Source organism: Bos taurus, chromosome X (genome assembly GCF_002263795.3).
Source record: "Bos taurus isolate L1 Dominette 01449 registration number 42190680 breed Hereford chromosome X, ARS-UCD2.0, whole genome shotgun sequence".
NCBI lineage: Eukaryota > Metazoa > Chordata > Mammalia > Artiodactyla > Bovidae > Bos > Bos taurus.
The window spans coordinates 19,824,750-20,113,107 of record NC_037357.1 but is presented as its reverse complement, the minus strand read 5'-3'; the positions used below and the strand labels follow the sequence as shown (position 1 = coordinate 20,113,107).

The window sequence follows — 288,358 nt, the reverse complement described above, 5'->3', positions numbered from 1 at the left end:
TTAAACAGATTACACATAACTGAAAACTTACATGAAAAACTGCTAGATCAGTATCTGTTGGAATGAAATAATTCACGTGCCCTTGACAGTTGCAGAACTCACCTGATAATCCGTAGTTCCATCCCACGCTTGGGCAGTGATTTGACGCCCACCAAACCACCTTCCATTGAGGGTTTGAATACAATAATCAGCTTCCTCTGGATCCCTAAAGGACACAGAGGCCACACCATCGGGGTGTCTCTAAAAAATACAAGGAAGATAAAAGAAGGAATGAATGAGAAAACTGAAAGAGAAATATACACATGTGGCAAGGTAGGGCAGTAGTATTCTTTTTGATGATTTAAGCTAAAGATTTTATGTATGAAGTCTTTCTTTCCATTTACTCCAGCCAGTGACACGCAGCTAGCTACTTCTTCAGCCTAATTTTATCAAGCAAACACCAAGCATGATATACTTGGAAATGTTCCTGCTCATTACAGTGTCAAAGGAGACGCAGAATAGCATGGTTGTTAAGAATGTGGACTCTGAAGCTGAACGGCCTTGGGATTAAATCCTGGCTCTGCCATTTACCAGCGAAATGACCTTGGGCAAGGTGCTCAATCTCTCAACTCCCTCATCTGTAAAATGGGTAAATAAATAAAAATAAGTAAAATAGCATGTACCTATCTCAGAGGATTGGGAGGATTAAAGGAGAGAAATATATAAACTGTAGTTTGCAATCAATAAATGTTGACTCTTTTACACTTTCACCTGGCCATACACTCACTCAAGAGTGATGATAAAGGAAAATAACCAAGGCATAAGCAAGTCTATCGAAGGCTTGGCTTGTAATCCATGTTCATCTAATTACGCTAATGCTGCGAACAGACCACCACCACTAGAGAGCAGAGCTACTACGTAAAAACATTAATGTAAAAAACTTGGAGGCATACTGACATTTGGTAATAACTTACTAAAATGGAAAAAAATTGCTTTAGGAATCATTTGTTCAAGCCACTTACATCAAAGAGAAGGAGCTTCCTAATTTGTCCAAACTTTGAACACTCTACTCGAAGGTCTTCTCTGATTTCATTCAACACCAGTGGATCATCCTACAAAAACACACTCAATTAAAAGGGGTTTTCCCCTTTATAAATCCTGAGAATGAAATTTATTGCTTTGACAAACCAACAAACAAAAGTTTTGCTTAAGGTCATTAGCTATGTTTGCCTGCAGTCTACAAAATTAAAGAGTCAAAGTCTAAAGAAGTTAAGACGATCACATCTGCTGCTACTACTACTGGTCTGCCTGGCTTTGAGATGGGGGAATGGACAAGTATGGTAGGCAGCAATGGGAACGTGCAGTGGCAAAGGAGAGGGAAGGAACATGTCAGTGAAAATCCCAAATAATAGCAGCTGTAGCAGGTGAAGTCCTGTGGCACATATTAAGTCAGAGACTAATAATTCTTATGTTCTGCATCAGCATCACAATGACTGTGAAGATGAAAAACCTTTGCTTTGTGCTTTGCATAGATTCCTATTTACCAAAATGTTGCAAGGGGGAGACATATATCCTTTTCATTGACTGAAGTGAAGTGAAAGTTGCTCAGTCGTGTCCGACTCTTTGCGACCCCATGGACTATATGGGAATCTCCAGGCCAGAATACTGGAGAGGGTAGCCTTTCCCTTCTCCAGGGGATCTTCCCAACCCAGGGATTGAACTGGGATCTCCTGCATTGCAGGCAGATTCTTTACCAACTGAGTGATGAGGGAAGCCCTTCATTGACTGTGTCCTACAATGATTCTTTGTGCTTCTGAGATTCTATTTTAACTCATAGGGTAAACCTCCCTTATAAGGATTCCTGTTCATCTTGCCTCCTACTACACTGCAATTGAAACACACAAATAAGGAGCTGCTGTTAACCACACAATAAAAACACACACTTAACTAATGCTTTCTTGCAACTATGAGTCTATTAAGAATACTCAAACACTGCTGCTTCTAGTGGTCTTGAGTCCCCCTCCCCCAACAACAAAAGGATTTAAGATTTCTTGTGGGAATTAAATTTTCTTCAAGTTCCAAAGCATGAAAAAGGTTCATAAAAAGTTATATTATCAACTTGAATTTCAACTACATAAAAACATATACAAGGGTATCCTATCTACTAATTTCTATTGAAGCAGACCTAAACACTTTTTAGGAAACATCTGAATCCTCACCAACTAAAGAGAACAGCAAAAAATGACAAGTAGCTTCTCCTTCCTAAAGTTTGTCAAAAGGCAAAAATATACAACTGGTAGGCAGTTACTGAAGTCAAATTTAAAATTAAAACTGTAAAAATCCTATAAATCTGAGGCTTCTAAAACTATAGCTTGCGGGACTCTGGATTTCTCCCACTTATAAAATCTAACTTTGGAGAATATACCAATTTGTTTTATATAAAATTCTTAAACCTGAGAGGAATGGGGGAATGGAGCATAAACTCTATACTCATTTGGTAAAGCCATGGGGTGGCTTCTAGAGATGTGTGTGTGGCGGGTAGCTCTTACCAGATTGGGTGCTTTCTGCAAGCAGGCATCTCCCTTGACTGAATTTGAAATACCTCACAGAACCCAGCAGCGTCTTTTCACACAATGAACAGTCGATTAAAACTTTTTCAGTTTGATAAACTGTTCCTAGTAACTCTATTTTCTTTACCAAAGGAAATCAGGATTATATTAAAAACAAAAACTGTTTCAAAATATTTGACGAATTTAAGCATGATTAAGTTTTACTGGGGAAGGGAGGGATGCATTACTATCTTTATTTCTTTTTTAAAAACGTTTTTATTTTTATTTTTGGCTGTGTCAGGTCTTCGTTGCAGCATGCAGGCTTAGTTGCCTGGCGGCATGTGGGATTTCAGTTCCCCAACCAGGGACTGAACCAGTGTCCCTTGCATTGGAAGGCGACTGTCAACCACTGAAACGCCAGGCAAGTCCCTGTCTTTCTTTCTTTATCAAAGCCTCAGTGTCCTTCCCAAAAGAACATCAAATTTCAGCCAAATACTTCCCAGACTTCTGTTTTCATTTTTACCAGCTTGAAAAACAAATGTGTCTCTACTGCTATAGTATCATGAGACTTAAAGATAATAACCCCTTCCCCTGGTTAAGTGTCTTTTTAACTTAGCTAAGCATGAAAATTTTCCAAAGACAGCTCTTTGCAAGCAAGAGACCTGAGACTAAACTCAGACTGTTAAGCTGAAACCTTCCGCATTTGACACTCATCATTTTTTTCCAGGGTGGTGCTTTGTTTTCCCAGGAATAAACCGTATTTCTCATTCCTTTCCAATCTAAACCCATTCAAGACAGTAGCCAATAACCCCATGTGGCTACTGAGCCCTTGAAACGTGGCTTGTCCAAATTGATGTGGGCTGCAGGTGTGAGGTAAATACCAGATTTTGAAAATTTAGTACGGGGCGGGGGGGGGGAAGAAACAGCTTATTAACATTTTTATGGTATATGCTACAATTATAATACTTGGATATATTGGGTTAAATAAAATTCATTATTAAAATTTACTTCCCCTGTTTCATGTTGTATTTATACTGTGGCTGCTAGAAAAATTTAAGTTACACATGTGGCTCAGATTAGACCTCTATTGAACAGCCCTGGTATACACAATGAGAAAACCATCTCTGCATCTGAGTTTTGGTTTTCCATCCTTAGTATTCAAATTTGCCAGGCATGATTTTTTTAAATAAGGCTTTGAATTAAACACTGAAAACCCCCTAAAGTTACATTTAAAATACTAGCCTTCACTGTTCTCCCTGATACCAAAAAGTATTTCTAGGTATTTTGCTTCTAACTCTAATCAACTGTTTGGAATAAACACATACAGGCATACCTTGGAGATACTGCAGGTTCAGTTCCAGACCAGCACAATAAAGCAAATATTGCAATAAGGCAAGTCACACGAACTTTTTTGGTTTTCCAGTTACGTTACACTATACTGTAGTCTATTAAGTGTACAAAAGCATCGTATCTAAAAAAGATATGCCTTAATTAAAAAAACACTGCTAGAAAATGCTAACCGTCACCTGAACCTCCAGCAAGTCATCATAGTAACAAAGATTACTGATCACAAATCACCATAACAAATATAGTAATAATGAAAAAGTATGAACTACTGTGACAATTACCAAAATGTGACAGAGAGAAAGAGAATGAGCAAATGCTACTGGCAAGATGGTGCTGACAGGCTTGCTCCACAAAGGGTTGCCACAAAAACTTCGTTTGTTTTTTAAAAAAAGGTTCAACCCCTGGTCAGAGATCTAAGATCCCACAAGCTACATGGTATGGCCAAACAGGAAAAAGAATAATAATAAAATCAATAAACTGAAATACTTACATGTGGCTATAGTCTACCATTCTGGACAATCTACTCCAGTGGACAGACCTATACTGATACACTTTTACATTCAGGCCTACAAAACACTGAGCAAAAAAACAAAAACTGCTGACAGGCTCCCATCAAGCTCGGCAGACCACACAAGCCCAGGTAGATGGGCAGACGAAGACAGCACCAAGGGTTTCTCTGCCCAAGAACTCTGAACCCCATCACTGCCCTCCCCAGCCTCTGTGGCACAGCTGTCTGAAAAGTTTCCTTCATTTGCAAAGATGCTAAAGAGAAAATATTGTATTCATTGAGTGAATGAAAACACTCTGCCTTGTGAATAAAAGGGGTTTCATTCATTTTTTCACTTTTTCAGATAAATATTGAGGGCCTTCTGTGTGCTAAGCACTGGGAATGTAACAGCACAGCAGGTAGACAGAGCCCTGACTCTCATGGAGCTCATATTCTAACAGATAAGATCCAGTAATTTCAGATAATAAATGCTATGAAGAAAATAAAACCGGCTAATATAAAGGCTCTATAATTCCAAAGTTTATACTAAACCAATAAAGATTTTCTTTTTTAAACAATCAAGAACTTACAAGCATAAAATTTCTATCCTTTAAAACGTCCACTGGAGGGAATTTGTAGGAGTCAAGGAAGAATAAATGTGGCTTTTGGGAGGAAAGACTATTTGTTAAGCTAGGAAAAATTAAGTCTGCCCAGGGTGATAGCTAGACTTAAGTGTTAGACTTAAGTGTCTCAATGAGCAAGGCAGGAGGCAGAAACAGGTTAAAGGTAATTACTCAACAGACTTCAACTTGCAAAGAGCCCAGATACTTAATAAATTAAATATACATTTATGTTCATGTTCAAGTGTTAGGAGTATAGAATGTTGTGAATCTAAGGTCTCCAGTCACAGAAATTAAAAGGTCACCTAACTAAAAAAAAAACAATTATCTGCCAAGGAAATAAAATGTAGATGAATCACAGGGAATTCTGGAGTTGTACCAAGTAGACTAGATACCATGATCCATCTATACATGCCTTTCAAAGCCCCAGCTGGGAGGGACAGCATTTCAAAAAGCATTTAGTGTGCATGTGAACATGTGTGGGGTTCTTTTGGCCATCCTTGCAGCTTGAGGGATCTTAGCTCCCTGACCAGGGACTGAACTTGGGGCCCCCAGCAGTGGAAGCGCAGAGTCCTAACCATTGGACTGCCAGGAAAGTCCCTATGTGCATTAAAAAAAAAAAACAAAAAACATAGTTCATTATCACTGCAAGTCTAAACTGGCTCTGTCATATTTCAAGATTCTTCAGGATTCGAGCCAGAAGAGACACCACACAGTACTAATAGACCACATGTATCTTCTCGATTACCTCAAAAGATACAGGCTCCATAGATGCACAGTAAACCCTATCACCTCACTATTTGCAGAGATGGAGTTTCACAGACCATCCTGGAGCTCTCTTAAAGGGGGCTAAAATGATATCGCCACTCTGACTCTGTTTCGGTGCACAAAAGGATCAAGAGTCAGCTTTGGTAGGAACGAGAACACATGCAAACTGTCTGGAATTTTACATTACGAACATTGTTTTCTTATGTGTAACTTGTTACCACTAATTTCAGAATCCAGGCAGAGAATAAAGAATTGTTCTTCCATGAATGAGCCCATGAGTCTAGGCCAAAACACACAGATAAGAACAAGATGCAGAATGTAACACAAGGTATCCTGATGGCAACTAATATTCCTTAAACCTCTCTAGTAGCTCTTCTTCCTTTATTCACTTTTATTTGCTGTTCCTAGAATCGTCCATGGACATCAAGTATTACAAAGTCCTCGTAATAGCCATTAAAGGGTTTTGTAAAAATTAGATTCTGAAAAACAACCTCCACTACTCAAATGTCAGGGACTGTATTTCACTTGGAGAAGGAAATGGCAACCCACTCCAGTACTCTTGCCTGGAGAATTCCGTGGACAGAGGAGCCTGGTGGGCTGCTGTCCATGGGGTCGCACAGAGTCGAACACGACTGAAGCAACTTAGCATGCATGCATGCATTAGGGAAGGAAATGGCAACCCACTCCAGTATTCTTGCCTGGAGAATCCCAGACAAAGGAGCCTGTGGGCTGCCGTCTATGGGGTCGCACAGAGTCAGCAGCTGCCATTAGCAGCAGCAGCAGTTCACTAACCTAAGGTTTTTTAAGTATCAAACTTTTAGCACCAAAGTGAGGTTTTCATTTCCAATTGTGAAACTGGTCCTCCCCACCAAAGTAAGCCTGTATTGCTGAACTGTACTTAACATCCACAAGTGACTCACAGAAATCTTTTCAAGACTGTACTTTTAATATAGCAGCTGCCATTTGGGGCCACAGTATGGGTATTAGCCTGGTTTACTTGGGATATGACTAAAAGAACACTGGGCTAAACCTGGGAAAATCTGAAACCTTCAACTGATTCTTGGTTCTATTTTCCAACCATGACAACTCATGAACATGCAGGATATGACATGAGAAAGATGCACTGAGGCAAGCTTTGGGTTCTCTTGAAAGAAAGAATATCTGTGTTTCTAACCCTAAGAATACTTCTTCCTACCTCAAAATCCATCGGATGAAACATGTTTTTGATGATGACAACTCGCTCATGGCGCATTCGGGATGGGCCAGCCCGTCTCTCAGGTCTCCAATCCAACTGCCTAATGCGAGAAAGTAGGAACAGCAAGTTGTGAATTTCATTTCAGACTTGTTGGAGACAGAAAAAAACAAGCTATAAATATAATCCTTTACTGAATGCTTAATAATGATAATTATTTGATTTCAAAACAACAATGTGTATTTTAGTCACAGTTACTGCACAGCTTTCTGAAATAAAAACAATCGGCAGTGAAAGATGGACCCAGTGTCTGAAATGCCCAGAGTAAGTATATTTTTCAGAACTGCTGTCTGGTTACAAACATTCCAATGAGACTCCTGGAAAATTGGTAATTATTTAGTATCTATGACTATCTAGGAAGAGACACTTCAAGGCCAAGGAAATGTTCAAATTGTATTAGTTTCTAGGTATTTTATAATTACAAAGAACAAACAACTGCACTGAAATATGTAAAACTACTCTGTTACAATCTTAAATCTTACTGGTTTGTCTATAAAATGCTTAGGTATCTACTTTATTCCTATAAAAACTATTGGCATCACAACTAAATGCTTTTATAACCATTTTACCATTAGTTTAAGCATAGTGTTAGAAGCTTTATTAGAATTCAACCTGATCTAAGTGCTCATCATTTTGGCGCATTTCTTAAAAACAGCATATTTCAAAAAAACATTAAATTAATAGAAACTTGATGACATGTATATATTATATACAACCACATAATACATGAAAAATGATAAAGCTTATAATTTCTAACTCCTACTAACTAGTATGAATGTAAAAGTTTAGCTCCTGGTACGCTGATTCCATCCACATTAAAAATGAACTAATGGCTCTCATATATAAACCTAAACCATCTTATCTAATTTGATATTCAACATTTTATGTAGAGATAGCTTTAGTTTATTTAAGTTCCTATTGTATTAAAAATGAACACCCCAGAAAATGAAAAACACCATCACTGCCAAACATCCTATTACACAGATTATTGAAGGTTTCTGAGGATCTAATAAAAGTTTAAAAAATTTTTGTTTCATATTGGCATATAGTTGATTTATAATGTGTTATTTTCAGGCGTATAGTAAATGAAATTCTTTAAAAATAATCTGTAGGCATATTTGATGGAACAAAACTATGCAATTACTACCAAAAACATACTCTAGAACATTTATACAAAATCTTTCAAAACAGAAAAAAAAAACCACCAACTTTTGTTGCATAGACAGCTTTTTCTTGTAGTCTTTGCACTTCTTCTTCTTCTTTGAGGCGTCATATTCTCCCTTCAACTGAAATTTTGCCACTTCCACATGTAATTTGTAGCCTCTAATTTCATCTTCATCCAAAAGTTTTAATGCCAGATCCACAGATTCTCTCTTTGTAAAGCGAAAACAAGTTACAATCAGTAAGTTACACACTGAAATGAAACTTTGGGAGTGTTTTAGATGAATGATGGCTATACATAAAATAAAAATTTAAATGTAACTACCTACATGGGAATAAAGAACTCCAGAATGCCTATCAGGAAACTTGTATTTAAGTCACAACTGTCCCCAACCGGTTATATGAAGCTAGGCAAGTTATTCAAGCTCCCTGAGCCCCAATTTCTTCATCTATAAAATGGGAATGGAAATGCCTTCTTTGCAGAGTTCTTGACAAAATTAAAGTTATACCATTACTGGAATAGCAGTTTTGCCTTTTGGAGTCTCTATTTCTCATCTGTACAATGAGGCAAATGGACTTGGGTGATTTCTAAGGTGCGTTCCAGTTTTAAAATTCGAAGTTTCCTACTTAAAAGACTAGATGACTCAAGAAACTGGGAATAGTTTGGTCAGCCTTTTAATTTGTTTTGTTCATCAATTAAAATGTAGGTCTGTGATACACTAGGAAGATGATTATCTGACAGCTTGAACATTACACACGTGTGTGGATTCTGGGTCCGATACAAAGGGGGCAGTTGTCAGCTCTGCACTGATTCAAAGATCTAAGGAAAACTCAAAAGGACACTGAATTCAGCCACACAATCGAATATGGATCCTGGAACAATTAACTATGTTATTCTGGAACTCAATTCACTGGTTTGGTAATCTTGTAATTTAATGGCTCATAAATTTTATATATAAAGTTTATCAAAACCCTACGTTTCCCTTTAAAAATTTTAAAACCCAATGAAACCCCCTAAGAGACTCTTCACAGATTTTTAGTAAACCCTGAAGAACTTATTAAGTGTTCAAGCTCCTTACATTTGAAAATTACATAAATATCTTCCTATAATGGTCATAGTCTTGTATGATCCCCATTATGTTCAAGAACAAGGTCAAAAACCTATCTTTCCCAAAGCTGTCGGCTTACTCTTAGTCCCCTCTGATTTCACTGAAATGCTGTATACTCGCAACACACTCGTGACATTGGTACTGTTAACACTTTGATTTCACTTTGTATTTATTTTCAGGTTCCATGACATATGTAATATGCCGTCATTGTGCCCATTTCTTTTGTACCCTGCAATAATGCATAGTAACACATGCTCCGAACGTGATAGGTGTTCCAAAAAGAATGGCTTCCTTGACACTGAGCTTTCCCCTGTGCAATTTACGGCACCATGAATACATAAAGTTCTGCAAATGTCTGTTAATACCACTCTCTCTTCTCTCTCATTCAAAATATATTTCAAAGCACTAAGCCTAAGTTATCACTTCCTTTATGGTTTAATTCAGGGGTCAGAAAACTTCTTTTGTAAAGGGCTGGTGAGTAAATATTTTAGGCTATGTGGGCCATGTGGTCTGTGTTGCAACTACTCAACTTTGCTGTTGCACTGTGAAAAGAGGTACAGACAAATGCATTAACGAAACAATGTGGGAATATTACAGTAAAACTTCATTCACAAAGACAGGCAGTGGGCAGAAGTTTGCCAAACCCTGGTCTAACTCATTCCAATGGGGGAATAAAATGTTACAGACTTTCTTTTCTTTGTGGCTTTTTGAATGTGTTCTGCGTTGATTACATTCATACACTCCTATGGTTTTTCCTGTGGTCATGTATGGATGTGAGAGTTGGACTGTGAAGAAGAATTGATGCTTTTGAACTGTGGTGTTGGAGAAGACTCTTGAGAGTCCCGTGGACTGCAAGGAGATCCAGCCAGTCCATTCTAAAGGAGATCAGCCCTGGGATTTCTTTGGAAGGAATGATGCTAAAGCTGAAACTCCAGTACTTTGGCCACCTCATGTGAGGAGTTGACTAATTGGAAAAGACCCTGATGCTGGGAGGGATTGGGGGCCAGAGGAGAAGGGGACAACAGAGGATGAGATGGCTGGATGGCATCACTGACTCATGGACATGAGTCTGAGTGAACTCCGGGAGTTGGTGATGGACAGGGAGGCCTGGCGTGCTGCGATTCATGGGGTCGCAAAGAGTCAGACACGACTGAGCGACTGATCTGATCTGAAAGAGATCTTTGCAGTAAAATTAAGACAAAAGAAGCACGTCTGTCCTATGACTAACATAATACCTTGACTTGGTAACATAGTTTCTTACAAGAGGAAGTGAATAACTTTACAACATAGTTTTTTACAAGAGCAAGTAAATAACTTTATCAGTGTGATACACAAAGGCACAATCAGAAACAAAGTTTTCTTCCCATCCTGTTTTGAATAGCCCTCACCCTTGGTTACCAACTATACAAAATTATAGCCCTGGTTCCTGAGCTGAAAAATGGAGATAGAAGAAACTTACATGACCACATAACTAACCTTCAAATAACAGCAAAGTCCATCTCCTTTAAGATTTCCTTGATTATCTTTGTAAAGCTTGACCTTAAATTCTTCTGTTTGAGGATCTCTCATAATAATGCCAAACTTCGACATAAGCTGTATAAATTCATCCACTGTAATGTCTGGAGGCAAACCTGTGATGTTAAGGGAAAAAAATTATAATGGCATCTATAACAAACGTGAGGGTTACTTAAGTTTCTACTAATTCAAAATCTGTAACTTGGATGAGTGATGAGTGCACCAAAATTTTGGTTTTCTAAAAGTGTGTAAAAATCTCACATCTATAGACTTTAAGAAATTTCATGTTTTAATGTATTCAAATATACATTAAAATCATGCTTTGATTAGGTCTTGTATCAATGACTCTGAAGGGGCAAACTGCTGAGTTATTACCTAAAACTGTCAGAAAGGATGGCATGCAAAGTTATATACACGTACTTTTTCTTAAGTTTTATATAAAAACATATTCCTCACTAAATGTACATGGCTCAACAAATAAATGACACAATGGTAAAAAATAGAATTCAGAGAAATGGAAATCTAAAAATAACTTTGTGGAAAAACCTCAAAATCAAATATTTTCTATTCTAAATGTGGTTAAAAGGTATACATACCAGACACATAAACATTTGTATTTCTGCCTTCTTCAACATGAAACCATCCTAAAAATAAAAATCGAGTAAAAAATCAAGTAAAAACACATGCAAGAAAAGGTAAGAGTCCCATTATGAAATCCTGACAGTGCGGCAGTTTCTCGAAACTTCCAGAAACTTTTTCTTACCCTTAGAATAAGACAGACTAAATCAAATCACTGGCTAGTTTTCAAAGTATTTGGATCTTTGGACAAGTAATTCACTTCAGAGCCCTGTCTGAAAAAAGATGGCTAGCTTATCTTGGTTCTTTATGAATCTGATACTACCTTAAAAAAAAAAACCTTACCCTTGCTCTGACTTTAAGCCTTGGCATAGGTTGCTTCTGACTCCAATCTACTGTGCCACCAGAAGCAAAATTGACTTCTTTAATTTAATTGGAAGTACCAAAAAAAAAAACAAACCCCAAACCAACCATTTAAACAGAACTTTAAATAATCTCCTAATAAGAATTCTGTTTTGCAAAGGAAGAAACTGAGAACTGAACTGAATTGAAACAATCTGCTTGATGCCTACACGTTAGTGGGAGAGCCAACACATGAACCCAAATAATAATAATAATTAAAAATACGCATCTTATGATTCTGTCAAAGTTCTAATTCTTCAAAAAGTAAATACATATACACATACTCATACTTTTAACTTTTATACTCATGTTTTGCAAGCTAAATCTACTTGCCTGATTCAGCCTTTCTCTTTTCTCCCTTCTTTTTCAGATCACTGGGTTCGGGGGGTTGTCTTTGCGGAGGTTCTTCTGCAGTCCTAGCACTGACATCTTGGACACTTGCAGTAGAACTAGACGCACCATCATCAGAAAAGCCGTAATTGGCCTGATATGTAGCAATGAAATCTTCAGTGATCTAAATAAGAAGTTCAGTGCACACACACACAGAAATTAAAAAATGATTTCCTACTGTGAAAAGTTTACACTGTGTCAAATAACAGTATATTCAATTATACAATGTCACATTTGAGTGTTTCTGTGGATAACAGTAACTAAAGCATATATGACAAATAGTCACCTACATAGAAAACTGTGCAAAACAGAATAAAAAAATTAAGACATGGGTACTTGGATTATCAACACAAAAGTCTGAGATACTATTAAAGGCATTTTAAGTGCCGTTGGCACCTTTCCTAGTTGTTTCATTTGTAAATTACTATCTCTGTAGTCTACTTGACTAAGACTACAGATATACATAGCAAAGGAAGTACCAGATAACAATAAACAGAATAAAAACCAACAGTCAACTAATAATCTAACAACAGAATCAAATTTTCTTTTACTATACAGATGAACATAAGTATACATACTCAAATCACATTATCATTTAATGTCAAAACAAATCAAGAACAAATCCAACTCACATCCATCCTCCTGGCTCTTAGAGAAAAAAGCACAATTGCACAATGAAACAAACGTAGTTGTATCTTCATACCAGTCAATGTGAGGCACACATAGGAATGAGGAAAATTTAAAACTTGGAAGTTTGAAGTGGTATGGGTTCCATAACATAAAAAGATAAAGCCAAAAATTACTATACTATCTGATGACTGGTGAAGTACTCAGAAGGCTGAAGAAACCAAATCTGCACTCTAGCTGGCACCACCAGTACCCAAGTGAAATGTTAAGTTTAACAATTCAGAGGGATTGGAACATACACACAAATAAAAAATGGGAAAGAAAATAGTTTAAATAAATAATTAAAAAATAACACTCAAATTACACAATGCAGACATGGTTTGCATCACTGGCTTGCAAATCTATCAGTGTGGGATAAGTGTCCTTGTTTTCCACCTGTACCACGAGACTTGGATTAACAGGGTACTCTGACCAAAAAGTTTACAGAACCAAGTTTAACAAAAGTCATTTTACTTCCAAGCTGAAATAGAATGCTTAAAAATTTACAAGTACTCTAAATAAATACGCACAGATCTTTTCCATCCAAGTTCTGTGCCCCTCCTGTCATATTCCTGTAGTGATATGGTTCAAATATACCTGTCTAGGACCAACTTTAGTAGGGAAGAAAAAAAAGACGCAACGTTCAATCAGTAAAATTTTACCAATTTATCAATTTTTTTCAACTCAAGAAGTTGCCTTTTGCACCTAGCACATCAGTTAACCATCTGAATTCTTAGAATAAGATTGAGACTACCTGAGATTAACATCGACTGAATTTGCTCTTGATGTTTTTCCTCTTTGCAATAAAAAAGTCACTGACATAAACCAACTGCAACCTCCACAGATAAAATTAATAAGGCATAAAAAGGACTTAAGAATTAAATTACATTGAAGACGTCTCTCTAAAGATTTCCGTTCCTTTACACGTCGGTTCTGCCACAGACACAACAAAAAGAAACGTCACTAGCCAGAGGGGCTCTAACCCAGGACCTCAGCAAAGAAAACGTGAAAGGAGCGCCCGGCGAGGCTGGCCAGGTGGGCCCGCTGTGCAGCGGCGCCCGAGTGACTTACCTTGGGGAACCAAGCCTTCTTGTCTAGGTCCCACTCGTACGGGGTGTCAGTCGGCTGCTGCCCGAAAGAATCGGTTTCTCCACCGGGATCTTTCTCGGTGTCGTCGTCCTTGGTGTCTCCGTACAATTCTTGCATTCGCAACTGCTCATCAAACTCGTCGTTCGCATCCAAGTTGTTGCCGCTCATGTTGCCCACTTAGGCTAGAGGCAAGGTCCGGTCGAGCGAAGAGGCCGAGCTGATGCTGGAGGGGAACAGAGAAAAGGAGGTTGGCCACACTCAGCTCGCTTCCCACCGCCCCCCGGCCCGCCTCCCCGCGGCGCCCCAGCAGCCCCCGGGAAGTCAGGGCCACTCGCCGGCCGCACCGCCCCCCGCTCCGCCCGCTGCCCGCCCGCCGCGCGCGCGCGCGCGTCGCAGGACCTGGCCTCGCCGCGCCACCGCCCACCTGATTCGCCCCTCCGGGGCTCGCCGCCGCGGCCCGATCCGGGTCGAGGCGGGAGCGCGCACGCGCGCCGCCGCCGCCGACCGAGTTTGAGGCAACTACGGCTCCCGCGTCAACGTCTGGAAACCACTTGGAAACCGAGGCCCGCTCAGGATGACGAAGTCGCCATTGTTGGCGCGTCGCGTCGTCGCGGGTCGCACCGGCACGCCCCCAGTGGCGTCAATAGGAGCCGACACGGGCCAGCGGCGTGGGGCCCCGGGGGCGGGGCTCTGGGAGCTGCGCTGCTGCCGAGCGGTGATGCTCAGCAGGGCTGTCCTGGCGCGGGGGCCGGGGGGAGCGCAGGGCCTGCGGCCTCTTGGAAACGTTGGGCTCCGCGGAGTCCGCAGCGGGGCGGTATCCCAAAGGCGTGGGAAGACTCCCACTCGGCCGGCGCCGGAGCAGGCGTCGAGGCGGCCGCCATCTTGGGGGAGTGGACGGTACAGGCGGGACAGGTCGCGCTGCGACAGAAAGATGCGCCTCCTTCTCCCGGAGGCCCCTCCTCCGCGTGGGAAACAAGTCTTTCACTTGTTTCGTGAAGATTTCCCTAGGAAAGCCGGGTTAGCCCGAACTGGTAGTACAGGGTCTGATGTATAGTGCGTGTGTGGTGAGTGAATGAATGAACGAACGAACGAATGGTGAGTGGAAGGAGCAACCTTCTCTCCGAGTCTCTGCTCCGTCCTTTTATCTTTCTGGTGCCTTCTTCAGGCTGGAGATGACTCTGGAAAGGAAAGGCAACAGTTGCCTGTCCCTTGTACTCCATGTTTCAGACTTGCTCAAGCTACAAATCTGAAACTGTAACATCCAGTGTACACACCACCTTTACTGCCCCACTAACGTCGTTTTTTGATTTTTTAGGAAAAAAGTGCATGTGATAGAACTTGCATGCATATTTATAATATAGATAACATGAGTTTTATTAGGCGCATATACGTTTTGCTAAATATTTCTTTTAGGATCCAAAAATAGTATACAGCTGTTTTCAGCAACGTGTTATTGGGCTTCCATTTCATTCCTGAATAGGTTCACAGCATAGGTGATAATATACTAAGCAGCCCTGCTGCACGTGACTCTGAGCGCCTGCTGTATCCACAGGCCCTTCTGAGCAGGTGGCCAAAAGTTTATGTTTAGCTCCTGTGTGACCCAGTTGGAGGCCTGTGAGGTGACTTGGTAGGGTAGCCCCGCTTTCTAGACTGAGTTTGACTTACTGAGCCAGTAAGCCTCTCCCAGAAAGAGGGATGAGTAGGAAATGTGGCATGGTCAGAGTAGTCTTCTGTGGCCAAGTTCTGTATGGGTGAGAGGAGAAGCTGAGGCAGTGATAGAGAGTCATTGAGTCACCACTATAGTGGAGTTGGGAACTAAATATGCTTGTATCTATGATAGCATTCTGTTTGGCCATTGGGCCCTCCTACTTTTATTTCCTTGTGGATTCCTAGAATTAAACCCCTAGTAACTGAGTTAATCTGGAAGTGTCTCTTTATAACCTGTTCCCACCCCACCCCCGCAAGACTTTTTTGCAAGAAATAGTCCAGGTAACAAGCAAAAGCGGGAGGGGGTGGGTCCTTTGTTATAAAGATAATGGGTACCTCCTGAAACTCCAGGACTGGAATGTAGATAGGCTATACAAGCGGCTGCTGGACCCAGGAACCCAGAACCCAGTCAGCTGGCTTCTCCCTGACTGTCCTTTTCATCCTTCTCTTGTTCTCTGTGAAGGGTGATCTCAGTATTCCTGGCATAATAGGCCACCAGCTTCTTGGTGTATAAAAATTAATTAATCTACAAAAGCAGAGACTACCTGGCCAGAGAAGTCACCTACCTGGCCTAGGAAGTCTTTCTGGAAAATGACTGAGTTATACCAAATGAGGTTTTTTGTTTTTTTTTTAATGGCCCATTCAGGATCACTCTGTTGGGGAATTTGCCTCTCCCCATTTTCTTTAATCCCAAGATTTAGTGGAAATCAAAGTAACTCCTTTTGACAAAGTGATGGATCCTTGACTTAAGATGGTTATAATTGCAGAAATTATTTAAACCCAAATTTGCTATTGTCAGTAGGAATGTTTTGTGGTACTATCAACCTCAGTGACAAAGACAAAGACTTAATCTAAGTTTGTGACTTTGTTTTCCTGCTTTGTCGCAGGAAAAAAATATTATGGTCCATTATTCTAAGTCTTGGGTCAGGGCAGACCCTGAGTAAAATTGGAAGTATACAAAATTTATTTTGCATGTGTCCTCCCCCACCCCACCCGCAATTTGGGAGCCTGTCCAAAAAAAAAAAAAAGAAAGAAACATTCCATAGTAGCTTTTCTGAACACAATAGTCAGTGTGAAACAAACTGTGGATTTCCTGTAAGGTTAGCTCTGACAAGGATAATCTGTTTGTTTGTTTGTTTTTAAAGACCACCCCCTCCAAAACAAAAAGCAAAGCCATGCATTTTAATCCCCATTAAATCAATTTCTATCAGATCCCTAAGTTACCTAGGGATTACTCAGGATGAAAAAATCAAAGTTCTTCAAGCTCTAGTTTTATCAACTGCTAAAAAGCTTGCTTAGCTTTTATTATCTGGTACTTTTGTGAAGTTATTTCTAAAATGTTATTCTTAGAGTAAACGTGTAATTTTTACCCAGAGTAAGGAAAATAGTAAAATATTTTGGAATTTGGGAACTTGAAAATACCCTGTGGAGTTAAAATGCATTCTCAGTGATATTCTGTTAGAAGTACTGTTTTTAGAATATAAAGCTACACAAAGTCATTGAAAACTTTATTTCATATTTATTTTTCTTCCCACTTATTACAACATCCATCTCAAAACAATATAAAGACAATTCTAACACCTCTACTTTAAGTAAACCAATTTTGCTTAAATGTAAAGTCTAGTGTTAATATTATATCCCCTTTACAAGCCACGTCTTTAAGCAAAAATTCACAGTTACACAAGCCATTTAAGGAAAGCTCAAAGCTATCAAAAGCACACCCCAAAATCAAGTTCTTGAAAATACAAATTTAACTATCCACAGTTAAAGGCTTTAATTTGCCCCAAGAAAATATTTTCTGAAGCCACAGATCTAAAACTGACACATCTATTGATAAGTTTTTTGAAATAATATTTATTATAACTTTATAGCGTTAGCAAGTAGGAACAGAGGATAGAAAATCAGAACCTTCAATCTGATTTCCAAGGGCAGAGATTAATTAGGTCACACTTATTAGAGGACTTAGGCACACATCAGGTTTAAGATAGTCAAGCAGAAAGATGATCTGATAACAACTAAACACCCAGGTGTTAGGGATTTCACGTGGTACTTCTGCATTTTTTAGAGAGAGGGCACTGCTTACCAGAAAGAAATGAATTTTCTCAAAGGATGAATTTCAGACAGTGACAACCTTGCAGACTTTTTGACAAGGATCCTTCTTTGGAGCCCTCAAATTACGCTAAACATGGCCAGTGATTCTGCCTATGAAGGAGACAGGTTCTTCACAATATCTGTGAAAGATAACTTTGCCCAATTATCAGTCAATGGGAGTTGTAACTCCAGAACTCGCCTAAGTGAGTAAGTGCTGACCTAGTAAGGCAAACACCCAGCCCCAGATCCTTACTTAACACTGACCCCTCAACGCTGTCATTGCCATTGCACAGCTTTAGTTCCAATGGCGTAGAGATTAATGGAAAAGGGTAGTCAAGAACAAATTGTGTGAAATTTTATTTTTTAAGACTTCATTTTTTTTAAGAAAATTGCAGAAGAGATGTTTTACCTCTCTTTGATCCCCTTTTCATATACAAAGTATAATCTCTAGATTTACACCACATAATAAACACAAACACAGTTTTATGTAAATCACAAGAGTATATGAGAAATTATAAGCATCGGAGATGTGATGGAAGGTTTTTAAGTGCCATGTGTTCTTCCTATTTGGCCTCTGACATAGACAAATGTGTCACTATACCTAGTGGGGCTCCATTTTATTTAGAAAGCCCAGTAATGTTAATGCTTGTACACTGAAGAAAACTATGATTTGTCCAATCCTTTCCTCCTAAGATTTCACCACAATTTACAAGCCATTGAAGTCCTGACACCATATACCTACACATAGCTCAGGGTTGAACAGACACTCTGGGAGGAAAAAATACCATTTTTAATTGAAAAGCTAGACTCTGTCATCTTCCTTCTTCACACTGCAGCCAGTGAATAGGGACACACTAATTTCGGACATCTGAGTGCTTGCAGCACCCGGGACCCTTCCCATCACTGCTAGGTTGTCAAGAGGGGTATTAGCAGCAGAAGCGTCAGGCACCCCTGCCTTGCAACAGAATAACTGAGCTTTAAAATGCTGCTGGAAGGTATTGCTCAGCCAGTAAAGAGCAAAGGGGTTTACACAAGAATTGCTGAAAGCCAGAATCCGAGAGATGATGGTGACAATTAAGTGAACGGTAGAGGAGTCCGTATAGTTTTGAGAAGTGAATGAGCGGTAGAGATACAGAAGGTGATTCGGCAACCAGCAGAGAGCAAAGAGAGCCACCAGCACCAGAACTGTTCTGGCAATTCGCTTCCGGGATTCAATCTATAGAGAGAAGAAAAATGACAGCAACAACAACCAAAAACCAAGAACCCATCGACAAAACAAACAAAACACACCCAAAAGAAAACATTGAGCTGGCAGAGATTTTAAAAAGCCATTTTCTAGATTAACTGAGAAATTTATAGTTAACAGGCTGGTGTCTCTTTGCGCAGGCAAGTGTGGGAAGGCAGCCTGTGGCTCTAGAATACAGCAAGTGAATTGACATAGTAACCTGTGATGTTGGTCTCTGATTAGCTCTAATTCAGACTCCTATCCCTGGTTTTGAGATACTCTAGGGTGTCTCTAACTATCTCAAGGAGTGTTGTGGAACCATTGAAGATTTAATTTTATTAAGAAGTAAATGCTGTACAAAACTGTTTTAACTGCATCAGCAGAGGCTGACTAAGTTTGAACAGTCTTCTGGGGATTGTGAAAGTTGACAAACTTGTACCTAAAATTATTTTTAATGTATAGGAATTCTCCCCATATAGTCAGGGGAATAAAAACCAATGTGCCATCCTTCATATATGAAAATAATCCTACCTACACCTCTTAATAAGAGAAATGACCCAAATGAAGTGCAGACATTGCCTGTAGTCACAGATAGAGCAAAGAAAACTGTTCACGTGGGCATGAAAATGCAACTTTATAAAATAGTGAATAAATAAATAGAATACAACTATAGCCTCCTGAGCACCACTGTTGAACCAACTGAAAGGACTAGCTTGGAAAAAAAGCACTGAGCTCTCCATGTACTGGTCAAGAGGTAAATGGAATCATCTCCCACCCAAGAAAGATAGAAATCCTGTTGGTTTTTTTTTTTTTTAATTAAGTGGAACAATGTTTTGCCAATATTCTTTTTATTCCATTCATATTTATGAGAGCAGAGCACACCTGGGTCTTGCAATGGCCTTAATCAAGCTACTGTGAGTCACTGTGTTCTCTTGCCACTGGCGCTGGGTCCCTCGAGACCCCCTGCCCCCAGTCTGCTCATCTGTGTGTAAGTGGTTTGCATTGAATAATGTTATGGCTTCTTGCCAGTTCTACCATCCTGTGTTTTTCTATCATTCTGTTACACTTTCTAAAACAAAAGATGCTTCACTTTATAGTCTCACCTTGTGTGATGTTTCTCACTGTTCTATGGGGTGATTTTTTGACTTACCCCAAACTTCAGCTGCCCCTTTTCTAATAATAACAGTCCTACCATTTACTGAACATTTACTGTGCAGTAGGAACTATGTTAAGCATTTCATATATATCATCCAGTCCTCATTTTCATTTTATACATGAGGAAAGTGAGGCTCAGAGAGGTTAAGTAGTTTGCTCAAGATTGTTCAGCTGGTATGGAATTAAATCCTGGGTCTGACAGACTCCAGAGCCCAGGATCATAGCAAAAATATGATTCCGCTATTGTATTTATTGTCCAAAGGTGCAAAAGGAGGCATTTCCCTTCTAAATACATGCATGAGTGCTGATGAATACATACCTGCTTGCGGGCATGGCTTTGTTCCTCAGTAGGTATGTTCAAGGTGCTTTTGTAAAGAGTTCTAGCAATCAGAGAGTAATAGACAGAGATAATCGAAAGTGGAATAATGTAGAATACTAAGAAGCACAGCAGAGAATGTATCTCTTGCAGGAGCCTCTCAGAAACAGGGTAAGAGGCACACACTTTAAATGTTACGTTTTTGTCAGGATCTTGAAAAGTATATACATTTGAAAATATAGCCTCCGGTAGAGCAATGATCATAGACATGATCCAGATGCAGCCAGCTTTGGCACAGGTCTTCAGGATGGCATTTGGGGGCTGACGCTCCAAGGGCTTCACAACTGCCTTGTATCTAGAAACATATAATCACAGCAAAAGGCAAAATCAATATCAAAATGACAGAATCTAAAAATTAGAAGTGACCTTAGTGATCATCCAGTTGTACCTCCTATCCATATGTATATAACCAAGTCAACATTAACCAGCTGAAATTGGCTAGGATTTCCAATACACATAATACATCCCAGTAATTTTTATTTATGCTAATCACTTTTTCCTTTTATTCACTGTTGAGATAGTCCAGGTTTGCAATTTATATGCTTTTCTTGTAGATCCTCTATTTAGGGCAAATGAATATTTTTTGGGCATGATTTTGTGTGTGATGGAGAGTAATTCATTACCTGTGTATTACCTTAAGTGTTCTAAAAGACTTCAATTTTAAGTAAGTGACTGATATTAAATCTAATTCTCCTTTCTTCATGAGTGAGCAGTCATCAACCTTACTAGAAAAGAATTCTATGAGTTTATGCTGAAAAGAGGAGAGGGTTAATTTCTTCCCTGTTCAAATGCTAATTTCTTGCCCAAGCCAATCTGTAGGTAGTTTCGGGGCAAGGCAAGGGTGAAACCGAAAAAACCCTATACCCATGCAAAGATGCCTCCTTATTCTGACAAATCTACCTCAAAATCTATATAGCCTTTAAGTAAATCTGTCCTCAAACAGAATATAAAACCAGTCAAAGAAAAACTCCATAAAAGACACAAGGAAAGCTTTTCTTCCTCTCAGATCCTGGAATCTGAAGAAGCTTTTCCTTCTGGTACTGCCAGACATTGATTACTTACCGGCTTCTTGCAGGCTTTTTAAAGCATCATCTTAAACATTTGGAGCCTTAATTTTTTATGCTTTCATAGTTATTATTCTACAATAGGCGCACAGAAAAACACAGTACTTAGGCTGAAAATATCCTAACAGAGTCCAAACACCCTGACTGCCAGAGGTTCTCACACACTCCATTCATACAGCTCTAAAAGTCAACCGGGATTAATTTATGTCTCTGGAAACGAGAATGTCATTGAACGCCTATAGAAAAAAACAAATACAATTAAGTCACGACATTATACTGAGTTACCAGGAAGCCAAAAGCCTCACCGTTTTTTCACCATTAATTAATTTGATTCATTTCAAGTAAATTACATGCATGTATCTTTTTTTACCATTCTTCCGGTAGACAGTAATGCATATGCAGTCAATTTCACACCTATGCTGATGTTTTAATGTTGACAATATTGCACCACTAGGCTGCACTAATGTATAAAGCATAAATTGTTTTTCTTTTTCACCTGGAACAATTTGCCTTAATAAATTGAGGGGAGGGGGGAGACCGTTCGGTATTCTTTCAAACAAACAATTACAGTTCAAAGAAAATAAACGATCCCTGAAGCACACAGTTTCAATCTCTCCTCTAATGCTAACACAGAAATTTTAACATTCTCATATCAACTTTTATTTAAAATGCCTCCCGATTTCCCAATCTTACATCCCGATTACAGAGTGTGAGAAAAGCAGCAGAGTAGCCAGTGAACGCTACATACAAGCTTTCCTTTCTTTTTGTCTTATTTCACATCCTGGCAAATAGAACTGAGAAAAGAAACCCACCTGTCAGCACTGAGAATTGTTAACGTGAACACTGATACACCGACAGAAGTGAGCCGGATGAAAGAGAGCACCTTACATCCAATTCTTCCGAACAGCCATCCCTCTGCCAGGTAGTGGGTTGCATCGACTGGCACACAAGTTAGCAGAAGTAAAAGATCTCCAAAAGCCAGGCTGGTGATGAAAATGTTGGGAACTGTTTGCATGGATTTGGTCTTGAAAAAGACTTTGATGAGAATAGCATTTCCAAGGATGCCCACTGAAATGATCACGGCATAAGTGATATAGATGGCACACAATGCTTCTATTCCTGGAGAGTTGTCTCCGGTCCTTCTTTTATTTGTGGAATCATTAGGGACGACGGAGCTCGATAATTCTGTGTCATTTGTGGTTGAAATTAAAGTCTGATTAGGTGACTGAGGCTGCCTTTGAGACATTTCTTCTAAAGCCAATGCCTTGAATATTTCTTCTGCTCAGTTCAAATGTAGTTGATTGTCACGTCTAATGCCTACGTCTAGTAATGAGATGGTAGAGGAACAGAGCAGAATGGCAGGCAAATCCAAGACACTCAGATACTCCTTTCCTTCAGTTGTTCTGTGTCTCCCAGCATGCTTGGCTAAATGCTTACTGATCTGGCACTAGAGGGTGGGAGGTGGAGGAGTTTTATTGACAGTTTTATTTCATGACGTTTCCATGACAGAAGGAGGGGGTATGGGAAATGCTCTGCAGTTGCTTATTCTTTCCTGTTGGGGAGTCTTAGGACTACCCAGGTGTTATTAAATAATACTTATTGTTTACTAGAATCACTCCGCTTCCATACCTAGCCACGAAGATCTGTATGGATTTTGTCAATTTTCATCCTTTTTTCTGCATTCAGCAGGTGGCCTAGTGTGCTCTCTTTTACAGGAAATAAACATGTATGTCCCCTGAAGCACAAACTTGAATCCACTCCTCCAGGTTTAATATCAAAGAGGTGCTGAAGCAACAAATCATGTCACAACCAAGGAGGGATAATTCAGGTGACCTGGGCTTATCACCTGATTCTGACACATGGTAATTCCCAATCCTGCATATTACGAGGGCCCTGATACACAATATCAAAGCAACCTTTGAGAGATGCCAAATCCAGGCAAACCACCAGTTGCTTTGTCTCTAAATGTCCTAATAAAACACCATTTACTGTTTGACTTGCTGTTTTAATGCCATGTATTTTTGTAAATGTTGTTTAGGGTGTCTCCCTTTAGAAATGGTTAAAAAGGAACCTGCCTGGTTGCAAAACAAAACAATGGAGAATACAACTCAAGGTTCTGACGCAAAAGGACTTGTAAGAATGAAAATCATTCTTTTCAAGTGAGGGAATGCCTCAGGCTATTCTAGAGGTTGGGCATGTAGACAATGTTTACATTAACCCAAGGAAGCAGAAAATAAAAGCAATCCTCATAGTACCAGCAAGAAATGCCCCTTGTTACAGAAAATGTATGTGATTTCTGTGTGTATATGAGGGGTGGGGGTTGTTTGACAGTGGAAGGCCAGCAGTTTAAAGGTATTGGATAATATTACCTGCTCAGAAATATTCTGTGAAATGATCAAACTCAGAGGATAATCTCTCAGCTAGAAGAAACTTTTTGTAGTAAGGTGCTTATAAATATATCTAGATCAGAATCAGTCTGGAAAGTGATATGACAGACAGTAATATATGTGGTTAGCCAATGAACAGCAGTAGCAAACAAAGATTGCTTTTATACTGACAGAATAATAAGCATGATAAATTCTACAGGGAAAGTGAATTGGGTGAATGGAATCAATTACCTGGTTAATTTGAACAACCTAAACCACACCTATTCTCCACCCCCTTATGAAATTATCCTCATAGCTTGAATTACCCAGTGAAATAACTGTTTTTGATGGGAAAGAGGAGGGGAGATGTTTGGATAAACCCAAACCCCTGAACTTTGATGTATATCAGTTCAGTTCAGTTCAGTCGCTGAGTCCTGTCCGACTCTTTGCGACCCCATGAACTGCAGCACGCCAGGCCTCCCTGTCCATCACCAACTCCCAGAGTTCACTCAAACTCATGTCCATCGAGTCAGTGATGCCATCCAGCCATCTCATCCTCTGTCGTCCCCTTCTCCTCCTTCCCACAATCTCTCCCAGCATCAGAGTCTTTTCCAATGAGTCAACTCTTCACATGAGGTGGCCAAAGTATTGGAGTTTCAGCTTTAGCATCAGTCCTTCCAAAGAACACCCAGGACTGATCTCCTTTAGAATGGATTGGTTGGATCTCCTTGCAGTCCAAGGGACTCTCAAGATTCTTCTCCAATACCACAGTTCAAAAGCATCAATTCTTCAGCGCTCAGCTTTCTTCACAGTCCAACTCTCACATCCATACATGACCACTGGAAAAACCATAGCCTTGACTAGATGGACCTTTGTTGGCAAAGTAATGTCTCTGCTTTTCAACATGCTATCTAGGTTGGTCATAACTTTCCTTCCAAGGAGTAAGCGTCTTTTAATTTCATGGCTGCAGTCACCATCTGCAGTGATTTTGGAGCCCCAAAAAATAAAGTCTGACACTGTTTCCACTGTTTCCCCATCTATTTCCCATGAAGTGATGGGACCAGATGCCATGATCTTAGTTTTCTGAATGTTGAACTTTAAGCCAACTTTTTCACTCTCCTCTTTCACTTTCATCAAGAGGCTTTTTAGTTCCTCTTCACTTTCTGCCATAAGGGTGGTGTCATCTGCATATCTGACGTTATTGATATTTCTCCTGGCAATCTTGATTCCAGCTTGTGCTTCTTCCAGCCCAGCATTTCTCATGATGTACTCTGCATATAAGTTAAATAAACAGGGTGACAATATACAGCCTTGACGTACTCCTTTTCCTATTTGGAACCAGTCTGTTGTTCCATGTCCAGTTCTAACTGTTGCTTCCTGACCCGCATATCAGTTTCTCAAGAGGCAGGTCAGGTGGTCGGATATTCCCCTCTCTTTCAGAATTTTCCACAGTTTATTGTGATCCACACAGTCAAAGGCTTTGGCATAGATGTATATACCCTTAAGTAATTTCATGCACTGGGTTCACTCTTTAAGATCTGCTCTACAAAAAATGGCTCTCCATTGTATCATTCATCTGTTGATGGACATCTAGGTTGCTTCCTTGTCCTTGCTATTGTAAATATTGCTGCAATGAACACTGGGGTAGACGTGTCTTTTAGAATTGTAATTTTCTCAGGTATATGCGCAGTAGTGGGATTGCTGGGTCACATGGTAGATTTGGACTTCTCAGGTGGCGCTAGTGGTAAAGAACCCACCTACCAATGCAGGAGACATAGAAGACCCGGATTTGATCCCTGGGTTGGGGAGATCCCTTGGAGGAGGTCATGGCAACAACCCACTCCAAGATTCTTGCCTGGAGCATCCCATGGACAGAGGAGCCTGGTGGGCTATAGTCCATGGGGTTGCAAAGAGTTGGACACGACTGAAGTGATTTAGCATGCAGCATGGCAGATTTATTCCTAGCTTTTTTTAAGGAATCTCCAAAATGTTCTCCATAGTGGCTATATCAGTCTACGTTCCCACCAACAGTACTAGAGGGTTCCCTTTTCTCCGTATTTTCTCCTGCATTTATTGTTTTTAGATTTTTTGATGATGGCCATTCTGAGTGGTGTGAGGTGATACCTCATTGTAATTTTGATTTCCATTTCTCTAATAATGAGTGATATTGAGCATCTTTTCCTGTGTTTATCGGCCATCTGTATGTCTTCTTTGGAGAAATATCTGTCTAGGTCTTCTGCCTGTTTTTTGACTGGGTTTGTTTTTCTGACATTGAGCTGTATGTGCTGCTTATACATTTTGGAGTTTAACCCCTTTGTCAGTTGTTGTGTTTACAGATATTTTCCCCCATTCTGAAGGGAATATTACTCAGCTATAAAAAGAATGAATTTAAGTCAGCTGTAGTGACGGGGATGAAACTAGAGCCTCTTATGCAGAGTGAAAGAGAAAAACAAGGTATTGTATATTAACATAATATAAGGAGTCTAGAGAGTGGTACTGATTGAACCTAGTACAGAACGGACTTGTGGACGCAGCTGGAGAAGGTGAAGGAACCGAGAAGGGAGGAATTGAGAAAGTAGCATCAGCATATACACACTATCATGTGTGAAATAGTAGGAAATTGATCAATAATGCAGGGAGCCCAGCCTGGTGCTCTGTGATGACCTAGATGGGTGGGATGGGGAGAATGGAGGGAGGCTTGGGAGGGAAGGGACATATCTCGTGGCTCAGATGGTAAAGAATCTGCCTGCAATGCAGAAGACCCAGATTTGATCCCTGGATCGGTAAGATCCCCTGGAGAAGGGAATGGCAATCCACTCCAGTAGTCTTGCCTGGAGACTACCATAGACAGAGGAGCCTGGTGAGCTACACGGGGCCACAGAGAGTTGGACACAACTGAGTGACTAACCCTTTCACGTGTGTGTGTATATGCATGTGTATATATATATATATATATATATATATTTGTGTTGGTTTCTGCCATACAACAACATGAATTAGTCATAATTATATATACATATATATTACTTATTATATGGCAAAAAACCAACACAAAATTGTAACAGCAATTTTTCAACTATTAAAAAATAAATAAATACAAAAGAAAGCAGCTTTCTATATTGTCCACATCTTGTTCTCACCAAAGCTAATGATAAAATCTCTTTGGGATTCCTACATAGCATTTCACAGAGCCAACAGTATCCCCCAATTCACACTTCAGCTGATGGCTGCACAGCACTGTTTAGTAAAAAACAAACCCTTGTGTGTGAGTTTTTAAAATTACCTGAATTCCAAAGATCTCAGGCACACTTGCCTCGGATTGCAGCCACCAGTGTGTCTTCCCTCCTTCCTCTGCCCTCTGTTCTGAAGAGGTCAGGAGAGAGCAAGAATGTCCAGGATGCTGCTGGTTTTTTGGGCTCTCTAGAATTCCAGAATTCCAGCAGATCAGAGATGGAAGTGATCTTAGACACGATGACAACAAATCCTAAATTTTTTTCAGAGGCAAAAATGAGGTTCAGAGGGGGGACAGTATCTCCATGCAAGGTCACACAAGCATTCTGTAGCAGAGCTAACATGAAAACAAGTTCCCTCTGGATTCTGAAAGTTTAAAAATCAATGTCAAGTGCTGAAAACCCTCAGCTCCTGACCATGAGCCATATTTTCTCATTTACATTGTGGACTTAGGTTTCCATGTGTTTTGTTAACTAAAGAATAAGAGATCTCCAGGCTAACAAATCATGATAGATACTCTAAATGCATCTACTTATGCTTTATTGACTATGCCAAATCTTTGAATATGTTCGGTTCAGTTCAGTTCGGTTGCTCAGTCATGTCTGACTCTTTGCCATCCCATGGACTGCAGCATGCCAGGCCTCCCAGTCCATTATCAACTCCTGGAATTTACTCAAACTCATGTCCATTGAGTCGGTGACGCCGTCCAACCATCTCATCCTCTGTCGTCCCCTTCTCCAACTGCCTTCAATCTTTCCCAGCATCAGGGTCTTTTCAAGTGACTCAGTTCTTCACATCAGGTGGCCAAAGTATTGGAGTTTCAGCTTCAACATCAGTCCTTCCAATGAATATTCGGGACTGATTTCCTTTAGGATGGACTTATTGGACCTCCTTGCAGTCCAAGGGACTCTCAAGAGTCTTCTCCAACACCACACTTCAAAAGCATCAATTCTTCAGCACTCAGCTTTCTTTATGGTCCAACTCTCACATCCATACATGACTATCGGAAAAACCATAGCCTTGTCTAGAGGGACCTTTGTTGGCAAAGTAATGTCTCTGCTATTTAATATAATATCTAGGTTGGCCATAACTTTTCCCCAAGGAGTAAGGATCTTTTAATTCCATGGTTGCAGTCACCATCTGCAGTGATTTTGGAGCCCCAAAAAATAAAGTCAGCCATTGTTTCCACTGTTTCCCCTTATATTTCCCATGAAGTGATGGGCCCAGATGCCATGATCTTTGTTTTCTGAATGTTGAACTTTAAGCCAACGTTTTCACTCTCCTTTTTCACTTTCATCAAGAGGCTCTTTAGTTCTTCCCTTTCTGCCATAAGGGTGGTGTCATCTGCATATCTGAGGTGATTGATATTTCTCCCAGCAATCTTGATTCCAGCTTGTGCTTCCTCCAGCCAAGCGTTTCTCATGATGTACTCTGCATGTAAGTTAAATAAGCAGGGTGACAATATACAGCCTTGATGTACTCCTTTTCCTATTTGGAACCAGTCTGTTGTTCCATGTCCAGTTCTGACTGTTGCTTCCTGACATGCATACAGATTTCTCAAGAGGCAGGTCAGGTGGTCTGGTATTCCCATCTCTTTCAGAATTTTCCACAGTTTATTGTGATCCACACAGTCAAAGGTTTTGGCATAGTCAATAAAGCAGAAATAGATATTTTTCTGGAACTCTCTTGCTTTTTCAATTATCCAACAGATGTTGGCAATTTGATCTCTGGTTCCTCTGCCTTTTCTAAATCCAGCTTGAATATCTGGAAGTTCACAGTTCACGTATTGTTGAAGTTTGGCTTGGAGAATTTGGAGCATTACTTTACTAGCGTGTGAGATGAATGCAATTGTGCAGTAGTTTGAGCATTCTTTGGCATTGCCTTTCTTTTGGATTGGAATGAAAACTGACCTCTTCCAGCCCTGTGGCCACTGCTGAAGTTTCCAAATTTGCTGGCATATTGAGTGCAGCACTTTCACAGCATCATCTTTGAAATAGCTCAACTGAAATTCCATCACCTCCACTAGCTTTGTTCATAGTGATGCTTCCTAAGGCCTGCTTGACTTTTCACTCCAGGATGTCTGGCTCTAGGTGAGTGATCACACCATTGTGATTATCTGGGTCATGAAGATTATTTTTATATAGGTCCTCTGTGTATTCTTGCCATCTCTTCTTAATATCTTCTGCTTCTGTTAGGTCCATACCATTTCTGTCCTTTATCGAGCCCATCTTCGCATGAAATGTTCCCTTGGTATCTTTAATTTCCTTGAAGAGATCTCTAGTCATTCCCATTGTATTGTTTTCCTCTGTTTCTTTGCTTTGATCGCTGAGGAAGGTTTTCTTATATCTCCTTGCTAGTCTTTGGAACTCTGCATGCAGATGGGTGTATCTTTCCTTTTATCCTTTGCTTTTTGCTTCTCTTCTTTTCACAGCTGTTCATAAGGCCTCCTCAGACAGCCATTTTGCTTTATTGCATTTCTTTTTCTTCAGGATGGTCTTGATCCTTGTCTCCTGTACAGTGTCATGAACCTCTGCCCATAGTTCATCAGGCACTCTGTCTATCAGATCTAGTCCCTTAAATCTATTTCTCACTTTCACTGTATAATCATTAGGGATTCGATTTAGGTCATACCTGAATGGTGTAGTGGTTTTCCCTACTTTCTTCAATTTAAGTCTGAATTTGGCAATAAAGAGTTCATGAAGTGAGCCACAGTCAGCTCCCAGCCTCGTTTTTGCTGACTGTATAGAGCTCCTCCATCTTTGGCTACAAAGAATATAATCAATCTGATTTCGGTGTTGACCATCTGGTGATGTCCATGTGTAGAGTCTTCTCTTGTGTTGTTGGAAGAGGGTGTTTGCTATGACCAGTGCATTCTCTTGGCAGAACTCTATTAGCCTTTGCCCTGCTTCATTCTATACTCCAAGGCCAAATTTGCCTGTTACTCCAGGTATTTCTTGACTTTTTAATTTTACATTCCAGTCCCCTATAATGAAAAGGACATCTTTTTTGGGTGTTAGTTCTAGAAGGTTTTGTAGGTCTTCACAGAACCATTCAACTTCAGCTTCTTCAGCATTACTGGTCAGGGCATAGACTTGGATTACCATGGTATTGAATGGTTTGCCTTGGAAACGAACAGAGATCATTCTGTCGTTCTTGAGACTGCATCCAAGTACTGCATTTCAGACTCTTTTGTTGCCTATGATGGCTACTCCATTTCTTCTAAGGGATTCTTACCCACAGTAGTAGATATAATGGTCATCTGAGTTAAATTCACCCATTCCACGCCATCTTAGTTCACTGATTCCTAGAATGTCGACATTCACTCTTGCCATCTCCTGTTTGACCACTTCCAATTTACCTTGATTCATGGACCTAACATTCCAGGTTCCTATGCAATATTGCTCTTTACAGCATCGGACCTTGCTTCCTTCACCAGTCACATGCACAACTGGGTGTTGTTTTTGCTTTGGTTCCATCTCTGCATTCTTTCTGGAGTTATTTCTCCACTGATCTCCAGTATCTCATTGGGCATCTACTGACTTGGGGAGTTCATCTTTCAGTGTCCTATCTTTTTGCCTTTTCATACTGTTCATGGGGTTCTCAAGACAAGGATACTGAAGTGGTTTGCTATTCCCTTCTCCAGTGGACCACATATTGTCAGAAATCTCTACCATGACCTGTCTGTGTGGATAACAAGAAACTGTGGAAAATTCTTAAAGAGATGGGAATACCAGACCACCTGATCCGCTCTTGAGAAATCTATATGCAGGTCAAGAAGCAACAGTTAGAACTGGTCATGGAACAACAGATTGCTTGCAAATCGGGAAAGGAGTAGGTCAAGGCTGTATATCGTCATCCTGCTTATTTAACTTATATGCAGATTACATAATGAGAAACGCTGGACTGGATGAAGCACAAGCTGAAATGAAGATTTCCAGGAGAAATTTCAATAACCTCAGATATGCCGATGACACCACCCTTATGGCAGAAAGGGAAGAACTAAAGAGCCTCTTGATGAAAGTGAAAGAGGAGAGTGAAAAAGTTGGCTTAAAGTTCAACATTCAGAAAACTAAGATCATGCCATCTGGTCCCATCACTTCATGGGAAATATATGGGAACAGTGGAAACAGTGGCAGACTTTATTTTTTTGGGCTCCAAAATCACTGCAGATGGTGATTGCAGTCATGAAATAAAAAGACACTTACTCCTTGGAAGAAAAGTTATGACCAACCTAGATAGTATATTAAATAGCAGAGACATTACTTTGCCAACAAAGGTCCCTCTAGTCAAGGCTATGGTTTTTCCGATAGTCATGTATGGATGTGAGAGTTGGACCATAAAGAAAGCTGAGTGCTGAAGAATTGATGCTTTTGAAGTGTGGTGTTGGAGAAGACTCTTGAGAGTCCCTTGGACTGCAAAGAGGTCCAACCAGTCAATCCTAAAGGAAATCAGTCCCGAATATTCATTGGAAGGACTGATATTGAAGCTGAATCTCCAATACTTTGGCCACCTGATGCAAAGAACTGAGTCACTTGAAAAGACCCTGATGCTGGGAAAGATTGAAGGCAGTTGGAGAAGGGGATGACAGAGGATGAGATGGTTGGATGGCATCACCGACTCAATGGACATGAGTTTGAGTAAATTCCAGGAGTTGGTGATGGACTGGGAGGTCTGGTGTGCTGCAGTCCATGGGGTCACAAAGAAATGAAAACAACTGAGCAACTGAACTGAACTTTACCCTGTAATTCACCCACAAAGCATAACCATGTCTAGTTAATTGTTTGTAGTTCAAGTTGCAAGGCACTTAGCCTGTACAAGATGATTAAGTCCCTTTTTGTTTGTTTTTAGTATACAATAGGTCAATCTTATCATCCAAGGTTTTCAAAATCAACTTCTTGGTTGTAGATTTGCTGCGTAGTCACTCAGTTGTGTCTGACACTTTGCAACCCCGTGGACTGTAGCCCACCAGGCTCTTCTGTCCATTGGATTCTCCTGGCAAGAATACTGGAGTGGGTTGCCATTTACACATTGAACAAATAAATTACTGATCTTCTAAAGTTAGCTTTCATGGTTTCACACCAATTCAGTTAATGTTAGCAAAATCTTAAAAAAATCTCCATGGAACTGGGAATCTAAGGGTGCTGAAGAGATCTACTCCACCTCTAAAGTGGCAGCGAGAGGGATTAGAAGACAGTTGCTCAAGAGAGGCTGCAAATTTGACTCTAATGTCCTCAGCCATCGGTTAAACAGGAAAGGGGCTCTCACATTTTGGTCTGCCTCAGAATCGCCATTACTGCTACTGCTGCTACTGCTAAGTCGCTTCAGTTGTGTCCGACTCTGCGACCCCATAGACGGCCTCCTACCAGGCCCCCCCGTCCCTGGGATTCTCCAGGCAAGAACACTGGAGTGGGTTGCCATTTCCTTCTCCAATGCATGAAAGTGAAAAGTGAAAGTGAAGTTGCTCAGTCGTCTCCGACTCTTAGCGACCCCATGGACTGCAGCCTACCAGGCTCCTCCGTCCATGGGATTTTCCAGGCAAGAGTACTGGAGTGGGGTACCATTGCCTTCTCGCCATTAAGGCATGTCAAAACACAAATTGCTGGGTCTCATGTCCAGAATTTCTAATTTGATTGATCTGGGGTGGAGCCTGAGCATCTGTGTTTCTAACAGGTTCCTTGGTGATAACTGATTCTGCTGGTAGGAGACCACACTCTGAGAATTACTTAATACGATAGAAATTAAAATAATCCAGTTGTCCAGTTGAGATCAAAAAGAGATTTCTGTGGGTCTTCATTAAAGAAAGAGGAATTCTGGACTTCCCTGGTGGTTCGGTGTATAAGAAGCTGCCTGACAATACAGGGGACACGGGTTCAAATCACTGGTCCGGGAAGATCCCACATGCCCCGAGGCAACCAAGCCCGTGTGCCACAACTACTGGGCCCACTCGCTGCAACTACTGAAGCCCGTGGGCCTAGAACCTGTGCTCTGCAACAAGCGAAGCCCCGCTCGGCACCACTAGAGAAAGCCTGCACAAAGCAGCTAAGACCTAGCACGGCCAAAAATACAGAAAAATCCATGTGCCACAATGAAAAGGTCCTGCTTCACGCACGGAAGATCCCATGTGCCACAACTAAGACCTGACATAGCCAAATAATTTTTTTAATGGATAACAAACAAGGACCTACTGTAGAGTACAAGGAAGTGTGCTCAATATTATATAACAACCTAAATGGGAAAGAATTTGAAAAAGGATACGTATATATGTATAACTGAATCACTTTGCTGTACACCTGAAAACTAACATTAACACTACATTGTTAATCAACTATATTCCAATATAAAATAAAAAGTTAAAGAAAGGTAAAAAAAATAAATTTTATAAAAATAAAAAGGAATTCTGTGATGTGACGGATACTTCAAAACTCCTCCCTATGGGAGGGAACATATGTATACCTATGGCTGATTCTTGTTGATGTTTGACGGAAAACAACAAAATTCTGGAAAGCAATTATCCTTCAATTAAAAAATAAATAAATGAAAAAAAAGTCAAAGTGAAGTCGTTCAGTCATGTCTGACTCTTTGTGACCCCATGAACTGCAGCATGCCAGGCTTCCCTGTCCATCACCAACTCCCGGAGTTCATTCAAACTCACGCCCATCGAGTCGGTGATGCCATCCAGCCATCTCATCCTCTGTCGTCCCCTTCTCCTCCTGCCCTCAATCTCTCCCAGCATCAGAGTCTTTTGCAGTGAATCAACTCTTTGCATGAGGTGGCCAAAGTACTGGAGTTTCAGCTTTAGCATCAGTCCTTCCAAAGAACACCCAGGACTGATCTCCTTCAGAATGGACTGGTTGGATCTCCTTGAAGTCCAAGGGACTCTCAAGAGTCTTCTCCAACACCACAATTCAAAAGCATCGATTCTTTGGCGCTCAGCTTTCTTCACAGTCCAACTCTCACATCCATACATGACCACGGGAAAAACCATAGCCTTGACTAGACGGACCTTTGTTGGCAACGTAATGTCTCTGCTTTTCAATATGCTATCTAGGTCGGTCATAACTTTCCTTCCAAAGAGTAAGTTTCTTTTAATTTCCTGGCTGCAATCACCATCTGCAGTGATTTTGGAGCCCCCAAAAATAAAGTCTGACACTGTTTCCACTGTTTCCCCATCTATTTCCCATGAAGTGATGGAACCAGATGCCATGATCTTCGTTTTCTGAATGTTGAGCTTTAAGCCAACTTTTTCACTCTCCTCTTTCACTTTCATCAAGAGGCTTTTTAGTTCCTCTTCAGTTTCTGCCCTAAGGATGGTGTCATCTGCATATCTGAGGATACTGATATTTCTCCCGGCTATCTTGAGTCCAGCGTGTGCTTCTTCCAACCCAGCGTTTCTCATGATGTACTCTGCGTATAAGTTAAATAAGCAGGATGACAATATACAGCCTTGACGTACTCCTTTTCCTATTTGGAACCAGTCTGTTGTTCCATGTCCAGTTCTAACTGTTGCTTCCTGACCTGCATATAAGTTTCTCAAGAGGCAGGTCAGGTGGTCTGGTATTCCCATCTCTTTCAGAATTTTCCACAGTTTATTGTGATCCACACTGTCAAAGGCTTTGGCATAGTCAATAAAGCAGAAATAGATGTGTCTCAGCCCCAGGTAAACCACATCTAGTGAACCATTGGGTACCTGTGCTTAAATTTCTCAGTATTCTAGGGGTGATCTTCCTATGGGAGAAAGATGAAATGATTTAGCTTTTGGCCTATGACTCAAGCTCAAATTCTATCTACATATTTGAGAAGTGAAAAATGAATAACTAGAATTCTCAGTCTGTAAGTCCCAACAAGAGGTTCTCCTCTCCACTTTTTTAAAGCTCTTTGGCTGGGAAACAGGATGGATTTCTTTGTTATTAATTAACTGGGTTAGATCAACTTAAAGAGGACAAATTTGACTTGTGGGTGTATTTGGATCTACGTAATAGGGATTCCTGTCATCACAGAGTTCTCTGATGTCCTTCATAATTTCTTGCTCCAAAACATAATCACTCTAATTTCATATTTCAAGGGGAGACTACTATTCAGAGTGGCCTCTTCAGAGACCAGGTTAAAAAAAATGCAAATTATGCAACAGTAGGCTCTACAAAGAGCAGAAATTCCACCCGAATCTTTAAGTGGAATTTTTTGTTAAAGCAAATTCTTGTCATGGTTAAACATAATGGCTCCTGAAAACTGAACAACCATGTAGGCTATTCTGATTTTGATACCTTTCTTTGCCCTGATCACAATACTTGTCCACTGAGTCAGTTCAGTCGCTCAGTCATGTCTGACTCTTTGTGACCCCATGGACTGCAGCAAGCCAGGCTTCCCTGTCCATCATCAACTCCTGGAGCTTGCTCACATTCATGTCCATCAAATTGGTGATGCCATCTAACCATCTCATCCACTGTCATCTCCTTCTCCTCCTGCCTTCAATCTTTCCCAGCATCATGGTCTTTTAAAATGAATTCTTCATATCAGGTGGCCAAAGTATTGGAACTTCAACCTCAGCATCAGTCCTTCCAATGAAAATTCAGGACTAATTTCCTTTAGGATGGACTGATTTGATCTCCTTGCCGTCCAAGGGACTCTCAAGAGTCTTCAACACCACACTTCAAAAGCATCAATTCTTCAGTGCTCAGCTTTCTTTATAGTCCAACTGTCACATCCATACCTGATTATGGGAAAAACCATAGCCTTGACTCTATAGACCTTTGTCGGCAGAGTAATGTTTCTGCTTTTTAATATGCTGTCTAGGTTGGTCATAGCTTTTCTTCCAAGGAGCAAGCGTCTTTTAATTTTCTGGCTGCAGTCACCATCTGCAGTGATTTTAGAGCCCAAGAAAATAAAGTCTGTCATGGTTTCCATTGTTTCCCCATCTATTTGCCATGAGGTGATGGGACCAGATGCCATGATCTTCGTTTTCTGAATGTTGAGTTTTATGCCAGCTTTTTCCACTCTGCTTTTTCACTTTCATCAAGAGGCTCTTTAGTTCCTCTTTGATTTCTGTCATAAGGGTGGTGTCATCTGCATATCTGAGGTTATTGTTATTTCTCCTGGCAATCTTGATTCCAGACTTGCCTGAGAGTGTCTAGGAGTCTCCGGTGGAGACGTGATTCCACAGTGGCCTGCTGTGGGATCAGGGGCACTGAATACAACAGTGTGGGCATAAGTCCTTTTGAAGGAGGTTGCCATTACTGCCATTGACCCTACCATTTGGAGCCCAAAATCACTGCACATGGTGACTGCAGCCATGACATTAAAAGACGCTTACTCTTTGGGAGAAAAGTTATGACCAACCTAGACAGCATATTAAAAAGCAGAAACATTACTTTTCCAACAAAGGTCTGTCTTATCAAGGCTATGGTTTTTCCAGTAGTCATGTATGGATGTGAGTTGGACTATAAAGAAAACTGATGCATCAACCGAAGAATTGATGCTTTTGAGCTATGGTGATGGAGAAGACTCTTGAGAGTCCCTCAGACTGCAAGGAGATCCAACCAGTCCATCCTAAAGGAAATCAGTCCTGAATATTCATTGGAAGGACTGATGCTGAAGCTGAAGCTCCAATACTTTGGCCACCTGATGCGAAGAACTGACTCATTTGAAAAGACCCTGATGCTGGGAACGACTGAAGGCAGGAGGAGACAGGCAGAGGATGAGATGGTTGGATGGCATCAGTGACTCAATGGACATGAGTTTGAGTAAACTCCGGGAGTTGGTGATGGATAGGGAGGCCTGGCGTGCTGCAGTCCATGGGGTCGTAAATAGTCGGACATGACTGAGAGACTGAACTGAACTGAACCCCTACTATAGTTTGGCCTCAGGCCAAACAACAGGAGGGAACAAAGCCCCGCCCATCAACAGAAAATTGGATTAAAGATTTACTGAGCATGGCCCCACCTATGAGAACAAGACCCAGATTCCTCCACAATCAATCTCTCCCATCAGGAAACTTCCACAAGCCTCTTATCCATCAGAAGGCAGACAGAATGAAAACCACAATCACAGAAAGCTAATCAAACTGATCACATGGGCCACAGCCTTGTCTAACTCAATGAAACTATGAGCCATGCCATGTAGGGCCACACAAGATGGATGCGTATGGTGGAGATTTCTGACAAAAAGTGGTCCACTGGAGAAGGGAATGACAGACCACTTCAGTATTCTTGCCTTGAGAACCCCATGGACAGTCTGAAAAGGCAAAAGGATATGACACTTGTCCTCCCACACATGCCTCATATTCTTTGCTGTGGTCAGTGTGAAATTCTCCAATTGTAATAGATGGAGGCAGTTTGCATCATACAAAATGTTTAGGCTTCATATATATATATATATATATATATATATATGTATATACACACACAGATATATATATATATATACACACACACACACACACACACATATATATATATATCATATGTGTGTGCTAAGTCACTTCAGTCGTGTCTGACTCTTTGTGACCCTATAGACTGTAGCCTGCCAGGCTCCTCTGTCCATGGGATTCTCCAGGCAAGAATACTGGAGTGGATTGCCATGACCTCCTCCAGGGGATCTTCCTGACCCAGGGATTGAACTCCCATTTCTTAAATCTCCTAAATTGACAGGTGGGTTCTTTACCACTGGCGCCACCTTGGGAAGCCCTATATATATATATACACACACACACATATATATACATATACACACACATATATATGTATATACATATATATGCACATATGCATATACATACATACATATATATATATATATACATACACACACATATATAATTTCATTCACACTGCACAGCACGTGGAATCTTAATTCCCTGATCAGGGATCGAATCCGTGCCCCTTGCATTGGAAGCACAATCTTAACCACTAGACTGCCAGGGAAGTCCTAGGCTTACTAAATATTGAGGTACAAATTATGAAGTAATGAATTTATTTCTTAGTGCATTTCTGCCTCTCAGTAACCTTCTCCTTTTTCCTAGAATTCTCTCACATACCCTTAATCACGTGTCAAGTCAATAAAGGCCAGACTCTTACCATATGGCCCCACAATTCCACTCCTAGGTATATCTACCCAAGTAAATGAAAACATATGTCCACACAAAGACTTGAATGCAAATGTACATGGAAGCATTTTTCATAAAATCAAACTGGAAGCATCAGTTTCCAGTCCATCAGTTGGAATCAACTAAATGTCCATCAGTTAGCAATCAGGTAAACATAATGTGACATCCATATCGTGGAATACTAATCAGAAAATTTAAAAGAACAATATTATTTTAAAATCCAATGTATTGATTATCAATTTTACTTTTTTATGAGACAGAAATTACCATTTTGTAGCTATTTAGTTAGCAACACGAAACCTTTCATGATCTATTATCTGTAGTGGGAATTGTCCCACATAAAAATCGTGACTCTTACAAATTGGAAATTGTATATTAAATGCATTTGACCATTCCCTCCTTGACCTTTACTCTAGGATTGGAATAACTTGGGAGAGTTAGTTTTCTTACAAATTAGCACCTAACTTTCATGAGTTCAGAGTGGCTACTGATCCCAAATAAGAATAAACTATTAACGTATGTGACAACAGAGATGAATCTCAAACATACTCAATAAAAGACACTAGATATCCTGTGTGTGTGTGTGTGTTAAGTCACTTCAGTCGTGTCCTACTCTTTGTGACCCCATGGACTGGAGCCCACCAGGCTCCTCTGTCCGTGGGATTCTCCAGGCAAGAATACTGGAGTGGGTTGCCAGTCTTCCTGACCCAGGGATTGAACCCGTGTCTCTTAGGTCTCCTGCATAATCAGGCAGATTCTTTACCACTACTGCCACTGGGGAACAACAGATATTCTGTATGATTCTTTAATATGAAATTTTTAGAGAAGGCAAAGTTATGATGAGAAAAGGCACATCAGTGTTTGCCTGGGTCTGGAGGCTGGGGCAAGGATGACTGCTAAGGAGTCCAACGAAAAAATTGAGGCTAATGGAAGTGTTGGTAATGATGTGGTGTGATGATGTTTGTGTAATGGCATACCGTTATTAGGGCTTCTCAGGTGGCACTAAGTGGTGAAGAACCTGCTTGTCAATGCAGGTTAGACTTAAGAGATGTGGGTTTGATCCCTGGGTAGGGAAGATCCCCTGGAGAAGGGAATGGCAGCCCACTGCAGTATTCTTGCCTGGAGAATCCCATGGACAGAGGAGCCTGGCGGGCAGCAGTCCATAGGTTTACACAGAGTCAGGCACAACTGAAGCAACTTAGCACGCACACACACATCTTTATTAAAACTCAAATTGTACACTTGAAATAAGTGAGTTCATGGTATGTAAATTGTACCTCAAGAAAGCTGAAAAATGAGAAAAAAAATAGGAAGTCCCAGGCTGGGTGCTGTTGGGGGATAGAGATGAGTATGCCATTTCCTGCCTGGGGGATCGTGATGCAAAGGATTCGAGTTTGCTCTGGTTAGTACTGCTGTGGCTACACCCAGTACCAGACTCTGTTCTGCAGACTTCTGCCAGGACTAGGGCTCCTGTTTGAGGAGACACAGAAATGAGTGGAACAAACCGCTTGTCCTCAAAGAACATGATGAGAGAGAGGAGGTAAGGACACCACCAGGACACCTGAATTTCTCGGGCATGTATAGACACTTGTCATACAGGATGTTTAGCTTCTTGTAAAGTCTTGCACCTCAAGTATTTCCTGCAGCCCCTAAGGATGGGGGTCTTAGCTATAGTTTGGGATTTAGGTTGCCCTAGAGTCGGTGGCAATTTTTTAACCCTTCAAGGTCTTTTCTAGTGTCTTCCCTGTGCTCACGAACAAGTATGATTAATATATTGCCATCAGTCCTGTGGCTGCTCCATTGGGTGCCCCACCCTCTGCCCTACCGAGCACAGCAGTCCGTCTTCAAGGAGCACAACTGATCTGTGAGTTGCTGCCAGAATCACAGGGTAGGATAAGCATGCATGCTAAAAATAAGGTCTTCTTAAATCTTCTCATTACAAGAAAAAAATGTATGCATAGTGATAGACATTAACTCAAGTTATTGTGGTGATCATTTTGCAATATATCCAAATATCAAACCATTATGTTATATACTTGAAGCTAACATAATGTTGTAGATCAATGATACCTCACTAAAAAATGTCTCTCATCTTCCAATATCCAGATTACAATGGCACTGACACCCCCTCCCCTCCATGCACACTCATGTTTTTCTAGAAAGGATTCTAATAGTTTCTTAAATCTACCCAAGAATCTCTAGGGTTGTCTCCCTATATACATGAATCAGTCCTCTCTTTATTTGTTTGATCTGGTCCCCTAAATTTTTGGCAACCTACTCTTGACTCTTGAAATGGACTTCACGACTATTCACATCAAGGTGGTCCCACTTGCCGCTCTCGGTTGACTGATTAAATTCTCCCCCATTTACATATGAAGAGGTTGCTGAATCCAGGGAGCTGGTTCTAGAGTCCTTGAAAGTGAAAAAGGTAGCTTGAAGCTGAGCCCCCAACACCTGGCTCGAGCTCCATACATAAGGGGTATGAACTGAGAGTTGGAACTGAATACATAGGTGAGAATCCTAAGGTCCCAGGAATGGAGGTAGGAGGATGTCACGGTCTGAGAATGTGACAGGATCTGCACTGCCCCTCTCACAGGCCAGAGGAAGTGCTTTAAGGTCCGGTACAAGATTATAGGGACTTTCCTGGGCAGGGCTTACCCCGAGAACATCCGTCTCCTGGGACCAGGTCCATGTCATTTTTAGTACTGAGCAGTAAAGTGCAGAGAACTTGCATAACAGAATGTCCCATGTCATAAGACAAAGCAAATATCAATTCTAGAAACATAAACATAAAAAGGAGCTACTAGTTGTGAGTAATAATGATAATTTGAAGCTCTGGAGATGCACATAAATAATAATAAAAGGTAGACCCTGAACTCCTGACAAGCAAGACAGACCACCATGGCTTTGTAAATACAGGACGGTGCTTCAGTTCACATTTTCTTTCTTTTGTTGCTTCTGAGATGTTCTTCCTCTGCTCCACACTATCCACTTTCTTTCCAGCAGAGCACTGTGCAAAATAGCTCCCTGCCTCACTTGGCAAGAGGAAAAGCAAGGGGATCAGACCCTGCCATCCTGGGGGAAGGGAGAGCATGTGACCCTGGTACCAGCAGGGGCAGCGAGGACTTTGGGAGCTCCTGGCACATCTGGCCTTTCCTCTCCAGAGCCCACCTCAGCCAGGAGCTGAATTTCCCATGCAGTTTGTTAGACAGACCAAAGTTCTCATTCTTCCTCCCTGTTTGGAATTCAGACACACCTGACAGATCCTCAGAGGCACTGGGCAGGCCCGCTTTTTCAAGTGGTGTGAGGTGGGGAGAAGGTTCTGTGTTCCAGGCTGCCTATTCAGGTGAGGGTTTGGACTTAGATACCAAATCTCTGAGTCTCATAGCCCTTAGCTAAGTAGGGGTTCATGGTGGATATGAGGTTGGGGAGTAAACATCCCCAGATTAACCTGAGGCTGGTTAAGCGAAGCAAGACAAAAATGCTGCCGAAGCAAGACTCCGCACAACACCTCCATGTTTCCTGTCTTTAAGAGTATGTAACAAGCCTGTCTTAGTAATATTTACACCAGGGTAATGAAATGAACTGTTTTATACTTCTCTCTCTCACACACACACACCACATGTTTGAGTGCACATCAATAAGCAAAATTACTTACATACTCTCAAAGCTGATCTCTTGGAAGACTTACGAAAGATTTTCTGGTAACAATAGTCCCAAGTATGGAAGGGGGAAAAGTTGAAGAGCCTGAAACAAGATTTGCCCACACAGCCACTCTAGGGTCCTTTAGAGTCCAGACTCCACTTCTCACAGGCTGGCGTATGGAGCTGTCTGCCTCACCTCATTGCTTGTGTGTGTGCAGGCACTCAGTCGTGTCTGACTCTGTGACCCCATGGACTATAGCCCGCGAGGCTCCTCTGTCCATGGGATTTCCCAGGTGAGAATATTGAAGTGGGTTGCCGTTTCCTCCTTCAGGGGACCTTCTGCACCCAGGGATCAAACTCAAGTCTCTTGTGTCTCCTGCATTGGTAGGTGGATTCTTTACCACTACACCACCTAAGAAATGAGCTGAGGGCTCTCATTCCTTAGCTCCCTTGTAAATAAAACAAGTGTGTTAGAGCCTTTACAGGCCTGGAGTAAGGGATTTAGCTAATGCTTTCCTCTTTCGGCTGAATTTACTATGGACAAGAGGACACTATCTTATTTCTAAAACTAATAAACCAAGACTAATCCTTGAATCTTTGGCAGTGACTCAACAGAGTATAAAGATGAAGGATTTGTGAACACAGCTTTCAGGAGGTTAAAAGCAGAAGTCAGAAAACAAGGATTCAAACTTTTCCAAAACTGATTGATCTTTACCCAAGGATTAGTACCCTCTCGACACACCCTCTCCTCCATTCTCCTTTCTGCCCTGTTGAATCTAGACTGTGGGCTCTGCCGCCCTCTCCTCTCTGTCAGTTAGACTGAGATGGGGCAGCTGGATTTGTGCCTTTACAGAGCCTGGAGCCAGGAAACACCTTCAGCTTTTCCATTTTCCCAGAGTCGGATCTCTTTCCAATAGAAGCAGGTGGGCACTGATCATTAGGGGGATAGGTCAACAGTCAGCTTCCCCTTACTTGTTGGGTGGAAGACAGCCCCAGGGGAGAATTAAAGGGAGCTCTGATCCAGAGAAAGCAAGTTAACAGTGGAGGAAATGTTGGTACCCTATAAGGTCTTGGAGCTTCACTCACAAGCCTCTGAAGCCGTGTGCCTGTGGTCTCTGAAGACCCCTGTCCTCTGAGATTGAACGGAACTGGAAAGAGCTTCAGCTTTTCAGCTTTTCCATAGTCTGATCTATTTCCAACAGAAGCACTTGTGTACTGATGAAGGGCCACGGATCAAGAGACATCCTCCCCTTACTAGATGGTTGGGAGGAAGCCTGGAGGGAGATGTGGCTGGATGGCCCAGACTAGGAGATTTGGTGTTAGGCCAAAAAAAATATATATATATATATAGTGGCAACAGCAGGGCCAAATTTGCTGCCCTGTCCACGTTAGTGCCCCTTCCTAAGAGTTAACCCTATGAGAGGGAGGCTCAGTGTGAAGATGCAGCCTGGGAACTCTGATATTGCTCCTCTAGAGTGTGGCAGAATCGGTGAGAACACATTTTGGCCTTGAACCAGCGAGTGTGGGAGATCCCTTTTCTGGACCACAGCAGCTGTGTTCCTGCCTGTACAGAGGCAGGTGCCTGGAATTATTCATAGCATTTCTATCATGTTTCAGCTTCGGCTATGTGGAAGGGAGCAGTATGGTGGTGATTTGTGGCAGAAAATTTTGCATCAGTAGTGATCCTTGCCTCATGTGCTGGGCTGGCAGACAGCTCAGGCTGGTTGGCCAGAGGCTGGCCATGTTTAGGGACTTGTGGAAGTATTTTGTGGGAAGGTGGGAACAGAAAGGGAAATACTGGTGCCCTGGTCCCACCTGTGCGACCTCTCTGGGCCTTTTCTTGGGCTTCCCTGATGGCTCAGATGGTAAAGAATCTGCCTGCAATGCGGGGGACCTGGGTTTGACCCCTGGGTCAGGAAGATCCCCTCTAGAAAGGGAATGGCAACTCACTCCAGTATTCTTGCCTGGAGAATTCCATGGACAGAGGAGCATGGCAGGCTACCGTCCATGGGGTTGCAAAGAGTCAGACACGACTAAGCAACTAACCCTTTTATGTTCATATAATTATTTGGAGTTGCTATTCAGAAATATGATGGAGATGGGAAGAAAGCTAAAACTTTCCTTCCCCGGATATCCTTCAAGCCACCTCAAATACCTCATGAAGATAAAGCAAAATAATGTGTGTAAAGTGCTTAATACAGTACCTGGAACATAGTAAGTGGAACTTTAATAAAATATAAGTATACAATTTGATCTACAAAGACTGGACTTATACAACCATAATCAGCAGTTTGGGTTAGATTTACACTGATTCTTAGTTCTCCCTCTACCACAGCATCATCTCAAGAGCTGTTAAGAGATACCTGTGCCTAGGCCTCAGGCCCAGAGGCTCTGAATCAGTTGGTCTGGTCTGGATCCCTAAAATCTGTACTGTTTTAAATTTTGGCTGCACCGCACTGCATCTTAGTTCCCTGACCAGGGACTGAACCTGTGCTCCCTGCATTGGCAGCACAGACTCTTAACCACTAGACTGCCAGAGAAATCCCTAAAACCTGTATTATAAAAATCTCGCAAGCTGATTCCTAATGTGTGGCAAGGGCTGAGACCAATATTAGGGCCTGGAGATGTTACTAAGTCTAGAACTTAAGGTCAAATTATCATTACCCAGCAAGAAGGGAGGCCTGAAGACCCTTGGAATGAGTTAGGGCCTTTAAAAGTAGGGTTGAGGGGAATGGTAAATGACCACATTGATCAAACTACAAGATGGGTGGCTGTTCTCTTTTCTTTTTGCTTTTAAAGATAGAGCATTATGACAATAGAACTATAACTACAATGTTCTTACTCATGCTTTTCTTAAAGGAAACGCCACATCATAAAACACTTTGGGACTCACTGGTTAATTGAGTGAATAATTCAATCTTCAGGAAACTAGAAGCAGCATGTGAAAGTGAAAGTCACTCAGTCGTATCCGACTCTTTGAGAGTCCATGAGATTCTCCAGGCCAGAATACTGGAGTGGGTCACCTTTCCTTTCTTCAGGGGATCTTCCCAACCCAAGGACTGAACCCAGGTCTCCTGCATTGCAGGCAGATTCTTTACCAGTTGAGTCAATAGGGGAGCCCAAGAATACTGGAGTGGGTAACCTATCCTTTCTCCAGCTGATCTTCCTGGCTCAGGAATTGAACCAGGCTCTCCTGCATTGCAGGAGGATTCTTTACCAGCTGAGGTACCAGGGAAGCAGAATAAACAGAAGCAGCATAAACATCGTTTCATAAAATTTCAACTTTGAGCTCAAGATGTTGCTTGGCAAAAACATTTGAGAATATATGTATCTTGTTTATTTCTGGGTTCATAGCATCTATTCCAGTGACTTTATGCAAAGTAGCGAAAGTGTTAGTCGCTCAGTCGTATCCAACTCTTTGACCCCATGGCCTGTAGCCCGCCAGGCTCCTCTGTCCGTGGGATTTCCCAGGCAAGGATACTAGAATGAGTTGCCATTTCCTTCTCCAAAGTAGCAACAAACATCTGGAAGGAAATTAACAATACAGCCATTTTTTAATCACTCCAAAGGAAACGTAACACTTAAGTATAAATCTAACAAAATGTGTATAGGATATCTGTGCTGAAAATTTTTAAATGAAGATGCAAGAAATCAAGGATTTAAATAAATGGAGAGACACACCTTGTTCATGGATTGGAAGACTCAACATAGTAAAGATGTCAATTCTTCCCAAATTGATCTGTAGATTTAAACGAAATTCCTGTCAAAATCCCAGCAAGATGTTTTATACCTAAAGACAAGATTATTCCAAAATATATATGGAAAGGCAAAGGAGCTAGAATAGCTCAATCAGTTCTGAAAAAGGATAAAGTGGAATGGATTACCCTACCTAATGTTAAGACTTAACTACGCCTACAGTAATCAAGGCAGTATATCAGTAGTTCCTCCTTGAATATGTGCCACTAGATCTATGCAACCTTGAATCTTGACTATCAAAAACATAGTTGGGTCACAGTGTGTGAAAAATAGACTCATAGATCAATGGAATCGAATAAGGATCCTAGACTAGATGAATGCAAATAGGTTCAATTGATTTTTTATGAAGACCCAAAAGTGATCCAATAGAGAAAGAAAAGCATTTCCAATAAAGGATGCTAGAATAATTAGACATCCATATATAAAACCAAAATGACCCTCAACCTAAACCTTACACCATGTACAAAAATTAACTTCAAATGATAACAGATTTAAATAAAAACAAAATTAATTTTAAAAATTCAGAAGAAATCATAGGACAAAATCTTTGATATCTAGGGCTAGAGAAAGAGTTCTTAGGACATGATGCTAAAACCTTGATTCATAAAATTTTTTGAAATTAATAAATTAGACATTATAAAAATTAAAACTTTTCCCTAGCAAGATCCATTAAGAGAGTGAAAAGATCAGGTAGAGACTGGGAGAAATTATTTATAAGATGGATTCACTTCCTGAGGCTGCCATAACAAATCATCATAAATTTGGTGGTTTAAAACAGCAGAAATGTGTTCCCTCACAGTTCTGCAGGCCAGAACTCAAATATCAGAGAAAGGTGTCAGCCTTTCTCTGAAGGCTGTAAGCAAAGAATTCTTCCTTGCCTCTTCCTAATTTCTCATGGCTGCTGGCAAATCCTTGTCATTCCTTGGCTGCAGATGCATTGCTCTAATTCCAGCTTCCTTTGCCACGTGGTGTTCTCCTTAAATGTCTGTGCCCAAATTTTCCTCTTTTTATGAGGACATCAGCCATTGGATTAGGGTCTGTCCTCCTCCAGTATGACTTCATTTTACCTTGATTATATCTGCAAAGATCCTATTTCCAAATAAGCTCACTGTCATAGGTACTGGAGTTTGGGGGGAACACAATTAAACCCACAACTTAAATCATATATTCAACAAAAGCTCTGCATTCATTATATAAAAAGAACTCTGAAAACTCAACAGTAAACACACAAATCCATCCAATCATAAAATAGGTAAAAAAACATCAGCAGATATTTCACCACAGAGAAGATGTGTGGCAAATAAGCATAGGAACAAATGTTAAATATCATTAGCTACTGGGGAAATGCAAATTAGAACCACCAAGAGTTGTTACTACACACTTATTAGAACAGTTAAAAATTAGTGATAATACTTGGTGAGGATGTGGAAAAACTATATCACTCATGTACCACTGCTGGGAATATAAAATGGTACAGACACTCTGGAAAAAAGTTTGGCAATTTCTTATCATTTTAAATGTATACTTACCATATGACCCAGCAATCACACTCTTGGGGATAAAGAAATGGAAACTTATGTCCACACAAAAAGTGTTCACTATTGTTCATAGCAGTTTTACTTGCAATAGCCAAACACTGGAAATAATTCAAATACTCTTCAGTGAGTGATGGTTGCACAAACTCTGGTATATGGTGGAATACAGTAAAAAAAAAAAAGAAATAAAGAAATGAGCTATTGACACATGCAACAATTTGAATGGATCTCAATGGCATCATGCTTAGTGAAAAAAATTATTCTCAAAAGATTATATACCGTATGACTCCATTTATACAATACTTTAAAATGACAAAACTTCAGAGATGCAGAACAGATTAGTGGTTGCCATTGGAGAGGGATGGGGGTTAGATGCAAATGCAAAGACACAGCACCAGGGAGTTACTTTGTGGTAACGGAAACAGTTCTGTGTCTTGATTGTGGTAGTGGTTATATAAACCTATACTTGGGATAAAATTACATAGAGCTATATACACATAAGTGAATGCAGTTTTAAAAATTGTGGAAAATGAATAAAGTCTTTAGTTAACAATATTATACCAATGTCAATTTTCTGATTTTGATATTGTATTACAGTTATATAAGAATGTTGCTGTTGGGGGAAGCTGAGGGCAGCGTGTGCAGATCTTTCTACTATTTTTGCAACTTCCTGTGTGTCTATAATGATTTCGAAGCTTTGTTAATCGTCTGAATGCCAGGTGTGTGGATTCCATTAAATTATTTTCATCATCTTTGCAGGATCATCAGAGTTATTATAAGCTCTGTGTAGTAATAATAACAATTTATCAAGCACTTAGTATGTGTGAGCTACTGTGCTAAGCATTTTACATTCATTATCTGATTTGATTCATGCTCTAGCCAGAAGAAATAGGTAGCATCATGTCACCTACCTTTTATAGATCAGGAAACTTAAAATTGGAGAAGTTCTGTAATTTGCCCCACATCACAGGGTTTTAAGTGGCAGAACAAAGGCTTGAATATGGATCTATCTGACTCCAAAAGTGTGTGATGAAAAACACAATGCCATAATGACTCCAAAATGAGGCATATGTCAGTTGCCTTAGTGTCTGGAACACAACCGATATCCTGTGACCTGCAGGCTTTGACTATCATCATCTTCACCATCACAGATGACCCCCAACTTACAATGGTTCAACTTTAGAAAGGTGTAAAAGCGATATGCATTCAGTAGAAATCTTACTTCAAATTTGGAGTTCAATCTTTTCCCAGATTAGGGATATGTGGCAGGAGACTCTCTGATGCTGAGCAGGGGCAGCCACCACAACTCTTCAGCCACATGATCAAGAGGGTAAACAACCAATATACTTACAGCCACTCTGTACCCAACCATTCTGTTTTTCACTTTCAGGATAGTATTCAATACATTTGAAAAAAATCATTTAATTATTTTTTAGGGGGCACCACTTCGAGTAGCTTATGGGATCTTAGTTCCCCAACCGGAAATTGAACCCGCACCCTCGGCTGTGGAATTGTAGAGTTCCAACCGCTGGATACCAGGGAATTCCCAGAATTCAGTGAATTACAGGAACTACTCCAATTTTATTATCAAAGAGGCTTTGTGTTAGATGATTTTGCCCATCTGCAGGCTAACATAAATGTTCTGAGCATGTTTAAGGTAGTAGGCTATGGCGTTCTGTAGGTTAGGTGCATTAAATGCATTTGGACTTACTGATTTTTTTAAACTGATAATGTGCTTATTGGGATGCAACGCCATTGTAAATGGAGGAAAATACGTATTTACTAATTGTGGTCTTACCTTTAATATTGAGAAACATCTGGTCCTTATGCTTAGGGCAATGAGAATAGGGCCATAAGAAAGAAGTCAGATTCTCATCTGTAAAAATCATCAAAATAACGACCTCACACGGTTATTGTGAATTTTGTGTAAAATTAAAGGTGATAATATACATGAAGAGTGCTTTGTAAACAGCAAAGCTCCTCTGATGCTAGCTGCATTCTATTTTATTCTATTACTTTACCTAGAGATTGGCAGCTAAAAAGCTTTTTGCCTCTCAGCCATGCCACAATCCACAAGCTCATCACCCTGCTCTCTCGCTGTGTGTTTCTATGGCATCAATCACCATAGTTTCTAGACTCTCTTACAGAAATATTAGGTGAAAGGCAGTTTAACGGAAGGAATCGGTGAATTCGATTCAGAGAACTCCATCCTCTCCAGCTTGAAGCAGAGTTTAGCTGAGCAGCAGGTCACATATCCACTGTTTCTCCATTCATTGCTTCCAGATTCCTTTTGCAAAGCTTAAAGGGATGAACTTAGAGTTTTAAAAATTATTATTTTATTGAATTATAATTGGTGTACAACATTATCTAGGTTAGAGGTGTACACTATAGTGACTCACAATTTTTAACTGTTATACTCCATTTATAGTTAATATAAAATATTGGCTATATTCCTTGTGTTGTAAAATCTATCCTTGTAGCTTATATTATACCTTAAACTAATGCAAGCATGCATGCTAAGTCACTTCAGTCATGTCTGACTCTTTGTGTTCCTACGGACCATAGCCCACCAGGCTCCTCTGTCCATGGGATTCTCCAGGCAAGAATACTGCAGTGGGTTGCCATGCCCTCCTCCAGGGGATCTTCCCAACCCAGGGATTGAACACAGGTGTCTTTATGTCTTCTGCATTGGCAGGCGGGTTCTTTACCACTAGCACCATCTGGGAAACCTAATGGTTTATACCAAATAGAGTTATTTTGAGGGTTTCAATAACTGATAGGTTTCCCCAAAATCATCTTTCCTCCTAGTATAGAATTTCACAGTTGTCCCTCTACATCAGGGGTTGTTTCACTATGACCAGTGAGTCGAATATGGCCTCCCGTTCGTTTTTGTATGGTCCTTGAGCTAAGTGTTTTTGTCTTTACTTTTTTTAGGACTTCCCTGGTGGCTCAGACTGTAAAGCGTCAGCCTACAATGCGGGAGACCCGGGTTCAATCCCTGGGTCAGGAAGGTCCTCTGGAGAAGGAAATGGCAACCCACTCCAGTACTCTTGCCTAGAGAATCCCACAGATGGAGGAGCATGGTAGGCTATAGCCCATGGTGTCACAAAGAGTCGGACACGACTGAGCAACTTCACTCACTCACTTTACTTTTTTTATAGCTTGAATAAAAAGTAAAACATAATAGAATATTTCACAACATAAAAATTACATGAAATTCACACTTCAGTATCCATAAATAGACTTTCATTGGAACGTAGATACTCTCATGGTTCAGACAGAATTGAATAGTTGTAAACTGAAAATATTTCCTAGCTGGCCCTTCACAAATGAAGCTTACTGACCCCTGCTCTACATGATAAGAGTATCAATCATCTTATCTTCGAAACAGAAGCAGACTCACAGACATAGGCAACAGACTTGTGGTTGCCAAGGGGCAGGTGGTGATGGAGGAGGCATAGATTGGGAGTCTGGGATTAGCAGATGCAAGCTATCACATGTAGGACAGATAAACAACAAGGTCCTACTGTAGAGCACAGGGAACTATATTCAATATCCTGCGACGAATCATAATGGAGAGGAATATGAAAAAGAATGTATAACTAAATCACTTTGCTACACAGCAGAAATTAACACAGCATTGTGAAACAACTATACTTCAATAAAATAAATTCTAAAAAGAAGAACATTGATGATCCATATTTCCAACCAAATCTATCTCCCACACTGTATCACAAGCCTTTTATAGGGAAAGACCCATTTTTTTTTCTCTTTGTATCCCACAAGTTGCCTGGCGCAGTGTTTTACTCATAATAGACAATTGATGAGTGTTTTTTTAAACAACAGAACTGGATCAGATTTCCATAGCATCTGGGTTTCTGAAGTGTCACCAGGCAGAATTCTTTATACTCAAGCCATTCCATTTCAGTGCCTGAGGTCAGTTGTAGAGATGCTACAGGTAAAATAATATTACAATCAATAGCAGGAAGAGTCGAGAATTATCGTTCTGTTTCAGTGTCTGTTGTTTTTTACTCTTGGAGAGGAGTTTATCAATATAGACGTTCTCAGAAAACCCCAAAACCATAAAAAAGATGGATACATTAGACTACACAATAATAAAGAATGTATGTATGGCAAAACCACGTAAACAAAGTTAAGAGATAAATGAACTGAGGAGAAGAATTAATATTAGATAAAGAACAAAGTTCCCCAAATGAATAGCTTTCACAAATCAATAGGAAAAAAGACCAACAAGCCTTAGAAAAATAGAGGAAGATGAGCACAGAGTTCACAGAAGAGCAAATAAAAATAGCTATTGACATATGAAAAGATGCTCAAAGGGGTCCTAAGAGCAACCCTGGGTCATGGCTAGTTCTTGCCCTTGGGAGGCAGTGGAACCTGTGAGAAGTCCAGCACGAATCCACCCTCGCCCATCATCATCGCTCAGGGCACTGGCATTTCATTCAGCAGTCCTTACCACGCACCTGCTACAAACCAGACTGTGCACAGTACTTAAGTGCTTATCTTTTTTTTTTCTAAATTGAAGTAGCATTCATACCCAGCACCTATCAAAATTAAGAATATTTTCATTGCCCTGGAAAAATATCTTATACTTCTTATACTTCTTTCCAGTCTATCTCTGCCCCAGACCTTTATTTTGATTTCTATCATCATGGATTAGTTTCACCTCTTGGAGAACTTCATATAAATGGAATCATATAGAAAAAAAGAAGATGCTCAGCTTCAGTAATAATAAGAGAAATGCAAATGTAAACACCATGATATAATTTTTGCTGCCTGTAACACTGACAAAGCTTAATGACACAGTTCATTCTTGAAAGTGTGGGGAAGTAAGCGCTCTCATGCATTGCTGATAGAAGCATACATTTTCTCTGTATAAAAATACTCATGCCTTAAAAAACAGAAAATAAAATATATATACCTTTTGACCAAAGCGTTTCACTTCTAGGAATTTATTCTGCAGATATACTCATACATGTGTTAAATGATTTACACACAAGGTTAGTCATCACAGCATGTTAAAAATAAAAGCAACATATTAGAAACAAGCAAAATACAAATCAATAGGTGACTGGGTAAGTAAATGATATTACATCTATAAATAGAATACTCTGCAGTCATAAAAAAGAATAAGGAAGGACTTTACATAAATGAAAATGATAAAATTGTCAATGTATGTATACCCTCTTGTAAATTTTGAATTTATAGCATGTAATGCATTACTTATACAAAGGAAAATTTAATTTTTTAAAATGTATCCATTTCTCGTTTCTTGATGGTGGATATTCGGGGTTTGTTTCATTGTTATTCCTTAGACATATGCTAGACATTTCTATCTGTTCAGTAGTTAATAAAACTTATCAAAAATGAATGTTTATTTTGAAGGGTAAGGATTTGTCAATTTAGGGAAGACTTTTTAGGCCATTGGTCATGAATGGGAAAATTTGAGTCTGGGACTTTGTAATGAAAATCAAGGTTTGTGGAAATAAAAACACATTTTCATTTAGTCACAGGCACTGATGGTGATGACTATAGGCAAAACTTCTCACTTATAGTGAATCATTAATTTTGACAATAGAAGTGTAAATAGGAACATAAATAGAATTTCCGATTATTCTCCAATGCCAAATACGTCAGATAGGATTTAGTCATGACATATTTATAATGAGGGGTATTTCTTCCTTATTTTCTGTGCCCTGTTCTGTGCAGTCTAGTATTGATCATGAGACAATGAAGGACTCTGTCTTTCTTCAGGTCTGTTTTGGTTTGTTATCCTTCCAGACAAATGTCAAACAAATTGGGATTTTTTTAAATGGTTACTTCATAAACTAATCAAATGAGAAAAATTCTTTCTTCTCTGAGTGTATTGTTTCTAGGGATGAGATTTGATTGAAAGTTCATCCATATGCATATAAAATTACGTGTTATAATAGCAATTAATTTTGCTTATACTAACTACTGGGTATGAACGTCCTCAAAGTCCCATGTAAATCTTTAGTACCCAAATAACATACTATATGATTTTAAAACTCCAAGAGTAGTCAAGTCAATGCTTTCCAATGACACTAACAATATCACTCTCTAGTTCAAGTGTTACTGCTTATTGGCTGTTCTGTCTCCCCCACTGGCTTGGGAGCACTGTAAAGGCTGGAATCATCTATCTTTTCATCTTTTTAGCTTCCTTCTGTAGATTCTCATAATCATTGTCATAGAATAGATGTTCAATAGGTTGTCAAATGAATGAATAAGTCCCCTCTCCCTATTGTTATTGGCCACATTTAAAAAAGCTAGAGTAGAGACTTTGTTGTGCAAGTTTTGGAGTCGAAGTAACAGGAAGAGGATGAACAGGAGTCCCCAGTCATGCTTTACTATCCCTCTGAGCCCCTGACCAACCATGCTCTAAGTCATATAGTGACAACTACTGGCTCTCAAAAAGAATCAAGCATAATAACCCCACAGAATAGAAACCCCAACTTTGAATCACTGTACTCGTGTTGTTTACTCACTAAATCATGTCTGACTGTGACCCCAAGGACTGCAGCACGCTAGGCTTCCCCATCCTCCACTATCTCCCAGAGTTTGCTCAAGTTCACTCGTGGCCCCCATACTAATTTGTACCTTGTTAATTTTATTTTGATCTTTGCTAGTTGGTTCACTTACCAACATGGATAAAACAGGTCCAGACAACATCCAATAGAAAAGCTTAGAATTCAAATGAATTTGCTCATGGTTTAAACCTCTGTTCATTTGTTTAATGAAAATTAAATGCTTAAATTTTATATGAGTACATGCTTGTAACAGATTCATCACTTTTATCCATTTTGGTCTCTAAATCTCTTGCTACTCTAGAAACCAGGAGCTGGCTAACTACGGCCCAAGACCAGTCACTTGTTTTTGCAAATAATGTTTTATGAGAACACAGAGACACCTGTTTATTTGTCTCTGGCTGCTTTTGCAGCAAAGTTGAGTAGTTATGGCAGAGACTGTGTGGCATTCAAGCCCAAAATATTTACTATTTGGTCCTTTACAGAAAACTTCTCTGACTCCTGCTATTTCTGTGTGATCATATGACAAAAGATCTAAAGGAGGGTACATTGCTTCAACATATACCTAATATTTAACCAAACTTGAATATGTGCCAGACACTAGGAATTAAAAGATGACGAAGACCCTGAATAATGTTTGTACAAGACACACTTTCAGGACCAAGAAAAATACATATTCTCATTCCAGATGACAAGGTAAACAATGTCGCATTTGCAATCTAAATGTTACAGTGAAAAGCCACCAGACAGGATGAAGCTCTGAGGCAGGATAATCTGCTTTGCCTTTCACAGAAGCAATTATATACTTTCTAGAAACCTGGAGAAATTCATTCCAGCAGAGAAATACCTAACTGAACCAACCAATGTGTTAGGAAACTCCTTGGATTGAAAGTAGAAAGACTTCTAGCTCTACTGGGGAGCTAGGGAAAGCCTTACAAATAGCTGTGAAAAGAAGAGAAGTGAAAAGAAAAGGAGAAAAGGAAAGATATAAGCATCTGAAGGCAGAGATCCAAAGAATAGCAAGGAGAAATAGGAAAGCCTTCTTAGAGATCAATGCAAAGAAATAGAGGAAAACAACAGAATGGGAAAGACTAGAGATCGCTTCAAGAAAATTAGAGATACCAAGGGAACATTTCATGCAAAGATGGGCTCGATGAAGGACAGAAATGGTATGGACCTAATAGAAGGAACCAGAAGATATTAAGAAGAGGTGGCAAGAATACACAGAAGAACTGTACAAAAAAGATCTTCAAGACTAAGATAATCACGATGATGTGATCACTGACCTAGAGCCAGACATCCTGGAATGTGAAGTCAAGTGGGCTTTAGAAAGCATCACTACGAACAGAGCTAGTGGAGGTGATGGAATTCCAGCTGAGCTATTTCAAATCCTGAAAGATGATGCTGTGAAAGTGCTGCACTCAATATGCCAGCAAATTTGGAAAACTCAGCAGTGGTCATAGGACTGGAAAAGGTCAGTTTTCATTACAATCCCAAAGATAGGCAATGCCAAAGAATGCTCAAACTACGTCACAATTGCACTCATCTCACATGCTAGTAAAGTAATGGTCAAAATTCTCCAAGCCAGGCTTCAGCCATACATGAACGGTGAATTTCCAGATGTTCAAGCTGATTTTAGAAAAGGCAGAGGAACCAGAGATCAAATTGCCAACATCCGCTGGATCATCGAAAAAACAAGAGAGTTCCAGAAAAATATCTATTTCTGCTTTATTGACTGTGCCAAAGCCTTTGACTGTGTGGATCACAATAAACTGTGGAAAATTCTGAAAGAGATGGGAATACCAGACCACCTGATCTGCCTCTTGAGAAACCCATATGCAGGTCAGGAAGCAACAGTTAGAACTGGACATGGAACAACAGACTGGTTCCAAATAGGAAAAGGAATATGTCAAGGCTGTATATTGTCACCCTGCTCATTTAACTTATATGCAGAGTACATCATGAGAAACGCTGGGCTGGAGGAAGCACAAGCTGGAATCAAGATTGCCGGGAGAAATATCAATAACCTCAGTTATGCAGATGACACCACCCTTATGGCAGAAAGTGAAGAGGAACTCAAAAGCCTCTTGATGAAGGTGAAAGAGGAGAGTGAAAAAGCTGGCTTAAAGCTCAACATTCAGAAAAGGAAGATCATGGCATCTGGCCCCATGACTTCATGGGAAATAGATGGGGAAACAGGGGAAACAGTGTCAGACTTTATTTTTGGGGGCTCCAAAATCACTGCAGATGGTGATTGGAAAGTTATGACCAACCTAGACAGCATATTGAAAAGCAGAGACATTACTTTGCCAACAAAGGTCCGTCTAGTCAAGGCTATGGTTTTTCCAGTGGTCATGTATGGATGTGAGAGTTGGACTGTGAAGAAGGCTGAGCGCCAAAGAATTGATGCTTTTGAACTGTGGTATTGGAGAAGACTCTTGAGAGTCCTTGGACTGCAAGGAGATCCAACCAGTCCATCCTAAAGGAGATCAGTCCTGGGTGTTCATTGGAAGGACTGATGCTAAAGCTGAAACTCCAGTACTTTGGCCACCTCATGCGAAGAGTTGACTCATTGGAAAAGACTCTGATGCTGGGAGGGATTGGGGGCAGGAGGAGAAGGGGACAACTGAGAATGAGATGGCTGGATGGCATCACCAACTCGATGGGCGTGAGTTTGAGTGGACTCCGGGAGATGGTGATGGACAGGGAGGCCTGGAGTGCTGCAATTCCTGGGGTCGCAAAGAGTCAGACACGACTGAGCAACTGAACTGAATTGAACTGAACTGAAACCCGCACTACAGGCTGTTCACCCTGCTAACCTAGAAAAAAAGAAAAGAAAGTGAAGAAAAACAACAATGGATAAATACAAACTATTACATGAAAATGCCTGAAGATATCAATAATGTTTCTCCAAACTTTCTCCCACCCCAAATATAATTGAAAAACCCAGGAAAATAACTATATTTCAGGTGAAAATAAGGCCATCTTTACTTCCTCTCAATCACCCGTATTTTCCTTTTTTCTTTTCCACGCACCACTCACTGGTGCCACGCTGGTGTGATATTTGTCCTTATGTAAATTTAGAATGTTGAGGTTTCAAACCTCAGTTTCCTAAAATATCAAATGATTTGCAATCTTATTCTGTCTCTCAGGGTGATCTTTGGTGCAAGAACTCCCCAGCCCCCCTCCCCCATCCCAGCATCTAGCTAGGCTGCGTAGGAAACTAGTCATCAGCTCACAGCCCCATGCTGTTAGATGAATTCCTCTCTGATCACATTGCTCCCTGGCCCTACTTTTGAGTATAGGGAAGTTTGGCCTGGGAGAGGGGAATTAACCAGAACAAAGGTGGTTGGATTTGGATTCCCAGGGCTGGAGGCTAAGACAGGGAATTCCCCGAAGCTTCCAAGAGTAGGAAGAGGCAGAAGCACCACTGCAACTCGTGAGAACTGAGACTCAAGCTAGGGAAACTAGCGGAGTCACTATACTCACTATACTGCCATCAGCAGCAGTGGGGTGGAAAATGGGACACAGGGATGAGAGCAGAATGAAAAGAAGGTTGGGAGCAGGTTGAGAAGGCCCAGGAGTGCTGAGTGGTCATTCTGAGTGCTCCCACTTCCTTTCCAGGCTCCTCTGTCACCATCCTCCCCGCACCTAACAATATGAATCCCAGAAAGTTCTTCCATACCTCTGAGATTTCTCAGAGGTTGTTCCCTCAGCCTGGAATACCTTTCTTGTACACCTTGGCTCACAGAAATCAATTCATCTTTCAAGGATCTACTTAAAAGTCACCTCCTCCATGAAGCCTTCCTCATCCTCCTCAAGTTAAAATTAGTCGCTGCGTCCTCTATGCTCTCAAGTTTACTTGTACCCTTCATAGCACATAAATCCTGTGTTATATTGTAGTTATTTGTGAACATGTCTGCATTGCTCACTAATGTGTAGGCTCTATGAGAGCAGTTTATTTCTTTCTTATACCTAGTTTCTTGAGGACAGGGAATTTTTAATCTTTGTCCTGTTTATCTTTGTGTCCTCAGGGCTTGGAAAAGGAGCTGGCACGAGTGTTTATCGAATGAATGAATGACTGATGAATGAGGAGTTAATAAATGCATACCAAAGACAAACCACAGCATATAAAATACTAAAACAGCTGGCAAGGCAAAAAAAAAAGACGCCCTATTTTATCTATACGCCATCTTTTTCCCAAAAGGACTTGACATGGCTTGAAAGTCACGTATATTTACATTAGGACAAATATAAAGTTAAAACATTGCTGAAGAGAACAGAAAGTGAGCAACTTTTGTGGTAGCAACTAGTCTCTTGGTTTAAAGCAGTAAGAAATAAAAATCCATCTTCAAAAATCCCATTTTCTGCTTTTTCACTCTTGACAGAAGCACACAACTTTCAGCAAAACAGTAACCCTCTTAGAAGAGCTCAAAGACACGGGATACTAACACACACGTCCTTTCTTATTAATTTTTTGTTATTCTTTTCTCAGCACTAACCGGTGAAGTACATAGGTGAGAAAACAAATGTCAAGGAGAGACAAAGAAGAAAAGTGTCAAAAAAAAACCAAACCAAAAACAAAAACAGAACAAACAAACAAACAAAAAAAACACACAAAGATTTAAGGTAAAAGATGAAGTAAACTTTGCCCACTGGGATAAGCTGTTAAGTGAGTCAGCTGTCCTTAAATCTAACAGCCACCAACTTCTAAAGAAGATTTAAGGAGGCTTACTGTAAGAGAGAGAGAAAGACACAGAGAGACAGAGACAGAGAGAGAACATATTCCCAAGTAAGCTCAAGGAAAGATAAGGGGACGTCTCTGGTGGTCCAGTGGTTAAGACTCCATGCTACCAATGCACACAAGTTTGATCCCTGGTCAGGGAAGTAAGATCCCACATGACGCATGGTGTGGCTAAAAATAAATAAATTAAGGAAAGATAGGAAGGAAAATCAGCAACTCCATCAGGAAAGGAGGAACAGGAATGGACAGGGACCTAAAGGTAGAAAGTTACCTTTAGTTACTGTAGAATTAAAGGTACAGTAACTGGCCTTCTGGGCAGTCAAGGAAATAATACACAAGGGGCTACAAATCTCTCTTTGTCTAAAGAAAACATGGCCCCAAGAGTAAGTCATCAACTCTGTTTCTCCAGGAGTGAGAATGGCTCTGTTTGAAACCCTCCCACTCTCTTAGCCATTCCCTTTGTGAATGGTGACCCACAGTGGCAGGTTTGGCTATGACCTTGAGAAGGAGGGAAGGGAAGTTGAGGGGTCTACAAGGTTCTGAACATGTGGAATTGTTGGCTCTGTGCTCTGTGCTCTGTGCTCCTCCCACTGAGCCATCCAGTCATGGACTTTGACAAGTGATAGATAAGAAACCTTCCTCCAAAGAATCATGTTTTTAAAACAAATATTAACACTGAAAATATGATCATTTAGGTTATTTACCTTGAGCTCCTTTTTGAAAAGAAAACCATTGAAAATTACAGTGATGGTTTATTTAACTTCTCAATTTGGAAAACCTTCTCAGAAAATAGGGCAGTAATAACTAACATTTTCTATTTGTTAATTAACTTTTCCCATTGCCAACAGCTTAAACCTAGTCCCCTCCTCCCCAGAAAGACAAGTTACAGCTAACGTTTAAACATTCATCTCCCGCTTCTAATTGCTGTGTAGGAGTAATTCTGTGATTCTGGAAGGAAACTTCAGTGAATAAATGAACGACTCTCTCGTTGCTATTTGGAAGTTATAAAAATTACAAGACATCATTCCATTATATTCTCTCATTTCCTTGTCATTGGAAAAGGTTCCAACCTTTCATCATATTAAAAAGCAATTATCAAAATGTTTTATTCCATAATAAGTTTGACTACTAGGAGAGAAAGTATTCAGAAATCAAAATAAGGGGTTCTTTTTAGCATATAAACAAGTGAGTCAACCTTCCATATCTGAAAAAAAAAATGATCACTGAAAGATTACGTTTAAAAGCAACTTTTTGGAATTTGGTGTCTTTATTTTGGTGTTTCTGTATTGACTAATTCTTGTGAAACCATTGTGATTGCATGAAAGATGTTATCTTCCTGCTGACTCTGCAAGTTGATGGACTTCAGTTACAGCACCTTCCTAAGCCGGCCCACAGTGCATGAGCCAAGGTTGCTGGGCTTTTTAGGGAGAATCTGAAGAGTGCGCTCTTCTGGAGTCAGCTGGTCGACCAGTAGTAGGCTCTGACTCCAACACAGGGCAAGGCACTGTGCTTCTGAGCTGTGAATTACAAAGGGATTTAAAGATATGCCACCTAACCCCTTCATAATAATCCTTAACATTTGCACAGAACCTTACAATTTACAAAGGGCTTTCCTCTTGGTTATCACTTTTTATGCTCACAATAACTGATAGAACCCAGCACACTAGGTCTTACCAATCCTCGTTTGATAGATGATGAAACCCAGGCTCAGAAGATTTATGTGCCTTGTCTGAGGTGAGTAAAAAAGGATCCGGGGCTAGAGATGAAGTCCTGTGAGGAAGAGTACAGTGCTCTTTAACATCTTGTCACTTCTCACTTATCAACAAATGCAGGGCACCCACGAAAGGAGTAGAGCAAAATCAAATTGTATACAGAATCAGCAACCTGAATGATCAGTTAGAAAGGAGCAAAAGATACAGGGGTGAGGTGAGGTGGGCTGCGGTGTCACTCATGGCCGAGGCTGCTAGACCATAGGGCAGCTTTGTGTGAATTCGAAAAAAAAAAAGTTTCTTTCTGATGGATGCAGTCTTGGAAGCACACGGAGCTTACAGAGCCTTTGTGGGAAGTAAAAAAAGGGAGAAAGTGGTGGAGGGTACCCCTTCCTGTCCACAAATGTGGCTAGTGCCAGGATGCAGGGTCTAATGAGCATGGTTTAGCTTTCAACCCTCATTATCCTCCTCCGCTGGATGCCTTATGCTGGGCGTTTCTACACAGCCATGTGGAGTGGTCCCATTTTAAGTAACTAGCAAGTCTAAGAATAGGGAAAGCTGGCTAGAGTCTTTACTACTCAAAATCTGGTCCTTGGACCAGCAGCATGGGTTTCACCTGAGCTTGTTAGACAGGCAAAGTCTCAGGCCCCTCTTCCAGACTTCCTGACTGAGAGTCTGCATTATCATAAGATGTCTAACTGATTTGGGTGGACATTTGAGTTTGAGAAACACCAGGCTACAAACAGGGGCCGGGCCAGGAACAGGATCCCTTGGAGCTGGAGACAGGACAATCAATGCTTATTCGTTGGACTGTAAAGCAGGTTTGTCTAGCTGCAGAAGAGGGCACTCAGAGTAAAGAAGATGGCACTCTGCTTGGAACTCAGTGTGGAGAAAACTTGAACTCTTCTTGTGCTACTTCCTTTGGCTTTATTTGAACCATCTCTGATACATTAAGCCCTACTCATCTAAAGCTCAGAATCCCTGTTCTCAAGGAGGTCACGGACTCGAGATAAAAGAAAATATCCAATCCATTGCAGCAGGCACTGCCAGTGAAGATGTAAACAAAGTGCTGGGGGAAGTGCAGTGGAGCAGCAACCCGTCTGCCTGTGATATTTGAGTGTTGAGTTGAAACACGAAAAATTACTCACAGAGAGGAGAAAGTTGTCTCTGCAGGCAGAGATGTCTCTCTCCCGCACTGAATCATGGACCTTCTGTGGGAGTCTGGTTTAGTTTATATCTTCCTCCCCTTCCCTTATTTCAGGGCCTCGCACAGTGGCCAGGGCATAACTGTTAATGAATGCTTGTTCAATGACTGATGAACCAACAGGCAGACTGGGTAAATAAAGGAATGGCTTTGGAAAGAGGAATCATGTAGACTAACACGGGAGGTGGGGAGACCTGATAATTGCCCAGGAATAATGTGGTTAAGATCTGCACAGGGGCTATGGCTAGAGAAACAAGGGAAAGATCTAAGAAATGCTGTACTATGCTAGTATTTCTTGTCTGAAAGAGAAATGTGACAATGAGACAGAGATATTCTTAAAATACACTTTTGTCAAATCCGAATGCCCCTTGACAATGAGCTGAGCAAACTGCAATCAAACCCATTCTCTCCAAATGGATTGAGTGGAGGACATGGGGAAAGGCCGCTACTAGGAATTCGGCTGGCATTTTCCAGCTCACCGTGGGGTTCCATTTTGCTTTGGGTGAGAAAATGGGCATTTTCCTTTTACAGATCTTCACCGCACAGAATAAGGCAGTAGTCCCCTGAATGAAATCTGGTCATTAGTCTATCTTTCATAATCTGCGTAATACTGCCAGAGTAGTGCAGAGGGAGGGGGTCTCAGGCCAGCAAACCAGGGACCCAAAGGGGCTCATCTGGGTCCTGTTAATACAACAAAGCACATCGCAGCCCAGCAGCCCCAGAGCTTCCTGGCACTGAATATTCAGTAATGCGGCATAATTGGCTTGGAGCCTGCATATACTGTAGGTTGAACACAGATGGTATTTTCTACAATATAAGAAATACACTTGAGAAATAGAAGTAATTTAGGCTCTCCTCTTTAATGTAAGACATGATTGGATTTTCAGGGATGGCTATGTAGTTCCATGCGGTTGAAGCCAGTAGAGTTGGTGGGGCTGGGAGGGGGAGGAGAGACTTCATGTAAAAGATGCAGAGACACCAAATCAAGTTCATGGTTCACCTGGAGAAAAAGAGGGAAGTAAGGACTCCAGAGGCATTTCAGAACTAGGGAACAAATTGAATGTGGATGGCCAGACATTGGCAAGACACAAGAAAGACTCTTAGATTTCTCATTTGGGGAGATGGGGGTGAAGATGAGTTGGGGCATGAGCATGTTGACTTGGTGTTTAGGAGTCATTTAGGTGTTTGTTTCAGTGCAAATTGGAAATATAGGGCTGGAGTTCAATAGAGAGGTTTAGGCTAGAGATACAGACATGAAATCTATAAGTATATTGTTGCTAACAAAAGCCGTAGGGAGAATTCACAACATAAGACGAGAAGACTGAGGAGAGAATGCCTGTGGGAAAAGAGCCAGGACAGAATGGGGCCAAGGAAGCTGAGGCAAGACATAATTTCAGCATGGAGGGGTCGTCAATACTTTGGAACACTACAAAAGGTTGAAAAGGATATGGGCTGAGAGGAAGTAGTTAGATCAATTAATTAGCAGGTCCTTGACGCTGGAGATAGATCTCTCAGGAGGTGATGGAAATGTATTTCTTAGAAAGGAACACCTTTTCATGGAAACAGAAAGGAATTAACAAGTAAACAAGCACAATAGAATAGAATGTAATGTTTTGGAGAACATCTTCACCATTAATAGAAATATTAGGGCCTGGAAAATTAGCCAAGAGGAAAGATGTAATCAGGCTTGGCTGTGTAGAAGAATAACTAATTTGAATCACTCATGCTAATAGCTCACCACTTATGCCTAATTAGCATGTGGCATGCTAACTATTGTGTATACTAATACATACTTGTCAGCTTAACTTTTTTTTGGTCGCACCATGAGCACGCACGTGGGATCTTAATTCCTCGACCAGGGATCAAATCCGTGCCCCCTGCAGTGGAAGTGCAGAATCTTAACCACTGGACCACCAGGGAAGTCCTTCAATTTCATTTTAAGTTTTATTTTATTTCACAGCTAAATTTTCTTCGGGTCTGCTCAGGCTTCACAACTTGTAGCTTATGTAATATTGTTTGTTCACTATCTTAAAAAGGTTTTAGAAGGAGTATTAGCTTGGACAGGAGAAAATTCTCAGATGTCAGTTTACTTCTGTGACGTTTAACTTGGCAATTAGGGGCTGAGAGAGGAAAAATATAATGTATATACAGGGAAAATGGAGGCCAACTTTATGGCCTTGTCACACTCAAGAAATACGCTCGCTAATGGAGATGCTTGTTCCATTTTGAGAGAAGATTGTGTTTTTGAAAGAAGCTTTTTTCCTAGGCCTCTGGTAGTTACATATAATTACCACATCCTAGGGAACACAAATGTGATGAAAACTCAGCCAATGTGTTCTTTGGAGGTCATCTTGTGAGATGTGGTTTGATGTGCATTACAACAAAACTTATTCTAAGATTTTTGTTTGTTTCCCCACACAAAGACTCATCTGTTGGTTTAGGACACTAAAGTCTGTATTATTTTAAAAGGTATTGGAATATACTTTTAATTCTATTTTAATGTTATAAGGTTTAATGGATAAACAATATAATAATAATAACTACCTTTTATTGAGTGCTGATTCTGTGATAGACATGTTACACGTTGTATCACAGTACTCAAAAATTTGTATTGAATCGTCTTTAATTTTGTCCTTAATGTTAAGAAATGTGTGTGTGCTAAATCACTTCAGTCATGTCCGACTTTGTGACCCCCATGGACTTCAGCTCTCCGGGCTTCTCTGTCCATGGGATTCTCCAGGCAAGAATACTGGAGTGCATTGCTATGTCCTCCTCCAGGGGACCTTACAGACCCAGGGATCAAACCAGCGTCTCCTGTGGTTCCTGCATTGCAGGCAGATTCTTTACCACTGAGCCACTGGGGAAGCCCTGCTAAGAGATAGACAATATTATCAATCCCTTTTACAGAGGAGGGGGCTAAGGGATCATCTGCCATCTACTATCCATTTCTTTCTTCCCAGTCACAGCAAACATCATTGAGTTATCTCTGCTCCCTGTCTCCAATTTTTCCTTAGAGCTACTCCAGCCAGGCTCTTGTCTCCACCATTTATAACACCTGCTCCAGTGAAGTCACCAATAAGCTTCACATTCCCAATCCATAGGTCAATTCTCAGTCACAATCGTCCTTGACCCGCCAGCAGCACTGAAGACAGTGAATCACTCCCTCCTCGATACGCTTCCTTCCTTAGCTTTCAGGACACCTCACTGTCTTGCTTTTCCTCCAGCTTCATTAATCCTTAGTCTCTGCTGACTATGTCCTATCTCTGATGCAGTGGGGCCTCTGGACTCAGTCCTTAAAGCTCTTCCCTATTTCCACCCCCTTTTCGGGTAGTCTCATCTAGTCTCATGGCCACGACTCCCAGACTTCTCCCTCGAGCTTCAGATTTGTGTTCCTACTCAATATCACCTCCACCAGGATTTCTAGTAGACATCTCCATGTGTCCAAAACACTGTTTCTGATTTTTCCCCACAATAAACAAGTAAGAAAGAAGGAAACCTGCTCCAAACTCTACCTTTCACTGATGGAGGCAGTAACTATACCTTTCAGCAGATGGAGACAAGATTTCCATCCTTCTGGTTGTTCAAGCCAAAAACCTTGGAGTCATTTTGACATCTTATTTTTCTCAATCACCATACCCTATCAGTCATGAAATCATGATGGATCCACCTTCAGAATATATCCAGAATTCAACCATTCCTCACCCCCTCCACTGTCATCTCCCTTTTCCTTGATTTTGCCAGGAATACCTCTGTCTGCCACAGGAAGCCCTATGGTTAATTTCCTTACCTCTTTGCCCAAATGTCACCTTCTCAATAAGACTTACCCTGACCACTCTATTTAATACTACAACCTGCACCCTCCCCCCAGCAACCCAATGCCCAAGTACCCTTCCCAGCTTTTTATTTAGTCCATGACGCTTTCCACCTTCTAATATATCACATAACTTAGTTATTTATTATGTTAATTGTTTGTTGTCTGTCCCCCGCTATTAGAATGTCAGTTCTGGAAGGCATGGATTTTCATCTGTTTTATTTGCTACTGTACCCTCAAGCACTGAGTACAGAACCTTGCCTATAGCAGGCCCCATGGTTTTTTGTTGGATTGCATTAAACAGCTTAAGTATCTTGCCAAGGGTTGGTGACATAGTGACATTTAAACCCCAGCCTCTCTGATACTATAATGACTCCATTCTACTACTTTCCATTATAGCCTGTGGCAGTGGGTCTCAGCAGGTGTGCCCTGTATCCCTCTGGTGAGGCAAGAAAGTGAAATACTTTTACCATGCCCAAACATGGAAAATGATATGATGATGGCTGTCACAAAGAATATTGTACTGAGTAGACCATGCAATATGGAATAGATTGGAGTTCAACCTGCAAGGGAGGAAGAGGCAAAGGGCAACATCAAACAGCATCAAATGAATGTCACAGAACAACATCACCCCAGTGTCCAGAAAGACAGCAAATTCATGTGCCTCATGGGCATAGAGGTGAGGGTGGTCAGGATAGTGAATTGTTCTACTAAAACCGTGACACAGGATTGGTGTGTGTTGATAAACATGAGAATAAATGAAGCCACGCTATTCCAGGCCCTGTAAGGCATTGTTTTAGTGCAGTAGAGACTATATTATTATTATTTTAAATATTTATTTGGCTGTGCCGGGTCTTGTTTGCAACATGCAGAATCTTTCATCTTCATTGCAGGTGGGATCTTTAGTTGGGGTATGTGAATTCATAGTTGTGGCATGTGGGGTCTAGTTCCCTGACCAGGGGTTGAACCTGAGCCCCCTGCATTGGGAGCACAGAGTCTTAGCCACTGGACCACCAGGGAAGACCCAGAGTCACTTTATTATTATTGACTAGTTTATTAAACTTTCAAAAGCCCTTCAAGCTTGCTGCTAAAAATTCTAGTATTCAAAAGTGTGTCATATCTCAATAAAAGTGTTTTTTAAAAAGCGTGCCATAGATTTTTTAAAAGATTGTTGAGATCTTTTGCAATCAGGTTAAGTTTCACTGGCTTTAACCACTCTCCCCCTGTGTAAGCAAAGCAGGGCAGTATACCTTTTTGTTGCTTTTATTTTGAAATTTTAAATATAATCAGAGGGGGAACATCCCTGGTGGCCGTCCAATAGTTAAGACTTTGCCTTCCAATGCAGGGGGTGCAGGTTCAATCCCTAGTCAGGGAGCTAAGATCTCACATGCCTAGAGACCAAAAAACCAAAACATTAAAAAAAAGAAACAGTATTGTAACAAATTCAATAAAGATTTAAAATATGGTTCACATCAAAAAATCTTTAAAAAAAATTTTTTTAATTAAAAAAAAAATAAGCAGAGTGATTTCCCTGGTGGCCCAGCGGTTAAGGTCTTCCCTGGTGGCTCAGGCGGTAGAGAGTATGCCTGCAATGCAGGAGACCCAGGTTCAATCCCTGGGTCGGGAAGATCCCCTGGAGGAGGAAATGGCAGCCCACTCCAGTATTCTTGCCTGGAGAATTCCACTGACAGAGGAGCCTGGTGGGCTACAGTCCATGGGGTCACAAACAGTTGGACATGACTGAGTGGCTAACACTTCCACTTTCCTGTGGTTAAGACTCCATGCTTCCATTGCAGGGGGCAGGGGTTCAATTCCTGGTCAGGGAACTAAGATCCCACATGCTGTGTGATTCAGAAAAAAACGCTGAAGCCATATGATGGAGATGAATTTATTTAAGATGCAGACAACAACAACAAATCAAGTTCTCTGATATGCAGAGTTCAGGGAAGGGAGTACAGGGCTTGGGAGACTTGAGTCTAATCGAAGCTTTACAACTGAGAGTGCAACTTTGGCCAACTCATTTCTCTTCTCAGAGCCTCAATTTCTTCCTCCATAAATAAGTGATGATGATGAGGTGAGGGGCAATCCTAAATGACTTGCATGCTCTCCCCCAGCTTTGATCCTGTGTATATCCATTATTCTGTATTGGAGATAAAGGTGTTGCTTGAAACAGAGTCTTCAAGAGATTAGAAAGTGTTTCGATTTATTTCTTTGTCTCTGTATTTAGTTAGTGCCTTAGGTGCAGAAGATTGAGCTAATCAAACACAGCTCATGATACATTTACCAACACTCTTGACTTGTTGAATTTATTTGTCTGGCTTATCCCCACATTTTGGATCTTCCCATGTGGCTCAGCTGGTAAAGAATCTGCCTGCAGTGCGGGAGACCTGGGTTCGATCCCTGGGTTGGGAAGATCCCCTGGAGAAGGGCATGGCAACCCATTCCAGTATTCTTACCTGGAGAATTCGCATGGACAGAGGACTACATGTAGCCCCCCATGGACTGGCAGGCTACAGTCTGTGGGTCACAAACAGTCAGACATGACTGAGCAACTAAGCATAGCACATATCCACATCTCATTCGCACACTCCTTCCTCCCTCATTGGCCACCACTCTCTTCTGATCAATTTACTATTTTTGTTGGTATGTATTCTTATAAAATGTGTATTATCATTTTCAATGAATGTCTTTTTCATTTCTGTAAATGGTATTACAGTACATATTATTCTTTCTTGTTTTTTTTTTAACCCATCAGTATTTTCAAAATCTATACATGCTGCTCTATTTACATCTAATCCCTTGCTTCTAATCGCTGAAAATGACTCCCAAACATTGTGTCCACCACATTTTGCTGCTCCACTCTCTGGGTGATGAATGCCAGATTGCCTCCAACTCCCTGTCACCATAAATAATGCTGCAATAAGAGGCATTCCAATTTAGAGAAGAATTGTAGATGAAGGTGAGAATAAGAAAGGCAGCTGCTTCTGAACTGTGACTAGAATGCTGCTGCTGCTCCTGCTAAGTCGCTTCAGTCATGTCCGACTCTGTGCGACCCCATAGACGGCAGCCCACCAGGCTCCCCTGTCCCTGGGATTCTCCAGGCAAGAACACTGGAGTGTGTTGCCATTTCCTTCTCTGATGCATGAAAGTGAAAAGTGAAAGTGAAGTTGCTCAGTCATGTCTGACTCCTAGAGACCCCATGGACTGCAGCCCACCAGGCTCCTCCGTCCACGGGATTTTCCAGGCAAGAGTACTGGAGTGGGTTGCCATTGCCTTCTCTGGACTAGAATGCTAGTTAGGTCTTTTCTTCAACAGGTTATAAAACCTCAGTGCAAATACTCAATGCAAATACTTCGTCCAGGGCAGTAATCAGGATCTGAGTTCTTGTGGTGCCAAGTCATTATGTTAGCAGGTTTCTTTCACTGAACAGCTGTTTGAATCAATTAACCCAGTTGGTCAGAGATTTTGACATTGGGTAGACCCTTCACCTCTACCCTCACTCCCAGGAGATGAACCCACACCATTCCCCATCCCCCAGTGATGCAAGACCATGGTCTTTGACTTCAAGTGGATCTTGAAGGAGGTCAACAAATTCTTCTGTTGCCTTACTCAGCACTTCCTCCCGTTCTCTATAGCAGCTATTTCAAACCTTCTTGATTTTATCACTTCTCCCCTTACTTTCAGCAGGTTACATCACCTTGTACCTCGGAAATAAAATAGAAGCCACTGGATGAGAATTCCCTTCGATTCCTATTACCAAACCTATAATTTGCCTGCATCTACTCCCATCCTTTCTTCTTATTATAATAGAGTGCTCCATCTCTGTCTAGGAGGAATCCTTCCATCTGGGTTGTGGATCCCATGCTCTCCTTCCATGCTCTTTGGGTTAAATTGTATTCTCTCAATATTTTAATATCTCCCTGTCAATATTTCAATCTCTATACTTCTACTAGCCACTTCTCATCACCACACAAATGGGTTCAAGTCTTTCTGATTTTAATACTATATTTTAAAAAATCTCTTATGATCTGGATTCCTTTTATTTCTTTTTCTTCTCTGATTGCTATAGCTAGGACTTCCAGAACTATGTTGAATAATAGGGGAAAGTGGACATCCTTGTCTTGCTCCTGATCTTAGGGAAATGCTTTCCGTTTTTCACCATTGAGAATAATGTTTGCTATAGGCTTATCATATATGGCCTTTACTATGTTGGAAGAAGAATGGAGCTGGAGGGATCAACCTGCCTGATTTCAGATTATACTACAAAGCTACAGTCATCAAGACAGTATGGTACTAGCACAAAAACAGAAATATAGACCAATAGGACAAGATAAAAAGCCCAGAAATAAACCCATGCACCTCTGGGTACCTTATTTTTCACAAAGGAGGCAGGAATATACAATGGGGCAAAGAGAACTCTTCAATAAATGGCACTGGGAAAACTGGACAGCTACATGTAAAAGAATGAAATTAGAACACTTCCTAACCCCATACACAAAGATAAACTCAAAATGGATTAAAGACCTAAACATAAGACTCAGTCAGTCAGTTCAATAGCTCAGTCATGTCCAACTATTTGTGACCCCGTGGACTGCGGCACACCAGGCTTCCCTGTCCATCACCAACACCTGGAGCTTACACAAACTCATGTCCATTGAGTCAGTGATGCCATCCAACCATCTCGTCCTCTGTCATCCCCTTCTCCTCCTGCCCTCGATCTTTCCCAGCATCAGGGTTTTTTCAAATGAGTCAGCTCTTTGCATCAGGTGGCCAAAGTATTGGGGTTTCAGCTTCAACATCAGTCCCTCCAATGAACATTCAGGGCTGATTTCCTTGAGGATGGACTGGTTGGATCTCCTTGCAGTTCAAGGGATTCTCAAGAGTCTTCTCCAACACCACAGTTCAAAAGCATCCATTCTTCAGCACTCAGCTTTCTTTATGGTCCAAATCTGACATCCATACATGACTACTGGAAAAACCATAGCTTTGACTCACAGACCTTTGTTAGCAAAGTAATGTCTCTGCTTTTTAATATGCTGTCTAGGTTGGTCATAACTTTTCTTTCAAGAAGCAACCATCTTTTAATTTCATGGCTGCAGTCAACATCTGCAGTGATTTTGCAGGCCCCCCCAAAAAGTCTGTTACTGTTTCCATTGTTTTCCCATCTATTTGCCATGAAGTGATGGGACCAGATGCCATGATCTTAGTTTTCTCAGATCATGTTGGGTTTTAAGCCAACTTTTTCACTTTCCTCTTTCACTTTCATCAAGAGGCTCTTTAGTTCTTCTTTGCTTTCTGCCATAAGGGTGGTGTCATCTGCATATCTGAGGTTATTGATATTTCTCCCCGCAATCTTGAGTCCAGCTTGTGCTTCATCCAGCCCAGCATTGCTCATGATGTACTTTGCATAAGAGTTAAATAAGCAGGATGACAATATACAGCCTTGACGTAATCCTTTCCCAATTTGGAACCAGTCTGTTGTTCCATGTCCAGTTCTAACTGTTGCTTCTTGACCTTCATACAGATTTCTCAAGAGGCAGGTCCAGTGGTCTGGTATTCTCATCTGTTGAAGAATTTTCCACAGTTTGTTTTGATCCACATAATCAAAAGCAGAAGTAGATGTTTTTCTGCAATTCTCTTGCTTTTTTGATGATCCAGTGGATGTTGGCAGTTTGATCTCTGGTTCCTCTGCCTTTTCTAAATCCAGCTTGAACATCTGGAAACTCACAGTTCACATACTATTGAAGCCTGGCTTGGAGAATTTTGAGCATTATTTTGCTAGCTTGTGAGATGAGTGCATTGTGTGGTCGTTTAAGCATGCTTTGGCATTGACTTTCTTTGGTACTGGAATGAAAACTGACCTTTTCCAGTCCTGTGGCCACTGCTGAGTTTTCCAAATTTGCTGGCATATTGAGTGCAGCACTTTCACAGCATCATCTTTCAGGATTTGAAATAGCTCAACTGGAATTCCATCACCTCCACTAGCTTTGTTCATACTGATGTTTCCTAAAGCCTACTTGACTTTGCATTCCAGGATGTCTGGCTCTAGGTGAGTGATCACAGCGTTGTGATTATCTGGGTCATGAAGATTATTTTTATATAGTTCTTCTGAGTATTCTTGCCACCTCTTCTTAATATCTTCTGCTTCTGTTAGGTCCATACCATTTCTGTCCTTTATCAAGCCCATCTTTGCATGAAATGTACCCTTGGTATCTCTAATTTTCTTGAAGAGAGATCTAGTCTTTCCCATTCTATTGTTTTCCTCTATTTCTTTGTATTGGTAGCTGAGGAAGGCTTTCTTATCTCTCCTTGTTATTCTTTGGAACTCTACATTCAAATGGGTATATCTTTCCTTTTCTCTTTGCCTTTCACTTCTCTTCTTTCCACAGCTGTTTGTAAGGCCTCCTCAGACAACCATTTTGCCTTTTTGCATTTCTTTTTCTTGGGGATGGTCTTCATCCCTACCTCCTGTACAATGTCATGAACCTCCGTCCATAGTTCATGAGGCACTCTGTCTATCATGTCTAGTCCCTTGAATCTGTTTGCCACTTCCACTGTATAGTCATAAGGGATTTGATTTAGGTCATACCTGAATGGTGTAGTGGTTTTCCCTACTTTTCAACTTAAGTCTGAATCTGGCAATTAGGAGTTCATGATCTGAGCCACAGTTAGCTCTTGGTCTTGTTTTTGCTGACTGTATAGAGCATCTCCATCTTTGGCTACAAAGAATATAATTAATCTGATTTTGGTGTTGACCATCTGGTGATGTCCATGTGTAGGGTCTTCTCTTGTGTTGTTGGAAGAGGGTGTTTGCTACGACCAGTGCATTCTCTTGGCAAAACTCTATTAGCCTTTGCCCTGCTTCATTCTGTACTCCAAGGCCATATTTGCCTGTTACTTCAGGTGTTTCTTGACTTCTTACTTTGGCATTCCTGTCCCCTATAATGAAAAGGACATCTTTTTGGGGTGTTAATTCTAGAAGGTCTTGTAGGTCTTCATAGAACCATTCAACTTCAGTTTCTTCAGCATTACTGGTCAGGGCATAGACTTGGATTACTGTGATATTGAGTGGTTTGCTTTGGAAATGAACAGAGATCATTCTGTCATTTTTGAGACTACATCCAAGTACTGCACTTCAGACCCTTTTGTTGGCTATGAGGGCTACTCTATTCTTCTTAGGGATTCTTGCCCACAGTAGTAGATGTAATGGTCATCTGAGTTAAATTCACCCATTCCAGTCCATTTTAGTTCGCTGATTCCTAAAATGTCAACATTCACTCTTGCCATCTCCTGTTTGACCACTTCCAATTTTCCTTGATTCATGAACCTGACATTCCAGGTTCCTATGCAATTTTGCTCTTTACAGCATTGGACCTTGCTTCTATGACCAGTCACATCCACAACTGGGTGTTGTTTTTGCTTTGGCTCCATCCCTTCATTCTTTCTGGAGTTATTTCTCCACTGATCTCCAGTAGCGTGTTGGGCATCTACTGACCTGGGGAGTTCCTCTTTGCGTGTCCTATATTTTTGCCTTTTCATACTGTTCATGGGGTTCTCAAGGCAAGAATACTGAAGTGGTTTGCCATTCCCTCCTCCAGTGGACCATGTTTTGTCAGAACTCTCCACCATGATCCGTCCATCGTGGGTGGCCCTACACAACATGGCTTGTAGTTTCATTGAGTTAGACAAGGCTGTGGTCCATGTGATCAGATTGGTTAGTTTTCCGTGATTGTTGTTTTCAGTCTGTCTGCCCTCTGGTGGAGAAGGATAAGAGGCTTATGGAAGCTTCCTGATGGGAGAGACTGACTGAGGGGGAAACTGGATCATGTTCTGATGGGCAAGAAATATAAGACTAGGTACTATAAAACTCTTAGAGGAAAACATAGGCAGAACACTCGATGACATAAATCAAAGCTACATCCTCTGTGACCCACCTCCTACAGTAATGTAAATAAAGTGGGACCTGTAAATAAAGGAAACAAGTGGGACCTGGTTAAACTTAAAAATTTTTGCACAGCAAAGAAAACTTGAAGCAAGGTGAAAAGACACCCCTCAGAATGGGAGAAAAGAATAACAAATGAAACGACTGACAAAGGATTAATTTCCAAAATATAAAAGCAGCTCATGAAACTCAATGCCAGAAAAACAAACAACCCAGTCAAGATCAAGCAAGCTTTTACCCTTCTGCTCCACGGGAGGTTTCTGTCCTCCCTGAGCTCGCCTTAGGCATGTATCTTTTTGAATTATAGTTTTCTCCTGGTATATGCCTAGTAAAGGAATTGTTGGGTCATATGGAAGAGCTGCATTTTTGAGCAATCAGTGTAAGTTTAGAACCCGTCCACTGGCCTCATCCTTTTGAACTATGGCTTGATCTTTCACCAAAATGGCTGCCGGCAATTTACCGCTAATTGTGGACTCAAGCAACTGAAAAAGTACATCAGAGCCCCTTCCCATGAGACCATTCTCTAAGAACTAGTGAAATGTTTACAAGAAAAATAATAACTAGTCAGGAGGTCGAGTACAGGCAATCATTTTAATAGTTTGACTCCCTTGAAAAAATTCTATATTGAATAAGTTTCCTTAAGTGTCAAAGAGCTACATTTGTGCCCCTACACACTCATCCTCCACGGTCTCACCAAAGTTTCCTTGTCCCTAAATTCAGAAGAGACATTTCTCCCTTGTCATATTTCCATTCTCCCCAGCATATTGTCTCTAGGTTATTTGCTGTGAACCTCTCCCTTCTTGGCTTGCATGACACCTCATAGCTCTGGTTTCCTTCCTACCTCTCTAGCCATTCCTTCAGGATGTCTTTTACAGGCTGATCCACTTCTGTCTGACCCTTGGTATTTCTCATGTCTGGGCTTCCTTGCTTCCATTATTCTATCTTCTATATTCTATCCTTCAGTATTCCCACTGATTCCTAGAGTGACTTTGATTACCATCCATATGCCCCAAATCTCTATTTCCATACTTAACTGCTCCTCTCTGCTCCAGACCTACATATCTAATTTCTTTTTAAACATCTCCACCTGAATCCACAGGCATCTCAAAATCAGATGTCCAACACTGAATTTATTATCTTTCTCAACAATCTCCATTTGATCACCTCCACTGTTACTATCTCAGTGAGTGAATCAGCTAAGCCAGGGAAACTCAAAAGCACTATAAAAATTCTTATCATTACTAAAATTTTAAATTACAAAACGTATAGATGCTTTAATTACATAAAAATGAAAACAATCCATAAGTAGGACTTCCTTCGTGGTCTAGTGGTTAGGAGTCCACCTTGCAATGCAGGGAATGCAGGTTCCATCCCTGGTCAGGGAGCTAAGATTCCCACATGCTTCAGAGCAACTAAGTCCACGCACTCTGGAGCCCTCACAACACAACAGAAGGCCCTGCATGTCACAATGATGACCCAGTTTGCTGTGACTAAAACCCGGTGCAGCCAAATAAGGAAATAAATAGGAAATATTTTTAAAAATCCACAATTATATACAATAAAAAGTGAAAGTCCCCACCAATCACTCTTCCCACAGGTAAACCACTATGGACAAGAGGGTATATCCAGGGCTTACCAGATGGCCCAGTGGAAAAGAATCCATCTGCCTATGCAGGAGACGGGGGTTCGATCCTTGGGTTGGGAAGATCCCCTGGAGGAGGGCATGGCAACCTACTCCAGTATTCTTGCCTGGAGAATTCCATGGAGAGAGGAGCCTGGTGGGCTACAGTCTATGGGGCCATAAAAGAGTTGGACACGACTTATCGACTAAACAAGTATATCCTTACAGACTTTTTGAGCTACATGTATATGGAAATGCATACACACAAAGTTTTATTTTTACACATATTTTATCAAACTATATGTACTGTTTTGCAATTTGCTTTTTAGCATAAAATATATTACAGATATCTTTACATTATTAATCATAATGATGCAACATTCTTTTTATTAGCTGCATATTATCTCACATTATATATAGCCCACATTAATTTAACCATTATAATATTGTTGGACTTTAGTTTATATCCAGTTTTCACTGTTCCAGGGTTGCAGTAAAGACCTTTGCCCTTAAATCTTTGTATTTCTGTGCTAGGATAAAATGCTGGAAATGGGATTTCTTGGGATAATTACATGTACATTTATATTTGGATGGACACTGCTAAGATATCCTCCAAAAGCTTTTTCCCTTCTACTTTTCAACTGAGAGACAGCATGCATACAGTAAAGTGGATAAAATGCTGTATTTTAAGTGTGCAGCTGAATGAATCTTTATATATGTAAATTCCTGTGTAACCAACATCTCTATCAAGATATATACCAGTTTCAGCAGCCCAGAAGTTTTCCTCTTGCACCTACCCAGTATAGCCCCTCCCTCAGAGATAACCTTTATTCTGACTTCTATAATCATCAATTATTCTTGCCTGTTCATATACATGAAATCATACTGTATATTAAGTTTTATGTCTGGCTTATTTGACTCAATATACTTTTTACATTTACCCATGTTGTTCTGTGTACCCATAGGTCATTCTTTTTTCACCGTCACGTAGTGTGACTATGTTTGGGTTTCCCACAATTTGTTTACTCCTGGTGCTGATAAGCATCTGTGTGCTTTTCCATGTTTTTGTTGTTATGAATACCAAGCGGATATGAGCATTTGTTTTCAAGTCTTTGTGGTCATTTGTTTGTATTTTCTAAAGCACATACCTAGGAGTAGAATTGCTGGGTCACAGGGTTGTTTAATTTTTTATTAGAAACTACAAAAACGTTTTCTAAAAAGGCTGTATCTGTTTGTCCTCCCACCAGTCATATAAATTGAGAGCTCCACTAAGTGTATGAGAGTATCAAACACAGTATTCTTACTGGGTATTTGGTTTTCTTTCTCCACAGTCAATTCTAAGAATTGTGTCTCTCTCATTCAGTACCTCAAACTTAATGGACTCTCAAATATTGTAAAGTAATTAGCCTCCAATTAAAATAAATGAATTAATTAAAAAGTAAATATTTGAGGAATTAGATTTGTAATTAAGTGACCTCTATATATTATGCCTGAGGATCTCTACCACACAGCTGGAAGAGTGAACACGTGTTCAGTTCAGTTCAGTCACTCAGTAGTGTCCGACTCTTTGCGACCCCATGAATCACAGCACGCCAGGCCTCCCTGTCCATCACCAACTCCCGAAGCCTATTCAGACTCATGTGCATCGAGTCAGTGATGCCATCCAGCCATCTCATCCTCTGTCATCCCCTTCTCCTCCTGCCCCCAATCCCTCCCAGCATCAGAGTCTTTTCCAATGACTCAGCTCTTTGCATGAGGTGGCCAAAGTACTGGAGTTTCAGCTTCAGCATCATTCCCTCCAAAGAAATCCCAGGGCTGATCTCCTTCAGAATGGACTGGTTGGATCTCCTTGCAGTCCAAGGGACTCTCAAGAGTCTTCTCCAACACCACAGTTCAAAGGCATCAATTCTTCGGCACTCATCCTTCTTCACAGTCCAACTCTCACATCCATACATGACCACTGGAAAAACCATAGCCTTGACTAGACGGACCTTTGTTGGCAAAGTACTGTCTCTGCTTTTCAATATGCTATCTAGGTTGGTCATTACTTTCCTTCCAAGGAGTAAACGTCTTTTAATTTCATGGCTGCAGTCACCATCTGCAGTGATTTTGGAGCCCCCAAAAATAAAGTCTGACACTGTTTCCCCATCTATTTCCTATGAAGTGATGGGACCAGATGCCATGATCTTTCTTTTCTGAATGTTGAGCTTTAAGCCAACTTTTTCACTCTCCTCTTTCACCTTCATCAAGAGGCTTTTGAGTTCCTCTTCACTTTCTGCCATAAGGGTGGTGTCATCTGCATATCTGAGGTTATTGATATTTCTCCCAACAATCTTGATTCCACCTTGTGCTTCTTCCAGCCCAGCATATCTCATGATGTACTCTGCATAGAAGTTAAATAAGCAGGGTGACAATATACAGCCTTGACGTACCCCTTTTCCTATTTGGAACCAGTCTGTTGTTCCATGTCCAGTTCTAACTGTTGCTTCCTGACTTGCATACAGGTTTCTCAAGAGGCAGGTCAGGTGGTCTGGTATTCCCATCTCTATCAGAATTTTCCACAGTTTACTGTGATCCACACAGTCAAAGGCTTTGGCATAGTCAATAAAGCAGAAATAGATGTTTTTTTGGATGATCTTGCTTTTTCGATGATCCAGCGGCTGTTGGATCATTCAGGTATGACCTAAATCAAATTCCTTATGATTGTACAGTGGAAGTAGGAAATAGATTTAAGGGACTAGATCTGATAGATAGAGTGCCTGGTGAACTATAGATGGAGGTTCGTGACGTTGTACAGGAGACAGGGGTCAAGACCATCCCCATGGAAAAGAAATGCAAAAAAGCAAAATGGCTGTCTGGAGAGGCCTTACAAATAGCTGTGAAAAGAAGAGAAGCAAAAAGCAAAGGAGAAAAGGAAAGATATAAACATCTGAATGCAGAGTTCCAAAGAATAGCAAGAAGAGATAAGAAAGCCTTCCTCAGCGATCAAGGCAAAGAAATAGAGGAAAACAACAGAATGGGAAAGACTAGAGATCCTCAAGAAAATTAGAGATACCAAGGGAACATTCCATGCAAAGATGGGCTTGATAAAAGACAGAAATTGTATGGACCTAACAGAAAGAAGCAGAAGATATTAAGAAGAGGTGGCCAGAATACACAGAAGAACTGTACAAAAAAGATTTTCACGACCAAGATAATCATGATGGTGTGATCACTCACCTAGAGCCAGACATCCTGGAATGTGAAGTCAAGTGGGCCTTAGGAAGCATCACTATGAACAAAGCTAGTGGAGGTGATGGAATTCCAGTTGAGCTATTTCAAATCCTGAAAGATGATGCTGTGAAAGTGCTGCACTCAATATGCCAGCAAAGTTGGAAAACTCAGCAGTGGCCACAGGACTGGAAAAGGTCAGTTTTCATTCCAATCCCAAAGAAAAGCAATGCCAAAGCATGCTCAAACTACTGCACAATTGCACTCATCTCACATGCTAGTAAAGTAATGCTCAAAATTCTCCAAGCCAGGCTTCAGCAATACGTGAACCTTGAACTTCCAGACGTTCAAGCTGGATGTAGAAAAGGCAGAGGAAACAGAGATCAAATTGCCAACATCCGCTGGATCATCGAAAAAGCAAGAGAGAACTCATGTTAATGAGGACAATTTGTTTCTGGTGTGGATGTTTTATTACCCCCCAGTACAGTCCAAGTTTGTTATGGGTAGCACTGTGACTTATACATTGCTGCATCCGAGAATCCCATGGACGGAGAAGCCAGGTAGGCTACAGTCCACGGGGTCACAGAGTCAGACACGACTGAGCGACTTCACTTTCATATGATGTTTTAGCATGGGACTGGGTCCAGAGGAAGCACCTGTGCTTGCATGCAGTGCTTGGTCAGATAAACAGCTTAAAAGAATGTCAGACCTCCCTGAAACCTTTATTTTCTCACATTTCTGGACTCAGTCAAAAGGAGGCAGAGCAGAGAGGGATTCTTTTCTAGTCGTCACTAGCTGTGTGGCCCCTAGCCCTAATACTAGGAAAAACAGTCCCCCATCCTCAAGTGCAGCCTCCAATTTTTTTTTACATGTGCAAGACTATGTATTGCAACATTTTTTTTAATTTGAAAAAGTTTGGAAATTGTCATTAAGAAACCTGCTTAAAAAGTTATGGTGTAGCCATACAATGGAATACCACGTAGTCTTAAAAGAAATAGCTCTTTATATACTGATATATTACTAAATGTAAAACAATAGCAATATCAAAACAAGTCAAGGTGCAGAGGAGTAGGTATATTACCTGACCATTATGAGGGCTAAGACAAGAAGGGGAGAAGACCTAGAGGAATATTTCCTGGGTGGAAGGCAGCTAGAAGCCAATCCAGCTCACCGACAGCGTTCACAACTTGATTTCTTAGGTCCACCAACTGGGGACGTCTGATCCACTATTAAGTATACCCCTCTGTCTCTACTCCTGAAAGGGCCAGTGTCTGAGGATTTGATGGAGCCTCTACACTAGGTTCTTATTCTTCCCCTATAATTGCTCTAAAGTTTTCTATTCTTCTGGGAATTGGTGGGCTGAGGGTTGTTTTTTTAATCTTTCTCACATGAACTAGGCCTTCATCAAAATTCACTGCAACTCAGATTCATTTCCATTTCTAGTCCCATTGCTGTCCAAAACCAACTAAGCATGATGGATGAGCTGGCTAACATTTTGAAGGTGAAAACTATCTATCTATCTATCTAACCATCTATCTAGCACGTCCCCTGATCTGAGTGCCTTTCCCCTGTTAATGTAGCACATCCTTCAGGCTCGCCTCCCCCTCCATCTAAGTGATAGGAGGTGTGAGCAAAAGCCATCAACCCTGTTTCTATGATGAATACTAGGTTCACAGAAGTAAATGTTGAAAACTTGGGAATTTGCCAGTCCCAACTTTTTATTTAATTTGCATAATCATTCGCATAGGACTGCATACGTTTAGGAAACATCTGTAGTTTTCTTATGCATTTAGATGACATGAATTTTTTCAATATTTGAAGTTACCACTTATTATTGATTTCTTTTGCATCTTTTTTCAATATTCACACCAAAGCCCTGCAACACAGGGCCCTGAATGTCATAAGCCTCCCTTGTTTCTATGAATCTATGTCTGTGAGTCTGTTTCTGTTTTATAAATAAGTTCATTTACATCATATTTTAAAAATTAGATTCCATGTATGAGTGATATCATATGATATTTTTCTTTGACTTATTTTACTCAGTATCAGAATCTCTAGGTTCATCCATGTTGCTGCAAGTGGTGTTATTTTGTTCCTTTTTATGGCTGAGTAATATTCCCTTGTATATATGTACCACATCTTCTTTATCCATTCCTCTGTTGATGGACATTTAGGTTGCTTCCATGTCTTGGCCATTGTAAACAGTGCTGCTGTGAACACGGAGGTGCATGTACTTTTCAGATTATGGTTTTCTCTGGGTATATGTCCAGAAGTGGGATTGCTGGGTTATATGGTAGCTCTATATTTAGTTTTATGAGAAACCTCCATCCTGTTTTCTGTTAGTGGTTGCACCAATTTACATTCCCAGCAACAGTGTACAGGATTCCCTTTTTGCTACATTCTCCACAACACTTATTATTTGTTTCTTTCCTTTTTGATGTTCAATTTAAACCAATATTTAATGAAGAGCACTTACCTGTGGTATTGAGAAACAGAGTTCTGCCTTACCCAAACTGCACCCCCAAACCTAGAATACCCCACTCTCAGCCTGACTCAATAGCACAGCATTTCCTGCAGGGGATGCACTTCTCTTTCACCACATCCTTGCTTTAATCATTCACTCTTCCAATGTGTGTATCATGTCTCCCCAGGTAAAGAGGTAGTGGCCTAAGTACTACATGTCTGAATCTTTCTCTTCTCGTCAGAGCTCAACGAATGCTTGGAGGTTGACTGTTGATTGAAAACAGCCTAAAGGTTCTAGAGTCTCTGTCCCATAATTACTCAAGTCCTTTTTCAAGCAAGTGTCTGCCATTTTGTGGGTCTAGGAAGAGTAAACCGAAGGATACCTGAAGGATATTTAGTCAGTGTTTTCCCCACAGTCTTACAGTGTCGTCTAATTTGCCATAAACTCATGTTTTACTAATTAGCAGGAGTAGTCATGAAAGGAATCATGAACTTTTCTATAAAATGGTGTTTCTATTCTTGACAGCATGTCAGATCATTAGAGACAAGCTGCACATTCATCACCCAGCAGGAGCAGAACAATCAGAATCCTATTACTCCCTGAAAATAAATACAATCATGGGTATTTTCCACAGTCCCAAATGGTCCCCTCAAATCAAAGCACTTCCAGAATGCATTTTGTTGTTGCTGTTTAGTCCCTAAGTCATGTCCAACTCTTTTGCAACCCCATGGACTGTAGCCTGCCAAGCTCCTCTGTCCATGGGATTTCCCAGGCAAGAATGCTGGAGTGGGTTGCCATTTCTTTCTCCGGGGGATCTTCCCAACTCAGAAATTGAACTCATCTCTCCTGCATTGCAGGTGGATTCTTTACTGCTGAGCCACTGGAGAAGCCCATAAATATGCATAGGTTTGCTAATTATACCCAAGTCTTGTCCCTAAACCTATTTTTGAATGAAAGAGACTTAATGTTGCCAAATCAAAGACATTTTCCAACATTCAAGATACATTGTTCATCATTTATGTCAGTCCTTTATCTCTCACTCACTCACCTTCCCTTACCAAAAAAAAAAAAAAGTACACATAAAGCCCTATGGGGAACAATGGAGGTGAGATTTCATGAGGACAACATTTCCTAGACAACAGGGTTGACTCTGAGTCAGATATCCAGGGGCCTAAGTGCCTACCTACAGTTTTGTGTTATGTGAGATGGTAGAGGGACGACACAGGGGTCTAAGAGCTTTATACCAGTGACTGGCACCAATGTTCCAGTCTGTTTAGTAGTCAGTGTTAAATCTTGCTTAGAGGGGCTAATACAATAACTTTAATGAGGGTAGACCTGGTGGGTTGGACCATGCGGGAGGGAGAGCTGAGTAGGTTCAGCTCAGTTCAATTGCTCAGTCATGTCCGACTCTATGTGACCCCATGAATTGCAACACGCCAGGCCTCCCTATCCATCACCATCTCCCGGAGTTCACTCAAACTCACCTCCATCGAGTTGGTGATGCCATCCAGCCATCTCATCCTCAGTCATCCTCTTCTCCTCCTGCCCCTAATCCCTCCCAACATCAGGGTCTTTTCCAATGAGTCAACTCTTCCTATGAGGTGGCCAAAGTACTGGAGTTTTAGCTTTAGCATCAGTTCTTCCAAAGAACACCCAGGGCTGATCTCCTTTAGAATGGACTGGTTGGATCTCCTTGCAGTCCAAGGGACTCTCAAGAGTCTTCTCCAACACCACAGTTCAAAAGCATCAATTCTTCGGTGCTCAGCTTTCTTCACAGTCCAACTCTCACATCCATACATGACCACGGGAAAAACCATAGCCTTGACTAGACGGACCTTTGTTGGCAACGTAATGTCTCTGCTTTTCAATATGCTATCTATGTTGGTCATAACTTTTCTTCCAAGAAGTAAACGTCTTTTAATTTCATGGCTGCAATCACCATGTGCAGTGATTTTGGAGCCCCCAAAAATAAAGTCTGACACTGTTTCCACTGTTTCCCCATCTATTTCCCATGAAGTGATGGAACCAGATGCCATGATCTTCATTTTCTGAATGTTGAGCTTTAAGCCAACTTTTTCACTCTCCTCTTTCACCTTCATCAAGAGGCTTTTTAGTTCCTCTTCACTTCCTGCCCTAAGGGTGGTGTCATCTGCGTATCTGAGGTTATTGATATTTCTCCCGGCAATCTTGATTCCAGCTTGTGCTTCCTCCAGCCCAGCGTTTCTCATGATGTACTCTGCATAGAAGTTAAATGAGCAGGGTGACAATATACAGCCTTGATGTACTCCTTTTCCTATTTGGAACCAGTCTGTTGTTCCATGTCCAGTACTAACTGTTGCTTCCTGACCTGCATATAGGTTTCTCAAGAGGCAGATCAGGTGGTCTGGTATTCCCATCTCTTTCAGAATTTTCCACAGTTTGTTGTGATCCACACAGTCAAAGGCTTTGGCGTAGTCAATAAAGCAGAAATAGATGTTTTTCTGGAACTCTCTTCCTTTTTCCATGATCCAGCGGATGTTGGCAATTTGATCTTTGGTTCCTCTGCCTTTTCTACATCCAGCTTGAACATCTGGAAGTTAACGGTTCACATATTGCTGAAGCCTGGCTTGGAGAATTTTGAGCATTACTTTACTAGCATGTGAGATGAGTGCAATTGTGCGGTAGTTTGAGCATTCTTTGGCATTGCCTTTCTTTGGGATTGGAATGAAAACTGACCTTTTCCAGTCCTGTGGCCACTGCTGAGTTTTCCAAATTTGTTGACATATTGAGTGCAGCACTTCACAGCATCATCTTTCAGGATTTGAAATAGCTCAACTGGAATTCCATCACCTCCACTAGCTCTGTTCGTAGTGATGCTTTCTAAGGTCCACTTGACTTCATATTCCAGGATGTCTGGCTCTAGGTGAGTGATCAAACCATCGTGATTATCTGGGTCGTGAAGATCTTTTTTGTACAGTTCTTCTGTGTATTCTGGCCACCTCTTCTTAATATCTTCTGCTTCTTTCTGTTAGGTCCATACCATTTCTGTCCTTCATCGAGCCCATCTTTGCATGAAATGTTCCCTTGGTATCTCTCATTTTCTTGAAGAGATCTCTAGTCTTTCCCATTCTGTTGTTTTCCTCTATTTCTTTGCCTTGATCGCTGAGGAAGGCTTTCTTATCTCTTCTTGCTATTCTTTGGAACTCTGCATTCAGATGTTTATATCTTTCCTTTTCTCCTTTGCTTTTTGCTTCTCTTCTTTTCACAGCTATTTGTAAGGCCTCTCCAGACAGCCATTTTGCTTTTTTGCATTTCTTTTCCACGGGGATGGTCTTGACCCCTGTCTCCTGTACAATGTCATGAACCTCTGTCCATAGTTAATCAAGCACTCTATCTATCAGATCTAGGCCCTTAAATCTATTTCTTACTTCCACTGTACAATCATAAGGGATTTGATTTAGGTCATACCTGAGTGGTCTAGTGGTTTTCCCTAAGAGTTACCAATATGAAGAGAAAGTGGTTAAGTTGTATCATGTTTCTCTGTGCTAGAAAATGTATAGCCCTCATCTCATTTAAGCCTCACTTCAACTCTAAGACGAATGTAATATTACTACCCCAAGCCTCACATCTAGGAATCTCTGTCACATCTCTGCCAAGAGCTGCGATATGAACTCAGCTCTGTTCTCTCCATGGCCCACTGCACCATATACATTCATGAGAGTAACAGGGAACTCGGTTTGTGACATTGAAACCCAAGAATTTATCTCTTTGTTCCTCCTTGGAAGAGTCCAGTTACCTTTATTTATTTTCATTTATTTATTTCTTGAAGAAATAGTACACTCTCTCAGCACAAGATTCAAAAGACAGAAAGAAGTATAGGGTGAAAAGAAAATCTCCCTTCCTCCTTGATTCCCAGATACCCAGTTCCCCTTCCTGAAGACTACCACTCATACTTGTTGCTTGTGTATCCTTCCAGAATGTTCATCTCTTTACTTGTTTATACCTAAGGACAAATGTAAGCAACCTGCCTTGGCTGGGAAGCCTTGGTGACAGCATTTGGGATGAGATCAAGAAGGCCACCCATTGTGCTTAGCCACAGAGAGCAAGATAGGCAAAATTCATCCTCAGGGTCACTCCATTTCAGTGAGTCTTCTCGCCTCTATTCCCCTACTGTCCTGCTTACCCTGACCTATCCTTCCCTCCCAAGGGAGAACAACTGGCTTCAGACAGTTCCTGTTCTGTTCCCTTGTTCAGAACCCAGCCTGCTGTGCCTCAGGAGCTGTCTTGGTTGAGTTCATCCCCCCTAAGGAACTGATGGGTGTCTGGATTGATGAGCCACCATTTTCACAAAACATGTTGACATTTTAACAAGGGGCTCCAATCAAAAGAGTAACTTGAATAATGGGGATTTCAGATGCTTTGTCATGACAAGCCAACAGGATAGCATTTTTTTTTCCTCAAAAGGTATGACCTTGTGACTTTTCTTCTCTCCTTCCTGCATGCATGTCAGACCAACTGGGTACCTGGAAACTTGGGCCACCTAAAATTGCTTGACTCTCAGTGCAGTGAGGACTCTGACCATGATCTTTTTTTCCTTTCAGGATGTGGACATACGAGTTTTTGAAACAAAATCTCTAACCCTGTAGACAGTTCTCCCCTAATATAGGCTCATGTCTTCTCTATCAAAAGAGAGGAAACAACTATTACAATGAATAGGAGAATTATTCTAGCTTTAATATTCACTAAATGCTATCTCATTCTGCCCCTTCCAAAATAATATTTAGAATATGAAGTTGGAGCAGATGGTTTTACAAATTCAACATTTTCCACAATCTGGGGGTGGGGGAAAGTGGGATTTCTGCCGGGATTTATTTATGAATCTTTGTTTGTGAATGGAATTCATTTTGATTTCCTCAGGTAATATTCTTCTCACACTATTAGACACAGCTTCACAACTCAAGGAAGAGAAACAGTTGGGATCTTCATCAAAGTAGTCTGCATTGGGAAAAAAAAGAGCATTTTCAGCTGTGGCATTACAGGCTTTGCACATAGTAGCATCAAAAGATATGTTTATCAATTGAAGGAATGAATAGAAGAATTAGACAGGAAGTAAAAGTTGTGGTGCTTTCCTCAGATAGTTTAATCTAAATCTGGGGTGAATTAATTCATCCTAACAGCATTGTTAGGCAATTACAAGTGCATCCGTTCAACCTGCATTATGACTTACGAGCTTATTCACAGTACTTATTCACAGTAACCTTAACCAAGGGGAGGCTAGTCATGGGCAAAGACTGGAGGCCTTCAGGAAGAGACAACACAAAATAATAGCACACCTATCTGTATCTCCTATGAAATTGATATTCTTGCTCTGAATGTTCAGCTGTTTCTCAAGTTTGAGAGTGCCTAGTGGTACAGAGCAGAGAAGGCAATGGCACCCCACTCCAGTCCTCTTGCCTGGAAAATCCCATGGGCAGAGGAGCCTGGTAGGCTGCAGTCCATGGGGTCGCTAAGAGTCAGACACGACTGAGTGACTTCACTTTCACTTTTCACTTTCACGCATTGGAGAAGGAAATGGCAACCCACTCCAGTGTTCTTGCCTGGAGAATCCCAGGGACGAGGGAGTCTGGTGGGCTGCCGTCTATGGGGCCGCACAGAGTCGGACACGACTGAAGCGATTTAGCAGCAGCAGCAGCAGTGGTACAGACGGCGCAAGTTTTCACTCAGTGCTAATGGAACCAAGTTTTTGGCCGCCATACGTCTGATGGCAGCATCCAGATTGCAGTTTTAGAACCTGTGGCCCAAGAGGTTGGACATCCTGCCCCATTGGCTGAGTTACTGTCACAAATAACGAGCATCTCGGTGCTGGCTGCAGGCACCTGGCTCTCCAGGTCTATAGCTTGGTCTAACAACATTACAATCCAGGATGTGGTATTTACTACTGCTCTTTCAAAGAAAAACATGTCCATTTGTGTTGTATATTTGCTAATGAAACAATATCCCTCAGAGGCAGCAGGGGAGCCAGCAGTAACTCACCTTCTTAGAAAAATATTCCCCAATCAGTCACAGCTATTGCTATCCAAGGAACTCCCACAATTTGGCCCCCCTTATGCCATGCTTCATCAGTGCCTCCATATGAGCACCAACATATCTTCAGGTTAGCTGGCCAGAGTTTGATGGATGCTTGTGGCCAAGGAAAGATTTTCTTCATATGCACCACCAGGCAGAAATGGAGACAGACTCCAACACTAGTCAATGAGCCTAAACTGGAAAATGATGTTGCTTCACATGGTCCTGAAGCTGATAGACACTTTGGAGATGGTCCATCTTGGCCCCCACTCCACCCTCCACCATGTTGAAGGTAAGGAAATGTCACTCTGAGTAGGGAAGTGATGTGCCCAAGGTCACAGAGTTAGTGGCTTAAGCCAAAGCCTTCCGACTCCAAATTTGGTGCTTTTATTTTTTTTAACCTATCATACTGCTTCCAGATTGGCTGCAGCTCTTGGAAATAGAACTGCTGAAGGAGCCAATAGAATTAAAACTACAATGGATGGGGATGTTCCACCACCAGCACTGAGATGGTGGGAGAATGACTACAGCCAGGCCACCAGAGGCATTCTGTGTGTTGACTGGACTCTACTTTGGTCTTTAAGAAAGGAAAACAACCTGCAGTACGATACAGCTGGAAGCACAGAACACGAAGGCATTACATCACCACCTCGAAGTTCTTAAGTTCTTGCTCTAGTTTGCCTGTCTCTTTACCTTAGGCTTTCAGACCAATCCTTTCACTACACTTTCCCTCCTAACACCCAGCTCCAACTCAACATCAGTCACTGTACCTAGAAACTTGGCTTCCTATGGAAGAAGGTGAGCATCCAAGAGTGACATGCAGCACAGCCTGTATTCTCAAGTGTGTGCGATGAGCGACTAGCCTGGAAGCCAGAAGACCTGAGTTCTGGCCCCAGTTCTGCTGCTGGTGGGCTGAGTGGCTGTCCATAAAGCATTCTCCTTTTCCTGCTTAAGGTCCCTCATCTGTAAAGTAGGGGCTTGCCCTGAACAGCATATAAGGTGCCCTTGGATTTTAACAGTGTGTGAAGATCATTTGTAATTACCCATGAATGATTTTTTTTTACCTCCAGTCTTTTCTCTCCTCCATTAACCTAACCACCCACTGCATTGCACACACTCAGTTCGGTATGTGCATCTATGCACAGTTTCTCGGCCCAGAGTGAGCCTGGGTGTACACATGGACCTGTGCATGTCATCTTGAGGAAGAATCATTTCCCAAGACGGCATCTGTGGCCTCATACTAACTCAGTGTCTCTGGAATATGAGTGTAGGTAGCATAGCCTTTTCTCTCACCATTTGGGGAGCTTGTTTCTCAGGAGTGCCTTGGGCAGAGCCTAAAGATTTCAAAACGGAACTAGCTGCAGTTGACAGATGACGTCAACAAGTTGTGCACAAAGATTTTCCTCGGTCTTTCCTGACATTGAGCCCACCAGGTGCTGCCATCTGAAACGGCACCCCAAACAGTTAAAAATGGAAAACTCATCAAATTGTAGACTTCAAATGGGTAGATTATACCTCAAGAATCCTCTTAAAAATATAAAGCTCAACGTACAGACTGTTCACTCTGGGTACCTCAAAGAGTGAAAAGTAAGTCTGAACCATAATGTGCAGTACAGGCAGAGCCAATTCATTTATCAAGGATGCCTCCTTCCCCTAGAGCCCAGTACAGGGACCAGCAGGTTACTGACATGCCCAGCAAAAAGGAACAGGATCTCTGTGCTGCTTACAGAATCTTTCAGTTCAAGCTCCACCTTCCCTAAAGGCAATAAACTGAGCTTTGCATGGAGACTGAGAGAAGCTACCTAAATGGGATGGAAGAGCCTTTGGATGTATAAAAAACTGGTTTGCCTGGACTGGAGCTCTTTTCAGGGGCAACACCAGAGTCCACTACATCCCTCACTGTGCGGGAAGGACCTTCGGTGCATCTGGGCAGCCCACCAGCCATCTGAGGGAGGCTGACAAGTTCTCTCCTCCTCTACCATCACTCCTTGTTTCCCACATCTGGCTGTGGGCCAGAAAGCCCCTGGGACCCAGTGCCTGGAACACAGTAGGCACTCAATCAATGTTCTTTTAATTGAATTGAGACTCAAGTGACAGCAAGGACAAGCAGTCCAAGGAATTTAGGCCCAAAGTGAAGCCTTACTAAGTTAAAATATGGCCCAAATCACATCCTTCACCTGACTTCATTCATCTCCACACAAAAGTACAAATCATTTTCCTGGCAAGGAAACAGCCTCCGTTGGATGCTAACGCTGTATGAACTCAAGTCAGGAGGCCAGTTAACCTCATCAGTCTGGAAAAGCTGCAAAAGTCAAAACTACCCCAAACGGCATCTTACCGGAAGTGTTATCCAGTTGCAACCACCCATAACAGAAAAGCAGCCACTGCTGCCGCACATGCTCCTTCACTGCACAGTGGAACACAAAAACGAGGAACCCTAAGTCAGGAGAAGAAGGTCAGTCTCTTTCAGCTTCTTTCACTCACAGTCACCAGTGCCTAGACTCAAGCCTACTCTTGTCACCATCAATACTCCTCCCAAGGAAACCCAAGGCTATTACTAGTTTTCTGAGGTCACCTTTCTAGCTCCCTCCCAACAGCAGTGATAATAAGAAAGTGTATCAGGATTTCACATCAACCATAGTTTTCCTCCTGGGCTACTGTCCGTCCTAGAGCTTGAGAGGTCAGATGTGCAGTGAGAAGCAGCCTCTGAGATGGCTTTCAATGTAGCCCAGACCTTGGCATTCACATCCTTATGTAGTCTCCTCCCATATTGCACCAACAGAATAAAATATGGCAGAAGTGATGGCACGTCATTTGCAAGATTAGATTATAAAAGACATTGTACAATCTCTGTCTCTCTGGCTCCTTGTCTTTCTCTCCCTACCCACCCTGCCCCCACCCTCAGAGCTGATTAGAAGCTACAATGGTAATCATATTACAATATATAATGGGTAAAACGGAGTATAAGCTTTAAAACACTTGTGAATCACTATATTGTACACCCATAACTTAAATAATACTGTACAGCAACATTACTTCAATTTTAAAAAAAGAAAGAAGGGACTTCCCTGGTGGTCCAGCGGTTAAGACTCTGTGCTTCCAATGCAGGGGCCATGGGTTCAATCCCTGGTTGGGGAACTAAGTCCCCACATGCCACATGGCCAAAAATTAAGTAAATAAATAAATATATGCGACTTAAAATTTTTTAAATAAATAAAAATAAAACCATAAAGGCTTCCCTGGTGGGCCAGTGGTTAAGAATCCACCTTGCAATGCTGGGGACACTGGTTCAGCCCCTGATCTGGAAACATTCCACATGCCAAGGAGCAACTAAGCTTGTCATGTGCCACAGCTAAATGAAGCCCGTGCACCTAAAGCCCATGGTCTGCAACAAGAGTTGTTGTTTAGTTGCTAAGTCATGTCCTACTCATTCATGATCCCATGGACTGTATCCCGCCAGGCTCCTCTGTCCATGGGATTCTCCAGGCAAGAGTACTGGAGGGGGGGTGTCATTCTTTTCTCCAGGGCATCTTTCTGACCCGGCGATCAAACCTGATCAATCCCTGTTCTCCTGTATTGCACGCAGATTCTTTACCACTGAGCCACCAGGGAAGCAACAGGAGAAGTCACCTCAGTGAGAAGCCTGCACACCACAACTAACGAGAGTAGCTCCCGCTCACCACAACTACAGAAAACTTGCACAGCAATGAAGACCCAGTGCAGCCATAAATAAATAAAAAGAAAAAAGAAAGAAAGAAAAAAGGGACATTAAATGCTCTGCTTCATGGAGTGGGGGGCTTTCTGTCTCTAGGAAGCTGCAGGTGGAGGCTTACTGTTACTTGATGGGAAGATGTGGCTTCCCAAGCCCCAGCCCTGAGACTCTCTGATTTCATGTGGGAGGCAGCAATCTGGAGGCTAAACAGAATGACAAATCTCACTACCTCCCCTGAGGGGTTTATCTCCATTTGTAACCGAACCACTGTGGTGAGGAAGCCAGCAGCACTCGCTCTTTGGCTAAGCAGTGACCACCTGGAAGGTAGTCCGGCAACTTGATGAGAGCACACCCCAATCTCGGTCTCAGAGCAGGTAAAACTCCTTCAACTTCAGCAGGAATAAGGGGGCCACAGTGACAAACAGCCCCTCTTACTGCTCTGATTTCCTGCACGGAGTTTAGCTAGTTCTCAGACTTAAAGGTTATTCTGTGAATTGCAATGAGCTGCGTGCCAGCTCTCCCTCTCTGCCTGACAGCCTCCCTTTTTCTTTCCAATAACAGATTGATCTGCTTACTCACTAGCACATAGCCATGAGGGAAGATGGCAGGTTTTTGCCACCTGTATTTTTATTTGTGCATCCCTCCTTCAGAAATAGCTCATCAAGAGCATCATTTTTTTCACACCTGACCACAGGGCAACCCCCTTCAGCCAAACTTGCAAACTTGCCATCTGTCTTTTAAATGGCTAATTTGTTCATTTGTTTCATTGCATTCTTGTTTTGAATATTTGGGACGTGTACGTGTGTGTGTATGTCTATGGAACTTGAGTTTTAAACTCCGAGATCCGAAAACCCCCTCTCTGCAAGATGGCACATTCTATCTTGTAGGCGGGACTAGGAACTAGGAAGGCTTGGTGATTGACATAAAGCTTATCTGACAGACAGAGACAGCCTGGCTCTGTCCATGCTGGATCTGTGGGGCTTTGGTTTTCGTCCTCAGGAGATATCTCATTGGATTCTGCATCTACCCATCCAGGCTTCCCATTTAGAGAGGACTCTCTCCTTCCAGCGTGAGAATGGAGCATGTGCTGTTTTACAAACACCCCTCCCCTGCTTGTAGCTCTAAACTTCTTTGCTTTCGGTTCTTTCGTCAGCTTTTGCTTTAATCCCTGTTTCCATAAGGTTGAGTGTGTTTCTCCTCAGAGCTCGTGTGCCTGAGAGAAGCCTGGAGTTAACTGCTTAAGAAGAAATCCACACAGGCGTTTGGTTCTGAATCCACCTCCGTACACAGTCTAGAGCAAGGCACTTCCGTTTTCAAAGCATCATGCTGCTGAGACCGGGGTATCTCAGTGGAGGCCAGGTAAAGTCAGGAAGTAAAATGTAGAACCATCGCCAGGGCCTCGGTCAGTGATCTGGGATACGACCAAGTGCTGGCAGCCTCAAAGGAAGCCGTGTGACAGTGATGTGCAGTGCTTCTAAAATCTCTGTCCCCACTGCCAGAAGGAATAAAGACGGCATGCGGACAAAAACAACACACTTTGTGTCTCTTTACATTCCAATCAGAATTGGCTATATAAGGGACATCCCTGGGAGTCCAGTGGTTAAGACTCCACACTTCAATGCAGGGTGCATGGGTTCAATTCCTGGTCAGATAACTAAGATTCTGCATGCCACTCGGTGTGGCCAGAAAGTAAAAGTTTTTTTTTTTTTTTTTAAATTGGCTGGTTGGTGGAATCCAGTGGAACAGAAAGTTTCTTTATTTTTTTCTTAAAGATTTTTTTGATGTAGACCATTTTTAAAGTCTTTATTGAATTTGTTGCAGTATTGCTTCAACATTGCTTCAGTTTGGCTATGAGGTATGTGGGATCTTAGCTCCTTGATCAAGGATGGAAGTAGCACACCCTGCATTAAAGGTGAAGTCTTAACCACTGGGCTGCCAGGGAAGTCCCAAAAAGTTTCAGTTGATACACCTCATTGCTCTAAAATGAGACTGTTTCTTGAACCACAGGACTTGCAGTCAAAGTATACCTTATTCTGAATTGTTCCCCCACCCCCTGCAGCACCTTGTAAATGACTGGCCTGAAGTAACTGCAGAGCAATTCACATTTCCCAAGTTTCCTCAGGGGTTAACAACCACAATGATAAAGGATTCTGAGGTTTTTAAAACGCCAAATTTGAAACAAAGTTTTAACATTTTTCCCCCAGCAGCATTTCTCAGAGCTTGTAGATGCCAAGGTACATTGTGCCATTTCAAGAGTGAGGGAGGTACTTTTCTGCATTCCCCAAAGTTCTTTGACCATAGTACTCTTTCTTGCTGAGCACCCTATGGGATCACCAGCTCCCTTTACTCTAATAAAAGGGTTAAGAGCAATAAAGTGAAAGTGAAGTTGCTCACTCATGTCCGACTCTTTGCGACCCCATGGACTGTAGCCTATCAGGCTCCTCTGTCCATGGGATTTTCCAGGCAAGAGTGCTGGAGTGGATTGCCATTTCCTTCTCCAGGGGATCTTCCCGACCCAGGTATTGAACCCGGGTCTCCCACATTGCTGGCAGAAGCTTTACTCTCTGAGCCACCAGGGAAGCCCCTAAGAGCAATAAAGGAGATCCTAACTCAATGGACTTCCCAGGTCGATTCCCAGCCTGCCCCAGAAGCCCAAATGAACTGAGCCAATCTTGAGGATAATGGTGTGGGGTGGAGTTTGAGACACCCAGGATTATTCTGTATGCCTCTTCTTGCCAAAAATTTTAACTAGGCAACATCAGATTAAAACAAACAGCAGCAATTACTCAGAGATATGTAAACCAGAGCCCTAGCTTTTACTTTTCATGGCATCCTTGGTCTTCCATTTAATAACTTCAGTAATCATTTGCTCCTTTTGCCAGAAAGTAGACAGTGAAGGGCTATAAAGTCATTAATTTAGGATCAGCTAATTCAACCAGCTGTGGTAACTTTTTCAAGATTGGTTTGTAGTAAAACCAAGATCAGAACCTTGGCTTCTTGCCAGGACCCACTGCTCTTTGCTTTCCACCTTCAATCCTCCATGGCTCTAGAACTTCCTAACCAGGTTCCTTCCCACAATATGAGGATATCTGATGCAGCCAGAGTCTATAGGGTCAACAGTTCAATGTTTCCACTGCCCAGTAATTTCTATGTTCAACAGGATTTGAATGTGTACACTTAGGAGCATGATCTATTGATGCAATGAATACTGTAGGAAGTGCTGCCAATCAGTGTTCCACAAAGACGTGGCCAGCTAGCTGGAGCTGAGTTAGCTATCTGGGTTGCTCTCTACATCCCTGAGTAAGAGAGAATGGGCTCATTTAATGAAGCCCTAACATCTAGCCAATGTTTCTAATGGCTTCCTGTCAGTCACTGACAGCAGAGGCCTCTTGGATTATTTTTTCCTCCTTTGAAAAAATACTGAAGACTACAGGTAAGATTTTCTAAAGCAGTAAGAGCTTTGATGGAGGTCTAGCTTGAGCCACAGAAGGTACAGAGAAACAACAGTTACCTTGCAAAGTGTTAAAAATGGCAAAAAGATATAAGAAAAGGGTCCTCACAGGTCCCCAGGCAAAAAAGGCCAACCCCTAGGTGAGACCACGTAAGAAGGTCAGGCCTGTTGTGCCTTTGAGGTCTCGTAGAATCACCTTCTGTCAAGTCTTTTGGTTTTGGGATTTCATGGAGTTCAGTTGAGCAAGAACAGTGCAGAACACAGAGAGATTCATGAGAAATATGAGGTAAAAATAAGCCACCACTGAGATGGAGAAGATAGGATCATCTTTAATCCAACAACTGGAAGAGACCAAGGAGAGAAGCCCATTGTGAGGTAGAGAAACATAAAGTCCTACTTATTTTATTGGAGTACAGTTGATTTTCAATGTTGCATTAGTTTCTGCTGTACATCCAAGTGAATCAGGTATATATACACGTATATTCACTCTTTTTTAGATTCTTTTCCCATATAGGCGATTACAGCGTATTGAGTAGAGTTCCCTGTGCTCTACAGTAGGTTCTTATTAGTTATTTATTTTATACATAGTAGTGTGTATATGTCAATACACACAATTTATCCCTCCCCCTCTTTCCCTCCTGGTAACCATAAGTTTGTTTTCTATATCTGTGACTCTGTTTGTTTTTAAACTGCTATTTTTTTATGAGACTCTGAAGATCACTGAGTCAGTTTCATTTCATGTGAGAACACCTAGGCCTGGGGTGTAAAGCAACCCGACAGACTTCACTCATGCTCACTGGGGGCAGAGCTGAGACCAGAACTCCAGTCTCCTGAGCCTCAGTCCAGGGTTCTTCCCAGCCTCAATTTAGAAATCCTAGAGGACAGTTCTGCCTTACGCATGCAGAAACTTCTCAGTCCAGTTCCCTAGGAGGCTCTTTTCTTCCTCAACAGCAGAAAATGAAATTATATCTTTCCCCCCAATGTGGCTTACACCTGAGTTTTTATTTGCAGGATAGATTCTGCTTTGTGTGATAAATATCACAGTGAAAGGACATAGGTAATGACTGGCTTTTCAGAATGTTATATCAAACAGTAATGAGCTCATCAGAAGTAATGAAAATGCAACAAAAACAGGACAGCTCTAACTGTATTGCTTTCAAATATGATGTTTATTTTTGACCTCCCACCACAGCTAGAGGTTTAAACTTCAAAAGGCAACTCTGGCCACTGGATTGATTAATGGCTCTACAGTTTCTATTAAAGAAGAAATATGTAGTAATTTATATGAACATATACTTCATCTCATAATATGCCAGTTACTACAGATATTATCTCTGATTTTTGAACATAGACAAGCTTTACTAGTATAACTGTGTGTCAACTTAGCTGAGACTTCTTTTCCAGAACCAGGAAAATCCCCTGTGGTCATATTGTTCATGTTGGTATGAATACTTTCATATACAAGTGCCTTTTGTGTGTTTGTGTGAGTGGGATGGGATTCGGGGTGAGGGATGCATTTAACTCTCCCAGTAGAATCTAATACTTAGGGTTCCCCAGGCTTGTGGTTGCCGATGGGGATGGGGATGGGAAAGGGATGGATTGGGAATAGCAAAATACAAACTGTTACATATATGTGTAACTGAATCACTTTTCTGTATATCAGAAACTAACACAACACTATAAATCAACTAGACTTGGATAAAATAGATTTTTTAAATAGATTTAGATTTAATAAATATTGTTACTGCATTCCTATATGTGCTTATTTGCCAATCTGAAGTGCAATGAATTGGGCATTTATTGCAAAATGTCTGTAGCTTATAATAATAAAGATGTTCAATCTTGTGGTAAAAAAAAAAAAAAAAAAACCCAGAACTTAAGGTTCCCCAAATATCACCTTCAACCTTAAAAAAGGCTGTAAAGTGAAGTGAAGTGGTCAGTCATGTCCGACTCTTTGCGACCCCATGGACTGTAGCCTGCCAGGTTCCTCTGTTCATGGGATTTTCCAGGCAAGAGTACTGGAGTGGGGTGCCATTGCCTTCTCCAGATCTTCCTGACCCAGGGATTGAACCCAGGTCTCCCACATTGTAGGCAGACGCTTTACCATCTGAGCCACCAGGGAAGGCTATAGAAAACTCTTTAAAAAAGGTAGCACTATATGTTTGCATAGAGAATCATCTCCATGACATGTTAAGTACAAAGCAGTGTATATCTACTATTTGGGTGACAAAGTGTGCAGGAGAATATCTACACAAATTTGATTGTTGGTAATAAGAGTTGCATAGAGGGATGAAAACTGGGGAGCTGGGCTTTGGGAGTGGACTTTACTTTTCATCCTCTACCCTTTTGTACATTTGAATTTTATACCATTGTGCATGTACTATTTCTTCAAAATACAATTATTTTTTAAAAAGCTCTTAGAGTACTCTGCCTTTTCCTCACCAATTCACATATGAAAGGGTTCTTTTCAGGGAGAGTGGAGTGGATTTTGTTCTGGTTTTGCTTTTGCTTTTGATCTTTGAAGAAGAATCACCATTAAACATCGGGGACCCTTTAAGTCACAAAACAAGCAAGGAGCGAGGATGGAGGAGATGAGAAGAAAGGGAAGAGAGAAAGAAAGGATAACAAGGAATTATAATTAGGAGGCATCTGCTGGCAGTGGTAATACAATATTGACCCTCTGGAAACTGTCATCTCAATATGAAAGACGGAGAGGTCTGGGGGGCAAGACCTCGTGCATTTGATTGCAATCCAGAGGGAGAGGAAATCTATAGTGAAAAAGAACTTGAGAGGCTACGATAAAGAGAGTGAAGATAATGAAGAATGGATAAGTAAAAAGCGATTCGAAGTATAAAGTGAGGTTGTACAGCCTGAAGGACTGCATGGTAACTATCTATAGCCCTGTGAAAGAAGGTTCTGGAAAGGTGGAGTGATTTGAATGGCTATTCTCTGGTACCTGTGGGTGAGAGAACCAAAGAGCTGGGCTTGTATATCAAAAATAGAAAAGAGAAAGTACAACAACAGGACAATAAGGCCAAGCCAATTTACAAAGGAAAGTGCTGGAGTCTTCTTTAGGAGACCTTTGTGGCTGAAATACAGAAAAGGCTTGCAACCCACTTCAGTATTTCTTTATAGTGGCTCCTCCAACTTCTAAGTTCTGTGAGCTTTCTAATCAGGACAGCTGCCGATGTCTATTATGTCGATTTCTTTTACTGTTTCCTTGAATTGTATCTAAATCATTATCATACTCCCATTTCATAAATTTGAGAGCTCTTTACCAGCTAAAACATTTTAAAAATAGATAAACTAATTAATTAATAATCGCTGCCAGATGCATATTACCATGGAACAGGCCACATGCTGAGCACTTTATATACATGGCATCATTTTAATCTGCACCCAGCACTGAGCATAAACATTATTATGCCCATTTTCCAGAGGAGGAAATGCAAAGAAGAGGTAAAGTAAGTTGACCAAGGTTGTATGGAGTCCAGATGCCTCAGACACCTAACCATTATATCAGTGCGCCCATTACTTTGTTAGAGTAAAAAGGCTGAGGCTAATTTCCTCCCTGAAGCCAGTGTTTCAAGACCAAGGCCCAGGCCAGGAACATCTCACCATACCTTGATGGTTGAGACCACCACCATTGGAGAAGCAGAGATGCTGGTACTTACAATGGAGTTGTTGAGCTCAGAGTCCCATACAGATCCTTTTTCACACTGAGTATGATTGCCACCATGATGGCTGGGATTCCCAGAGTGGGGAAGCAAGCCAAAGGCATCCCATTAGGAAGCAAGGGAGAGTTCCTGATCAATGATTGTGAGTGCTGGTACACTAAGGCACTGTTTAAATGAGCCACAGATGTGCGGGCATCAAAATACCATTGTTTGCAAAATGTTTGTAAATTCTTCCAAGTTAAACATTTCTAGGAGTTCTCCAATCTGCTAAGCTTAACAGCATGCCAATGGCTCCAACACAACACCCACTGGTTATTAAAAGTAGCACAAGTGCCAAAAATCAACTTGGCAGTGAAAGTGTCTCGTTCATGGGAATGCAAGTTCACATCAAGCATTTCTGCTCAGATGATCAGCTGCCAATTTGTCTCCCTTACAATACTGCCCATTAGTTCTGGTCCCTTTTTGTCTAGGTCACCTTGAAGGAAGGGCATAGGCAATCAGCTGCAGCCTTCAGTGCTTTTCTGACAGGGGAGCTGCTTGCACACTCGTTACTAGTTTGACATTTTGACTAGATCGACCAGTTAACAACCAGTCAATTTAGCCTGACTATAATAAAGCAATCAGTTCAGTCAAAGTGGTCAAATGTGATGTGAGTATAGACATGGGGTTTAAAAAAATCCAATTACATTTACATTTGCAAAACTTAAATGATTTCTCTCTTTCTCACAATGTATTTCTCCTAAAGAAGGAGCATTATACTGGCACACATTTTAGGGGTCTTGTAAGCTACTTTCCAAAGCTGTTTCAAAGCCCAGAGTGTCAAGCATCTTGAGAAATCCTCCATTTCCATCACTGTCCTGTCCCTTCTGGTCTGTCTGTGGCTCACCTAGCACAGGGCTCAGCGTTCTGTCGATGGAAAAAATATCACCCTGAAAAAAATCCCACCCTGAAGGGAGGGATGGAAGGAGGCCTTTCATTTAAGAAGAAACTTGTGGGGCAGTCTCCAATCTGTGATTATACTTTGCTAATTGAGACCAAAAAAAAAGGTGTCTACTGGTTATTATAGGGCTTCCCCTGGGGCCCAGTTGGTAATGTGGGAGACCCGGGTTCGATCCCTGGGTTGGGAAGATCCCCTGAAGAAGGAAAAGGCTACCCACTCCAGTATTCTGGCCTGGAGAATTCCATGGACTGCATAGTCCATGAGGCCGCAAAGAGTTGGACACGACTGAGCGACTTTCACTTCACTTCACTGGTTATTAAAAAATGTGGACAACTAAATCTACTGCCTTGGACAGGGATTTAAATAAAGGAATAAAACCTTTGAAACAGGCTGCTTTCGCATTAGGAAGATAGAACTTCAAACATAAACAGAGGCTAATATTTGTTTTCCTTACAGTTGACAGCATTTGTCTAATATTTAAATGCTCTGAGACTCCCTGGCCAACACTGCAGGGATCCAGAGGCCAAACGGACAAAGGCCTGAACCATGGCTGATCTGAATTTTGGTGGAATGCCATGTGACCCAAGACGAATTCGAGAAGACAAGGCAGTCCTGTGAGGAGGCACTCTGAGGCCGTCTGCTACTTGCCACCTCACACTCTCTGGAAGGCTGTTATGATGCAGTTTCTCATCACCTCCCCCGGTGTGGGGCTTTGCACCCTGCCCCCTCAGAACAGAGTTGCACAATAAAAGTACCAAGCCTTAGTCTTGCCTGTCTCCCCTTCATCCCAGCAAGTGTGTGTGGGATGTGCAGATCAAACAGATGGGAAGCCAGCCCTAGGGAATACCAACATGGAAGGAACAGGCGAAGGAAGAAGGGTCAGGAGACGAAGCCGAGAACGAGTGACGCTCAGGGATTGGGTGCTATTTCCAGCCCCTGCACACTTAGCTACATGTGTGTTATCCACCTTCTGGATTATTCATGAAACCTCTTCCATGACAGTTTTCAGTCTTTCAGTTGACTCGAGGTGAGGGTTGCCAGGCATAAAGGGGAGTATTGACTATTTTTGTCTTTGTACATCTGACGGTTCCAACGTATACTAGAACCATGTTTTAGATTGTGCTTTGTTTAAAACTAGCCTGTCTCCATTCGCCACATTAACATGGGTAATAGCACTAACTGTGTATCCAAAGAAAGCACATACTACATTAATGAACTCACTAAAAAAATGAGTAGCTAATTGGGAAGCTATTGTCTTCACAAGGCAGCAGAAGGTAAAATCTATCTTTTCAGGTATCCTATGCATCCCACTTCACACACAGCTCCTATTTTGTTGCTGCTCAGTCATGTCCAACTCTTTGCGACCCCATGGACTGCAGCACGCCAGGCTTCCCTGTCCTTCACCATCTCCCAGAGCGTGCTCAAACTCATGTCCATTGAGTCAGTGATGTCATTCAACCACCGCATCCTCTGTCGTCCCCTGCTCCTCCTGCCTTCAATCTTTCCCAGCATCAGGGTCTTTTTCAAGGAGTCAGTTATTCACATCAGGTGGCCAAAGTATTGGAGTTTCAGCTTCAGCATCAGTCCTTCCAATGAATATTCAGGACTGATTCCTTTAGGATGGATTGGTTGGATCACCTTGCAGTCAATGGGACTCTCAAGAGTCTTCTCCAACACCACAGTTCAAAAGCGTCAATTCTTCAGTGTTCAGCTTTCTTTATGACCCAACTCTCACATCCATACATGACTACTGGAAAAATCATTGCTTTTGACTCTACAGACCTTTGTCGGCAAAGTAATGACTCTGCTTTTCAATATGCTGATGAGGTTGGTCATAACTTTTCTTCCAAGGAGCAAGCAACTTTTAATTTTTTGGCTGCAGTCACCATCTGCAGTGATTTTGGAGCACAAGAAAATAAAGTCTGTCACTGTTTCCATTGTTTCCCCATCTATTTGTCATGAAGTGATGGGATCAGATACCATGATCTTAATTTTCTGAATGTTGAGTTTTAAGCCAGCTTTTCACTCTCCTCTTTCATCTTCATCAAGAGGTTCTTTAATCCTGTTTGCTTTCTGCCATAAGGGTGGTGTCATCTGCATATCTAAGGTTGTGGCTATTCTCCCCAGCAATCTTTTATTTTTAAATCATCAAGCCACAGTAGTTTATTTATTGTACTGCTTTTAAACAGTCTATCCCACTATATTCAGTCATGCTTCTGCTATAGAAGCATACAATTTGCAAATCTATGGAAGCAAATAAGAGGCAATAGTAAACAAAGAAAATCTCACTTGCTGAAAAAGAATGGAGTCTCTAGATTAAAGTGATCAGCAATGAAAAGACAAAAATGAGAAAATCATAACATTAGATATATTCTTGCCGAATTACTGAAGTCCAAATGTTACCAAAAAAGCAAAGAACCTCATAAATTCCCAGCAGAACAGATAAAACAGGAGGAAAAGTTTAAAAAAATTAACCACCCAGGAAAATAATAATATTCATGTTAATAGCAGAGAAGGCAATGGCACTCCACTCCAGTACTCTCGCCTGGAAAAATCCCATGGAAGGAGGAGCCTGGTAGGCTACAATCCATGGGGTCGCTAAGAGTCAGACACGACCGAGCGACTTCACTTTCACTTTTCACTTTCATCCATTGGAGAAGGAAATGGCAACCCACTCCAGTGTTCTTGCCTGGAGAATCCCAGGGACAGGGGAGCCTGGTGGGCTGCCGTCTATGGGGTCGCACAGAGTTGGGCACGACTGAAGCAACTTAGCAGCAGCAGCAGCAGCATGTTAATAGATGCGGTCCTCCCATAAACTTTGTAAAAAAGAAATAAGCAAAAATAACCTTATTATAATATGACAAATATTATTTACTGTAATAAAAAGAAGTATCACTTTAAATAACAAAACTTAAAATCACTTCAATTAATATCAGGAAGCTTATAGTGACAACCATCTAAAGTATTATTTAAGATTGTAGTTTTGAGCAATAAGAAAAGAAAATTATCAGACATTTTTATACTAACATGATTTTAAGCCTAGGTAATCTAAGATATTCCCATCAACTACTAGAATTAATAAAAAAATTTATGAAATTCACATACTTAAGAAAGAGATACCAAAAATAAACAGTTCTCTCTTGTAGAAAAAAGAATCTAGAAACTAAAATATATACATCTGTGTTTTCCTCCTTTTCCAATACAATGTTGAAAAACTCTAATGTATTAAATCTACTTACTAAACAATTCAATGCTACAATTGGTATCTTTGGAACTAATTATGTCTCTTTACAAAAATCTTAGTACAAAAAAGATCTTCACAACCCAGATAATCACGATGGTGTAATCACTCACCTAGAGCCAGACATCCTGGAAAGGGAAGTCAAGTGGGCCTTAGAAAGCATCACTACGAACAAAGCTAGTGGAGGTGATGGAATTCCAGTTGAGCTATTTCAAATCCTGAAAGATGATGTTGTGGAAGTGCTGCACTCAATATGCCAGCAAATTTGGAAAACTCAGCAATGGCCACAGGACTGGAAAAGGTCAGTTTTCATTCCAATCCCAAAGAAAGGCAATGCCAAAGAATGCTCAAACTACAGCACAATTGCACTCATCTCACACACTAGTAAAGTGATGCTTAAAATTCTCCAAGCCAGGCTTCAGCAATACATGAACTGTGAACTTCCAGATGTTCAAGCTGGTTTTAGAAAAGGCAGAGGAACCAGAGATCAAATTGCCAACATCCGCTAGATCACTGAAAGAGCAAGAGAATTCCAGAAAAACATCTATTTCTGCTTTATTGACTATGCCAAAGCCTTTGTGTGGATCGCAATAAACTGTGGAAAATTCTAAAAGAGATGGGAATACCAGACCACCTGACCTGCTTCTTGAGAAACCTATATGCAGGTCAGGAAGCAACAGTTAGAACTGGACATGGAACAACAGACTGGTTCCAAATAGGAAAAGGAATACGTCAAGGCTGTATATTGTCACCCTGCTTATTTAACTTCTATGCAGAGTACATCATGAAAAACGCTGGGCTGGAAGAAGCACAGGCTGGAATCAAGATTGCTGGGAGAAATATCAATAACCTCAGATATGCAGATGATACCACCCTTATGGCAGAAAGTGAAGAAGAAGTAAAGAGCCTCTTGATGAAAACGAAAGAGGAGAGTGAAAAAGTTGGCTTAGTGATACTGGATGCTCGGGGCTGGTGCACTGGGATGACCCAGAGGGATGGTACAGGGAGGGAGGAGGGAGGGGAGTTCAGGATGGGGAACACGTGTATACCTACAGTGGATTCATGTTGATGTATGGCAAAACCAGTACAATATTGTAAAGTAATTAACCTCCAATTAAAATAAATAAATTTATATTAAAAAAATAAAAATAATAAAAATAAACTCCAAAAAAAAAAGTTGGCTTAAAGCTCAACATTCAGAAAACTAAGATCATGGCATCTGATCCCATCACCTCATGGCAAATAGATGGGGAAACAGTGGAAACAGTGGCTGATTTTATTTTTCTGGGCTCCAAAATCACTGCAGATGGTGATTGCAGCCATGAAATTAAAAGACACTTACTCCTTGGAAGAAAAGTTATGACCAACCTAGATAGCATATTGAAAAGCAGAGACATTACTTTGCCAACAAAGGTCTGTCTAGTCAAGGCTATGGTTTTTCCAGTGGTCATGTATGGATGTCTGAGTTGGACTACAAGGAAAGCTGAGAGCTGAAGAATTGATGCTTTTGAACTGTGGTGTTGGAGAAGACTCTTGAGAGTCCCTTGGACTGCAAGGAGATCCAACCAGTCCATCCTAAAGGAGATCAGTCCTGGGTGTTCATTGGAAGGACTGATGTTGAAGCTGAAACTCCAGTACTTTGGCCACCTGGTGTGGAGAGCTAAGTCATTTGAAAAGACCCTGATACTGGGAAAGATTGAGGGCAGGAGGAGAAGGGGATGACAGAGGATGAGATGGTTGGATGGCATCACCAACTCAGTGGACATGGGTTTGGGTGGATTCCGGGAGTTGGTGATGGACAAGGAGGCCTGGCGTGCTATGGTTCATGGGATTACAAAGAGTTGTACACGACTGAGCGACTGAACTGAACTGAACTGAAGTAAAAGATATTAATCTGTAAAGCAATTATCCTTCAATTAAAAAATAAATAAACTTTTGAAAAAGATAATAAAACACCATAGATCTCTGGATGCCAATATAAGCTCTGCATTTCTAAGGAAGTATAATTTCCACCGGCAGTCTTGATTCCAACTTGTGGTTCACCCAGCCCAGCATTTTGCATGATGTACTCTGCATATAAGTTAAATAAGCAGGGTGACAATATACAGTCTTGACGTGCTCCTTTCCCGATTTGGAACCAGTCTGTTTTTCCATGTCCAGTTCTAACTGTTGCTTCTTGACCTGTATACAGATTTCTCAGGAAGTGAGTAAGGTGGTCCGATATTCCCATCTCTTGAAGAATTTTCCACAGTTTGTTGTGATCCACATAGTCAAAGGCTTTGGCATAGTCAACAAAGCAGAGTAGATGTTATTTCTGGAATTCTCTTGCTTTTTCTATGATCCAACAGATGTTGGCAATTTGATCTCTGGTTCCTCTGCCTTTTCTAAATCTAGCTTGAACATCTGGAAGTTCTTGGTTCACATATTGTTGAAGCCTGGCTTGGAGAATTTTGAGCATTATTTTGCTAGCATGTGAGATGAGTACAATTGTGAGGTAGTTTGAGCATTCTTTGGCATTGCCTTTCTTTGGGAATGGAATGAAAACTGACCTTTTCCAGTCCTGTGGCCACTATTGAGTTTTCCAAATTTCCTGGCATATTGAGTGCAGCATATTTCACAGCATCATCTTTTAGGATTTGGAATAGCTCAACTGGAATTCCATCACCTCCACTAGCTTTGTTCGTAGTGATGCATCCTAAGGCCCAGTTGACTTTACATTCCAGATTGTCTGGCTCAAGGTGAGTGATCACACCATCGCAGTAATCTGAGTCATTAAGATCTTTTCTGTATAGTTCTTCTGTGTGTTCTTGCCACCTCTTCTTAATATCTTCTGCTTCTGTTAGGTCCATACCATTACTGTCCTTTATTGAGCGCATCTTTGCATGAAATGTACCCTTGGTATCTCTAATTTCTTTGAAGAGAGATCTAGTCTTCCCCATTCTCTTGTTTTCCTCTACTTCTTTGCATTGTTCACTTAGGAAGGCTTTCTTATCTCTCCTTGCTATTCTTTGGAACTCTGCATTCAGAGGGGTATATCTTGCCTTTTCTCTTTTGCCTTTCTCTTCTCTTCTTTTCTCAGCTCTTTGTGGGCCTCCTCAGACAGTCGTTTTGCCTTTTTGCACTAGCCATTTTGCCCTTTTGCCTTTTTCCATCTCCTATGGATCCAACACATTTTCTAAATGCTAAGTCTTGTTTGAATAGGCAAGGGGTGGGGAATAGCTGAGCTGTTCATGTCAGTTAGAATTACAGGAAAGCAACCAATGAGAACTATTCACGCTAAGTTCCTTCCTGGCTTCTCTAGGGTGGCAGAATGGTGACAGTTATAAGACGTGGTGTGAAACGGAGTATGTCTGAACCAGCACCCTCTCACGTCTTTCAGGTGTTTTCCCTGGCCCTTTAACAATCTGACTACATCCTAGAGGTCAACGTCCAAACTATGGAGATAGACTCCCTGGTTCAAACCCCGTTCTGCCGCTTACTAGCTGTGCAAATTCTGGCAAATTACATAATCTCTTTGTGCCTCAGCATCCTCATCTGTTAAGTGGGAATAATGATGAAACCTTTCCCATAGAGATATTGTGAAGATTAAAGGTTGTTGCTGTTGTTTAGTTGCTCAGTCATGTCTGAATCTTTGCAACCCCATGCTCCACTGTCCATGGGATTTTCCAGGCAAGAATACTGGAGAGTGTTACCATTTCCTTCTCCAGGAGATCTTCCCCAACCAGGGGTCAAACCCACATCTGAGCCACCAGGGAAGCCCTGAAGATTCAAGCTGAGATTAAATGAGATGCTTTGAACCATGTTGGGCACATGGAACACCAGCTCAGTGTTGGCTATTGTATCCATGTGTGTTTGTTGGGATTGTAACTTGAGAAAGAGAAGGATAAAAGCTGACAGGTTCACTACTATAGATCTAGCATTTAGCACAGCACAGCAGCAGCTGCTCAGTAAATATATGTGAACCAGTGTCTCGCCATAGAGGTCCAAAGCTTGATTTACAGAGCAATACAGACAGAAAAAGAAATGCCCACCCCAAAACCAGTGAGGCAATGCTTAATTCCTTACTTATGATAATAGCAGAAGTTTGGTCCCTAATACTTGTATAATAGAATTAGACAGACATAGGCTTGAAACAGAGACATCAAGGACAATGGCAGATATACTTACCCCAACCAACCAGACAAAATTTAAGGATATAATTGGGAATGTATATGTTGAAGACTTTGACTAGAGCAAAATACATGTGGACTGCCTCCAGGCCCATTCAAGTCAAAGACACGAGCAGAAATAATGAAGTGCCACAGCAGCTGTGATACAAAGGCCCGCTTTCTGAAATGATGATGATCAGGAATTGACTAGAAATACCAGGTTTAGCATCAGTAGTGCTGTGTACAAGTTGATCAGGATTTTAGAAGGATGGTCTTTTAGAAGTTTGCTAAAGGAAAAGGCGCAATATGAGGCAGGGTCTCTGCTTTTGATCAAGCATGGCCATGCTTTCTATGTATAATAATTAAAAGAATGAAAGAACTGCCTATTAAAATTTAATTATTCATATTATCTTATATGTACTAAATTTTTGAGTCCCCCACCATCTTTCCAGGTAGAATCAAAATATTCCAAATAAGGTGACCTTTAGTAATAGAAATAATAACAGCTTCTCTCAGCTAAGCAGTCCCCTTCTTTGAAGAAAAGGAAGGAAAGACTTCCTTGTATACTACAATTCCACCATCACTCCTTCAACTGACTCAAGACCAAATCTACACATGACCAAGTAGCAAGATGACTATAGGAACCATTTCACATAGTTACTTGGGTATTTCAAAAATCCAGACACTTGACTTCATGAAATTTTTCAAGAATTTTCAATTTTCACTTGAGAAGAATTTTCAAGTCTTTTGCCTATTTTTAATGTATTGTCTTTCTTTTGCTTTATGCTTTGTAGTTTTTAATATATTCTGCGTACAAGTCCTTTGTCAGATATATATATAGTGAATATCTTCTCTTAATCTGTGGCTTGTATTTTCACTATTTTCATGGTATCTTTTGATTTAAAAAAGCTCTTAATTTTAATGGAGTCCAACTGATTAACTTTTTCTTTACTACTTAGTGTTTTTGTACCCTGTTGGAGAAATCTTTTCCTATCTCAAACCTGTTGTTGTTTAAAAAATTCAATTACAATCTTTTTTTCAGAGGAGCCTTGATTTTTTTTTAACCTGGCCACTTCATAATCTAAAGGATGTGACCTCTGCCTATTGTGATGAATAAGAACATTTCTGTTACATTAACATGAAATTAACAAGGATACAATGCCAAGAGCATCCATCAAACCAAATTAAACTTAGAGTAAAACTCTACCAACTTACTGAAGAGCTAGGTATGTCACTATTGCAGGTCCCAGGAAAATGGAGGAGATTCCACATCCGATGTACGTTATAATCACTAATATCTGTTCGTTCACTGCATCCACTGCAGACCTGGATAAATCCTAGGGAATGCAATGTGTTGTATTTTATACATTTGGCTAGGCAAGTTTATGGTAAAAAGTTTCCAGTGCCCACTAACAGTAGCTTCCCAGGATGTACAGCATCTCTGTTAAAGCTCTTATAAAACCAGAGTATGTAGATGGATATACAGTAAGACTGTATGTTGTTCATTGATTATGCCTAGTGCAACTTACTGTGCATGGGGCATGGAGAGCCATCAACAGCACTGGAAGAACATTTAGTCCTTGGTTTTATTGTCATTAACATGTTCCACACTTCAAATATAACCAAACTAATAGATGTGAATTTGAGATACACTGTGAATTATTATCTGAACTGAGCGTTCCAAAACATTGCACAGAACATCAAAAAAATGTTCCTTTCCCTTAGACCTTCAATAATTTTCATAAAATTAAAAGACAAAGTGGACCTTAGAGATCACATAAACCTGTAATTTCTTAACCTGAGAACTATAAAAGACTTGAAATGGTGTGCAAATTACTTGAATATATTTGAATATATTTGAAATTCAAATTATTTGAATATATTCTGGGAAGACGGTCCATACTTTCCATCAGATGGCAATGGAGCTTCGTGACTCCTAAAAGGTTAACAAATGCTGGTCTACTCTGGTAGTTCTCAACTGGACACAGTTTTACCCCTCCCCTGGGTCATGTGGCAATGTCCGGAGACATTTTTGGTTGTCTCACCTGAAGAAGGTGCTACTGGCATCTAGTGGGTAGAGACCAGGAATGCTGCTAAACAACCTTGAATGAACAAAACAGCACGCACGACAAAGAAATATATGGCCCAAAATAGCAATAGCGCTAAGGTTAAAACATCCTCATCCACTCCAATCTTTCACATTCCAGAAGACAAATTTAAGATCCAAACAAGTGAAACAACCTGACCAAGATCACATAGACAGCTAGTAACAGAGCTAGACTGTGAACCATGGGCTTTTGACTCATGCTGTAATGTTCTAACCAATTTGCAGGTGGGTAAACAAAATTCTTACAGTTCAATAAGTATCAATGGGTTTACCTCTTATTTGTTGAGTAGACATGGTTAAAAAAGAAAGAAAGAAAGAAAAAGAAAACTATAAAACAGACTCTTAGCCCTCAGGGAGTTTACCATTAGTAGAAGAAACAACTCATACACAACATATTCATATACCAGTATATAATATATACAGTACAGTAACTTAGGAGAACTAAGAAAGCATTCAAGGGTGGGTAAAGAAGAAGGAAATGCATTTGAGCCATTTTGAAGGAAAACTCATCAAGTCCTGATGTTAGGGAAGACCAAAGGAAATGAAGGAGAGAAGGATTAACAATTACTCCCAAGGCTCTAAGCCTGGATATGCAAGTTGATCAGAAAACTCTTGCTTGGTTAACTATCGCAAGTATTAAAAATAAATATTTCTTTCTTACACTGCAATTTGGCAATAACTATTAAAATTTAATATTCTAATTGGAAGCAATTCTACTTCTATCAATTTATTCTATAGAAATACACCAGTATTCAGATCAGTTCAGTTGCTCAGTCATGTCCGACTCTTTGCGACCCCGTGAATTGCAGCATGCCAGGCCTCCCTGTCCATCACCAACTCCTGGAGTTCATTCAAACTCATGTCCATCGAGTCGGTGATGCTATCCAACCATCTCATCCTCTGTCATCCCCTTCTCTTCCTGCCCCCAATCCCACCCAGCATCAGAGTCTTTTCCAATGAGTCAACTCTTCGCATGAGGTGGCCAAAGTACTGGAGTTTCAGCTTTAGCATCAGTCCTTCCAAAGAACTCCCAGGACTGATCTCCTTTAGAATGGACTGGTTGGATCTCCTTGCAGTCCAAGGGACTCTCAAGAGTCTTCTCCAACACCACAGTTCAAAAGCATCAATTCTTCAGCACTCAGCTTTCTTCACAGTCCGACTCAGACATCCATACATGACCACTGGAAAAACCATAGCCTTGACTAGATGGACCTTTGTTGGCAAAGTAATGTCTCTGCTTTTGAATATGCTTGCTAGGTTGGTCATAACTTTCCTTCCAAGGAGTAAGCATCTTTTAATTTCATGGCTGCAATCGCCATCTGCAGTGATTTTGGAGCCCAGAAAAATAAAGTCTGACACTGTTTCCACTGTTTCCCCATCTATTTCCCATGAAGTGATGGGGCCACGTGCCATAATCTTAATTTTCTGAATGTTGAGCTTTAAGTCAACTTTTTCACTCTCCTCTTTCACTTTCATCAAGAGGCTTTTTAGTTCCTCTTCACTTTCTGCCATAAGGGTGGTGTCATCTAATGAATAAAAATGTGTACTATAGCATTATTCATAATGGAGAAAAACAGTAACAACTCAAATGCTTACTGTAGCAGATTGGTTAAATTCCACTGTGTTAAATTCACACAGTGGAATACCATAAAAATATTTTTTAAAAATTTAAGTAGGTAGACATATATTTGCCTGAAAGGTGTCCAATATATATTGTTAAGTGAAAAGCAAGTGGTAAAACCAGTATGTATAATTTGATCCCATTTTTAAAAAACCAAAAGATATATTAATATATGTATATAGGAAAAGAATCTGAAAGAACATATATAAAGGTGTTAATGTGATTTCTTTGGAGGGGGGTTATAGGGACCTTTTCTGTAAAGTTTGAATTTTGAGAAATTGGCATTAATTTTACAAGAAAAAAAATAAACATTCATTTCAACTTGCTCTACTTTGAATGAACAAGGTGGGCGGCTTTCTTCCACTTGCATGCCACTTTTCCATAACTTAATTCATACATATATTCCTAGTCTGTAATCTAATAAAAGTTGTCAAAACTCTATTAAAGAGTGATTAAGAGGCAACCAGGCTTCCCTGGTGGCTCTGACTGTAAGGAATCTGCCTGCAGTGCAGGAGACCTGGCTTTGATCCCTGGTTTGGGAAGATCCCCTGGAGAAGAGAATGGCTACCCACTCTGGTATCGTTGCCTGGAGAATTCCATGGACAGAGGAGCTTGGTGGGCTACAGTCCATAGGGTTTCAAAGAATCCAACATGACTGAGCGACTAACACTTCACACACTGAGACAACTCACCATTAAGACTCCAGAATGGGTAAGGTGATCACATTGACAGTTTGTGTAACTTACATTTGTTTCCTTCACGTTACAGTCTGATGAGTTCCATCCACCTTGCCTATCTGCAAGTGACAGAAGGGAATTTCAAAGCAGTTTTTCTTTTCTCAGAAATGTTTAACTTTTCATTATATGTACCTTTCCAATGTGTGCTATGATTAGTATTGTTTGTTAAGACAGCAGGATAGCAGTATAATTGAGCCTGAAATTAAATTAATCCTAATAGGCAGAACTGACTTGTGGAGGACTTCATAAATGGCATAACTTCTTTGGTCCTCACTTTTCCTGTTCTTCTACAGATTAGGACAGACTTTAACGATGAACAACAGTCCTGCCACTATGTTGGAGTGACAGTAAGGACTGTTTTTTTTTAAGTAGCACAAAGAGGAAACAGATCTAGAACTTTTTGAAGTGTTTGAGCTATGGAATACAGATGACGCGTGGGGTTCCTCAATGGGACTGGAATAAACATTTGAAACAACCAGCTCAATCTAGAATTCAAATGGTCTCAAGTGTTTTGCATTCAAGTCAAATTATGGTCTAGAACTCCTTCAGATCAGTCATTCAGTCGTGTCTGACTCTTTGCAACCCCATGAATCACAGCATGCCAGGCCTCCCTGTCCATCACCAACTCCCGGAGTTCACCCAGACTCGGAACTCCTTAGGGCCAATTAAAGCCCCTGGTCTACTTGATACCTGCCTAGTTTCTCACTCCTGAGCACACTCAGGCTTCTAGAACTAAGCCACATACCTTGAGAACTTGTAGATCTTGGGTACTAGATGACATTTAGAGTTAAACCTCTAGAGTAGTACTAGAGCAGAGGGGTTCTCCTAGGGCAGCCAGCTAAGTGTGGTTAAAATTTGTCCATCCAGGATAACACTAAGAGATTCCAGAAGTTCTAGATACATGGACAGGGGGTGGGGGCAAAATATGACCTGGAACAAGCCCATTAATGGATATTAATGAACACACAGATCAGCTTATTGAGGCTGTGGGGGACAAAGCTTATCATTTTACAGAAATCTTACCGTGAACGACTTGAAGGGGACCAGGAAAGGACAGTGATATCTCTGTTGTAAGAAAGTAGTATTATCTTCCCCCACCCCAGAATTTCAAGGATACTAAAAAAGGAAACATCCCAGACAGAGTTTCTACAGGTGGAAGGACTGCTCCCAGAGACACTCCTGGCATTCCAGGAGCAATTGCTTCTGTGCAGGAATTTTCTGAGATTGGGCTACATCCTTACAGATTCCAATGGCAATGGCAAGCTTAAGAGGAACCCATTCAGCAATCCCTTTCCATCATCCCTTCTCTCTCTTTTTTAAAATTTTTATCAGAGTATAGTTGATTCACAATCCGTTAGTTTCAGATGTGCAGCAAAGTGAATCAGACATACATATACACATATCCACTCTTTTTTAGATTCTTTCCCCATATAGGCCATTACAGAGTATTGAGTAGAATTCCCTGCGCTATACAGTAGGTCCTTATTAGTTAACTATTTTATATATAGTAGTGTGTATATCAGAGAAGGCGATGGCACCCCACTCCAGTACTCTTGTCTGGAAAATCCCATGGATGGAGGAGCCTGATGGGCTGCAGTCCATGGGGTCGCGAAGAGTCAGACACGACTGGGCGACTTCACTTTCACTTTTCACTTTCCTGCATTGGAGAAGGAAATGGCAACCCACTCCAGTGTTCTTGCCTGGAGAATCCCAGGGACAGGGGAGCCTGGTGGGCTGCCGTCTATGGGGCCGCACAGAGTCGGACACGACTGAAGCGACTTAGCAGCAGCAGCAGTGTGTATATGCCAATCCCAAACTCCCAATGTATCCAGCTTACCCCTGGTAACCATAAGTTTGTTTTCTACATCTGGGACTCTATTTCTGTTTTGTAGGTAAGTTCATTTATAGCCTTTTTTTTTAGATTTCACATATGAGTGATACCATGTGATATTTCTTTCTCTGTCTGACTTCACACATTTAGAGCTTCTCTTAGTCCATCTATGTCGCTGCAAATGGCATTATTTCCATGACTCCTTCTCTTACGGTCTCCAAAGAGTCATACTCAATCAAGTAGGGAGGGTCCTTAGAGACCAACCAGAATGTCTTATCCCCTCCATGAAAAGATAAAAGACTGAAGCACCTAGAGAGTAAACGGACCACTCAAGGTCACACAGTCAATATAGAAGAGAAGAGGGAAAACAAGGAGACAGTAGGCCTGGCAGATCTCATGGGAAAGCTCAGATAAAGAGCCAGATCTTCACTCCTCAGCTTTCTTCAAACAGCTCAAGGCTGCTCTGTACTGCTGTCTTCCAACTTTCTTTCTTCCAGTTTGCTGAGTTATGTGCTTTCTTTCTAATCTCCCAAATAAGTCTTTTTTCAAAAAGAAAGTTTTAAAAATGAAACCCCCATGCCCTAATTAGATATGAAGCATATTCATATCTTGGTCATTCGGAGTTCCCTGTAGGGTCTGTTAAGACAGTGGCTTCAGTACAGCTTGCTCCCACGTAACGCCCAAATAGCAACAGGGTCAGGGACAAAGTCTCATTGAGAGTGAAAGCCAAAGCTTGCTATGAAAATTACTGTTATTCCCAAAGTCCCAAAAGGCACAGCGAACTTGATCATAATTCTAGAAAAAAGAAAAATCAGAGGCAAATAGCTTTCCTTGCGACTGTCACCAAATAATGACAACTACACACAAGTCTTTTCTTCTTCATGTTTTCTTAAAGAGTAGACACACACACACACACCATTTGTAAGCTGGTTTTAAAATAAACTCCAAGTATCTTGGGTTTACAAGTGAGTAACAAAACAATATGTTACTGCTTCATAGTGATCTGGTATATATCCTTTAATATCTTTGGTAAATGGAGAATTTGCCAAGTCTTCCTGGTACAAGACCCAGGAGGAGGATTGGAGTGGCTCTGATGTGCAGTAGGTGCTACTTGTGAAATTCTGGAATTTGGGGCTCATAGCTGAGATCAAGCCTTATGGATACAATATTCAGATGCCTCAGGCTTCCTTGGTGACTCAGGGGTAAAGAATATGCCTGCCAGTGTGACACGGGTTTGATCCCTGATCCAGAAAGATTCCACATGCAGTGGAGCAACTAAGCCAATGAGCCACAACTACTGAGCCTACGCTCTAGAGTCCAAGAGCCAAAACCAAGCCACTGCAATGAGAAGCCCAAGCACCGACTAGATAGTGGCCCCCACTCACCACAGCTAAAGAAAAGCCCACACCACAACAAAGACCCAGCAGAGCCAAAAATAAAATAAATAAATTTAAAAATAAAAAAAGATTAATCCACCTCCTCATCAGGTCTAGTGAGCATTCCTGAAGCCTCACCAGCTCCTGCAATCTCCAAGGAGCTGGATGGCAATTAGAAATTGGTTACTGGGGATGCCTGGAGAGCTGTGGCCCCAGCCAGAATTAAGAGATCTTAACCGTTAGATATATTTCATTTGGTATCTTTTAAAAAGAACTCCTTCTCCCACTCTTCCTTTTTTCCTTCTAGAGTTAAGACCTGTGAAAAATATGCTGTACCATATGGTCTTTTAGATTGGCAATGAAGGAAGCTATTAAGACTCCACACTGGACATAGATTAACATCAAAGAACGGAGTAGTAGTTCATTCTTATATCATAGCTAAATTTGAGCATTTAGTAATATATACCTTATGTTATGCCATATGACTATGGTTTTAATTCTTTGGTGATAATTAATACATATTTTAATGCTCTTCATGGAAATTCAAAGGATAAAAATGTTTCACTATGTTGAATTAACTTGTTTGACTTTCTCAAAAATAAATGGAATTAAATATCATTTAGAGTGATGGGAAAACCAAAAGATCCACTTGCCCCCAGTCACTCCCCTGCCAATCTGCCACAGCACTGGAAACCTGCTGCTACTTATCCCTTTGGACTAAGGCGTTATTTCTAAAGTCCCCAATTACAATACACCTCTGCTACCTGGAAGGGAACAATCTTCATTATATCTTGGAATCACATCTGTTAAGTAGCCAATTATTTTTAACAGTAGAATCAGGGAGGGGTTCTTGAGGCCTTATATTTTGAGATGAAAATGGATATGTTACCCGGTTTCTTTGAACATGCTGCAGAGTAATAACCACTGGGTCTGCCAAGTTTTGAATGGATATATCAGAAATGCTGGCACTCACGACATATGTGGTTAATGCTTTTGTGATGTTTTTGGTCTGCAGATGAAACATACAAGGAAGAGTTCAGGTCCTGCCTTTCTAATTTCTGGCATGTTAATCATCAGTCTAGAATTCTGAAGCACTGCATGCATTAGGTACAGACATGTGGAAAATAAAATCACAAGCTAAGAGGGAAGTTTCAGAGATAATTTAGTTCATCTCCTGTCTTCACATCAGGTCTAAATTATACACAGCTGGGACCAATTTCCAGCCATATACCCCAAATATCTATCCTATAAGCACTGGTTTTGCACCTGGAACAAAGTTCAGCTATTGCCTGCTAGTGCCTTCCAGACTCTGACATGACGCTGCTGCTGCTGCTGCTGCTGCTAAGTCGCTTCAGTCATGTCTGACTCTGTGTGACCCCATAGATGGCAGCCCACCCAGGCTCCCCCGTCCCTGGGATTCTCCAGGCAAGAACACTGGAGTGGGTTGACCTGACGCAGTTTATCCCAACTCTAACCCTCACCCATCCTTACTTTCTTTGAGAGAGCCTCTCATTGGTGCTTTTGAACTGTGGTGTTGGAGAAGACTCTTGAGAGTCCCTTGGACTGCAAGGAGATCCAACCAGTCCATTCTAAAGGAGATCAGTCCTGGGTGTTCTTTGGAAGGACTGATGCTAAAGCTGAAACTCCAATACTTTGGCCACCTCATGTGAAGAGTTGACTCATCGGAAAAGACTCTGATGCTGGGAGGGATTGAGGGCAGGAGGAGAAGGGGACGACAGAGGATAAGATGGCTGGATGGCATCACCAACTCGATGGACATGAGTTTGAATGAACTCCAGGAGTTGGTGATGGACAGGGAGGCCTGGCATGCTGCAATTCATGGGGTCGCAAAGAGTCGAACGTGACTGAGCGACTGAACTGAACTGAACTCCTTATAAGGAAAATCAACTCATCATGGGTTAGTTACAACCTCTTCCTGTTGCATCCTCATTGGCAATGGAAGCTGGTTGATTATCATCCAGCTTGGAACAGTGTCCTCCCAGGACACCGTGACCTCTTAAACATAGGCACTGTGTGTCCTGGTGTCCCCTGCATGGCCTAGCACACAACAGGGGTTTTATCTTGTACCTACAGTAAGCCAGTTACTTTGTTAAGGGTGTTTCACATGCATTGTCTTCAGTTCTCACTGGAACAATGTAGGCATTTTTCAGGTATACTGGGGCTTGGGAAGGCTCAAAAGCTTGGACAAAGTCACACAGTTGGTGAATGATAGAGCAGGGATGCGTCATAAACATTGGTCTAAAGGAAATGCAGCCAGTGAGATGCAGAGCTTGCTAATGCAGAGCCATTGAGATGGGCCTTGGCCCGTGTGCCACAGGCCAAGGTTCTAGGCGGCCAGGCAGCTGGGAAGGAGCTGCTTCTGGGGCTCACCTGAAGAGATGAGAGGTGAGGCGGGTACAGGACAGGATAGAGAGGAAGCAGAGCCTCTGAGGACTCATCAAGAAAACCTAGAAGTGGGGTGCCCTGATGATGTCTCATGAAGAACCTGCTGGGCCACTTTTAGAAGATGCCAAGCCCTCAAATTTCTTCAAATTTTCCAAAATCACTGCAGATGGTGACTGCAGCCATGAAATTAAAGACGCTTGCTCCTTGGAAGAAAAAGCCATGACAAACCTCAACAGTGTATAAAGGTCCATGTAGTCAAAGCTATGGTTTTTCCTGTAGTCATGTATGGATGTGAGAGCTGGACCATAAAGAAGGCTGAACACTGAAGAACTGATGCTTTTGAACTGTGGTGCTGGAGAAGACTCTTGAGAGTCCCTTGGACTGCAAGGAGATCCAACCAGTCAATCCCAAAGGAAATCAACCCTGAATATTCATTGGAAGGACTGATGCTGAAACTGAAGCTCCAATACTTTGGCCAGCTGATGTGAAGACCTGATTCATTAGAAAAGACCCTGATCGTGGGAAAGATTGAGGGCAGGAGGAGAAGGGGATGACAGAAGATGAGATAGTTGGATGGCATCACTGACTTAATGGACATGAGTTTGAGCAAGCTTCGGGGGATGGTGAAGGACAGGGAAGCTTGGTGTGCTGCAATCCATGGGATTGCAGAGTCAGACACGACTGAGAAACTGAACAACAAATCATTTCTGAGCCCTTAAGCCACTGAAAAAATGAGGAATTATGAACACAGCCTGGGGCTCCCTAAGGAAGCTACTCACTTTCTGTTCGTGACCAGCTCTGTTCAACCAAAGCCAGCCTGGTGGGTCAGTGCTTCCCCTCCCAGAGGAATCCCCCTGGGCAATTCTTATGTAGAGGAGGGTTTGCAGCAAGATCCAGAGGAAAGGGTCCTGGCTGATGGTCAAAAAAAAAAAAAAAAAAAAAAAGTCCTAGCCCAGGCCCTCTTGTTTCTTGAAAGTCCCTTCCCCTTTCTGGGACACTGGCAACATGAAGGAAGGTGGACCAAATACCTAACATCCCTCCCAACTTAGTCTAAGAGATGTGGTTTTCTGTAGTGAGAAGGCCAAAGGGGGAAAACGCATAGTGACTTGGGACTGAATTAACCTACTTTCTGGCTTTCTTTCCTTGACCTACAAAGTGGCAGCCATTCAGGGAAAGGAACTAAACCCTTGCTGACTCTTCTGCCCTCTAGTTCTAGGCTCTGATTGGACCGATTTCCACTTCTGAAGCTTTACAGAAGCGGTTTCCTCTGCCTGAAAACAGCCCTCCTCCTTCTCCTCACCCTTTTAAATCTTCTAGCTGGTACTCGACCTCCATCTCAGCTGACACCTCTCCTACAGAGGCCTTTCCTGAGCTCCCAGGCAGCTGGGGTGCTGGGGCTCTGTGCTTCCGGAGCCCCTAGGCCATATTGAACTTGCCTTGGGCTCTGGCCCTCTCCGCCAAGAGCCACCGCTAGTGGAAGGGTGGAAGAGGAGACACATGTTTTCCAAGAGTGGTGTCTTATTAACATATGGGGCTTCCCTGTGGCTCAGACAGTAAATATTCTGCCTGCAGTGCAGGAGACCCAGGCTTGATCCCGGGGTTGGGAAAGATCCCCTGGAGAAGGAAATGGCAACCCACTCCAGTATTCTTGCCTGGAGGATTCCATGGACAGAGGAGACTGGTGGGCTACAATCCATGGGGTTCTCAAAAAGTTGGACACAACTGAATGACTAACACTTTTACTTAAGGTAATATGTTGCAATGACAGTTAAGGTTTTGACCAAAAGATGTTAGAAGAAATAGTGTGAAAGCCAGAGCTGTGAGACTTGGAACTTGGACGGGGGAGGGTTTGTAGTTAAACTGTGGCATTTCTTGTATGTGCTTACTCCCCCAAATGAGTGGCTCACGGTCCCAGCCTCAGGTCACCCCTTTGCATGTGAGAACCCTCTCCCATACAGCACCACACAATACACATAGTAGGAATTTAATAAATATTTGCTAGTTGAATAAATAACTGGGTGAATAAATGAATACACTGTGTCACCTCCAGCAGGTCCCTTCTCCTCTCTGAGTCTCAATATCCTCATTGGTTAAAATGAGGAGATGGGACACAATGAATTATAAGGACCCTTCCGGTTCTGAAATTGATGGTAGGTTACTTTCTAATCCTTCTTCATCTGCCTCACTGTGACGTCTGAAGGCTAATATTTGGCAAAGATCTTTAATCTTTTTCAGTAGAAGGTGTTAGTGAATAAAAATGACTTATTAGGTGTGAAATTTATGCTAAACAGGTTTATCTTTTATTTTTACAAAACAAGCACACCTCTCTGAAGAAAAGAGAGAAGCTAAGACCACAAAATAATGGCCATCTAAGGTGACAGAAATTTACAAGCTTGCCAAAAGGGTTTGAGTGCTATGAATCACATTCTTAATTTTTATTATAATTATTTGTTCATTAACTGGCTTGTCCTGGGTCCAGCTATTTTTCTCCATTAAAAATGCCTAATAATATATGCTGGTGAAAGCATGTTGAGTACCTAGCCCTATGATAGGTGCTATGAAAATAAAACAGCGGTCTGAGCCATGACACATGCCACAACTCCTTGGGAATACCAATCTAGAAACTAGGCCGAAGTGTAACACAAGAATACAAGCACAGGGTAAGGAAGAGAACAGAGGTTCATGAACTTTAGGCAAACTTCCTGGGTAGAATTTGAGCTAAGCCAATAGGAACAAATAGAATTTATACATAGAGGTGAGCAATTACAGAATTCCAGGAGAACAGCATCCTGGAGATATAGCTGGAGATAATGTTATAATGAATGATATGCCAGTATGTTTAAGCTGGCTCAATACAACCGCCTCCAAATAACTGTGGAAATTTAACCATTAGAAATTCATTTGTTTGGATAGTCTTTTTTAAAAATATGCACACCCAGGCACTAATGCATGAACCTCATAAATACTTGAACTTTGGAGTCAGATATCCTGGATTTGATTCCTAGCTATGCCACTTCCTAGCTGTGTGACTTTGGGCAAAATTACTTAACCTCTGTGTCTTAGTCTATTAGGGCTCCTATAACAAAGTCCAGATTACATGGCTTATAAACAACAGAAATTTATTTTTCACAGTTCTAGAGGCTGCAAGTCCAAGACCAAGGTGCCTACATGATTGGATTCTATGAAGGCTTGCTTTCTGGTTGACACCTTCTTGCTGTATTCTCACATGGTGGAATGGGTGAGAGAACTCTCTGAGGCTTCTTCCATAAGAGCACCAATCCCATTCATGAGGGCCCCATCCTCATGACATAATCACCACCCAAAGGACTCACCGGGTGATACATCACCTTGGGGGTTAAGATTTCAAACAAGAATTTTGAGAGGATACAAATGTTCATATCAGAGCACTCTTTGAGTCTTGGAGTATAAATACTAACAATTAAGAGTGATCATCAGCAACATCATGCCATCTCTGATTGCTCTCTTTCCAGCGGCTAGATGGGACAGAGCAGGCTGAAGAAATGGGCTTTTCATCAGGCAGAGCCCCAAGATAATCAAATAGTAAAATCAATGCAAACACTTACATGGTGTTAATGTGTACAAGGCACTATTCTAAGCATTTTATATGTATTAAGTCCTTTAATCCTTCAACAGCCCAGTGAGGTACTACTATCCTCCTGTTTACATAGGAAGAAACAAAGGCACTGGGCGTTGAAGAATTTGCCCACGAGTTCACGTGGGTGGACAGTGGCACAGCCAGCTTTAAATTCTGCATCCGGCCCCAGGGTCCCTGCTGTTAACCACATCCTACTTCCTCTCTGTTTAATAACAGGTGAGGACAGAAGCCCTTAGAGAAAGTTTCTGTGGAGGCGGTGGGGAAGAGCAATGATGTCTGCACGCAAGTGTCCTACTGGACACCACTCAGCTTCAAATAAATTGGCCTGAGAAATGTGCATGTTGGCTTGAAGATACAGGGAGATATGGGAGGGGAGCACAGATAAGCTGAAATGGCATTTCATCAGGAGAAACTCGCTGTTCTTTCTGGTTTTGAAACATCTTGAGGCCTCCGTTTGGTCACCAGATAATCCTTAAGGTCCCTTCCCAAGCTGAGAAGCTGTGAAAATGAAAAACTGAGGAACATCATTAAAGTAGACGTTGATTCATGCTGAGAGCCAGGGGTTTGTGCTGGAAGATTTGCCAGAATAATCAGAGAGCATATTTGAGAATAAACAGCACATCATGAAAATAACAAGAGTTCATAATTACAGTGAGTCACCATATGTCAGTTCATGACAGTTACCAGAGGCAAGAACTTACCTTAAAGAGTGAAGTTTGGCCAAAAAAATTTAAACAAGATGGTGTGTAAGCTGCTAAGAGGAATTCTCTCCCTCAGTGACTTAGGTAAATATATGGAGGCCAAAACTCTCCCCAGAGGGACCTTGTCTAGGGAAATCTGTCAAGAAAAAACAGGAAATAAAAAACAGAGTCATCATCCATCAGCTTGAAGTCCTCCCCACTTTCTGCCCCAACCCCAGCCTTAGCCCTGGAGGATCACACAGAGGGCTGAAGGGTGAGAACTAGCTCCACCAGCTATGCAAATCTTTTACTGAGTGGACCAAAAAGCTCCTTAAGGTTTTTGAACAATGTTATTGAAAAACTTTTGTTGTGGCTGAACGAACATTTTGGCCAACTCAATACATGCACACACTCAGATTACAGGCCAAGATGTGACCCGGGGGAAACACAGACCCACAAACACACACGCACATGCACACACACCACTTTTCCTTTCTTGACCTATCCTTATTTCTATCCCTTCGATCTGCTTCCACCTGGGTATTCGTAGAGGTGGAAGAGGGATGATAAATAAGGTGATTTGCCATAATTCTCAGGAATAAAGGCCCATCTTCAAAAGCAGGCTACCTTCTCCCATACAGTTCTGAGAGAGGAAGAAAAAAAAAAAACCAGAAAAAAAAAACCCAACACAGTGACATTAGGCATTGTCTTACAGTTTCTTGAGCAACACTTTTCTTAAAAAGTGGGGCAGGGAAGTGAGGCATTAGGCCTTAGGAATTAGAGGCTCACTATTAGAAGAGTTTGCTGATTTGATTGGTGCGTGTGAGTATATTAAGTCGCTTGTCCGAGCATATTGTCTGACTCTTCGCAACCCCAAGGACTATAGCCCGCTAGGCTCCTCTTTCCATGGGATTCTCCAGGCAAGAAGACTGGAGTGGGTTGCCATTCCCTTCTCCAGGGGATCTTCCCAACCCAGGGATTGAACCCAAGGTCTCTTATGTCTCCTGCATAGGCAGATAGGTTCCTTATTACTAGCGCCCCCTGGTAATAGTATTTGCTAAGTACAGGTATATTTTTGAGAGTGAAAGAGGGCTTTATCAATAATTACACTGGAACCACAGTTGCAAACCTGGGCTCTCCCAGGAAAAACAAGGGTATATGAGACACTTACATGCATCCTGTCATTGAACCCCCTCTATTGACTCTGAAAGATATGTAGTATTATATCAGGAAATGAAGGCTCAGAAAGGTTAAGTGACTTGTCTAGGGTCACACAGCTGGGATGAAGCTGAACAAACATAAATGTAATCTGCACCCACATTTTCCCCATTATCCATTTTGCTTTTCAAGGAACTATTATCTTGCTGGGTATATCATGGGGAGATGAAAGTTTGTAATATTTCTGAAAATGAATTGTGAGCCCAAAAGCCATATGGCTCTTCTCCTGGCACAAATGAATTTTGCTACAGCAATCAAGTACTATGAAGAGGTGATGATTTAGCTTCAACATGCGAGCGATTTTGGTACCAAGAAGTTCATTGGGGTTGCTTGGCTTTTTTCTTGACCAGGGTCTTTAATAGAAAACCCTATATGTAAACAAAATGCAGTGGGAAGACATTTACTTCCAGTATGGTTGAGTAGCTCCAGATGGACTCAGCCTTCCTACATATAACAACTATACAGAATACAATGACTTGAAGACACTGGAAAATGAACAAAACCAGGCAGGTTCTGAAGAAGAGTAGACACTTGGGAAAAAGTGGCATCACAAGATGAATTAGCTGTTTTTACAGCTGTTAGCCAGATGGCAGCCTGAAACAAACACTGTGAAGGACACTCAAAATTCTGATAGAAAACCTTCAGTCTTTGTGGCATGAAGAACCAGAAAACAAAGGTCAAAGTAACTACAGCCATCTCCCCTTGGGAGGTCAAGAAGAGATCTTGGAAAGGAGAGAGCTAGTGATGGGCAGCCAAAATTCTGAGTGTAAACTGAGCCTGACCTCGGAACCACATACATATAGGACAGACTTCAACTAAGGATAAAGGAATTTAACCCACATTTGAGCTGCCATCCAAGAGATGGAATCTAGTTTGACTCCAACCATGTTAATTGTCTGGTATAACAAAAACAAATACTTTTCAGAGAAATACAGAAAAATCCAGAGTTTCCAAAATATACCATTCACAAAAGCCAGGACATAATTCAAAGTTACCCTATATGTTAAGAGAAAATGAAAATGACCCATTTTCAAGTAAAGACAATCAATGGAAATCAATCTTGAGATTACTCAGATGTTAGAATTAGCAGACAAAGATTTTAAAGTAGTTAGTATAATTATGCTCAAGTGTTTAAACATAATTTTTGCAATTATGCTAAAAGAGTAAATAACAGAGAAACAGAAGCAAAAAAGAACAAAATGGATATTTTAGAACTAAAAATACAATATTGAAATTTTTAAAAATTGCGCTCAGTGGACTCAGTAGTAACATGAAGATGACAGAAGTCCGTGAACTTGAAGAGAAATAAATAGAAATTATACTGCTGCTGCTGCTGCTAAGTCACTTCAGTCGTGTCTGACTCTGTGCGACCCCATAGACGGCAGCCCACCAGGCTCCCCCGTCCCTGGGATTCTCCAGGCAAGAACACTGGAGTGGGTTGCCATTTCCTTCTCCAATGCATCAAAGTGGAAAGTGAAAGTGAAGTCGCTCAGTCGCATCCGACTCTTAGCGACCCCATGGACTGCAGCCCACCAGGCTCCTCTGTCCATGGGGTTTTCCAGGCAAGAGTACTAGAGTGGGGTGCCATTGCCTTCATACTATCAGAAGACTAAATAGTAAAATGATTACAAACATGAATACAGTCTCAGGGACCTGTGGGGCAGCATCAAAAAATCTTACATCCATGAAATCAGAATCCCTAAAGGGGAGGAGAGAGAGAATTGGTGAAAAACCAATATTTAGAAAAATTAATGGAGGCAATCTCCCCAAATTTGGTGAAAGACATAAATTTACAGATTCAAGAAACTCAGGCAAACTTCAAATGGGGAAAAATATAAAGAAAAACATGCCTAGGCACATAATAGTCAAACTGCCCAAAAACAAAAAAAAAAAAAGAGAGAGAGAGAGAAAATATTGGAAAGCAAAGAGCGAGAAATACCATATTACACATTCACAAATAGAGAAACAAAATTCAAATGAATTACTGATTTCTGATCAGAGAACATAGGAGGCCAGAATAGAATGGAACAACATCTTAAAATGCTGTCAATTCAGAATTCCATAGTAAGCAAAAATACCCTCAAGAATAAAGGCAAAAAAACCAAAACATTTTCAGATAAATGAGAGCCAGGAAAATTCATTATCATTAGACCATATACTACAAGAAGTGCTAAGTGAATTTCTTCAAATTGAAGGGGAAATGTCCACCAGACCTTCAGGAAGAAATGAAGAATATTGAAAAGATAAACATTCCGATAAGCATAGGGCTTCCCTGGTGACTCAGATGATAAAGAGTTTGCCTGCAGTGCAGGAGACCCGAGTTCGAGCACTGAGTCAGGAAGATCTGCTGGAGAAGGCGAATGGCAACCCACTCCAATATTCTTGCCTGCAGAATCCGTGGAACAGAGGAGACTGGTGGTTTCATGGTCGGTTCACTAGAGTCAGACACAAACTGAGCAACTAAAACTTTCACACTTTCCCCTGAGTGACTCAGACAGTAAAGAATCTGCCTGCAATTGCAGGTTTCAATCCTTGAGTCAGGAAGATCTCTAGGAGAAGGGAATGGCTACCCCACTCCAGTATTCTTGCCTGGAGAATCCCATGGACAGAGGAGCCTGGGTGGGCTATAGTCCATAGGGTCACAAAGAGTCGGACACAACTGAAGGTGACTGAGCTTGCAAAACATAAAAGGCTACATTTACTCTCAACCTTCATAAGCCCTTTAAAGCAATGATTATTAACACTGTCTAGTGGTGTTTCTGATCTTGTTACTATAACACATATGACAACTGTAACATAAAAGAGCAGAGGGTATAGGACTTCCTTGGCAGTCCAGTGGTTAAAACTCTGTGTGTCTGCTGCAGAGGGTGCAGGTTTGATCCCTCGTCAGGGAACTAAGAGCCTGCATGCATGCAGGCCAAAAAGAAAAAAACAGAAACAAAAAGAGAGAGTGAGAGAGAAAATTTCTTGAACTGAATAAAAATGAAAATACAACATATTGAACTAAAAGCATTTTTAAAAAGACAGAAGGTGTATATAGATATGTATGGTTAAAGTTTCTACATTTTCCATGAAATGGTACAATAGTACCTCTAAGTAGACTGCAAAAAATATAAGGATGTATACTGTAATCTCTAGAGCAACCATTTAAGAAAATAATGCAAATAGACATAACTAAGAGAGGCAGAAAAAATTAAAAATTCAATTATAAAAAATATTAAATCAAAAGGAACAAAAACCAGAAGGACAGATAGAAAATAAAATCAATGGTAGTCCTAAATACAACCATATCAAAAATTATGTTAAATGTTAAAGAAGTACACACTCTATTAAAAGGCAGATACTTTCAGATGGAATAAAAAATGAAACACAAACTGTGTGCCTATCTATAAGTGCACAAATACAAAGTAAGTGGTTGAAAATATATATCTATATATGTACTACATACAGTAAGTATAAGAAAGCTAGAATGACTATATTAAAACCCACTTAAATAGATTACAAGACAAAGTAATTATTTGAAATAAGAAAAGCTATTTCATAATGATAAACACGGTTAGGATTAGAGGTATAATCAGGAAGACATGACAACAGAAATGTATATTCACTTCATAACAAAGTAAAATTTGATGCAAACTAAAGGGATAAATACACAATTTCACAATCCAAGGTTAGAGATCTTAGCACCCCTTTAAACTACGGGAACAACTAAGAAAATAATCAGTAAAGATGTAAATGATTCTGAACACTATCAACCACCTTGAGATCTAATTGATATTTACAGTACAGCATATCCAACAACTGTAGAATGCACATTTTTTCAACGGTGCACACGAAGTACCAAGGTTTTCAAGTGTATGAAACACCAAAATAGATCATACACTGGGATATAAATCAAATGTCCATAAATTTAAATGGATTGAAGTTATACTGAATATATTCTGTAACCAAAATGAAATAAACATGAAATCAACAGAAATAATATATCTTAGATATATCCCAAATATTTGGGACTTAAGGAAATACACTCGTGGGACTTCCCTGGTGGTCTAGTGGTTAAGGACTTTGCCTTCCAATGCAGGGGGTGTAGGTTTGATCCTTGGTGGAGGAGCTAAGATCCCACATACCTCATGGCCAAAAAACCAAAACATAAAGCGGAAGCAATATTGCTAACAAAATTCAATGAAGGCTTTTAAAAAATGGTCCACATCCAAAAAAATCTTTAAAAAATAAACAAAAGAATACACTCCTGAATAATTCATGGATCAAAAAAGAAAGTAGGAAATATTTTGAACTGCTGATGACGAAAATACAATGTATCAAAAACTGCAGACTACAACTTAAAAGCAGTACACAGAAAGATATTTATAGCTTTTTATGACTACATTATTAATAGAAAAGAAGAAAGGTCTGAAGTCAGTGGTCTATGGATCTACCTTAAGAAGCTAAATAAGGAAGAACAAGGTAAACCCACAATAAATACAAGGAAGGAAATATTACTAATAAAGATAGCGAGAGCGAGTGAAGTCACTTCGGTTATGTTTGACTCTTTGCAACCACATGGACTACAACCCACCAGGCTCCTCTGTCCATGGGATTTTCCAAGCGAGAATACTGGAGTGGGTTGCCTTGCCCTCCTCCAGGGGATCTTCCCGACCTAGGGATGAAACTTGCATCTCCTGTGGCTCCTGCATTGCAGGCAGATTCTTTACCACAAGAAATTAACAAAGCCAAAAATTGGTTCTTGGAAAGGATCGACAAACTTGAAAATATCCCTAGTTATACTGATCAAGAAAAAAAGAACTAGAATAGAAAGTTATCAATATCAAAAATGAAAGAGATTATCACTATAGATCAGAGACTGACAAACTGGTGAGCAGGGCCAATCGCACCAAGGGCCTATTTGGTCTAAATATGGCTTTTATAGTTCATATTTTAAACGGTGTGAAAAAGAAAGAAGGAAGGAAGAAGGGAAGAAAGGAACCAAGCAAAGGAAAGAAAAAATGTGCAGCAGAGGGAGACCATTTATGGCTTACAAATCCTAAAGTATTTACTATCTTCCTTCTACAGAAAAGTTTTGTTGACCACTCATAAATGTTAAAGATGTTAAGAAATAATAGGAATGTTATGCACAACTTCTGCCAATAAACTTGAAAAACTAAACTGAAATAAATTCTTAGAAAAATATAACTAACCAAAATAGACATGAGATGAATCAGAACATTAGAATGGCTCTACATCCATTCAACAAATTGGATTTGGTATCACAATACTTCCCATAAAGAAATGCTATCAAGCATTTAATGAAGAAATAACACCAGTGTCACCCAAACTCCTTTTCTGAAAGAGTTTTATAAAGTTGGCAACACACCAACCCAAAGTCTAATAAAGAAACTAGGGGGAAAAAAACTTTCAGGAGTTTCCCCAGTGGCTCAGTGATAAAGAATCTGCCTGCCAATGCAAAAGATGTGGGTTTGATCCCTGATCCTGGGGAGCATTGCACATGCCTTGGAGCAACTAAACCTGTGCGCCACAACACTGAGCCTGTGCTGGCGGAGCCCGTGCTCTGCAATGAGAAGCCACCACAATGAGAAGCCTGCGCCCGCAAACCTGGAGAAAAGTCGGTGTAGACCCTAAGACCCAGTCCAGCCATAAACAAATAAATAATTTCAAACCTACATCCTTCATGAACATAAGTGCTAAAATACTTAACAAAATATTATCAAGTCGAAAATACCACTGTATAAAAATGATAATACATCATAACCACTAGGGTTTCTTTCCAAAAATGCCAAAGATTGGTTTAACATCTTAAAATCAATGTAATTTACCATATTAGATAATGGACAAAAGCCAAATGATGATTTCAAGAGACACAGAAAAAGCATTTAACAAAATTCAACAACCACTCACAGTTAAAAAATTTTCAGCAAACTAGGAACAGAAGAAAACTTCCTTAATCAAATAAAGGGTATCTAAAAAACAAAACAAAAACATGGCTAATATCTTAGTAATAGTAAAATAGTGAATACTTTTCTCCTGATATCAAGACAAGACATTTCACTTTCACCACTTAGTCAACATTTTATTGCAAGTACTAATATCAAAATAAGTCAAAAGAAGGAAAAAAAGGAATAAAGATTAATGAGAAACATGGCTAATGTCACTATTTTCAGATGGCATTACATAGAAAGGCCCAAATAATCTCTAAAACAACTACTACAGCTAATAAGTGAGTTTAGCAAGTTTATAGAATACAAAATTTATATATATGATAGATGGATGGATAGATAGTGAGAGATTGGTGATAGATATAGCTTATCAATTTATTTTTATTTTTTTTTCAATTTTATTTTTAAATACTTGCAGCAGATAATTGTAAAATTTAATTTTAAATGAAATTTTAAAAATAATTTCACTTGTTCAGTTCAGTCCAGTCACTTAGTTGGTGTCTGACTCTTTGTGACCCCATTGAATCGCAGCACGCCAGGCCTCCCCTCTCCATCACCAATCCCGGAGTTCACTCAGGACTCACGTCCATTGAGTCAAGTGATGCCATGCCAGCCATCTCATCCTCTGTCGTCCCCTTCTCCTCTTGCCTCCCAATCCCTCCCAGCGCCAGAGTTTTTCCAATGAGTCAACTCTTCGCATGAGGTAGCCAATATACTGGAGTTTGAGCTTCAGTATCATTCCTTTCAAAGAAATCCAGGGCTGATCTCCTTCAGAATGGACTGGTTGGATCTCCTTGAAGTCCAAGGGACTCTCAAGAGTCTTCTCCAACACCACAGTTCAAAAGCATCAATTCTTCGGTGCTCAGCTTTCTTCACAGTCCAACTCTCACATCCATATATGACCACTTGGAAAAACCATATCCTTGACTAGACGGACCTTTGTTGGCCAAAGTAATGTCTCTGCTTTTGAATATGCTATCTAGGTTGGTTCATAACTTTCTTCCAAGAGTAAGCGTCTTTTAATATCATGGCTTGCAGTCACCATCTGCAGTGATTTTGAGCCCCAAAAAATAAAGTCTGACACTGTTTCCCCATCTATTCCCATGAAGTGATGGGACCAGATGCCATGAACTTCGTTTTCTGAATTTCACTTGTACTAAGTCAGATAAAGAAAGACAAATACCATATGATATCAACTTATATGTGGGAATCTAAAATATGACACAAACGAACCCATCTATCAAACAAAGAATCATGGACATAGAGAGTAGGACTGGTGTTGTCAAGGGGGATGGGGTTGGGTTGAGGGTTTGATTTGATGTAAATTTGTATATACAGAATGGATAAACAACAAGGTCCTACTGTGTAGCACAGATAATTGCATTAAAATATCTTGTGATGAACCATAAGGAAAAGAAATGAAAAATAATGTACAATATATAAAAGAGATATAACTGAATTGTTTTGCTGTATGAGTAGTAATTAACACATGTAATTGGATGTGAGAGTTGGACTATAAAGAAAGCTGAATGCCGAAGAATTGATGCTTTTGAACTGTGGTGTTGGAGAAGATTCTTGAGAGTCACTTGGACTGCAAGGAGATCCAACCAGTCCATCCTCAAGGAGATCAATCCTGAGTGTTCATTGCAAAGACTGATGTTGAAGCTGAAACTCCAATACTTTGGCCACCTGATGCAAGGAGCTGACTCATTTGAAAAGACTCTGATGCTGGGAAAGATTGAAGGCAGGAGGGAGAAGGGGACGACAAAGGATGGGATGGTTGGATGGCATCACCAACTCAATGGACATGAGTTTGGGTAAACTCCAGGAGTTTGGTGATGGACAGGGAGGCCTGGTGTGCTGTGGTTCATAGGGTCACAAAGAGTTGGACACGACTGAGTGAATGAAATGAGCTGAATTCAACTATACTTCAATAAAAAATTTTTTAATTCCATTTGCAACAGTACCAGAAAAAAATACTTAGGATGAATTTAACAAAAGACAGGCAATACCTCTCCATTTAGCACTCATGGCTGATTCATTCAATGTATGGCCAAAAACCACCACAATATTGTAAAGTGGTTAGCCTCCAATTAAAATAAAAACATTAAGTTAAAAAAAAAAAACATTGCTGAGAGAAATTAAAATAGACCTGAATAAATGTTCCTGGATTAAATATTACAAGATCCAATATTACTAAGAAATCAATTCTCCAAATAATTGTGCAATCCCAATTATAACCTTGGCAAGGTTTTTTTCTACAAATTGACGAAGCACATTTGAAATTCACATGGCATACAAAAGGCCTGGAATAACCACAGCAATCTTGAAAAAAAAAAAAAAAAAGTTGAAGGACTCCCACTACCTGATTCAAGACTACAGACATAAAGATAGTGTGATACATATATATATATAATTTTTTTTCTTTTTTTACAAAAAATCAATAGAATTGAAACAGAAAGCTCAAAAAATAGACCTACACAAGGAATTCCATGGAAGTCCAGTGGTTAGGACTCTGTGCTCTCACTACCAGAACCCATGTTGGGGAACTAAGATCCCACAAGCCATGCAGTGGGTCAAAAAAAGAATTTTTTTTAAAAAACAGACCTACACATACATGAGTATTTGATTATTTTGTCAAAGGTGCCAAGTAATCTATGGAGAAGGAAAGATCTTCAGTAAATGATGCTGGAATAACTAGATTTCTAAATGGAACAAAATTATTCCAAACCACACACCATACCACACCTCATACCATGCAAAAATTAAGTTCAATTAATTAGGACTTCATCCTAAATGTAAAAAACTGAAACCATAGATCTTTTAAAGGAAAGAGAATCGTCATGATCTGTTGATAGGCAAAGATTTCTTAAACAAGTTATATATTGTTATCATGAAAGAAAATAAAAACTGATGAATTATACCTCACCAAAATTACAACTTAAGCTCATCAAAAGACACCACTTATCTAATAGATAACCACAGAGAAAATATTTTCAAAACATGTATCTGGACTTATATCCAGAAGTTTGTAAAAAAAAATACTTTCAACTCAATAAGAAGAAGACAAACAATCCAACTGAAAAATTGGGCAAAAACTTTTATAGATATTTTACCAAAGATATAGAAAAGGCCAATACAAAAATGAAAAATTGCTCCATATCCTTAACCACTTTAAAAAGGAGTATGGTTGGTTTTTACAAATTTAAACATATAACTTATGCAACCAGCAATTCCATTCATAGGTATTTACTCAGTTCAGTTCAGTTCAGTTCAGTCGCTCAGTCCGGTCCGACTCTTTGTGTCTCCCCGGACTGCAGCACGCGAGGCTTCCCTGTCCATCACCAACTCCGGAGTTTACTCAAACTCCATGCCCATTGAGTCGGTGATGCCATCCAACCATCTCATCCTCTGTTGTCCCCCTTCTCCGTCCCGCTTCAATCTTTCCCAGCATCAGGGTCTTTTCAAATGAGTCAGCTCTTCGCATCAGGTGGCCAAAGTATTGGAGTTTCAGCTTCAACATCAGTCCTTCCAATGAACACCCAGGACCGATCTCCTTACTCAAGATAAATGAAAATATATATCCACACAAGGACTTTTACCTAAATCTTCAATGCAGCACTAAACATAATAGCCCCAAACTAGAAACAATACAAACAATCTGTGATATATCCATACAATGGAATATTACTCAGCAATAAAATGAATAAACTACAAAAACAGAAGAATGAATCTCAAAAAAATCCTACTGTAGTACATAGAAGAAGACTTATACAAGACAGTACATATCATATAATTCATTTATAGAAAGTTCTAGAACAGGCAAAACTATGGTTAAAAAAAATCAGAACAGTGATAGGCAACAGAGGTAGCAGTCACAGGGATTGACGGGAATGGCCACAGGAGGACTTTCAGGAGTGATAGCAGTGTTTTATATCTTGACAGGGGTTTGAGTTACACAGATACACACATTTGTCGAAAATCAGAGAAAGTATACTTCAAATTTATGCTTTCCCCATATGCAAACTTCATAATTTTTTAAACTATAAATTTAAAAAGACTGCTCTCCCGAACTTTTCTGAGCCAGGGTTGGTGGACAAATGAGGTTGTGTGGAGTAGAGAAAAGGGTTCAGACTTTAAAGCCAGCCAGACATAAATTTGACTTCTAGCTCAGCCATTAGGCTGTGTGTCTTTGGGCAAATTACTTAATTTCTCTGTTTCCTTATGTGTGCAGATGAAATAGTAGCACAATGCCCAACATATAGTATGTGCTCCATAAATGGTTTGTGTTAGTTGCTCAGTCATGTCCGACTCTTTGTGACCCCATGGACTACATCTGCCAGGCTTCTCTGTCTACTGGCTTTCTCAGGCAAGAATACTGGAGTGGGTTGCCATTTCCTTCTTCAGGGGATCTTCTGGATCCAGGGATTGATCCCAGGTCTCCTCCATTGCAGGCGGATTCTGTATCCACTGAGCCACCATAAATGGTACTTATTGATAAACTGACATTTGAGATGATTTGGGATCACAGGGCCAAAAGAGGTATTATTGCATACCTCATGAATGCTGTTCCAACCAAGCTATTGGCCTACTAAAGGTTATACGTGAATCTTCCCTGGGATATTTGTATTTTCATAAGGCTCCATGAAGGTTAAAAAAGTACCCCATCTCCTTCCAAGGAGTAGATGAATGAAGATTTGGAGCAGTGTTTGGCTGATTTGCTCTCAGTACCCTGAGCTCCACTCACCTCAGGCTCTATGCCTTCTTCATAGGAGCGAATGCTGAAGGCCATGCCTTCAAATGTGTGGTCCACCCATAGGACAGCCAAAGTCAGCCTGGCCACCGTCAGATTTGCTGCGCTCCCAGGAAACTCCATCTTGTGACCAGCATGTTCAATTATCCTCAGAATTCTGCAAGGAATGACAGGTAGAGAAGAGTATTCCTAGTTTTTGAATGTAAAACCCATCCTCCTTACAAAATTTCCTCTACATAAAATTTTCTTTGAGTTTTAATCACCCTTATCTTGTATATTGGCTTAGTAACGTTAGTAGATAAGAGTAATACGGCGTTTGAAGTCAGAGCAGGCTGAAATTTAGAAGGCTGTCAGTGCTCTAATTTCTAGCTGTGTGGGGAATAATCAAATGACCTGTCATCAAGCCTTCAGTCTCCTCACTGTTGCAAAGTAATAAGTATGAGCACTCATCTCAAAAGAATGTATTAAAGATTAGATGAAATTGATATATGTAAAGCCAGATCCTGCAGGGGTCTCATAGGCCAAGAAATTGGGATTTTAGTCTATATGTAACAGAAATCTACTGAGTGGTTTTAAAAGCAAGACAATAACATGATCTGATATATGCATAAAAATATTCTGTAGAAGAGAGACCACAGAGAGGCAAGAGCAAAGGTTGGGAGATCAGTTAAGAGGTTATTGTAGAAGATCAGTTGAGAGAAACGGAGCTAGGCCTAGAGTAGTAACTGGTGAGCAATGGAGAGAAGTAGATGGTTCTAGGAAAAAGTATGCCAGCAAATTTGGAAACCTCAGAAATGGCCACAAGACTGGATAGTTCAGCTTTCATTCCAAATCTCAAAGAAGGGCAATGCCAAAGAACATTCAAACTACCACACAATTGTGCTCATTTCACATGCTAGCAAGGTAATGCTCAGAATCCTTCAGGTTAGGCTTCAACCAGTACAAGAATCCAAGAACTTTTAGATTTACGAGCTGGATTTTAGTAAAGGCAGAGGAACCAGAGATCAAATTGCCAAACATCCATTGGATCTTAGAAAAAGCAAGGGAATTCCAGAAAAACATCTACTTCTGCTTCATTGACTAGGCTAAAGCCTTTGACTGTGCTGGATCACAATAAACTGTGGAAAATTCTGAAGAGATGGTAATACCAGACTACCTTACCTGCCTCCTGAAAAACCTGTATGTGGTCAAGAAGCAACAGTTAGAACCAGACATGGAACAAAGGGACTGGTTTCAAATTGGGAAAAGGAGTACGTCAAGGCTGTATTTTGTAGCCTGCTTATCTACCTATATGCAGAATACATCATTGGAAATGCCGGGCTGGATGAAATGCAAGCTGGAATCAAGATTGCCGGAAGAAATTTCAATAACCTCAAATATACAGATGACACCACCCTTATGGCAGAAAGTGAAGAAGAACTAAAAAGCCTCTTGATGAAGGTGAAAGAGGAGAGTGAAAAAGTTGGCTTAAAACTCAACATTCAGAAAACGAAGATCATGGCATCTGGTTCCATCACTTTATGGGAAATAGATGGGGAAACAGTGGAAACAGTGTCAGACTTTATTTTTTTGGGCTCCAAAATCACTGCAGATGGTGACTGTAGTCATGAAAGTAAAAGATGCTTGCTCCTTGGAAGGAAAGCTATGACAAACCTTGACAGCATATTAAAAAGCAGACACATCAGTTTGCCAACAAAAGTCCATATAGTCAAAGCTATGGTTTTTCCAGTAACTGTGAACGGATGTGAGATGGTGCTATGTCGCTTCAGTCATATCTCACTCTTTGTGACCCTATGACTGTAGCCCACCAGGCTCCTCTGTCCATGGGGATTCTCCAGGCAAGAATGACTGGGGTGGGTTTGACATGCGCTCCTCCAGGGGATCTTCCCAAACCTAGGGATCAAACCCGTGTCTCTGATGTCTCCTGCATTGGCAGGTGGGTTCTATTACCACTAGTGGCACCTGGGAAGCCTGGGATGTGAGATGCTGAACCATAAAGAAGGCTGAAGCACCGAAGAATTGAGTGCTTTCAAGCTGTGGTGCTGGAGAGCTCTCTTTAGAGTCCCTTCCTCAGCAAGGAGATCCAACCATTCAATCGTAAAGAATCAACCCTGAATATTCATTGGAAAGGACTGATGCTGAAGCTGAAGCTCCAATACTTTGGCTACCTGATATGAACAGCCAACCCACTGGAAAAGACCCTGATGCTGGAAAGATTGAGGGCAGGACGGAGAAAGGGGGTGACAGAGAATGAGATAGTTGGATGGCGTCACTGACTCAATGGACATGAGTTTGAGCAAAACTCTGGGAGATAGTGCAGGACAGGGAAGCCTGGTGTGCTGTAGCCCATGGGGTTCACAAGAGTGGGACCAACAGAGGGAAGTAATTAGTGTCCTCAGAGTTTTTTGCTTGAGCCTTGGGTGGAGGCATTATGTAGAAATGGGGGAACATTGGGGGGAACACCAGGAAGCAGATTGGAACGTTTGACTTGGGGTAACTATTATTTGGAAGTTGCTGTCTATTTAGGTTCAGTTTAGAATTTGATGCCATTCTTTCGCAATCTGGGATTTCCAGACGGATGACCCCCAGGCATGTTTGTGCTCACAAAGGCAGTCACGCATAACTACCTGACCTTTAGACCTGGCAATGCCTGTATTGCAAAGGAATTAACAGTATATATTGTAAGATATTTTGAAATAACTTATTTTCCAAAGTACTAGTATTTACTCATTGGCTTACTCCATGCAGATCAGATGCTTGAATGGTTTTTGCTTTCCCCAAGCAGCACTGGGTTTTGGTAATATAGTCTGGGTTAGGTTCATACTTATCTCATCACACTGAAATATCAGATACTTTCGAAACAATAATCTTTGTTTCTTCTTCATCCAGAAGAGGGGATTCATTGATTAAATTTAAAATGTGTTCTGCAACATCATTCACATTTTCTGGGGAAAGAAAAGTGAAATATAAAAGCTGCATTACCTAGTTTTGGGCCATGCTGGTCTGTGTCTTTCCATTTAAAAAGTAAAGGCAGTAAAATGGAAACATATACCAAGTTAGCAAATTTGTGAAGGAAACACTGGACTTCAATTTCTACAATTGATGGAGTCCCAGAAAGTAGCACATAAGTCAATTTTTATTCACTAAATCCTTTTTTAAATACTTCCCTAGGGAAACCTTTCTGTCACTAAGATTATCTTGCAATTAGATTCTAATTAAGTTAAGACTTTTGAGTATTGGATTGAGTTAAGTATGATCCCATCTGTACTCAAATATCACACTCACTCTATGCTTTCATAATCAAGGATGGTGATTATGTTGTTCTGTCAAGAACCAGCAACGTGCAGAACAAAGCAAATATGGACCACATAACAATAAAGAGCACTTCAGGTTTTTCTAGAGAGTAAGCACAATAGATATTAATTCACCCACTTTTTTCTTCACTTTTTATTATGGAAATTTTAAAATATGCACAAAAGTAGAAAGAATAGTATAATGAATCTCAGTGTACCTCATGAATCACCTAGCTTCAACAAGTGTCAATGAAGAGCTAATCTTATTTTATCTACAATTCCGCCTACCTTCTCCCAACCCCAGATTATTTTAAAGCAACCCCCAGACATCATATCATTTCATCCATGAACACTTCAGAATGCATCTCTAAAACAAAGGACTATAATTATCCTCCAATTAAAAATAAAAAATAATAAAATAAAAACTTTGTCAGAACCACAATACCAGTATCATATCTTTTAAAAGTTTATAATAATACTCAATATTATCAAATATCCAGTCAGTGTTCAAAAGTCCTCATGTCTCGTAAGTGCTTTTTAAAAGTAGTTTTTTGTTGGGATCATCACCCACTGTTAAACAGCTTTATTAGACAAATACAAAACTAGGCTTAAGTTTGATATAACCTATATGAAGCAGTATTCTTGTCTGGAGAATCCCATGGGCAGAGGAACCTGACAGGCTATAGTCCATGGGCTCACAAGAATCGGACACGACTTAGCAACTAAAGAGAGAGAGAGAGATGAAGCTGGGCTCCCTTGTGGTGCCCTCCCCAGCTTAGAACACTCACATTCAAATCCAGTAACCAAAATATAATGGAAAATAATTGAAAAATAATGTGAAAGCCAACAATAAATGATTTTTGAGAAATTTCTTTTAAAAAGAAAAATACAGTCTGTTGGGAAAAATTCCAGAGAGAGATTACATTCATAACACACTTAACCCAAGTTACATTTCAAATGACCAACTCTTTCTCTCACTGTTTCTCTCTCTCTTTGCATCCTCCACAGTTGGCAGCATCTCTCCAAACCTCTCTCTCCTACCCCAAGTGCCCCACAACTTTATCCCCAACATAGCTTACAAAGGCCATTTTTTTCTTTCTCCCATTTTCCTCATTTCTTGCTTTAATCTCTGTCTGTCTGTCTCTCTCTTTAGTCTATTCTTATCAACATAAATTAAATAATCTTAACTGAGATCCTCTCAATTGTCTCTCTTTAACCATTACCCCAATCCGTCCAGCAATGGCAGAAAAATAGAGCATTCTCAGTCACAGATGTTTCTACTGCTCTTATTAAATTGTCCAGGCTTTGCTGTAAATGGGAGCTGCCTCCCTGGGTCATTATTCTTTGCGTTTCAGTGATGGGACTTCACTTCATGCACTCCCTGCTGTGGCCAAATGAAAGTAAACAATAGGCCAATGGGAGACTATTATATATTGTAGAAAGTAACTACAGACTTTTCACTGGGGGTTGTATGGTTTTTAAGCAAAATTCAAGACTAATTACATGCATTGTGTAAAAATTCTAAGTTCCCAAGCAAAAGCAATAAAAGGAATCCTCCTTTATTAGCTGTAGAATAACCTCCATTGCTTGAAGTAGTTAAAATTAATCTGCCAGTAATTACAATAATGAAACAGTAACATCGGTTATTCATTGAGCAACTTCTATAAGCCAGTGTTCTAGTTATCTACTGCTGCAGAACAAACAACCCCAAAACTTAATGACTTAAGACAACAGTTTATTGTTCTCTCTCATTGTTCTCTGTGTTGATAAACCTCAGGTGAGCACTTCTCATTTGGAGTCTCTCATGTAGGTGCAGTCAGATGACAGGTGGGACTGGAGTCATCTGAAGGTTAGACTGGACTGGAAGTCTAAGATGGCTCCCTCACATGCCTGGCAGTTGAGGCTACCATGGACTGGTCAGTTGAGGTTGTTGCCTCTTGAGTCAGTTGAGGCTCTTCCCTACACATGACCTCTCCCGCTGGCTTAGGCTCAGTGGTACGCTGATCTGGTTTATGGTGTACTGGAGCCAGCTTGTGTCAACTATTGAGAACCAACTGTTACATTTTCAGGAATTTTGTGAGCCATTATTAAAAGTTAAATTACATAAACTTCCAATTAAATAAAGCATATTACAAATAATAGTGATAATCAGAACTCATTACTTCCTAATTATTTTACTGCATTTTAATAATCTATGCTCTTGTGATTGTTCACATCTACTGTGTTCATGCATCTCTTACCAACTTTATGTTCAGTGCTATATGTTGTAGTTTGTGTTCAGCCTTGGGAGGAGTATTACAGCAAAGAAATCAGCAAATGCTACAAATTTATTACTTTTCCCCCATAGAGCTTGCCATTAAACATTTTCCAGCACACCGCTGTTTGGGCTTTGGAGTCTGGGTTCTAAGAGGATGAGAACGTACCAATAGAAAGGAAGGAGAAGATTCCAGTCTTCTTAAAAGTTAGTTCCATAAATGGTGCAGTAGTCACTACTGCCCAATTCTATTGGATTAAGCAGTCACAAGCTAGCTCTGATTCTACTCTCAGTTGACAAGGAGGGAATGAATCGATGGTGGCTACTTTGGAGACAAGATACCATAGCAGGGCCGTATACATTCATTTCTTTTCATCTTATCATCACCTTAAACCTATGTGGTGGGTACTAATATTATGTCTTTTATATAGATTAAGAAATTAAGACACAGAGATCCTAATCCAAATTTTAATCCAGGCCTGTTTGATTCCAAAGCTAGTGTTCTTCAATATCATTTCCTACTACAGCATTTGTGCCTTTGTCCCTTTTCTCCATGGTGTTGGGGGTTGGAGCAGCTGTATTTTGCAGGCCTTCTCCCTGACATTCTGAGAATTAAATAATTCTCTATCAATCACATACTCTTCTACCCTGATGGTGGAATGAACACAGACAGGAGACAGTTTTGTGAAAAGTTCTAGCCAACTTCAGAGAGTGATGCAGCCTCAACATCCTAGAGGTAACAAAAATTCAGCACAACGACGAATCTACAGAACTTTGAAATAAGGGTGGCTTTTCTACCTGTGATATTAAGGAGTTTTGTGAATTGAGAATTTAAGTGGGGAACTTATGAGTTTTCTCCAATCAAGATATCTCACACTTGTCAGCAAGATTGAAAGCTAAAGAAAAATTGTTTCAACGTGAATGCATTTTTCTTTCCTTAAGTGTACTCATTTGTCATTAAGCTTCTACCTTACAAGGTGAAGGATTCCTCCAAAGCTAATACATTTGATAGTTTATTTTTCAGTTATATACATTAGAGTCACCCTCTCACTCTTCTGTTTCTCTGCAGATTTTTTTAAATAAAGTGACTTCTGACAGTTAATTTTCTAAAAATCTCAATCCAACGCCATGCTTTTGTTGTTGTTACGGTTGTTTGTTAACTTTTTCTTCCACAGAGAAAATTCTATTAGCATGTATAAGAAAAATGTGTCACTCAAAAGGAGAGAGGCCAGCAGGAAACACAGACCTTTCTATCTTGTCACCCACTCACTTCAAGCTGCAACACTCTCTCTTGCCCGGACTCATGATTTCAGATCCAGAAACCATCAGAGATGTGCTTGCTTTTCTAATTCCTCTAGGTATTCCTTGGCAAGGATCTCAAACTTAAATCTTCTGCAAAAAGACAAGACTCAGAAGTTCACTGCCTCGGGGCTCTTCCCTGGCCCTTTTGCAGGGTACTGGAATGCCTACATCTCAATTTCTAACTCTTCATGATGGGAGGAAACCACTGTATGCAGTAGAGCAATGCTCGACAGGATGTGCATAAACCAAAACTCTGTGTGGAAAACTTTATGCATAATTTAAAAAACACTGAAAAGCAGAGGCAGGACTTTCAGGATAGTGTAGTAAGGAGAGGCTTAGGGAAACGTTCAACAAGAGAGATCTCTAATGCTGGTCAAAGTTAGCTAAGATAATCATTCAAAGTCTCCGGAGACTGATGGGAGAGCTTACAGCAGACTGACAAGCATTTATTGAAGAAAATCTACAGAAATTTGTCAAGTGCAGTGGCGGGCCATGGCATCTGAGCTAGGAACTGCACCCATCCTCCACAGATCTGCCTTGGGAACGAATTGTTCCACTGGGCTAGGCAGCTGAGTGGCACTTAGCATCTCCCCCAGGTCCCTGAGATGGAAGAACTATTCTGAGTGGATTTGATGGCAAGTGAACATTTGCAGTTCCCACCTTTCCAACTCTGAGCTGTTGAAGATCCATACTAGGCAATGGCAGCAGCTGAGTGTCAGCAATAAGTCCCTCTTGTGCCCAAGCTCACACACACAGCTCCTGTTGCATAGGGAAGACCCTAGTGAAGTACCTGGTGAAGGGCATATTCACCACCATCACCACCCCCAAGCTCTTGCCCCATAGGACAGATATTTTGCCCAGAGGAGGATAGAAGAAAGCCTCAAAGATTGGTAATACTCTTCTCCTAACAAGGGCACAGACTTTAATTGGATCAAACTGTGGAGCAATTTATACCCTGCTAAGTCGCTTCAGTCGTGTCCGACTCTGTGCGGCCCCATAGACGGCAGCCCACCAGGCTGCCCCTTACCTGGGATTCTCCAGGCAAGAACACTGGAGTGGGTTGCCATTTCCTTCTCCAATGCGTGAAAGTGAAAAGGGAAAGTGAAGTCGCTCAGTCGTGTCCGACTCTTAGCGACCCCATGGACTGCAGCCTACCAGGCTCCTCCACCCATTGGATTTTCCAGGCAAGAGTACTGGAGTGGGGTGCCATTGCCTTCTCCATTTATACCCTAGGGTTTTGTAAAAAATGACAGAGCAATCAACTATCAACTAGGATGTTAACAACTGGCTGTGATACCAACAGAGTCAGGCCAGCCAGAAGCTTAGTGGGGAAATCAGAGAAACAGAGATAACTCAGCTAGAGCCACAGTCATTCCTAGTGCTCAAGGAAAATGTGTACATCTCCAAGGCTTCATCTTAAGGAGCAGCATCAAAGGATGTACACTGCAGGGGAAACAGACTTCACCAAACTCGTCTAACCAATGGCATTTTTTACAGAGATAGAGTAAACAATTCTAAAATTCATATGGAACCACAAAAAAGATCTGAACAGCCAAACTGACCTTGAGAAAGTAGATCAAAGGCATTGCACTCCTTGATGTAAAAATATATTAAAAAGCTACAGTAATCAAAACAGTATGAAGTTCATATGAAGACAGGCATATAAATCAATGGAATAGAATAGAAAGCCCAGAAATAAATCCATATATCAACTGACGTTCAACAAGGATGCCAAGAATATACAGTGATGTTCAACAACAATGCCAAGAATATACAATGGGCAAAGAGGGTCTCTCCAACAAATGGAAAACTGGATATCCACATACAAAAGAGTGAAATTGGACCTTTATCTTATACCACACACAAAAATCAACTCTAAGTGGATTTGAGACTTAAAACTTTAAAAGTCCTAGAAGAAAACATAAGATAAAATCTTCATGATACTGATCTTGGCAATGATTTCATGGATGTGACACCAAAAGCGAAGATGACAAAACCAAAAGTAAGCAAGTTGGACTACAGCAAACTAAAAGCTTCCCACAGCAAAGGAAATAATCACTAAAGTGAAAAGACAACCTACAGAAGGGAGCGAATATTTGCAAACCATGTATTTGATAAGGGGTTAATTTCCAAAATATACAAATAACTCCACCCACTCAGTAGAAGAAATCCCACAGAACTGAATTTAAAAATAGGGTAAGAACTTGAGCAGACACTTCTCAAAAGAAGAAATACAAAAGGCCAATGGTATGTGAAAAGGTGCTCAACATCATTTGCCGGGGTCCAGCCCCGCTGGATCCAGGGAATTCGAAGCGGGGACGGCGTCGGCGAGGATCGGGAAACAACTGCTTAATTAAACGTTAATTAAGGATATAAAGAGTAATAGAATAAGGATAGCTCAGTGAGGAAATTCAGTGGAGAAAAGAGGCTGAATAATTCAGCCAGAAGGTAAGAGAAAGAATGACATGGTGAGACCAAGTTTCGGTGAACAAGGCCCGCACTTTATTTTCCAAAGTAGTTTTTATACCTTAAGTTATGCATAGAGGATAATGGGGGAAGGGGTAGAGTCTTGCAGCAAGCCAGGCTTTCTTCCTGCAAACTTATCATATGCAAAAGCTTAGGTGATTTGCATCATCTTCTGGCCCGGAGGCCTGTTAACATTTTAAGACCTTTTCTTCAGAAAACTTATTTTTCTCTAAAGGTGATTGGTCAGGAGCCACCCTCCAAAAGCATTAGATAAAGTTGCATTCCTACAAAGCAAAGGTGTGGTGGGCTATAACAAGAAAAAGAATTAACTCAAGGGTCCCAGGTTACAAACATTAAAGCTACTATTTACACCAATTATATTAATCAATACACTGCCAGGGACACAGCAGGTAAGGGATATGGAGACTTAACAGCAAACATTGGCCCAACAAGTGAAAATCCCTTCACCAATACAATTTCTAATCAATCTTTTAACTGCTGAAAGGAATCTGTATTTAGACAGTTTAGAACATCTCATGCCTCTCAGTTTGGAGGCTCTGAGCAATCACATGTGGCCGAAAAAACCTATTCAGGCAGGCTAGAGGACTTCCAAGGGAGTTTGTAGGTTGAAACACTGTCACACCCAGGAATTATTAACTGGAGCTGTAAGCTAACTCTTTTTTCAGAGAGAGGTAGTGGGGGACAGCCCCCCATAAAGTCAGAGGTGTAGGTGAAAGCACAAAGCAGAAAGTAGGCAGACTCTGGTTTTGGGGGTAGATTGCTCGAGAATTTCCAGGGAGACTCCTGAGGCTTGATCCCGCCTTTGCGTATGCCAAGCCTCCTTCCTCATGACCTTTGCCAGGGGCGGAGCTCGCTCCCCACAATCACTAGTCATCAAGGAAATGCAGATCAAAACCACAATGAGATGGTAATTATTAGAAATAAATAGATAACAAGTGTTGGCAAGGGTGTGGAGAAAAGGGTACCCTTATACACTGTAACGCTGGGCTGGAAGAAGCACAAGCTGGAATCAAGATTGCCAGGAGAAATATCAATAACCTCAGATATGCAGATGACACCACCCTTATGGCAGAAAGTGAAGAGAAACTAAAAAGCCTCTTGATGAAAGTGAAAGAGGAGTGTTACAAAGTTGGCTTAAAGCTCAACATTCAGAAAACTAAGATCATGGCATCTGGTCCCATCACTTCATGGGAAATAGATGGGGAAACAGTGGAAACAGTGTCAGACTTTATTTTTTTGGGCTCCAAAATCACTGCAGATGGTGACTGCAGCCATGAAATTAAAAGATGCTTACTCCTTGGAAGAAAAGTTATGACCAACCTAGATAGCATATTCAAAAGCAGAGACATTACTTTGCCAACAAAGGTCCGTCTAGTCAAGGCTATGGTTTTTCCAGTGGTCATGTATGGATGTGAGAGTTGGACTGTGAAGAAAGCTGAGTGCTGAAGAATTGATGCTTTTGAACTATGGTGTTGGAGAAGAGTCTTGAGAGTCCCTTGGACTTCAAGGAGATCCAACCAGTCCATTCTGAAGGAGATCAGCCCTGGGATTTCTTTGGAAGGAATGATGCTAAAGCTGAAACTCCAGTACTTTGGCCACCTCATGCGAAGAGTTGACTCATTGGAAAAGACTCTGATGCTGGGAGGGATTGGAGGCAAGAGGAGAAGGGGACAACAGAGGATGAGATGGCTGGATGGCATCACTGACTCGATGGACGTGAGTCTGAGTGAACTCCAGGAGATGGTGATGGACAGGGAAGCCTGGCGTGCTGCAATTCATGGGGTCGCAGAGAGTCAGACACAATGGAGCGACTGAACTGACTGACTGACTGATACACTGTTTAGGTAAATGCAAACTGCTGCACCACTGTGGAAAATAATAAAAAGTTAGACATAGAACTACAATATGATCCAGCAATACCACTTGTGAGTATATATCCAAAGGATATAAAATTATTATCTCAAAGAGATATCTGAACTTCCTTGTTAACTGCAGCATTATTCATAATAACAAATATATGAGAATAACCTAGGAGTCTGTAGAGAGGTAACTGAATAAATAAAATTTTATTATATGTATATATGTATACATACATATTAAATGGAATGTTATGCGGCCTTCAGTCCAGCTCAGTTCAGTCACTCAGTTCTGTCCTACTCTTTGCGACTCCATGAATCGCAGCACGCCAGGCCTCCCTGTCCATCACCAACTCCCGGAGTTCACTCAGACTCACGTCCATCGAGTCGGTGATGCCATCCTGCCATCTCATCCTCTGTCGTCCCCTTCTCCTCCTGCCTCCAATCCCTCCCAGCATCAGAGTCTTTTCCAATGAGTCAACTCTTCGCATGAGGTGGCCAAAGTACTGGAGTTTCAGCTTTAGCATCATTCCTTCCAAAGAAATCCCAGGGCTGATCTCCTCCAGAATGGACTGGTTGGATCTCCTTGCAGTCCAAGGGACTCTCAAGAGTCTTCTCCAACACCATAGTTCAAAAGCATCAATTCTTCGGCGCTCAGCTTTCTTCACAGTCCAACTCTCACATCCATACATGACCACTGGAAAAACCATAGCCTTGACTAGACGGACCTTTGTTGGCAAAGTACTGTCTCTGCTTTCCAATATGCTTTCTAGGTTGGTCATAACTTTCCTTCCAAGGAGTAAGTGTCTTTTAATTTCATGGCTGCAGTCACCATCTGCAGTGATTTTGGAGCCCCAAAAAATAAAGTCTGACACTGTTTCCACTGTTTCCCCATCTATTTCCCATGAAGTGATGGGAAGATGCCATGATCTTCCTTTTCTGAATGTTGAGCTTTAAGTCAACTTTTTCACTCTCCTCTTTCACTTTCATCAAGAGGCTTTTTAGTTCCTCTTCACTTTCTGCCATAAGGGTGGTGTCATCTGCATATCTGAGGTTATTGATATTTCTCCCGGCAATCTTGATTCCAGCTTGTGCTTCTCCAGCCCAGTGTTTCTCATGATGTACTCTGCATATAAGTTAAATAAGCAGGGTGACAATATACAGCCTTGACGTACTCCTTTTCCTATTTGGAACCAGTCTGTTGTACCATGTCCAGTTCTAACTGTTGCTTCCTGACCTGCATACAGATTTCTCAAGAGGCAGATCAGGTGGTCTGGTATTCCCATCTCTTTCAGAATTTTCCACAGTTTATCGTGATCCACACAGTCAAAGGCTTTGGCATAGTCAGTAAAGCAGAAATAAATGTTTTTCTGGAACTCTCTTGCTTTTTCCATGATTCAGCGGATGTTGGCAATTTGATCTCTGGTTCCTCTGCCTTTTCTAAAACCAGCTTGAACATCTGGAAGTTCACAGTTCACATATTGCTGAAGGAAATCCTGTCATCTGCAGCAACATGGATGAAACAGAAGAGTATAATGCTAAGTGAAATAAGCAAGACTCACAAAGATCAGTATGCATGATCTCACTTATATGTGGAATCTAAAATAGTCAAACTCACAGAAGCACAGAATAAAATGGTGATTACCAGGGTTTAGAGAAGAGGGAAGTGAGTAGTTACTAATCAACAGGCATAAACATTCAGTTAAGCAAGATGACTAAGTTCTAGATATATACTATAAAACATTGTGTCAGCCGTCAATAGTAATGCATTGTACATTTTAAAATTGTCAGGAAAGTAGGTCTCACGTAAAGTGTTCTTACAACAATAAAATTAAATTAAAAGAAGAAAGAAAGTAGATTGGGCTAGGGGAAAGAGGGAATGGAGAGTGATTGCTAACATGTATGGTGTTTCATTTAGGAGTGATTAGAATGTTCTAGAATTAGTGGTGATGGTTGCACAATCTAGTGAATACACTAAAAAGCACTGAACTGTACACATTCCATGGCTGAATTTTATGTCAATATCTCCATAAAATTTTAATTACATTGAGATTAACTTATCAAATCACAAATATCCAAAAATCTGATAACATGCTGTGTTGATTTGAAGATGTTCAGAAACAGGCACTTTCACACCTTGTAAGTGGGAGTATAAGTTGGTGCAACTATTACAGAGAGCATTTTGATATCATGAAAAGTACGATTGATTTGAAAAGATACATGCACCCCAATGTTCATAGCACTATTTACAATAACCCATACATGGAAGCAATGTAAATATCCATTGACAGACGAATGGATAAAGAAGATGTGGTGTATATATGTGGGATATTACTCAGCCATAAAACAGAATGAAATAATGCCATCAGCAGCAGCATGGGTGGATCTACAAGTTATCATACTAAGCTAAGTAGTTCAGACACAGACAAATATCATATGATATCACTCATATGTGGAATCTAAAATACGAGAGAAATGAACTTATTTACAAAGCAGAAACAGACTCAGAGACAAAACAAATTTATGGTTACCAAAGGGGAAGCAGGGAGGGATAAGTTAGGAGTTTGGGATTAACACACTACTATATACGAAATAGATAAACAACAAGTTCCCACTGTATAGCACAAGGAACTACACTCAATATTTTGTAATAACATACAATGGAAAAGAATCTGAAAATTTATATATACGCACACATATAACTGAATCACTTTCCTGTACATTTGAAACTAACACATTGTAAATTAACTATACATGCATGGATGCTAAGTCGCTTCAGACATGTCCGACTCTGTGACCCCATGGACTGTAGCCTGCCAGGCTCCTCTGTCCATGGGATTCTCCAGGCAAGAATACTGGAGTGGAATGCCATGCCCTCCTACAGGGGATCTTCCCAACCCAGGGATCGAACCCATGTCTCCAACAGCTCCTGCATAGCAGGCAGCTTCTTAACCACTGAGCCACCAGGTAAGCCCAAATTAACTATACTTCAATTTTAAAGCTTCCCTGATAGCTCAGTTGGTAAAGAATCCGCCTGTAATGCAAGAGACCCCAGTTCAGTCCCTGGGTCAGGAAGATCCACTGAAGAAGGGACAGGCTACCCACTCCAGTATTCAAAAATGCCAGAAGAAATAAAGCAAGCAAGAAAAAAGAAATGCTAATGTAAAGTACAGTGTTATCAATTCAAAAAATTTTGGCATAGCAAATAAAAATAATTTATCTTAAAAAAGGTATGATTGACCCAGCAATTCTACTTTTGGGAATTTATGCTTTGAGCATACCATACTTACACAAAATGACATGCGCACAATATCCATTACAGCAGTTTTTTAGAAAACAAGGTGTAATTATCAAGTTAAATGTCCATCCATATGGACATCCATAGGCAACAGTTTAAAGAAATCAATTGGGGCATATCTGTGTTAATACAATGCAGTGAAAAAAAATAAGGAAGCTCTTCATACATTAATACGATAATTTCTGCAATATAATATTAAGAGAAAGAAGCAGGGTACAGAACAGCATGTATATCACTTTCCACTATGTGTACAAAAAGGGAAGAAGAATATACATACACGTGCACATTTCCTTATAGATGCATAGGTATCTCCATGGATACTAACTAAGTGGCTGGGGTCAGCTGTGGGAGGAAGAGGTTTTACAGCATATCCTTTTTAATTTTTTCAATATTGAACTATATGAAGTATTATCTACTAAAACTCTTAAAAATTAAAATAAAACAAAAATAATAACTAACCAAACGTCATAAAATAGAAAATACTATGAAACAAAAATCACTGACAGTTCTGACTTCTCACGCTCCACTCCCACTTTCACCACCAATAACTACCTCATTTCTGAAATTGGATTGTTGTCAGGTAGATTTTCCTATGGGAGGTTTGCCTGTATTCTCTCTGACCTCAGGTCAAGTAGACAAACTAACTGAGGATCCATTATTTCTCTAATGTGTGCAGAATAGTCTTACCATCACTTATTGTAATATTAGCAAGATCCACAATCTTATTAGGAAGCGCTTGAAGCAATTTGCATTGTTTAAACTTTGGTTTTTCCCAGTGAGATTTGCCAGTGTCGATACTGATTGAGCTGAAAAAGAGAGGAGAGACGAACAGAATCTTCATCGTTGGAGGATGAGGTCAAAATAGTTTGAAAGCGAATGGTGAAGGAACTGGTATGTCTTTGGCATGCCTCCCCTAAGCCTACTGCCAGATTCCTAGCTGAGATGGCAAAGGTAGGAACCCAGTGTTTGTACAGTGAAGAAAACTTTGCTCTTGGGGAGCAAGTGAATCTAGGGTTCCCATAAAGGAAGCATAGGCAACAGAGCCCCACATGGGGCAGGGCCACGTCCACTAGACCAAGAGTCAAGGCAGAGATTTTTGCCGCTCTGGACGTGACTCCTACCCTCACTTTTGCCTCTTACCCTCATTTTAAGAGAAAATTCCTGTTACAATTGTGGTCTTTATTTCAGCATATTCAATCACTCAAGACAGTATAGCCCCCACTGTGGATCATTGGCCCGCATCATCCACCCTCCACTATGCCCGATCCAGTTCAAGCCAGTTCATTGCAAATCAGCTAACCCATTTATCAGGAGTCTTCTGTGTTCTAGGACTGGTAGTAGGTACTACAGACAAGCAAGACAGCTCCTTGAGGAGCTTGCAACTTGGTGCTTTGAGATTGTAAATGTAACTACATTTATTAGGCAAAATATGAAATGGAAAAACTGTAGAAATGAAACTGAATCTATTGAAACACCAAGCAAGGAGAACTTATTTGTAACTTTTGAGCTGAGCTGGGCACTAAAAGAACAGAGATGGAGAAAGTGCCCCTTCCCCACAACCAAAGAGAGCAAATAGCACAAGCAGAGAAAGAGATGCAAGTCCAGAAGGGCAACGGTCCATCTGCGGGGGAAGGAAAGGGGCCTGAGGGTGTTAAGTACTTTATTTAGGGTTTTGGATTTAATCCTTAAAGCAATATAGAACTGGAGTGGGAAATCGGCATGTTGGCAGCCATACTTCAGGAAAATTATGCTGGTAGCAGTGTGAAGTAGAGCTGGGGGTGGGGAGGTAGTGGGCAGTTAGAAGGCCAGGAGAATGCTCTAATTGTAGGCACCCAGGGAGTGGCAGTGGGGTCAGAAAGGAAAGGGCAGATGTGAGCTCTGTTTGTGACCATAAAAGCTGCATGACTCACTAAGTGACTAGGCATAGGGAAGAAGAGGTAGGACTCAGTCACCTTCCAAAAGACAGGTTTTACATTTTTGTCAAAACCTGCTGTCCCTCCCGTCTGCACACTTAAGTTAATGGCATAAACCGGTAGCAAAGAGCAAGAAAAGAGGGGCTGATGAAAAAAGGAAAATGTTAAAGTAAAGAATAGTAGAGTGATTTAGTAAATTATTATGGGCCATCAATGAGGTAGCTTTTGAGGCAGGTTTTTGAAAAGGTCATTAAGACAATAAATGTAAAGCATGGAAAATGTTTGATAAACCACTGAGTGAAAGGTTAAATAACATTACTGCTATAAGAAGGGTGAATACCAATACATAAAATTTAAAATGCATTAAAGGCTATGTGGGAAAAAAAATACCACCACCTAAAAGCAGCTGTGTTCAGGTGGTAGGATCATGGGTGGTTTTTTTTTTTTTTCTCTTCTGTCTTCTTGAAATTTTTTTCTGAGTTGTTATTATGTGGCATGTGTATGCTTAAGCAGACCCAAAAAAGTGAAAGAAAGGAAGATGGGCACTAGTGAGGGAAGGAGGAGGTGTGCTCAGACAAAGGACTTGGAAACATGCTCCCAATTAAGCAGATCTTTGTGTACCCAACTAGCAATTAGAACTTAGCCGGTGCATACCAGAGTCTAGTAGCACTTCCATCTTCATTTTTTATGCATCTAGTTTGGGCTGTCTCAGTAGGGTTGGTTAAGAGCCACTTATATGTCCCTTTGTATTTAGAGGCTGTTTCTTCGGCTTTGCACTTTCTAGGCTCTACAGAGAAAATGAATGCGCATTTGAAAGGGCAAAAGGCACTTAAAAGTTTCATGAACATCCATTACCACCCATCATTATTACCCTGCACATAAACATCAGCAAATAAAAGGGGAAACTTTTCTACCAGGCGATTTAAAGCAGGTTGAAAATAACACTAAATTGAATCTTTTTTTAAAAATAAGGCTCCCAGTCAGATCTCACATTTGGTCCTTTGCTTTAAAACTACCACTTGACAGGACAGTTTTTCTGCTTTGGTTTCATTAAAACGGTACATACGCAATGAAAAACGTCAAGCCACACAAAGAGATGTAGAGTAAAAATCGAAAGTCCCCACCTGCCGACTGCCTTCCTCTTGAGTGCAGTTGTTAATAGTTTGGGGTGCAGTGACCAGACACTAAAGGCTGACTTCTCTTTCTTAATGGACTTTGGGCTGGACTTGGTTTTAATAAATTCAATGTATTCATCATAAGTAGTATAGATCAGGATGCTCTGTTCTGATATTGATGTTAAAAGCAAAGTTTTGCTGCCAAGTGTTGTCACATAAAGGGAGATGTGTCCTGAGCTGTTTTTGTTAGAAAGTCCCAGTTTTTACTGACCACCCACTTGGTTTGTTTGATTTCAGAAATCAGGGTGGCCAGAGAAGCAGGTCAGCAAGCCTTGCCCAGCCATCCCAGTCTCCTCTCTAAGGACATAAAACACCTTCCTCTCCTTCTCTAAGTATTTAAGCAAGAGAAAAAGTGGTCCCACTCCACTGATGAACTGGCTGCTGCTAATATCCAGAGCAGGTCGATGGTCTCTGGTAAATCCTCTGGTACTCTGGATTTTTTTTACAAGCTCTTCCAGGTAAAAAGGCTGTCAGGGCACAATGAATACCAAGGATGTGGAAAGGAACTTAAAGACAGTTTCTCTCCCCCTCTGAAGGCAGGGCTTCTTGCTATGCATGCATTTGGAACTTTATTAAAAAAGGGAATTAATTCGTATGAAAACACTCACCCAAATTACCTAGTTTTCTCATTGCAGCATGTCCAGACTTTACTGATAATATCAACTGATCTTGTGTGAAGTTTCCATGCATGAAGTTGCCATGTATTTTACTTTTGATCCTGCTAATCAATTTGGTGGGTGCTAAAAAAGAGGTGGCCTTTATGATGCCCTGACAAAGACAGCTAAAAAGCAGAGCAAAAGAGAAAGATGTTGCAGTTACGGCCACAGAGTGCAACTTGGCCTGCGGTGCTGAAACTCTGTGCAGATGACTTAATTAGTACTCCATAAACATCAAGCATTTTACAGCTATTAAGTGGAAATCTTCAGAAATGATGGAGTATAGCACATTGAAGTCATCTGATAAATTTTCTCATATCCAAAACAAACAACTCAAAACCCATTTTTAAAAGAACAGTCAGCAACATTTGCATTATGTTGAAATTGACTAGCTATGCAATTTCTAGGGGTTTGTGATAATTAATAGAGAAGATGGAGCATTCAGAGAAAACCTTTTACTCTTCTGGTCTCTAATTTATCCATCATTACCTCAATAATAAGGCAAATAGGCACATGCTCAATTAGTCTAGAAAACTGTGCTCTGCAGAAGGCCTGTTTCTATAATAAAATAATAATGATGATAATAATAGTAGCCAACATTTGTAGAGCTCTTGTCTGCATGTTTTAATTCATGTTATCACAAGAACCTTATGAGGTAGTGCTATTATTACCCCCATTCTGCAGATGAAGAAACTGAGCCTTAACCAAGGTCACAAAGACCTAATATCTTATTTTGGAATGTTCTGTCCATTAAAGATATGATGTGAAAGAACAGGGCTGTTCTTAACTTCAAGCTCTATAGCGAGGTCCTCAGACATTCTCAGTACTCTATCTTCCATTACAAAGCACATTTCAGACTCACAAGTTTACCTCTGCTTTTTCTCCATTTCCGTTTGTAGATCCATCTTTTGGAGGAATACTCTCTTATATTTCCTATCAGCTCTTAAAAGTCAGATGTGCCTGTGTTTACTCAGAATTTCTCTCTATGTCCAATCGAAGCCACGCCTGCCCCATCCCCACCGCTGATCCGTATTTAGGGAAGTCCTTGTTCATACTACCCGTTCCACTGGTAGCCAGTCTCTTCTCGGCTTTCATCTTCTCAGTTTGAAGAGGACTTTTCTTTTTAAACCTCTCCTCTTTCTGCAAGAGTAGAGCAGACCCTCTACCGTTCACACCCTGAATATTTTAATGACCTTCCCATGAAACTTCTGTAGTTATATGTCCTTTTATTTCTTTCTTTCTTTTTCTATTGGAGTATAATTGCTTTATAATGTTGTGTTAGTTTCTGCTGTACAACAAGGTGAATCAGCTCTATGTATACATACACTCCTTCCCTCTTGAATCTCCCTCCCACCCACCCCCATCCCACCCACCCCCATCCCACCCCTCTGGGTCTATATGTCCTTCTTGGATTGCATCAAGCAGAACAACAATAATAGCCAGCGTTCCAGGAGGACCTGGACCACGAGCCTGAACAGGACCGAGGCTGCTTTCCAGGTTGTTTTGCAATTTCCCTGCTCAGTATTTCGTGAAGTTTTTTGATGACAACACTATATTGCCCTATCCCCAAATTATGACCACTTTGGACCCCATTTTCTCTTCACTACAAAGAGGCAGCAGGCAGGCTGCTAGGCTGTGCCATGACCAACTAAAGCAACTTATTTCTTAAAGGCAAGAGCCCAATTACAGCATCTGCAAAATAACCAGCAGGTACTTTGATCTCCCTCTGACAGCTCTGACCAACAGGCTACACATACAGAATTAAATGGAAAGAAAATTAAAAGTAGATGTACCAGCTCTGAATAAACTCAGCTCCTACCTGTATGGTACGTGGGAAATTGTAGCCAGTCCTTGCCCTTCTCTGTTTCAAATAACGCAAAAAAAAAAAAAAAAAAAAAAAAGTACATAGTCACTGAAAACTTTAAACAAATGTCACAATCGACTACAGGCCTATTGTTAACAACTACAATCATAATTATACTTTATATCTATGTAACCCATTGCCATCTACAAAGCACCTGCCAAACATCAATGCATTATTCCTGACACCAACACTGTAGGGTGGATAATGCACAGATGTGTACCCCATTTTCTAGTCTCAGAGAAATTAAATGATGTGCCCAGTATCCCACAGCTGACGGGTCACAGAACTGGCAGCAGAATCAAAGCCTTCAGACTCTGGATCGAAACATGGTGATGACAAATAAAACACTACCAGGATTTCATGCTCTACGTCCTGTACTAAGCACTCTATGTGGGTTATTCCATTCCTTCTTTCCAACATCCTGGTGAGGAATGGTCATATTATTATCTCCATTTTACAGATGAGGAAACTGAGGCACAGGGAGTTTAATTAAGTTGCCCAAGTTCTCATAATCAGGAAGTGGAAAAGCAGGGAGTCTAACTCAGGCAGCCTGACTCTGGGGGCCACATTACCACCCAAAGGCTTTTACACCTATTATTTGAGAGGAATTTTATTTTATTTTATTTTATTTTATTTTGGCCCCGCCTCCAGCCTAGGCTTCCGCCTCGCCGGGACCGCGCTGCCCGGGGGCGCCACGCTTCGTCCCGGCGCGCCCACCCACTCCGGAATTTTAGTTATGTCACATTATGTATACTGTTTTCAATTTTTACATTCTGACTCAGGTATTTACATCATTTTAAGTGATGGCAGATAATTTGGAATGCACTGTAGGCTTGACTATATTTTGTGTAGTCAAAATATTTATCTCAGATTTAAATAACTTAAAACCTTGGTGCATACTAATTCTTTCAGAATCTAACATTGTAAACCTTTAAGGCACTGGAACAAATAATGGGAGATAGTTTTGTCACATTGACTTGAATTCCACACAAGAGTGGATTTATTACGTGAACGCCCATTTTGCAAATAATTGTGTCACTCTTGGAAAAAACAGGTTTCTTTGCCAGATGCCTACAACCAAGAACTTTCATTTATCATTTGCAATCCTCAAATCATTCCATACTCCCATAGACCCCAAAATGTGCCTCAAAAACTTACCACATAGACAGTTCAGAGATGCAGAGATTGGTTTTCTTAGTGGATTCTTGTGCAGATCCCAAAGAAAGTAATGTAATTTGCCCTTCAATTATTACAGCTGAACCTTGCCTGATAATATGCACTTGAATGGAAGAGCTATTTACCTATATATAATCAGGTATAGGGTGGGTTACAAGTGGATTTGTTTTGAAAAAATACTTACAAATTGGTCCATGGTTAGTTCTTCCCCAGGAATGTCTCTGTACCAAAATCACCAGAAAATTATAGGAAAATAAACCACAGTACCAAATACATGAGAGAACAAGTTCAGGAGAAAGACAACTGTGGGTAGAATGGTAGAATCCCCCTGCTTGAAATTCAGATAATACTAGGGCTTTAAGGAGACACTTTAAAATTAGAGCTGGGTCTAAAATGCCTGTTCAACCCTCCTGAAAAAAAAAAAAGAGCTGGGTCATTATTTGCATACCAAAATGGTGGTAAGCCTTTGACTCAGCGATCCCACTTCTAGGAATCTATTCCGTAATAGTATCAGCAGGGGTGTATAAAAAATATATATACAAAGGTGAAGAAAATCAAATGTCCAATTGGATAAATACACCACAGCACATCCATACAAAAGAATTCTATGCAGTCATTAAAACAAATGAGCTACATCTGTAAGTATTAGCTGGAAAGGATATACATGATATATTCTAAGGCAAGAAAAGAAAGTTGTAAAACAGAATGTGGTCCCATTCTCTTAGTAAACTCATGACAACAAATCTAGAGAAATATGTAAATATATAAAATAAGCCATTAACCAGAGTTCTTAAAGTAGGTGGGGAAAGGCAGCTTTCTGGAGATTTTTGCTGTCCATGTCATATATTTCTGTAAAGCTCTAAGTTTTTACATTGACCACATATTACCTCTGTAATAAAGAAAAATCATAGACATAGTTCTTTGAAAGAATGGTGTATACTTTAGACATTTCCAATTTTCTTTTAATAACCTATCATGGATTTACTTCCATTACTTTCTGTGAACTTTCTTGAACCCATTTATGTTTGAACATGCAAAAGAAACAAAAATCCCAGTGTATGGAAGACAGGCAGTCACACTCAGTGTTTTTTAAAAAATCAGCTAACCATGGTGTACCAGAACCATGCTTAGTTTTCAAAGGGATTCTTTGGGATTTTCCTTTAACAGAGGACTAGTATATGTGCAGGACAAGAGCAAAGAAAATCCTCCTCAGATGACCAGTTAACTTTGTTACGGCCTTCTGGGTAGTACTCAGCACCTGCCAATTTCACTGCAATCACCTCTCCAAATCCCCAGGCAATTCTGGAACTAGCTAGCATTCCTCACTTGAAACATTGCAAGTGCCCTTAGAATTTCTAATTCTTGAAAGTGCATTATCCAAAATAAAAGGACTTATCAATCCTCATACAATGGCCATCCTTAACCTTTCATCCCTTTAAGACATGATTTTTTTCCCTAAGTCACAGAAGCATAGCATTTTAAAGCTAAGAGGGGTTTTAGGGGTAACTGAGTCCAATTCCACTACTTCCCCTATTTACTTTTTTCTGTTTTGTTCTCTCATTGACTTTATACCTTACAGTAACAATACAAAACCTCTTTATCAATCTGAAGAGAATCTATAGTCAGAAGGGAAGATGCAACTCAAAATGCAGCAGTCTCAAACAAAAACCAAGGATATACCTTCCAGATAGGAACAGACCCACAGCAGATGACATTCACATACCTGCTTTTAATTTGAACAGCCAGATTAGCAAGAACAAATGCACTGTCTTGAAATATAGAATTCAACTGTAAAAGATAAAACATTTGTTTTAGTACTCCTGCTCCTCTTTCTTAACCCAGCCAAGTTACCTGAGATGATGTGATCGTTAAGCTGCATTTATTATTTCAGTTGGTTTAACATTTCCATCTGCTCCACTCAGCTTTTTGATTTACATTTTACCTATTGGTATGGGATGAACTGCATCCCTGCAAGATTCGTGTTGAAGCTCTAACCCACGAATGTAACTGTATTTGGAGATAAGAACTTTGAGAAGGTAGAGAAAGTGCAGAGTGTTAGTTGCTCAGTCATGTCTGACTCTTTGTGACCCCATGGACTGTAGCCCACCAGGCTCCTCTGTCCATAGAATTCTCCAGGCAACAACACTGGAGTGGGTTGCCATTCCCTTCTCCAGGGGATCTTCCGGACCCAAGGATTGAACCTGGGTCTCCTACATTGCAGGTGGATTCTTTACCATCTGAGCCACCAGGGAAGCCTTTAAGAAGGTACTTAAGGCTAAATGAGGTCATAGGGTGGAGCCCTGATCTGACAGGACTAGTGTCCTTATTGAGAAGAGGAAGAAACACTAGAGATCTCTCTGTGTACACACACACAAAAGGCCATGTGTGAGGACACAGTGAGAAGCCAAGGACAGAGGCCTCACCAGAAACCGACCTTGCCAGCACCTTGATCTTAGACTTCCAACCTCCAGAACTGCAAGAAAATAAATATCTGTAAAATAATATATACATAATTTAATCATTTTGCTGTGTGTGTGAAATTGGCACAGTATCATAAATCAACTATACCTCAATTAAAAAGAAAAAGAAAAAAAGTCTGTCATTTAAACCACCTAGTACATCATGTTTTGTTATAGCAGGCCTGGTGGATGAATACACCAACCCATTTTTCAAGCACTTATAATCATGTTGTATATACTTGAAAATAAATGCTGATGGGGAGAGAGGGGAAACAGACATCATCAGTTACTGTTGGTGAGGGTGCAAGTTGGTACCACTTATCTGGGAGGCCACTTAATGATAGTGATCAAAATGTAAAATATTCATGTCCTTTGACCTAGCAATTCCAGTTCTAGGAATTTATCCTACAGAAATATTCAAGTACACCCCCTTCAAATTTATTGCAAGAGCATTACTGTCAGCATTGTTTCCAAATAGAGAAAAAAAATAGAAACAAACTAAATGTCCTCCAAAGGATGCCTGGATTAAAGCTACCACATTACAACCTCCTAAGGAAATTGTTTTAAAGTGTATGCTGCTGCTGCTGCTGCTAAGTCGCTTCAGTCGTGTCCAACTCTGTGCAACCCCATAGACGGCAGCCTGCCAGGCTCAGCCATCCCTGGGATTCTCCAGGCAAGAACACTGGAGTGGGTTGCCATTTCCTTCTCCAATGGATGAAAGTGAAAAGTGAAAGTGAAGTCACTCAGTCATGTCCGACTCTTAGCGACCCCATGGACTGCAGCCCATCAGGCTCCTCCGTCCATGGGATGTTCCAGGCAAGCGTACTGGAGTGGGGTGCCATTGCGGTAGGTCTATGTTTACTAGCATGAATGAGCCTAAAGACACATGGTTAAGTGAAAAGAAAGCAAGTTGCAGAATAGCATAATTAGCATGATTCCAGCTACTTTTGCAAAAGAACATGTATGAATCACTGTTAATATATATAGAAAAAATCTGAAAGAAAATGCTTCAAACTGTTAAGAGGTGTTAATACAATAAGTGATATTAGGGAGGACATTTATTTTCTGGATTTCAGATTTTAGTGTCTGAATTTTTTACAGAGAGTAGGTATTACTGCTTATTATCAGAAAAATGTAAGGATAAATAAAACATTTCTTGTGTAAAGAGAGAAGAAATGAAAGTACAGAAAACAAAAATATTTAAGTACAATGGCATACACTGTTATCACAGCTCTCCTAGGTTCCCCAAGTAGGGAAACATGGCAAAGGTGAAGAATTCATATCAGTGGAGAGACATGGACAGTTCTAAACCAATTAATAACACCTCATAAAAGCTTTCCAGCATTGACACTATAAAAGACAAACCACATACATCTTCATGTGTTGCTTAGAGAGTGGATAAATTTGCCAGCAAAAAGAAAAATCAAAACCAATGTGCTGTAACGTATTATGCATAGAAAAAAGTGAAGCCTAGTTTTATATATATCGGGTTGGCTAAAAAGTTCAAGTTTTTCTGTAAGATGTTACATATTTATATACATATATTTATTCACTTTTTTTAGATGTAGCATAAATAGTCAATAGATTATTTACCCATTTTTTTTGCAAATTCTTTCCAACACTGGTAATAGGGATCCTTGGCTCTTCATCAAAGACAGAGAGGCTCATTTCAATATTATAGAAGGAAACTGTAAAAAATAAGGAGATCAATTTCATTCCTTTAGTTCAAGAAATTTAACTTCTGCAACTCTGGTCAAAACTGCTCTTCACTTTAAAGAAACCAAACAATGAAACCTCATTCTTAAACTCGGCTTAATTTAACTCCAAGGTCAAGAACCAGTACTTTTGGATCCATAAACCAAAGCAAACCAGGATGTACCCTGGCAATTTTGCTTTAATTTTTTGGGCTGTTCCTTGATTTCTGCACAACTGACAGATATTCTACAACTCCTCCCAAATCCTAGTTTCATTGGCCAACAGATTTCTAGTCCTTTTAGTGGCCAAGCTGAACATTATCTCACAGGTTCATTTGTACTGAGCAAATGTTATTTCTTCCTATGCCCTTCTTTATGCTTCTGGCTTTTCTCTTTATTCCCTTGTTTCTCTTGTCTGTACTATCAAATTTCAATTTAAAAAATTTTCTATTTTAGAATATTAAAGTTGAGAAAATGGATTTCCCTGGTGGTCCAGTGGTTAAAGCTCCATGTTTCCATTACAGGGGGCATGAGTTTGACTCCTGGTTGGGGAAATTCTGTATGCCGTTGGTGTGGCCAAAAAAATATCTATGTGTATGTCTATATCTATATATAAAAGTTGAAAAGGAACATCCAATATTTGAATTATTTGGAAGCCAAATACTCCCTGGTCACAGATAAGCATTAGAAGCCAGCTGGAGGTGGGAACTGGAGAAGACTGAAACCTGCATTAACGGAATTCAAAAAGAGCAAGCTAGAGTATCTTCTGGTGTTTTCTGGTATGTGGTCAACATGTTGGACCTAAGGCCATATAATCCTCTTATAGGGAAGGGGGTAAGGTTCCTGACCCATGTCCACACTGGCAGAGTCAGAGCATTCGGAACAAAATGGATGGAAAGGAGGCTTAAAAATGTCATACATTTGCATTATATGTCAATAAAGGAAAGGTAAGAAAGATGGCTAGGAGAATTGTGTTTGGAATAAGGTACCCACTGTAGATACTGTCTGAAGGAGATAAGAAACACCTGTACCCTTCTTTTGCCCTTTCTGCCTTCAGAGAATTGGCTCTCTTTGAGAACACATATCCCATTGTGCATACATTTATTATGCGACATACATTGCAGAACGTATCTATGGACTTAACGGCAATAGGTGAAGTCAAAGTTTTGGGTAGATAAAAAGGAAGGTGTGGAGTCCAGCCAGGTTGTCTCAAAAGAGGAAGAAGGTGATGAGGACACATTTGCTGTAAAAGGATGTGTTACTCCAGTGGAGATGAGCGGAAATAGGGCTCCAGTAGCAGCGGATGTAGTGGCAGCTATATTTAGAAGGGAGTCCTGTGTGGGCTTAGGAAGAACTAACATAGCGGGTGCTGATGCAGCTGGATTCTGCTCCATGCAGATGTTGTTGTAGGGCTAGGTAGAAACATGGCACCAACAGATGGGGTATGGTCAACTGGAGGTGATTTACTCATTCTGCTAAAGGATGGAGCTTGAGGCACAGTCCTGGAGTTGGCCAGTCACAGTGATTCTGGAAAATGCTTCAGAAGATTTGGAAATGTAGGGACTGTCATCTGTGATTTTTATAGACACAGGGAAAAGACTTGGGAAAGCCCGTAGTGATACCGCCCATGGTAGGTGTAGGGGTGGTTTCGGCGAGTACAGCACTTACACCAGCAAAAGATCCTATTGTAAAGTGAGTGTGTGGGTGTGTTGGTGTGATGTCAGAAGTCAGAAATGTCAGGATTTTAAAATCTCTTCTAAGCCATGCACTGTGAGGCCACCCAAGATGGGCAGGTCATGGTGGAGAGGCCTGACAGATGTGGTCCACTGGAGAAGGGCACGGCAAACCACTTCAGTATTCTTGCCTTGAGAACCCCATGAACAGTATGAAAAGGCAAAATGATAGGATACTGAAAGAGAAACTCCCCAGGTCAGTAGGTGCCCAACATGCTACTGGAGATCAGTGGAGAAAATAACTCCAGAAAGAATGAAGGGATGGAGCCAAAAGCAAAAACAATACCCAGTTGTGGATGTGACTGGTGATAGAAGCAAGGTCCGATGCTATGAAGAGCAATATTGCATAGGAACCTGGAATGTTAGGTCCATGAATCAAGGAAATTGGAAGTGGGCAAACAGAGATGGTAAGAGTGAATGTCGACCTTCTAGGAATCAGCCAAACTAAAATGGAACTGGAATGGGTGAATTTAACTCAGATGACCATTATATCTACTACTGCAGGCAGGAATCCCTTAGAAGACATGGAGTAGCCATTCATGGTCAACAAAAGAGTCCGAAATGCAGTACTTGGATGCAATCTCAAAAACGACAGAATGATCTCTATTCATTTCCAAGGCAAACATTCAAAATCACAGTAATCCAAGTCTATGCCCCAACCAGCAATGCTGAAGAAGCTTGAAGTTGAACGGTTCTATGAAGACCTACAAGACCTTTTAGAACTAACACCCAAAAAAGATGTCCTTTTCATTATAGGGGACTGGAATGCAAAAGTAGGGAAGTCAAGAAACACCTGGAGTAACAGGCTAATTTGGCCTTGGAAATGGAATGAAGCAGGGCAAAGGCTAACAGAGTTTTGCCAAGAGAACACACTGGTCATAGCAAACACCCTCTTCCAACAACACAAGAGAAGACTCTACACATGACATCGCCAGATGGTCAACACGCGAAATCAGATTGATTATATCTTGCAGCCAAAGATGGAGAAGCCTATACAGTCAGAAAAAAACAAGACTGGGAGCTGACTGTGGTCAGATCATAAACTCCTATTGCCCAAATTCAGACTTAAACTGAAGAAAGTAGGGGAAAACCACGTAGCCATTCAGGTATGACCTAAAATCAAATCCCTTATGATTATACAGTGGAAGTGAGAAATAGATTTAAGGACTAGATCTGATAGATAGAGTACCTGATGAACTATGGGACAGAGATTTGTGACATTGTACAGGAGACAGGGATCAAGACCATCCCCATGGAAAAGAAATGCAAAAAAGCCAAAATGGCTGTCTGAGGAGGCCTTACAAAATAGCTGTGAAAAGAAGAGAAGCGAAAAGCACAGGAGAAAAGGAAAGATATAAGCATCTGAATGCAGATTCCAAAGATAGCAAAGAGAGATAAGAAAGCCTTCCTCAGTGATCAGGCAAAGAAAACAACAGATGGGAAAGACTAGAGATCTCTTCAAGAAATTAGAGATACCAAGGGAACATTTCATGCAAAGATGGGCTCATGAAGGACAGAAATGGTATGGACCTAACAGAAGCAGAAGATATTAAGAAGAGGTGGCAAGAATACACAGAAGAACTGTACAAAAAAGATCTTCATGACCAAGATAATCACGATGGTATGATCACTCACCTAGAGCCAGACAGCCTGGAATGTGAAGTCAAGTGGGCCTTAGAAAGCATCACTACGAACAAAGCTAGTGGAGGTGATGGAATTCCAGTTGAGCTATTTCAAATCCTGAAAGATGATGCTGTGGAAGTGCTGCACTCAATATGCCAGCAACTTTGGAGAACTCAGCAGTGGCCACAGGACTGGAAAAGGTCAGTTTTCTTTCCAATCCCAAAGAAAGATAATGCCAAAGAATGCTCAAACTACTGCACAATTGCACTCATCTCACACGCTAGTAAAGTAATGCTCAAAATTCTCCAAGCCAGGCTTCAGCAATACGTGAACCGTGAACTTCCTGATGTTCAAGCTGGTTTTAGAAAAGGCAGAGGAACCAGAGATCAAATTGCCAACATCTGCTGGATCATGGAAAAAGGAAGAGAGTTCCAGCAAAACATCTATTTCTGCTTTATTGACTATGCCAAAGCCTTTGACTGTGTGAATCACAACAAACTGTGGAAAATTCTTCAAGAGATGGGAATACCAGACCACCTCTTGAGAAACCTATATGCAGGTCAGGAAGCAACAGTTAGAACTGGACATGGAACAACAGACTGGTTCCAAATAGGAAAAAGAGTACATCAAGGCTGTATATTGTCACCCTGCTTATTTAACTTATATGCAGAGTACATCTTGAAAAATGCTGGGCTGGAAGAAGCACAAGCTGGAATCAAGATTGCCAGGAGAAATATCAATAAACTCAGATATGCAGATGATACCACCCTTATGGCAGAAAGTGAAAAGGAAATAATAGACTCTTGATGAAAGTAAAAGAGGAGAGTGAAAAAGCTGGCTTAAAGCTCAACATTCAGAAAAGGAAGATCATGGCATCTGGTCCCATCACTTTATGGGGAATAGATGGAGAAACAGTGGAAACAGTGGCAGACTTTATTTTTTGGGGCTCCAATATCACTGCAGATGGTGACTGCAGCCATGAAATTAAAAGATGCTTACTCCTTGGAAGAAAAGTTATGACCAACCTAGACAGCATATTGAAAAGCAGAGACATTATTTTGCCAACAAAGGTCCACCTAGTCAAGGCTATGGTTTTTCCAGTGGTCATGTATGGATGTGAGAGTTGGACTGTGAAGAAAGCTGAGTGCCGAAGAATTGATTCTTTTGAACTGTGGTGTTGGAGAAGACTCTTGAGAGTCCCTTGGACTGCAAGGAGATCCAACCAGTCCATTCTAAAGGAGATCAGTCCTGGGTGTTCTTTGGAAGGAGTGATGCTAAAGCTGAAACTCCAGTACCTTGGCACCTCATGCGAAGAGTTGATTCAGTGGAAAATACTCTGATGCTAGGAGGGATTGGGGGCAGGAGGAGAAGGGGACGACAGAGGATGAGATGGCTGGATGGCATCACCAACTCAATGGATGTGAGTTTGAGTGATCTCTGGGAGTTGGTGATGGACAGGGAGGCCTGGCGTGCTGCGATTCATGGGGTCGCAGAGAGTCGGACATGACTGAGCAACTGAACTGAAGTGAACTGAATATCTCTTCTGGAGAGGAAGATATAATGTGAAGAGTATTGGATCTAGTTGCCAGGGCTGAACCTCAAGGAAGACTAGTTAAGATCCAAGTCAACATGGGTGAAGCAGCAGCCTTTGAAATGATAGATTATGAAGTGGCATCTGAAATATTTGATGGGAGTGTGGTCCCAGGAGTTACAGATGTAGTTGTCTTCTCAAATGTGTGCTTAATGTCAGCCAAAGTAACAGGTATAGATTTTGAAGATATTGATAATGAAGGGGCTCTCAGACATCCTCAAGGTAGGAAGAGTTCCTGTTGCGGAAATTGATGACATTGCCATTACATCTCCAGGTACAAGACCAGTCTAAGAGACTGGGAATGTTGACAAAGATTCTAGACTAACGTAAGGACTCTCTGTTTGCTTCTTGTGGGATGTAGGTACATGAGTAGTGGTAGAAGCTGAAAATTGAGAATCTTCAGCTGTGGGTGTGTTTCAGGAAGTCAAAAGCAGAGACTGGGCATTACTAGATGTGGTTTTTGTTTGTAGAACTGGAAATCCAACTCTTTGGGACATAGGAGGAAGAGAAGTCTTTGGAGTAGAGAACTTGGCTTCAGTACTTTGAGGTGAAAAAAGAATTGATGTCGAAGAGGGTGAAGTTGTACCGGATGGAATCCAGGGAGGGTATGAAACAGGTATATTCACAGACATGGCACCTTTTGTCAGTTCAGCTGTTGAAGTATTTTCTGATGAGGAAGTCTTCTTTTCTGTATTTGAAGAATGATAAGTGGTAATTTTTACACTTTTTGTGGATCCAGGAGTGCTCTTAAAGCCAGTCAAAGATGGGGAAATTTGAATGTTCAAGGAAGTGTGGAGATTTTCCAGAGTAGATGAAAGCACACTTTCAGGGGCACCAGTTCTGGAATGAGTACTTATGAGAGCTGTTGCTTTACCACTGCTTACAGTTGAAAGAGAGCTGTTAGTAATCCCAGGGAATATGCTCAGAGTGGTGCTCTGATATCTTTGTGATGATTGTTGGGTTGTTGATAGAAATGATGAAAATGTGGTCTTTGGAATGGAAGAAATAGCTTCTGTGTTCTTAGAACTGAGTAGAGGAGAGACAGGGATGCCTATGAATGGAGTCACTGTCCCAGCCATGATAGTGGTTGGAATGGTTTTCCCAGAGGGAAAAGTTGGCTCTGCTGGGGAGGAAAAGGATGTAGGTGTGATGCTGGATGACACTTTAGTTATTTCTGAAGTAGTGAAAGCAATGGAAGCCACTGCATTTTTTGAAGCAGACCCAGCATATGTCAAAGGTGTGACATCTAATGACAATGTTTGCATGGTCATAGAAGGCCTGGGGGTAACTGAAGACAATGAAGTATGGAATGATCCACCTGTTGTGGAAGCATCAGAAGAAACAGTAGGAGGTGGAAAAGCAGAGACATTAACTGACATTGAGGACATCTCAGACCCGGCCCAGAAGTGGCTACAGAGGTACTTTTCAAACAATCTGAATGTCTGTTTTAGAAAATCCAGTCATTAGTACAGTAGGAGTGCCCAAAACACTTTTAGAGGTGAAGGGAGTGACACTAACTGGCCGTGAGGACATCTAGTAGATATGAATGGACGTTATCATAGAAGTTTTCCCAAGAAGTGCTATAGATACATTTGAAGCAGAAAGGGCTGTAGTGATCCTGTCAGTAGACACAGCTATAAAATTGGCCCTAGATAGTCGAGCTGTGGAAGGAGATGGGGACTCAGGGGAAGTTTGTGTGCTTTCAGAAATGAGAGAGGCAACTGAAGACACCTCAGGCTGAGTCCTAGGTGAAAGCAAGTGTAAAAAAGTTGTTTTATTGTTTATAGGATTTGATATGCTGGTTGTCCCGGAAGTTATGGTATCTACAAAGGAACTGTCCTGGCGGTGTGAGAAAGGGTGAGTCACGGAGGTGGTGCTTACTATCTTTTTCTCAGTCCTGGGAGTATATACTGAGAGGGCACTCATGCTCCCTTTTTCAGGAGATATAAGTGTGGTAATTGTCAGAGCCCGTGAAGGGAGAGCTGTTTTCCCAAGACCAGTAGACATTTCTGAAACATGGACCTCCTCTGTGTTACTCGTGGTTGAGGTAGATGGAGTCTTTGTGCTCCCAGAAGTGGGAGATGGAGCTGGATTCCCCTCAGGTGGAGTTTCTGAAGTCCAAGGTGCTATGTAGATGTGGGTGGAATTAAAGATATCTGTAGTTTCGTTGTATGAACTCTTAGGGGTCATTTTCATTGATTTTGTAGAAAACCAACTTTTTCTCACCTCAGCAGTTGTTGTATTTTCCAATCAGGTAGTCAGCTTCTCTGCATCAGGAAAGGGGGAAATAGACTCATCTGTTGCTTCCAGCATTGTTGCAAATGGAGAAACCTTGATCATCACTGCTAGAGGCGATTTTCCCTCAAGATAATGGGAAGTTGTTTCTTTCCTTGTCACAGTAGCAATGAATCTTTGTATCATTGCAGAGTCTGGAAGGAGGGGGTGGGGGGCGGTTGTCTCTCCAAATGCAATTGTACCATTTGTCTCTGTGTGTTCTCAGAAGCACTCTCCTCAGTAGAAAAAAATTGGTTCCACATCAGCAAGGGTAGATATTCTATCTACAAGTGGAACAACTGTCTCCCTTGGTGTGGGAAGAAGTTCATTTCCAAGTACTGTGAATGCAGGGGTGGTTTTTAGTAGTAAGGTGCTAAATTTAGACTCAGGCAGTTGGGTTACAGATGTGACTCCAGAAACCATGGAGAAGTTAGTGAGCCATGGAGATGTCAATTTGGATAGAACTGTTATATATCTGTCTGTAGTAGTATTAGCGATAGTGGTGGCCTTGCACTCTGGATGCTTCTGGTTGGATGATAATATTAGTAGTTGTGGATTAATGCTCTGTATTAGAAGTACTCCCATGGAACACTGATGTCAACAAGGTCTGATCTGGCCTGGAAGTCCAAGTGATCTCATTTGTGAAGAATAGATGGACACCTTCATCACTTGTTGATGTGGAACCAGACTCAGATTCCTTGGATGTGGAAGCTGATCTAGTGGAAATCAGAGGAAGCATGTTTCCACCACCTGTGGGTATATTCTATGCATATACTGGCCCAGTGATTGTGGAGGAAAATATAGTTTCAGCCACTGTAGGTGCAAGTGTTTTCCCAGGAGTCAAGGCTGTATGTGTTGTCTCAACATCACTAACGATCTGTACACCCTGAGCTTTGGTGAATGGAGAGGATGTTCTGAAAGAAAGTGCCATAGAAGAGGCCTCTTTTGGTATGAAGGTAGATATTGCGTCTTCCACTGTGGGTGAAGAGTCAGCCTGGAAATTTGTAGATGGTGATTCTATTTCAGCTGTTCTTAGCACAGGTGTCATCTCAATAGGGAGAAGGCAATGGCACCCCACTCCAGTACTCTTGCCTGGGAAATCCCATGGATGGAGGAGCCTGGTGGGCTGCAGTCCATGGGGCTGCTAAGAGTCGGACACGACTGAGCGACTTCGCTTTCACTTTTTACTTTCATGCATTGGAGAAGGAAATGGCAACCCACTCCAGTGTTCTTGCCTGGAGAATCCCAGGGACGGGGGAACCTGGTGGGCTGCTGTCTATGGAGTCGCACAGAGTCGGACACGACTGACGTGACTTAGCAGCAGCAGCAGCAGCATCTCAATAGACCTAGTTGAATAAACTGAAAATGGTATTTCCATATCAGTTGTGGCCAATATGGATGCTATCTGCTGCTGCTGCTAAGTCGCTTCAGTCATGTCCACCTCTGTGTGACCCCATATACGGCAGCCCACCAGGCTCCCCCGTCCCTGGGCTGTCTGATTTCTAGGAAATACAGAATCCATTGAAACAGCTGTGGAGATAAGCACAGACTCAGGTGGCAGTGTTGATGCAGTCCCAATGGGAGTAGCTGTAGTTGAAGTCGGATCCACTGTGGACTGACGTACACTTCTAGCAGCTGTAGATGCAGGAAACTCCTGGCTAGCTGTGGCAATAGGGAGTGCCCCAATACCTGGGGATTTGTGTTTGGGCCAAGATGTTGTAGACATGGATTTTGACTCAATCGGTGAGAATAAAGATGCTGTCCTCATAACAGCCGACTGAGATCCAGTTACTGAAGGTTTGGATACAATTGAATTGTTGGTAAATCTAGATGTGTACAGGAAATTAGTAGCTACCGCTGAATGAGAAGTCTCAGTAGCAATGGATTCAGCCATTTTGGTTGTCCTTGTGCTCTCTGAAGACGGGGATTTAGTTATTTTCATGGAATTGGTAGTAGGGCCTACGAAGGTACTCTTGGTAGACAGAGCAATGGCTGCTGACGTAGACAAAAGGTCTGCTGCAAATGTAGCTGTTTCAGCTATGGAAGTCTTTAAAAAAATTGGCGTAGGACTCATGTTGATATATGGCTAAATTTTATTAAAAAAAAATCGGTGCAGTCATTGTTTTCAGTGGTGGAGATGTTGTATTGGAATACGGTCGAGTTGTATAATCAGTTGCAAATACAGGCATGCTTTTAGACACCACTGTAGAAGAATATCAGAGAAGGCAATGGCACCCCACTCCAGTACTCTTGCCTGGAAAATCCCATGGATGAAGGAGCCTGGTAGGCTGCAGTCCATGGGGTCGCAAGAGTCGGACATGACTGAGCGACTTCACTTTCACTTTTCACTGTCATGCATTGGAGAAGGAAATGGCAACCCACTCCAGTGTTCTTGCCTGGAGAATCCCAGGGACGGGAGAGCCTGGTGGACTGCCATCTATGGGGTCGCACAGAGTCGGACACAACTGAAGCGACTTAGCAGCAGCAGCAGCAGTAGAAGAATATGCAGTCTTTTGTGGTTTTAGTCCAGTAACTTGGGATGGAATTGTCAAGTCTATTTGTTGTGAAAGAGTGGAACTTGTTTCTTGAATTATTATATTTTCAGAAAGAACTGGAAAGTTACAAAGCATATGTTAGTTTGGATTCAACTTTAGAAGTCAGAAAAGATTCTTTAAGGAAGAGCTCTATAATGGCTTTTCATATTCTTAAGAGGAAATAAGTATCAGATATAAATCAAATCATGTGGTTACAATTGACCATTGAATAACAGGGGTTGAGCTGTGTGGGTCCACTTACACATGGATTTTTTTTCCAATGGTATAAACTACAGTAATTCACAATCCACGGTTGGTTGAATCCTCAGGTGTGGAACAGCAGATACAGAGAAACAACAGATACAGAAGGCCAGTTGTAAGTTGTAATGGAATTTTCACTGCTCTGGAGGGTTGACATTCCTCACTTTCCCTTGTTCAAGGGTCAAATGTACCTGGTTTTTCTTAAGATGATTTTCTACTTTCCAAAAATCTATATATGGTTCTCATAATGCCCTGGTTAAGTAACAAGTCAAAGGACATCAATTCCATTATATCTTCATTAAAAAAAAAAACAAAAAAAAAAAACAGGCATTCCTAACAGAGGGATGCATGGTAGCACACTGATTAAGAGGATTACCTTTGGAAATGAATCAATCTCTTGAAAGACACAAGTTATAAAAACTCACTTAAGAAGAAATAGATAACTTTGAATAGTCCTGTATCTATTACAGAAGTTGGATTATGTCTTTAAGTCTTCCAAAAAAGAAGATTGGCTTTGGATTCAAACAGATGTATTTTTAAATCATGGTTTCCTCATTTATTCATTATGTAATCTTGGACTAGTTAGTTTACCTTTCTGTGCTTCACTTTCCTCCTTTCTAATAAGAGATAATAACACTGACCTTAAAAAATTGTTTTGAGGGGATTTTCCTGGTGGTCCAGTGGATAAGACTCAGAGCTCCCAATGCAGGGGGCCCGGGTTCAATCCCTGGTCAGGGAACAAGATCCCACATGCTGCAACGAAGACTGAGCATGCTACAACTAAGACCCGACACAGCCAAATAAATAAAGATTTTTTTTTAATTGTTTTGAGAATTGAGTTAATGCATGTAAAAACTCTTAGCATAGCCCCTGGGGCACAGTAAGTGCTCAAAAATGATTAACTTGTCAACTGCTTATATTCGTCTCAAAACTATAGATTGAAAATGTTTTGATCTGGGACACCAAGATTTAAATTTTCTTGAACATATGCCATTTATGTATATATATTTACAAATAATGTGTGTATATATATAATAAATTTATACTATGTATATTATAAACATAGTCAAAATATGTCAAAAGAATGATAAAAATAAATAGAAACTTTCCAATATTTTCTTCCTGCACTCTAATGTATTATCTGTATGCTCCCTAGAATTGTGCACCTCACTTTGAACACCACTGGAGCCTATCTTATGTCTCAATTCAAGTCAATTAAATTGAACAAGTATTGTAAATACTATTGTAGATTCTGTGAGAAATGTATAGAGTTTATGGCATGATTTTTTTCCCTCAGAGAGCTCACACTTTTATTGGAAAATCTTATATTACTGAAAAATTTTTAGACAAAATGTAACATAATATTTTAAAAACAAAACAGTAAAAACACAATGAAATAATACAGTTGATGATAAAGTGAGCAATGGAATATACTCAGGTTTCACGTCTCTAAAGTAATGAGTTGGCCAAAAAGTTCGTTTGGATTTTTCCATAAGATGTTACAGGAAAACCTAGGTGAACTTTTTGGCCAACCCAATACAAGGGGCAATCGGTGCACTAGCTCCAAGCTAATGAGGAAGCTTTTTTTTAGAACATGTGGGCCTTTTGAGAAATGATAGGGTTTGGATAGTGAAAGCAAACTCACACAGCAATGAATACAGAGGCATTGAAAGGACCAGTCTAACTGGAAGGGAGTTATGTTGGATAGGGGTACAGAAGAATGTCAGACTAGGATGGGCGGGCAGACAGAGAAGAGAAGAGAAGATAGTGGCTTTACTTACTACAAGCCAAGCACTGTGCTACTTGCTCTCACATTTAATGCACCTAACAACCTTATAAGGTAGATATCACAATTAACCACATTTTAGAGTTGAAGAAACAGAGTGTCAGAATCTTCACATGAATTACTTGCTCAAATTCACACTTGGAGGTTTATCATCCATAGTCTTAATCACTATACCATTTGCAAAGATGTAAATTCTTGAACAAGGAGATTGAGTTGATAAAAAGTAAATTTAAAAAGGTGACTCACATGGTAAAGAAACTGCCTGAAATGCAAGAGACCTGGATTCAATCCCTGGGTCGGGAAGATCCCCTGGAGAAGGGAATGGCAACTCACTCCAGTATTCTTGCCTGGAGAATTCCATGGACAGAGGATCCTGGTGGGCTACAGTCCATGGGGTCGCAAAGAGCTGGACACGCCTGAGTGACTAACACTTAGACTTAGTCTTTAAGGAAAATGGATTCTATGGCAGTGTACAAGATGGATAGGAATGGGAAGAAACTGAGGGCAAGGAGACTTTTAAGAACACTGATAGAGTCGTCCTCTCCACCTCACTCCCACCAACCCAGCCATCCACTCCACATGCACTTGAGCAGACAAGCACTGCTGGACATAGCCATATAGGAGGGTGAATTAATATTTCTATAAATTCATGATCACCAACCTCAAATAAGCCTTTCACGCGTGCATCCAGCCTAGTACATTTCTCTGGTCAATTTATGCTCCTACTCTGCAATAACTATTGATAGTCTTCCCCATTCTCAGACTTTACCCTCACATGTTTATCAAGTAACCTTGCCTCTTACTTCATAAAAAAAAACAATAGAAGTCATTGGACAGAAACTTAGCTGTGCTGACTTCCCCTCCTGATTTTAAACACGTTCCACTCTCTTGCAAAGAAAACAAAACCCCTATATCCTTCTACAGGTACTGTCCTCTCACTCTTCTCCCCGTCACACCCAAACTTTTTAAAAAAAGTTTATCAGACATCCCTGGCGGTCCAACGGTAAAGACTCTATGCTTTCACTGTAGAGGGCTCAAGTTTGATCCTTGGTTGAGTTCAGATGGTAAAGCATCTGCCTGCAATGTGGGAGACCTGGGTTCGATCCCCAGGTTGGGAAGATCCCCTGGAGAAGGAAATGGCAACCCACCCCAGTAGTCTTGCCTGGAAAATTCCATGGATGGAGGAGCCTGGTAGGCTACAGTCCATGGGATCGCAAAGAGTCGGACATGACTAAGCAATTTCACTGGCACTGAGGAACTAACATCCTGCATCCATGCAGTGCAACCATAAAATAAAATAAAACTAATAATAAGCCAATAAAATAAAACTAATAATCTTTAAAAAGTTTATCGATACTGGCTATATCCATGTTCCCCTGACCCATTCTTTCACCCACAGTAAGCTGGCTTCTGCCGTCATCATTCAACTGAACAGCCCTCACTAAGGCCACCAGTGGCCTCCATGTAGACAAATACTATGAATCCAAATACAATACAAATACTATGAATACTTTGTCAGTCCTCATCTTACTTGACCTTTCAACAGCTTTTGATAATGTTGACCACTCCCTCCCTCTTAAAATACTCTTTTAATTGACTTCCAAGACATAATGCACTCTTGGTTTTTCTCCTACTTCTCTGGCCACTCCTTCTGGCTATCACCTTTGCAGACATACTTTATTTTACCTGGCCATTAAATATCAGGGTTCCCCAAGGATTGGTCCCAGCACCTCTTTTCTTCTCACTCTATGGTTTCTTCACCCCTTGGATTCGAAGTTACACCAATACACAGATAAATCTTGAAGTTATATTTCTAGACTAGATCTCTATTCCAAACTCCACACTTATATAACCAATTGCTCACTTGACATCATCTCTTGCATATATATCTCATTAACACCTCAACTCAATATGCCCCAATCTGAAGTCTCTCCAAACTGGGTCCTCTTTTAGTATTCCCTCAGTGAATGACATCATCATACATTACACTGTGCAAGTCAAAACTCTGTCCCTCTGTCTCCTTTGCTTTCTTTCATCTGCTATAGCCAATTCATAATCTTGTCCTATGGATCTTACCTGCTAAACATCTCTAGATTCCATCTTTTTCTCCATCATTATCACTTACAACTGTGCCAAAGCCACCATCAATCTCTCACCTAGACTATGACAGTAGCTTCCCAACTAGATTCTGCCTTCATTCTTGGTGCTCCTCCAATCTGTTCCATAATACGATCAGAATGATCTTTTTGACATGCAAATTTGATCATGTATCACACACACACACACCTTCACATACTTAGTTCCCTTTAGTGGCCTTGTGTTACTTATAGGATTAAAAGAGAAAAATTGTCAGGACTTCCCTGGTGGTCCAGTGGTTAAGAATCTGCCTTGCAATGCAGGGGATGGGGGTTTGATCCCTGGTCGGGGAAGTAAAATCCCACATGCGGCAAAGCAGCTAAGCCCGTGAACTGCAATAACTGAGTCCACACACCACAATGAAAGATCCCAGATGCTGCAGTGAAGATCCCACGTGCCGCAACTAAAACCTGAGGCAGCCGAATAAGTACATAAATAAAGTATTTTTTTTTAATTTTAACAGAGCTTAAATAAACTATGCATGGTTTGGTCCCTACCTACCTACATCTTCATTCTCAGTTTGTACTAAATTTCTCCCTTGTTTTCTGGGCTTCAACCCATCAGCCTCATTTTAATCCTCTAATACTTGGCATTATTCTCCCACCACAAAAGCATTGCATATGCTGCTTCTTCTACTTAGAATGATCTTCCCACCCTTCTTCATCTGATTAACATCTATTCATCCTCCAGATCTCGCTCATGCATCACTTCTTCAAGGAAGCCTACCTTCTTTTGCCTCCATGACTGGGTCAAACCAATCTATTCTAGGCTCTTATGACAACCTTCTTATGACATCCCTCATACCTCTTCTTCATAGTGCTTGTCACAGATGCAATTTTACATGTGCGCATGGGTGCTTATTAATATATGTCTTTCTCACTACACTGTATGGGTAGGGACCTCGTCTTTCTTTGCTCACTCACCATTGCATCCTCAGTGCCTAATACAGTGCCCAGCACATGGTAGATGTCCAATATATATTTGCTAACTAACTGGACAAGTGGAAATGATGAAGGTTTGGAATAAGATGAGAGTAGTGTGGGAAATCCCAATCCTACAGCTATTGGAAAGGAAGAATTGACAGGATATGTTAGCAAAGAGGTTTAAGAAATGAAGATAGAGAAGTCTCAGGGAACTTGACTTCTGCTTTTGAACTAATTGGAGAACAGTGGTGATATTCATAGAACTAGGAAAATTGGGAGAGCAGCCTCATTCAGAAGGAAAACACCCACTTTAGGCTTGGATAAGGGGAATTTGGAATGATGGCGGAAAATCTAAGTGAAAACGGTACATAGTAAAATTCAAGACTGAGTCATAATTTTTCTGCAGTTCAAATCACCCAAAATGAAATCATGCATATTTACCATTGGGAAATTATTATTTTGAATCTACCTGGGAAGCACAACATCTATGATATAGGAATAACTATGGTGGTAGACAATCTACTAACTTATTTCACTGTCTCAGGCATTAAAATTGCTTTTAATTTGCATGTACAGAAATTCTGAGATGTGTGTGGGATGTTCTTTGAGATTCTGTGGTCATCAGCAAATAGAATGAGTGACAATCAGAAACCTGCAACTAACTGTATAGATCAGTTGAAAAGTTAACACATTTATAAAAAGAAAACAAAATGGTATAAGAAGTGCTTTTTAACTTAATTTTACAACATTATTTCAATTATCAGAGATTCACATCCTATCAAGCTATAACAGCACAATATTTATTTCAAGCTTTCTGCCTTCAGATTTGACCATAACTGCAAGTAAAAGAATTGTCAGGATCTTGGCTCCCATTTTTACAGATGGCTTTATCACAGCCAATTGGCTTAGCAAACCTGTTAAAATGTCACTTATATCACACTGGAGGAGTGTGGCATCCCAGGGCCTTAATCACTCCCCGTGAATGCACTAATTATTGAGAGAAGGGTTCACAATTCCCATTCCTTAACAAATGATTTATGATTGAGCTGCATTCACTTTTAGGAAAACAATAATACACTAAATACCACAAAAGCCTAAGTTATGTTCTTTGATGCAGCATTCAAACAGCACTGTTACAGAAACCCTTAACAAGTAACAGGAAACTCTTTTAGAACATAGAGGACGGGAATTAGGCATGGTATTTTATCTAGAGAGGGCTGAGCTATAGATGTTAATTGTTATTAACACTTCTTGTAAGCATCTCAAAAAGAAGCAAAAGATTGAGAAAAAGAAAGACAAATGAGCTGAACAAAATTGCCAAGCAGGTGGCATTTTAAGTACCAGATATTGCTTAGGAAATAATGCAACTTTCATTTTAACTTAGGGGCTTCCCAGGTGGCTCGGTGGTAAAGAATCCACTTGCCAATGCCGGAGACATAGGAGATAGGGGTTCAGTCCCTTGGTCAGGAAGATCCTCTGGAGAAGGGAATGACAATTCACTCCAGTATTCTTGCCTGGGAAATCCCATGGACAGAGGAGCCTGGTGGGCTGCAGTCCGTGGGTTAGCAAAGAGTCTGAGCAACTGAGCACACACACATGCACACATTTTAACTTAAAACCTGGATTTGTATATTTAAGCAAACAAATCCCATTGAATCTTTCAGATGAAATGTTTTTAATAAAGACTCAAGTCTTCTGTAATTAAAGCACAGAATTTTAGAACTGCCTTGGAGATTGTATTCAATCCCCTCACTTAGAGATTAGGCGCAAAGAGGTGCAGTGTTGAAAAGATGAGATTTTCACAGGTGAAATATGTAGAGAAGAAATAAGACTGTGTGCGCTGGTGCTTCAGTTATCTGGTACCCATAAGTGCATGCCCTCAATTTACACAGAAAACCACAAACCCTGGAGAAAGAAGGGACTCTATCTAGAAGAATCAAGGATTGGAAAACTTAAATAATAAAAGCCAGGTTGTGCAGATGCTGAACTGCTCAACAGAAAGCAATCACCCAGAACAGTCAGATACAAACTTTAGAAGAGATCATCACAGTATTAAACCAAAACATGGAGACACCTTGCAAGCCTTGGCATTGAAACCCATTGGGAATCCCAAATTATAGCCATGCTCTGAAACAATGTTGTTTATGTTTCAACAAACATCTTGAAAAACATCTACTTCTGCTTTATTGACTATGCCAAAGCCTCTGACTGTGTGGATCACAACAAAGTGTGGAACATTCTTAAAGAGGTGGAAATACCAGACCACCTTACCTGTCTCCTGAGAAATCTGCATGCAGATCAAGAAGCAACAGTTAGAACTGGACATGGAACAACAGACTGGTTTCAAATTAGGAGAGGAGTACATCAAGGCTGTGTGCTGTCACCCTGTTTGCTTAACTTATATGCAGAGTACATCATGCGAAATGCCAGGCTGAATGAAACACAAGCTGGAATCAAGATTGCTGGGAGAAATACCAATAACCTCAGATATGCAGATGACACCACCCTTATGGCAGAAAGCAAAGAGGAACTAAAGAGCCTCTTGATGAAGGTGAAAGAGAGAGTGAAAAAGCTGGCTTAAAACTTAACGTTCAGAAAATGAAGATAATGCCCTCTTGCCCTATCACTTCATAGCAAATAGATGAGAAAACAATGGAAGGAGTGACAGACTTTCTTTTCTTGGGCTCCAAAATCACTGCAGATGGTGACCGCAGCCATGAAATTAAAAGACTCTTGCCCCTTGGAAGAAAAGCTATGACCAACCTAGACAGCATATTAAAAAGCAGAGACATTACTTGGCCAACAAAGGTCCGTGTAGTCAAAGCTATGGTTTTTCCAGTAGTCATGTATGGATGTGAGAGTTGGACCATAAAGAAAGCTGAGTGCTGAAGAATTGATGCTTTTGAATTGTGGTGTTTGAGAAGAGTCTTGAGAGTCCTACTGCAAAGAGATCCAACCAATCTGTCCTAAAGGAAATCAGTCCTGAATGTTCATTGGAAGGACTGATGCTGAACCTGAAACTCCAATACTTTGGCCACCTGATGAGAAGAACTGACTTATCTGAAAAGACCCTGATGCTGGAAAAGACTGAAGGAAGGAGGAGAAGGGGACAACAGAGGATGAGATGGTTGAATGGCATCACCGACTTGATGGACCTGAGTAGGCTCTGGGAGTTGGTGATGGACAGGAAGTCTGGCATGCTGCAGTCCATGGGGTCGCAAAGAGTCAAACAGAACTGAGTGACGGAACTGAACTGAAACAATATTTCTTGAATAATCACTCATATCCCAAACAGAGTCGATCTAATCCCATCAGAAGCTTTTTAACCAAGATTCATGGGAATTAAAGATCTTTTCAAACCCTAAGTCTAGCAACTAATTAGAATGGGCTAGCAAACCTGTTCAATTGATGCAGAAAAATCTTTTGACAAAATCCCACATCCATTCATGAAAAAAAATATCTTGGCAAGTTCGGAATGGAGGGTGTTTCTATTAACTTGATAAAGATCACCAAGAAACCTACAGCTAACATCAACCATAATGGTGAAAGGCTGAATGTCTTCCCACTAACACTGCGAAATAGGCAAGGATGTCAACTCTCACCACTCTTATTCAACATAAATAGTATGGAAAGTTAGAGGCACTCCAGTAAAAAAGGAAAAGAAATAGTAGGCATTGCAGATTAAGTGATTGTCTTGTCCATGCAGAAAATCACAAGGAAGCTAAAAAAAAAAAAAAAAACAAAAACCCTCCTAAAACTTAAAAGTGAGTTCAGTAAGGTTGGAGGACACAAAATTAACACAAAGTAAAGCGTTCTTAGACTTGACACCAAAAGCATGATCCACAAAAAGAATAATAATAAATTATACTTCATCAAAACTAAAAGCTTTTGCTCTGTGGAAGCCCATGTGAAAAGGATAAAAGAATAATCTACAGATTAGTAGAAAAGATTTGCCAAACATATGTTCAACAAAGGACTAAAATATATAAAGAATTCTCAAAACTCAACAGTAAATACATCCAATTTAAAAACAGCAAATAAATTAGTACTCCAGGATTAACATATATACACTGCTGCTGCTGCTGCTAAGTCGCTTCAGTCGTGTCCGACTCTGTGCGACCCCATAGACGGCAGCCCACCAGGCCCCGCCATCCCTGGGATTCTCCAGGCAAGAACACTGGAGTGGGTTGCCACTTCCTTCTCCAATGTATGAAAGTGAAAAGTGAAAGTGAAGTCGCTCAGTCATGTCCGACTCTTAGCGACCCCATGGACTGCAGCCCACCAGGCTCCTCCATCCATGGGGTTTACTACATATAAAATAGCTAAACAATAAGGACTTGTATAGCACAGGAAACTATACTCAATATCTTGTAGTAACCTATATGGAAAAGAATCTGTAGAAAAATATATATGTGTATAACTGAATCACTTTGCTGTACACTTAGAAGTAACACAACATTGTAAATTAACTATACTTCAATTTTTAAAAAAAGAGAAATTAGGCAAAAGACATGAATAGTTCATTGAAGAGGTTATATAGATAGCAAATAATCACAGTAAAAGAGGTTCAACATTCTTAGGCATCAGGGAAATGCAAATTAAAACCACAATATGACATCACTACACAATTACCAGAATGGGTAAAATTGAAAAACAGTGACAATACTCGATGCTAACAAGAATGCAGAGAAACTGGACCACTCATACACTGCTGGCAGAATAGAACATGGTACAACCACTTTGGCAAACAATCTGACAGTTTTATATAAAATGAAATGTTCAACTATTACACTTTGGGGCATTCATCCCAGAGAAACAAAAACCTATTCTCACGCAGAAACCTGCACACAAATACTCATAGCAGAGGTTTTTTTGGTAATAGCAAAAAATTAGAATCATCCCAGATGCCTTTTAACAGGTGAATGGCTAAACAGTGCTATATCCACACCATGGAATCTCACTTTGCAGTGGAAAGAAATGAACTATGGGTAAACACAACAACCTGGATGACTCTCCAGGGAATGATGCGAAGTCAATGAAAGCCAATCCTGGGCTTCCCAGGTGGTTCAGTGACAAAGAATCTGCCTGTCAGTGCAGGAGACGCAGGTTCAATCCCTGATCCGGGAAGATCCAACATGCCGTGGAGCAATTAAGCCCATGTCCCACAACTATTGAGCCTATTCTTTAAAGCCCACAAACCACAACTCCTGAGCCTGTGTACTGCAACTACTGAAGCCCACGCACTCTAGAGCCCATGCTCTGCAACAAGAGAAGCCACCACAATGAGCAGCCCAGGCACTGCGGCTAGAGAGTAGCCCCCACTTGCCACAACTAAGAAAAATCTGCACAGCGATGAAGACCCAGTACAGCCAACAATACAAATAAATAAATAGATAAACTTTTAAAAAGCAAATCCTTAAAGGTTACATATTGTATGATTCAATTTGTTAATGTTTTTGAAATGACAAAATTTTAGAAACAGAGGACAGATTATTTGTAGTTGTCAAAGGTTAGGGATGCGAGAAGCAGAGATGTGGGGAAAGGGAGGAAGGTGGGCATGTTTATAAAAGGGCAACATGATGGATCATTGCAGTGTTGAAACCATTAGCCATTCTGTATCTTGACTGTTGATGGACACACAAGCCAACACAGGTGATAGAACTGTATAGAACTTAATACACACACACACACACACACGAATGAGTACAGGTAAAACTAGAGAAATCTGAATAATATCAGTGGATTGTGTCTAGGTCAATATTCCGGTTGTTACGTCATAGCTTTACAAAAACGTTACAATTGGGGGAAACTGGGCAAAGTGTACAAGGGATCTCCAGCTGCACGTGAACCTACAGTTATTTCAGTGAAAAGTCATTAAAAGGAGCAAATCCAAAAGTCCACACCCTGCAGGCAGTTGAACAGTAAATGAATGTCCGTTTGTACTGGAGAGACCACAGAAGCCATGGAGAGTGGCCTCCATCTTTGAAGGGCTTACGAACGTGTTTCATCTCATTCACCTTTTGTGAACAAGAGATCACTTGTGCAAATGACCTGCATGAGTTTTGCTGTCTGTGTATTTTAAAGTGGTGATAATCCATACTAATTCATAGGGGCCTGTGGACTTAATTGCCATTTGCTCCTTCACTTTGGACCAAATTGTATTATTGTAACCATTGGGAGCTAGAGGACAGAGGTATGGAGTAGCTGAATATTCATGAGGCATTTTGTTGTGGATGTACCTGCCAACAGAATATTAAGTAGAACATTTGATAAGGTACCAAATTCTGCTTGTGATTTGGGTATATCACCTCATATTAAATCTTTGCATTTTTCTAGACCACATTTCACATCTGATTTTTTTTTAATCACGACCTCTGGAAATATAATTCAGAGTGTGTTTATTAGATTTGTGAGAGATAATGGTGACCAGAAACTGTCACAGACACATCTGCCTATGGGGTAGAAAAAATACAAAATGAGCATCTTTAAGATGATGAGGAAAAAAAAATTGTTTTCAAAATGGTGTCTGTATTCAGTTTCCAGGCAAGGACACAAAAAATGAATCCTGCAATAGAGAGAGAGAGAGGCTAGAAGTTTCCATCTCTGAATCCATAGACGAATGTCAGCCTGTACAGGAGAATACAAATAAGGAGGTTTGAACGAACTTCAAACAGCCCTTGCTTATCATTCATGATGAAAAATGAGTATCACACAGAGAATTGATGTACAGGGGCAAAACCAAATCTCATTTTAGCTAGAAGAGCCCATCAGAGCATCCTATCAGAACTGATAATTGGACAGAAGGCTTAATAGTGGGCCAGACAAATGTCTTAGATAGTATGTAAACTATAAAATCAATCAGTGCATATTTTAAGAATGGTTAGTTCATAAAGTAATTCAAAACAGCTGGAGCATTAGATTAATTAATGGGCTTCCCTGGTGGCCCAAACAGTAAAGAATCTCCCTGCAATGCAGGAGATTTGGGTTCGATCCCCAGGTCGGGAAGATCCTCTGGAGAAGGAAATGGCTACACACTCCAGTATTCTTGCTGGAGAATTCCATGGATTAATTTCATAAATCTCAGCAAATCAACAGCTTCATGCACACAACGACTTTATGCTTTGATACAGGGTAGATTTTGCAGAACTGACTCAGTTCATGTTACTTTATTCTTTTCCAAGAAGGGATTTTTCAAATGCATTAACTGAGTGATTTAATCTACATACCTTTAGGAAGACTCCTCACCTTCATACATTCCCAAGTCACAACAAATCTTTGTTGGATCATGTGTCTGAGCTGAGATTAGACAATTATGCTCAACATACCTAGAGAGGAATTTTAGTTTGTGATCAGTCCCTAATTGTCACTTCAAGAAATTTTGGTCACCATCCATTCCTTTTAAAAATACATTAGACTTTTGTCATATCTAAAGCCTGGAAACAACTTAAAAGTCCTTCAAAGGGAACTCATTGAATAAATTATACCATAGCTCTATTCTATATAATCAGAAAGCCCTATATTTTCTGATATTGAAATATCTCCAAAATATACTATAAAATGTAAAAAAAAATACAGAGGACTATGCTTATGGTCATGATCTCAAATGTGAAAGAGAAAAATGAAGAATATTTACACTGAAACACAGTTTTAAACTGTTTCTGCAAGGATATTTAAAAAAATTAATCATTACTTTTAGGGAGAAGCACTTGGGCTAAGGGATTGAAGTGGAAGGAGACTTTCACTTTATATCTTTCTGCATTGTTTGAATTTTAGCCATGCATGTCATTACTTTTAATTTAAAAACTGAATAAATTTTAATGAATAGTTAAATTAATAAAATAACTAGCAAAAATGGTAAATCAATTTAAACTATAAAAGTTTATATCCTTTTGTCTTGAAATTGTACTTTTAATCATGTGTCCTATGAAATTACAAGCCCATGTATACCAAGATGTGTGTACAAGAAAATTCATTGTAGCGTTATTTGTAACTGCAGAGTTGGAAGCAATTTAAATTCCCACTGATGGTGAGTTAGTCAAATAAATTGTAGTACAATGGATATATTAATATGAAACCCCAAAACAAATGAGGTGGGTATATTACTAAACATGTGTCCATCATATTAAGCTAAAACAAATCTAATTGTAAAACTATGTGTACATATGCGAATATTATTTTTGTTTTTTAAACTATACACACACATTACACCCGTGCAAACATACACACATTATAAATCCACAAGAAAAAAATTCTAAAAGAAAAATGACACCTCTGTGGAGAGGATGCAGGGTAGGTTTTACTATATACTTTATGTACTTCTGTATTATTTGAGTTTATTTTATTCACAACAATATGGATTGCATTTATAATATTTTTAAATAAAGAGATGCTTTAAAACTACTCTAAAATGGAATTACTAATGATTAGCACCTTTGCCTTGATTCTTATTAAATAATAAACACCTTTATTAAAATAAACCCCTTGTTTATTTCTGAGATATCCACAACTACAATGAATACTTGTTTATTAAACTCAGGTAGTGTTCATGGTTTTCAGCAAACGTTCCCCCAAAGCCTTGTTCTCATGAATATATAAATATATACATATATAATTTATGAGTAAATAGATTTATTGAGAATTATAACCTAGTAATGTGCTCATTACAATTTATTTTTGAAAGGTCATAATCTTTCTATGGAACATAAATAACAATTTATTAGGCAAAAGCTGAAGCTAGACATGTAGTAACCACTCCTATTTATTCAGATAATTGCCCTCTTTTTCCCAGATGTCAGACGGCAACATGGAGGTAGAAGAAATTCTGTGGTGTTATAGTTCCTTCAGTGGGGAGCAGGCAGTGATCGTAGCTGATAACCAGGTGGGTTAGCAGCAGCAGCAGCAATTCACTTCAAAGGAAGCTTCTAAGACAGTGTCTCATAACATTTTGGGGGGCCACAGACTCCTTTGAGGTAGTCCTGCAAGCCATGGAGGGTGAAAAGAATGGCTTTGCAACAGGACAGATCTTTGTTCAAATCCCTGCTCCGCTACTTATTTGATGGGTGACCTTCAGCAATTTATTTAAACTCTCAGAGCCTCTCTTTCCTCATCCATAAAGTGCCTGGCACACAGCAAGGACTCAGTAAAAGGCAGCAATTATGCTATTTTAGAATATGATGAAAACTACAGACTGTCCTCGGGGGAAAAAAATTCACCTTACATTTTTAGCATGGTGCATACCATCTCAAGGGTTTTGCTCACCCGTCAAAGCTGTTCTGAACCTCAGGTTAGAAACCCCTGGTCTAAGGTTTGAAAAGAACATTTGAAGACACCAGAATAATAAAAATAACATTTTCTTTTTTTTTTTTTCTACTCCTTTTACTGTTATTTTAGGTTGTGTTTTCTTTTGCTTGTTCATTGTATTGGATTATTTGTATATTATGTCCACCAGGACTTAATGAGAACAAGAGGATAGATTGTACATTAAAAAGTGTACAAAAGAGCAAAATGAATAAGGGCCATCTAACACTTTAACACTTCAGTTAGATTTAGTCATTTACCAGCAAAGTGTAGGAAAGACCATTGCCATTCACTGGCCAGATTAGGCTTTCAAAGACCACCACGAAGTATATGGATTTAATAGAGCCATACTTCTGGTTCCTTCCATCAAAGATAAAGTTACTTGAAACTGCTTTGAGTGAGCTGTTCAGGCTTAACCTACTAGTTCCTAGCTCAGTTTTTGTAAGCAGAGCCAGCCTGGACTTTTCGCTTTCATTTTCTAGCCTTCACAACAGAGAAAAACCAAATGCCTTCAGGTAGTAGCTCAAAGGAATAGCTCTCCTGTTCCTTTGCATTAGTCTGAGCTCAAAGAAATACAGCTTCCGGAATGTGCCGCTGCCATTATCTCAAACAGCATCCAGACCACTGGTGAGAATCTATCTCCAGAGTCAGTAAGAGCCCTATAAGGCATGGATATAGCCCCTAATCCCTCTCTGCTGCTGCTAAGTCGCTTCAGTCATGTCCGACTCTGTGCGACTCCAGAGACGGCAGCCCACCAGGCTCCCCCGTCCCTGGGATTCTCCAGGCAAGAACACTGGAGTGGGTTGCCATTTCCTTCTCCAATGCATGAAAGTGAAAAGCGAAAGGGAAGTCGCTAGTCGTGTCCAACTCTTCGCGACCCCATGGACTGTAGCCTACCAGGCTCCTCCGTCCATGGGGTTTTCCAGGCAAGAGTACTGGAGTGGGGTGCCATCGCCTTCTCCGAATCCCTCTCTACCCCCTCCCAAATCCATAAGAACAGTAAATAATATTCCTCTAAGAACAAATAAACATTTCAGGAAATGAAAAAAAATTCTACCTGGATGCTGTTATCAATGACTTCGCCCACGCTTTGGCTGCTGCTGACAATGATGGAGAAGATTGGATTTGAGAAGTGGGGACATTCAGAGAAAAATGATCTTAAATTTTCTCCTTAAAAATGGAAAGAAATACATGTGTAATTCAAAAAACCCAATTTTCTTACAAGAGTTTACTTTTAAATGGTTCTCCCACATCACTACTGCTTTCAAAAGAAAAATTAATTGGTATACCAATACTGTTTCCCACTGAAAGGGACTGGGATTCTTTGGTAAAATGGCTGAGTCTTGGGCTGAGTGGGAAAAGTACAAGATGAGCCTGTAACACTAGTATTGTGCTAGAAGCTAAGGAAGTACTCAAAAAATAATGGGAATATGTCAAAAGGACACAAGAGCCAGACTGAAGGACTCCCACTGGCCAAATCTGGGCCAATCTGAGCATGAAAATAAATGATAGCAACAGATTGTAACCCATTGAATAAACTAAGAGTCCATGAGTTCATGCTGATATAAACATACAAACAATCAGAGGAATAAACAAGTAAATGTGGAAGAAGAAGACACTCTTCCTCACAATAGAATATTAACTAATAAATATGGGAAAATGATGGAGTTCTAAAAATCATCATTTTGTAGTCATTATAATAATAAGTGATTGAAGCATGAATCATCAATAGATATAAAACTACTGGGTGAAAGTTTAATAAGAACAGGATATTGACATAGTTTCCAAATATCTCCCAGGAAATTACTTAATTACAAAGGAAAAAAATAGTAACTTTGCAGTGGAGAAATCTAACAGTCATTATCAGAATCAATTGATTAAAGTTACCATCAGCAGTAATGAGACCAACTGGCATCATGAAAGGCAGGGAAAGACAAAGGATCTGTTTCAGATAGAATCTATAAAGACTCATAACTAAATCAAATGCATGATCTGAATTGGATCCTGGACCAAGTAAAACACGAGAAATTATTAGGACAATTGGATAAATTTGAATATGAACTATGAATTAGATATTAGTATTTTATCAATGTAAAACTTCTTGATTTTGACCACTGTACTGTGGTTCTGTAAGAGAATTTCCTTATTTTCAGGGAATTACACACTGAGATATTAAGGGATTGAAATGAAGTCTTATATCTGCAACTTAATTTCAAATTATTAAGAAATAATTTGTGTGTATGTGTGTGTGTGTGTGTGGGTGTGGGTGTGGTTGTGGGTGTGAGAGAGAATGTGTGTATGGAGTGGGGGAAAATGAGGAGAGTGAGAGGGAGAAAGATAAAACATATGAGGAAATTGGAACAGTCAGTGAACCTGGGTAGAGAATATATAGAAATTTTTTGTCCTATTCTTGAGATTTTTCTGTAAGTTTGAAATCATATCAAAATACAAGACAGAAAATAATATTTGCTCTAAGTTAAAAGAAAAATGACAAAATCGTGGCAACCTTAGGCCCCTCTGAGGAAGACAGAACCTGAGCCGAGGAGTGGGTTGCTTAGAGTAGCGAACAGAAGAGTTCTGTACCGTCAGTATCCTTGCTAAGAAAGACCATTCATCAGTTACTCACAGCAGCGCAGTTTCACATCAACAGTTGGAATGATCTTGTTGACGAGCCAAACATCTTTTTCCCAATTAAACACATTTCTTCTCAGACACTTCATAAACTCTTCATTTCCCAGGATGTGGTCCCAGAGTTGAAAGTAGTACAAGCTGCTGGTGAACCTAAGAACCAGGCCTTGAACCTGGTCATTGTCTTTCTTGAGAAAATGTCCTAGAACCAGAGTCCCATTAGGCTCTAGGTTTTGTGGTTGATCCATAATTACCAGTATCCTTTTCTTATTCAGGAATAGCTCTAATCTGCCTTTTACACCATTCCATACCAACCATACTGTGTGCCACTGAAATGGAATCAGGTGGTAACGAATGTGAAAGGTCTTGCCAAAGTTGTACACAATTACCTGCTGATGATCTCCTGAGAGTTCAAGTTCTATGTCTTCTCTGCCCAGGAAAGTATTATTAGTAAGGTAGGAGAAAGCCATCCAATCACTTGATTTGACACTCACAAATCGCAGGTCAAGGCCTACTGTGAATTGACTTAGTCCAGGAATATTGTTGGTCAGGCTTTGCCATATGTATCAGCTTTGCCATAAAAATCCAGCCTTTTTCCTTTCAGTGAGAGTGAATCTGTCCACATTTGGGGGAAGGGAAAAGAGAAAACAAATGAAATTTCAGTAACAAAAAAATCAATTTTAACATCTTCCTTAGCTATAGAGTCCAGAGAAGGCAATGGCACCCCACTCCTGTACTGTTGCCTGGAAAATCCCATGGATGTTGGAGCCTGGTAGGCTGCAGTCCATGGGGTCGAGAAGAGTCAGACACGACTGAGCGACTTCCCTTTCACTTTTCACTTTCATGCATTGGAGAAGGAAATGGCAACCCACTCCAGTGTTCTTGCCTGGAGAATCCCAGGGACAGGGGAGCCTGCTGGGCTGCCGTCTATGGGGTTGCACAGAGTCGGACACGACTGAAGTGACTTAGCAGCAGCAGCAGCAGCCATAGAGTCAAATCCAGATTGTACAAGACTATTATGAGTCAATACTGGTGTGCATAAGCCAAAGAGTAAGATATTAAAAAAAAATCACCTCTATTTGACATTGACTTTATTTTGGCAGAAGAGCTTCTTCCTAATTATATTTAGCCTGGGATAGTATGAAAAGTTAGATTAGTGTTCCCAGAGGCCACAGCACACACCAACTGAACAATTTGGGGAGGGGGCAGTTAGAAGTGTGTGGCTAGTGGCGGGAACAGGCCAAGAAAAGGCAGCTTGGACTTAAAATTTGCTGCACGTAATACTCACTCATACAATCAAAAGATAACCATTTCCATCTACCTAACTGCCTTATTATATTCACATTGCAACAGCAATTTATTTCTCCAATGCCTTTTGCTGATCCAAATTACCTGATTTATTCTGCCTCTGGAGATGTCTTCTCACTGAGGCACTGACAGGGGCCTGAAGTATGGACAACACTGGAGCTGCAAGGCTTCTGTTTGCATTCAGGAGGGGTGCAGTGGCACTGCCCGGAGTGCAACCTGATTCCCTCCTACCATTTCCTCACTAAGAGGGCTGCAGCAGCTTTAAGAGGCTCAAGATGGCCATGGACCTGGTTACCATTGACTCTGGAGTCAGACGACCTGGGTTGGAATCCCAGCTCTGACACTCTTCAGGTAGGTCACTTTGAGCAAGTAACCTAACCTCCCAATGCGTCAATGTTTGCTTCAGTAAAATGAGAATTTAGGAGCACAAAGTTACATGAATGCATAACCCAAGGTCACCACCAAATAAGTCTCCTACCTATCAGCCTTACAAGATTGATTGAGGATTAAGTGAGATGATGTGTGTTCTCAAACATTACTGAAGGACATGTGCATTGGTCCAGTCTTTTGGCAGGCAATTTGGCAGAATCTATGAAGGACAGAATAAAGGACAGAAATGGTATGGACCTAACAGAAGCAGAAGCTATTAAGAAAAAGTGGCAAGAATATCCAGAACTATACAAAAAAGGTCTTCATGACCCAGATAATCACAATGTTGTGATCACTCACCTAGAGCCAGACATCCTGGAATGTGAAGTCAAGTGGGCCTTAAGAAGCATCACTATGAACAAAGCTAGTGGAAGTGATGGAATTCCAGTTGAGCTATTTCAAATCCTAAAAGATGATGCTGTGAAAGTGCTGCACTCAATATGCTAGCAAATCTGGAAAACTCAGCAATGGCCACAAGGCTGAAAAAGGTCAGTTTTCATTCCAATCCCAAAGAGAAGCAATGCCAAAGAATGCTCAAACTACCGCTTGATTGCACTCACCTCACATGCTAGCAAAATAATGCTCAAAATACTCGAAGCCAGGCTTCAACAGTACATAAACTGTAAACTTCCAGATGTTCAAGCTGGACTTAGAAAACGCAGAGGAACCAGAGATCAACTTGCCAACATCCTCTGGATCATCAAAAAAGCAAGAGAGTTCCAGAAAAACTTCTGCTTTATTGACTATGCCAAAGCCTTTGACTATGCGGATCACAACAAACTGTGAAAAGTTCTTCAAGAGATGGGAATATCAGACCACCTGACCTGCCTCTTGAGAAATCTGTATACAGGTCAAGAAGGAACGTTAGAACTGGACATGGAACAACAGACTGGTTCCAAATAGGAAAAGGAGTACGTCAAGGCTGTATATTGTCACCCTGCTTATTTAACTTATATACAGAGTACATCATGAGATACGCTGGGCTAGATGAAGCACAAGCTGTAATCAAGATTGCCGGGAGAAATATCAATAACCTCAGATATGCAGATGACACCACCCTTATGGCAGAAAGTGAAGAAAAACTAAAGAGCCTCTTGATGAAAGTGAAAGAGGAGAGTGAAAGAGTTGGTTTAAAACTCAACATGATCTGAGAAAACTAAGATCATGGCATCCGGTCCCATCACTTCATGGCAAAGAGATGGGGAAACAATGGAAACAGTGACAGATTTTATTTTGGGTGGCTCCAAAATCATTGCACATGGTTACTGCAGCCATTAAATTAAAAGACACTTGCTCCTTGGAAGAAAAGCTATGACCAGTCTAGACAGAATATTAAAAAGCAGAAACATTACTTTGCCAACAAAGGTCTGTCTAGTCAGAGCTATGGTTTTTCCAGTGGTCATGTATGGATGTAAGAGTTGGACCATAAAGAAAGCTGAATGCCAAAGAATTGATGCTTTTGAACTGTGGTGTTGGAGAAGACTCTTAAGAGTCCCTTGGACTGTAAGGAGATCCAACCAGTCCATCCTAAAGGAAATCAGTCCTGAATATTCATTGGAAAGACTGATGCTAAAGCTGAAACTCCAATGCTTTGGCCACCTAATGTGAAGAACTGACTCATTTGAAAAGACCCTGATGCTGGGAAAGATTGAAGGCAGGAGAAGAAGGGGACGACAGAGGATGAGATGGTTGGATGGATCACCGAGTCAATGGACATGAGTTTGAGTAGGCTCCGGGAGTTGTTGATGGACAGGGAGACCTGGCATGCTGCAGTCCATGGGGTCGCAAAGAGTCGGACATGACTGAGAGATTGAACTGAACTGAACAAGGATATTTATGGCAGCATTGTTTGTAACTGAGAAAAAAAATAGGAAAATCTCTATGTCTATCAAGAAGTAACTACTGCTGCTGCTAAGTCGCTTCAGTTGTGTCCGACTCTGTGCGACCCCATAGACGGCAGCCCAGCAGGCTCCCCCGTCCCTGGGATTCTCCAGGCGAGAACACTGGAGTGGGTTGCCATTTCCTTCTCCAATGCATGAAAGTGAAAGTGAAGTTGCTCAGTCGTGTCCGACTCTTCGTGACCCCATGGACTGCAGCTACCAGGCTCCTCCATCCATGGGATTTTCCAGGCAAGAGTACTGGAGTGGGGTGCCATTGCCTTCCCCAAGAAGTAACTAGTTAATTGTTATCTGTATACAATGGAGTCATAAAACAAAGTAGATGTATAGAGTCGTGGAGAGATTTCCAAAGTTTACTATTATGTGAAATGGGAGTTACATAAATGGCAGAAAGTATTATCTATGTGCCAGATCCTATTTCAAAAATAAGATAAAAATGTGTGTGCTGGCAAACACTAGAAAAAAATCTGAAAGAATATATACCAAACAGGTAAGAATTGAGTATCTTTAGGTTTGAGGGTTTAGGGGGATTTTACTTTCTATGTTATTTATTTCAGTAATGTTTACAATCTTAATAAATAAGGCATTATATTTCTAATCAGAAAAAAGGTGGATGTATGGATAAATGATAGATAGATAGAAACCACTTGTGGCCATACTTGGGGTCCTGCAGATAGAGGTAACTTCTGCTTGTGTGTGTGTTAGTCCCTCAGTCATGTCCAACTGTTTGCATCCCCATGGACTGTAGCCCGCCAGGCTCCTCTGTCCATGGAATTCTCCCGTCAACAATACTGGAGTGGGTTGCCATTCCCTTCTCTAGGGAATCTTGCCAACCCAGGGATCGAAGCCGGGTCTCCTGCATTGCAGGCAGAATCTTTACCATCTGAGCTACTTTGAGCAGAAGTGTGGTGTAGTGAAATCCATAAAGGCCAGATTCAGGCCCCAGTTTTAACCCTTCCCTAGCTGCATGAACATGGGAAATGAATGCAGGTAAAAGCATTTAAATATTTTAAAATTTTTTATTAAAGTATAGTTGATTTACAAGGTTGTTTAGTCTCAGGTGCTCAGCAAAGGGATTCAGATATATATATATATACACCAGTGAACCAGTGAAGTTGATCAGTCGTATCCAACTCTTTGTGATCCCATGGACTGTAGCCTACCAGGCTCCTCCATCCATGGAATTTTCCAGGCAAGAATACTGGAGTGGGTTGCCATGTCTTTCTCCAGGGGGTCTTCCCAACCCAGGGATCAAACCCAGGTCTCCCACATTGCAGGCAGATGCTTTACTGTCTGAGCTACCAGGGAAGCCCATATATACACACACACATTCTTTTCCAGATTTTTTTTTCCATTATAGGTTATTATAAGATATTAAATATAATTCCTGTGATACATGGTTATCTATGCTGTATATAACCCACTCCAGTGTTCTTGCCTGGAGAATCCCAGGGACGGGGTAGCCTGGTGGGCTGCTGTCTATGGGTCGCACAGAGTCGGACACGACTGAAGTGACTTAGCAGCAGCAGCAGCATGCTGTATATAATAGTGTGTATATAGTAGTGTGTACATGTTAATCCTAAATTCCTAATTTATCCCTCTCCCACGTGAAAGCTTTTAAGACAGTATCTGGCACATAGTGAGCACTATATGAATGTTAAATAAACTAACATCACTTCTCTATGCCTCGTTCCTCCATGGTAAAACAGGAGGAATAATGACCTACCTTGCAGGGATGTCATGAAAGTAGATGCAATAAGTAACAAATTAGGCAATAACTAACGCTTCGGTCACATATGTGAGAAAGTTGGTAAACTGTAAAGCCCCATATAAATGTCAGCCCTGTTTGCCCTGTTTGCCATCATCATTATCAGAGGTCTCTTCTCCCACCAGCTCTTTCGCGCCCTCACACATGCAAGCGCATCCACGCTGAGCCCTTTCTGTAGCCTCCAGGCCCCAAGCAGGGCTCCAAGGAGGCCAGGCTGTGATGAGGCAGGACAGGGGCTTTGTCCTTCTGTTTGGCCAGCCAACCAGCGTTCTCTGCCGGGCCTCTCCAGGGCCTGCTTCACAGCCACTTGTGTTTTTGCATATGATTAAACTATGCACTGCAGATGTCTGCTTGGATGCTGCCATCTGTTCCCTGGCAATTTTCAAGTTCAAATTGCATGATTGCTCCCCTGAAGTGTGTTCTCTCTTGATTTGGCTCCTCTGTGTCTCTTTGCCTCTACCCTCTGTTTCCTTTTATTTTAAATTACATTTATTGTTTCTCCAATTTTAGAAAAAGAAGTGTTTTTTTTCCCCATTGTAAAAGTAATACTGTACATGTTTTTAAAAGAAAAAAATGGAAAGTATTAGAAAGTAAAAAGATAACAAAGTCAGCCAGAGTCCCACCACCAGAAACAACCATTGTAAACATTTTACAATATTTGCTTTGTTCCATACATGGTCTATGTTACTGAGAACATATTGTGTGAAAAATGTGGTGCCCTGCTTTCCTCACTTAACATTATGACATATGTGTTCTCCATGTTAGGAAAACCCTATCGTAAACCTTATTTCAATGACAAAGTTACAGCCACCAGGAGTAACTGTATCTGTATTGATAAAACATATATAACATAAAATTCACCATTTTACTCATTTTAAAGTATACAATTCAGTGACATGTAATACATTCACAATGGTGTACAAACATCTCCATTATCTATTTCCAGAACATTTTCATCACTCCCAAAGGAAACCCTGTACCAATTAAGCAGTCGCTCTCCTCAGCCTGGCCCCTGGCAACCACTAATCTGCCTTTTGTCTCTGTGGATTTGCTTATTCTCGACATTTCATACAAATGAAATCATACAATGTGCCTTTTTGTGTCTGGCTTATTTCACTTAGCATAACGTCTTAAAGGTTCATCCATGTCACAGCATGTGTCAGTACTTCATTCTTTTATATGGCTGAATAATATTCCATTGCATGGGTATACCACATTTCAAAAATTCATTCATCCATTAATGGATATTTGGGTTGTTTCTACCTTTTGGCTATTATGAATAGTGCTGCTATGAACATTCATGCTATTTGTTGTGCTTGAACATGTTTTCATTGCTTTTGTGTGTATACCTAGGAGTGGGTCATAGAGTAATTTTATGTTTAACTTACTGAGTAACAGCCAAACTGTTTTCCAGCAGCAATCTATGAGGGTTCCAACTTCTTTACCTCCTTGCCGACCATTGTTTTCTGGGGTTTAAGAAATATTATAGCCATCCTACAGGGTGTCCGTGGCATCTCACTGTGAGTTTGATTTGCATTTCCCTAAAGAATTGGGAATACCAGACCACCTGACCTGCCTCTTGAGAAATCTGTATGCAGGTCAGGAAGCAACAGTTAGAACTGGACGTGGAACAACAGACTGGTTCCAAATAGGAAAAGGAGTACGTCAAGGCTGTATATTGTCACCCTGCTTATTTAACTTCTATGCAGAGTACATCATGAGATACGCTGGGCTGGAAGAAGCACAAGCTGGAATCAAGATTGCCAGGAGAAATATCAATAACCTCAGATATGCAGATGACACCACCGTTATGGCAGAAAGTGAAGAGGAACTAAAAAGCCTCTTGATGAAAGTGAAAGTGGAGAGTGAAAAAGTTGGCTTAAAGCTCAACATTCAGAAAACAAAGATCATGGCATCTGGTCCCATCACTTCATGGGAAATAGATGGGGAAACAGTGGAAACAGTGGCAGACTTTATCTTTTTGGGCTCCAAAATCACTGCAGATGGTGACTGCAGCCATGAAATTAAAAGATGCTTACTCCTTGCAAGGAAAGTTATGTCCAACCTAGATAGCATATTCAAAAGCAGAGACATTACTTTGCCAACAAAGGTCCGTCTAGTCAAGGCTATGGTTTTTCCTGTGGTCATGTATGGATGTGAGAGTTGGACTGTGAAGAAAGCTGAGCACCGAAGAATTGATGCTTTGGAACTGTGGTGCTGGAGAAGACTCTTGAGAGTCCCTTGGACTGCAAGGAGATCCAACCAGTCCATTCTGAAGGAGATCAGTCCTGGGATTTCTTTCAAAGGAATGGTGCTAAAGCTGAAATTCCAGTACTTTGGCCACCTCATGCGAAGAGTTGACTCATTAGAAAAGACTCTGATGCTGGGAGGGATTGGGGCAGGAGAAGGGGACAACAGAGGATGAGTTGGCTGGATGGCATCACCGACTCGATGGACGTGAGTCTGAGTGAACTCCAGGAGTTGGTGATGGACAGGGAGGCTTGGCGTGCTGCGATTCATGGGGTCGCAAAGAGTCGGACACAACTGAGCGACTGAACTGAACTGAACAACTAATGATATTGACCATCTTTTCATGTGTTTGTTGGCTATTTACATATCTTCTTTGGTGAAAAGTCTATTGAAGTCCTTTGCCCATTTTTTAAACTGGATTGTCTTTTGTTGTTGAGTTATAAGCACTCTTAATGTATTCTGTGTACTAGGACCTTATGAAATATGTTGAAATATATGACCTGCATATATTTCCCCTTCTGTAGACTGTTTTTTTCTTTTTCTTTTCTTTTTTGGCCATGCCATGTGGCATGCAGGATCTTAGTTCCCCAACCAGGGATAGAACTCATGTCCCCAGCAACAAAATTGCAGAGTCCTAACCACAGAACTACCAGGGGCTTCCCAGATGGTGCTAGAGGTAAAGAATCTGCCTGCCAATGCAGGAGATGCAAGAGATGCAGGTTTGATTCCTGGGTTAGGAAGATCCCCTGGAGGAGGACATGGCAACCCACTCCAGTATTCTTGCCTGGAGAATTCCATGGATAGAGGAGCCTGAAGGGCTACAGTCCATGGGATTGCCAAGAGTCAAACACAACTGGGCAACTGAACCAGCACAAAAACCACTGAACTGCCAGGGAAGTCTCTGTAGGCTGTCTTTTAACTTTCTTGCTAATGTCTTTTGATGCACTAAAGATTTTAATTTTGATGAGGTATAATTTACCTATTTTTCTTTTGTTCTTGTTCTTTTGGCGTCATTTCTAAAAATCTACTGTCAAATCTACTTCAGGGTCATGATGATTTACCTCTATGCTTTCTAATAAAAATTTTATAGTTGTAGTTCTTATATTTAGCTCTTTCATCCGTGTTAATTTTTTATATGGTGTGAACTTCATTCTTTTACCTGTGTTTACATGTATTTTTATGTATACAATGGATATATGTTTATATATCCAGTTTTCCCATCACTTTTTGTTGAAGATTACTTTTCCTCATTGAATGGTCTTGGTACCCTTGAGACCATTCAATGAGGAAAAAGTAATTAATTGACCAGACGTATATGGGTTTCTTTCTGGACTCTAATTCTGTTCCATTAATCCATGTCTATCCTTATGCCAATAATGTATTGTTTTGATCATTGTAGCTTTGTAGTAAGTTTTTAAATCAGGAGGTATGAGTCTTCTAATTTTGTTCTTTTTCAAGGGTTTGTTGCCTATTCAGTGTTCCTTGCAATTCCATATGAATTGTGGCATCAGTTATTCCATATTTGTAAAAAAGGGCATTGGAATTTTGATAGGGTTTGCATTGAATCTAGAGATCTCTTTGTGGTATATTGCTATCTTAATATTAAATCTATAAACATGGGAGCTTTTCCATTTATTTAGGTCTTCTTTATTTTATCAATGTTTGTGGTTTAAGTGTAGAAATCTTTCACCTACTTGGTTAAATTTATTCCTAGGCATTTTATTCTTTTAGATAGTATTGTAAACAAAATTGTTTCCCTAATTTCATTTCAGATGCTCATTGCTGGTGCATAGAAATACCGCTAATTTGTATATGTTGATATTGTATCCTGCAACTTTGCTGAATTTGTTTGCTAACTTAAATATCCTTTTTTTTTTTTTTTTTTTATTCCTGAGGATGTTCTTTATGTAAGATTTTATTATCTGTGAATATAGTTTTACTTTTTCTTTCCAGTTTGGATGTCTTATTTCTTTTTCTTGCCCAATTACTTTGACTAGAACTTCCAGTATAATATTGAATAGAAGTGGTGAAAATGGATATTCTAGTCTTGTTCCTCATCTAGAGGAAAAGCTTTCAGTTTTTCACCATTAAATATGATGTTCACTATGGGGTTTTCATAGATGCCCTTTACAAGTTGAGGAAGTTATGTCCTATTTCTAGTGTGTTGAATCCTTTTATCATGAAAAGGTGTTGGATTTTGTCAAATACTTTTTCTACATCAATTAATATGATCATGTGTCTTTCCCCTTCAATCTATTCATGCAGTGTATTGTATTGACACATTAATTTTTATATGTTGAACCACCTTTGCATTCCTGACATAAATTCTACTTGGTCAGGGTAGATAATCCTCTTAATATGCTACTGGATTTTGTCTGTTAGTATTTTGTTAAGAATTTTTGCATCTGAGACAGGGTGCTCAGGGCCGGAGCACTGGGATGACCCTGAGGGATGAGATGGGGAGGGAGGTGGGAGCAGGGTTCAGGATAGGGAACACATGTACACCCATGGCGGATTCAAGTCAATGTATGGCAAAAACCACTACAATATTGTAAAGTAATTAGCCTCCAATTAAAATAAATTAATTAATTAAAAGAAAGAATTTTTGCATTAAAATTCATATGGGATATTGATTTGTATTTTTCTTTTCTCAGGATGTCTTTATCTATCAGCACCATTTTTAAACTCTAGCAGATTGATACAGCAAGTTCATGCCCCAGGTCTGTTACTCAGTATGTAATTTTGTTTTTTGCTAAATTCCAAAGCCGTTTGCCTGATGATGCCAAGTTTAAGCAATTTTTAAGCAGAATTGAATTCACTGAGTATTAAACAATGCCACTTCCCCCCAGAAGGCTCCTGCTTTTTATTATCTGATTTTCAGGGCAGGAGTATAACTGGAGCCTTGGCCCCTACTGCCAGTTTCCAGTGCCCAGCATAACAGCTGGCACATAGTAGGTCCTTTATTGCTACATGCTGAATATATAATGGTTGTGCACTGTATTAGGCCACTGAGTTGGAGACTAACAAGTGGGTTGATGGAGGGCTGTCCATTGTGCAAAAGTTATCAGCGATGTGGGTGAAGCATCTGGCATAGTATGACAAATTCTGAACTACAAACTGAACTTGTGCGCCCTGCCCTCTGTTTTAGAAAATCTTTGGCAAAATATCAGGAGAGAGTTCACTCTCCCTATCAGACCCCAAAAGTAACAAATACATTCATTGTAAAAGTCAGTGAGGGGATTCCTTGGCATACCAGTGGTTAGGACTTGGCCCTGTCACTGCTGTGTGTGACCCAGGTTTAATCCCTGGTCGAGGAATTAAGATCTTGCAAGTAGCACAGCCAAAAATAAATAGATGATAGATAGATAGACAAATTTTCAAAAATAAAATAAGTAAAAGTCAGTAAATAAAAAATTTAGGATTCTAGGGACTTTCCTGGTGGCCCAGTGGCTGAGAATCCACACTTCCACTGCAGGGGGCACGGGTTAGATCCTGGGTTGGGGAGCAAGATCCTACATGCCATGTGGCCACACACACAAAAAATTAGAACCCTAAGAGGTAGATAATCAGAATGATTTTTTTTCAACAAAATCCCTTTGTTTTCTGAAGACAGGATTAGTAATCATCAGATATATTCTATACTAGCTTTTCTGTCATCTCTTGGTAAAGATTCTCCTTGAAATGTTAAAGTGTTTCAAAGGTTAGGGGACTGAGATTTCAGGAGCGCTGCTCTGCACCATCTTAGGAGGAGTGAACAAATGGGGTTCCTTCCTGGCCAGGCACTGTGGGCATGACCTGGTCTCTGTTTCTCCCCTATAAAGTAACCTGCTTTCCTCTACTTTATGCAAGAGTTCTGATCCAGAGACCCTGACCGAGTGTCTGAGTGGAATAAGTTGCCAGGGAGCTGTAAGCAAAGAACCACAAACAACAGAAATGTATTGTCTCACAGTTCCGGAGGCTAGAAGTCTGAGGTCAAAGTGTAGGCAGGGTCGTTTCCTTATGGGGCCCCTGAGGGAAAAATCTGTTTCTGGCCTCCTAGTTTCTGGTGGTTTATGGACAATATGGGGTGTTCTGTGGCTTCTGCTACATCACCCTAATTTCTGCCTTTATCCTCACATGGCCTTCTTCTTGTGTGCCTATCTGTGTCCAAATGTCCCCTTTGTATAAGGACCACCAGTCATATTGGATTAGGGGTCCATACTACTACAGTGTAACTTCATCTTTTTAATAATGTACTAATTACGTTTGTAATGACCCTATTTCCAAACATGGTCACATTCTCAGGTGCTGAGGGTTAAGACTTCAACATATGAATTGTGGGCGGGATAGAGTTCAACTCATAATACTGCATAAGGCTCAAAGCCCAGCTAACCACCTGGCAATACCTCCTGTCCAAGGAAGGAGAGAAATCAGAGCTGATTTGAGGGAAGGGGCTCCCTAGAGTCATTGGCTGTACCAATCCTGTAAAGAATCTGCCAATTCTGAAGGTGAACATTCTGCCAAGTGTATACCATGCCTGCCTCAATGAAGGAAAAGTCATTACTCATAAAAGGGCTCTTCTGGCTCTTAGTACACAAATCTTTGCAAAAGAATATCCAAGAGCGTTGAAAAATTTAGTAGACCAGCCTTGGCTGTCTAAGTAGATATAGTAGATACACGCTTTATACTGGGGAGCTCCATTACCCACATCACTGTGGCCATCATATAGATAACCATCCACATGATGATGGCTACTGCCATCCACTGCCTATACTTCTCTCTGGTCTTGTGAGTAACCAACTATTCTTTAGATAAACCCTTGTACACTGTTTGTGAGATTGCAAATTGGTGCAGTCACTATGGAAAACAGTGTGGAGCTCCTCAAAAAACTAAAAATAGAGTTACCATATGACCCAGCAATGCCACCATCTAGTATATATTTGGAAAAAATGAAAACACTGATTAGAAAAGATACATGCACCAGTGATCAAAGTAGCACTATTCACAAAGCCAAAATATGGAAGGAACCGAAGTGTCCGCTAACAGATGAACAGATAAAGAAGATGTGCTACTTATTGTACTATTTCCAAACTGAACCTTAATACTGATACAGCTTAATAAGGCAAAGGTATCCTGACAATGTTGGTATTACTAATATTTTTATATTATTGACAATAATATTTTGTATAAGTATTAACATTTTTAAAAGATTTATATATACACACACATATACACACAATGGAATATTATGCATCCATAAAAAGAATGAAATTCAGCCACTTGCAGCAACTCAGATGGACCTAGAGAATATTATGTTTAGTGAAATAAGTCAGACAGAGAGAGATACAGTATGATATCATTTATACATGGACTCTAAAAAGTAACACAAATGAATGTATATGCAAAACAGACTCACAGATATAGGAAATAAATAAGCAGTGGAGGAAGGGATAATATAGGAGTAGGGGATTAAGAATTACATGTTATTATGTACAAAATAAGCTACAAGGCTATATTACATAGCACAGGCAATTCTAGTCATTATCTTGTAATAACTTTGAGTGGATTATAATCTGTAAAAATATTGTCACTATGCTGTACAGCTGAAACTAGTATAATATTGTAAATCAATTATACTTCAATAAATTTTAACTAATTAAAACAGATGGTATACTAACCTGGAACTTTACATATAGAAAAAAAATTCCTATACCATCAATGAATAAATTTGCCCCCTACAAATGTAAAAACAAAAATGAAAAAAACAGATCTTCTGTATATAGAAGCACCCAACTTTGAGCCTCATTTCTCTCACCAGTCCAGTCACAGAGTTATCCAACATGGCCTCTCCTCCAGATCATGTATGTGGCTTGCCAAGAGTTCTTGGAATAGGAGGCAGAGGAATCACCTTCACAAAGGTAATGAGATTGTCCCTTCAAATCTTGCATCCAAGGCCATGTCTCACTCAACAAAATAGATGTTCTTATTCATAAAGCCAAAAGCATCCTGGAACATTCATTTACTGAACAATGATGGTCATTGAGCCCTGATCATGTGGCAGTATTGGAATACAGTGATAGAGTGAACACATGTCCACACCAGGTCCCTGGCCTTAACATTCCAGAGAGAGAGAGGCAGTCACTCAACAAGAGAAGAATTACGAACTCTGAACTGTGCTCTGAAGGAAATTAAAAGGCTGATGAGCTAGAAAATGGCGGGGGGGGGGGTCAGGAATGTCTACATTCAATCAGATAGTTAAGGACAACCTCTGTGAAGAAGAGTCACTTTAGTCCTAGGGGATAAAAAAGAGCTAGGGTCACAAAGATGTGAAATAAGAGCGACCCAGACATGGGTAATAGTATGTGCAAAGGTCTTGAGATGGGACTGTGCCTGCCACACTCGAGGACTAGGAAGGTGTGTCTGGAGTGAGAGAGAGGAAGTGTGGTAGGAAATGAGGCCCAAGAGGCACTGGGAAACCAGACCATGCAGTGCTTTTTAGGGCTAATTACAGAGTATCCTAATTGTGATGGAGATGTACTGACAAATTTTGAGTAAAAGAGCGACTGACTTAGTACCTTAAAGGAGTTCTCTGATTGCTCTGTTGAGAATAGGCTATCAAAGAGCAAAAGTAAAAGCTGGGATCCACGAGTCCGTTCCCTGTGTCTGCATCTCTATTCCTGCCCTGCAAATAGATAGCCACTGGGAAACAGCTGGACAGCACAGGGAGCTCAGCTGTGTTGACCTAGAAGGGTGGGATGGGGGATGGTGGGAGGGAGGTTCAGGAGGGAGGGGATAGATGTATACTTATGGCTGATTCACTTCATTGTACAGCACAAACTAATACAACATTGTAAAGCAATTATACTCCAATTTTAAAAAAATAAAAAATTGTTTTTAAAAAGCAGGGAGCCCAGCAGCTATTTATGCTTTATTCTTTCCCTTCTCTTTCCCCTTCCCCTCCATTCTGCAGCTATTCAGTTCCTGACCTCAGTCTTCACCCGCTCCTTGCTGGTGCTGCTCTCACCGTTTAGGCCTTATGACAGATTTGGTTTCTTCTTCTTGACCCTTGATATTCTTTCCATGGACATGGTTTTCCTCCGTACTCTGGCCTCATCCAATGATGGCATCTGAATCACCTTCTGCCCGATCTAGGCTTGACCTCACTCTGTCTCCCACGCAGACCCTTATAGTTGGGAAGCTGGAGACTCATCTGAAGTTCAATGGGGACTGTTTCAAGAACCAATTTTTTTTTCCAGGAAAAATGATGAATTTCTCACCAATTGAAGGACAATGAAAACTAATTGTTGGATAACCTAAAAGAAACACCTGGAGTAACAGGCAAATTTGGCCTTGGCGTACAGAATGAAGCAGGGCAAAAGCTAATAGAGTTTTGCCAAGAGACTGCACTGGTCATAGCAAACACCCTCTTCCAACAACACAGGAGAAGACTCTACACATGGACATCACCAGATGGTCAACACCGAAATCAGATTGATTATATCCATTGCAGCCAAAGATGGAGAAGCTCTATACAGTCAGCAAAAACAAGACCGGGAGCTGACTGTGGCTCAGATTGTGAACTCCTTATTGCCAAATTCAGACTGAAATTGAAGAAAGTGGGAAAAACCACTAGACCATTCAGGTATGACCTAAATCAAATCCCTTATGACTATACAGTGGAAGTGAGAAATAGATTTAAGGGACTAGACCTGATACACAGAGTGCCTGATGAACTATGGACAGACATTTGTGACATTGTACAGGAGACAGGGAGCAAGAGCATCCCCAAGAAAAAGAAATGCAAAACAGCAAAATAGCTGTCTGAGGAGGCCTTACAAATAGCTGCAAAAAGAAGAGAAGCAAAGGAGAAAAGGAAAGATATAAGCATCTGAATGCAGAGTTCCAAAGAATAGCAAGGAGAGATTAGAAAGCCTTCCTCAGTGATCAATACAAAGAAATAGAGGAAAACATAGGATGGGAAAGACTAGAGATCTCTTCAAGAAAATTAGAGATACCAAGGGAACATTTCATGCAAAGATGGGCTCGATAAAGGACAGAAATGGTATGGACCTAACAGAAGCAGAAGATATTAAGAAGATGTGGCAAGAATACACAGAAGAACTATACAAAAAAGATCTTCACAACCCAGATAATCACTAAGGTGTGATCACTCACACTCATCTAGAGTCAGACATGCTGGAATGTGAAGTCAGGTGGGCCTTAGAAAGCATCACTATGAACAAAGCTAGTGGAGGTGATGGAATTCCAGTTGAGCTATTTCAAATCCTGAAAGATGATGCTGTGAAAGTGCTGCACTCAATATGCCAGCAAAGTTGGAAAACTCAGCAGTGGCCACAGGACTGGAAAAGGTCAGTTTTCATTCCAATCCCAAAGAAAGGTAATGACAAAGAATGCTCAAACTACTGCACAATTGCACTCATCTCACACGCTAGTAAAGTAATGCTCAAAATTCTCCAAGCCAGGCTTCAGCAATACGTGAACTGTGAACTTCCAGGTGTTCAAGCTGGTTTTAGAAAAGGCAGAGGAACTGGACATTGAATTGCCAACATCCGCTGGATCATTGAAAAAGCAAGAGAGTTCCAGAAAGACATCTATTTCTGCTTTATTGACTATGCCAAAGCCTTTGACTGTGTGGATCACAATAAACTGTGAAAAATTCTGAAAAGGATGGGAATACCAGACCACCTGATCTACTTCTTGAGAAACCTGTATACAGGTCAGGAAGCAACAGTTAGAACAGGACATGGAACAACAGACTGGTTCCAAATAGGAAAAGGAGTACGTCAAGGCTGTATATTGTCACCCTGCTTATTTAACTTCTATGCAGAGTACATCATGAGAAACGCTGGGCTGGAAGAAGCACAAGCTGGAATCAAGATTGCCGGGAGAAATATCAATCACCTCAGATATGCAGATGACACCACCCTTATGGCAGAAAGTGAAGAAGAACTAAAGAGCCTCTTGATGAAAGTGAAAGAGGAGAGTGAAAAAGTTGGCTTAAAGCTCGACATTCAGAAAACTAAGATCATGGCATCCGGTCCCATCACCTCATGGCAAATAGATGGGGAAACAGTGGCTGACTTTATTTTTCTGGGCTCCAAAATCACTGCAGATGGTGATTGCAGCCATGAAATTAAAAGACGCTTGCTCCTTGGAAGGAAAGTTATGACCAACCTAGATAGCATATTGAAAAGCAGAGACATTATTTTGCCAACAAAGGTCCATCTAGTCAAGGCTATGGTTTTTTCAGTAGTCATGTATGGATGTGAGAGTTGAACTATAAAGAAAGCTATGTGCAGAAGAATTGATGCTTTGAACTGTGGTGTTGGAGAAGACTCTTGAGAGTCCCTTGGACTGCAAGGAGATCCAAGCAGTCCATCCTAAAGGAGATTAGTCCTGGGTGTTCATTGGAGGACTGATGTTGAAGCTGAAACTCCAATATTTTGGCCACCTGGTGCGGAGAGCTAAGTCATTTGAAAAGACCCTGATGCTGGGAAAGATTGAGGGCAGGAGGAGACGGGGACAACAGAGGATGAGATGGTTCGATGGCATCACCGACACAACGGACATGGGTTTGGGTGGACTCCGGGAGTTGGTGATGGACAGGGAGGCCTAGCGTGCTGTGGTTCATGGGGTGCAAAGGGTCAGACACGACTGAGCAACTGAACTGAACCTAAAAGAAACATTGTCTTGATTCATTAATTTTAAGGCTTAAAATCAATTCATCTATTGTAATTTTTATTGATCAATGACATTCCTCACAAAACGCATTTTAATCTTCAACTTTTTCTTCCATGACTTCACTAAAGACTTCTAGGTCCCTCTATTCCCAGATCCCTCTTTACCCACCACACACACAAAATCCACTTAGAGTTTGTGTCACACACACCACCACCGTACAGGTGTTCAAAGTTTTATAATTTCAAACTGCATTAATTTATTAAATCAACAAATATGTACTGACTGCCTCAGCTGTGTGTCAAGACCTATGCTGGATGCTTTGGATAAAGAAACAGGACAAACATCCTGCCTTTGAGGAAACTGGGAAAAGATAAGTCAACATCTTAGCAAGTAGTCAAGGCCAGGCGACAGAGTTGCCACTGTGACCCCTAGATCCAATTTCAAGCTTCATTATAAGAAACAGAGTTTCCCATCAGGCCCTGCACACAGTCAGTGTTTGTTGCTGATGGTGATGATGATTTGGTATTTTTCCAGAAGATCGGCTCTCAAATCTGAGGGCCATTCCAATTAAACCCGAAGTATATTTCATCAAGGAATTGTCACTCATTGGCATGTATGGCCTTTTAGCTAAAGACTGATGTGCTAAATGAGCAATGTTATCTTACTGAATTCACTTAACATGGATGACATTGCAGTCTTCCAAAACGATCTCATTCTCAAGTTTCCAAATTACCAGCTACTGCAGTTCAACTTTCTCAATCATCTATTTGCTGCAGAATAGAAACAAAGACAGAATCTGTCTTTGTTTTGATCACAGTCCAGTCAAGGGTTGGGCCTCCCAGATCAGATACATGTTCCTCACCATGAATCAGTGACCAGCTTTCATCACACCTCAGCTTTCCCATGTGTTTTCTACGATTGTTGCTATATATGTATATAATAGCGATAGGAAGATGATATCATAATGCTCCAGGGAGCTTTAAATAAAGCATTATGCATAAAAGAAAACAGTCTAAAAGTAAAACCAAAGCTTCAGTTAAGTGCTGATTGGCCCCCAAATGGCATTTCAGAGTTTCATTAGGAAATGTCAAAGACAGCAGTAGTCCAAGCTATTATCTACTTGAGGCCAGTTCTCCATCTATCACAGGTAATCCTGAGTGAGTGGATTCACTTGCTGAAGCTCCAACTTGTCCTCTAGCCATATGAACTAACAGGAAGCCATTAAGAGGCAACCCAACAATTTTTCAAATACTTTATTTCGATAACCTACTGTCCATGAGATATTAAAAGGGTTAATAAGAATACATTTTCTTACCTGAGAGAAAGATAAAACTCGACATGAGAATGGTTCCATAAAGCTTCTGATATATAATGTGTTCTTTCATTGTTTAAACCTGCAATGAAAAATCAGAAATAAGCTGAGCTCAGTCAGAAGAAACGATTTCCAAGTGCATGTGACTATACTTGTCCTTCGGATCCCACACAAGACTTTTCCTGTTGCTTAAAGCCAACATTTATTGTTGCTGTTTAGTGCTCAGTCGTGTCTAACTCTTGTGACCCCATGGACTGTAGCCCTCCAAGCTCCTCTGTCTATGGGATTTCCTAGGCAAGAATACTGGAGTAGGTAGCCATTTCCTTCTCAAGGATCCTGCCCCAGGAATCAAACCTGTGTCTCCTGCATTGGCAAGGGAGTTCTTTACCACTGAGCCACTAGAGAAGACCCAAAGCTGACATAGTCAGCCACAATATAGATGCTTGTGAGTTATGCAGCTTGGCTGCCACCTCATCGACAGATTTATTTGCATATCCACCTAACACATTTTATTGAGTGCCTACTATGTGTCAAATACTGTTTTACACACTGGGAATACAGTGCTGGAAAGACAAGACAGAGATACCTGCTTTCATGGGGCAGTTAGCCCAGAGGGCAACTCAGTCATTAAATGTATAATTACAAAAGGTGATGTATTCAGCCTTTTTCCTTTAAATGGCAGAAACTGTTTTTTTTTTTTTTAATTGGAGTATAGTTGCTGTACAATGTTATTTTCTGCTGTATAACAAAGTGAATCAACTATATGTATACATATATCCCCTCCCTCTTGAGCCACCCCCACCCTCCATTTGCGCATTCAACCTTAATGCGCATAACTTCAACCCAACTTGCCATTTTAATGATGCTAAACTTTTTGGAGGAAGCATTATGCAAGATCTGATAGACAAAAGTAACTCATCAAATCATTGCTATTTCTAAAAGCACATCTGTTTAGAGAAACCTGACTATTTTCTTATGTTGACCCACCTTCTCTCCTTAAATAATCATAACTAAAGCTGCTTATTTGGGAAACATACTGGAAGTCCCCCTTGTTCCAACCAAAAGCGGTATTAAAACTACAAATCCTATGGAAACTATTACAGAAGCTTGGCAGTAAGGCACGGGTGGGTATTTTCTGATTTTAAACAAAATACACTTCTGAATGATTTACCACTGATTTTCACATTTTTTTCTATAGAATAAGGCAACATATTGTATTTCTTTCCACTTCTAAGCAGGGTTTGGAGTGAATTGACTCACTTTATATTTAAAGTAACAGAAGCCAATTAGGAAACCAAATGAGTCTTGGGCGTGCTATGAGCACCAGCCATTAATAAAGCTCTTCATATTTACCAAGTGTGCTACTGCTATTCTCATTAGAATAATAAGGAAATTTGTATGACTTGGATGGATTTTCTAAACTACAAGCTTAGAAGTAAGGGGCTGTCTAAATCTTTTATGACTTGCGAGATGAAATGCAGGTTAAATTTCCAGTGCTGGAAGAGGATCTGACTGAGAATCCGTAACTAGCTTTGAGACTGTATTGCTTATTGCCGTTCCTTCATTTTCCTGGGCCTCAGTTTCCTTATCTGTAAAAATGGAGATAATAATCTGCCTATTTCCCAGAGCTGCTACAAAAGAGGATCAAATGAGGTGATATTTCAAAGGCAATTTTCAAAGTATAAAGTGCTATAGAAATGGATATGATTGCTATCTATAAAATGGAATTTTCAGCAGCAAACAATCCAATTTATACCTTCCTTGCATTTCCTCTTAACTTTTATAACAATTTCAAGGTATATTTCAGAAACTTACCTCGCACCCCATAAATAAACGCTGGAACATTCATACTACAGAATACTATGCAGTCATTAAAAGGAATAAGGTAAGTCTCTATGTTTATTAGGCATGAAAGGTGGGTTGGAGGAGGGGGGCTGATGACTGAGGATTTTTCCTCTGTATACCATACAATTCTGTACTGCTTAATTCTTTCATAATTAGCATACATTACCTACATAATTTTGAAACATGAAGGAAAGGAGAAAGAAAAGGAGGGAGGGAGAGAGGAAGGGAGGGGAAACAGGAAGGAAGGGGACAACAGAGATAGGAAGGAAGAATGGGAATGAAAGGGGTTTCCTGTATGCCTCATACCATTTTGTACTGTTTACTTTACAGTGATCCTGCATTACTTTCATAATTTAAAAAAAATGAAGGAAAGGAAGAAAAAGGCAAGAGAGAAGAGAGGGTAGAAATGAAAGACTTTTATGTCTCATACAATTACATGCCATTTGGTTTTTATGATGAATATCTGTTACTTTTGTAGTTTAAAGAAATTTAAAGGAAGGTGAAAGAGAAAGAAGGAAGGAAGACACTTACCTGAGGACTAGACTCCCTTAGCCTCCCACCCCTGTGTCACTGTGGAGTCCAGAAGATGAGTTTGCTTTTCCAATGACTAGATCTGGTTTCTGAATCCCTACATTTGATGTGAAATGAGACAAGCAAAAAATAAAAATAACAAAGCAGGAGGTTCATTATCTGCTGGCCATGCCTCAGTCACCTTCTTCTGTGGATCAGATCAGCCTCTCTGCTCTTAGCTTTATGGGGCTTGTTGATTGGGCACATCCCCTTTTTGTGGCTCGTAGCACGTCATGGGGCTGCTCTCCCAAGCAGGAAATCAGCAGGAGTAAAGTTCTCAGGTGTATCACACACACTTGCAATAACCCATTAATTTGAGGACTCTTTCCCAGTTTTCAGTAACGATTATCTTCAGTTGCCAGTTGATTATGGCTTTGGTAAACTGAATCTATTAAATAGACACTTGTTCACTTAAGCTCGTTTCATTTTATTAAGACAATGGGGAGGAAGGGGCAATGATGTTCAGAACTAGAAGCAGAAAGCAGAGGCCAAGGAAGTATTAACTTGTTCACATCTCACACTGTCAGTAAAGGGAAGCCAGCTGTTTACTCTCGCTGCAGATCCAGCCTTCAAATTGCCTTGAAAAGAAGTAAACTTCCAGAACTTGTTTGTTGGAGTCATTCTCAAGATGGAGGAGGTAGCTTTTGCCCCAGGAGGTGTCAGTAAAGACCTTTGGGGATGATGGAAATACTAAATCCCATCAACCATCCAGAGATGATTCCTGCCACCCTCTGCATTTCCAAGATCGGAACCCTGAGGTCCACAGGGTAGAATGAATTGCTTAAGGTCATGGAGCTTAGGAGAGGCAGAGCAGGAATGAAAACTGAGGCTCCTGACTCCCAGACCAGTGCATTTTCCTTTCCACCTCACACCGTAAATGGGAAAAGACCATCTAAAAAGAGGCTGAGTCAACCTATCATCTGTAGGTTTTCCATGGGGGAAGGGGGAAGAAGGGGTGTATAGAATCCCCCCTTTTGTACTCGTAGGATTTTTATCATCTGCATGTATTGCTTTTTCAAAGAAAAACACTGAGGCTTAGTTTATTTGGTTGTAGCGCAAATGAAATAATTGACTAGAAAATGAAATGTGGAAAAAAAATAAAGAAGTTGGAACCTTTTGGTCAAGGAAAAAAAATGCCACCTGAGGAGGAAGAGCTTTCATGGCTACCTTCCATTCTCAGGAAGGTTATTAGGAGAATGTTCTCCATATCTATATAGTAATAGGAAACGGATTGAAACTGCAGTGGGAGATATGAGTTAAATATAAATAAGTTATTATTGACAATAGGGGTTGATAAACACCAGAAAAAGCTATCACAGGATGTTATGAGCCATCCATTCCTGGAAACTCGAAGGTCTAGAGAGCCATATGGCTCTGCTGATTGAAGTGTCCTCCCACACAAAGTGCTGAGCTTGGTGACACTTTGTCCCTGTTTTGGACAATACAATAGACTCTTAATCTGGTGAAGGTCCAGGCTGTCATCATTCCCTCTTCCCTTTCCTGCAATGAGCATCCCACCAGGCCAGTTAGGAGTCTGATGGTTTCCATACAACATGGCCCCCAAACACAAGCACACTACTGAATTCAGGGCTGAACCATATAGAAACAGTGGAAGAGTCCAATGCTGGAGGAAAAACCATCCGAATGGGTGACTTCCTAAGGGATTTCCAAGGACAATCTTGATTATATTTGATTGCTACCAAAAACACTGGGGTCTTCCCGGGTACCTCAAATGGTAAAGAATCTGCCTGCAATGCAGGAGACCCAGGTTCAATCTCTGGGCAGGAGGATCCCCTGGAGAAGGGCATGGCAGCCCACTCCAGTATTCTTGCCTGGAGAATTCCATGGACAGAGGAGTCTGGCAGTCCATGGCATCACAAAGAGTCAGACATGACTGAGTGATTAACACAGACACACCTCAAATGCTACCTACCATCCCACCAACTCCCTGCTGGTAGTGGTTTCTGTGCGTACCTTCATACTTTTGCTTTATATGTAGGCATCCCTCGACAACATGTAATACTATTTCTAACAAAAGGCCAGCTTAGCTATTTGCGGTAAAGTGTTCTTACATAACCACAGTACACTTATTGAAATTAGGAGACTTACCTTGATGTACTATTATCTCCCATACAGTTCATATTCATATTTAACCAACTGTTTCACTAATGTCCTTTATTGAAGTTTTGCCCTCTGATCCAGGGTCCAGTCTAGGATGACACATTGCTTTTAGCTGTTATTAGTTTTCAGTATCCTTTAATCTGGAAATATTCCCTCAACCTGTACTGGACTTTAATCACATTGACATTTTTGAAGTGTACAGGCAGCTATTGTGCAGAATGTCCCTCAGTTTGGTTTTGCATAATCTTTGCTCATAGTTCAGGTTATATATTTTTGGCAGGAATAGCACAAAAGTGATGTGTCCTTCTCAGTGCATCACACAGGACACACATGATGTTATTTTGTCCCATTATTGAGGATGTTAACTGTGATCACTTGGTTAAGATGATGTCTGACAGATTTCTCCATGTTAAAGTTATTCCATTTGTAATTTGTAAGTGATCTGTAAGAAAATACTTCAGTTCAGTTCAGTTCAGTTCAGTCGCTCAGTTGTGTCTGACTCCTTGTGACCCCATGACTTGCATCACGCCAGGCCTCCCTGTCCATCACCAACTCCCAGAGTTCACTCAGACTCACGTCCATCAAGTCAGTGATGCCATCCAGCCATCTCATCCTCTGTCGTCCTCTTCTCCTCCTTCCCCCAATCCCTCCCAGCATCAGAGTCTTTTCTAATGAGTCAACTCTTCGCATGAGGTGGCCAAAGTACTGGAGTTTCAGCCTTAGCATCATTCCTTCCAAAGAAATCCCAGGGCTGATCTCCTTCAGAATGGACTGGGGTTGGATCTCCTTGCAGTCCAAGGGACTCTCAAGAGTCTTCTCCAACACCACAGTTCAAAAGCATCAATTCTTCGGTGCTCAGCCTTCTTCACAGTCCAACTCTCACATCCATACATGACCACTGGAAAAACCATAGCCTTGACTAGATGGGCCTTTGTTGGCAAAGTAATGTCTCTCCTTTTGAATATGCTGTCTAGGTTGGTCATAACTTCTCCTTATACTTAGTCTGTGTAAATATCCTATTCCTCATTGTCTTAGTTCACTCAAGATGCTATAAAAAATTACCAGAGACTGGGTGACTTATAGACAAGAGACCTTTATTTCTCACAGTTCTGGAGACTGGGAAGTCCAAGATCAAGGCACCAGAAGATCTGGTGTCTGGTGATGGCCCACCTCCAGGTTCATAGACACCTGTATTCTTGCCGTTGTCCTCACAAGGCAGAAGGAATTAGGGAGCTCTCTGGGGCCTCTTAAAAGGGCACTAAACCAATTCATTAGAATCCATCCTCCTGACCCAATCACCTCCCAAAGCCTCACCCCTAGTACTATCACATTGTAGACTAGGCTTCAACATATGAATTAGAGACACAAACATTCAGTGTATAGCACTCCTTAAACCTTCAATCATAGTTTTAGCATTCATTGCTAATTTTTGCCTAATGTTGCCAAATGCCAGTTTTCTATTTCCATCATTTGTCCTTCACTTATTAGTAAGTTTTCTACAGAAAAGAAGAGCTTTCCCTTCTCCCATATTTCATTCATTCATTCATTCATTTTTATCAGTATGAACTCATGGATTCTTACTTTATTGAGTGGTTTATAATCTGTTATTATTTTGATGTTCAACATAGTCCTAATGGAACAAATTGCCAGTAGGAACTCTTTCAAGCTGGGCTCTGTGTCCTTTTGACACATCCCTGCTGATTCTTTTTTTTTGATATTTATTTATTTGGCTATTCTGGGTCTTAGTTGTGGCATGTGGGATCTAGTTCCCTGACCAGATACGGAACCTGGGCCCCCTGCATTGGAAACATTGGAGTCTTAGCCACTGAACCACCAGAGAAGTTCCAACACATGCCTGTGAATTCTCTGAGAACTTCTTACCTTCTTGTACAAGGTACTCCAGGTTTATCTTGTATTTCCCCTGCCTCAGACTTACAGTCTGCCATTCTTTTAGGACCCCTGTTCCATTTAATGGATAATAATGTCTAGAAGCCAAGATCTGGGTCATGACAGACTTTTGAGTTGAAGAATAACATGATTTGACATGTTTTAAAAGGATCACTCAGCATGCCGTGCTAACAATTGACTCTAAGGGGATGAGGGAGAAAGCAGGAAGACGCATTGGTGCTGACAGAGTAGACTTCTTTCTCTGCAGTGCCAGTCTGAGTATGTGACTCTTCTGCCAAAATTTTTCAACAAATAATATCATTATCATTTAATTATCTAACGATTTTCCCACTCATCCTTCAAGACTCAACACACCAATTAAAAATATATATATATTTATTTTTGGCCACGCTGGGTCTTGATTGCTGAGGACTTTTCTCTAGTTGCTGAGAGTGGGGGGCTACTCTCTAGTTGTGGGGCTTATTTGCTCCAACGCACATGGGATCTTCCCAGAGAGGGAATCAAACCCAAGTTCCCTGCATTGGCAGGCAGATTCTTAACCACTGGACCACCAGGGAAGCCCCAGTACAGCTATCTTTTTCCTGTGTGTAGCCTTCCCTGAGCAATTCCCTCTACTTGCATCCCATCCTAGGTACAAATGATCATTCAGGCCATCGTGAGATAGTGCCTTTCCTTCAGTCAAATTTCTAGACTCTGGAAGGGAGAAAAGTCACCTTTTCAGGTTCCTTTTGTCCCAATTTATCAACTATAATGATTGGCCCTCGGGTGTGAGGCCTTCGGAAGCTCAGATTCACTAGACCCTGGCCCCATAGTACAAGTGAAGCCCCAAGGCTGGAATCCTTGAGATTAAACAGAGGTAATAGGACTTTCAGGAGAGCACAGCCCTGCACAGACAACCCTAGGAAGATGGGTAGGCCAGAATTCAAAGGAGCCTGGGGCACAGGGAAGAGGGAAGTAATTGACTAATTAGGAGAAATAATTCAGTTGAGTTTTTCCCTGTTTATTCCCTCTGTTCATACTCTGTTTTCATTTTCTTTAATTAATGTATTGTTTTACTTATTTTTGGCTGTACTGGGTCTTTGTTGCCGCACAGGCCTTTCTCTAGTTGCAGTGAGCAGGGGCTGCTCTGGCCGTGCTGCACGGGCTTCTCCTGGCAGTGGCTTCTCTTGTTGCAGAGCATGGGCTCTAGGCTCCCAGGCTTCAGTGGTTGTGGCTCCCAGGCTCTAGAACTCAGGCTCAGTAGTTGTGGTATGGGTTTAGTTGCTCCGTGGCATGTGCAATCCTCCTGGACCAGGGATCGAACCCATGTCCCCTGCATTGGCAGGTGGATTCTTAACCACTGGACCACCAGGGAAGTCCCTTCAGATGGAAGCCCTTCTCTTAGTGCCCTCCAAATCTTACTGAAGCCCAGCAATAACGTTATTCCTCTTGTTATCTGACAATGAGTTACGGTCATCCAAGTAGGTCAGATCACAGCCTTTAAACCAGCTGGAAAACTGTAAAATGCTTCAAGTTAGTCCTCCTGCAAAGATCTAGCTTTCTGAAATACTTCCTTCAGGGTCTTAGAGATGAGTCTCATGAGCAGGTCTTGGGTCCCTATCAAAGTGCTCTAATGTCAATGCCCTCCAGCCACAGGCCACCAGGATCACAGTCGCAGTTGAGCTTTTATTACTTGTTGCCATGAAGGAGAATACACACCATGAGGAACCATAAGGTGTCTCAGTCAGAGGGAGTTAGAAAGGACTAATTACAGGGTTTGGGTTTTGGTTGGGTAATTTGGAGAGAGTTTAAGAAAGCAAGGAAGGCTTCCCTGGTGGCTCAGTGGTAAAGAATGCACTTGTCCCTGCAGGAAAAATGGGTTCCATCCCTAATCTGGGAAGATCCCACAGGCAGTGGAGCAACTAAGCCTGTGCGCCACAGCTACTGAGCCCACGCCGTAGAGCCCACGCTCTGCAATAGAAGTCACCACAATGAGAAGTCCCCGCACACAACTAGAAAGTAGTCCGCTCAGCACGGAAGACCCAGCACAGCCAAAAATAAATAAAATCATGAAAGAAAGGGTTTGCTGTAGATAAGGTGCTGTCAGAAAGCGGGAACCAGTGTATCGTTGGGTATCTCAGTAAATCTGACTAGAGTGAGGCTAAAGTTAGAATTGGGAAAGGCTGAAGCTAGCATTGGTGGGTAACCAGCAGTCACTGAGATTAGCGAGGAGAAGGTGATGTTTGGCAGTGTGTTGGTTGCACCGTGACCTTGTTTTTGTTTGTGCTTAGACAAAATTATGAAGTGACCTTGTTTTGTCTGACTTGACTGTAGTCTTGGAGTAATCTTATCTGACACTGCATGCCAAGTCACTTCAGTCATGTCCGACTCTGCGACCCTATGGACTGTAGCCAGCCAGGCTTCTCTGTCCACAGGATTCTCCAGGCAAGAATACTGGAGTGGGTTGCCATGCCCTCCTCCAGGGGATCTTCCCAACCCAGGGATCAAACCCTTGTCTCTTACATCTCCTGCATTGGCAGGTGGGTTCTTTACTACTCATGCCACCTGGAAAGCCCTATCTGACACTGGTGTTCTGTAAAATTATGTCTCACAGGAGAAGACCATGGTCTAGCTGTGAGTACCAGTCCAACCTATACCAACACTGAGGCTCAGATGTGAGCATCAGACAATTTCCTGGTTGTCAGGGACTGCTTCTTTTCTTTCTCCTTTGGCCCAAGGCAGGTGAAGTCAGGCTGCTGGTCATTACTCTTGGGTAGCCAGATTTCCCCGCTACAGATTGGGAAGTTGTTTTGAAATCACAGTCTGTACTGGGACTGGGATTTTTCTCTCCTGCTTTCTGCAGAGTGAGTTGCTGCATGCTCTGATATGAAAATGACTGCACAATAAGAAGTCAATATAAAAGGACTTTGGGTATTTTGCATCAGCCAACTGTAACACAAGCAATCATCAGAATCAATGACCAGTAATAGGTCTTGAAGTCAGAAGTCTAGAATATAAAACCCAGATAATGAAAACATGTTTCAGAATTCAGTCAGGTTTGTTTTAGATAAGCAGGTGGCTTTTTCTTTTAGCCTAGTCACAAACTCTTCTGCTTGCCCTGTAGTGCTTACATAAGTATAACAAGTAACATTGCTCTAGCACAAACTTCCCCTTGGCTGGCTAAGAGGAAATCAAGGGCAATGTGATTGCCCAGGACAACTCTGGCTAATAAGTTTAGATGAGTTTGTTGAGCCTCCAGAGCAGAAGCATACCTTTTACAACTTCCATTAGTGGCAGAGACAAATTTCAAACTCCTATTCTAGTTGAATTATCCTCATTATGGGAATTTCAGCTCATAGTGCAGATGTAGAAAGGAAATCAATTCTCCTTCTTGGAAGTGCTCCTGAATGACTTGCGTTTGCCTCACTTTCGAGGCTTCTGGGCATCCTTCTCAAGGTAGAAGGCTGACATCCACGTAAGAAGTGGTACCCTAGTGGAGCACAGATTATATTATGCAATGTTAGGACTGCAACTATCACTTACTACAATAGAAGTGAGCCAATTTGTGTCTCTCAAGGTGGACATATCTCTTTAGTGGAGTTAAATATTTCCCACAAAGCAGGTTGAAGAGAACAAACAGACCACTGCAATCAAAATATGCTCAATATTAGCATCTACTCCTGATTGACCAGGCCTTGCTGATAGGATTATAACAACTTCAGCAGAAACATTTTGTTGATGTGAGATCAAGGTCCAATTTTCATAAGACTAAAGGTTGAGGTTAATGCTGTGAGGAAAACAGGTACCAGAAGGGACTTGTAAAAGGGAATCTACCTCCTGAAGTGTTTCAAGGAATAGCTATTAAATTGTTGCCAGCAGAGTTAGGTAGGGGGGTAACAGAGTCCGCAGTCAGTTAAATTCAGAGCACTGGTTACAGGGAAAACACATAAGAAAGTCTTGCTTTTTCTTAAGTGATAGAAGGAGACATAGGGTGACAAAAATCATGGGATGGAGATAAGGGATGTCCCATTAGTGTTCTAAAAGGCATCAAGTAGAATAATAGGGAGGTTTAGTGAAAGAGGAAAGGAATAGAAAAGAAGGTAGAAGAATCAGAAAATTCATCTTGTTCTGTCATCTGGGGCAAATGCTGTTCACCTTAGAGGTCAGAAACTTGTCCTGTCATCTTGGATAGAAGCTGTCTACCTCTGAAGTCAACAGACTTTGGAGGATTCCTAAGAATCCAAAGTTTCAGGTCTCCAAGTAGAGTGGATGTCTTGTAATCAGGATGAACTCACATGTATCTTTTGAGTTGAGAACCATGAACCCAAGGATTAATATATTGGAGCCATACAGCTGTGACATGTGTTAACAGTACCTGATAAGGTCTTCTCTTTTGAGGCTCAAGAGCAGTTTTTCTCCACTATCTTTTCCAGAAGATGAATCTCCTGGTTGCCAGAGCACGTCAAGGCTGTTCAGGTTAGATATTTTGGCAATGTGACTGTACACATAGGTGATAAAGCCAGAGGTATTGTCTGAATCCCTTGCATTAACAGAGTAGAATTGAAGGCTGAGGGTGAGATTCCCAAACACATAGAGCTTATTATTTCATTAACCTTCAGTAATTCATAAGCTAGTTTGTAGGTCCCAGAGGCAATTGACCTTACAGACATTAAAGTTAATGGCAATACTTTAGGTCATACAAGATTTAGGGTTTCTGACAGCATTACTAGTTTATACTAATTAGTTCTCTCTATTTTTTATGAGGATGCTGGTTGATAAGGACAATGGAAGTTTCTGGGTAAAAGAGGAAAAGTTTACTGAGCTTCTTAATAATGGCGTTGGTAAAATGAGTTTCACTATGACTTACAGGCATAAGTTAAAATGCCTCACAATGGAAAAAAATGAGATTAAGATTTTATTTTTCCCAGTTAGAACCTACTGCATGTTTAATTGTGTGCCACCCAAATTCATATGTTGAAGTCCTAACCCTCAGAACTTCAGAAAGTGATTTTTTGGAAGTAGAATCTTTGCAGATGTAGTTAGTTAAGTTGAAAGGTCATCAGTGTTAGCCCTAGTCCGGTATGACTAGCATTCTTATAAAAAGAGAAATTTGGACACAGAAACAGGCACATAAACAGGGAAATTGATAGCCATCCACGAGCCAAGGAGAAAGGCCTCACCGTCCCAGAAGAAGCCAACCCTGCCCACACCTTGATCTTGGACTTCTAGCCTCCAGAACTGTGAGACCGTCAATTCCTGTTGTTGGCGCCACCTAGTCTGTGGTGCTTTATTATGGCAGCCCAAGCAAACTAATCCAGGGCTGTAACCCTCTGCCAGAAAACGTTTTAACCACCCTGCAAATAAACAACAACCAGATACTCACAGCCTTGTTACTGTTGTTCAGTCACTCAGTTGTGTCAAACTCTTTTGTGACCCCATGGACTAGAGCCCCACCGGGCTCCTCTGTCCATGTGATTTCCCAGGCAAGATTACTAGAATGGGTTGCCATTTCCTCCTCCAGGGGATCTTCCCAACCCAGGGATCGAACCTGTGTCTCCCGTGTCTCCCGTTTCTTCCGCATTGCAGGCAGATTCTTTACCAATGAGCCACCTGGGAAGCCTACTTATAGCCTCGTGAGGAGATATTTGTGGAAATTAACTTGGAGGTATTCAAATGGCCCTTCAAGCTTCTATTCCTGTCCACAACCCAACTTTACAGTTTAACCAGGTTTATGTTGTTAGAAGGTAGAGCATGTTTTGGGAACATGCCTCTAAAATTACCCCAACCCAACAATATTAAGTATAACATCATGGCAAATTTATCTCTGCTATTATGGTTAATATCATGAAGAATTCTGGCTAACACCCATTTTAAAGAATTTGACATAACCGGTTAGCCATACCAAGAGTACCAAATATTGTCTTTATGAAATGAGCCTTCAAACTTTTCCAGATATATTTTTTTTCCAAATTAGAAGCTTCTATCTGACAATAAACAACAGCAAACAACAAACTTAGAGGAGTTTATTAATATTAAGGCCTCTCCTTTCGGAGTCATTACAGGAGCAATTATCTTAGTAAAAGCTGCTTATTTAGTGGCGAAAATGATCAGCTAAGGTTTTATCATGAGATGCTGGGTCCTTGCACTTTGAATGATGCTCCACTTTTATTGTAACTATTTCTTTAAGTTAATAGCATCTAAAAGTTCTTTAATTTGTCCATTTTTACAAGTGTTTCTGTTGAGGTCAGAAAACCTCTGTGTTTCAAAGCATTTTGAAGTCAGATTAACCTAAAGCCATATACTTACAACCAATATAAATATTTTCTTTTATCCTTTGTCAATTGGTAAGTCTAAGTGAGGGCAACCAATTAAGCCACCTGAATAGATTTAATTTATATGAGAGGTTTATATTCTAAAAGTAAATATAAGTCTGTGATTGTATATTCTGTATGTCAACTTTTGTTTTACTTTTTATATATGAACAATTAACAATTATATTAACATTACTCAAAGAGGGTTCTAGAAGTTCTCTACAGTATATGGTGTTGGGGAGGGGGAAACCCTCTCTCCATCTTAAATTCTTGTGGCTGGACTAATAATAAAATTGATACAAGACAGATTAAAAGGAGGAAAAGAAATAAATTTTAATTTGTGTGTACAAAAGTGTCATAGAAATAGGATCTAAGAAGTAGCCAAAGCAGGCAGCTTTTATACTTTTTAGACAAAGAAGAAATACATTTGTAAGGAATTGACAGGACAAAGAAATACAGATTTTGGGTGCTCAGTTAAAGAGGAATCTAAACAGAGTATAAGCTTGGGGTAATCAATGAAAGAAGCTACAAAGTTTGTTTATACAAACCATAGATAGCCTAAATTCCCTACCTCTGGTGTTAAGAGCATCCTACCTCCAGATGCAGATATGTACCTTTCATAGGAGATTTATTTCCTTCTTTCGGGGAGACAGAAAGGACGTCAGGGTGTCCCTCTTATACTGACCATGTCTAAGTAACTTTTATTAAAAATATTTAATATGTCATTAAAGCATATTTTGAGGTAGCCTGCTCTGGGCCCCAATGGATACTTTTTTGCTGTTGGATTTTTTGTTTCAACAGAGGGTATGGGGTTTCTTTTTTTAAGCAAAGCAAAGAGGCTGGGCTTATAGCATTGCAGCAATGGACAGTGATATTTGAAGAGGAAAGCAACAGCACTTTACAGGAAGTAGGTAACAAGCTAAAAAATGGTGAGCACTATTTTTTTTAATACAAGAGGTTTTACAGCATGGAGAACCATAAAGTTTACTTAGAACTAAACTCAGTAAGGTTTTCACATGTTTTGCTACTGCTGTTCCAGTTCTTAAGGAAGTGGGATATGTCTTGGCTCCGGAGTCTAATCAAAGGCTGAAATAAGCCCCAGGGCTCTGATTAGTGCCTAGAAGCTAAGGCAGTATCCTAGTACCTGTTCACACTCTTTATGAACAAGCCTACTTCTAGGCTTGTGAAGCTATAGAATTCTCGAAAACATTTTGTGGTTAACAGTTATTGTATCAGTCTTTGTGCTTATCTAATAATATGTTTCTTCTACCTTGAAAAGTACTCAGTCATTAAAACACATTCACATATAACCTGGTCCTGGTCTGCGTACATCACAGTTAAGGCCGGGTCATAATAGTTGATTAGCACACAATCAATCTGGGCAGGGTCAGGGTATAAATACAGGGTCACTCCTTGTGAGAGCTCAGACTCTGGAGAAGGGCCTAGATGAAGACATCAGAAGCCCACCTTCGTGGCTAGGCTCACATCCAGAGAATCACTAACATCTATCCACTCACCTGGGGTTGCAGTTGACATCTATCAAGTCCCATCAGAAGCAGACTTGCCTGAAAAAGAACAAGGTAGGAGAGAAAGTGAATGGGGTACATGGAAGAAGCAGCAGAGCTAAGGTTTCGAGGTGAAACTCTCCAAGACTCTATTTACTATTAATTTATTCTATTTGCTGCAAAAAGAGTTGGAGACAGCTTATAAAGATTCATTCAATAGAGTCATCCAAACAAATTTTAAATCGAGTAAGATAGAGCACAAAAGACTAAAGGGACAAAGCAGGTAATCTAGACCAGGAGCAAGGTAAAGATGCAATTATGCTGCTGGGTCTCAATTCAAACCAGCAGCAAAGACAGAATTTGAACTAGAGTAGAAGGCAATGGCACCCCACTCCAGTACTCTTGCCTGGAAAATCCCATGGACGGAGGAGCCTGGTGGGCTGCAGTCCATGGGGTCGCTAAGAGTCGGGCACGACTGAGCGACTTCACTTTCACGTGTTGGAGAAGGAAATGGCAACCCACTCCAGTGTTCTTGCCTGGAGAATCCCAGGGACGGGGGAGCCTGGTGGGCTGCCGTCTTTGGGGTCACACAGAGTCGGACACGACTGAAGCAACTTAGCAGCAGCAGCAGCAGCAGCAGTAGGCTTCAAAGGAAATAATGGACTTGGACTTTGAAAGATAAGTGACCTTTGTGTGGGTGGAGATGAAGTTAACAGCCATTTCAGGCCGAGGTTGAGCTCTAACACCTACACTAGGTCTGGGTAAAGCACCTAGAGCAAAGATGATGGGGAGGAGCCTTGGGAGATGGATGAGGCTAGAGGGAGAACAAGAGACAAATCACACAGAGAGTTTAATGAATGCCTGCTTTTCCATCACTCAAAAGTTTTCAAGGTTCTGAAGTAGGGGAAACTTAGATGGGCCTTAGAAAATACATTGGATAATAAGGTAAATGTAGTGTCTCAATGTGAGTGCACCTAGGTATGGGAATGGGCAGAGTTGTCTTTACCAAGGGTTGCCTGGTTACTGTAACTTAGGGAGACTGTGACATCACAAAATAGCAGCGGGGAGGATGGGTGGGGATGTGAAAGGATGGAGGGTGAGAAAATGGGGCCATGAGAGATTTCAGAGACCCCCTAGTAAATAACTACTTTTTGCACTTGTGCCCCAAGGAAGGTTGTTCAGAAAAGAGATACATTCCCTGACATATCTATTCATGTGTCTGAGTGGCTGAGGGGCCCATGATGAGGTGGAGTGGAGAGGGAGTGGGGAGGAGCCATGATGCCACACAATGGAGGTATGATTTGTCTTCCCCACATGGGGCCTTTTAGTCAATCAGGGAGCACCTTCTGCTGACACGTGAACAGTGATGTCAGGGATGACTAATACAACCCTCCATCTTCACACAATGCTCCCTTCCCCTGGGGTAGGGAGCACTGTGTGAAGATGGAAGTGTTATGGGGGAGTACTAACTTCTAGGTACAGCTAGTTTCTGTGGTATGGGCACCCAGGTGGGAAGCAAGAACACTGATTTCTAATATGAACACTTGATTAAGTAGGAGATAGGCATTGGCCAGCTTCCACTAATGGGAGATTTTGGTTTGTGAGACAATTAAAGCCTCACAATGGGAGCATCATGGCTCCTCTGTCCTCCTCCTCCCTCCCTCTCTGTGGGTTCCTTAGCCAATCAGAGGGCACCCTGTGCTGACATATGAATAGTGATGTCAAGGATGGCTTCTGCTACCCTGTCAAGTCCTTTTCCTAGGGCTAGGTCTGGAGAATGAAAGTGGGTGTCCAGGTGGACTACTACTTTCCAAGGCCAACACTATTTCTACTAATAGCCTGTCACATGGGGTGCTGCCATCAAATCGAGCAGCTTGGCTGTTGATACAGAGTTTGCTATTAAGTAAGAGTCATCCATTGGTCAGCTTCCACCATTGACAGACCTTAGTTTGAGAGGCCATCAATGCCTCACAATGGAGGTGTCAAGGCTCCTCCCCACACCCCTTGAGTCCCTCAGCCAATCAGAGAGCACCTTGTGTTCACATGTGAATAGTGATATCAGGAATATTTTCTGCTACCCTTTCACGTTCTTTTCCTAGCACTAGGTCTGGAGAGTGAAAGTGGGTGTGTCTTGGGGGACAACCATCTTCCAAGGCCAATCTTCCAAGACCTCTCAAACTAAGGTCTCCTATTGGTGGAAGCTTGCCCAATGGCTACCCTCCTTGTCTTCACAGTCTTTTTATCAGCAGCCATGTGCTGGCATCTTACTAGAATTTCAGATCATAGTTTCTGATCTTTGAGAAGAACTAGGGTTGGCCTTAGAAGATAGTGCTACCTTCATGACATCTCCACTTCCATACTCTGCACCCTGCCCTATGGGAAGGAGTTGAGAGGTAGGAGAAATTATCCCCAAACGTCAAGTCTAGGGTACTCTCTGAGTGGTCGAAGGGAGCTATGGGAGGGGGAGGAGCCATGTAGCCTCCAATGTGAAGTGTTGTTGACCTCTCAAACTAAGATCTCCCATTGGTGGAAGCTGGCCCAAAAGCTGCCTCCTACTTAGTCACATACTCAGTATCAGCAGTCCCTGTGCTTATTTACCACTCCAGCAGCCCAAATCATAAGATTTGGCCTTTAAGACAAATAGAGATGATCTTGGAAGCAGTGCTCCTTCATTATACCTCCACCTCTAGTGCAGTCTACCTTGGGAAAGGAGTTCAGAGGGTTCCAGAAGCCATTGCTGACATTACTATGCACGTGTCTGACCAAGGGTCTCTCTAATTGGCTGAAGGGACCCATAGAGGAGGGGGGGAAGCTATGATGCCTCCATTGTCAGATGTCAACTGGCCTTTGAATCTACGTATTCCCATTGGTGGGAGCTGGACCAATAGCTGCCCTCCTACTTAATAAGAGTTACTCTTTGCCAACCACGTGGGGGTTTGTGTTAGATCTAAAGGTGAAAAGGTCTCTCTCCCATTACCACTCTCCTGAGTATACGAAAAGCATAAGCGAGTTTTAATGAAGGGATTATTATGTCTTAAGATGTTAAGAGATAAATGTCAGTTGAGAGTTTATGGAACAGGATAGATACTATTACATAAAATGGGAAAGGAATTTTTAAATCTTTCTGTGTAGTTATATGTAAATGCATATACTATATGGTCTATATAATTTATATACTCTATAAACATATAATGTAAAAGCATTTCCAGTCAGAAAAGGTATAGGCCTTTTCCTGACCCCATTTGAATCTTTTGAAATTGATTTTAATTTGCTTTGGGGATATATATGAATTGGGCCATGGTTGCTATGGAGATCTCAAAGCTCATCCTATCTTCTCTCTCGTTATGTCTAAAATGATGTCTTTGGGGAGAGTCAAATTATGAGAATGAGGACTGTGGGTGTCTGCCTCTCAAGATGCCACTTGTTATCAGCTACCATCTTCTCCTAAACTAGAAAGGTTCATAGATTCCCAATCTTAATAGATGATTACATTTCATAGTAGATCTTTTATCCTGTCAACCATTCTGAATAACACACCAAATTAATTTGGGGGCATAAGTGGATGTGCTTTTTAGGAGAGTTTGGCTCTATTTTCAGCTGTGAATTATGCATTAGTAAGAATTATTTGGACAGCATTCATCATAGTTTCCAAAGTTAATGAAATTCCATTACACTTCAGTACATTTTCATTTCACCCAGTGGCAAATTAATTCTCCTTCCCTCTTTCAGTCTCTTGCTCCCCTTTTGCATCATTTACAGTAGTTAGAGAGTGGGAACATGGAGAGGTTTCACAACTAGAATAAGTTAAATAAGGGCCAGGAAAGACAGATGTTACTGATTCCCTCTGTAATGATGATGTACTCTATAACTCAATGCCAAGATGAGCAAGGTTGCTTGTTTCCACAGCTGTCACTGCTGTTTCCATTGCTCAAGAATTCAGGGCAAGGACCGGGTTCAGAGGGCTACAACTTAGAAGTTGGGCTCATGTCCCATCTTAACACAGAGCTCCCACTTATGAGCTGCGCACAGTGGCAGCTCAGGCCACCCAGTTCCCACACTGAATAGATTGCTTGACCTAGGGAAACTCTTTGAGCCAATGAGAGAGCCAGTAGCACTGCCATGTCCAGCTTTACCCCACTGAGAAGCAAACCGGGAGCTCTCCTAGGTTCTGGATATTTTCCTTTAATTGTCTTGGCCTAGTCCTTCCCTGGGAGAAGGCAATGGCACCCCACTCCAGTACTCTTGCCTGGAAAATCCCATGGGCGGAGGAGCCTGGTAGGCTACAGTCCATGGGGTCGCAAAAAGTCTGACACGACTGAGCGACTTCACTTTCACTTTCCACTTTCATGCATTGGAGAAGGAAATGGCAACCCACTCCAGTGTCCTTGCCTGGAGAATCCCAGGGACAAGGGGAGCCTGGTGGGCTGCCGTCTATGGGGTCGCACAGAGTCGGACACGACTGAAGCAACTTAGCAACAGCAGTCCTTCCCCAGTAACACCCTGCTTCCAGCCCTAGTTACGACTCAAACCAAACCCTGCTCCCACATGGCAAGAAACCTGTCTGTCTGGTTCTCCAGCAGCTGACCCAAGTGTACTCTGGCAGCTACTTTCACCCTCACTCACGGGAGGCTCTATGTGTTTCTAGATTCTTCTTCCAGTGAATAGTGGTTCAAACAGAGTTCTGGCTCTGAACTCAGAAAGACCAGGCATAGAGGGACTTGAACTTGCTTGGGAATGCTGCTGCATTCCAGACCAACTTGAGCCTTAGTTTCCACAGCATGAAACGTAGATGAGATCCCTCTTAGAGGAAGACATGAGATACTATCTGGGAAAATATTGAGCATTTGCCTGAAGCTTGGTAAATGGCAGTTCTTATGACTATTACTTAGGCCATTGTAGTGATGCTCTCTGACTGCTTTCCGAGTCCTTGTGCCTTTTCCCTTTTATTTGCTGTGAGGAACAGCCTCCTGCTCATCCCTGATGAGGCTTAGAGGGAGGCACTAGTGTGTGACAGGTACCGCCCCACTCACATAATACCCCTGGCTTCCTAGTCTAGGCCAGTCTAGTCCAACCTAAGCATGTGACTTGCTTCCTTCCTCATTCCCCCACTCAGAAATCTGCCCAGATCCCATTGATTACCTCAGCTATTTGGGGGTTGGCGTTTTGCCTACAGCAAGTTTGAGAAGGCTAGGGCTTCTTTCTGCTGTTTCATTCAGCCCTGCCTCAGGTCCCATGAGGCACTGTGCTGGACAAACAGATATTTAGTGAGAACCTGTTCCTACTCCAGACACCACACTAAATACTAAAGATTTGATGGTCAGCAAAATTAGACATAGTCTCTGTTCTCTCAGAACTCAGTCTACTAGGAGAGAGAGATACTAATTCACACCTTAATGATTTAATAACTCGAGGCTAAGATAGGTGCTCTGTAGAGTGATTTTTACCATAAAGCTAGAAGAAGCTAATAAAGCTTCCAGTAAATGTCAGGGCCCCTCATTTGAACAAGCCCCTATAAGATACTGTGAGTTATAGAATGTTCTAGATGGAGACAGGATATAGATATTAAAGTCACTCCCAAAATATTACCCTTGTGGCTCAGCTGGTAAAGAATCCACCTGCAATGCTGGAGACCTGGGTTCAATCCCTGGGTTGGGAAGATACACTGGAGAAGGGAACGGCTACCCACTCCAGTATTCTGGCCTAGAGAATTCCATGGACTGTATAGTCCATGGGGTCACAAAGAGTTGGACACAACTGAGTGACTTTCACTTCACTTCACAAGATGATACAAAATTTGAGGTGAAAAGGAAGATCATTTTCAGAGTGTTTACTGATTTCGTTGTATAAATAGGTAATAAACTTTCAGCCTTTATGCAGATATATGTTTTATTTTTAGAAAAAGGATGGAACTTTTGAATACTTTATAAAGGGAAGGGGTTCCAAATTCCTAAATATCAAAACCATACAAAAACAAGTCTGTTTCCATGGCTGAAAAAGTCCTCAGTTCTGTCAGAACAATTAGAAATGACCACAGTCAGATGAATTGTTTTCTGATCAATGGTATTCAGCCAAAGTACCTGGAATAAAATCAACCAGATGGCAATCCCATTGATTGTACAATCATCTGCCATTTTCCATTCCAAGGAAATGATCTCCACATGAACAATCCAGGCATGTCATAACACAGACTCCACTTCAGAGTACTCTTCAGCTTGATTTAGTTGCTCTGTATAACACAATGTGTATTTATTGAGATTATTTGATGCTCTCTACTTCAATTACCTCCGGACAGGTTCCTTCCAGAGGTAAAAGGCAGAGAGCATATTTATTTGCTTGCTTTCACCATATTGGCAGGTAGTCAGGCAACTGTGACAACATCTGTCTAGTAAACTACCCAGAGCTCCCAGGCCAGGAGGGTGATTTGAGTCAGGTGGAGATAAGTGGGTAACCTTGACAACCTTCTTAGTTGTCAGGGAAATTACAGAACCAGGGAAGTACCCTCAGTTCAGTTCAGTCCCTCAGTCGTGTCCGACTCTTTGCGACCCCATGAATTGCAGCACACCAGGCCTCCCTGTCCATCACCAACTCCTGGAGTTCAACCAAACTCATGTCCATCGAGTCAGTGATGCCATCCAGCCATCTCATCCTCTGTCGTCCCCTTCTCCTCCTGCCCCCACCTTCTCCTCCTGCCCCGAATCCCTCCCAGCATCAGGGTCTTTTCCAATGAGTCAACTCCTCGCACGAGGTGGCCAAAGTACTGGAGTTTCAGCTTTAGCATCATTCCAGGACACCCAGGACCGATCTCCTTTAGAATGGACTGGTTGGATCTCCTTGCAGTCCAAGGGACTCTCAAGAGTCTTCTCCAACACCACAGTTCAAAAGCATCAATTCTTCAGCACTCAGCTTTCTTAACAGTCCAACTCTCACATCCATACATGACCACTGGAAAAACCATAGCCTTGACTAGACGGACCTTTGTTGGCAAAGTAATGTCTCTGCTTTTCAACATGCTATCTAAGTTGGTCATAACTTTGCTTCCAAGGAGTAAGCGTCTTTTAATTTCATGGCTGCAGTCACCATCTACAGTGATTTTGAGCCCCCAAAAATAAAGCCTGACACTGTTTCCCCTGTTTCCCCATCTATTTCCCATGAAGTGATGGGGAACGGATGCCATGATCTTCGTTTTCTGAATGTTGAGCTGTAAGCAACTTTTTCACTCTCCTCTTTCAACCTTCATCAAGAGGCTTTTTAGTTCCTCTTCACCTTTCTGCCCATAAGGTTGGTGTCATCTGCATATCTGAGGTTATTGATATTTCTCCTGGAAATCTTGATTCCAGCTTGTGCTCCTTCAGCCCAGCGTTTCTCATCGATGTACTCTGCATATAAGTTAAATAAGCAGGGTGACAATATACAGCCTTGACGAACTCCTTTTCCTATTTGGAACCAGTCTGTTGTTCCATGTCAGTTCTAACTGTTGCTTCCTGACCTGCATATAGGTTTCTCAAGAGGCAGGTCAGTGGTCTGGTACTCCCATCTCTTTCAGAATTTTCCACAGTTTATTGTGATCCACACAGTCAAAGGCTTTGGCATAGTCAATAAAGCAGAAATAGATGTTTTTCTGGAACTCTCTTGCTTTTTTCCATGATCCAGTGGATGTTGGCAATTTGATCTCTGGTTCCTTGCCTTTTCTAAAACCAGCATTGAACATCTGGAAGTTTCATGGTTCACGTATTGCTGAAGCCTGGCTTGGAGAATTTTAAGCATTACTTTACTATGCGTGTGAGATGATGCAATTGTGTCGGTAGTTTGAGCATTCTTTGGCATTGCCTTCTTTGGGATTGGAATGAAAAACTGACCTTTTCCAGTCCTGTGGCCACTGCTGAGTTTCCAAATTTGCTGGCATATTGAGTGCAGCACTTTTCACAGCATCATCTTTCAGGATTTGAAATAGCTTCAACTGGAATTCTATCACCTCCACTAGCTTTGTTCGTAGTGATGCTTTCTAAGGCCCACTTGACTTCACATTCCAGGATGTGTGGCTCTAGGTGAGTGATCACACCATCATGATTATCTTGGGTCGTGAAGATCTTTTTTGTACAGTTCTTCTGTGTATTCTGCCACTTCTTCTTAATATCTTCTGCTTCTGTTAGGTCCATACCATTTCTGTCCTTTATCGAGCCCATCTTTGCATGAAATGTTCCCTTGGTATCTCTAATTTTCTTGAAGAGATCTCTAGTCTTTCCCATTCTGTTGTTTTCCTCTATTTCTTTGCATTGATCGCTGAGGAAGCTTTCTATCTCTCCTTGCTATTCTTTGCAACTCTGCATTCAGATGCTTATATCTTTCCTTTTCTCCTTTGCTTTTCACTTCTCTTCTTTTCACAGCTATTTGTAAGGCCTCCACAGACAGCCATTTTGCTTTTTTGCATTCCATGGGGATGGTCTTGATCCCTGTCTCCTGTACAGTGTCATGAACCTCTGTCCATAGTTCATCCAGTACTCTATCAGATCTAGGCCCTTAAATCTATTTCTCACTTCCACTGTATAATCATAAGGGATTTGATTTAGGTCATACCTGAATGGTCTAGTGGTTTTCCCTACTTTCTTCAATTTAAGTCTGAATTTGCAATGAGTTCATGATCTGAGCCACAGTCAGCTCCTAGTCTTGTTTTTGCTGACTGTATAGAGCTTCTCCATCTTTGGCTGCAAAGAATATAATCAATCTGATTTCAGTGTTGACCATCTGGTGATGTCCATGTGTAGAGTCTTCTCCTGTGTTGTTGGAAGAGGGTGTTTGCTATGACCAGTGCGTTCTCTTCACAAAACTCTATTAGTCTTTGCCCTGTTTCATTCCGTATTCTAAGGCCAAATTTGCCTGTTACCCCAGGTGTTTCTTGACTTCCTACCTTTGCATTCTAGTCCCCTATAATGAAAAGGACATCTTTTTTGGGTGTTAGTTCTAAAAGGTCTTGTAGGTCTTCATAGAACCGTTCAACTTCAGCTTCTTCAGCGTTAATAGTTGGGGCATAGACTTGGATTACTGTGATATTGAATGGTTTGCCTTGGAAACGAACAGAGATCATTCTGTCGTTTTTGAGATTGCATCCAAATACTGCATTTCCTACTCTTTTGTTGACCATGATGGCCACTCCATTTCTTCTGAGGGATTCCTGCCTGCAGTAGCAGATATAATGGTCATCTGAGTTAAATTCACCCATTCCAGTCCATTTTAGTTTGCTGATTCCTAGAAGGTCGACATTCACTCTTGCCATCTCCTGTTTGACCACTTCCAATTTGCCTTGATTCATGGACCTGACATTCCAGGTTCCTATGCACTATTGCTCTTTACAGCATCGGACTTTGCTTCTATCACCAGTCACATCCACAGCTGGGTATTGTTTTTGCTTTGGCTCCATCCCTTCATTCTTTCTGGAGTTATTTCTCCACTGATCTCCAGTAGCATATTGGGCACCACTGACCTGGGGAGTTCCTCTTTCAGTATCCTATCATTTTGCCTTTTCATACTGTTCATGGGGTTCTCAAGGCAAGAATACTGAAGTGGTTTGCCATGCCCTTCTCCAGTGGACCACATTCTGTCAGACCTCTCCAGCATGACCCGCCCATCTTGGGTGGCCCTACACGGCATGGCTTAGTTTCATTGAGTTAGACAAGGCTGTGGTCCATGTGATTAGATTGGCTAGTTTTCTGTGATTATGGTTTCAGTGTGTCTGCCCTCTGATGCCCTCTTGCAACACCTACCGTCTTACTTGAGTTTCTTTTACCTTGGACGTGGAAGTACCCTACTCTTGCTCAAATGAAAGCCAAAGCCATCAATGAGGGGAAGTAATTAGTCCTGATAGTGAAAGGTACTGTAAATCCTGTGATCACATGCATCCCCTTGTCAAGAGATGTTCTCCAACCTTCACCAGTCCTGGGAAGTTAGGGTGCTGGGACTAATTCAGGACACAGCAAATCCATACATAAACCTGAGGATTAAAAGGCAGTGTGATGCATTCCTTAGAGGGAGCACTGAATTAGGCTAACCTCTGGAGACCATGTAATTTTAATAGAAAAAAAACAGTCAAATAAATGCCCCCTCTTTGGACCAGGCTTCAGGCTAAGATCATGAGCTTAGTCTTTCTCTAGGGTTCTTCATTTTCCTTAAGAATGATTTTTGTCACCACATAACACTTGGTCACTGCTGTTCAGAGCTGCTGCCTCTGCTTATAACAATACTTCATGGTAGCCCCCAACAACAACACAAAAACCTCCATTCTAGACAAGAGACCAAATTATTCCACATTTTCATCCTGCTTCCTCAAAGATATCTCATCTCATCAGCAATATACAAGCAGTACAGATACTCTGAATCCCTCTCAGCATTTGATAGTATCAGTTTTGCTTAGTTTTAAATATTTATTTCTTTTTGGATAGTTACAGAAGGCAAGGGATCCTGACTTTTTTTTTGGCCACGTGGCATGTGGAATCTTAACCACTGGACTGCCAGTGAATTCCCTGAGTGTATCAGTTTTTAGTTTTGCTTTTTGTTTTAGCCATCCTGATCCGTACATAGTAGTATCTCACTATGGCTTTAATCTGAATGTCCCTAATGACTAATGAGGCTTGAGCACCTTTTCATGTGCATATTTGCCAGCATTATGCCTGGCACATAATAATTGCTCCCTTCCAAGATGGTTTCTCCTCCCTTTTTCCCAAATACATGATTTTAACAGATGTCATCCAGAGACAAGACTTTACCTCCCCTGCTCAGGATTTTAGGTAGCAGTCACAAGCTTGAGGAGAAAAGCTTGGGAGACCTAGGAAGAGAAACGGATGTCTTTGAGAATTTCTCACACATCACACCATATAAGTGACTTCAGACTTCTGGTGGTAAGAATTGGCCACATCCTAAAAATTATTTTCAATACTAGCTTCTTTGGATTAAACAACACACACACCATGGGGTTTTTTTTTAATCAAATAATTATTTCAGTGAATTGTACAGTGAAAGTAGACAGCAAAATTTGAAGGCAGCTGTGAGAAGTCCTGAAAAACTTTCCATATGCCCTGCTGGCTGCATTTTTACAATTATCATTCATATACAAGGAGATGAGTGCATTTACTACCATATAATCTCCCCTTCATACTCCGAAAGGAAGTCTGTAGTTTCTTATTTCTTTTGCTGTTTCACCAATAAAAGCACCCTGATTCTTGAAGCCTGTAATCTGATTACAAAGTCCATTTTGACTCATTAAGTATTTACTGAGTATCTAAAACACACCAAAACTGGCCTAGGCAATTTGGGGGAATTTACTGATTATAAAAGACACAATCTTTAGCCCTGGAGGCAACTTGTGGTCAGTCTACTGGCAGCTTGGGCTTATTTCAGGAAACAGCTGAAAATTCCGCTGATAGTCTAGACTTGCTTTGTGGAGACCAGGCAAGAGGTGTGGCCTCTTTTTTTAAAGCCTTTTCTTTTTTGACGACCCTCCTGACACAAAGTTTCTATAGTCCCCAGCTCACTTCCTCTTTTTTAAGAGCCTTCTCAGCTTGTGTTCAACCGTTTCCTGTTGACCTTTTCTAAATGTGCTTGTTTATTATTATCTGCCTTAAAAGCAAAAAACTGTAGAGAGGCAGCATAAAATGTTATATAAGCTCTTGCATCTATTCTTAGCATAAAAAACAAATAAAAAAAAGACCAAAAGTGGGAAGAGGTGGGACAATAGATGATAGATTCTTCTTCATAGAAAGTCTTCACCCAATTGATAATTTAATGGGAGGAAGATGGGCTCATATTTGACAACAAACACTGGAAGGAAGTCCATCCCTTTTCGTGAATAACTGTGCATGCTTGTTGATTACTGAAGGGACTTTTTATGAGAGAGGAAGGAAGGTTTGAATCACTTAACTATACAGTCAGTTCATAACAGTCTGTGTTAAGCAATTGTTCTGATGAACTGAACAACAGACAATCAAAAGTTCTTCCCCTTATTTACCTATCTTCCTGCATAGATCTCCCCCTCCACTTCCAACCAGCAAGCAATTTGTTAGAAATTAGGAAATGTTTTCCCAAGGTAATCTCTCCCCCTACAGGCAAATAGCCTACCAAGCAGCTGGACCAATTCCCGGAAGAGAATTGCTGGATTACTCTGCTCACGTTTACAATGGGGTCTACGTGTTGAGAAGGGACTCCTATCCAAGTTCTCACGGAAGAGGTGGTATAGGGTTGTGATTAAGGGCTGAAGTAGTCAGGGGAGCCTTGGGACTCTGGGTAAACTGCTCTGTGAGCGTCAGCTTACTCTGTTGTGAAATGAGGATCGTAATTAGTACCTCATGGGGCTTTTGCCAGATCTAAATGATACGATAAAGGCAAAGGCCCTGACTCAATGAATACACTTGGTGATGTCAGCCATCATCGTTGTCATCATCATGATTAAATGTGGTTGACTGTGCAGAGGATAATTACAAGACTATGTGGACCACTAGAATTAGGGGCTATGAGTTTGTTGCAAGTCGACTTTTTAAAAAATACATTCTAGCAGAAGCAAGTTATCCAGCAACCACCTTTGCTTTTATGCTCACTTCTGATATTCTTTCCTGCAAGCAGCGGAAAAGGTAAGATTACACCTAGCCCACTGGGAGCTATGGTCGCTCCCCCAAGGATGGGACTGCCTCTCTGGAAGATGAGATCCTTCACTGGGGGCTTCTAGGAACCCTAGGGAGAAGGCAGTGGCACCCCACTCCAGTACTCTTGCCTGGAAAATCCCATGGATGGAGGAGCCTGGTAGGCTGCAGTCCATGGGGTCACGAAGAGTCGGACACGACTGAGCGACTTCACTTTCACTTTTCACTTTCATGCACTGGAGAAGGAAATGGCAACCCACTCAGGTGTTCTTGCCTGGAGAATCCCAGGGACGGGGGAGCCTGGTGGCTGCCGTCTATGGGGTCACACAGAGTCGGACATGACTGAAGTGACTTAGCAGCAGCAGCAGGAACCCTAGAGAGACAGCCTTCCCTCTCTCCCTGCAGTAAGAGCGCCTTCTAGTGCCTAAAGCTCCAATCAGGGTCTGTGCCTTCTGGTTTTTGTCAGACACCCATTCCTTCCCATCAGAACCGTCAGGCTTTCTTCAAATATGCAAATATCATTGATTCAGTTCAGTTCAGTTCAGTCACTCAGTTCTGTCCTACTCTTTGCGACCCCATGAATCGCAGCACGCCAGGCCTCCCTGTCCATCACCAACTCCCGGAGTTCACTCAGACTCACGTCCATCGAGTCAGTGATGCTATCCAGCCATTCTCATCCTCTGTTGTCCCCTTCTCCTCCTGCCCCCAATCCCTCCCCAGCATCAAGAGTCTTTTCCAATGAGTCAAGTCTTCACATAGGTGCCAAAGTATTAGGAGTTTCAGCTTTAGCATCAGTTCTTCGAAAGACACCCAGGACTGATCTCCTTTAGAATGGACTGGTTGGATCTCCTTTAGAATGGACTGGTGATCTCCTTGCAGCCAAGGGACTCTCAAGGGTTTCTCCAACACTACAGTTCAAAAGCATCGATTCTTAGCTCTCAGCTTTCTTCACAGTCCAACTCTCACATCCATACATGACCACTGGAAAACCATATCCTTGACTAGATGGACCTTTGTTGGAAAAGTAATGTCTCTGCTTTTCAATATGCTATCTAGGTTGGTCATAACTTTTCTTCCAAGGAATAAGCATCTTGTAATTTCACGGTGGCAATCACCATCTGCAGTGACTTTGGAACCCAAAAAAATAAAGTCTGACACTGTTTCTACTGTTTCCCCCTCTATACCGCATGAAGGGATGGGACCAGATGCCATGATCTTCGTTTTCTGAATGTTGAGCTTTAAGCCAACTTTTTGACTCTCCTCTTTAACTCTCATCAAGAGGCTTTCTAGTTCCTCTTCACTTTCTGCCATAAGGGTGGTGTCATCTGCTTATCTGAGGTTATCGATATTTCTCCCGGCAATCTTGATTCCAGCTTGTGCTTCTTCTAGCCTAGCGTTTCTCATGATGTACTCTGCATATAAGTTAAATAAGCAGGGTGACAATATACAGCCTTGACGTACTCTTTTCCTATTTGGAACCAGTCTGTTGTTCCATATCCAGTTCTAACTGTGCTTCCTGACCTGCATATGGGTTTCTCAAGAGGCAGGTCAGGTGGTCTGGTATTCCCCTCTCTTTCAGAATTTTCCACAGTTTTATTCGTGATCCACACAGTCAAAGGCTTTGGCATAAGTCAATAAAGCAGAAATACATGTTTTTCTGGAACTCTCTTGCTTTTTCCGATGATCCAGAAGGATGTTTGGCAGTTTGATCTCTGGTTCCTTCTGCCTTTTTCTAAAACCCAGCTTGAACATCTGGAAAGTTCACGGTGCACATACTGCTGAAGCCTAGCTTGGAGAATTTTGAGCATTACTTTACTAGCGTGTGAGATGAGTGCAATTGTGCGGTAGTTTGAGCATTCTTTGGACACTGCCTTTCTTGGGATTGGAAATGAAAACTGACCTTTTCCAGTCCTGTGGCCACTGCTGAGTTTTCCCAACTTTGCTGGCATATTTGAGTGCAGCACTTTCACAGCATCATCTTTCAGGATTTGAAATAGCTCAACTGGAATTCCATCACCTCCACTAGCTTGTTCGTAGTGATGCTTTCTAAGGCCCACTTGACTTCACATTCCAGGATGTCTGGCTCTAGGTGGGTGATCACACCATCGTGATTATCTGGGTCGTGAAGATCTTTTTTGTACAGTTCTTCTGTGTATTCTTGCCACCTCTTCTTAATATCTTCTGCTTCTGTTAGGTCCATACCAGTTCTGACCTTTATCGAGCCCATCTTTGCATGAAATGTTCCCTTGGTATCTCTGATTTTCTTGAAGAGATCTCTAGTCTTTCCCATTCTGTTGTTTCCCTCTATTTGCATTGATCGCTGAGGAAAGCTTTATTATCTCTCCTTGCTATTCTTTGGAACTCTGCATTCAGATGCGTATATCTTTCCTTTTCTCTTTGCCTTTCACTTCTCTTCTTTTCACAGCTATTTGTAAGGCCTCCCCAGACAGCCATTTTGCTTTTTTGCATTTCTTTTCCATGGGGATGGTCTTGTTCCCTGTCTCCTGTACAATGTCATGAACCTCAGTCCATAGTTCATCAGGTACTCTGTCTATCAAATCTAGTCCCTTAAATCTATTTCTCACTTCCACTGTATAATCATAAGGGGATTTGAGTTAGTTCATACCTGAATGGTCTAGTGGTTTTCCCTACTTTCTTCAATTTAAGTCTGAATTTAGCCAATAAGGAGCTCATGATCTGAGCCACAGTCAGCTCCTGGTCTTGTTTTTGCTGACTGTATAGAGCTTCTCCATCTTTGGCTGCAAAGAATATAATCAATCTGATTTCGGTGGTTGACCATCTGGTGATGTCCGTGGTAGAGTCTTCTCTTGTGATTGTTAGAAGAGGGTGTTTGCTATGACCAGTGCGTTCTCTTGGCAAAACTCTATTAGCGCTTTGGCCCTGCTTCAGTTCCGTACTTCTAAGGCCAAATTTGCCTGTTACCCCCAGGTGTTTCTTGACTTCCTACCTTTTGCATTCCAGGTCCCCTATAATGAAAAGGACATCTTTTTTGGGTGTTTAGTTCTAAAAGGTCTTGTAGGTCTTCATAGAACCATTCAACTTCAGCTTCTTCAGCGTTGGTGGTTGGGGCATAGGCTTGGATTACTGTGATACTTGAATGGTTTGCCTTGGAAACGACACAGAGATCATTCTGTCGTTTTTGAGATTGTATCCAAGTACTGCCTTTCGGACTCTCGTTGACCATGATGGCCACTCCATTTCTTCTGAGGGATTCCTGCCCACAGTAGTAGATATAATGGTCATCTGAGTTAAATTCACCCATTCCAGTCCATTTTAGTTCACTGATTCCTAGAATGTTGACGTTCACTCTTGCCATCTCCTGTTTGACCACTTCCAATTTGCCTTGATTCATGGACCTGACATTCCAGGTTCCTATGCAATATTGCTCTTTACAGCATTGGACCTTGCTTCTATCACCAGTCACATCCACAGCTGGGTATTGTTTTTGCTTTGGCTCCATCCCTTCATTCTTTCTGGAGTTATTTCTCCACTGATCTCCAGTAGCATATTGGGCACCTACTGACCTTGGGAGTTCCTCTTTCAGTATCCTACCATTTTGCCTTTTCATACTGTTCATATCATTGATTAGGTCTCCTAATCTTGCTCCAGGCATGCGAGCTGTCATTTCAGTTCAGTTCAGTTCAGTTCAGTTGGTCAGTTGTGTCCGACTCTTTGCGACCACATGAATCGCAGCACCCCAGGCCTCCCTGTCCTTCACCAACTCCTATAATTCACTCAAACTCATGTCCATCGAGTCGGTGATGCCATCCAGCCATCTCATCCTCTGTCGTCCCCTTCTCCTCCTGCCCCCAATCCCTCCCAGCATCAGAGTCTTTTCAAATGAGTCAGCTCTTCGCATCAGGTGGCCAAAGTATTGGAATTTCAGCTTCAGCATCAGTCCTTCCAATGAATATTCAGGACTGATTTCCTTTAGGATTGACTGGTTGGATCTACTTGCAGTCCAAGGGACTCTCAAGAGTCTTCTCCAAAACCACAGTTCAAAAGCATCAGTTCTTTGGTGCTCAGCTTTCCTTATAGTCCAACTCTCACATCAGTATATGACTACTGGAAAAACCATAGCGTTGACTAGAGAGACCTTTGTTGGCAAAGTAATTTCTCTGCTTTTTAATATGCTGTCTAGGTTGGTCATAACTTTTCTTCCAAGGAGCAAGCGTCTTTTAATTTCCTGAGAGTGGATTTTATCAGATCAATTTTTAGAGTTCTGGGACCAGCCTGATGTCACCCTGCTTATGTCAACTACCTGTGTGCCTTGATCAAAACATTTTTTCTGTACAATGAAATGGGTTACCCTAGAAATTCTCTGAGGATGCTTCCTTCCTTCTCAAACCTTCTAGGGTTCTGGGATTCCAACTGAGAGAGAGAGAGGATCATGGGAAAGGACCCAGTATACACCCAATATCACATCTATTTAATAATAATGCCCAGAAAAGCAATTTTTCCAATATCAATTTGGTCAAAAGAAAAGTAATTGACTTTTATAAACCTTGTAAGATTTAACATATCTGTGAAATCGCTTGTACTGGTCAATTGGATGATTTCTGCTGGTTTTCCCCTATGGACGGAGGAGCCTGGTAGGCTGCAGTCCATGGGGTTGCTAAGAGTCAAACACGACTGAGCGACTTCACTTTCACTTTTCACTTTCCTGCATTGGAGAAGGAAATGGCAACCCACTCCAGTGTTCTTGCCTGGAGAATCCCAGGGACGGGGGAGCCTGGTGGGCTGCTGTCTATGGGGTCGCACAGAGTCGGACACGACTGAAGCGACTTAGCAGCAGCAGCAGCAGCAGCACAGGAGAGGGCCTTGCCTGGAAGCCATGCTCCTTTTCCCCACTAGATGGCATCAACACTCAGCCTTGCCAAATAGTGTCTTTTCTGTTGTCATTTCTGCCATGCTCACTCTTATCTATATGTTGGATCTGGGACCTTGATACTTAGTATTTATAGTTCTACTTTCCTGAGCAACTAAACACGTCTCATTTCAATTATAAGTAATCATCAATAATGGCACAGATTCTAAAAAACACAAAATGTAAAGCTAGGAAAGAACTAAAGCCACAAGGGAGTAGGATCCTTTAATTTGTAGAGGATGGAACAGAACTGGAGTGACTTGGGTGAGGTCACCCAGGTAGGTAGTGGCACCTTAAGAACTAGAACTCAAGTCTCCTGAGTCACAGTTCCCAGGTCTTCTTTCCTTCTTTTGGGAGGTCAGTATGCTGTTAGTTTCATTTAGAAGCTGTGTATCCTGGGGCAGATTGAGTTCCTCATCTGTAATGTGGTCATAATAATAGTATCTACTTCGTAGAGTTTTACTAGAATTAGAGACCATGTATGTAAGAGACCAGGAGGCACAGCACACTCAGGGAGGCATGTCACAGACAGGCAAGTGTGTCACACAGGTGTGCCACAAGCAGGTATGCCCAAAGGCATCTTGTTCCACAATTTCCCATAAGAGTCTAATACAATATATGACTTACACAGTGTTCCTTGTCTTTTCCCCATAGGGACAGTGCATACCTTTTAAACAAAAACAATAAAACTCAATTAGCCTCTTTCAGGGCTAACATCCTCTCAATGGTTGGTCTCTGGCTCAGGTATTAAGGTGAACTGTGCCTAACTCTTGGTTTCTCCCTCAGGGACACAGCCACTCCTTCACTTACTTGCCAGCTTCATGATTCATCCACGCCAATAAAACCTGAACCAGGTGAGGACCACAACCCCATCTAGTCCACCGAACTACTTTTGAAACATGGATCACTCCATAATCAGGAGCAATGGCACCGGCAGCGGTAAGTCTTTCTCCTGATAGTTCTATCGAGGGGGAGCACTGCATTTGCAAATATCACAGTGTAACTGAAATCAGGGACCCACTTCCCAGAAACTGTTCTTAAAATAGAAACGACTGAGTCTCTCCCAAAAGCCTAGAGCTGTGCCAGGTTAGAGTCCTAGAGCATCACCATGACCATGTGAAGTCGCTCAGTTGTGTCTGACTCTGCGACCCCATGGACTGTAGCCTACCAGGCTCCTCTGTCCATGGGATTTTACAGGCACGAGTAGTGGAGTGGGGTGCCATTTCCTTCTCCAGAGGATCTTCCCAACAAAGGGATCAAACCGAAGTATCCCGCATTGCAGGCAGACGCTTTACTGTCTGTGCCACCAGGGAAGCCCAGAGCATCACAGTAGCCGAATTAAATCCAAGTGATGACCACGCCTCACATTTATAAAAATGCCTACACTCCTATACAATGTTTTGGTTTACTCTTTGCAAAGCACTTTGGGGTTTTTCTCTCATTTGATCCTTGAAACAACACTGGAGTAAGTATGGCAGGTAAGTCCCCATCTCATAAATGAGAATATAAGAGGCAGGACGAGATCAAGCACAAAAAGACCTTAGAATCAGACCTGAGTTCTTATCACAGCTCTTGTACTTCCTAGGTGTGTGACTTTGGGCAAGGTAATCTTTCTAAGCTTCAGTTCCTCATCTGTAAAAGGAGGATGATCGTGGTAGTTATGACGATTAAATGAGATGATGCATGGAAGCCAAAGTCTTTAACACTCAAAATATTTAACCTGTGATTGTTAAATAACTGGTAATTTGTGACAGAAGTCAGAAGAGATATCTCAAGTCCACTGGGCCAAATGGTCAAATCAAACACATGTAACATAGGTCTACAGTGAGATTTTTCTCTCTGAAATGGCAGGCTTTTCTTACCAACTAATCTTTGAAACCAAAATCACCTTTTTGTCCGTGATGGAAATTTACAAGTGAATCACCTTTCATTTGGTGAAGCCCTTGAGGCGGTCAACTTCTGTATGTTGCTTTTCTTAGGTTTTTGCCACTTACTGATACAGAACTGTTCATCCTCTTCTGTATTAGCATGCTCACTTCTGCTCCAAGACTCTGTGCAGAAGCAGGAAGTTAGGAAAAGGCCAGAAAAGCACTAACACTGCCAAGGACTGAAGGGTGGAGTGCGCAAGGCCAGGCTAGGAAGTTTCAGCCAAGAACTCCCAAGTTCCTTTTCTATGCCCAGACAGAAGAGTTAAACCACTTTTTTTTTCTGACGGCCATAGCGTGCCTATCCACTGATGACCACACAAACACAGTAAACTGGGTGCGATTCCCTAGAGGCAATCTGCCTGTTGAAGCCTTATTATGCCCATTGTTTTGAGAAAACGATTTTTCCAAAGAAACCAGCTTAAAAAAGGACCCGCAGTGGTGGGAGGGTGGCAAGCTGTAATAAGGTTGTTCCAAGCCTCGCTTATATATTAATGGTGAAAACCGCTAGAAACCACCCAAATGTTCAATTAATGGTAGCGTGTTAAAAAAAAAAAAAAAAAGTAGAGTATGGACCAGATGGAATGTTCTTTAAGCATTAAAATAGTAAGTATGGGGTCTGTGTTAAGTGAAAAAAAGAGATCAAGATGTGTATAGACCACAAACATTACAACTCTGTAAACTCAAAATGTATGTGGACCATAAATATCAAGGAAAGAAAATGTGTAATGCATAGAACCTTTTTGATTTCATTTGCCTTAGCAACTGTGCATGCCACTTTGCAGATGTTTATTTTTATCCTCCTGACAACTCATCAGCTAATTTCACACACAAAAATGCCCCTGCTGTGGTGATAATTTGGATTGTGTATAACAGCATTTTGAAAACTTTACCATATAGAGCTCTGCCGTTTACTAGCTGTGTGACCTTGGACAAGTCAGTCTCTCCAAGTGGCTTCCTTTGTTAAGATGGGAGAGGACAGCTGACTAAATCTCTAAGCTCCGGATATTGAGTGTCTTCGAGGTATCCAAAGAGTCCCAGTTTGAGTTTTTCCATCTTTGGCCTTTCCCCAAAAGTGTCCCTTCACAACAGAGTTGTCTTGGAGTGTGATGTAAAATGTCACTGGAGAAAAACAGGGCTTTTTTTATTTGTAAAACTAGATCAAATACAAAATGTTACATTACTCTCTGGTCATATTTCCATGAATTCTGGGGACGCCGGCTGACTGGTGCTTCTTTTCGACCACACACACCCAGAAATTTGGCAGAAGTGGCAGGGAGGGGGAGACGTAGTCGGAAAAGAATTTGGGACCAGGCTCAGACAGTGTTAGGGAAAAATGTTGATAATTCTCTGCTGTGGCTTCCTGGAAGCCAAAGGGAAAATAGATTCTGCTTTGTCTTCAGTTAGCATTTAAATAAGCCTCTCACGCCGGAGGCAGCACTTCCCGCGGGTGTCTGCCCGGCCAGCGGAGGTGGGCGGGGCGGTGTGTTTAGCCACGTGACTGGGTTAACCCCTTCTAGACCTTCAAGGCAATGTGCTTCCCTCTTTGCGATAAACTGCTGAGGCTGAGTATGAGCTTCCGAGGCGGATTCTCATCTGAGGCTGCTTTAGCTTTAGATTACCCTCAGGGGAGATCCTCTCTTCTTGGCAAGTGCTAACTTCCAACCAGGCCGTTTCCATTTGTAAGAAGAGTGTCACAAGCATCCTAGTGACAGCCATCTATGTGTTTGGACTGTATCTGCTCCCGCCTTGTGCGTTCCCCACCGGAAGAGGGGTCTGGGGGAGGGGACGGCTGGATTCTTGCCACCTGAAGGGAAAAGGCCCTACCTTGACCCCGCTTCCCCGCCCCCCCCCCCAACAGCTGAGGGAAAGCGGAGACGGAAGGAGGGTGGTAGCAGAACACAAAGAGTCTCGGCCTTCTGTGAAGCTCCAGTATTCTGATTTAAAAGGAGATTTCTGAATGACCCTCATGTTTGTTCCCCGCCCCGCTCCCCCGCAAATAAGGCCCTTTTGTTAGATAGTTCCACACAATTAGTACTCTTTGCATGAAAATTTGATCTCTTATCTCTAACTGCAAAGCATTTGGGTTGCAAAATGTTTGTGCTCTTGGCCTTCTATGTTCATTCCCCTGTCTGTTACCTGGTGAGACAACTCCAGCGCTCTGGACTCAAATGGAAACTCTGTGCGGAGGAGGATGGGGAGGTGTGAGGGCAGATGAGGGAGAAAAAGCGGGATTAGAAAGTGTGGGATTATCCTGATCTGAGCTGTATTGTATATCGTCATGATTAATAGTATTAGGCATTTTAGGGGATAATTCTTCTAACCTCGTAGAATTATTGTCAAACTAAGTGGATCAACGTGGGGAAAAGATGCGTAACTCAAAGCCTGGCACATAATGCGTGCCTCTGAAATTTTAGCTATTGTTATTACTATTATAGCTATTGTTATTATTACTAATATTAGCTATTATTACTACTACTTTATATCTAGCTCATACTGTATACTGAACATCTGATGCTTTACATCAAGTGATTTCAAGATTTATAAAACAGTTTTAAGCAATTGTTTCCTCATTTTACAGATGAGGAAACCTAAGCGCAGGGTCAATGAGTCTTTAGGTGGCAGGACTGGGAAGCAAGCCCAGATATTTTGAGCTCCAAAGCCCATGCTCTTTTTACCACACGTGCATGCGTGTTAAGTTGCTTCAGTTGTGTCCAGCTCTTTGCAACCCCATAGACTGTAGCCCTTCAGTCTCCTCTGTCCATTGGAATCTCCAGGCAAGAATACTGGAGTGGGTTGCCATGCCCTTTTCAGGGGATCTTCCCAACCTAGGGATCGAACTTGCATTTCCCTGGGAATCCTGCATTGTAGGCAGATTCTCTACTGATGAACGACCAGGTGACAGTGGGCAAAAGGCAAGATGGTAGCCAGCCAGTCACTAAATTTCGAATGTTTATATATAATGGCAGCATTTCTCCCTGAACGAATTTGCTTCAAAATATCATTCCCCCTTCTTTAAACAGAGCAAACACATCCCTGACTCACATGTGAACAAAGTCCTTTCACATTTAGAATTTTCTTTCCCCTGCAGTCAGCCCTATGGCAATTCCACAGGTCTGGGGCCAGATTCCAACTCACAGTGGAGGATGTGTGAATACCATAGGCTAAGAAAATCACACGAGACCAACTGAAAGCGGTCCCCAAAGTGCCATCTTACCCAGTTCTTTCCCAGCAGGCTGAGGATTAAGATATAAGTGAAACATATGGAGATGGGAAAAGCATATGTCAGGCCTGCTGTGGCCCATGTTCCTGTTAAGTGCACACACGGGGTCATTTTAATCATGAAAACACCATCAAGCAGACTGCCCAAATATTCTACAGAACTGAAATTGAAATCAGTGCTTTATTTCTCACTTTCTTTCTCAAGTCAGCCTCTTCAGCAGTTTCCCAGGGTAGGCACATCCAGAAGGAACCAGAATTTGGCATCCAGGCTCCTCCTCCCAGAGAAAGAAAAGAACTGGGTAGATCCAGATGACTGAACAATTCCTCCTGGGTATATTCAGTTGAATTATCTCCAGGCATAATAATATTGACAACAACAAAAACAAATTGAACACAAACCCTCCACAGAGCACTGCGCAGGGTTCTGAGGGTAACACATATATGAATTTACTATCCAATAAATAGTCACTATTTATAAAGCCTGGTTTTAAAAGCCACTTCTTCCATGAAGCCTCTCTGGCTTGGCTGGTACTTGATCATCTCCTCCATCCCCACCTCCAGATTCAAGTAACAGCTGGATATGGCCACTCTTTTGGGATTCCTAGGTGGCTCAGTGGTAAAGAACCTGCTGCCAATGCAGGAGACATAAGAGACATGGGTTCAATCCCTGGGTCAGAAAGATCCCCTGGAGAAGGGCATGGCAACCCACTTGTGTTCTTGCCTGGAGAATCCTATGGACAGAGGAGCCTGGAGGGCTACTGTCCTTGGGGTCGCAAAGAGTCGGACACAAGTGAAGCAACTTAGCATGCATGCTTGGCCACTCCTTAAGCCCCAGCATAGACCACCAGGCACTGTTTTGGGTGGCTCTCTCCTGTTCTGGCTCCTAATACCTCTGGAAAACTCTAGAGAACTCTAGAGTTAGATTATCCTGAATTCGAATCATGCTTCTGTGAGGTGGGATGAGGGTGGGGGGAAGAGTAGAGATCAAGAGATCGGCTTGAGCCCAAATGTTTGTCTGGTTTTGCTGTTGCAGACAGAATAGGGTTCCTGTGAGGATGTAGTGAGAATTATGTGGAGCAGCAGGTAGGAGCCAGTTCACTGGTTCCTTCACAATAATAACTGTTGTTCAACATCCTTTAAGTATGTCTTTCATAACTCAGCGGGATCTCCATCTGTTTCCCTCCCATGTCCGTTTCAGTTTCATTGGGAGATATAGGTCAAATTCCAGCTGGATTACATAGTTGTTCCTAGCACTGGTCAGCAATTCTCACTTTTTTTTTTCTTCTTCTAAAAGATTGTGTGGACAGCCTTTCATGGGTGTGCAGAGGAAAGTTCATTAGATAGGGTGCTAGGAGACCTGGGTTCCATCAGCTGTGGGAACTTGCATCAGCAAGCCTCTCTGAGCCTCAGGGGAGAATAAGAGGACTCAGTGTAGTGGCCTTGATGTTCCTTCTCAGCTCTCACATTCTGTGATCTGTCCTCGACACTAATATCTAGAAACTAAAGAAAAGCAATGTCAAGGGAATATGTTTTTCCTGAGAGCAGGGAAAGATGTTCTATTTACTTGGCCTCAGAGATAATGCTCTTTTCCTTTCCTCTCCCCCCCACCCTCCATCTATCCCAACACTTTGAAAATTCTGGAGAATTTTCTTTTCAAGGGCTTGGATGTCCGGCTGACTCTTAAGTTTTTTTCTATGTTACTGAATCTTTCAGCCCAGCTGCATAGAGAGATGACAACCCGTTGGAAGCCTGCTTCGCCTCTTGGCTGCCCACGTGTGCATCCCCACAGACCCACGTGCCTCAAAGCATGTGCACAGAAGTTCCCCTTTGCCCTGTCAGGCCCTTTTGTCTCTAAGAGTACACATTCTCTAAAGAGATCTGTGAGCTGGCCATGAAAAAACAATGAGGCTTACAGTGCAAGCTTTTGACTCCCCAAGGATATCAGCCCAGTGACAAACAATTGAGTTTTGCAAAGGGATTCTCAAGAAGAGCCAGAGTTAGGGACAGAATTGTTTAGTCCTTTTGCTGACCCTGGGAAACTTTTCCTTCTTGGGTGGCAAGGAGAGGAGATTCTTGTGCATTTCACTTCCTGTGTGTGATCTGGCTTTCTTTGGAGAGGAGATTCTTGTGCATTTCACTTCCTGTGTGTGATCTGGCTTTCTTTACCCTCCCAATACCTGTGTTAGCTCCTTTTCAAATGTAGATATGACTGTGTGATATGGGTGAACTATCCTATGGGGGTGAGGGTGGGAACGAGAAGGAAAACTGTCTATTCAATGTGTTGTACCACCACACTCTGTCTCAGAAAATTGTGGTACAAAATGTTCTCAGGCTTCCCTGCCTGGCAGCTCAGGGTCTGTGATGTTCCTCCCTCCATTGTAATGCTCACCCCAAGGCCTTGGCCAGACCTGGCTTTCAGTGAACCCTAGAGCAAAGCATTTGCCTGCCCTTAGTGAACAAATGTCAAGTATCAGGATGTACATGACACTAGATCTGTATTTGAATTTTTAATATTTGTCATCATCAAAGTGTAATGATAATGCTAGATCTGGATTAGAATTTTTAAATATTGATCATCATCAAAGTGTAATGATATTAACCACTCAGGCTGAACTTGACATCACACTAGACATTCGGTACATTTCCTCGGTGGTATATGTTATACAGTTAATCACACTTATAGAATCAGAAACTCTGGGAATGGGGCCCAGCAATCTGTGTTTTAATAAACCATCTCAACTCTTCTTTTCCTCTCCTCTCCCATCTGGATTTTACCAAGTTTTAACTCTTTTAGAAATTCCAAAGTGTCTTTAAAGGGCATTCCTTGATATTTTATGCTTTTTGGCATCCCCTGAAGCTCCTTTTATATTACAGGCCCTGTATTTAGAATGAGAAGACACAGCCCATGTTTGCTCTACTTTATTTGAAGTCAAGCAAAAAAAATAAGGACATTTTCTTGCCCTTTAATAATTTTAAGTCTAGACCTTTTCAACACCCCAGTGGCCATTGAAAATATTTTCATTTCTTCCTCCATCAGTACTGTGGAGGCTTTCAGTACTCTTTCATTCATTCAAAAAATATTCATTGCAGGATAAACAGTGAAATAGATGTGGCACATTTTCCTTTACACATACATTTTGAAGTCAGCCCTGAGTACCTGGCATTTACAGTCTTAGCTGAGCCTTTTAGAAGAAAGGCTGCTTAAGAGAAGTCATATTTATCTCTATTGTCAGATATATATTAAACATCCATTTTCAATGGTTTCTTATTGAATAGTTTGTGTCCATCTTATTAAAGGCTTAAGAGACTGTCATAGTGGTTTTGAGTTAAAAGATTTAATTTTAGGAAGACCTCACCAGTGATAAAAGTGCATGTCTAGGGACTTCTCTGGTAGTCCAGTGGTTAAGACTCTCCGAGCTTCCAATGCAGGGGCTCAGGTTCCATCCCTGGTCCTGATGGGGAAACTAAGATCTCATGTGCCACAAGGCTGAGCCAGAAAAAATAATAGGCCTGAGTGTGGGGACTGCATCAATGGAGAAGTGAAGACATGGGCTAGGAATTAAAAGTGGACTAGGGCTCATCATCTGGTAAATCAGAAGACACAGTGCAAGAAGTACTAGATATACATGGCCTTGAATCCTGGCTCTGCCATTTGCTAACTGGTGCTAACACCGGGGAGGTTAACTCCTTTCCTTATGTGTAAAATGAGGAGATAACAGAAGCTGCATCATGAAGTGGTATAAGAATTAGATGAAATAATCCATGTAGAACTTAAGCACTGTGTCTGCCAGTGTATAAGTACTGGACAAATGACATCTGTTACTAAGTAACAGTAAGTATCTAAGACTCTAAGATGCAGCTACTGCTCCTAGCAGATTGCACGACCACCATGATGCCCTTCCCATCTGTTTGTCTGAATCCAACTGACAGTGCTGGCCTCTTCCTCCTCCCCCCAGAAGCTCATGCCCCCCACCCTGGTGATCTCAGGACATGAGAATCATTCCCCCACCACATCCCAGGAAAGAGCAAGGTCACCCTGGTCCTCAGTGCAAAGGGAAGGGGAAAAGGGGGGAGTGGGAAAGGGGCACTGAAGGGTCATTGGTGTGGGAGGGAGTCGGGGCAATGTGCTGCAGTAGGAATTTCGGAGCTGGGAAAGCTGCCATCAACCAAGCAAGAAATGACCAGAGCCTGAGGTGAGCCTGTAACTTAGAAGAGAAGAAAAGTGCAGATTTGGGAAAAGGGAGGAAAACGTGTGAGTAGAATTGGAGAGATGAGTCCAGAATGAAGCATCGCTCTTCCCCTGTTTCACGGCCAAGCGGCAGTAGATGTGCGACAAGAGTCAGAAATGAGAGAATGAAAAACCAGAGCCCTGACTCTGCTGTGTATATGATGGATGAATCTGACAGGTAGTCTAGGATGCAGAGGGACAGTTGTCTCATGGCTGTGAAGCTTAGGACTCTTCCACAGGGCTGTGATGGTTAGCAGTTTCAATACAAATTGTTGGACTTGATAAGTGCACTGAGTGTTTATTACATTGTGAATTCAATGTATTAGTAGAAAAAAGTGACAATTCCTAGACCTAGTATGAGTGTGGTTTGCTGAATATTTTTCCTTGCTGGTTGTCAGGTTTAAGGGAAAAATAGCCAAGTTAGGAAAGAAACAGCAGGAATTCAGGGTTTTTTTGCTCACTGGGGAACATAGGCTTTTCCAAACAGGGGCGGAGAGAAGTTAAGTGGCCTGGGTTGTTTCCCAGCTCTGAGTGAGTTGGTCCAGAACACACTCAAGTCTCCCCAAGATGGCAGTCTTCAGTTCCAAAAATTTTTCTGAGAAATGTACAGACAGTCCTGTGGGGGGCTCCTTAGGGAGCTGCTGTAGCCCCAAAGATACATCTAAGGGGATCTTCCCTGTCTTTCTAGCCAACCAGTCAGGGGAAGGATAGGTGGTCATAAAAGCTTTTGTTGAATGACTCACCTACTGAATGTTTCACAGTGATCTGTCAAAGATGTTGGATAAAAAGAAGGGTTTATCTATAGATTAAAAGAGACCTGTTTGTGACGTTCCAGATAAATTCATCAAAGCGGAATTTCTGTGTAGGTATATGTGCTTTGCTTGTGCCCTAATCATGTGTCTTGATAATCATGGCTACCATTGTGTATATCATGCAGAGCACTGGTGTCTCTATACAAGTAGGAGCAGGGCTTCAGGTACTATAGTGCCAAACGTTCCCTGACCCCCTCCTCAAAAACACACACTAGTATTTTTTCAAAATTGAGTCTAGTTGATTTACAGTATTATTTTTCTCCACCAATATTAAACTACATCTTCACCAACACTTACTTTCCGCTCTTAAATTTTTTGCCAAATCTGTAGGTGTAACATGGTATCTTGTGGTTTTCATTTGTGTCCTCTTGAGTGCTTAAGAGTTTGAGAAAAAAAAAAAAAATTTTTATGCTTATTGCCATTGTGTTTTCCTCTCTGTGGCAAGGCTGCTCATGCCTTTTGCTCACTTTGAGGGGAATTGCTTTTTTCTTAAATATTTTTAGATCTTTATGCATTCCGGATAGGAATCGTTTATGAATATTATATATGTATATATATAATTATGTATCTGGAGTGATTAACATCAATAGTCCTCTCCTTCACTTTAAAGGAACCTAAAGACACTCTAAAGATAATTCACACAACTTTGAGACCTAACAGTGTCACGAGTTATTCTATCAGTTTTAAGAAAATCTTTCCTTGTGAATCAAGCCCCTAGAGCATCACAGGAACCCTAGAGCATCACTCTTCCCCCAACCTGGGTCTTTTCCGTCCTGTTTCAAAGACTAGCAAACTCATGATGCAAGCGCACCAAGGAGGCACTCAAGAAGACCTCCATAAGTGAACAAACGAATGAAGGGAAGATGTTCCTGCGTTGTTAGGTAAAGTGAGGAAAAAGGAAATTGATGGCCGGCTGATCATCGGCCGGCCTCCAGGACGCACGGTGAGAGGAGAGCAGGGGAAGTAGAAGAGGGTGTCTTTATTACACCTGGTCGTCACCGCCCAGCGGCTCACAACTTGGTGCGCAGAAGGCAGCGCTGACCGGTCGCGGGTCCGAGGTGGCGCGGCGGCCCTTTGGGCCCGCCCCTTCCCGCCCTCGACGACGCCACGGCTTCGGCCCCGCAGCGCCGCACGAGAGCCTGCGCACTGGGGCCCCAGCCGCCTGTAGCGGCTCCCGGCTCGGCTTGCTCTGAAGATGGCGGAGCGCGCCGGCGGCGGCACATCCTTGAGGGGACTGCGCGAACGGATGGTGACGGGGCCGGCGGCTCCCGGGGGTTCTCGGCCCGTGCGGGACGCGGGATTCCCGCGGCTTCGGGGATCGTCGGAGCGGAGAGAACTTTACTCCGGAGTCGCCTCGCGCGCCGTCGGGTCTTCACCTCACCCCCGCCGGAGCGCCCTGGGACGGGACGGGTCGCCGAGAGGGGACGCGGGCGGGGAGGGGAGACCAGCCCAATTCCTTCAGCCCGCGGTCCAACTGCCACTGCCGACGGGCCGCACCCCCTCCGGCGGGCGGGGCCCGAGGGAACTAACGGGCGCTACTGGGCGGGAGGGCGGGAGGGCGGGCGCTGGCACCCGGGAGCAACGAGGACAACCCCGAGCCCCGCCTGCCTTTGGGGGGCGGCGGGCAGCCCTGGAGATTTCCCTGAGCCCTCGACGCTCGAGTTTTCTTCGTCTTCCACAATCGGAACCCCGGGCTCTCCGGAGGCTTGACTTCCAGCACCCTCCTGGTTAGGATCTGGTTAAGGTCCTGTGAGGAGGGGGCCGTGAGGGTCTTGATTTGAAAATTTGGGATGAGACTTGTCCCCATCCCCCGCTCCTCTTGGCTTGCCTCCTGTAGCACGTGATCCCAGGATGTCACCTTCCGTGGGACGTCTTGCAGACCCTAGGCTGAACTGAACGAAACTCAGCGCTTCTGGGTGCTTTCTTCTAAACTGGTCTCATCACCAAAGAAATTTTGATCCCAAATCGTTTTAATTTTATAAAATTTGGCAGCGCATGGCTTAGCCCAGGAGACTGCTCCCAGTGCTTGAGCTAGTATATGTTGCTTGTGGGAGGTTGCTTTTAGTTCTCGAGCTAGTTTCCTTCTATATGAGCTTGAGTAAAACAGTCTTATTGATTTTATTGAAGTCCTTCGGAATTTTCCATTTGCAGTTAGAAATTAATTTAGACTGGCTGCAATTGGAAGGGTTTATGTTACTTCAGAACGCTTTGAATTAACTCCCCAGAGACTATGTCAGCAGCAAATACACTTTCATTATGGCACAGGGGGAAAAACGCTTATGTCTTTAGTTTATTATGGTTCACCTACAGGGAGAGTTTGCCAATAAATTCAGATTGTTTTATTGCTTACTGGCACCTAAAGTTCTCTGACATTGACTTATTTCACTGATTTAAACTAAACCAGCATTCTGGATACCCGCCCCCCCCAACGTATTTTTATATTGAACATTGTAAAGTATTTCTAAAATTTTACATGGAACAGTTGCTTGGAATTCACAGTATTTCAAACCAAAAACTTGAAAACAAAAAAGGCTTAACCCAGAATCCTCGTTGACATCTTTGGTGCCCATTTCACATTAGGAATGAAAACATCACATATTAAAGTTTTCAGAGAATCACCTTGATTAAAAAGAACTTACTTCATGGTCACAGTATTTTCCTGAAGGGGACAAAGGGTCAATGAAATGTGCTGCCACTCTGTGGCAGTTGCTACTTTTCTCTTATACAAATAACAGTGAGTAAAACTTTGTTGCTGTTTTAGGCAAAATTCCTTGAATCCCCCTTATTTTTGTTGTTCCCTGATTGCAAATTTCTTTGGTTTCTTTTTTTTTTTCTCTTAATATTTTCTCACTCTCTTCCTGGCCTAATGACATGCAAACTTTGAGTAATAAGGCCATGAACAGAGAGCCTTGGGGCGGGTGGAACGGATCTGCAGGGAACCCCACCACTCCAAACTACTCAGCTTTGAAGAAGGGTGGATCCAGGCCTGGGCCAGCAGCTGTGTGGGAAGGCTCAGGGACTGGGTTGGTCGAAGACAGTCTGCTGCTAGATACCCCTGGCAGCCTAGCTTTGAAGACTGCATGCAGTAGGAGCTCAAGACTTGTAGCAGTTTACCTCTTATTCTGTTACCCAAAACAACAGTGAAATAGCACTATATTCGTTATCTGTAGCAATTTGGTTTCATGGTATGCTTGTTTCTTGCCACAACCATAGCCTTCTTAAAATAATTTTTAAAAAAACCTTTCATTCATTTTTTTTTTTTGCAATCTATGCCCTTGCTAAGTAATAGAAAATACTATTTCACTAGTTGATGTGATTAATGTTTCCAGTTAGTACTGAAGAAAGGTCAGGGAGAGTGGGGCTATAGATTTTATGTGGAACTCTGTGATGTCAAGAGCAACAAACTGTGGCAGAATTGCTAGTAAGTTTTGGGATGAATATTTATCATTGATATCTCATAAGGTTAAACATTTTGGGGTGATCGTGCTTGGGTGCAGATTTAGGAAGATTATTACCATTCTTGAATAACTGTCTTAGAAAAACGTTCTTCCTTTCTTGCATTTTGCTTGTCCTAGTAGAGCAGAGCCCTTATGACACGGATTGTGTGTTGAGGAAGGAGGTTTAGGAGAGAAGCAGAAATTTTTCTACTATGTTGAGGTCAGTAATGACCTAAAATGCTTTATGTCCAGAAGGGGCCTCAGAATTTCAATGGTATCTTTTAAAAGTCTATCAAGTGTAAACTATTCTTTAACTTTGGCATTTCTAGTGGCACCTATTTTGGTTCATTGTATTCTGAGGCTTTTATTGGGTTAGATAGCTGAATGATTTTTATTTTCTCCTTGTCGAAGGGGATGGCGGAGTTCCCTGGTGGTCCAGGGGTCAGGACTCTGCTGTCACTGCTGAGGGTTCAATCCGTGGTTGGGGAACTTTGCCACAAGCCTTGAGGTGCCACCAAAAAAAAAAAAGAGAGAATCGTTTTCTTTGTATTGTTTTTTACACATTTTCTTCAAACTTAGGCTTTTCTTAGCCACAGCTATTTCTTTAAAAAAAATAAAAGGGTAAATGCTTTATTTTAAAATAATTTCCATTGCTGTATTTCCAAAGTATGTTTTTATACCAAAACCAACATATTTCATGTACTTATTGTTGAATAAGTTGTATACATTTAGATCTTAATTCCTTGTGGTATTTTAAAAAGAAGTAACCTTAGAAGTAGCTGAAGTAGGAGTATTGAACTAAGTCATATAAAGGTTGATGTGGGTTTTGTACAGTCTGGTCCTTCATAATTATGTAATATTTCAAAGTAAAGTTACAATTGAAGTAAGTTCTGGCTTTACCAGTTCCTGTCTGTGTAATCTGGGAAAATTATATTTAGCTTCAGTTTGCTCATCTGTAAAGAAAATAATATCCACTTTATAGGATTATTATGAGAATTAAATGAGGTAATCAATGAAAAACAACTTCATAAATGGTGAAAGTGATATACATTATTGATTATGGCAGTTTTTTGGAAATACAGATTAAGATTCATAATTCAGTTTTAGTAATAAAATCTACATGTTTTCTTATTTAATCTCCAGGCAGAAAGTAACTTTTAACTTTAATTTGGAGTTTAGAATTAGTATAAGAACTATAGAAATACTCTATTGCACCTGTTACTTTTAAAGTGAATTAAATTCCGCATTGAATGGAGTTGAATAAAATGTTCATTTTGTTAACTCCAGACATGGAGGCTTTCCCCTAGTGTCTGGACATTTTTAGAGCCTGTCCTTTTGGTGAATATATTTCTTGTCAGTAGGAATTTGGAAGTAAGGGTCTAAAAGTCAGATTTGAGGGACATTTTCTGGTTGTCTAATGGTTAGGACTTGGCACTTTCACTGCCATGGCCTGGGATCAATCCCTGGTCAGAGAACTGAGGATCCTGCAAACCACCTGTGCAGCCAAAAAAAAAAAATTAGATTTGAATTATAACCTGTATGTGGTATGGTTTCATTATTGCCACAACAACTACTTTACGTTTACTTGTGATTAATAAGATCTTTAAATGTGGTAAAAGTGTACATTTTGAGGGAACTGTCCTTATGGCCAACTAAATTGTGCCAAAATATGGACTTTCCTTAGGACTTTTAAGCAGGAAAACTGAATATACAAAAGCAACGGTGGTTTTCTCTATGCTCACGTAGAAATGTGAGTGGAAGGGGTGGGTGTAGGATGTTATTTAACTTATAGACTATATAAGAATTTTCTTAGTACACCAGGACTGAAATTCAGAGAATAATTGTGGTCCACAAAATTGATAAATTACTGAAGAAGTTTATAACTGAAGAAGTTTAGAAGAGTCTAATCTTCAATTCAAATTTAGCTAGATCGTGGATTATCTGAGCTATTTGGTCTCTGGGATTAAAAAAAGTCATTTCCCCTTTTGAAACGGTGGTCTCTATGGCAGCAGTTGCGTCACTTTCAGGGTTACTCTGTAAAATGGCTCCCAGAATTTCATCAGTGGCAAGTAACATCTCAGAGTCCATTCATTCTGAGTACAACCACAGACCCTCTAGTCTCTTATTTAACTGCCCATCTTCAACTGTTCTGCGTTTTTCTTGATATGTAGAGAACCAGAACTGTATGCAGAATCAACAGGGGCATGTTTCCTGTGCTTTTATACTAGGTGGAAGAGAGTTTTCAGTGTTATTCTCCAGCTCCTTCCTGAAGATGCCTGCTACTGTGAGGCATTTTAGATACAGTCATAACATGGAAAGAGTTCAGGGAATTCCCAATAACTTGTTTTGGTATCATCCACAATTTTAGTTTTCTTACTTTCCCTCAAATTGTGCTCCCACACTCTTATACTCTATACTTCACCCTTATTGAAGTTTATTTACCATTTTCTACCTGTTTAACGCAAGATGTATTAATATTTATTAACTTGATATTTTCCCACCTCGAAAACACCATCCCATTGGACTTCTTTGAGTGTGTCTCCACCTTCACTATGCATGAGAATAGAGCTTTAGCAACTGCAAAGGCCTGGGCCCCTTTCTCAGAGAGTGGAAGTGGGGAGGGGAAAGCATTGCTAATTTTTTTTTTTTTTAAACAATTTGGGTGACTCTACTGGGGAGCCAGGGTAGATAGCCCCTGATCAAGGTAATTTATAAATGTTCTCCTTAATATTGGGCCCAATCTCTGAGGCTCTCACTGTTGACACTTTTGCTTCCAATTCAAATCCATAAACTCCAAATCTTTTTTAAATTCGGCCCGATTTATGGCGAAACATTTTTTCCGAATCCTTGCCAGCTCAGTTTTCCTATACTTGGTGTAATGTCTTGTCTGAGGCATTTTGAGATCTGTTACTCATTAGCTCTTATTCCCATCCACCAGCTCATGCTGCTGCTCCACTGACAATCTGTTGCACAGATAGGCTGGCATGTCTAACAAAAACAGTGTTAATTCTTTGTTGAATTGTTGACATCATAGGTTCTCAGTATGTCTTTGCTGACCCAGAGTCATCTGTCATACACCTTCTAGAAGAGATGCTATCCTTTATTCTCGAAGATACAATTTGCCACCCCTGGATTAGCTGTTTGTCTTCTTAATATTTAATCCCTTCCTTTATCTCCCTGTATTTTAGTTGCTGCTGCTAATGCCATTGCTGAAGAAAGACGAGTCAAGGAAGCTTTAGTTCTCTTCGTCCCAGCCTTCAAATATAAAATCACCATTTAACCAGGTATAATTTCTAGAGTACTTTAATAGATCTCAAAGTGTTCTATCCTTTAAGTTTGATATCCTATTGATATCTAATTATATTCTTTTTTTAGTAATAGATGGCTCTGTGCTTAAAATGACATAAAACAAAGATTAGCAAAGGAGCGGAGAGAAGAGAAAAAAGACAAGATGATGGTATTTTTTAAATTAATTTTATTGGAGTATAGTTACTTTATAATGTTGCATCAGTTTATACTGTACAGCAAAATGAATCAGGATGATGGTAATATTTTAGACTTTTAAAAAAATCAAAATGAATACATTTTACATTAAGGTTACATATTTCAAAGTGGTTTTACTTTTTAAATCTTTTTTTTAATAGTATATGTTATATAGCATGTGTTACTTTTACTTTGTGTTATATTGGATTAAAAGCATATACTAAATGAGATGAAGAACAATATTTGGCCAAATTGTTTGTTTTGAAGAGTAGTTTCTGTTAGCTTTAATTTTTCTGAAAACTAAAGTATGAAAATTTCTTCAGTGTTTGTAGAAACAAGCAAAATGGGGATTTCAGTAAAAATGACTCTGAAAACAAAAATGAAGGAATTCCCTGGAGGTCCAGTGGTTAACCCTGTGCTTTCACTGCCAGAGGCCTGGGGTTCAATCCCAGATTGGGGAACCAAGATCCCACAAGCCATGGCACGGCCAAAAACATAAATGAATTTGCTAATAATCTTACCATAGACACGGTATCTTTCACTGATTGCTGTGCTTTCTCAAGTGTGACTTTGTATCAATTAAGATCTAAAAGAATCCTCCAATTAAAATAAGTAAATTTATATTTAAAAAAATAATATTCTTTTCTAAAAGAACCATAATCTTGAGAGTGCTTTTTCAGCTCTTTATTTTCCTCGTCTGGCCCTGTAAATCCACTGCAAAACCAGTGCTCACCTTCATTCAAATGGCACAGCAGTTGTCTCTGTTTTGGTGAGGAGCAGTTTCTTCCTGTAGCTCTTTAGAAGAGTATTTTTACAACTGCATGGATGCTCTTCAGGCTTTAGTGAGAGGAAATTTGAATGTAGGAAAACATCATGCTGGTCAGTAATATGGTATGTGCCTAAGCTCATGAAGGTCAAATTGGCATGCTTAATATGCTCTGTTTAGATGAGGCCTTTAAAAAGAAGTTTCGTATTAGAAGGGAAAAAGCCATATGTTCTGGCCATGTGTTTTTTAATTCTTATTTTAATGTACAGCATATTAATCTGATGGGGTTTGACTTCAGCTCAAGTCAGCAGAAACATCACATGAAAGAAAATATTTCTTTTGAATTTGGAGTTTTAGTTTGGACAGGAGGAGAGTCATTTAAGCCAATTCAGTTCTCAGGAGTTAAATGAACACCCAGTGGAAATGATTCTTTCGTGGCCATCTCTGGTCATTTATATAATAAATCTTTAGTTATTAGCACAGGTTATGTTATTTTTAAGAAAGAGAATAAAATACACTAACTTTCCTTCTCTGTAATGTGGAAAACTTAAACATTTTCTTGGCTCTTACCTTGCTTTTGGAATATTTCAGCTAATAAAGAGACACAGCTACTTGAAAAAGAAAGAAAGTCTAAGATCGTATATGAAAAACAGATGGAAGAAAAACAGCGAAAGCTGAGGGAACAGAAAGAAAAGGATGAACAACGGAGAATATCTGCAGAAAAAAAGAGAAACGAAATGTTAGAGGAAGAACGGGTATGTGTTTTTTTTCTTTGTTAATCAGATGATACACTGTGTTGCCTGGTTCTGCAGTGCTTTTTTCTTAGCCCTTCTCTGCATTTATTGGAACCGACCCCGATTCTTCTGGAACTAGTACCAATTCTTCTTTGGTCTTCCCTTAAACATTAGCGGCTCTTGCCCCATCCTGATCTGAGGCCTGAGTTTAGGCTTAGTAACTGAGGTGAAGGCGAGCCTTGCGCATCCAGGGAGAGAGCCCTGTGCGCCTGCAGGATGCCTGCAGCCTGGGCTTTGCTCTGAGGCGCTCTCTCTCCTACCAAAGGTGTTGTCCCATTGCCTGGTATTCACCCACCCACTATCAGGCCCTCTCTGATAGGGCCCCCTCTGCCCCTGACGGACCACCCCCCTTCTCACCACTGCCCTCATTGTGAGAGTGGCAGAGCCCAGCTGGATCAAAGCCTTCCACTCTCCCGTGGTTCCCGGTTCCCTTTTGTTTGCTCTCTCTCCCTCTCCCTTTATTGTTCCTTTCTCTGTGTTGTGGCCTTGCTCTCTTCCTATCTGGACTCTGTTTGGGTGTCTTTGGCACTCTGTTGATACGAGTCACTACCTTTGTCCTGCCCTCTCTTTCCCTCCCTGTCCCTCTTCAGTCAGTTTGCCTTTGGCTGTTTCTCTGTGGGCATCTGATTACCTGTCTCAAATTGTAGGATTCTCTCTGACACCAAGTTTTTCTCCTGTAGGTTGTTGCACATCTTTACTATGAGTGTCCTTGGCTCCTTTGGAATTGGCATGTTCCCTCCTATTCTTCACTGCCATTCTCTCTTTCTCTTTGTTCCAGTGCCCCTCAAGTGTCCCTGAGTGAGCCTTGGCCTGTCTCTGGCTCTTTGTCTGACTCTGGCCCTTTTCTGCCAATAGCACCCCCTTTTTCTTTTACTTTCTTTGTCTTAGCTTCTCCCTCCTTTTTGCTCCTCATCTTTGGAGTTTCTGCCATTGTTCTCTCAGTGTGTGGGTTTTTATCCTCTCTTTTTTTTTCTGTTGCTCTAATTTTAAAATATTTTTTCTTTCTTTTTCCCTTTGTTTCCATTTCTCTCCCAAGAGCCCTCTTCTCTGTGTCCTTCTCTGGTGCTCACTTTTCTTCCTAACTTTTACACACAGTTGGCCCTTGAAAATGCCTCACCCTCCCCAACTCCTTATCCCCGTCGGTGAATCTTCTTTATTTTAGGACTATTCCTGTGGTGTTTCTTCCCTGTCCATGGTTCACTAGCACCTTCTCTGTCTTTTCCCCCACATTCCAGTATTTAATGAATTCTCATTCAGAACTTGTATCACTCTATCTTCCTCTGTGAAATGTCTCCTTAAAATTACTTCTCTGTGGTAAAGAAGAGTAAAGGCCAGAGAGACTAAAGTTGACAAAGACAGAACCAAAGAGAGTAAAATAGGAAACTGCTGGGTCAGGAAAGCCCCCTGGAGGACAGAGGGAGAGCCCCAAGGACTGCAAGTAGAAAAGACCATCTTAGGAGAAGAGGCACCTGAGAGAGAACACAGGAAAGGAAGAAGCAACAAAATGGCACTGTAGACAGGGTGGGAGCCAGAAAGAGTGAGCCAGACAAGAGCCCAGAAGGCAAGGGGAAAGGTCCAAAGAGAACTGGCCCCAGAGAGCTAGTGCGGGAGAGCCCTAGACAGAGCAGGGACCGCTCATCACTGAGGAGGCTGCACATAGAAAAAGAGAATGATTCAGCAGAGCAGGAAAAAACCCCAGACTCAGTGGTGGGGAAGAGGGGCGAGTGTGAGGGGCACATGGGAAGGAGGACAGGAACTTGGACGTGAGCTGCAGATGCCAGAAGGAACCTGAAAGAGCATGGAGGGTCAGCACATTTGGAAACAGCAAAAGAGCTTAGGAGAGAGGTTTTAATAATACAAGAATATTCTGTTTTTAATCTTTATTATACTTCTGGGGTGTCTAAGTAATTTAGGACAACTTCCTTTCTGTTAGAAAATATAATTTAAAATATTGTCATTAGATAAGTTTCATTTTAAAATTGCAGTTGCTTTTCTCCTCAGAGGATATGGATGACTCCAATTTCCTAATATGTTCACCCTCTAAACTGGGAACATTGTAAGGATGATGTTGCTATGAAACAGTTGCTGTCAGGGAAGAATAGAAAACTTTCTGGCCCTGAGGTTGATTTGCATACGTGAGTGTAGTCCATGGTATGTTACAGCACAGAGATGAGGAATAGAAAACTGCATCTCATTTCTGACAGTGGCGCTGTTTTGCCACTGTGTAGCATTTGCATTCGTAGACCTGTTATCCTGCGCGGTTTAGACTAAAGCTGAGGTCAAGACAAACACATCTCTTTTTAAAAACTTGATTAGTTAACACCAGAATTTAAGAAGTTAGAAATGTGGATATAATAGATGATCTGGCATAGTTTCATTGATGCATGTTAGTTGATTTTTTATCCTGCCTCATTCTACAAAGAATTTAAGGTATATTTTTAAAACTATATACCACAACCAGATGAGAAAATCAATGTTTGAGTGAATCAAGCAGAGGGGGGAATTAAAATAAGAAAATAATAAAACATAAGGTATGATTAGCATACATCAAAGCATACTACTCAGTCCTTGTATAGTTGCTGGAATAGGCTACACCTTTATTTCTAAATTTCCTGATGATACAAGCAAAGAGGGAAGCATGGTCAGTTTCTCGATTCATATCCGTAAGATTAAAACCTACTTAGTTGGGAAAGTATGGATTCATACCTGAGATGTTTCCAATTTTAACTTTTCTCTTTTATAAAAAAAATTTTGCCTGATTAAAAAATTTAGTGGTAGGGGTATTTTATAACTGATAGATCAGAATTATACTAGTGAATATAATACATATGTAAACATTTATTGGCTTTTATTTTAAATAGGAAAAATTCAAAGCCGTCCTTCATCGTACACTGGAAAGGAGCAGCCGCGTTGACCGTCAAAAAAGATGGTCATGGGCAGGCTATACAACAGTAAATTCCCAAAATAAGACCGGTAATTAATACAACTGCTAAACTTTTAAGTTTATTCATTTTCACATGTAAATATTAGCTGTTAGTATAAGGTTGCATTTACAATGGGTTTTCAGCTTTGTCTCCTAAGTGAAAACACTGCCATGTATTCTTTGGCATGCATTTAAGTTTGTGTCGTGTGAGATTGCCAAAGAAACAGGTGAAATCTTAGAATAACTTTATTTTATACGGTATATCCAAAATCTTAACCATTTAAACTTGTAATCTGTGTTAAAGTGAATAATAATTGATAAGCTTTGCACACCTTTATCCAGTGCATATTTTAAAAATAAATTGCCCTGTTTACTAATGATGTACTATAATTTTTCCTATGTGTGGATGTAATTCTAAGCAATTGCATAAAACGTAAGTTAAATTTCCATAATTTATAAGGAATGATCGACAGTGAGCATTGTGTACCTAATTAATACATGTTTATGCTCTGTATAAGTACATCATGAGCTCATCTTGTTTCAGCTAATGATGCTTTTTTAAATATGAGTACAGTAAATCTTGTATCTTTTCTCAGTCAACAAACATTCTACATCTACTGAAAAGCTTGAGCAGGGGACTTGTGGATTACATAGACAAATGTCATCTACTGGTCTTCAAAATTCTGTTGCCAAGAGTAAGTATTTATTTCATGTATTTTACTGAATTTCAAACCAGTGAAATCAAGTCTTTATATGTATTTCTATAGTACCACTTACTCTTTAGATCATAGGACATTTAGATTTATTTTAGAAGAGCACCACGTTTCGCAGTAGAGATGGTCATTACTTTTTTGTATTTTCATCAGTATAAATCCCTGTTTCTTTAAAAAATTTAAAAAAAATTTTTGGCTGGGTCTTTGTTGCTTCGTGGTTTTTTCTCTAGTTTCAGTGAGCAGCGGCTTTGCTCTCGTTGCAGTGCATAGGCCCCTCATTGTGGTGGCTTCCCTTGTAGAGCGTGAGCCCTAGGGCGCATGGGCTTCAGTAGCTGTGGCACATGGGCTCAGTAGTTGTAGTTCCTCAGGCTCCAGAGCACGGCTCAGTACTTGTGGCACACGTACTTAGTTGCTCCAAAGCGTGTGGGATCCTCCCAGATCAGGAATCCAACCCACGTCCTCTGCGTTGGCAGGCAGACTCTCCACCACTGTGCCACCAGAGAAGCCCCTTGTTTCTTGGTTTGTGTACTAATGGTATCAGATGGGTTTGTTGGGCTCAGGTAGCCCAACAGCTATGAAATATATTTTGACCCAAAGACATTGCCATTAAGTGACACAATAATTTATTTTAGAATTAATCCGTATTCTGTCTAACCTAAAACTGAAATCCGGTTTTCCAGAAACTAGAGTAGTGCATTCAATTTCCGTTAAGATTCATGAATATTACCTAATTTAAGAAAAATAATAGCATATATATAGCAGTGGACAGGTTAATCTGCTTCATACATATGTAAAGTTGACAAGCAAGTTACCTTCCTATTTTATAATTAAGACCCCAAGAAATTCAGTGATTTCCATTCCACCCTGCTCTTCTGTGGTTTATATTTTGGTTATCTGATCATAATTTTCTGGTCATTTGATCATAATTTTAAACTGTACATTCCACTAACAAGTCTGTGTTTTTCCTCAAAGCAAATAAAGTGGTTTTTAACTGTTAATGAGACAGTATTTCTAAGCTCTACTTTACAACTCTTTGTAGAGGTAATGCAGCGCTCTTTAAAATAAAACTTACCTACTGCAGATACTTCAAATACATTTTGCTCCTGGTGTTTGCCCTTTTAATTAGCACTCCTTAGTTTCTTGACCAGGAATTGAACATGCACCCTTGGCAGTGAAAGCGTGGAGTTCTAACGACTGGACCACCGGGGAATTCCCTAGCATTCCTTATTTAAAAAAAAAAAAATCTTTACCTGAGTGTGTCAGTGACCATATCTGGCTTATACTACGTGGTGCTTCTCACTGATAGTTGGAATGGATTAGATAACCATACCCATCAAAAAAATCCTTTTTCTTTCCAGAGAAAAAAACAGACATGATCTTTGCAGGAAAAAGACATGGTAAACATATTGCACTTCATTCTCTCAAACTTGGCTGTAGAAAAGATATACAATTTTTGTACCTGGTGAATTGAAACAAAGGCATAATTTTAGTTTGAATTAAAAATGTTTCTTTTGTGTTATTAGGTGTCTGAGCATTTTTTGAGCATGCTGATTGCTCTAAAATTCCAGTGTGGAAAAAAGATTCTGGACATCATTTAAAGCATATATTTAGTTAATTGTAGCAGTGGTTAACTTAGTGGGAAAGATTTCCATTTTTGTCTAAATATATGCTGAAAAAGGATTTTTTGTTTTGTTTATACTTAAATTACATCATTTGTACTTTTAGAACTCTTAAAATTTTCAACAATGAACTTGAGAGATCATTCGTTATTTGTCAGTTTTGACGCATCTCATTTTCTCTTGTAATAAATAGTCCAGCAGAAGTTGATCCACTTTCCGTCATTAACCTTAGTATGCTTTTCCAGAGCACTTTTACATATAGCCCAGGTTCATTCATAGATTAATATGGGAAGATTTTCTCTAGCACCTTGCTTATCATATAATAAAATTAATTTATTATTCACAAAACTCAATCCTTTAGAAAAATTAGATAACATTCATTGCAATGTCATATTTGTATATTTTCATTTTATTTTAATTGTTTCACAAGTGTTGACCCTGTTTTACTATCTAATTGATTGCAGGAATTAGCAAAGATTTCTCCACAGACATTTCTTAATTTTTATTATAGTGAGCAAACGCTAGTGTGTTTTCATTAATATGTGTATCTGCTGTATTCATGAAACATGTAAAGAAAAGGGACAGGTGATGACTTTCAAGTTAGTAATGAGTTCAAGTGCAATGAAGAAACAATTCCAAGTAATTTTTTAAATGATATCTTTACTTGTTTTTAATCCAAGAAGGTATGTGTGGAAGATACTTTATGAAATAACTTGCTTTATAGTATATTCCTCTAAGTCACTTCAGTCATGTCCGACTCTGTGCGACCCCATAGACGGCAGCCCACGAGGCTCCCCTGTCCCTGGGGTTCTCCAGGCAAGAACACTGGAGTGGGTTGCCATTTCCTTCTCCAATGCATGAAAGTGAAAGTGAAGTCACTGAGTCGTGTCGGACTCTTAGCGACCCCATGGACTGCGGCCCACCAGGCTCCTCCGTCCATGGGATTTTCCAGGCAAGAGTGCTGGAGTGGGGTGCCATTGCCTTCTCCATTATAGTATATTACACACTCTGAAATGATTAATGCTGTAATTAATGATTCCACGGAAAATAAAATCAATATTTTCACTGGCTTACCTTTGTAAAATCCCTTCAAACTGAAATAAAACCTGTTCAATCCAGAGAGATGAACATTTCAAACTCAAATGAATTTCATAGCTTGCTTTATATTTTCATTTTTTAAAAAATATGTTTGGCTGTGCTGGGTGTACTGTATGCAGGATCTTAATTCCCTGACTAAGGATCAAACCCTCGCCCTCTAGTGAAAATACAGCCTTAATCACCAGGGAAGTTCCTAAATAGCCTTTCTTTAAATCTTGACTGATTCAAATAATCTGTTTTTCTTCTACTCAGTGCTGACTTACCATAAATTCACACTATTTTGTCATTTCTTGCAATGTGATAGTAAGGGATAGGTGATCTCATCACATGATCGAATTGATTACATTTCTGTGGATTGTGCTGTGCAATTACATTATCAGTTCTAGAATTTTCAAATGATGCTACATTATCAGTATTTAATCTATAGCTCCCCAAAAGAATTCTTGTTTTCTTCTTTTGGCCACTCACCTTGTGGGATCTTTGTTCCCTGACCAGGGATTGAACTCTTGGCAGTGACAGCACAGAGTCCTAACTCATGAACCGCCAGGGAATTCCCCAAAGGGTTCTTCTTTAAACAGACTTCCATCAGTATTCTGAGCCGGAATACTTAAAGTGAAATGGAAGTGTCTACACAAAAGGGATTATTTTCCCATATGACTAGTTTGGGTTGCTAACACTGTGACATCTGTGCCAAATATTAATTATCATTTTTATTTTAAAAATACTAGTTGAGAGAATTCCTTGGCAGTCTGGTGGTTAGGACTCGGTGCTTTCACCTCTTTGGCCTGGGGTTCAATCTTTGGGGAACTAAGATCCTGCAAGCCATGCAGCGCAGCCAAAAAAAATAAAACTCATTAAAACTAAAGTGTATAAATTAGTTTAGTAATAGATGTCATGGACTGTGTCTAAAATTATACATTGTGTATTCCTAATTTGGGAACTTTGATATTGTCAGTCAGTATGAGACATTTTCTTTATTATTTCCTAGATAATTTTATTTCTCTTTGGATAACTTACTTAAAAGAGTAACCTGGTTTTAACTTTGGGCATGTAAAATCTCTTCATAATACTTGAAATTAAAAAAAATTCTTACAAGGAAGAGTAGTGAAGATAAAAAAAAATGTTTGGGAAAAAGGAGTGGCTCACTCCTGAAGGAATCTGTTTGTAAACAGCTTGTAAATAGTAATGTTCCTGGACTTCTCTGGCGGTCCACTGGTTAAGACTCCATGCTCCTAATGCAGGGGGTGCGGGTTCAATCTCTGGTTGGGGAACTAAGATCCCACATACTATGTGGCATGACCAAAATTTTTTCTTAATTTTCTTAAAAACTATGATTTCTTTGCCTTTGTTCTCCAGAAACACCAGAAAAGAGACGAAGTTCATCTTTGAATAGAAGATGTAGCAGACTGCATTCATCTACAGAAACAGAACAAATAGAAGAAAAACGATCTGGTTAGTTATTTCTAAGTGCCAATCTTCACTGGTGGTTTAAATGTGTTATGTTTATGTCAACATTCAGCTGCTTGAGAAGCCATTCCAAAACACTGGAAGCCAAAATATCCCTTCTTTAACTAAAAAATATACTTTGGTGACATGCTTATTTGGCTGAAGCTAGAAGAATCTCTTTATTATTATTTTTTGCCTTTTCCCAAAACTGAATTTTATTGGAAGGTCTGGTTCTCATTAAGTGTCGTACAACAATAAAATATGTAATTCTGCCATGAAGCAGAGAACCAGACCATAGAATGTTGGTATAGATAGATTTGTCCTGAGGCACTTCATTCCTTCGAACATTTCATTAGTTCGTATGTAGAAAGTAAAGGGAAAGTGAAGTTGCTCAGTTGTGTCTGACTCTTTGCAACCCTGTGGACTGTAGCCTACCAGGCTTCTCCGTCCATGGGATTCTCCAGGCAAGAATACTGGAGTGGGTAACCATTTCCTTCTCCAGGGGATCTTCCTGACCCAGGGATCGAACCCAGGTCTCCTGCATTGGAGGCAGACGCTTTAACCTCTTAGCCACCAGGGAAGCTCTAAATTACTGGCCACATTTTGAACTTCAGAGATTTGCTGCTTCACAGCATAATCCACATCTATCCTTTGGGGGTGTTTTCACTGCTGATCATTACACACAAGATTTCAAAATTATTACTGAAGTACTTGTTTATTTAAAGTTGTTTCTGACACCTTTCCCTTAAGTTTTCCCTATTAAACATGATAGTTCCTTTTTGTTTCATAACAAACTGTTCACTTACAGAAGATTCAGGTCACATCCTATTAAAACAAATGTCACTGTGGCAGGGATCTTCATGAACTTAAAAATTGGAGCAAGCTATTTACAGCAAGATTGACTTAATTCACTCAGTCCCTGGGAGCTCGTGGCAATGAACTTGACAAATGTGACTGTCAGTGACATATACCTGGAGGAATCCATGTCAGAGTGCTTTTGTCATTTATAACTTTTTTCTCCACATGTGAGTTTCTCCATAGAGACTCCATACATTGGGTATGGTAATAGATACATTACCTGGATCCCCGCATTGGGATTATTGTGGTATGCTGGGCTTCTGCCTGTCTATTCAGGTCCTATCTTCCCTAACAGTGCAGTCCCGTCAGGTGGCAGTGTTTGGTCCTGTTATGTACGTGTGGTTCTCAACTGCCTCTGCTTTTAGGCTGGGATACTTATCATTTAGAGCAGTTCACATTGCTCTTTCTTGCTTTCTTCATTTATTTGTGAGACCTCAAACTGAGTCCTTTCTGTTTGTTCTCATCATTTGGTTTGTTAGCTATGTACCTCTCTTTGGGAGAATACTTTAATTGGTTGCATGCTCATCCCAACAAAAGTGTCAGTAGCCAGGAACAAAGTACTGCTTCATTAGTAGTTTAATAGCAATAATCCAGGTAATAAGCATAGGATAGAGTGCCTGAAACTGTTAGCATTTGTGCTTAAAAAGTAGGTTTTATCACTTAGTTTTTTACAGAAAGGCATAAAAATAATTTGAATCAATACTTTGCAAATGAGTAAGTCTGCACAACATTTTATGTTGCATATTTATTTTACGATGGCAAACTGGGGTAGTTATCAGGGTAATTTATAGGATGAGATAAGGAGTTTCGGTGGTTGTTAAATTTTAAAACCGTGGGTTTCTTGACCTGTGCTTAAATATATCAGTATTATAAAAAGGGCTGGATTTTAGGTACATAGAAAAACCTAAATAATATCAAGAGAGAAAGCCAACCTTTTTTTCTTAAAATGTGGAAGAATAACATTGAGTGGCTCTTTAGCTTTTAATTAAGAACATAAAGATTGTTAGTAAAATAGGGACTTCCCTGGCAGTCCAGTGTTTAAGACTTTGCCTTCCAATGCAGGGGGTCCAGGTTTGATCCCTGTTCGGGGAGCTAAAAATCCCACATGCCTTGTGGCTAAAAATTCCAAAACATAAAACAGAAGGAATATTGTAACAAATTCAGTAAAGACTTTAAACATGGTCCATGTAAAAAAAAAAATGTTTAAAAGAAGATTGTTGGTAAAACAGATTTTCAGGGTTATGGGTCACATATCATGTTAAATATCCCTCTTGGTAGTAAGTCCTCAGTCATAGAGAGCTCTAATGCATTGTTCCCATTTTCTCCTTTTTCCCTCCACTTTTTCCTTTCCAGAATATATCCCGCCCCCTTTCCTTGTTTTTCGGTCAACATCCATATGATTAGTGAGCCAAAGTGCTGTCATAGACTTTGTAGCGCAGCTTTATTTCTCTTGATTCGAATTCCTGACTTTGCTTCTGCCTAGTTGTATGTGTGTCAAATTATTTTCTGCCCATCTCTCCCCAGTGTGTTGTGGGGTATTCTAATTCAGTTGGGTTCAATTCAGTTGCTTACTGTGTCTGACTCTGCAACCCCATGAACTGCAGCACGTCAGGCTTCCCTGTCCATCACCAACTCCCAGAACTGGCTCAAACTCATGTTCATCGAGTTGGTGATGCCATCCAACTGTCTCATCCTCTGTCATCCCCTTCTCCTCCTGCCTTCAGTCTTCCCCAGCATCAGGGTCTTTTCTAATGAGGCAGTTCTTTGCATCAGGTGGCCAAAGTATTGGAATTTCAGTTTTAGCATCAGTCCTTCCAATGAATATTCAGGATTGATTTCCTTTAGGATTGACTGATTTGATCTCCTTGCAGTCCAAGGGTCTCTCAAGAGTCTTCTCTGACACCACAGTTCAAAAGCATCAATTTTATTTATTTAATCGGTTGTGTGCTCATCCCAACAAAAGTGTCCTTTTTTGACATCATTCAGACTCATGCTTTCTTTATGGTCCAACTTTCACATCCATACATGACTACTAGAAAAACTGTAACTTTGACTGTATGGACTTTTATCGACAAAGTAAATGTCTCTGCTTTTTAATATGCTGTCTAGGTTTTTCATAGCTTTTCTTCCAAAGAGCAAGTGTCTTAATTTCGTGGCTTCAGTCACCATCTGCAGTGATTTTTGGAGCCCAAAGAAAAGAAAGTGTGTCACCGTTTGCATTGTTTCCCCATCTATTTGCCATGAAGTAATGGGACCTGATGCCATGATTTTTGTTTTTTGAATGTTTTAAGCCAGCATTTTCACTCTCCTCTTTCACTTTCATCCAGAAGCTCTTTAGTTCCTCTGTACTTTCTGCCATAAGGGTGGTATCATCTGCATATCTGAGGTTATTGGTATTTCTCCCTGCAGTCTTAATTCCAGCTTGTGCTTCATTCAGCCTGGCCTTTAGCCTGACGTACTCTGCGTAGAAGTTAAATAAACAGGGTGACAATATACAGCCTTGATGTACTCCTTTCCCAATTTGGAACCAGTCCGTTGTTCCATGTCTGGTTCTAACTGTTGATTCTTGACCTGCATACAGGTTTCTCAGGAGGCAGGTAAGGTGGTCTGGTATTCCCATCTCTTTAAGAGTTTTCCATAGTTTGTTGTGATCCACACAGTCAAAGGTTTTAGTGTAGTCACTGAAGCAGAAGTAGGTGTTTTTTTTTCTGGAATTCTCTTGCTTTTTCTGTGATCTGGTGAGTGTTGGCAGTTTGATCTCTGGTTCCTCTGCCTTTTCTAATTAGAATTCTAATTACTTTTTAAAATATGTTACTCCCATCACAAATCTCAATGGTTTGTCTTAAATTTCTTTAGCTATTAGAAATCTAGTTATTATACTTTTATTTTCTGTAGCACAAACTGTTAACGTTAAACAAGTGATTAGGCACATACAGGTATGTAAGTAAAATGCTTTCTCTGCCAAAAGTGAGGAACTGAAAAATAGCTGAGTCTTTTTGGTATATTTACCAAGTCTTAAAAAAGCTCCCATCAAATACCTTTTTAAAAATATTTAGGGACTTCCCTGGCAGTCCAGTGGTTAGGATACTGCACTCTCTCTGCCCAGGCTGTGGGTTCGATCCATGGTCAGGGAACAAAGATCCCACAAGCTGCATGGTGAGGCCCACACACAAAAAAAGTGTATTTTAAAGTAATAAATATTTAAACCAATAAATATTTAGTGAAAAAAAATTTAATGTAATTTCCTGTTATCCCAGTACTCACTGATAACTGAATATTTGCATTTATATATTTTTAATAAAGTGCAGTCATAACCTGCTTTTGTTTAGATTCAAAATATACCGTTTTCTGTGTCCAAAAATAGCGTATTATTACTCTTAATGACTGCCTTAGTATAGTCCAAATTTTGTGTTGGCTATTTAGATTATATTTTCAGTTGTTTCAGTATTATAAACAATGCTGTATTAAGTAACAACATACATACTCATTTTTTAATTTAATTTTCTCTTAAGGATAACCTAAAAGTGAAATTGCTGGAACAAAGAATATATAGTTTTCAGAGTGGCTTTTGATACACTGTTGCCAAAATGCTTCCATGGAGCATGTGCCAATCCCCCAGCCTAGTTCCCAACATTAGTATTATCGCTTTCTTCCATCTAACTAGTACCAGATACTATAATTTTTTCCATTTCTTAAGCTAAAAATATTTAGATTGTTAAAACTGGAAGAGACCTTGGAGATCCAGCCCATTCTGATTACTGTGTGTTAGTTGCTCAGTCATGTCTGACCCTTTGCGACCCATAGACTGTAGCCCATGGGGCTCCTCTGTCCATGGGATTTTCCAGGCAAGAATACTGGAGTGGGTTGCCATTTTCTCCTCCAATTCTGATTACTGTCTTACTGCAGTTTTTAGTATGGGTGAGAAGATGCTCTTGTTTATACTCTATCTTAAAATAATCATATATAGAGTGTCTTATGTAATCACCTGTAATGGCAAAATCCCTGGCCCTGGTGACTTTGTTTAGATTACTTTTTATAAGTGTCCAAGGTTTTGTAATTGTCTATGAAAATCATTCTGAACTATAGTGTGATTAAAATAGAAATGCTTGTTGCAGACATCAGCTTTGGAGAAGCATCTTATTTTCATCTAGAGAGCTCTGTTGCTTTCACAACGCTTCTCTTTTAGTGGTAGTGCCTCTGAAGTACCAACTTTGAGATGTTTCTGCCTTGTGTCTGTGATCCATTTCACTAAACATATCTGTATGGTGTGTAATCCCTGTGATTTCCTAATAAACGACTGATTTTGTTTTTATACTGCTAATGGTACATTTCTGTCTTGTCAAATTTCTACCTGTGTGGAATTTCACTCTTTGTTCTCACTTATCCACAGGCATCCACAGTGTAATCCAGTATGTAAACATCCCCCTGCTTAGGCATAGCAGTGATGAATTGAAGAGTACCATAGTGCCTCGCCAGTCAACAGCGGTGATGCCTTTCCAGGAGAAGGTAGAAATACCTTCCAAGACTAGTGTGGGAGTGGCCCCCAAGGCAAGTGTGGAAGTGCCCCCTGAGGTGAGCGTTGAAGCACTCACCAAGGCAAGCTTGGATGAATCCCCCCAGGTGAACGTGGAAGCACCCCCTGAAGTGAGTGTGGAAGCGTTCCCAGAGGAGACCATGAAAAAACACCCCAAGGTGAGTGTGGAAACATTCCTGGAGGCAAGCATGAAAGAACACCCTGGAGTGAATGTGGAAGCACTCGCAGAGGAGAGCATGAAAGAACACCCTAAGGTGAGAGTGGATGCACTCCTAGAGGTGAGCATGAAAGAACACCCTGCAGTGAGTGTGGAAGCACTCCCGGAGGAGAGCATGAAAGAACACCCTGCAGTGAGTGTGGAAGCACTTGCAGAGGAGAGCATGAAAGAACACCCTAAGGTGAGAGTGGATGCACTCCTAAAGGTGAGCATGAAAGAACACCCTGAGGTGAGCGTGGAAGCACTCGTGGAGGCGAGCATGAAAGAACACCCTGCAGTGAATGTGGAAGCACTCGCGGAGGCGAGCATGAAAGAACACCCTAAGGTGAGCGTGGATTCACTCCCAGAGGTAAGCACAGAAGAACACCCCAAGGTGAGTGTGGAAGCACTACCAGAAGTGAACATGGAAGGACCCTGTGCAAATGTGGAAACATCACCTGAGACCAGTGAGGACCTATCCCTTGAAGCGCATGTGGGTCCATCCCCGGAGGTGAGCATGGACTCATCCCCAGATGTGAGTGTGAACCCATCTCCTGAAGTGAGCATGGACTCGTCCCAGGAGGTGAGCACGGAAGCATCATCTGAGGCTAGTGTGGACATATCTCCCGAGGCGAGCATGGTAACACTCCCCGAGGAGAGTGTGGAAACATCCCCTGAGGAGAGTGTAGAAGCGTTCTCAGCGGCAAGCATGGATGCACTCCCAGAGGGGAGTGTGGAGGTGCTCCCCAAGGAGCCCACGAAAGGGCCTTCTGAGGCAAGTGTGGAGGCACCCCTGGAGACCTCCCCTGAGGTGACCGTGGAAATATCTTCCAAGGTAAAGTGAAAGATTCTCCACAGGTTCGACAAGTGCCTTTCATTGACAGATTTTCTATTAAAATCTATATTTTTTGTTGTATAGATGATGATGGGTCAGATTTCACAACATGCAGCATTCTATGATAAAATATATTCACTTTAATGATTTAAAATTATCTGATACTCATTGTCTCAGAGTTTCCCCCCAAAGTTGGAATAATAGATCATTTTTAATAGAAGGGATAAAATATAGTGGTTTATATGAATTATGTTTCTAAACTCTGAAGGAGTGTTTTTGAGAACTATCGCAGAGGTCAGTTAGGCTTTACAAATAAAATTAAGTTTTGAAGTAAAAGAATTATTTTAAATTATTTCTATGACCTGTTTGAATTGTATAATATAAAATGTTAGTCTGGAAGAATGAATGTCTGTACCTAAGTCTCATGCATGAAAGGAGAATTGGGATTTTAGGAGCATTTTATTCAGAATTTTTTTCTTTTGAAAGGGCAGCCACAAAAGGTAATACTAGTAATTTTTTTATATGATCATATTGATTGGTTCAGAAATCAGAAATGGACGAACAGCCCTCAAACCCTATTACCAAGAAGCGCATACCACCATCGCAGATACCGTGTTATAGATGGTCATCATCTCCTACAAGAAGGTGGCGTCCACCATCTCCCATCAGTGCTAGGTAAGTAGCTTATTTGCAGCTGTTCCTGATACATGTTTTACCAGGATAAACCTCGCATCAGTGTTTCATAAATAATGTAGTATGCATGGTAATGAAAATATAAAGGGAAAAGCCTTTAAAAATTAATTTACCTTTTATCTATTATAAAATATCGTATCATGATGTCAAGACATTATAGTGTGTGAAATGGTACAGTAAAAATCAGTACATATATATTATAAAGTCATACCAGACTTCCTCCATTAACTGTTTCTTTTTCCCAGTAGGCAAATTCAAAAGAATTGCCCCCCGTCACCTTCACCCGGCACGTCAAAACAATCGACACAGTTTTGTTTTTCCTATAAAGTAATTCCTACGCAGCGTACTGTATTTGCACAAAATGCATTAGGTACTATGGGAATGAAAAGCAAAGCCGTTTCTAACACCATTAACAACTCTGAGGCTCCAAGCCAAAAGGATATGATCTGTGAAGGTGAGTTCCTTCACTAACAAGTTCATTTCAGCCACCAGAAAATCTCAAGGTAGTCTGGGAACTGTCACTTTATTCCCCAGTTCAGAGAACTATAGGAAGCAAACTTTATTTAAAATAAAGAGCATTGCACCAGTCACACTGGCACAATGCTTGTTTTTTCTTGCTGCAACTTCTTATTTAGCCCCATTTTTGGAACTGATGTTTAGTGTGTACAGATGGGTTGGATGAATGCCATGGTCTAGATGGTCCCTGCAGTTCCTTCCAGCTCTGATAGTGGATGGCCCTTAGGTATTTTCCATCCTTGGAGACAGCACATCCAGCCGTTTGTAGCTGAGCAGGTTTCCATCAGGAGCTGTAGGGTAGTTTTTATGCATAGACCGTAACATGTGTCAGGTCTGTATGTGGGTTCTAAAAAATATACTGGTTTTTTGACTATCACGTGCATTCTTTTTTTTTAATTGAAGTGTAGTTGATTTCAAATTTTGTGTTACTTTATGGTAAACAGCAAAGTGATTCAGATACACATGTATAGATACTCCTTTTCATATTCTTTTCCATTATAGGTTATTATAAGATACTAAATACAATTCCCTGTGCTTATGCTCAGTCCAAATGAGGTATAAATCTTTTATTTTTCTTTTTTGGCCATGCTGCACAGCTTGGGGGGATCTTAGTTCCCCAACCAGGGAGTGAACCCAGCAGTGAAAGCAGTCAAGTAGGACCTTATTGTTTATTTTGTATGTAGTAGGGAGACGGCACTGGCACCCCACTCCAGTACTCTTGCCTGGAAAATCCCATGGACGGAGGAACCTGGTGGGCTGCAGTCCATGCAGTCACAAAGAGTCGGACACAACTGAGCGACTTCACTTTCACTTTTCACTTTCATGCATCGGAGAAGGAAATGGCAACCCACTCCAGTGTTCTTGCCTGGAGAATCCCAGGGATGGCGGAGCCTGGTGGGCTACCGTCAGTGGAGTCGCACAGAGTCAGACATGACTGAAGTGACTTAGCAGCAGCAGCAGCAGTGTGTATCTGCTAATCCCAAACTCCTAATTTATCCCTTCCCCCCTGCCTTCCCCTTTGGTAACCATAAGTTTGTTTTCTATGTCTGGGAGTCTGTTTCTGGTTTTTTTTTTTTTTTTAATTGAAATATAATTGATTTATAAGAATTTTCCACAGTTTGTTGTGATCCAGAGAGTCAAAGGCTTTAGCATGGTCAATGAAGCAGAAGTATAGGTGTTTTTCTGGAATTCGCTTGCTTTTTCTATAATCCTCCTGCATTACTTAATTTTAAATACACTTATGAATTTTGCTTTTTGAAGGAATTCCACAGTGAATTCTTTGTAACATAAACAGTCTTTTTATTATGATTTATTTATTCCTGATTTCTTAAAATCCTCATTTTCATATGTAGTTTATTTAAAACAAATTTGTCACATGAACTAAAATACTATGCCTCCATGTGGTCACCTTATTTTACTGATAGTCTTGCTTTCTTTGTTTATCCACAGTTAGCCACTTTATGATCAACCAAATATATTAACATACTGTTATCAACACTTAGTGAAATAATATTTATTTAATAAAAATGATGCACAATTTTCAGAATGTATGCTGGATATATTTTTGTTTAATTGACTTAAGATTTGTACACTTCAGGGAATTCCCTGGTAGTCCAGTGGTTAAAGACTAGGTGCTTTCACTGCGCGGTTCATTCCCTGGTTGGGGAACTAAGGTCCCCTAAGCTGTGCACCATGGCCAAAAAAGAAAAAAAAATTTATACCTCATTTGGACTGAGCATAAGCTTATCTTCCTCCGTATTCAGTACATCTTAATTTTTTTCCATAGAGGTAATTTAGTCAGGTATCTCAAAACAGCTAAACCAAAGCAGGAACACATTATTTCTTTTGGGGACAAGTAGTTGTTAAAAGTTAACAGAATGGTACTTCTGTTGGTGGCTTGGGGTGGCCATGAGGGCATAGGAATTGGGCTTTTGAACAAAAGCTATTAAATAAATCATTTATAGTTTATTTATACATTTTATATCATGGACATACTGTTGTTTTTTTTTAACATTGCACATTGTCTTGCACCTCTTTATTGGACATAGAGGCAGTAGGTTCGCTAAACCTAACTGATTTGCATGTTAATTTAAACTAGAGTCTGGTAATAAAGGCACACCAGGACCTAAGAATGCTGAGGAGGCAACAAAAATTTTGGCAGAAAAACGACGCCTTGCTCGTGAGCAAAAAGAAAAAGAAGAAAGACTACAAAAAGAGATGGAACAAAGGTTGGCACAGAATCATCCTTTCTATACAGTAAATCTTGGTTGGGACCCAAATTCTGAAAGTCATGCTTTAAGTTAGATGTATATAAATTCTCAGAGTAACTGACTTTTTCTTCAATGTGAATCAGTGTGGGGAACATTTCAAGCAGACAGGACGCTAGCATAGATGAGTACATGTTCCTCTTTAGTCTGCCTGTGTCATGTGCTCTTTTTTTTTTTTTTGTCATGTGCTCTTGAGGTGTGCTGTAAAGATGCATAAAGAGATTTGCACTCACGTCAAGGGCCTAGCCCTCAGCAGTAGCACCTGAGTGATCATCCAGGACTGTCGCTGTTGGCATTCACTGGTGTCAGCCCCTTTCTTTATTTCAAAAGTCCTTTATAACTTTAGAATTTGTAAACCTGTTTATGAATAAGTTGCATACATCGTGACCCTTTCCTCCTAAATACTTCCCTGTATACTTCCTAAGAAGAAAAGCATTCTCTGATGTAACCAGGGTATTAATAACTAAAATCAGGAAATTTATTATTTTATTTTCTAATCCAGGGTCAACATACAATTCAGTTTGCTATTTGTCCCGGTGACAGTCTTCTTTTTAAAGGTTTTTAAAATGACAATTCTTTCTTAAAAGTTAACATGTGTGTAATAGGAAACTAAAAAACACAAGAAGCAAAAAACAAAGTCATCCATAATCACAAGCGGTTTACCTTTTGATGTGTCCTTCTACCAGTGACATACTTTATATGATCTTTTCAGTTCAGAATTCAGTCCTTAAACAGTTAATAAAAAATAATATATACACACACATAGAGACAGTAACTGGTAAAGCAACTTTGCTTGAAACTTTTTTGTAAGTTTGAAATGAAAAAGTTATCCCCCCAAATTTGTAAACTTGGAAAAGATACTTCCTTATGTTTTACTGGGTTTCCAATGACCTGCGGGCTGCAAATGTCACATACAGGTGTGGGCTGCTGCTGCTGCTGCTGCTAAGTCGCGTCAGTCATGTCCGACTCTGCGACCCCATAGACGGCAGCCCATCAGGCTTCCCCGTCCCTGGGATTCTCCAAGCAAGAACACTGGAGTGGGTTGCCATTTCCTTCTCCAATACAGGTGTGGGCTACTTCAGTCTAAAGGTCTCTTGATCTTTGAACTCGAGGCCCATTTGATTTGGGTCCCTGTAATGTAAACCTCTGTCCACAACCTGCAAAGAATAATGACTGATGTTGTTTTTAACTATTATTTTTAAATCACAGTCATCCTTTCCATGTACCTTATATGGGTTTGGGAGAAAGGAAGAGACATTTTGAATAGCAAAAAACCCTATAACTTGAAGAATATTATTTATTAGTTCATGTAAACAGAGCTAGTTTCACATTAAAAACCCTGAATACCAGTCATTTTGATTGGACTTTCCTCCTCTGAGCACCACCAGACCCGTCTGTAAATTCCCTCTCTCACACCCCCATGTGAGATCAGGTGTGAGCATATGTCTAGTGCAGTTAAGAAGGAGTGATTATATGTGTGTGTGTGTGTGCGCGTTTGTGTTTTAAGATGCAAAGTAGCCCACTACTTGATAAAAATCTTTGTCTTCTCAAAGGCTAGTTCCCCCTATTTAAATAGGTGAAATTATGCACATCCTGTGGAATAACAAAATGTAGGGAATCTGGTGTAAATATAAATTGTATTACTATACACAAGCAGCTTCACTATAAAACTGCACATAAAAAGAATTATTATTTCATTTCATTTTCATCAGGAAAATGAAAGATGTAGCAAAGAAAGTGGATGATGGTCAAGAAGACGAGTTTTCAAAATTTGGAGATGGACAACAACCAAAGGAGATGAAGAAGAGAGAGAGTCAGGAGCAAGAAGACCAAAAAGTAGAACTCCAGGTTTGCTGGCTCTCCCTGAGAACCAGATTGTAAAATTCAATAGAAACCCAAAGCAAAAGTCTGTTTATCCAAGAAAGAAAATGGCCAGATGCTGCATGCTCTGGTTGCATTTTTACATTATGGTCTAGCTTTTACCCAGTGTTGCTGTCAGTCCTCCGTTACCATTAGCAGAATCCTAGGATTTTTCCAAGTGAAACAAAAGCAGAAAGCAGCAAATTACAGACCATCAGTCCTCTAGTTTAAATACATAAATATTACAGGTTGGCTTCAAGAAATCCAGATTGCTCGCAGAGATTAAATATCCTGTGTGATATTTCCCAATCGTGCATTCTGTGGTGACATACCTGCACCCCCTAACAGATCAGATGAAAATTGTGAATCCTCAGCAATTCACCAATTAGAATGTCTCACTAGTGTAAGTTAAATCACCTGGTAAACCCCAAAACTGAGCTCAGACAATATTCAGCTTAAATTATTATTATAGCCTAATTTATATAACAGTTTTAGTGTGTCACTTATCAAAATCAGTTATATGTTTCATAAATGACTATGCATTTGCATTCCTTGAGAAAGTATCTTTAAGAATACTCTTGGTGCTTTTGAAGTGTAAGACTTGGCTCCTGGTACCTGTGTCAGTGGAAGACTACACAGTCACATATTTCAAAATGATAGTGGTCTGACAACCTTGAGGTCCTGAAGGGGATTAACATGCCTTCTAAATCTCTAGCCATAATAGTTAGCCTAGTTCTGTACATTTTTGCTAACACTTTGAAAACTGATGATCCATGAATGTTATATATATGACTCTCAATCCAAAGGTTACATTTTATTTTGGATAACATCTTACTGTTGCATTGTTGTCATTCAGATAGATTGAGAGTCAGTGATATTTTTATACAAATTTCCTAGAAAAGTGATGCCAAAATAAAAGCTCAGGAGGAGGCTGACAAACGCAAGAAGGAGCATGAGAGGATTATGTTACAGAATCTGCAGGAGAGATTAGAAAGAAAAAAGGTATGCCTCTTCTCTGTTGGGGGGATTTGATTCTTTGTTTAAAACAATGTTGGGCACATGGTTCCAAACTATGTTTTTAAAAATGACAAGTGATATGCTAGCTGGGGTTGTTTTTCCTCTGTACTCTCTCATCTTAGGATCTGACCCCTTCTCCCTAGAATGGGCTCCTCTTAATAACCGTAGTTCTTCCTTGTGGACCACTGATGACCATCACAGGGATGTCTCTCTACAGCAAAGCTCCTTTGAACAGAATCCCTTGGGTCATGGTAGGGGTTGGTAGAAGTTTGAGGTTTTTGTTTGTTTGTTTGTTTTTTGAGTTTTTTCTAAACTGTGCTGGAAATTGGAGCAACTGAGCTTGAAGAAGCAGAAGGTGTAGGCTTCTCAGAGAGGCCAAGGTGCAGGCTCTTTGTAAGGTTGGACTTTAATTTGTGCAACCCATGTGTCTCCTCTGGGAGCAAGGAAGACCTCAGACCAGGCTGAGGGACTTCCCGGCCTCTCCAAAGGGAGATCAGTAACCTTGAGGAGGCCAGAGAGCTAGAGCTCTCCTTACCTTCAGGGAAGAAGGGAACTCTTAGCCTTCCTGCATGTACTCCCAGTAACAAAACCCATGACAGCATTGCATCTTTGAGGTGCATTCTTTTCATTAACATCAGCTTCACTCATGGTCTGTTTAGACAAAAATCATGTTCACAAGTTCTGATTGGTTTGCAATAATATGTGCTTAATCTAGTAATAAATTTTCACGTTGGCAAAAATCAGGAGTGAGAAGTCATATGGATTTCTGTGTTAGGGTAACAAGTACACCTGTCACCATTCAGAGTGTTTTCTAGATGACCGACTGTGAAACTGGGCTTGGAGGAAAGTGCCCACCCAGCTGCTGGCTCAACATCTTGCATTGACTTTGGCACAGACAGCAGTATTGTCTGCTTCTGGAACACAAAAATAATCAACTTCTTCAGGACCAGTGTTTTGTTTTTAATGTTTTCATGTTTGAATTTTATTTTTTTAAAAAATAGAGAATTGAGGAAATTATGAAGCGGACGAGAAAGCCAGATTCGAATGCCTCAAAGGTAGTCTGTGTGTTCCTACTAGCAGTGTATAAGAATTCCTGTTGTTTTACATTCTTGCCAACTTTTTAATTTTTGCCAGTCTGTGGTGCTAATGAAATAACATTTCACATTTCCTTGATAATTAAAAAGGTTGAGCATGTTTTTTCCCATCTTTAGTTAGCTTTCATGTTTTTTCTTGTATGGAATGCTTTGTTTAGTCTTTTGCCCAAAACTTTCTGGCTGACTTATCTTTTTCTTACTTATTGGTAGTTCTTTAAATGTTCTAGATACTTCTCCTTTCTTGCTTGTATGTGTTGCAAATACCTTCTCTCAGTTTGTGGCTTATCTTTTCTTATTGCTGTTTGCTGCTACATAGATGTTCTTGATTTTTCACATCATGGAATTTATCAGTATTCTTGGATGACTAATGGAGTTGAGTCCCTTATTGGCCATTTGGGGATTCACTTTGGTGAAGTGTCTTTTCAAGTCCTTTGCCCCAGTTTCTATTCAGTCACTCGCATTCTTCCTACTGATCTGTGGGAGAATTTACAAGTTCTGCTTCTGAGCCCCTTGGATATTTGTACTGCAGGTATCAGCCCCCAGGCTGTAGTTTGCCTCACACTCTCATAATGTCCTTTGATGAACTGAAGCTTATTTTAATGAACTCAAATTTAGCAGTGTTTTTTCTTTTATGGTTAGTGCTTTCAGGGTCTCTCATAAGTATTTGTTTATCCCTCCCCCCAACGTCTTGTCTTTTGATGGTTTGCATTCTTCTCAGATCTTTTGGGGGGCTTCCCTGGTGGCTCACTGGTAAAGAATCTGCCTGCCAATGCAGGATATAGGTTCAACCCCTGGGTGAGGAAGATCTCCCAGAGGAAATGGCAACCGACTCCAGTATTCTTGCCTGGAGAATCCCAAGGACAGAGGAGCCTGGCAGGCTACAGTCCTGGGCTTGTGAAAGAGTCAGACACAACTTAGCAACTAAACAACAGATCTTTTATCCCCAGATTCTGTGTTCTTTACCATCTGAGCTACAAAACTGATATTTTGCCTATTTAAAATTGCCTAGTTGTGGTCATTCACATCATTATGAAAATTTAGAATAGAAATGTCATTTCTGAAAAGTGATGGCAATCACCCTCTCAGAGAGCAGGTAGCACATTGGCTTGAGAAGTCCTGCCTCAAGCAGCAGCCAAGAACATTTTAGCCGTGGCACCACCTGAGCTTAGGGCTCCAAGGAGGCAGAGCCTTTACACCATCCCAGAGCTGTTGTCCCTTGGCTCCCATTCAGGGAAGTCTGCCATTTTTGGCTGTCTTTCCATAGCTGAAAGACAAAACTTGGGTCACCTGTCCTGTCCTCTGTAGATTCTTGGGGCTAAAGAGGTTAGATTTCTTTTTTACCTTTTAATTGAAATGACAAAAGTTAGCAATCAATCCAGGCGTGAAATCTACGTTCTCTGAAATAACTGTCAGGATGATTGAATGTTAGATGCAATCATGACTTTCTTCTCTCATTGTAGGCTACAGAAACACTGAGCAGTGATGCATATGAGGAGGATGAGGCAGATGATGAGGACGAGTCAGAAAGTGACGGTGATTCCTTTGATGACGTGCATCCATCAGGTTTGCTTGCCTTTTGAGTTCTGTTCATCACCATTTAGGAGCTAGACTGTGTAGGTTCATCCAAACTTCCTCTGCTTGTGAGCTGTTTGACTTTGAGCAAGTTACTTAACCTCTCTGTGTTCAGTTTTCCTGTCTGAAAAAGGGGAAGCTTATATTGTTCTCCTGGGATGGGCATGAGATTGCAGTGAGATCCCAAAGTACTAAGAATGGTGCTTGACACACAGTAAACTCTTAATAAATATTAGCTGCTACGACAACTGTTCTTTTGTTTTGTGCTGAGAGACTGCAGATGGCAGCTCTTTCTCAGCTCAGTGTGAGGCTTACTAGCATCTCACAGTTCAGGACCCTGTGTGGCATTCATGACTGACCACAGGTAGAATGCCACTCCCTGCCTCACAGGGAGAAAATGAGGATCCTGGCGTTCTGTGAGTGCCCCTAAGTTACATCGTTGAGTCTCATTCCCTAGTGAGTGTGAACCACAGTAATGGCATTTGAGAAAACACAGTTTGTCCACCCTTTATGTCTTAGTGGGTATCAGGCACATGGGAACCCTGCTAGCTACTGGGGCCTCAAGGAACCTTAGCCATTGGGGAGCCAGACATGAGCCAGATGGTGGTGCTGCCACATGCTGGTTGCACTAAAAGAATTTAGGCCAGAATGTCACTAGAACAGAGCAGCAGGAGCAGCAGAGGGGTAGGCTGGGCCTTAGGCCATTGAGAAAGGTTCAGATCAGAGGTGAGACTAAAATGAGAGGGTCGTCGGAAAGAGGGAGAAGAAGCACGGAGCCGTCCTGCCCTCTAGCCACCATTACCTCCTGGCAGAGGGGAGAGGGCATGTTCCTTCAAGGTGGCCCTTGGTGCTTTCAGGGCACAGTGGGCTTTTGGCCTGACCCTGCCTCCCCAGAGTCCTGCCTCCAGACAACTCCTGTCTTCCAGGTAGACATCGCTTGCCCAGACTGGCAGGCTCACAGCCTTCACTTTGCTTGTCTTTCTTGTTGAAACTCCAATTTTAATCTTGCTGCTTTTCTTTTTTTCCCTCTAGCTACTATAAATGGCGTGGATTCATCCCCAAAACCAAAAACACATGTTAAAAATGTGAAGAACACTAGCAAGTTTTTAGATGTGACTTCTAGCCACATCCATAAAGAGACAAAAGCATTTTTAAATACTGACATGAAAACCTTCAGACAAAAAGGAGTGAAAGACCCATTGAATCAGACAAAGAGTACCAGGTGAGTCACTCAGAGTTCATCAGAGTACACCTGGGAGGGGTTATGAGTGGCATCCTCAGAAGGATGCACAAGGTTACTGACTGAACTCTTAGTTTGTCCCAAACACTATGTCAAGTGCTCTACTTACAGGAACAAACTCAGTAAGGATAAGCATCCCCATTCTTACAGACTCGAAGACTGAGGCATGGGCTTCCCTGGTGGCTCAGTGGTGAAGAATCCGCCTGCCAGTGCAGGAGACATGGGTTTGATCCTTGATCCGGCAGATCCCACCTACCATGGAACAGCTAAGCCCAGGCACCACAATTATTGAACCTGTGCTCTAGAGCCTGGAGGCCACAGCTAATGAGCCCCACTTGCCACAACTACGAGGGTGTGGCCCTTGCTCACCGCAACTAGAGAAAAGCCTGTGTAGCAACAGAGATCCAGCACATCTAAAAAATAAAAGTATTTTTTAATGAAAGAAAACTGAGAAATGGAGAGATTATGAGCCTTATTCAACCCAGCATCCCACAGTTCAAGGGCAGAACGTAAATTCAACCCAGAAATACCTGATTGCATTCTGAGTTTTTATTCACACTGGTTAATGTTGTCTCATACAATCAGGGAAGGGGACGTTGAGTGACTGCAGTATAACAGACATTTTATCTGTCTAAATTCCCATTGCAACTCTGGGCATGATATTAAAGTCCTCATTGTACATTTGGGAAACTGAGGGGCAGAGATAAGGTCAGAAGAACAGGACCAAATTCTTAGAAAGGAAGGCTCATTGGGTGATTGCCTGAAAAAGAATGTTACTTGCCACTGAGGAAGGATATCTGGGAGCCATTTTATAGTGTAACCTTGAAAGTGACATCACAGTTTCTGCCATAAATACCACCATTTCAGAAGTGGAAACTGATTTTTTTTTTAAATCCCAGAGACCAAATAACTCAGATAATTCATGATCTAGCTAAATTTGACTTGAAGGTTAAACTCTTCTAAACTTCTTCAGTTATTTCTATCATCAATTTTGTGGACCACAGTTATCCTCGAATTTGAGTTTTAGTGTATTAAGAAAATAATAAAGCTTCTGTCAGGCAAAGCCTTGGTTTGGGGACAATCAGGATTATAACCAAATATCTCGTTCCAGATCCTCCACCAAAAGACCAACCAACCGAGCAGCAAAAACTGGAAAGGCGGAAACCAGCAGCACCATGCGGCCTTCCAGGAGTTCACATTCAGAGGTTCAGAAGTGGGTGTGTGACCGAATCATCAACTTCTCAAGAGAGACAGAACCACCTGTGTCCAGTTTCCCTCCTGAGAGCCCAAAACTCCAGCTGAGAGGCTCCGTGACATCCTGCCTGAGTCACCAGCCACCTATAGACAACAAAAACAGAAGCAAATCTGTGCCAGCTCCATCAGGTAAGGCCCTCTCCTGTTTCCACTTCGTTTGAAAGGTAGTTGACCTTCAACCCTCCTCTGTTTCCAGCTGTGCCAGGGCTTGGCACCGTGTAACTTTGGAGGTGAGGGAGAAGACAGTGGTGGGTCTAAAACTAGGTTGAAGAGCCCCTCATTAAGTTAGTTTTGAGAACATTCATGACATGACCAATTGTTAATACACAGAGTAGGTTCATTTCAGACAGTGGACTCCTCTGCACTCCTGATCCACTGGCTGCTCTGCAGCACACAGATCATTTAGGGCGGTGGTGGTGGTGGTATAGTCGCTAAGTCATGTTCAACTCTTGCAACCCCATGGACTGTACCCCGCCAGGCTCCTCTGTATGTACATGGAATTCTCCAGGCAAGGATACTGCAGTGCATTGCCATTGCCTTCTCCAATTTAGGACAGAGGGTTGGTGAATTTTTTGGAATTAGTCCCTCAGCTTGTGTTTCCAAAACCAAAAGGCCTTGGTTTTTCTTTCCTTGAGAAGCTCTGTTTGAAATTGAGAGGCAGCTTCAACCCATTTGGAGGTTGGGGAGCATTTATAAGAGCACCAGTATGGCAGCAACTTGGGGTGGGGGGCCTGCTGCTGAGGGTCCCAGGCCAGCCTCAGTGTGGGGCAAGAATCCACTTGGTATGGAACCAGCATCTTCACTAATAAACGTTTCGTTTCTTTTTCCCTCTGGTCAGATATGTAAACCTCGTCCAGCCTAGAAGAGAATCCATTCTTCACTCTGGATTTTGACCTCCGGGCCCACCTTTCAAAATTTCTCTGCTTCCTACATGAACCCAGCAAAGAAAATGACTCAAAAAAAATCATCTTAACATATCTCAGAAGATGCTCATATCATCTTGAGTCTTGCCCATAAGCAAGGGTTCTGAGTAAAGAGTCATTTTATTTTGCTGTAAAAATCTCCATTGTCTGTCATTCTTGTATTTTCATGCCAACACATTTGTGTATCAAATGTGTCTTTATAAAATGTTCACTCTTAAGCATATATAAAATGCTAAGAGAATCTTACGCCAAAAGAAAAGTTTTTTGTCAGTACCTATTTGAAATCTTAAAATCATGTTTACTGCATTTAACAGTTACATTTGTTTTTGTTGTTTAGTCGCTGAGTCGTATCTGACTCTTCCAACCCTATGGACTGCAGCCCACCAGGCTCCTCTGTCCATGGGATTTCCCAGGCAAGAATACTGGAGTGGGTTACCATTCCCTTCTCCAGGGGATCTTCCTGACCCAGGGATCGAACCCATGTCTCCTGCATTGGCAGGCAGATTCTTTACCGCTGAGCCACTAGGGCAGCCCCAACAATTGCTTTAATTTAGCAATAAAAACTCACATTCAGTCTGGTAGAGAACATAATGGGTCTTAAGGGTCTCAAGATTCCTCACACAAGTTTCGTTGGATTGTTCTTAATATACAAAAACAGAAAGTTGCAAGATAGAGTGAATCACATTTTATCGTTAATGTATGTTTGTTTTTAACTCTGCCATAGTCTGCCGGTCCTGAGCACAGACACTGGTACCTTCAAATGCTGGCGGTCCTAGAAGGTGTAATTTTTTTTTTTTCATCTTTCCTGCTTTTGTCAGCATTTCATTTTGGAAGTACATATTGAGGTTTATAAGAACATGTTATTTCTATTGTGTACATAAGGCAGTATTTGGCTGTTGTCTGATGGGGTATGTTCAATTCCTCGACATGTTTACCGTGTATAATCTTTTTCTGCTTATGTTCTCCAGGCCTGCCATTCAGTATACACTCAGGCTTGAGATGTGGAACCAAAATTTGTTTGCCGGCTGCAAGTGTGTAAAGGAGCAGTGTTTTTCTTTGGTCCCCGCTGTAGACAAGCACATACACAGTGGACATGCACACACGTATACGTACACACAGGTGTACACAGAATGTATGTTTCCTGAAATCCACTGAATCATGCTTAAACGATTGACTAAAACTTGAATTCAGATTGGTTGTCCTGATGCTAATGAGTTTCCTGGTGGATCACAAATAGCTGGAAGCAGGCCCATCTTCCTTTGTAGCCACCAGTCTTGAATTAGTAAAAGGAAGTAGTTATTCTTTCTGATTCCCTAGTTCTTTGCTATTCAGAGTACTGTTACCTTTGTTATAGATCAGAGCTTGGTGCCTTAGATTTTAAAACTTTATATACACAATCTCTTTTATATAAAAGGCAGAGGCAATCATTGTAACAAAATGTGTTTCTGATATTTTTCTGCACAAATTTCACACGTTGAAACACTGTTAAACCTTCATATGTGTGCTCTATGCAATAAACTTTGCAGGTAAAGCGAGTTTTCTTCATGTTTAATAGCACAAAATGTACTGAAGGCGGTATAAAGGTGACACCAGCTTGTAACCGAGCCGTGAACACAGGCAGGCGGTGTGTTCGATGAACAGTAATCACATCGTCTGGTGCCCCTCTGCAGCCACTTGGTGGTTCGGCCCTGTGCTACCGCGTGCGACATTAAGATAGGAATTTCGAACTCTGCTTTGCTCCCTGCACCTGTTTCAGTGCTTGTTACTCCTGCCTGTGATGGCTCTGACTTATATTTGAGGCCAGTAATTAAAGTATCTTTCTTTTTACTGTGGAAAAATGTACGAGTGGCATTTAGTACATTTAAAATGTGAAACTGTCACTGCTATCTAGTTCCAGAATGTTTTCATTACCCTAAAAAGAAACCCGGGACCCTTAAGCAGTCACTCCCCATTCCCCCCTGTGCATTCCTTTTCAAGCTCACATCTGGTGCTGGCCACACGAAAACACAGTTGCTTTTGACAGTCTGCGCAATGGGCTCTGGAGTCACTGTGCTCCGTTGCCCGCACGTGACATCACTTCAGGACATCACTGTTACTGTGTGTGGCAAACCGCCATTTGGATCTGCCCATAAATGTTTAGCTTCTACTCTGGAACATGTTCCACTCCACTGGGTTTTGTGTTGGATAAAGTGGCAGTCCTTTTTTATCCCCGATCTGTTGGCATCTGGTGCTTTGAGAATAGTGGCAGCCGTTCCCCACTTGGCATTCCATGCCAGGCCATGCAACTAGGATTGCTGAACCAGGGCATTCCTTGGTATGCACGCACCTAAAACACCAATATAGCACCCTCCTGACAGCTCTGAGGTGTTGACACTGACCCAGCCTCCACACTTGGCATAGGCTGGTGTCTCTGGGGATACACCGGTCACCTCACGTTTCCCTTGCTCTCTGGAAAACCTTTTTTTTTTTTTTTTCTGGAGAACCTCTTGGTGTCCACTCCCCTGAGCAATAGGCCCCTGGCCTCTCCCAGTGTCACCCCTCTCCCCTCCCTCGTGTGCAGTGAGCTTGCAACAGTTTCAATCCCCAACAACCACAAAAATGCAGTAAGGACACTGGAAAGGATGCTGGACAAGTCTGAAGACCTGAATCCCAGCTGAGGTGGCTACCGCCCACCAGGTGACTGCACACGACACGGACCTCTGAGCCCTCTGCTGTGGTGAGTTGGAGGCTGGGCTCCAATCACTGAAGCCTTCAGTTCTCAGGAGTCACTGACTCCCTGTGGCAGGAGCTAGAGGTTGAGAATGGGCAGGAACTGTAGCAGCAGCTGGTGCCAAGAAGCACAAGCTGAGGCAGACTGTCCAGCATGTCTCATCAGGGAATACCCAATAGGCCCACCTCCACCCCCACTGTCCACAGGCCTGGTTGGTTGCAGACCACTTTGACCTCCGTCTCCCTTCCCACCAGTCTACTTTTGACTGTTCCTGGATAGGCTTGTCTCATAATTCTCAGACTGTTTGTAATAACCGTAGTTACATGTTCTATATGCCAGGTACTTTAGAGGCATCATTTTTAAACCCTCACAACAACCCTGTGAAGTGGGTATTCATTTTTACCTAGGACACAGATTCCGTGGAGGTGGTATTTATTCAATGTTAAACAACTAGAAAGAGGAAGATCTGGTGCTCAAATTCAATCTGATTCTAAAAGTCTTTTGGCTTTTGTGGTGGGTAATATACTATCTTTGGTGGCTAGAGATAAAAATAATTGCTAATGTTTGTGAATGGTTTCCTTGGATGTTGCTTTCTTGCGTGCCAGTCGGTTGCCATGCTTAATAAATAAGCATTGTATAATCATGTAATGTGCATGTGACTCTGCAAGGTAGGAATTCTGTCTTGTTTTACAGGCGAGGAAGCCAGCTCAGAGAAGTTAGGTGACCTGCCCAAGGTCTCATACTTAGGAAGTGGCAGTGCAGCCAGGATTGGAATCCAGGCAGTATGGCTGCAGAATTTACCTTGTTACCGAAAAAGTAGATTATATTCTTGATAACTCTGATCCCCCTTCATTATGAGGAGAAGAGGGTTCTTGCTGAAAATTCTGTAGCTAGAATTTCCCCTCCTTCCTCCTGAGTCCTTAGTTGTCATTGTTAAAATTGACTACTGAGCACTGAGCGTGGTGCTTCCCTCGTTGTGATGTAGTGGACAGTATTCTCCCTATGACAAGGCAGTGTCATAAGCCTTACAGCCTGGGCTAGAGTGTGCCCAGGGGTGTGTGTGACCTTCAGTTTTCTCACGTGGAAAATTGGGGCATTAGTGCCAGTGTTGGCTGTGAAGACTTGATATAATTGTTTAAGGTGCTTTTCAGGTGTTACGCAATATCTGGGGGCCCAATGTTGGCAGGCCTGTTGCTGGGGGACAAAGGAAGAGCCTGGAATGGCAGGAAGGGTGGAGGGGGCTACAGGTGATCTCAGGCAGGGTTGTGCAGTCTAGTCATACAGCTTTTTCTCCGCAGAGCTCTTTAGCCTTGGCATAGGCCAGGGTTTTGCATGCCGAGTGGGATGGGAAGCAAAGGGTGACGGGACTGAGGACAACAAGATGGGGTCAGTGATAGGGTGTAGCATCTCGGGGAGGTGATGATGGAGAAGGGGCTGAGAGGTAATTGAGCCATCAGTCGACTGGAGAGCTAAGAACTAGTTCAGTGAGATGAAGAGAGAACAGGAAGGGAGGGAATGCCGTTCAGAGATGCAGGTCCCAGTGCAGTGAAGGCCTAGGATTTCCGTGCCAAAGCAGCAGAGGTGGGGGCACTTGTGTCAGGGTTTCCCCCTGGGGCCCCCCACCCTTGCCACTGCCCATCACCAGCTCCTTTAGGAAGCAGAGGGCCACCATCTCAACTCCTCACCTCACCCCTACTTCTTGGGGCCCCCAGGAGATGACCCAATAGACTTATAAACAGAGTTTAAATGATTTTAACTGCTAATTTCTCTAGGGAAACACACAAGAGGCTGTTCTCCATTCATAGAAATAACTTGCTAAAACAGGTCTTGATTCATAACGTGGCAATGCTATGCTTTCAAACATGTTCTGTCCCTTTCACTACCCCGGGTGTGAGAGTTCCTCCAAAGACCTCCGCCTTTAGCTGAAATGTCTTTCCCACCTGAGGAGCCTGCAGCAGACACCTGTGTCACTGGGCCTCCGGCACCATCCTGAAACAACTACGTGGTGTGGGCAGGTTGGATGCCCCAAGAACCTGAGCCTCAGCGGTGTGGCCATGAGCCATGATCTAGAAGCTACCTCTACCTCTGTCCACACCATCTCCACCTCCCCCACCCGAGGCAGAGGGGCCCCAATGAGCAGCCTCCCAAATGACTGGTGTCCTTGAGCAAGATCACCTCCTTCTGAAGGCCTGGCAGTGGAGGAGTGGCCGCTGAGGCACAGCAGGGCTCCACATGGCACAGGGAAGGGCAGTCAGAACATAGACGGGATGACTTCTCGACACACTTCAGCTGCAGTTCCCTTTCTGGCCGACCCCTGGCCAACGGAAAGCAATGTGCTCTTTTAAGGTGAATCAACATCTGGGAAATGTTATTTGTGGTCAGAGTGGGGTTTTCATTGTTACTGTTTTTACTGGATCCAAGTGCTGTTATGGTTTCTTTTATCTTGTTTATAATTCATGTAATTGAACTGAACTGAGTATGTCCTTGAAGGAAGGAAAAGTCATTCAGGTTTCTGGATCTGCAGTATCACCTTAGAACAATTCGACCAAGCAGAAGTAGAAGTCAGGAGGCAAGTTATTTATATGCTGCTTATTTCTGTAAGGATACACGGAACCGTTAGATGATCACTGCTAATGACAAAATGTAGAAATGAGGCATCGGCTTCTCTAACCACTCCTATGAGAATGTTAATATGCATCATCATTACATGTGTACTCTTGATATCGTCTCATTATACTATGTAATATAACATTGTAGCTAGAATACAGTAATAGGGGATCCTGTGACTCAGGTGAGCATTGCGTGGAACTCTGGTTCTGCCTGTGGGCACAGTGGCCTCCATGCTCCCCTAGAGCCAGCTAAGCTCTGGAGGAACAGTCCTCAGAATCACAAGAGAAGGGAACTGGCAGGCCTGGTTAACACACCGACACAGAGCAGACAAATACTATGTTACAAGGGATTCCACTTGTCACTGCTGGGAAATGTCATATCCGTTGTCAATGACAGTTCTGGCGCCTGTTCACCTACCCCTCTTGAGTTTTATGGTTACTTCTGTAGGATGAATTCAAAACTGTAGGAACGTATAAGGGGGCTAAAATACTCTCATGCAAGTCTCCAACCCATAAACTATGCTGCTATTAATTAAAACAAAGGAATTATTAATTAAAAAAAAGATAAAAGGACAGCTGGGTTAGTTTTGTTAAGCTTCCAAAAGTATTCGCTGTGATGACGTTCTTCTGTAACAGGCTCGTTTTCTCAGATCTGCCTACACTTTCCAAATCACCTGCACGTTCCATGCTTGAAAGTAGGAACGCTCAGAAACACGCCACACAGGGAAACCAAACGTTAGTACAGGGAAAAGGTCAGTTGAGAATTACAGCTAAATTCAAATGTTAATTTTTTGGAAATTCGGATTAGTTATTTGAAAGCACAAAAAACAGAAGGAAGGTTTTGATGAGGAAGTTATTTAAACCATGCATTTCAGTAAGTTCTTTCTGCTCACAGAACAGGTGAGCAGCTGAGTTGGAGCAGCCGCTCCAACTCTTGTGTCGTGTGATGACAATGTGGGTCCCAGCTGAGCCACAAGAGGTGTATCAGTGGGGCTTTATCGCTTAGGCTTTTTGCTTGCATCACTAAGCAGCTACGTGGTCAGCGCTTTTCTGCTCTATGATAAACATGCAGAAGAATCAATCTACCTAAGTATTTGTTTCCTAATTGCAGCTATGGAGAAATAAACTTTGCTGGCAGGCTTGCTTTTTGCTAAATCCTAATATGATCACTGTGTGCCCTTAACTCAGTAATAACTGTAAAATGGGAGAAAAGACAGAAGGAGCGACTCTGAAGAGGTGAAAGGCCGCTCTTGCCCTATGGGTGGTGCCGGGCAGAGGGCAAGGACACCAAGGAACAAGACTCAAATTCCATTTTACAGGACAGGAGCCCCTGTCACTTACAGCTTTTGGCAACAGTCGGGGCAATACACTTGCTCCTGATGGAAACAAAGCGCTTGTTGGCCAGATTCACGGAGCATTTTTTGCAGTGGAAGCAGTAGTCGTGCCAGGATTGTCCTTCATAGGCCACCACACTGGAGCCTTTACCAAAACCCTGTGGAAGAAACAGAAGCAGACAAGAGCGACAGCTGAGTGGACACAGGTGGCAGCCAGGCTGCCGCCTTGCCCATTCATGGAGCCGACAAGCACGCAGGCTGCATCCGCCTGGCGCCCGGCCCCCCGCTCCACCGCGCACTGTCCCCCACGCCGCGGGACCCTGAGAAGATGCCAGAGCTCCGCCGAGGGCCCCTGCTCTCCCAGAACCCACATCCCCAGCCACCGCCATCGCCCTGTGACTGACGCGCACCGACCTCCCAGCACAACCAGTTCTTTGATTTAGGTCAGGGCCATGGCATCAAAGTTGGCCACCAGGAGGCAAACTTGGGCTGTTGTGGGGTGTGCACTTACCGGGCCTCGAGGAGCTGCTAAGCTTCGATTTTTTCTATAAAGAACCACCACCCACGAGGGACAAGTCCTCTCTCCACCCGGATGCCTGCCCGGAGGTTGGCGCTGGGAAACAGGGTGAGAGGCAAGCGTTTCCCGTGGCACACTGGGGGCTTCCTAGCTTAGAGACTGGGTGGCTCACTCTTGACACAGTCCTTTTCCCTGAGGATGGCAAAAGTCTTCTCAAATGTACATTTCAAGGCTCCCCGGGAGATGGGAAAATTGGAGGCGGGGGGGAGAGGGCCCAGGGCACGTGGACCGCGGCCGCGAGATGAGGAATGAAGTGATTAGCTCGGCTCCTGATCGCAAAAGAACTGCCCACCAGCACCTCTGAGCTAGCCTTCCGCTACGGGGTGTTCTCATCCCAGCTTCTCGCTCTCTGGCTCCCCCCTCCCCGCCTCCCCACCCAAGCCCACCGTGCTCCTCTCCCCCGCCTCCCCCCAGCACCCCCCGCTCCGCGCAGTGCCTGCCCGTGGCCGTGGTCTCAGGCTCGTGATCTCCGCAGCAGCGTAAGTCAGCAGTAGTCGTAAGTGTTCCTGTGTTGCAAAGGCTAACCTGGCCTGGGGAGAAATCCAAACTACTGGGGGCCTGGGACCACAATGGCAGGGGAGAAGGGCATTCTTTAGGGCCTTTGTGGATGAAACCCGACGACGTAGGGAAAATGAAGATGGTTACCATGCGCAAAACCTAGCCTGGCAGACTTAGCAAGGACTCTTAGCCCTACCAGTGATTGGGTTCTTGCATCCAGCAACATTCTTGGCCACAAAGTTCTTGTAGCAATCCACGCAGTAATACTGGTCCTCCACAGCGGTGAAACGCCTGCCAGCCAGCTCTTAGAGCAGGTAACACACACAAAGCACTCGGCATGCCAGGGCTGATCCTGTAAGTGATTCCTCCAGATGTGATGGCCTAGACCAGGAGTGTAGCACCGGATTCAGATTTCAACAACCATTTTGTTGAATGCCTACTACGTGCCAGGCACTGTGCTGGGCGCTCTGGTCTATAGTAATCTCATTAAAATCACCACAACGGCCATGGGGAGGCAGGTGCTATTATTATCCGCCAGTTACAGATGAAGACACTGAGGCTCAGAGAAGATAAGCCCCTGTGCAAGGTTTACTACAATAGCAACTGGGTGCAGGAGGCTGGCCTCCAGAGCCAGCGTGCCCTTGGACAGCCTGCCTTGGCCTGGGCGCTGCTTTCTAACCTAACCAGTCTCCTCATCTGTAAAAACGAGAATGACAATTCCCTACATCACAGGCTGTCGTGAGGATGGAATGGGAGA

At 41.2% G+C, this 288,358-nt stretch overlaps 4 protein-coding genes across 4 annotated transcripts in view; 1 reads left to right on the top strand and 3 right to left on the bottom strand.

The window, feature by feature from the left end:
* The window catches only part of LOC112445002 (HIV Tat-specific factor 1), a 17,215-nt gene extending 2,698 nt beyond the window's left edge, over positions 1 to 14,517 (bottom strand). The window contains exons 1-9 of the mRNA XM_024988371.2: positions 14,335 to 14,517; positions 13,893 to 14,133; positions 12,099 to 12,279; positions 11,384 to 11,431; positions 10,749 to 10,903; positions 8,212 to 8,375; positions 6,946 to 7,045; positions 1,002 to 1,091; positions 103 to 240 (exon numbers count right to left, since the gene is read on the bottom strand). Coding sequence (XP_024844139.1) covers positions 103 to 240; positions 1,002 to 1,091; positions 6,946 to 7,045; positions 8,212 to 8,375; positions 10,749 to 10,903; positions 11,384 to 11,431; positions 12,099 to 12,279; positions 13,893 to 14,078 — 1,062 coding nt within the window. The 5' untranslated portion in view covers positions 14,079 to 14,133; positions 14,335 to 14,517. The remainder of the gene's footprint in view (positions 1 to 102; positions 241 to 1,001; positions 1,092 to 6,945; positions 7,046 to 8,211; positions 8,376 to 10,748; positions 10,904 to 11,383; positions 11,432 to 12,098; positions 12,280 to 13,892; positions 14,134 to 14,334) is intronic.
* Positions 14,518 to 18,510: 3,993 nt separating this feature from the next.
* Positions 18,511 to 22,774, bottom strand: BRS3 (bombesin receptor subtype 3). The gene is made up of 3 exons (NM_001205612.1): positions 22,341 to 22,774; positions 20,408 to 20,759; positions 18,511 to 18,924 (listed from the first exon to the last, which is right to left on the bottom strand). Exons 1-3 carry the CDS (start codon positions 22,772 to 22,774, stop codon positions 18,511 to 18,513), a joined length of 1,200 nt encoding a protein of 399 aa, NP_001192541.1.
* A 62,450-nt stretch (positions 22,775 to 85,224) lies between these two features.
* ADGRG4 (adhesion G protein-coupled receptor G4) lies at positions 85,225 to 202,871 on the bottom strand. The gene is given in 40 exon segments (XM_059883701.1): positions 85,225 to 85,422; positions 87,783 to 87,843; positions 87,845 to 87,917; positions 88,813 to 88,911; positions 93,698 to 93,978; positions 97,312 to 97,392; positions 105,665 to 105,779; positions 105,782 to 105,930; positions 106,859 to 106,980; positions 110,064 to 110,167; positions 112,689 to 112,734; positions 114,205 to 114,324; positions 120,039 to 120,068; positions 120,070 to 120,174; positions 131,934 to 132,096; positions 134,679 to 134,780; positions 134,782 to 134,884; positions 147,117 to 147,235; positions 148,997 to 149,129; positions 150,135 to 150,298; positions 151,993 to 152,034; positions 154,913 to 155,001; positions 157,266 to 157,365; positions 158,503 to 158,531; positions 158,533 to 158,750; positions 158,753 to 158,879; positions 158,881 to 158,961; positions 158,963 to 159,119; positions 162,244 to 162,515; positions 162,517 to 163,709; positions 163,712 to 163,756; positions 163,759 to 165,124; positions 165,126 to 165,672; positions 165,934 to 165,992; positions 166,080 to 166,651; positions 166,701 to 166,790; positions 167,049 to 167,198; positions 184,151 to 184,709; positions 184,712 to 184,767; positions 202,802 to 202,871. Coding segments are annotated over 40 exon segments (8,190 nt in total).
* Positions 202,872 to 245,930: 43,059 nt separating this feature from the next.
* On the top strand, positions 245,931 to 281,408 carry LOC112445177 (MAP7 domain-containing protein 3-like). The gene is given in 19 exon segments (XM_024988771.1): positions 245,931 to 246,462; positions 251,548 to 251,565; positions 251,568 to 251,612; positions 251,615 to 251,629; positions 253,013 to 253,176; positions 256,077 to 256,188; positions 256,735 to 256,833; positions 260,925 to 261,020; positions 266,263 to 267,437; positions 267,982 to 268,112; positions 268,376 to 268,584; positions 270,745 to 270,874; positions 272,626 to 272,761; positions 273,671 to 273,775; positions 274,792 to 274,845; positions 276,345 to 276,447; positions 277,489 to 277,678; positions 278,808 to 279,079; positions 279,789 to 281,408. Coding segments are annotated over 19 exon segments (3,594 nt in total). The 3' UTR covers positions 279,797 to 281,408.
* Positions 281,409 to 288,358: the final 6,950 nt, after the last annotated feature.

Coding starts and splice junctions, on each gene's coding strand:
- BRS3 (NM_001205612.1), bottom strand. CDS start 22,774: ATGTCTCAAAGGCAGCCTCAGTCACCTAATCAGACTTTAATTTCAACC. Junction 20,760..22,340: donor ACAATTCTCAGTGCTGACAG/GTGGGTTTCTTT, acceptor ATATGTTTCTAG/ATACAAGGCAGTTGTGAAGC. Junction 18,925..20,407: donor AAAGCCATGCCCGCAAGCAG/GTATGTATTCAT, acceptor TTCTCTCTATAG/ATTGAATCCCGGAAGCGAAT.